A 288,358-nucleotide genomic window follows, 5' to 3' on the forward strand; every position below is an offset into this window, starting at 1 on the left:
AACTTAGAACTGAGGAGAAATTTCCTGACAGTTAGAACAATGAATCAGTGGAACAACTTACTTCCAGAGGTTGTGAATGCTCCAACACTGGAAGTCTTTAAGAAGATGTTGGATAACCATTTGTCTGAAACAGTATAGGGTTTCCGGCCTAGGCAGGGGGTTGGACTAGAAGACCCAAGGTCACTTCCAACTCTTATTCTATTGTATTATAAACTAATTTAAATATAAAAAAGCAAAAAAAAATACAAGAAAAACATACAAAAGGGAATTGAATAATTACCATATCGCCATATAGTACATTTCACTCTACATCAGTGGTTCCCAAACTTGGCAACTTTAAGACTTGTGGACTTTAACTCCCAGAATTCTGGGAGTTGAAGTCCACAAGTCTTAAAGTTGCCAAGTTTGGGAACCACTGCTCTACATTGAGTTTCCAAGCTAGTTGGCAGAATCAACTAAGGGCCTTCCCAAAGGACAAAATAGGTTTGGGGCCCAGCCTCATGATATTGATGTTCCACAGGTTGGCAGTCACAACCGGAAAGTTTTTCCTTCTAAGTCCCATCTAACAAAAACCCTTGGCTGACAGGGCCCACAACATGCCTCTCCTGCTGGACCTGCTAGATGACATTACAGTCACACAGGGGCTGTTACAGGTGGAAACATTTCAAAAAGGATTAAATGGGTGTTTAACCTGTTCCAATGTCTAATGGTGTGACAACAGAGACTCCTCTCATGCCTGCCAAACTCCCTGTCTCACTAGACTTAAAACAAAATCCAGTGCTTTGACTTTTCATTAGAAATTGGCATAGTGAAAAACCAAAGTGATAGGCCATAGGATGATTTTTATTTCCAAGATTGTATCTGGGCCCCAACATGAACTCCATAGATTTTCTTAAAATGTGGGGGGTCTAGAGCCCAACCATTTGTCTCAGCTACTACTTGTCCAGAAAAAAAGGAGAAAATGAAGTTGATGCTGAGAACTATCCCCCCTCCAGATGTCTTCTGATAAAAGGAATTTTTGATTAACTCCACCCTCCAAAGCTATTCCATGACAACCATTTTGCAAAAGTCCCCATAATATGTTCACAGATCTCCAAGGTTATTCATCAACCACCAAAGGTTTGGGGCCTCCTATTTGTATTCTTAAGATTCACAAGATCCATAAAGTGATACATTCCAAATTAGCAAACTATCATCCCCAACCCAGTTGCCCATTCATTAGAGTGACTTAATTACTCTGATTAGTAGGAGCCACTTGGGGTGGTTGTCTTGGAATGTTCCCAACTTCTAAAAAAGGAAAAAATTTGCCCATCTCTGGCAAAGATATACATTTTGAATTAATGCAATTTAAATAGAAATGTGCCCCTCTGCATAATGGACAGTCTGTGAGCAGATGACCTCTGTTTGCCCTGCCTGCTTTCCAGTTTTTGAAGGTCAATGATACATCTTCTGCTCTCCTTTCTTGTGGTTCTTTATTTTAAAAGCAGACATGAACTGGGCAGTCCTTCAAATAAAGAGTTGGCTTCCATAAAAAAGGACAAACAGGCGTAATGCTTCCACTGCCATAAGTGGTACTTGCAATTTAGACACAGTCTAAATCAGGGGTCTCCAACCGTGGCAACTTTAAGCATGGCAGACTTAAAGTTGGCTGGGGAATTCTGGGAGTTGAAGTCTGCCAGGCTTAACGTTGCCACAGTTGGAAACCCCTGGTCTAAATGTTAAACATATCTATCTCCCCCACCTGTTTTAAGAAAAGTGAAACCCGCATACATTAAATGAAAATCAGAGGTAAATGAAAACAATATTCAAAATTTGAATGCAGAATGTTTGATATTTAATATGCTTTTTAAGTTGTTATTAAATTATTCAACTTGTATATGCTGCTATTTATACATTTTAACAAGGGAAATAGAATTTTACACATTAGAGAATGCACAGTAAATCCTAACAAGAGAAAGAGTTATGAGCTAGTGTGCATGGGTCAAAAAAGCAGAAAATAAATTGCAGTTAATATACCCACACAAATAAAACCAAAGAAATGCTCAGAGACAGTATCACCTGTTGTGATTGGGGGAGGAAATGAATAATGTGTTTGCCATAATTAGATTATGAATATTCTTTTAAAAAGCAAGCAATGTACTATTTTTCCTATCTCAATAATTGCCAATATAAAACAACTGTTTTCCAGTACATTCAAAATCAGGTCGGTTAAAGGGAAATGAAAGCTTTTTGCCACTTACCTGGTGAAGAGTAAGGAGACACAGCAAATTAAGTCCATTTGGCTTAAACATCTTGATGAAGCTTCCTCTTTAGATTCCTATTAATAGTTGAAACAAATTTCTGAGCAGCGATACAAAACTGTGTAAAAAATCTGATTCCAGCAAGTATGTTATTCACGTCTGCTTTCAATTGTACCACCCTAGTTTCTTTGCTAGGCAGGAAACCTTTACAGGAATTTGTCTCTCTTTTGATTTGTTTTGATATTCAGCATGGGATTTTTATTTTGAAATATACACAGACAACAAAAAGGAAGTGAGCAGAAAGATACTTGAAAATACCACAAGATTATTACTAAAAGAGAAAAGGAAACCCTTTTGCTTTACACAACCCTAAGCAAACAACCTGCTTAGACCCAAAGTTTCCCTTTATGTGACAAAGTAACTGTCTTATACCTGAGAATTCTCCTTGTAACAAGAGACTTGAAGAGAATTTTGGACCCAAACAATAGTGTGTCCTTCCTCTAAAGACATAACATGAATACAAATTCTAATGGAAGGTAAGGGATGATTCTGTTTGAGACAAATAAGAAAAAAAGGGGGGAGAGGGCAGAAAGAGAGAAATATTTCTGGAAAAGGCAAAGTAATCCAAAATGGTGGAAAGGGAGGGGCTCCCATACACCGTATAATGGCGTTATCATAAATGTCTCTATAGCTGCTCACTGTTAATTTTATGAAATTGCCTTTCCAACATGGGGGGGAGAAGATATTTACATTCAATCCCCCCACCTTTATGCTTTATACTGGTCTTTTTCATTTATTGTCAAGTTTTCCAATCAATCTACCACTGTCCTACTAATAGCAATATGAAATTTAACTCATACATAAAAAAAGAAACATGATCTTAGATAAGTCAATGAAGAGCCCTTCATGGTATTGGACCTGGGTACTTGAGAGACCGCCTGCTGCCAATTACCTCCACTAGACCGATTAGATCCCACAGATTAGGCCTCCTCCGAATTCCATCCGCCGGCCAGTGTCGACTGGCAACTACCCGGAGGAGAGCCTTCTCTGTGGCTGCTCCGACCCTCTGGAATGAACTCCCCATGGAGATTCGAACCCTCACCACCCTCCAGGCCTTCCGCAAAGCCCTCAAAACCTGGCTGTTCCGACAGGCCTGGGGCTAAAGAGCTGTTGCCCCCGTCTCGAATGGTATGACTGTTGTGAATTTTAAATTATATATTGTTATGTTTGTTTTTTAAATTTTTGTCTGTATCCCCCCTTCCCCGGTTCGAGTTGTGAGCCGCCCTGAGTCCCCCTTCGGGGGAAAAGGGCAGCATACAAATACAATAAACTAAACTAAACTAAACTAAGAGTAAAACAAATATCTAGCAAAATGCACTTGACAACAAATGGCATATACACTGGAGAAGTGGCATATTTTACAAGTCAGGGTGATAGAACAATCCAACAGGTATCAGGTACTATGTGAAATCTATGAAAGTTGGTAAAAAGATTATGTCTTACCTTGGAGGGTAAAAATTTCAAATTGCTTTAAAATAACACCTGCTTGACTTCATCTCTCAATTCTCCGGGTAGGTTCTCAGACTAACTGGAGGTTTTTATGTGTAATCAAACATTAACTTTCTTCAATGACAACCCCTGATCTTTAACATCAGGGTGTGGTTTACAACAGCAGCCATAGCAATAAAATATGAAAAAGCTAAGTACATTCTCCATGTAAACGTATGATATTTTCCGTTTAAAAAATTATAGACATTGTCATCAAAAAAAATTCAGAAGATATTATTTTAATAGATTTGTTAAGTAACATAATTAACATAATAATGACCTCGGTTAATTTAGGCCATGCTCCTGATATATTTGACTACAAGGAGAATAGTTCTTTAAACCCAAAGGCACTGCTGGTAAAACAAATATGTAAGAGAGGTCCTAGGTGTTCTTTGATTTTTCTTATTTTCTTGAAGACATTTCATTACCCAAATTAGGTAACTTCATTAGTGCTAGTAAAGGAGTTTGTTCTCAGTTTATGTTCTAGTGACTTGCCCTGTCAGGGTTGGGGGGAGTAGTCTTAGACATTGTTTGGTTGAGCTGTTAGCTTGCTTGGCAGTTTCTTGTTTGAGATATTGTTTACTTCTTGATTGTTGGTCTGATGTTAATCGTGGAGTTAATCTATGCTCATCTGGGTGCTGATTGCTGGTGGGGAGGTATTCTGGTCTTTTTGCTCCCTTTTTGGCTTGTTGGTTGCCTCTTTTGCCTAGTATGTAGACGTTGTTTGTGTCTATGTGTCTATTGATGGCACACCATCAGATAAATATATCCCTCACTTAAACCTGAACACATAAGGGCTATAAAAGACAATTCATAACATTAGAAGTGCAAAACTGCGGACAATTGTTTGTTACAATATCCTTCAATATTGCGCGCTAAATGTTAGAAATGAATGAAACTCAACACTTCCGGAAATGAGTAATCCTTTTCCAAACTTGGCAAATAGGCTGAAAATTGCCTGGGTGAATGAATAGAAATAGGGTATATTCCAGTGGTGGGATTCAGCCAATTCGCACCTCTTCAGGAGAACTGGTTGTTAACTTTCTAAGCAGTTCAGAAAACCAATTGTTGGAAGAAATCGCCTTTTGTTTTTTCCCACTTTACAGGGCTAATCCCATAAGGAAGGCAGGAAGGAAACATTCTGGTGTTGTTTCTGGCCTAATCTCAATTTCCCTGTTTACAGAAACTGCCTCTCTGGTTAACCCTAATTACATGGTAACCGCTAAGCTGTTAACCTGAGTCACGTTGAGTTAGCCATGCCCAAATGGTCACATAACCACCGAGCCATGCCTACCCAGCTGGTCATTAGAGCAGAGAACCGGTTGTTAAATTATTTGAATCCCACCACTGGTATATTCCTATTCCCAGGATAGCAGTCAGCAAGTAGACCAAAAAGCATTACAAAGAAAGTCACTTTCTTTCCTGCTAAATAAAGTATTAGATACAATGAAATGCAAGATGATTTTTTTTAAAAAAAAAAGATTATTCAGAAGTGCTTTCTTCTGGGCAACAGCCTTTAATAAAGTTATTACATCACAGGTAGTTGTTGCTCAGCAAAAAATCGAATGTAATTTTAATCAGAATTATTCCTTTCAAATATGGCTCATTTTATTTCATCCTGATGGAAGTGATTAAAAAACCAATTATTTGCTGCAATATTGCCACTGCATTTTCCAGTGGTATAGTGCTCCCGTTTCCTCTAATTAAAACTAACTTTACAAGTCTAAGTTATTTTATACCTTCCTGGTTATTACAGAATAATCTTGTAAAAAATTTCTCCTTAGTGCCAAACTCTAATTCTGGCAAAAGAAAGTAAATACAGAGGCAATATTTTTTTTTCTTGCTGTTTGCACTGCATCGTACAACATCTTGAATCTCCAAACACAAAGTCCTCTTTGTGGACTTCAGTTCAGCATTCATAGACACCTCTATAACTGTCTGGTTTGGCTCTGCAACCAAACAAGACAGACACAGATTTCAATAGATAATTAGAATTGCAGAAAAAACAATTGCTACCAACCTGTCTTCGAATGAGGACCTATATACTGCACAAGTCAAAAAGACGGCTGTGAAACTATCTACAGACCTGTCACATCCTAGACATAAATTGTTTCAACTTCTACTCTGAAAATGACACTATAGTGCACTATAGAACAATAGACACAAGGAGTTCCCCCCCCCCAATGCCATCACTCTGCTAAACAACTAATTCCCATAACACTGTGAAACTATTTTCTAAGGCTGTATTACTATTATTCTTCTCATCCTTCCTATTACCTATTTCCTTTTCTACTTATGACTATAACTTTGTTACTTGTATCTTTATGATTTATATTGTTTAGTTCCTGGTATGATTTAACTTGACTGCTTATTTAATATCCTATGACTATCACTAAGTGTTGTATCTTATGATTCATGATGACTGTATTTATGATGACTATGGTCATGATTTATCTTTTACGTACACTGAGCGCTTATGCACCGAAGACAAATTCCTTGTGTTTCCAATTGCACTTGGCCAATAAAGAATTCTATTCTATTCTATTCTATTCTATTCTATTCTATTCTAAATACTCAGTTATTTTATAGATAAAAGTATGATAGTTTTTAATGTTTAACATGTTTAAAAAGATGGCAGTAGAATAGTCTGCTTAATTTCATTTAAGTTCCCACACAACATTAAGGAAGAACCAGGGGAAAGATATACAGCTTTTAATTTTGATTTTGGAGGACAAAAAACACTACAACAATTGTTATTTTATTTATGCTGTGTGATCCTGGCTCCTAAGAGAACACAGATCACAATAGCTAAAGATGCACCCCTGCAACTAGGATCAAGTAGGAGATTTATTGGGGAAATCCCCCAAATCTCTTGATCATCAGCTCAGGACACAGTGGGCTTCAAAATCCAAGAGATCTAATCTGAATGTCCATATTAATTGTATTTTAGAAATTAGTTACCTGAAACTGAAAGTGATGAAGGAATGTAATTTAGGTTTCCATTTAGGACCATTAATGGGGCAAAAACAATTTTGACAGGGGGAACACAACCTACTCTTCTCTAAGTAACAACCCTCTGAAGAAAATTCACCTTCTGAAAGATTATTTCATTGATAGAGGCAATGTTCCATAATTAAAAGCAACTCCAGGGTATAGCAAAATAAATCAAAAGGCAAATACAAAGGAGACCATGGATATCAGGAAATAAAACTTTAAAAATAGTTCAAATGAAGCATTTTTATAGCTCCAAGTGAAAGAAAATTTGCAACCAAAAAAATATCTTTCTCTCTCAGTGACATATTTGAGTGTGAGTGATGGAAACCCACTGAGCAGTAAGATGTTTAATGCTTGAGTCAGTTTTTCCATATACAACTATTCTCATGCTTATGTTTCCTCCGCTATCCATTAACTTTCTTCTTGCTTTTTTTTTCTTGCCTCAGTTGATCTCTGTTTGCTCTGTTAATGTTGCTCATTTCTCCATTTCTCTGGAATATCAGTTGTCTTTCCCCCTTTTATATCTATCTTTAGGATGAGTGAAAATTTGCCTATTTTTTGTTAGCTTATTAAGAAATAATGAGAAGCTTTTGCAAGCTATGAATTAGTTTAGACAGAGTTATTATTATGTCTTTGTCTGCTAGAAATAACATTTAGCCTTGAGCTGTGGTGGTGCAGTGGTTAGAGTGGTTAAAGTGCAGTCCTGCAGGCTACTTCTGCTGGCTGCAGTTCGGCAGTTCAAATCTCACCAGGCTCAAGGTTGACTCAGCCTTCCATTCTTCCGAGGTGGGTAAAATGAGGACCCAAATTGTTGGGGGCAATATGCTGACTCTGTAAACTGCTTAGAGAGGGCTGTAAAGCACTGTAAAGCAGTATATAAGTCTAAGTGCTGTTGCTGCAAGGAAGAGCTAGAGGGGTCTACCACAAACGCTCTGTAGGTTGGTCACAAATGTCTCCCATGTAGACTAGTTCATAGATTGTGGCTTTAACACTCAGCTAAGGCACTTTGCAGACAAATGCATTACTGGAATCAAGGCAGGTATCATAATTAAATTAAGCAATGGTCAGATGAGTTCGAACAAGGTGATAGAGGTAAATAAAGCTCATTTTTAGCATAGTAAAAAAACACACCCAAGGATAGTCAAATTTTATGATAATGAAATAGGATTAAATAAGTAATGGGGTATTAGGAGGCCTTGCTTTGTGTGCATGTGTGTCTATCATTAAAATTTTGTGACCAATCATCAATTCCTCTTACTTTTGCTTCCCATATTAAATTGTATTTAAAATGTGCCTTATTTCTGGTGGGCTCTTATGCTTCTGTATAGAAATGAACAAGGTTTTTTGTTCCTTGATTCTGAGTCCAAATTGGCTTCTGTACCGTACTTAGCCCATACTTGTGGGCAACATATCAGTGGAGAACTCCAAGCTAATAGCTTTTCTACCTTAGGTGTGTATATAATGGTCCCAAATTTTATTCTTATTATTTGTAAAATATGATGCAACTGAGGAAGGGGGGTTCTTTTATTTATTCCTTTGAAATAGTGTAACCACTCTTCCTTCAATATGTAGTCACCATTTTAATTTTTAAAAATATCACCCTTAATTTCTTAATAGGAGACTATTCCGACGATCAAATACGTATGAAATAAAGATTGTAAGCATGAAAGAAAACAGAATTTATGGTGTTATGGGCTCAGTCCCCTCTTCTCCACGCAGGGAGAGGATTAAGGAGCAGAGCTGGCAGATTTAAATTCCGTGGATGAAAGAGAGGTCAGAAGATTTACGATGCATTATAAAATCTGTTTCATTTGAAAATATACAAGCAGAGTATAGTGGAAGTAAACAGGCCTCTGCAGTCCATAGCTCAATGGCCGATTCTGCGTCAAACTTGGAAAAGAATATTTGGGTCAACCAACTTCAAGACCTCCCAGTTCATATCCTACATGAAATGACATCCTGTCCTCCTGGCTGCTTCCAATTTCCAATAAAAAAACTGAAATTAGGCTGTGGGCATAGCCACACTTACTGTTTAGGCTACTCCTCTCCTCTTTTCCAGAAAAGCAATTGCAAAACATTTACTCAACACTTCCCCATCTTCTTTCCATCTTCTGGAAGGGAAATATAGAAGAAGAAAAAGCCTTAGGAACTTCTGTACTACGCTTGTGGCACAGATGCCCTAGAAAACCACAGCCTGTGTTCTTTGGTTGCAAGATCCAATCTGGTTTGGTCACCAGATTGGTTTGGTGTGTTCTTTTGTATTGTCATTTCCACAGAGTAGTTTGATGTATTTGAGTGCTGACGATGAAACTCCTGTTTCACATCTCAGATAACTGGGAAAAGGTGAAAAGAACTGCATGTGATCGTGATAGAGAGATGTAAAAAGCTAAAAAAATATATATGAAATTTTGCTGGGATTCCAATCACCAACATTCAACCAAAAAGCAAACTTATTATACTTTTACTATATCCATTGCAAGACTGAGAACAAAAGTTATCCGGTGTTTATTTACAAGATTCATATCCTATCTTTATGTTTGCACAGCTTAGGAGGGTGTTCTCCTCCTCCTGTTTTCCCCACAACACAACCCTATGTGATGCATTAAGATGAGAGAGGGAGTAGTTGGTCCAAAATCACCCAGCCGTCTTCCATGCTAAAGAAAGCTAACATTGGCTCTGCCTTCTGCAAAACAGACAACCCCACAGCCTGCAACAAATTCAAGGGCTGTAGACCAAACTGATAGGATCACTCAAGGCAACATAACAAGGAAATGTGTGCTTAGTCAGCATTGAATAAAAGCGCACACTAAGCGTGAGAGGAGGATGAACTGAGAAAGAGAAAGTCTTCTGTTTCTGAACTCCAGAAACCATTGCCAGCCAGTTCCAATGACTCAGAGGCAGGGGTGGGCTTCAAAAATTTCAGCAACGGGTTCTCTGCCTGGTTGCTGGGTGGGCGTGGCCATGGTGGGGATGGCCTAGTCAACTTCCTGCATCATGGTGGGGCGGGGCATTTTTGCCTTCCCCAGGCTCTGGAGGCTTTCCTCGAGCTTCTGGGAGGGCGAAAACTGCTTCCCCGGTGCTCCGAAGGCCTTCTGGGAGGCTTGTTGTTCCCCCTCCCCAAGCCTCCATGTGGGCCCTGCTCTTACCTCACATCCAAACTGGGCTGCGTAGAGACTCCTGGGAGTGGAAAGGAGGGAGAGGGAGGACAGCCAGGGTGGGATATGGAGGTTCTCTGAACCGGCCATAACGTTAACTATGGGTTCTCCCAAGCCCAGGCAACCTCATAGCAGCCCACCCCTGCTCAGAGGTAAGCCTGAATCTATCTTGTTTCTCTACACTTTTCTGTTACCCAGTAAGTTATATAAATCAGTCAATAAATAAGTAGCTAAGGAATTACATAAATAAGCTAGGACTTAGTAAAGTAATTACTAAGCGATGGTGACAAAGTGGTTAGAATACGCTACCACAGCTGCATTCTAATTCTGCTGACTGCCGGCCTTCAGCAGTTCAGTTCTCACTGTCAGAAGGTTGACTTAACCTTTCATCCTTCTGAGGTCAGTAAAATGAGGACCCAGATTGTTGAGCGAAATATGCTGACTCTGTAAACTGCTTAGATAGAGCTGTGAAGCAGTGTATAAGACTAAGTGTTATTGCTATTTCAGGCCATCAAGAAAACATCTAACTTTTTCTTACACCTGCTTGTATATACACAAACATACAGACCAGAAGGCCCTCCTGCTGATATAAACAGAGTTAGAAGGGATCTTGGAGGTCTTCTAGTCCAACCCCCTGATCAAGTAGGAGACCTAAACCATAATGAAGGACCTCAGGAGCTTTCTTTCAGTTTATAATGAGTCAAGAGTAGCTTGAAACATGCTGTTTGGGGCAAAAATCCCCAACTTGAAATGACAGGATAACTCAATGAAGCGGTGGACGTGATGAACCGGGTCTTGAAGCCGTTAGGGACTGGATGAGGGCTAACAAGCTTGTACTCAACCTGGAGAAGACCGAGTGGCTGTTGTGTTTCCCTCCCAATAATTCGGCTAGTATTCCGTCACTCAGGCTGGGGGGTCAAATTCTACACCCCTCAGACAGGGTTCGCAACTTGGGAGTCCTCCTGGACCCACAGCTGATCTTCGACCATCATCTGATGGCTGTGACCAGGGGGGCATTTGCCCAGGTTCGCCTGGTGCGCCAGTTGCGACCCTACCTGAACCGGGAGGCTCTCACAACAGTCACTCGGGCCCTTGTGACCTCTAGGCTGGAATACTGCAATGTGCTCTACATGGGGCTGCCCTTGAAGAGCATCCGGCGACTTCAGCTAGTCCAGAATGCGGCCGCGCGAGTGATTGTGGGTGCACCTCGGTTCGCCCACATAACACCTATCCTCCGCGAGCTGCGCTGGCGCTGTTGATCTCCGGGTGCGCTTCAAGGTGCTACTTACCACCCATAAAGCCCTTCATGGTAGTGGATCTGCGTACTTGAGAGACCGCCTCCTGCCAATTACCTCCCTGCGACCTATTAGATCGCATAGATTAGGCCTCCTCCGAGTTCCATCTGCCAGTCAGTGTCGACTGGCAACCACACGGAGGAGAGCCTTTTCAGTAGTAGCTCCGACCCTTTGGAACGATCTCCCCGTGGAGATTCGTACCCTCACCACCGTCCAGACCTTCCGCACAGCCCTCAAGTTCTGGCTATCCCGTCAGGCCTGGGGATAAAGATCGTAATCTGTCCCCACCCAAATGATGAATGAATGTTGTGTACTATTTTTACTCATGTATTGTTTCATGTTTATTATTTTGTACCCCCCTTCCCTATATTTTGTAAGCCGCCCTGAGTCCCCTCAGGGAAAAGGGCGGCCTATAAATAATAATAAAACTCTAAACTCTAAAACTCTTGGTGAGCGAAATCATATTTGTGTGAAAAGCGCCAAGTTCAACTCCTGGCCTCTCCAGTCAAAATAATTCAATAGGAGGTCATGGGAAGCAGCCTCTGCAAGGAACTTCAGAAAGTTGCTAGAAATGTGGTATTTTGGAATGTAATGGAATGCATCTCTGTGGACTTGTAAATAGTTCATATACAGCAAACTATATAAACTCAGCTGTAGATACGTTTTACAAGAACATTCTGTAAGTAGGAAAAAATGAGTACTTGAGACATATTGGGAAGGAGGAGATCTCACAAATGAAGGTGAATATACATGTCCTGGGATAATGTTGCCAGTTCCAATCTGGGTTGGTCCTGAAGACGGGATCCAGCATGAGTCTGAAAGCTTGGAAGGCTAAACCTTTGGTCCCAGAGACTGACCCAGATTGGATCCTGCAGGAGAAAATCTTTTCAGTACGGTGTGTTTGTTAAGAGGCAACTATTGAAAATGTATGTTGGTTTATAGAACCATTCACCTGGAGGTCCCAAAGTCCTTTTTCAGGAGGCAACTGGACTTTCTAGTTTTTTTCTTTGAAGATGTTTCGCTTCTCATCTAAGAAGCTTCTTCAGCTCTGACAGGACAGTGGGGAATGGAAGGATTTATATTCTTTGCAGACAGCTGGTCATGTGCATCCTTTTAGAGGGTTGTTGAAGCACTTCGAGGTTTATCTGTGTCCTCAGGGTGATCTGAGTAGTTCCTGTAGTCTGCACTTTTTCTCTGGAAATCCATTCGTAGTCCCACACCATTCCAAGGGTGTTCATCCTAAATTGCATAGTTAAAATACTGTAGAGGTTCTCAGTCATCCAGGTCATGGTTGTCCCAAAGGTGCTTTTTCAGGAGGCAACTGGAATCTCTACAGACATACACTGGAGAGTTCCTCAAACATCATCTAGTGCTATTCGCTGCGTACTACGAAGGCAACAATAATAGGTAGTTTATACAGCTTCTACGCAGAAATATCCCACAAAGAAAGTCTACCATTTTCCAAGGCAGTGTGTTCCACAATCAGCTGGTAATGCTGTTGCTCAGAACAGGATAATATTGAAATGCATAGCCCTCCAGCATACAAAATATTGCTGTATGCATCTTCTGGCTTTCCTTACCAAGATCCATACTAAGCTTGAGCTCTGGGAGCCATAGCTCAGCAATAATTGGCAAACCACAGATTCCCCATCCAAAAATGGACAAACATCTGTTCTGCTAGGAAGACAGTATCTGCAGGTCCTTGGGAGATTTTCCTTGTTTGCTATGATCCCCCCAAAATAATAATCCCTACAGTAGAGAAATTCTGCTATTGTGGAAATTTGGCATAGAAAATGTTTTAAAAAGAGTTTTGAATGTGAAAAATCTCAGAGGGGCCCATTGATGGATTAAGGGATAGAGCAGCCCATTCTTGGTCTTATGTTTCTGGGGGACACACAGTCTCTTAATGTCAACCTACCACAATGTTGGTCAATTTTTTTCCAATCGTGAACCACTAAATGAATGTTAAGAAATTGGGAGACCACCCAGTTAACCAAACAATTCCTTCTATAGTTTTATCTTTAAGGGCACAGGAGTTCATGTTTTATTTTCCAATAAAAATTAATCCAAATTAAATATTTATTTTCCGCTTGATTTTATATCAATGCCAAGATTAGAATTCTTTGCACAAATTTCCCCGGGTATGTTTGTAAGTTTAAATCTCTGAGGACTAAGGGGCTAGGGGTGAGTGGATTTTTATCCCAGTGAAATCCCATTTGTTGCATTGCAATATTTTCTATTTAGATTTTTCTTTTTAATGTTGCCTTAATGAAATTCCTGTTCCACTAAGCAACGCACGCATGGATTTTTAGTAAGAAACTATACATTATTGTTACTTCTCTGAGTTGCAGTATTCACATAGTTATTTACATTACCTTTTACTTTATACATATTTAACTCATTAGAACTTACACTGCTCCAAGCTATAAGGATCTTGAATGACCTGTATGTTTTAGTAAACCACAAATCACAATTCAGTTATCTACTGATGGATATTAGGAGGTTATGATGGATCACTAGTAGACATCTAACAGCAGTGTTCCGGTATTTGAGGAGCTCCCCCCCCCAAAAAAAAGGACTTCAGCTTATTTCCCAAAGCATCAGAAGGAAAGACAAGAAACAATGGATGGAAAATAATCAAGGAGAGAACCAACTTAGAACTAATGAGAAATTTCCTGACAGTGAGAACAATTAATCAGTGGAACAACTTGCCTCCAGAGGTTTTTAAGAAGAGACTGGACAATCAATTTTCTGAAATGGTATATAGGGTTTCCTGCTTTGAGAAGGGTTAGGAATAGAATTAGATCATCAAGTTTCCTTCCAACTCTGTTGTTCTGTGATCTACTGACTGAGAGAAAGTGACTGAGCCAAAGCCACCCAGTTGGCTTTCATGGCTAAGGTGGGACTAGAAAAAGTTTCTAGCCTGGTGCCGTAACTACTAGAGCAAACTGGCTTTTCATCATGGAGTTTGAGTTTCTTGTCCATCTGTTTTAAGGTATGTAAAAGCATTGCAGATATGTTGCATGGTATAAGTTAAGGACTACCTGTAATTATCATAAATAAAAGCTATTGTTTGATTTAGCTGAGGTTAGGCAAGGAAAATGAAAATCTGTCTTTAAGGCAGTATTTCTCAACTTCTGCACTTTTAACATGTCTGGACTTCACCTCCGCACATGGCTGGGTGTGGAATTCTGGGCATTGAAGTCCTACATCTTAAAGTTGTTGAAGTTGAAAAATATTGCTTTAAAAGAACCTTTCCCAAACCAGCATCATCTACTTTGACCTTCCAAAATTCTTATCCTAAGTATTTCAGGATATTGCTAGGGAAACACTGCTGTGCAGTCACATTAATCTCCTGTACTATAATCTTTGATGTAACTCACAAGCATGCACTTCAAGGGAGTTGTTTCAGAGTGAACTGTTGTGTCACATTCTCTAGATTAGAACCACACCCACCCACAGGGATGATACCTTTGAACAAGTTGTCATTCCTAGCCATATCCAGGACAAAAGTCACCGTAACTCAGACTGAGTGCCTCTATGACTCAGATACTGAAGAATCAATACAATACAATAGCAGAGTTGGAAGGGACCTTGGAGGTCTTCTAGTCCAACCCCCTGCCTAGGCAGAAAACCCTATACTGTTTCAGACAAATGGCTATCCAATATCTTCTTAAAGACTTCCAGTGTTGGGGCATTCACAACTCTTGAAATTCATTCACTTGAAAGACATGGTCAGGTCAGGACTTCATGGTTTGGTTGGCCATTTCTAGTTACCCATCGTTCAGAAAATATCTTGAGTTGATAAACTTGCCAGTAATTTGGCTTGTATTTTGCTTGTCTGTAAAAATAAACCACAGCAATCTGACTCTTGGATAAGGCAGCTAAATCATAAGTTACGGTTTATATATCCAAAAGTAAAAATAAAGAACACTAAAACAACCAAGGCACATCTCAATCTAATATGTGATTAGATACATGTACATATAGCACCACCTCACACTTTCTATGTTCAACATTATGGCTGTTTAGATATCCTAATTCCATTATATTTGAAATGTCCTAATTCCATTATATTTGAAAAATAATGGCTTATTTTCTAATTTGGCTTACTGTATTTCAACAGAAGTTGACCACCAGAAACATACTGAAATATATTGAAGTGATGAAAGAAATGTCCTTCTGGGTTCGGCTCCAAATGGGAAAAAAGACACTGGAGACATGGAGGCTGCTTGGAAAGATGGTTTATTGGTGGACCACATGGCTTGAGTCCTGAACAGAAAAGGTGATCACATGCTTCAATGTTGGTGGAGAAAAGAGAAGGAAGGAAGGAGATGCTGAGTCCCTGGTTTTATCCCCCTCTGGCCTTTGATCTTGAGCTTGTATTCTGATTGGTTGTCAGGCTCCCATGGGGCCATGCAGGGGCAACTCTCTAGGCTGCGTTTTGAATCCAGGTTTGGTTGAGTTCTCAGGTGCCATGTGGTGAGTTGGGTAAAGTGCCAATATTATCATGCTTTAATCCCATCCCCCTGGAGCTGAAGTGGAGAAGTCTTTATTATGCAAAGGGACTAACTTGGCCTTCTTAATGGCCCATTGACAAAGTGGGGATGGGCAGGAAGCTACAGGAAGCTATTCTGTCTTTTAAAACATGTTTCTTTCTTTTCACATCCAGAGAAATATTCTGCCTTTTCAATATTTCCTAGGATATTTCATTTTTCTGGGAGAGGGCTGGGTGATAACTTCCTACAGAAATATACCACCAGAGACATATTTGAAACATATTGAAATCTGGAGAGCCTGTCAAATAGTTGATATACAAATTTTTTTTAAGGAATTGAGAAGACTCTGGAAAAGAAATGGGTCTTAAAGGTAATTCTTGAAGGTAATTCTTGAGATTATTCCAATTAGAGTTCTTAATAACTGTTTGTGATGGCAATCTCTTTAGCTCAAAAATATAACATAAATCAGTATTGTGAAGTCCAGTTTGTTTGATAGGATTGGAGATATGATATCCCAATTACTATATCTCTCATCTTTTCTTCATAATCCTTCATTTTGAAGTGGCTTTGAGAGGAAAAAATAACCTTCAAGCTATTTGTGCATAACATGATATTTAATTTTGCATCTGAAAGCCTTTCTAAGTGGAAAAGTTGTTAAATAGAATGAGGTGCATATTATACTGATATTAAAATACAGTTTACCATTACTTTTAGGATGCTAAATGGTATGTGTTTTAATATTCCGGGGCAAGTCAACAATCAACCCTTACTAAAGTAAATACTAGAGAAAGAAAGCAAACAAAAGAAGCATTTATATTTGGTAATTTCCTGTTAATTCCAATCCAAATCCATATTGCATCCATCCCTTAGAAGATGCATTATTCCTATTGTTAAGCTAATTAACTGAGTCATCATATTTAGCAATATATTTACACTTTATACATAATTTCTTCAGCCAGCTACCCTCACTTTGGTTTGGACTTTTCAGTAAAACCATCATTTGTGCTCTTTTCTTACAAAAATTAATTATGTTAATTAATTTTGACAGTGAGAACAATTAATTAGTGGAACGACTTGCCTCCAGAAGTCGTGGGTGCACCAACATTGGAGATGTTTAAGAAGAGACTGGTTAATCATTTGTCTGAAATGGTATAGAGCAGTGTTTCTCAACCTTGGCTACTTGAAGATGTCTGGACTTCAACTCCCAGAATTCTCCAGCCAGCGAATGCTGGCTGGGGAATTCTGGCAGTTGAAGTCCAGACATCTTCAAGTGGCCAAGGTTGAGAAACACTGGTATAGAGTTTTCTGTTTGAGCAGGGGGTTGGACTAGAAGACCTTCAAGATCCCCTCCAACTCTGTTATTCTGTTTGTTATTTGTTTATAATACACTTATTCTACAAGACAGAGGCCAACAAACTAAGGCTCAATGAGCTCATGCTGCCTTGGAAAGTTTTTGTTCCTGCATTTTGATAATAAATCTGTTGGTCTAAATGCAGATATGTCAAGCCAGAAGAGCAAAGGGATAGCTTCCCTCATCATGTCAAATGCTTTCATCTGTAGCTGATCTTCTCCATCAAGGAGAGGTGAAAAGATCACCAGGTTATCTGACCTAGAGATGAAGCTGTGAGGGAAAAAAGTGGCAAGTAAATGTATTTATCCAAATCCATATTTTTTTTTTCTGTCTATGAGATGAATTCAGGCCAGAAACCTTTAGGAAGCAGAGACAAGAGGTTGACAATATTGAATGTTAATAATATACTTTATTTTTATTTATTACTAAATTATATTTAATAATAAGTATGTTTTTATTCCAGGTTCCTATGGAGTGTAGATCTTTACAGCATTGGACTTTCCTTTCAACACCAGATGAAATACATCCACAGCTTCATTCTTTCTGGTGCCTTTCTAGTACTAGCCCTCTGCTCAGTGGTGAGATTCAAATAATTTACCGTATATACTCGAGTATAAGCCGAGTTTTTCAGCCCACTTTTTGGGCTGAAAAAAGCCGCCTCGGCTTATACTCGAGTCAGTGAAAAATTTGCCCGAAATGGAGGAGAAAAAGGGGCGGGGCCATGCCGCTGGGTGACGCTCGTGAATGGCCCGGCGCCCCTGTGAGTTTCCCCTCCCTCTGTGTCAGTTTTATTATGCAAGGCGGAGGAGTGAAAGCCAAGCAAATCTTACAAGAATCAAACCTATACTGTCTTCTACCAAAGGGTATCTTATCTTTCTACCTATCTCTTGCTAATTTTGCAAATCCTTTCCCACTTTCTTCTTTCTCCCGTCCTCCTACAGATATTTTTTTTAAATCCACTTCCCAAGGAGGCTATTTTCCTCTCGTTTTCTTGCTTCTTCGCTTGGCAAAGGACGATTTTATAACCACGGAAGTAAGAAACAAAAGCCCCCCGCGACCTGCTTCAACGTCCCTTCGACGTTGAAGAAACGATCTCTCTCAAAGTTTTGGTACTTTCTGTGTCCAAATCAACCATGCTGCGTCCTTACCTCACGCTTGTTTCCCCCCCCCTTTCCCCGGATATGGCGTGTCCTTCCCGAAGAGGCAGGGAAAACAAATTGGAGAAGGGCTAATCGCCGGGGAGGATGGGCTCGGCTTGCTTTGAGTCCTTTTAGCACCGTGCCTGAAAAGAGGCGAGAGTGGCCGGGCTCAAAGACCCGATCGCAGCCCATCGTTCTGGATCTATTTTCAGAGACCATACCGTTTCAAAAAACAGGCTTTTTTCCCTGCCTTTTTTGCAAATAGCAAATTTGCATGCTTGTTGGGCACGCCAAAAGCTAGCTTGAGAGACTCCGGCTGGCTTTTGCTTTTTACAAAGTATTTTTTTCCCCATGTATAACGAGCGTTGCCGTTGGGGGGGAGTGGGGGAAATCAGACATGTAATATCGCATCGGTAAGCATAAGTGGCACATCCAGCAAAACTATCAATATACAGCGTAGACTGAGAAGCGAATCTGTTGCAATTTTCTTCATATAATAATACCTAATCTTAGCAAAGGAGAACTAAGCTTGTAAATCTTTTGACTAAAGCTACAATCTCTCTCTCTCTCTCTCTCTCTCTCTCTCTCTCTCTCTCTCTCTCTCTCTCACACACACACACACACACACACACACACACACACACACACACAAACTGTCTTTTTCAAATGTATAAATTGTCCTGGAAAAATAAATCTGTGTTCGACCAGATACAAATTATTTCAGAATATTCTTCGGTAAACAGTCTGAAAGAGGATGACATCATTGCTATTTGTAAAAGATGCTTAGTATGGACACACCCACCCATCCATCCCCACCTAGCATTTGCTTCCATGCTAGTATATGGACGTACATCCCCATCCATCCCATACCCTGGGTCAAGCCTGTAGCTAAGGCACTCGAATGGCAAATTTAGAAGCTAATGGAGGAGAATATTTGTACCTCAGGATTGAAATGAGGGTTTTTTCATGCTCTCTGAGCTTGGTTATTTTCTTGCAAACATTTCATTACCAAACTAGGTAACCTCATCAAGTTTAAAAGCTTTGCTCCTCTGCTAGAATTTTCACTTCTACTGTATAGCACAGTGTTTCTCAACCTTGGCAACTTGAAGATGTCTGGACTTCAACTCCCAGAATTCCCCAGCCAGCGAATAGCATCTTCTGCTGAAGCAAGTTGTGGTTTACTTATAAACTAATAAAGGTGAAATTTTAAAAAGCGCTAACAAAAAGTAAGATCATGCATTTGGACCAGTTGCTGGCTATAATGCAACAGTTAGTAATGTATTTATATGCTGTAATTTCTGTGAGATGGAAATAAAATTATTTTAGATTAAAATGAACAAGCCTTGTTTTAGTTTCAATTGTGAAAATTGCTTCATTCAAAATGCAAGGTAATCTGGAAGAGCAATCTGCACAATAATGTGTAAAATGATAATATAGAAAAAACATTTTACATTCATGGCATCTCTAAAGAATTTTGGATAGAGGAGCAGAAAACATTTCTATCAGAAAATCTGGGGAGGTATCTATTTTTATTTTTGAAATTTACCGGTAGCTGCTGCATTTCCCACCCTAGGCTTATACTCGAGTCAATAACTTTTCCAGTTTTTTTGTGGTAAAATTGGGTGTCTCGGCTTATATTTGGGTCGGCCTATACTCAAGTATATACGGGTAACCTTCTCTGCTCTAATGACCAGTTGTGTAGGCATGGCTCAGTGGTCATATGACTGGATGGGTGTGGCCAACTCAATGTCACTCACGTCAATGGGTGCTTTGCATCAACTGTTACAATGTAATAAGGGTTAACCAGAGAGGCAGTTTCTGTAAGCAGGGCAATAAAGATTAGCAACAGACTGTTTCCTTCCTGCCTTCCTTTACAGGGATCAGCCCTGTAAAATGGAAAAAAACAAAAGGAGATTTATTCCATCAACCGGTTTTCAGAACTGCTTAGAAAGTTAACAACCGCTTCTCCGGAACAGGTGTGAACTGGCTGAATCCCATCACTGCCTCTGCTCTTCCCCAGTAGTATATTGACCTGAAAGTTCATCTTCCAGTCTCATATCTTTTTCCCTTTTGGTACTGTCCATGAGGATTTCATAGTAAAGATACTGGAGTGGATTGTTATGTTCTTCTCCAGTGGATCAGGCTTTGTCAGAACTCTCTCCTATGACCTGTCCGTCTTGGGTGGCCCTACATGGCATAGCTCATAGCTTCATTGAGCTACGCAAGTCCCTTCACCACAACAAGGCAGTAATCCATGAAGGACTCACTGGAGAAGAGCCAAATGCTGGGAACGATTGCGGGCTAAAGAAGAAGGGGACAGTAGAGAATGAGGTAGCTGGATGGAGTCACTGAAGCAGTTGGCATGAGTTTAAATGGACTCTGGGGGATGATAGAGGACAGGAAGGAACGTTGTCCATGGGGTCGCAGTGGGTCGGACATGACTTTGCAACTAACAACAAATGTTTATTTATTACATTTATATGGCTGCCCAACTCACACAACAGTGAGTCCAGACAACAAGAAGCAATGGGTGGAAACTAATCAAGGAAAGAAGCAACTTAGAACTGAGGAGAAATTTCCTGACAGTTAGAACAATTAATCAGTGGAACAGAAGTTGCCTCCAGAAGTTGTGAATGCCCCAACACTGAAAGTCTTTAAGAAGATGTTGGATAGCCATTTGTCTGAAACGGTATAAGGTTGCTTGCCTAGGCAGAGGGTTGGACTAGAAGACCTCCAAGGTCCCTTCCAACTCTGCTATTGTATTGTATTGTATTGTATTGTATTGTATTGCTTAAAAACCAACAACATAAAAACCGATGAAACCCCACCCCAATCCACCCGATGGCAACAATATCAGTATCAAATCAAGCACTTGATCAGCTCCATCTCTATTCATGGTCCCCAGACCCACCTACATAACCATATCTTCAGAGTCTTTCAGAAAAGCAACAACTGGGAGCCAATTGTACTTCAGGAAAAATGATGTTCCACGGAGAAGGGGGGTCATCACTGAAAAGGCTCTTTTTTATGGTCCCAGCAGAAGTACATCCCTAATAGATGGGACCTGCAACATACCCTGCCTTCCTGTTCTGGTGGGTTGAGTAGATGTAATAGGAAAGAAGCAGTCATAGTAGATGATAGATGTAAATGTGATAATTAAATAATTCACAGTATAACATGAGCACAATATGTTAAGCTTGTCAGCTGGAATGTTGACAGGTTCAACAGGAGGAGCTCCTGTTACTTGCTTTTAGTGACTGAAAACTTTTTGTTTAAATTCATTTAGTTATTTAAACTGTAAACTGAGAGTTCACAATTTAAGAAACAAATTACAAATATGAAGGGTTAAGTACACGGACCATCTTTAAGAACTAGTTAATATATAAACTGCTTTTGGTAGATCAGTATGTTCAGGGGTGAAATTTAGCACGTTCTGACAGGTTCTAGAGAACCAGTAGCAGAAATTTTGAGTAGTTCAGAGAACTGGCAATTACTACCTCTGCCTGGCCCCAGAGTGGGATGGGAATGAAGATTTTGCAATATCACCAAGCCATGCTGACAAAACCGGTAGTAAAAAAAAAATGAATTTCACCACTGAGTATGTTGATATTGTATTACATATAAGTAAAAAAAACAGATATTTTCCTGTGTGAACTAAACTTTCATCACACCATTAAAGAAGGAACATTTGAGATTTCATTTCAAAAGCAATGAAATATTTTATTGATTTTTAAGGTATGTAAATAAATGTTGCTTAATCCAAAAGATAATAGAAAACAGTAATAAAAATCAACATTTTCTAAAGAAATCATTTAATAAATATATTTCAATTCTACGTTTTCCACAATCCTTCCAACTCTCCCTTCTTTGAGCTCATCTATTGAAAATATAATTAATAATTGAACAATAATAAATATAAAAGTAACACCTTAAACAGTTGTTTTTTGAGCACAAACTGTCCTTTTGGTTTTTACTAAAGAAGCAATCCACCTTTTCAAAAATTTACATCTCACCCTTGAGTTTCAGTCTCAGGATCTACCATTCCTACCATAACATTGCTGTAGGGTGATACAAGCAAAAGTTGATTTGCAGTAATTTACAGCAAAAACTGAACTGAATTCAGATGGGAATTCCCTTTCACAAGTGAGCTAATGTCCTCTCCTTTCCTGAGTATGTCTGGCTTTATCATGCTGTTTTTAGGAATTTTGAGTGGCTCTAGAGAGAAATAAGAAAATATTTATTCTATAATTATGTGATTAAAATTCTCAACATTCTTTAATATCGGTATTCAGACTAATTCTCCATATTGGAGCACAACAACCTAAGTATCTCTAGATAATTAACCCTATCATATTAAGGAGCCCCAGTTTGATGCAGTGATTAAGGCACCGGCTAGAAATTGAGAATCTGTCCCGCCTTAGGTACATAACCAGCTGGGTGATCTTGGCCAATCATTCTCTCTCAGCCCTTGGAAGGAAGCAATGGCATATCACTTCCAAAATCCTGCCAAGAAAAATGAAGGGACCTTTTTCTGACAGTCCCCAGGAGTCAATGCTGACTCAAAGGCACATGTGCGCATTTTCTGCCTGTCTCTTCAGTGGACAGGGTCCCCATTAACGGAATGGTGCTATGCCATAGCAATTGCTGGTTTGTGATCAGTGGTGGGTTCCTATCAGTTTGGACCGGTTCAGCCAAACCGGTAGTGGTTTGGTGGCCTGGGTTAGCAATAGCAATAGCAGTTAGACTTATATACCGCTTCATAGGGCTTTCAGCGGTTTACAGAGTCAGCATATTGCCCCCAACAATCCGGGTCCTCATTATACCCACCTCGGAAGGATGGAAGGCTGAGTCAACCTTGAGCCGGTGAGATTTGAACAGCCGAACTGCAGAACTGCAGTCAGCTGAAGTAGCCTGCAGTGCTGCATTCTAACCACTGCGCCACCTCGGCTCTGGAACCGGCAGCAACCCAGGTCTGCTACGCCCCCGAACCAGTTCCCCGGTTAGCGCCATTGGTGCCGCCATCTTGTTTTTCAGTTCTGCGCATGCGCAGAGCAATTTTAATTGCAGTGTGCACACACGCGCAGCACACATCAAGCATGCATGCACAAAGTGCACACACGAGCAAACCGGCAGGAATGCCAGCCAGAACCCACCCGTTTGTGATGGATGTGCTTTTATTTCAGAGGTTGCCATCCTTTGATGGTTTCACTTGGCAGTGAGGAGGCAAGGAGATGGAATAATACAAAAGCCAGGAAGAATTGAATTTGATATCAGATCTGCTGCAATGCTTGCCTACTTTCTTTATCTTTTAGAATGTCAGGCTGTAAAGCAACATGCCAGGGGCAATTAGGAAGATGATCAGAATATAAATGGACATAGGACCAATAAAATAGGAAGTGGATGGATTTAGAATTGGGACAGTGTTGACTTCATGACAATAGCCATCAGTGGGTGGGTGGCTTTCACATTCCTAGTGATCTGAGCATCTGATTATTCTGCTGATGCTGCTGATATCTATCTAGCCAGATGCAACAGATGATATTGTAAGAATAAGACTTAGCAGTGCACACTTAAGAAAAGCAACTGGTTGGTTAGGAAGAAGGCAACTATAGAAGTTCCCCTTTCCAGGTTGTGTTTTTCAGGCTCATCTCACTATATTGTTTGGAATGTTCTTTCAGAGCATAAAAAATGCTGTTCCCAATCCAGTACGCTCAGATAAACCAAACATATAGATGACATTCTTTCTTCCATGCATGAGGACATGCTTGCTGTATTGCAGGCATGCACCATCACAGTAATCACAATCGTGATTCCAGATCAGCTCTGTTGACCAATCTAATATAGATTGGTTCTTCTCAGTTCTGGAGATTATGTGGCATATTTGTGATAGATAAAAGTCTAGATGTGTCCCCAAGTTCCTAAAGGACAGAGAGATCATGGCAAGATTTGGACTTCAGCTTGAAAGCCATATTCTTGTTTTTTCGGGCCACAATCTTCCCCCAGAATCGCCTCGCCTTCTTAGGGATGGTCTCTTTCCTCTTCTGATATGCCAGCCTCTTCTCGTTCTTTTCTCTGCTGTCCCTTCTCAGGCGAACCTGGCGCACGATGCCTTCAAACAGCTCCCTGACATTATGCTGTACAGCTGCTGAGGTCTCAATGAACTTACAATCAAACACAACGGCACAGGCTCGGCCCTCTGGAAAACATTTGAAGACAAAATAATTCAGAAGTATTACTAGAAAGCAGTGAACTAAGTTCTTCAAACTTTTAAGATATGTGGACTTCAATTCCCAGAATCCCCCAGAAAGCAAAACATTGACTTAAAAGATAAAATGTCTCCTTGAATGAAGTTTGTTTCAGTAGTGCCACTTCACTACAGGTAGTCCTCGACTTACAACCACAATTGAGCCTAAAATTTCTGTTGCTAAGTGAGACAGTTGTTAAGTGAGTTTTGCTCCATTTTATGATCTTGCTTGCCACAGGCGCTAAGTGAACCACTGCAATTGTTAAGTTAGTCATAAATCTGGCTTCCCCATTGACTTTGCTCATCAGAAAGTTGAAAAAGATGATCATATCATCCTGGGACATAAATATGACCCAGTTGCCAAGCATCTGAATTTTGATCATGTGACCAATGGTGATAAGTGTGAAAAACAGCCAGAAGTCACTTTTTTCAGTGCCATTGTAACTTCAAATGGTCGCTAAATGAACTGTTGCAAGTCAAGGACTATCTGTGCTGTCAATGAATTCTCTTTTGGAATTCAAAACACCTCTACCATCCCCACTCATCATTGTTGTGCAAGCAAGTCATAATGTAGATCAGTAGTGGGTTCCGGATCCTGTCGCGAACAGTACGCTGTGACAGGGCCGGATGTCTACCTCGGGCATGCGCACTGTGTGTGCGTGCACACACGACCACCCTGCGACGCCCCAGCTGCGAGGTCGCACAGGCACCGTACACTATTCGTGCATGCACAATTGGCCCATTTCCCTCAAAAAGAGATAAGGAACACGGGCGGGCGAGTGGGTCCACCGAAGCACCATTCCAGTATGGTGGCCACACCACTCCCAGCTGCCACTGGTACGCCCGTACTGGGCTGTACCGCCCGGAACCCACCACTGATGGTGGATTCTAAAGAGCTGAAGCAAAAATATTCTAAGAGAAACATCCTTACCTGAAACAGAAACTTCACGGCGCCTTACAAGATCACTTTTGTTGCCCACTAAAATAATAGGAAGATCTTCCATCTGCCGTGCCCTGCGGAGCCGAATCCTTAGCTCAGATGCTCTTTCGAAGCTTGCTCGGTCCGTGATGGAATAGACAATTACATATGCATCTCCAACTTTCATGCATTGATCTTGGAGCCATCCGTTTTCATTCTACTCAAATAAAAAGAGATCCGGAGTCAGAAGTTTAGGCTTCTCACACCTGGAAGCCCATCATCTACAGGAGAAAAGCTAAATATTGCTGGTTACGCTAATCATAACATTGTTTTAAATGCATTGTTCGTATTCATAATCAAGCATTGTATTACAAGGTCCCTTGCATATACAATTTGCTTTTTATTTGCAAAATCTTTTTTTCACCAAATTCAGACAGGTAAAATGCATTTGGTACCACAGTGGTATTCAATTTAACTGGGGTTCTATCTTACGGTTGGAATTTTGAAAGCGTTTGATGGGCACACACACAAAATGGCTACTGTGGAAGACTCACTTATTATTAAAATTGCTTTGATTTCCAAAGTATTTCTGTGTGTTCACTAGCAGTACTCCCTGCTGTTCTAGCAATGCATGTCTACAAAATAATCAGTGAATTGGATACAGATATAGCTATGTATAATAGCTGGTATAAATGTCCTTCCTTGCCCTCATCACCAAATCATCCCTATAAACCCCTGAAAATGTTCTGCTTGTGGATGGAATAATACTCATTTAGAACGGAATCTCTTCCTCTTTACAGTTTACACTATATCACTTTCCATTCCCTGAATTCTCATACACTGTTTAGCATGTGGGAATGGACAGTGATAGAGAGAACCTTGATTCTACTACCTTACTAAATGGGCCCAGATCTTAATCCAAGTCAATCAAGTATTTGTTTATAGGGACTTAAATTGCAACCCATAGTCAATTAAATGGACTCCTTGAATATGCAACTAGCCAAGGCCAGTTCAGAAAAACTATTAGACTACGGTCCTACAAATGTCACTCCTTGCTTTCCAACATGAATGGGAATATAATTTAAAGAATTACAATATGGATCAAAACATACCACTGCAAATATTGACTGTTTCCCCATTGCAGAGTCTAGAGAAGTGATAAGTGTAGTGAACAGGAAGCCACTAGGAAATCTCAGGACTACAGGCTGGCCAAAGCATCCCAGAAGTATAAAACGAGTGGAAATTTGCCTGGCTCTTATTCATAGCTATGGCATACCTCCAATTTGAGGCCATGGTGATTTATTAGTTTAGTAAAAATAAAAGAATTTATAAGCTTTAACTTTAGCCAGAATGATTAGTTGTGTCGTGTCTGCTAGAAGTAACATTTATTTAACACCTGCAAGTAAGAGCTAGAAAGATCCACTCTGACCTCAAACGTCTCCTATATAGACTAACTAACAGGTTGTGGCTTTGACACTTAGCTAAGATATGTTGCAAGCAAACCCATTACTGGAATCAAATAAGGCAACATGATATTTAGCTTAAGCAATGGTTGTAGAGGTGTCCAGACAAAGGTGTAGAGGTAAATAAAGCTCATTATTAGCATACTAAAAACACCCAACGGTAGTGAATTTATATGATAAGTAGAATTAAATAAATAATGGAGTTTTATGGGGTGGCTTTGTTTTGTGCACACGTGTGACTGTCATGTGACTTTGTAACCAATCAGGGATTCTCTTACTTTTGTTCTCTCTATTAAATTGTCTGTACCTGATTTTTGGGGCGCTCTCTTGGCAAAAGCCCAGAAGCATCCCTTCTTCTTTTTCTGTAGACCAATAAAAGAGTTTCGTATTTCTTTGATCCTATTTGGACATTGGCTTTTTCACATCAGGTTCCCATATCTAGCCAGCTTTCTGGACAACACAATTAATGGCAAATTGTTTCTGTATAGACCCAGGAAGTGGTCAGTTTGACAGAATTTTTTACTTTTACCTCTAATATTTACTCTGAGTTCAATCTTAATTTATACAAAGTTGTGTATCAAAACAGGGATAAGCAAAGTAGTTTTCAATTTGCAAATGCAAGATTGTAACTACATATACACCCTCGCACGAATGCACCCCAATACACCAAATATCAAGCAGTAGTACTTAAAAGTATTTTTTAAAAAAACTTGTTTGCAGTTTGCTGGAAAGCAGGGAGGGAACCAGCCATTTCCAAACGGGGGGGGGAGGGGGGGGAATCCATAGGCCCTGATGTTGTGTCAAAAATAGCAGTCTGATCTTAGTTAAAACTGAGAGATAGGTATTCAAAACTGGTCTCAAAGTTCTTAACTAGGCACTTTGTGCCATCACAACCTTCAGGAACAACAAAATAAGTACTTTCAAGCTTTCAGCCAACACACACACACACACAAACACAGAGAGAATCCAATCTAACAGCTGCGCATTTAATTGTTTAGTGCAGTCTCTCCCTGTGCACAAAGTAAAACTCATTCACGAACTAACTGATGGCCACAGAGGTTTCCTGAAGTTTGGCTTCTCAATATTTCTAACTGTGCTTGCTACTAAATTTAGGGACTTTTAAAAAAAGAATGCATTTATGTAACTACTTATTTCGCTCATCAAAATTAAAGAATGAGAATATGCACCTGAACATAGAGGGCAATAAAAACTTCTGCCTGACAAAATGGTTTTTGCACACTACCTTGTTTTCCCAGACATCCAGAAGCATTATGTTTGCACTTTCGCCATCCACCTGCAAAGTTCGCTCGTAGGTGTCTTCTAGAACGGAGAACACAAAAATATTCAACATTCTTTTAGTTTTCCTTTTCACTTGATAGCTAAGAGTTTAATGTTAGGCAAAGTAAAGGTTAGAAAGGTAAAGATTCCCTCTTTGGCAGAAATTAAATAAACCATCCGTACGGTGTTGATTGTGGATTTTGTATATTGGACTTCAGGGTTCATACTAACTAATGTCTGATACAAGATAAGGCATGATTTTCAATTAATTCTTTCACAGTGAGAAAAATTATCTCAGGAATTTTTTTCGATTTCATTTGAAATAAATAAATAACTCAGAAAATATAGATTCACTGCTGCATCTATCAACAGGGCAGCTAAATCTATTCTGACTGTATTTCATGTGTGTTCTTTCCACTCCAGGCCATCACACCAGACAAATGTTACCGGGGGGAGGGGGGGGAGGGGGGACCTTGTTACATCTGACATTTTTATATCAGACTCTGGCAAAGATCTGAACTTTTCCATGAGTTCCAGAATTGTATAATTTCCATGGTAGAAAAAAAAAAAAGTTGAAGCCTACAAGAAAAATGACAGCATTGACTTTTTGCTGCAGTTCTCTTTCTCCTAAGTAGGACAAGAAGAGTAGAAAGAAGATCCAAAAGGAAAAAATAAATAAAGCAAACATGATCTTTTGACCCCCGTGGGAGCTGCAGGCAGTCCTGGAGACTCCAGTTAGGCTTAGTAATGGAAAATATTTGTTTTCACTCAATTTATGGGTGAACAGGCATTACAGCTGCAAGCAACTTAAGACAGCTTTATTTTGGAGCAAAAGTACATAGATTTAAGGGGTGGCTTTTTTGAGAAAAAGTTTGGCTGTTCCTACAAGGAGCACTAACAAATTAGCAATCCTCTTCCTTGTGTTTTAATTACATTTTTTATGTTTCTTAAAGGAGCATAAACACAAGGGTGTTAAAATTCCTGATAGAGCAAAAGATGGCATGTGTTTGCCTTTGATCAACTTTGTAGCAACTTTCCCAAACTGTAGAATCCTCCAGATGTGTTAGGACTACAATTCCCAGAACCCCAACATCTTTCTGTTCTAAAACAAATGCTCAGAAGGTTCCAGTTCCATATTGCAGTGAAGATGGTGCAAAAAAGATTCCCCAAATCTTGATTTCCTCTCCATCTTCTTGAATTCCTCACTCCCAATTCCAAGTGTAATCAATTTTGAAATCAGATTCTGAAGAGATACTTTTTAATCATGTACACCCCATCTATAGTTTCATAAGTTGCAATATAAGTTACTCATGGAATAAATAAGAGCCGAGGTGGCGCAGTGGTTAGGGTGCAGTACTGCAGGCCACTTCAGCTGACTGTTATCTGCAGTTCAGCGGTTCTAATCTCACCAGCTCAAGGTTGACTCAGCCTTCCATCCTTCCGAGGTGGGTAAAATGAGGACCCAGACTGTGGGGGCGATATGCCGACTTTGTAAACCGCGTAGAGAGGGCTGAAAGCCCTATGAAGCGGTATATAAGTCTAACTGCTATTGCTAATAAAGTGCTATTGAATTATTTAGGCTATTATTACTGCAGTGCCAATCTGTATAAGTTTAAAATGATGCCCACCCACCGCAAAAGGAAGATAGGACTTCATTTTAAAAGTGAATTATTAGAAGAGGGATGTACAGTGTATGCTATGCTGTACATCCTTTTTCTAATGAAAGGAGAATTTGAAATGTAATATAAATGATGACTTATTGAAATGATCCAACGATGCTTTAAAAACTGCAGACCAGAGGTGGGTTGCTACCGATTTGCACCAGTTCAGGCAAACTGGTAGTGGAAATTGGAACTGGGTCGGCGAACCGGTAGGGACAGCAGGTTGGCCCAGTCCCCAGTCGCCCATGCCGTGTGGGAATGGTTTTTAGTCATTTTTTAATGTGCTGTGCATGTGCAGAACAGTTTACAGGCAACTGCACATACGCAAGCAATGTGCGGCGGACGGGTGCAAATGAGCAGTGCATGTGCAAAGCACGTGCAAAGCGAACCAGCAGTAACTCTGGCAGCAACTCACCCCTGCTGCAGATCAATTAATCGGGGCTATCTTTTATTTAATCAAAAGGCAAATCAATACAGCCTCCTCCAACCTGGTGCCTTCAGGAATGATGAAGTACAATACTCATCATGCTCAACCAAAGAACGGCTGATTAGGATTACTAGGGTTGTAGTCCAACACAGCTGGAGGATAGGTTAAGGAAAACTGAAATAAGTGAATAACTTCAGCAAGTCTAATTTATTTTTAAAAATCTTACAGTGTACTCTAATGCAGAGTTATTTGAAAGTGGGTCTTATACTTTAAGTCAGTATGTTCTCATTTCCATTGTTCCAACCTTAAAATTCTCTGTTTATTGCATTTGACTTTGAAGGACGTTTCTAGCTAGACATATATAAAGTTACACTACAATAGTGCAATACTTGACATGTCTACTCAAATGTAGGCTCATTGAGGTTGATTGTGCCATAGTCCCAGGTACATGCAAATGAAAATTTAAAATTCACGCCTAAATTTAATGCTTGCAATGCTTTTTTAACATAAACTCTAATTTTGCCTGTTTCCAATAAGTTGCCCAAATCCTGGGACAGTTTGCTTAATAGAAATGTTTAAAAAGTATTTTAGCTCCAGATTTGTCTTCTGAGCTGATCTCATTTCTTTATTTCAAATGAGATTAATAATAATGTGTAGAAATTTTACTTTTCTCATATGAATACATTTCTTAAACCTATCAACTGCTTCCATACTGTTATTCTAATTTGCATATCACCTTTTTCTATAATGTGTATCATTTGAAAACTCATTAATGATGTGTCTTGATTGAATTGAAAATATGATGAAGTAGCTGGAATTCTGTACATGTTGAATGTTTATGAAAATTGTCCAGAAGCACTAACTCCTTCATAGCAAGAATCAGTAGCTTTTATAATCATCACCCTTAAGATACATGATATTAATGGAAGATTATGTACCCCAAAATAAAACAAGCATTTTGATAGATTTATCAGGAAAAAACCCAACAGTTTTGATTTCTCTTTGTTTCTCATTTTGCACATCAGGTTTTCTCACATTTGAACATATATCCAGTTTGGTTTGTGGAGCTTGAGAATTTTCTTTTAAAGTTTGTGCTAACATTGGGATTTTGGGGGGGTACATTTCTTAAATCATGGATCTTTTGTTCTCACTGTGATCTAATGTACACAGTTTCTGCAAACAAGTTTTCCTTATATCATGCATTTTTGTACATTGCATTTACAAATATATACAATATTCAACAAATATTTATCTAGAATACTTTTTTTTTAAAGGCATACTACATTAGGATGAGCGCTCAGTTTGGTATTCATTAAAAAAAAGGAAAACATACTTAAATTAAGTTGGCATTCCAATGCAAACTCAAAATAGCTTCTTCCAACCCCCAGCTGACTCCGCCATCTTCCTTAATAGAAAACCACACTCTGAAATCACTTTGGAGGCCACAGCATTATGACTTTAAGATCAGGAACTCTGAATTTATGTGCTTTATTTTTGCTTGCTCCCAAAGGCCTCTCACCCAAAAAGTTTTAACTAAAACTGGAGGTGGGGGGGGGGGGGACAAGGAATAAAACACCTACCTCCCAGAAGTTCACAATCGCTGTCCAGGCTGTCATGCACACCTGCAAAGACACTTGCAATAGTAGTTTTGCCAACTCCTTGTTCCCCTATGAGAACCACTCGGTAGCAGGTGTTTCCTGACTCGGTGGAGATGACAGAATCAGAGGACTCCGATGACCAGCTTTTGCGGCAATACTCTTCATGGTTGAGCGTGTACCTTTTCTGGCGGTTTGCCTCTTGGGTTTCTTTCTGCACTACCAGATGCTTCCCGTCTGTTGGAACGCTCCAACGTTGTTGCTGAGGCTGCAAGGCGCCACAACTACTGGCACTGTTGCGACGCATGGTGACGTTGTTCAGGGTCATGGCTCTATCCCTTCAAGACTAGAAAAAAGCAATGGAAAAATGGTAAACAACACAAGTACCAGTAGGTTGCATACATTGTCTGCCTGACATGGGGAATGTCCACAAGGGAAACCCTTGGTGAGCATGCCTGAAGGGTCTGCGACAACTTGCCATGGCCAACTCGCTACAGCCAACTCGCCATGGCCAACTCGCTACAGCCAACTTGCCATGGCCAACTCACTACAGCCAACTTGCCATGGCCAACTCGCTACAGCCAACTTGCCATGGCCAACTCGCTACAGCCAACTTGCCATGGCCAACTCGCTGTGGCACAACTCACCATGGCTAACACACCACAAGTCAAGAGCAGGGATGAAATTCAGCAGGTTCTGACAGGTTCTGGAGAACCGGTAGCGGAAATTTTGGGTAGTTCAGGGAACTGGCAAATACCACCTCTGGCTTGGCCCAGAGTGGGGTGGAAATGGGGATTTTGCAATATCCTTCCCTTGACACGCACACAGAACCGGTAGTAAAAAAAAATTGAATTTCACTACTGGACAAGAGTTACACTAATATTGAAGAAATAGTGGAATAGAATCATTAAAGAAAGGATGCCAAAGGATGCCAATTAAATTGCACTGTTGAATTGTCCCGCAGTGAGTCGTCACAGCCGTGGTGAGTTGGCTGTGGTTTGTTGACTGCAGTGAATTGTCCCATTCCCTGCCTGAATGAGCTAAAGAGCTAAAGTAGGAGAAAGATCTCATAGCAGGGGAAATTCCTCCTTAAGAGGCAGCTGAGGGTTTGGGAAGTGTAACAACTGCTCACAAATTTAAAAAAAATACCTCAAATTTGAATTCAGAACCTGGTTTGTTTCCTCCGCCTGATCATGTGATCTGTGGATGGCTGTTGCTCTCAATAAGAGTGCAGACCGAGTGGCAGAACGGTGCCATCTGAAAAAGCCATCCAAAGCAATCAAGAAACATGGTTTATTGCATAGGAGAGGCCTTAATAGAAATCCACTCATCCTGGAGGAAGAGGCCAAGAAATTCACCTTCGACAATCCTGCTTTGTTCCTGTTCCCTGTGCTCCTGAAAAGCGGCCCCGCAGCCACAAGTGGGCAACCAGAGGCTACAGAAGAAAGAAGGGACATCTAACAATCTTTAAGAAACAGTAAAAGCATACCTAAGTTCCTCCCTTTTGCCCTTAAAGGATCAGTTAACAACAGAAATCTTGTCATGTGGAGGATGAGAAAATAGTTCAAAAGTGTACCCACGCTATGTTTATGGTGTAAGAATTCCCTTCTACTGTAAAAGGCTGTAATCCATCTCAAGAGCAGCAAGCCAGGACTACCCTCCCTTGCCTACTGATAGTTTATAACTTTGCAGGATGGATTGTTCAGCACGGGTAAGAAACAATGCTATAAGGCAATTCTTGAGGGCCAGAAACTTTTGCAGCTGCCATTTTCAGGAAAGTTTCATTTCATTTCCCTTTATTTGTATGCCGCCCTTTTCCCTGGGGGGGACTCAGGGCGGCTCACAGTTCAAAAAAGGGGGGGGGAAGGACAAACAATTTTCCAACATGAAGACAATACAACATATTAAAAAGAAAACACAACAGTCACACAATTCGGGTGGGGTTAGAATCTTAACCCCAGACCAGCCGGGACAGCCAGATCTTTAAAACGGCGCGGAAGGACTGGAGGGTGGTGAGGGTCCGAATCTCCACGGGGAGTTCGTTCCAGAGGGTCGGAGCAGCCACCGAGGAGGCTCTCCTCCGGGTAGTTGCCAGTCTGCACTGGCTGGATGATGGAATTCGGAGGAGGCCTAAAGTTGCCTTGATGCTCACCATCTCTAGTCATGACAGCTATTTAGACATTTGGCTTATTCAGGCTAAAGTTTGGTTCTTTCTCAGCTGACACCACACCTTTAGAAGCTAACAGACAGAAAGGAAGAGCAGACCAATGGCCCTTTCCCAAAGTGAACCTAAGAGAACATTCGCAGAACGGCTCTCCTTCAAAGTGAGCATTTGGTCCCTCATTCAGTCCCATGAACAGGAATCCGGCCGCTTTGGAAACGAAGGCATGCAAGAAAAAGCAGCAAAGGATGTTCTACCTGACATTCAAGATGCAAACACTTCTCATCGTTTGCAACTCCCTGCAAAAGCCCCAAACTTGAGATGCCCAAGGAATGCCATACAGAAAAGCGCATGCAAAATGAGGCTATCCGTTTTCTGCCCCGCTCACAGGAACTTTCTGAAGCAAGAATAACTCCTGCATATCGAATACACTTCTCACTCATTCTAGTCAATAATAATCCTTCTTAGAAACAGACAGAATCAAATCCTTTTCTATAGCAAGTCTTTTTCTCACTGTGTGCAACCAACTGGGCAGTTAATACTGTTTCCTCAATGAAGAAATACAGCTAGTTCGGATGCAACTTTTAACGTCTATCAACTTTTTCTTTCTTTCTTTTTGCTCTCTATATACAAGTCTGCTTTGGTGCTTAAAAGAAAGCTTATTAATTTGTTCTTGGTAAAAAAACACTACCTTGCTGGATGGTTGGTTTCTTTGCAGCCAGGCGATGATCTTGATCAGACTCTCTTAGTTCTCAAAGAATGGAACCCCAGGCAAATCTCCCACAGAGAATCCTTCATCTGTTCAAGGACTGCCTCCCTTAATTCTTTCTCAACAAACCTGGTTTATATTAAGCCCATCTGATCAGAGACAGGGCTTTTCCGTGACGTCATTGGTCTGTCCACCCAAGAGCCAGCCCACATCTGTACGGAAGCAGGCATGCAGAAAAGAGGGAAGGAGGGAGAGAGGAGGAAAGAAGTTACTGATGCTAGCAGAGTGGCTGATGTGTGGTTAAGTTTCTTTCTTCTGCTCTTCTTTAAATCTTCATTATGCTTTTTAAGAGCCAGTTCTGCAAGAGAAAAGCACGCAACTTCTTTCTTGGGTGGGGAGGGGGGGGCGTGGAATGCCACTGAAATGAACCATCTGTTTGAATCCTTTTGGGTTCATTAATACAAGCAATGTTGCACAAATCTTAATTGCCTGGAAGTTGTGCTGTCGGGGAAATCACTCTCTTTCAAACATGGGCAAGCTATTTACTCACAAATATCCCCAGGCTTCATTTGTTTAACTTTATCATAAAAAAATATATATCAGGGAAAGTGATATACTGCAAAACAACATTTCAGTCTCTGGCATCTTATTTATTTGAAGAAAAATCTTTTGACCACAATATTCCCTTCGGGATGATAAGGATGCTTGCCTTTGGGTATCTGCATGCATCCTAATCTCAAAATATTTACTTACCACAAATTGCATTAAATCTTTATTATGGTCATACACCAGCATAAGGAAGGTGGAGTGGTACAGTCATTAGAAAACCATAAAGGATACAAAAGAGTAGAAATAAAAGTCTTAAAGAATTATGGAAGGCTAGACGCTATACAGGTACTTCCTATTTAGTGACTGCCTCGTTCAGAGACCATTCATGTTTAGGATGGTGATGAAAAGCGAACTTTACAACCAATCCTAACATTTCCAGTCTCTGCATATATGTAAAGCAAAGGAGAGCTGAAGTAACATTGTAAGCACAGTCACAGAATTTACTTAGCTTAATTTAACAACTGAGTTGCCACTTCCAATTGGGATCACTAAACAAGGACTTCCTGAAAATGATACATTAGTTAAAAACTAAAAGTACAGTATATATAGAAAGCAAGAATTTATAATAAGGGGTAGGAGCATTAATTGGATGTGGGGAGCATTTAAGCTTAGTATGTGGATGACTATGTCAAGTTAGAATGCACTCTAATACAGCAAACTAGACGCTCATTAAATCTGGTTTATAGGTTAGATCATCATCCAATGAACTTATCCCTGCAAAAGTTATATACGGTATTTATTGTAAATCTCTTGCATATGCTATATGTGCAATGCTACCCAGATTGTTGGGGGCAATATGCCAATAAGGTTTACACTGTAAACCATGGGTGTCAAACTCAAGGCCCGCGGGCCACATCTAGCCCATAGGGTGCTTAGATCTGGCCTGTGGAGCCACCCTGGAAACAGTGAAGGACTGGCTCACATGCCTCTGCCAGCAAAATTGGAATTCGGGAGGCTGCATGGCCTCCCAACTGCACGGCCCTCCTGAGCTCCATTTTCACTGGCACGGGGTTGCAGGACGCCATCACAGCCTCCCGAGCTCCATTTTGGGCCACCACAGGTGCCCCCAACACGAGTGATGTTGAGTTGGCCACGGGCACCCGGGCCACGCCCATCCAGCCCACAACCCTGATATAGCCCTCAATGAAATCGAATTTGACACCCCTGGTGAGAATGCTGCAAAGCACTATGGGGCAGTATATAAGTCTAAATGCTCTTGCTATTTGTTTCATCAAATAGCATTTTGGGAGTGGGGGGGGGGGGTTAAACAAAGGTTATGCTGTGCTAAGAAATCATATTGCTCAAAGGGCGCTCAGTTCTTTGACTTACTTTGTAACTGGCTATATTTCTGGCTGTGCTTAATTTCCCAGAGATTTCCTGGCTGGCTGGCAGCTGGATTGTCTTGTTCTGCACTTCCTGTTAATCCGAGTCTTCTTTAATGATTTCCACATCCAAAGTTGAACAGGACAGTGAGCCAAGCTTTGCATCAGAAGAGGCAAGGAGTTTACAAGCACTTAGGTCGCTAAGAGATTGAAGAATACATTGGAGGAGGAGACGGGAATTGTACTAAACATTTCCAGAAATTACACAGCAGTTGACAGATCGCAGTTTAGGAAATGTCAACCTGCACATTAAGTTAAAAGCACTTCCCCTTGAGCCTTTTGACTATAAAAGAAACAAGAGTGATGGACAGGTCCCATCTGACACTCAAGGATGAGGAGTGGGAAGGAGTAACCACCCCTGTGCAAACATCACCAAATCTGCTATTACCTGATACATAGGTTTGTTTCTTATACAGGTAATCCTCGACTTACGACCACAATTCAGCCGCAGATCTCTGTTGCTAAGTGAGACATTTGATAAGTGAATTTTGCAACCTTTCTTCAATTCAATTCAATTCAAACCTTTATTGTCAGAATACAAAATGTGTACAATGAGATTGGCTCAGCCTCTCTTCGTGCTCCCCCTCCAATACAATACAACTCACAATAAAAGCCCCCCCCCCCCAAAAAAATAATCCTAGCCCAGTGAATCCTAATAACAAACACTCAGTCCTATTGCACCATGATGTGAACCAGTGGTGGGATACAACCGGTACACTCCAGTATGGGCATACCGGTGCCTGCTGGGAGCACCAGGTACCATTCTGGTATGGTGCTCCGGAGGGCCCACCTGCCTGCCCATCCTCCTTGCCAGTATTTGAGCCGATTGGGCGTTCCGCATACGTGCACAGAGGTACAGCGCATGTGCGATGCTCTGCCAAGCAGCTGGAGCATCTCGGGCAGTAAGTACGCATGTCCATGTGGTGGACACCCAGCCCCGTTGCACCATAGCAGTTGCAACGTGATCTGGAACCCACCACTGATGTGAACTTATTGCACGTTGTGCCAGCCCCACAAGTCAACCGTACTATGTTGTTGTAGAGTTATGTTTCATTCAGCAGCCTGACAGGCCATGGATAAGAACTGTTCTTCAGCCTGTTGGTGCTTCTGCCTCTGCTTCTAGATCTCTTTCCAGGTAGTAGGAGAATAAAGAAGGGTGTCAGCGTTCCAAATATTGTCCAGAAATAAATCAGAGTCCAAGGCAGAACTATCCTTAAACTTCCAATTTAATAAGAGAGACATGTTGCCACAGAGGTGCCAGGGTTGAACAGGCTGGGTGTCGTCCCTGAGGATTTTCCTCACTCGCCTAAGGCAGTGAGTCCTTGCCACAATTGTCAAGTGAATCACTGCAGTTCTTAAGTTAGTAACATGATTGCTAAGTGAATCTGGCCTTCCCATTGACTTTGCTTATCAGAAGGTTACAAAAGATAATCACTGGATCTCAGGATACTGCAATGGTCATAAATGTGAGCCAGTTGCCAATTTTGTCTGAATTTTAATCATATGTCCATGGGGATGCCGCAACGGTCGTTAGTGTGAAAAATGACATTTCACTTTTTTTCAATGCTGTTGTAACTTTGAACGGTCACTAAATGAATTGTTGTAAGTCGAGGATTACCTGTACACTGCTAAGCTATTTAATGACAGTTGTTTTGGCTCAAGTAAAGTTGGGTTGGATTCACACATGCTTTGCCCAAACCAATGCTATGGATGAAGTGGAGTGAAGTTTTCCCCCTTCCCAAAATAGTACTACCAGAAGTCACCCAATAAAACTGAGTCCTGAAAGAATTAGGACATGTGAACTTTGGAATTTGCTTCCATGAGATTTGGTGCTGGCTATCAACTTGACGCATTCATGGAGAAAAACCCTTGCTACTAGCTTTGGAGCAGTGTGGCAGCCTCTGAAGCCATCCGCTGAGAGACTGGAGGGGGCTTCCTTGTGCTGTTGTTGGCCACTGTGAGAACAGAGTGCTAGATGGTTCAGAGGCCAGGAGTCTGATGCAGCAGGGCATTGCTTAAGATGGGCAAGACAAGATGCAGTCCTATTTATGCCTAGAAAGGGAGGAAGGAAGGAAGGGGGAGGAAAGAGATTGAGAGAGGAGGGAAGCAGATGTGGCATTCAGCAGGTTCTGACCAGTTCTGGAGAACCAGTAGTGGAAATTTTGAGTAGTTTGGAGAACCAGTAAATACCACCTCTGACTGCCCCTGCGCCCATCTATTCTCTGCCTCCCAAGTCCCAGCTGATTAGGAGGAAATGGGATTTTGCAGTAACCTTCCCCTGGAATGGGGAGGGAATGGAGATTTTACAGTATCTTTCCCCTGCAACACCCACCAAGTCTCACCCAACATGCCAAACCATGCCATGCCCACCAAGCCACGGCCACAGAACGAACTGGTAGCAAAAATTTTGAATCCCACCACTGGTGGGGAAGTGGAATAGAGGAGAGGAGAGGAAAAGGAAGGGAAGGGAAGGGCAAGTTTTAATGCCTATTGGCCCAGCTATGAATTGGTAAAAGTACAGGGTGGAAAGGAGTCATCTCACGTATATCTTGATCCCAGGCATGTTGGCTCTGAAATAAATTTCACTGGTTGGGTTCACACAGCTCACCAAATCCAACTTCATGATACACAGCATATGTTTTGACCTTATGTACCACGACTTCATTTTAGGAAGACTTTCAAAACAAACTCAAGCAAAAAATATTTGCTAAAGTCCAAACAGTACATGAGATAGATATAGACGTCTCAGATTTGCAGAATAGCCAAGAAATACAAAACCATAATAATAGATGTTTTAGGGAACTGTATTAGCTAGATGAAAACTGAAAGTACCAATAATAGTGCTGGAAGTTTAGGACAGAAAAAAATGCCATAAATAAGAACTAATTCTTGGAGTATTTGGACAATGGCACAAATCCAAGAATTTCTAAGATTCTAAAGAATTAGTGCCCAGGCATATACCCTAATTCTTTTGGCTGAATAGACATAGTTAAGGAATGTTTCCATATGCTGTCTTAATATATGGAGTCTCCCACAGGATAAATATTCTCAAACGAAGAAACCTTCAGATTACTCTTGAACTGACATGTCTCCGTTAGCCAAAACAATAACAATGAGAATATGAGAAACTAGTAATCATGGGTCAAACCTAAAGATTTCTTGTGGTGCAATTAAAATTGGACTACAATGCCTCATCTTGAGTTCCTGAAGGAAATATGAAATATAAATCAAATAATCAACAATATAAGAGCTACTTTCCCCAAAAAGGAAAAAACATCAAGCCAAGGGAAAATGAGCATAGCTTCAGAATCAATCCAATTAATGTAAGAATAATCACATAAATGTATTGACAATTACAGGATTGTTTTAAATATGATAAAGTAGCTATTTCGTCACTAAAAATAATCACACTAACAATTAGTCAATCACACAGTATATTTTTACCGCAACTAGCAGCAGTCTGGTGAATCAAACATAAAAAGGCCCCAAACAGTAACAGATTTGATATGCCTATTAAATATGGCTAACTTTTTTTAAAAAATCAATCAACTTCTGGCTGGATCAAATAGTGTAATGAGCAACATTTTAATCTGGCAAAGATCACATAGAAGAGGAAACAGGATATGCTGGGCAATTAATTACATCATTTAATCACTTTGTAATTGGCCTTTTTACAAGACACTTAAACTAGTCAACCCCACCCCTTGGAGTTCCTAAAGCATGGTTTCACAACCTGCTATCACAGTAACAACTATCTCAGAGTAACAGTACTGAAAGTCAGTATTTTGGAAATTCAGTCCCCACATCTATTATTTTTGGAAGTGTCTGACATCCAGTGAGCCCTTCTGCCAAAATAATAATAGCAAAACATCATCCACCTCTCCACCATTGGCCAGGTAATAGTAGGAACCATTCTGGTAGCAACCAGTGTTTGGGAGATATCTAAATGTTGTCAGGTTTCTTGTAACTGAATGTAGATCGAAGGTTTGTTTGAGAAATGTAATGGAGAGGCTTGTTTGGACTACTTTCTATCCCCAGTTAGTTTTCTCGGGAGGTCTGGCTGGGCATTTCCACTTTTGGCTGGACTGTGCTGTTTTGCACAACATGGATAACCAGGTAAGGATAGTTAACTCAAAATAAAACATTTCTATATGGATTAAAAATAATTCTCTTTTGTATGATGGCTGACTGAGTGATGTATTTGCATAACAGGCATATCCCAGCAGTGTCCCAATTAAATATGCCATGTAAAACATGCTAAGGTTATGCTGGTAAACAAAAGGAGAGGGTGATTTTATGCTTATCTGGCAGCACATGGCAGCAACTCCTTAAATCAAATGAAAATGTAAGGAAGAGAGCCAGTTAGGTGTAGTGGTTAATGGCACTAGGCTAGAAACCAGAATTCTGTGCATTTTAGTGCTGCCTTAGTCGTAAAGCCAATCAGGTGTCTTTGGGCCAGTCATTCTCTCTCTCAGTCTTGGATGAAGGCAATGGCAAACCACTTCCAAAAAATGTTGCTAAGAAAACTTCAGGAAGTTGTCTGTGTAATCATCAGGAGTCATGGATGACTCAAATGCATGCTTTCTCTATCTCTATCTCACACATACACACACACAGCATCATCAACAGTTGTGATGTGAGTACCACCAACTGCTCTGAATCACTTTTTTCCCCCTTCGAATCTATGGTTCTAAAAGTCAGCAGGCATTATTTGTTGCATTTATGTTGTGCATTTCATTCAGGTTCTCGATATATTCAGTATGTAAATGAGTTCCCACTCATCTTATGCCCACAACTCTGTAGAGTGAGGCATCCTGAGAAGGACACTATGGCATCCACTGAGTGACAACTTGAATTTGGTTCTCCTCAATCCAAACCGGACACTTTAACCATGGCTACTAATTTCTGTCATTAAAACAAACCTTGGGCCTACATTCTAAGGCAAGAGAGCTCAGGCCGCTTATGATGCTCAAGACTGAAGCAATTTATGATCCTGTTAGGAATTAGAAAAGGAATCACCCAGCTTCACTAGCTAACAACAGATACTTTGGAAAGACAGTTTGATTCATTTTAAACAACTTTGTCAGACAATAAATAGTAAAATGTATCACAGATATAATTCAGGGAACTTCATCTCGCCTTATGATCTAATAGAGATTGTAGCCTTTAAAAACTCCCCCAATCACGAACACTGATCCTGTTACAAGATAGATGGGAAAATATTTTGATCTCCTAGTTACAACCTGGCACCTATATCATCTTAACTCCAAACTATCATCCCTCCTAATCTTTATAGGCTATTAGATACTTTCCTGGTAATTTCTTTTTTTTTTCCAGCCACCCCTCAAAAAAAAAACCGTTTAAACAGCTTTCTTGGACTTATAGCCTGTCAAATATACTGGATTTCAAGCCTATTTAAAGGCCTTAGCCAGGCCAGCTAGCATTGATAGAAACTGAAAATCAGCACATCTGGAGGACAGAAGTTGGAAAGAATCATCTAATTGTATGTTTGTATAAAATAAAAGCATTAGACAAGGTCACTTTTTTTAATATCAGCCCCAACAGCAATGCCTTAAGCAGGCTGTATGTTAACCTAATGTAGAGCTCTTTGGTGGCACGGGAATGGATTTGGAGAATAGCGAAACTGAGCACACACTCAAAGCCCTGTTGGGAGAAATGTCCTTCTGGGTTTTGTTCCCAGTGGGGAGAAAGACACTGGAAACATGGAGACTGCTTGGAAAGATGGTTTTTGATGTTTTGAGGTCCTGGGGAAAAGAGGAGGAGATGCTGAGAGTGCCCTGGTTTTATGCCCTCTCTGGCCTTTTGAATTTGATCTTGTATTCTGATTGGTTGTCAGACTCCCTCGGGGACATGCAGGGGCAACTCTGTAGGCTGCCCTGAGCCCTAGGCTTGGTTGAGTCTTGCTGGATGATGTAATCTTCCCAGAAGCCATGTGGTGAGATGGGTAGACGGCAGGGGTGGGTTCCGGTTTCTGCTTCTGCCATTTTGCTCAGGGACATGCTTTGGGCTACATGCGCATGCGCAGTAGTAAAAACAATGCTTCTACGCATGCGCAGAAGCAAAAAACAAGATGGTGGTGCCATAGGCATTGCTGATAGAACCGGTTCAGGAGTGTGGCAGGCCAAATTACTACCTACTCACCCAAACCAGTCCAAAGCAGTAGGAACCCACCTCTGATAGAGGGCTAATCCTATTATGTCCTGAGGGTCATTTCTCAATCCCATCACCCAAGAGCTGAAGGGGAGGCAGGGATTTGCAGAAAGCTGCTTTGTCTTTAAAAGATGTTTCTTCTTTTCTCATGCAGGGAAACATAATATTCTGCTTTTTTAATATTTCTTAGAATAGTTCATTCTTCTAGGAGAGGGGTGGCTGCTAACTTCCTACAGCCCAATCCCAGATTATTATAGAAGCATAAACTGCAGCAAAAGAAAGCTGAGTTTCTCAGCAGCATAGCCAGTATCTACCAAATCAAGAGAAAGTCTGGTGATTTCAAGGGGTGTTGATATAAAACAGGAATTTGATAAAGTTTTCTTCATTACTTTTTGTTAAGATCTAAGTGAAATTAAAGACAACCCCTCCAAACACACTTCATGTGACATCTTGATTCTGAAATAGTGTTAAAAACTCAGGAAAAAACCGATCATTCAACAAAGAGTCTAAAGGAATAAAGACGTTCTCTGATGCCAGTGCTTAAAGCATTGTGAGTATTGTTACAGGCACGCACCCAACTTCCAAACAGTGAAAACTGCCAGGGGTGCCATGGCTTACCCAGGATTATGTCCTTGTGAGGAAATAATTCAAGGCTAATACTGTGCTATACACATACACAAGCAGACAGAAGGCATTTTGCAAGTGGTTTGCAGCATTAACCTTCCATCCAATTCCTGTTCCTATCAGCTATATTAAATCACAGATATTTAATATATCTGATAAGGTAATATATCCTTTCAGATATATTAAATCATTTACCCTCCATTGAATTCCTGTTCCTATCAGATATATTGTCATATATTATTTCTTATCAGATATATTAAATCAATGGATATATTCCTGTTCCTATATTAAATCAGAAAAAATTGCCAGTTATCTTCCTTCTCTCCATTCCACACTGAATTGTCTCTTCCTTACCCATCTCTCTCCAAAAATATGCACACAGGTACAGCTAGATGTACCTTCAGCCACCTAATGAGAAGGAAGGACTCACTGGAGAAGAGCCTAATGCTGGGAAAGATTGAGGGCAAAAGAAGAAGAGGACGACAGAGAATGAGGTGGCTGGATGGAGTCACCGAAGCAGTAGGCGTGAGCTTAAATGGACTCCAGAGGATGGTAGAGGACAGGAAGGCCTGGAGGAACATTCTCCATGGGGTTGCTGTGGGTCGGACACAACTTCACAACTAACAACAACACATCTGCACAAGCCTCGTCCCCTCCCTCCCTTAGGATTTTGGAAGCAGGAAAGTTTGGTTTTGGTTTTGTTATGTATTTTCAGAAAAAGCTGATAACATGAATGAACAATAATTACCAGTTATGGAACGGATGCTCAATTTGAACATTAATAAAAGATACCATGGAGAACCAGTATGGTGTAGTGGTGAAGACATCAAACTATAAATGAGGAACCTATGAGGCCCAGTTCTGCCTTAGGCACAAAGGCAGCTGGCCTATCTCGGTCCAGTCATTCTCTCTCAGCCTTACAAAGGAGGCAATGACAATACTTCACTGAATGTTGCCAGAGCAATCTTGCCAGATGCTGCCCAAGTAGCATCTAACCGTGTAATTGCAAATCAATTCTTGTCAACAAAAAAAAACCCAACCCTATTATTATTTTAGATTTGAATTTTGCTGTTTCTCTCCAGAAATTCAAGGCAGCATGTGTAGTAGTTCCTCCCTGCAAAAAACAGCCCTATTAAATAGATTAGAGGGGAAATCATAATTGGCAAATACTTACACATGCTAATATGTGCATAATATGTAATACCTTCTTGGCCAATGTGGGATTTTAGTCTGCAATCCCTAGTCTTATGCCAACACCATAAAACAGCTGCATCACGTTGTTTCATAAGATAACATACTCTCCTTCCCTTAAATCCAACTGTGAAGTTCTCTCCAAAATCCCCCAAAAATGTGGTAATGTTATGATAGACTTAATTCCATTAAATCTAGATGAATGTGGTACCAATACAAACATTCTCACTCAGTTGTAGAATACACCTAAAATGGTGTTGATGTGGATATCCAGGAATTGCATTCTGAAAGCCCTAGAATGAAGAAACCATACCAACTTTTAACTTTAAAACATTTGAAAAATGCCAAATCTACAAAGATTTACTAGTGCAATGGGGAGAATTATTCTTAACCATTATTGTTGGCTTGATCTCTGTCACTCTACACTTTATTAAAATTGCCTGTCAACATCACCTCTGTGCAGAATATTAGTATCATTCTGAATCCTCTTAGCTAGTAGAAACGTTTCTTATTCTGAGTGATCTATGGTAAAAACTCTAAATACCATAACAAAATCAATATAATAGCAATATAATTTCCCAGTTGCTGAAGAGCAACCCCAATCACTCCTGACAAACTGAATTAATAGGATTTATCATGACTATATGCACAACAGTAAGAATTGGGATAACAAAATTAGAGTAGTATCTGAAAACTTCAGATAGGGTTTAGATATTAATTCTTTCTTTGTCTTTGTCTTCAACTTCAACCTCTATTATTTAAATTTCAGCAATCCAATAGTTTGCCAGGAGTTTATCAACATCCCAAAGCATGTCACGTAATCACCATTTTTAAACAGACTTTTACAGCTACTGAATACAGTGGCTTAGCATATTACGTCACCAATGATATGATCCTTTCACTCAGAATTTCACCACCCGAATTTCTCCAGAAATTCTAGATCAGTGATGGCAAACCTTTAGGCACAGAGTGCCCATACCGGAAGGTGTGTTCCAGAGAGCTGGAAATCTGACAACCAGCTGGCCAGCACTCATTCACGCGTCGGAAAACAGATGATCAGCTGGCCAGCAGACATTCGTGCATCATAAACCAGACAAACAGCTGACCAACATTCATTCGCACCTCAGAAACCAGACAAACAGCTGGCCGGCACGCATTCGCTTGTCAGAAACCAGACAAACAGCTGGCCGGCACTCATTCACGCATCAGAAACCAGACAAACAGCTGGCCGGCATGCATTCACGCATCGGAAACCAGATGAACAGCTGGCAGGCATGCATTCACGCATCGGAAACCAGATGAACAGCTGGCCAGTACTCATTCACACGTCGGAAACCAGACGAACAGTTGGCCGGTACGCATTCATGCATCGGAAGCCAGATGAATAGCTGGACGGCACATATTCGCCCGTCGGAAACCAGGCAAACAGCTGGCTGGCATGCATTCACGCCTCGGAAACCAGATGCACAGCTGGCCGGTACGCATTTGCGCATCAGAAACCAGATGAACAGCTGGCCGGTACGCATTTGCGCATCAGAAACCAGATGAACAGCTGGCCGGCATGCATTTGTGCATCAGAAACCAGAAAAACAGCTGGCTGGCATGCATTCGCGCATCCGAAACCAGACAAACAGCTGGCTGGCACTCATGCGTGTCTCTGAACCAGACGAACAGCTGGCCGCCATGCATTTGCACATCGGAAATCAGATGAACAGCTGTCCGGCACTCATGCACGCATCGGAAACCCAATGACCAGCTGGCTGAGTTGGGGCACAGAGAGGGCTCTGCATGCCACCTCTGGTATTCATGCCATAGGTTCACCTTCACAGCTCTAGATCAACACTCTCACCTCCCTTCCCATAGCAGTGAGGATGATGGGAGTTTTCCATTTCCATTTTTTCCATTTTATTGAGATTTATAGGCCGCCCTTCTCCCTGAGGGGACTCAGGGCGGCTTACAATCACCAGGGGAGGGGGTGCAGTACCATGAGACAAACAATAGTGAACAAAATAAAATGGTAAACCACAACATGCATTCAACAGTCAACACTCGGGCGGGTAAATTGGAAACCTATCCCCAGGCCTGCTGGGAGAGCCAGGTCTTGAGGGCTGTGCGGAAGGTCTGGATGGTGGTGAGGATACGAATCTCAACGGGGAGCTCGTTCCACAGGGTCGGAGCTGCAACAGAAAAGGCTCTCCTCTGTGTAGTCGCCAGTCGACATTGACTGGCGGATGGAATTCGGAGGAGGCCCAGTCTGTGCGATCTAATCGGTCGGAGGAAGGTGATCGGCAGAAGGCGGTCTCTCAAATATCCAGATCCACTACCATGGAGTGCTTTAAAGGTGGTCATCAATACCCTGAAGCGCACCCGGAGGCCGACAGGTAGCCAGTGCAGCTCGCGGAGGATGGGTGTAATGTGGGCGAACCGCGGTGCGCCCACTATCACTCGCGCGGCTGCATTCTGGACTAACTGCAGTCGCCGGATGCTCTTCAATGGCAACCCCATGTAGAGCCCATTGCAGTATTCCAGCCTAGAGATCACAAGGGCTCGAGTGACTGTTGCGAGAGCCTCCCGGTTCAGGTAGGGCCGTAACTGGCGGACCAGGCGAACCTGGGCAAATGCCCCCCTGGTCACAGCCGACAGCTGATGGTCGAAAGTCAGCTGTGAATCCAGGAGGACTCCTAAGTTACGGACCCTGTCTGAGGGGTATAAAATTTGACCCCCCAGTCTGAGTGTTGGAATGTCAGCCAAATTATTGGGAGGGAAGCACAACAGCCACTCGGTCTTGTCCGGGTTGAGTACCAGTTTGTTAGCGCTCATCCAGTTCTTAACGGCCTCAAGGCCCTGGCTCATCACGTCCACCGCTTCATTGAGTTGGCACGGGGCGGACAGATACAATTGTGTATCGTCCACATATTGATGGTATTTTATCCCGTGCCTCCGAATGATCTCGCCCAGCGGTTTCATGTATATGTTAAAAAGTAGGGGGGATAAGACCGAACCCTGCGGCACCCCACATGTTAGGGGCCTCAGGGACGATCTCTGCCCCCCGACCAACACCGACTGCGACCTGTCCGAGAGGTAAGAGGAGAACCACTGCAAAACAGTGCCTCCCACCCCCACCTCCTGCAGTCGTCGCAGAAGGATACCATGGTCGATGGTATCGAAAGCCACTGAGAGGTCAAGGAGAACCAGGATGGACGCATGGCCTCCATCTCTGGCCCTCCAGAGATCATCGGTCAATGCGACCAAAGCGGTTTCTGTGCTGTAACCAGGTCTGAAGCCGGACTGGAAGGGGTCAAGATAACTAGCTTCCTCCAAGGCCCGTTGAAGCTGAAAGGCCACCACCTTCTCAACAACCTTCCCAATAAAGGGGAGGTTGGAGACAGGACGATAGTTGTTTAAAATGGCTGGATCCAAAGATGGTTTCTTCAGGAGGGGTCTCACCACCATCGCTTTAAGTGCGGCGGGGAAGTGCCCCTCCCGAAGGGAGGCGGTCACGACCGCCTGGATCCAGCCATGTGTCACCTCCCTGCTGTTGGCAACCAGCCAGGAGGGACACAGGTCCAAAATACAGGTGGAGGCACTTACAGCTCGAATGGCCTTGTCCACATCCCCAGAGGCAACATCCTGGAACTCAACCCAGAGATGGCTTGCCAAGTAATCCCCCTGTGTCTCGGCTGGATCTACTGTGGTGGAGTCCAAGTCCGACCGAAACCGAGCAACTTTGTCCGCCAAGAACTGGGCATAGTCCTCAGCCCTACCCTGCAAGGGATCTCCCAGATCCCTCCTATTGAGGAGGGAGCGGGTGATCCTAAACAGGGCGGCTGGGCGTGACTCGGCGGACGCAACCAAGGCAGAGATATGCGTTCTTTTGGCATCTCTTAATGCCCGGATGTAGTCTTTGGTGCAGGTGGTCAGAAGTGCTCGGTTCGCCTCGGACTTATCGGACCTCCACAGTTATAATTCAATGACATCTGCAGATATAAGTGGATAAGATTGTGTAAAACTATTTACACAAACTTTTTTTTTGTAAATTACATGTTTAGGGGATAAAGTATCTAACATTACTACAAATTACTACCACATCACAGCGTGTAGTAATTGACTAACATTACTACAAATATTATTTTGAGAAAAAGGATTTCAGGAGCTAAGTTTTGAGACACTTGTCCTCCACTTACATGTACTCCAGATCAGTGGTGAGATTCAAAAATTTTACTACCGGCTCTGTGGGCATGGCTTAGTGGACTCGGGAGGCAGAGAATAGATGGAGCGGGGCCAGTTAGAGGTGATATTTACCGGTTCTCCGAACTACTCAAAATTTCCGCTATCAGTTCTCCAGAACTGGTCAGAACCTGCTGAATACCACCTCTGCTCCAGATGTGTAGACTTCAAATTCCAGAATTCTCAGCAACAGCCATCCTAGATGATGAATTCTGGAAAGTCCATACATTCAGAGAGCACCCAGTTTGGAGAAGGCTGCATTAAGGAACCACTGTTGCTTTGGAATTATGTATACCTGGATACCTTTGCCTATGTTGAGCTAGCTATTAAAATCTATTAGGATAATATTCTACAAGATGTAGCCTGACAACTGTGTTAAACTTCAATTCTCCTCCTTCTTGTGGTATTTGTAGATTGTAGATATTGAAGTCCATTATCTTCTCTTGTTTTTAACATTCCTGCAAGGCCAAAGCTATCATTAGGAATCATTAGAGTAGGGCTGTCAAACTCAATTTCATTGAGGGCCGTATCCAGGTTGTGTTTTACCTTGGGGGAGCAGGCTGGAGGGGTCAGAGTGGGCATGGCCAGCTCGATGTCACTCCTGTTGGGGGTGCCTGAGGTGGCCCGAGCACTCTACCAGTGAAAACAGGCTCCCAAGCTCAGTTTTCGGCTGCCACGGCCTCCTGCAACCCTCTGCCAGTGAACGGAGCAGCAATGTTTTTGTGGCAGCCGAAAAAGGAGCTTGGGAGCCCGTTTTTGCTAGCAGAAGCACCACGGGCCAGTCCTTCACTGTTTCCAGGGCGGCTCTGCAGGCCAGATCTAAGTACCCTGTGAGCTGGATCTGGCCTCTGGGCAGGGCCGGATTTTCCTATAGGCTAACTAGGCTTCAGCCTACGGCCTCAAGATCAAGAGGGGCCTACATTCAAATTGTTAGCAAAATTAAAATTACACTATTCTAAAAACAGTGAACACTAAAACACTGAACCGAAAATAAGGAGAAATTCTATGCATATGACTAATAAACAAACATAAAAATGTATTTGTTAAGATCGTTCCAGCGCCGCAGCAGTTGGGGAGCCTGCCCACGTTCCCAGCACCGGCGGTCGGGCGAGAGGTGTGGCCGCTCCCGGTAGCTGCCCCGCCGACGCAGAGCCCACCAGCGGCCAGGCAGATGAGGGCGAGGGGGCCGAGCCGGGCAGCTGAGCACAGCAGGGGAGGCGGCTGGCCTCGCTGCCTTTGCCGCAGAGCAGAGCCGCCCTCCGTCGGGAGGCCAGCTATATATATTGATATATATTGATATATATCACAGTAATGATGTATTTTATTGTCTCTCATGTAATTTACAAACTTAAAAATGGGAGGTGAAAGGGTCTCATAAGTGGAATAGCCTAGGGCCTCTTTTCATCTAAATCCGGCCCTGCCTCTGGGCCTTGAGTTTGAAACCCCTGCATTAGAGTACAAATGTTACCACTCCATTCAAACTGCCTACTGGTTTTCCTTCATCTTGTATTTCACATGCAACTTTTCTCCCTGATTCTTTAGCACTCAAGTGAGTGTGCGCGGGGGTGGGGTGGGGTGGGAGGAGCCAAGTGCTCAGAAGGAGGCCAAGGTATTTTGACAGCAGCAATTCACCTTCCTTTTCTGGAAGTTCTGGGGAACTCCAGCTACAGATTTACTGTAGTCTGCAGAATGGGCTCACACTGGCTGCTATCTTGCCAGAATGTTTATTTCAATAATCCCACAAACTGTAAATATTAGACAGTTGGCATTGCTGGCTAGAAAAACAAGATGAAACATGACCTAGTTTAAAATTCGAATGCTCCTTTTGAATCAGCAACAGGTTTTCAGGAAGATTTTTGTGATCCTGACCAGGCAAGTCATTGTAGGAAGTTAAAACCCACCCCTCTCCTAGAAGAATGAAATATCCTACGAAATATTGAAAAGGCAGAATATTATATTTCCCAAGATAAGAAATGGAGAAACATGTTTTTGGGCAGGAAACAGACTCACTCTTAATAGCCCCCACCTTTCTCAATGGACCATTAAACTGCATGAGCAAGTTTATTCTACATAACAAAGATATCCCCCCTTCAGCTCCAGGGTGATGGGATTAAGGTATGATAGTATTAACCCTTTACCTATCTCACAACAGGGCACCTGGGAAGAAGCAATGCTCAACCAAACGTGGACTCAAAACACAGCCTAGAGAGTTGCTCCTGCATGGCCCCATGGGAGTCTGACAACCAATCAGAATACATTTCTTACACAGGAACAGGAAATAGAGAGGTGGGGCCGAACAGAGAGTAGAAAAAAACCCAGGAACTCTCAGCAAGCTCTTCTCCTTTTTCTTCTTCGCTCAACATCTTGAAGCATGTGATCACCTTTTCCCCCAGGACCTCAAACCATGTGGTCCTGTCCACCATTAAACCATCTTTCCAAGCATTTCTTTCCAAACATCATAAAACATGAACTCCGCCATGGTCATTATCCACGACCAACTCAGCCACCTTATTCATATCTCAGAGCTTTGTTGTAGGAAGTTCCATGCAGAGGTATACTCAACAATGGACCTGAAATGTCTATTTCTAATTCACTTTCAAATGGAGATCCCTCAATTTCTACAATTCTTTATCCATTTCAATTCTGAAGGAATCGTTATTCTTTGACAGAAAGGCATAAAGTTGTTCCCTGAATTATTAAAAGGAAATCTCTGGATCAGACCCAAAGGATTATAGTCTGCAATTAAGCACCCTTCGAAAGGGTTAGGCAGCCTTTGTCATCATCACCTAGCCAAGTGCACTTTGGGGAAACAATTGAAAACTAGTCTTGGTCAGTTTCCTGCTTTCATCATGGCCAGATATTTTAGGCAAGTCCTCAATGACAAATACAGAGCAAGAGCTGACTTCTACTGTTGCTCCTCAGAAGTTGACTTTTTCAAAGATAAGTGGCTGCTGAGCAATGGTTTTCTTTAAAATTAGCAGGCTTGCAAGAGGCAACTTCTAGCTGATCCTGTTTGACAGTGGTGGGTTTCAAAAAAATTTGGAACCTCTTCTGTAGGTGTGGCCTGCTTTCGGGGTCCACTGGTCGGCCCTCTTCTAACCAGTTCGGTAGATTTGACGAACCGGTTCTACCGAATAAGTGCAGACTGGTAGGAACCCACCTCTGTTGCTTGATCACAAACAATTTAAGCAGGGTTTAATGATGAGAATTTTGATAGGAGGTTGCTACAAAATCCCAAGTTATCAGGAGTGGAGTTCAACTTGAGGGAATCCTAGGAATCTTGGTAAATAATCAATAGTAGAACTGACTTCCAAAAATTTAGATAGAGAGCCTCAGTCTTTCCTTTTTCCCCCAAATAATTTTATTAATACAATTAATAAATACAAACTACAAAAAATGCAAACTCTCATCAAATTCTTGCTGCATGGTCCCAAAAATTGTATACAGTATTTTAAAACTTTTAAAATCAAATTTACACCTCTTTTACACCTCAGCAATTCATTTTCCCAAAGGGCCAGATGAGAAACTGGGAACTGTTGTGGAAGGCTGTTAGCCTATCTTGGGGCTACTTATGGCCCAGATTCAAAGTTCCACAGTTGCTTTCCTGCAGTCACATCACCGAACATCAGGCATTTAGCAACTAGGCTGCATCTATAGCTGTTTGCATGCTCTGCAGTCACATAATCGTGTCTTACGATGGTTTTGCAAAAACCAACATTTACTTCCTGTTTTTGGAAAAAGACTGCCATATTCTCTTAACGACTGCCACAAAAAAGATAGTTTTAGACCAGAAAAAAGGTTATTTTGTGGGGCAGATTATGGACAGCCTCCATTACAATTATAGTTCAAGGACTGGCTGTACTTCCCAGTCTTGTCTAGATTTTCTGAGGATTTCCGATTTACATGCCAGCAAGCATTTTAAGAGCAACCAAAATTAGATAACTCTGATTGCAATGTTAAACTTTCTTGTAGGTTTTTATATGACTCCACATGTACCAGCATACTTATATTTGTTTTCATTGTCTCTGGGGTAACTAAAGGCACTCCTGATTATTTTATCTTAACAGCTTGAGGGATTTCGGCCTGGAATTCCCTATGTAATTATAGTACTGATACCAAGCGCAGAGCACTATTACCTAATGCATAAAATATGAATAGCATTACTTAGCCAAGAGGGGCTATTCTCTTTGTTACCATTCAAAGGGTCAAATGAGTGTATATGTGAATCACTCAAGTGTACATTTGAATATCCAATACGATATTCACATTAATTTTGAGCTCATGAGTTTGCAAGAGTTGAAAGAAATGTTGATTCATTTCAATCAGGAAAGCAATCGGCATCCAGAGTGGCATATATTGCCTTGGAAATATCACCTCTGGCCATAACTGGAAAAGGGTCATACCAACTTCCTGCTGTTTTGAGGTATGTAACACACTAATCTGAAGTCAACATTCCAAACTAGGTTTAAAAAAATGGGCAAGGAAATCCCACTTCTTCCCATGTGCCTAACATAGCCCTACCTACTGGAGATGTTGGGTGTTCATTCCTGAACTAGGCGTACTTCCATACAAGTTCTTATGAACATTTAATCTAGTAGAGACAATTTAGTTGGCTACAAAAAGACAGATGGCTCTGTATTAGTTGGCCCTTGATAGCAGAACTAGTTTTGGTTACTAAATGACAGATTCCCTTGCTTTTTCCAAAACCTTGTTCGCTTTCGGTAGCTTACAATATTTTTCTTGCATTTTTTTGACCACTTGCTATAATTAAACAATTAATAATTGTTTAATAATTATATATAATTATTAAACAATAATTAAACAAGTAAAATTGCTTTTGATTAAGGGTAATAACTAGCAAATGAATGGAACAGGAGATATATGCAATGTAGATTGAAGTGTGCAGTCTTCCTTCTGCTGATCAGCAAGCATAGACTTTTTAAACAACTCTTAATGTTCAAAAGTTTCATTTTCTTGTCCTGCATAGAAACTACTAAAAGAAATCATATTATATCCATTCCTGCTAAGCGATGATGATGATGTTATCCAGTCAGTCATGCCCAACTCCTGATGAGTCTATGGGCCAGGTCTCTCTACCTCTTCCAATTTGGCATTACTTCTTCGAATTGTTTTATACTCTGGCTAGTATCAGCTTTGATGGTGTCCAGCAACATGTTTTTTGGCAGCCTGGTTTCCCTTTACTGCTAACTTTCCCAAGCATAATTGCCTTCTCCGGTGAATTTCCCTGCATGACATGGCCAAAATAAGTGAGACATAGTTTTGTGATTGGCTAAGCATTGCTTGGTTATATATATATATATAGGATAAATGAAGGATAAATGCTCTATGAGTAATGTTAAGTTGAAGGTGAGATGGAGTCCTATAAAGTTGGGAGGAGAGACGGGACCACTACAAATCGAGTCGTTCAAGAAAATTTAAGAGGCAGAAGTTAATAAAAGGAATATAAAGATTTCTACTCTTTATGTGAGAGACCCTCAAACTTCATGCAGCACTCTTAAACCACAGACAGCTCTATTATATAACACACTAGCCGATAACCTGGTGTTGTCCAGGTATTTATAGGGGGGAAATGTTCAGACCAAACGTAATTTCTAATGTTGGATTTTTCCCCCTTACCAGAGGGAGCCCCCTTGTGGAATACTGTGAAGCCGTTACCATGGCAACTCCACTGTGCTGTACAGTAGAAGTCAGGAGAAGCCATTTTAAGGGACAACAGGCTGTATCTTAACAGAACACATACCACAGGGGGTTTTAGGGATATCTTACCCTTACAGTATTTGTTTCCAGAAACTAAGCCATCTGTGTACTAAATTTGGTTGAAATTGCTTAAGGCATTCCAGTTATGCTGGAACATACACATACATGCGCATAGCTGTTTTTATATATATAGATGGGGGAGGCATGTGAGTTCAGGCATAGCTAAATACAAATATGAATCTCCATAGAATACATACCAAGTCCCCAACTTAAAGAAAATAGAACATTAAAGTGTGAGTTATAAAGTAACTTTTTCAGTGTCTTAACTGCACTAAATGTGGAGGTTGGTAAGCAATGTCTCTTTGTACTGTATTCACTGAATTTTTGTCAGTTTATTGTAATCTGCATGGCGTTTGTCCTTTATTTTGTTTTCCTAAAGAGCAGCCTTTTGAGACAGGATGAATTGGAAGAGAATGGCTGGCTCAAATTAACCCATCAGCTCCATGCTCAAATAAAACCTGAACCACACTGATTTCCTTTCTTTCTATGCTGTTTTCTCTTCTTCCGCTATCTCTTCTTCCTCCTCCTCCTCCTCCTCATCTTCTTCCTTTTTTTACTCTTCCTCTTCTTCTGGTTACTCGTCCCGAAAATTGTTTCTTTTTCTGTAAGTGAACAGCAATTCTGGTTGTTCCAGGATCAGGAATGGAATTGGGGCAAAGGAGATTAAATTCAAAATGGCAGGTTATCAACTTTTAGCAATTGTGGCTGCAAAGATCATTAGAAGCTGCAAAACAATCCATAACCTACCTATAACCCTCAGTGGAAAGGGTGGGAAGCGATTTCAGGAGTGCACAAGAAACCTGGACCCACAAATTGTCTATCTCCCAAGCTACAGATTCACAATGTTCTTCTGACCAGAACTGCCACATATAATAGTTATGAAAATGACTTTAAATTGACAGCAGATTTATGAGTATTGGTGGCAAACTGCAAAAAAAGGCCCCTGGAGGCTATAGGTAGGTTATGGATTTTCCCAGTTTTTTATAGCCTGGAAACATTTGATAGGTCAGGTTAGTGCAGAAAAGACACTTCCTTTTGAAAAATCTTCTCTTACGAATCTTGTTTATCCAGGAGTATAGGGTTATTCTGAATAGTTGCTGCAAGACTGCAAGAACTAAAGTTGTGGCATTTCAGACGTATTCGAATCATCTCTATTGAAACAAAACTGACTACTTGCATTCAGTTTCTTAGCTAAGAAGTGAATTGTTTAGATTTTTAAATAATAGCAGATAGACATTTAGAACTTTAACCAATAAAACTTGAAAGACTTGTACAATACGGTATACGCTCTGATGCTGCCCTCTGCAGGTCACTCTAGGGGAAAGGATTACCAGTAATTTTTTTCAGCCCTTGAGTCTGATCTTTTAAAATTATGAAATCGCTTTCGCAGGGCGAAATACTTCTATATATACCTCAACAATAAACTTTCAGACTTTTTGACAGGCCAATCTTATATGTGTGTATTGCCACCATGTATGAGTGTGAGAAAAGTTACTTTTTCTGAAGTCCCTCTAGAAGAAACGTTTTCTTAGCCTATGGTTGCAAAAAGTCAGGAATCATTTTATCAGATGAATAGAATGACTAAAGTGATGTTTTGGGGAAACAAATTTGTGAGCTGGGTGGCTACAGACATTTGAATAAAAAAACAAAATAATGTATGAGTATAGGAAACAGATGGACTCACCAAACAAACCACATTATGTTTTAGCTTACTGCATGGCCTCCAATCCAAGCTTTTATTAATTGAATGATATGAATAGCTTGAATTAATTCATCTCTTAATTTTAAGTAGAACACTTTGAAGCAAGTGTATTTTTATGGCATGATTATGACAAACAAAATAATATTGTTGATTGTATTTAATTGCACATAGTGTACTTGCAGTCGGCACTGGCTTATATAACTTAATTCAATTAAGAAGGTTAGATAAACTGGAGAGGCACTGTTTGTACGAACTGGTCAGGTATCACTTGAAAGACTATTATCAACAAATGTACTTGTTCTTTTTAATGTTATTAGTAACATAAACAGAGTTTGAATGTGTAGTTAAAAGCATTGGGTCAGGATCGGTATGAGTGCCCACTGTTGTCCTGCTTTCTGAAACTGCTCATGGAAAAATAGCCACCTGATCATAGCTTCCTGAAAATAGATCTCCCAACTGCAATATTCTAAGCTAGGATTGATAGTAATAAGAGGATCTCTCCTCCCAGAAAATCACCACAAGGACTTCAACAACTTTTGATTTACATTCCCAAGTGACTGTAGAGAAAATATGAGGATGGAAAATATTTGTGGATATCCTGCTGATGTAAATTGACTGAACTTTTGAAAGTTTTGCATCCTATAAATAAGTGTTATGACAGCTACCATTACAGCAACCTTTGGAAAGAAAGAAACGCTTAAAGGGAAATCCCCACATTCTTAACAAATGCAGGAGTGGACCTATGCCTGAGGCCCAGGCTTTGCCAATCTCCACATATTCAGTTGTCTTAAAAGATTTATTTTACCAAGGATAAAGTAAGGATATTAAATGGAAAAACAGAACAGAACAACATAAATCAGAGAGAACTGGCAGTTCAGGAGATGTCTAACAACCCTTTCCCGTAAATGCCACCCACCCATGCATTTTGACGGTTTCAGCATAGACTAAGCAGTCACCGTATTTAAAAAGGTAACATTGTAGAGTCAAAGCCATAGATCAGAGTTGCTTGAGTGTGTAAATCACTTTCCAAAAGAGGTTAGCTTTCTGCAGGCCAAACATCTGGTTTTTTTAAACTGAGCAACAGCCTTCTTCCTAATACACTGAACAGAAGCAGAACTGAGAAGCTAAGATCGAGAAATGAAATCCCATAGCTTCAACGACAGATAGAGGCCATGACTAAGTATTGGGTAATTGAACCAATGGATGGAAATGACACATTATTTGCTATTAATTCATTCTACCAGGACAGGAAGAAAAAATGCTAATAAAGGAATGAATAAATAAAGAGAAAAAAATCATGCCATTAATTATATATTAGCAACAGCACTTAGACTTATATACCACTTCTTAGTGCTTTTACAGCCCACTCTAAGTGGTTTACAGGGTCAGCCTATTGCCCCCAACAATCTGGGTCCTCATTTTACCCACCTTGGAAGGATGGAAGGCTGAGTCAACTTTGAGCTGGTGAGATTTGAACTGCCGAACTGCAGCTAGCAGTCAGCTGAAGTAGCCTGCAGTACTGCACTCTAACCACTGGCCACCTCGGCTCTGTGGTGCAATGGTTAGAGTGCAGTACTGCAGACTCCTGCTGATCAGCGGCTGCCAGCAATTTGGCAGATCGAATCTCACCAGGCCCAAGCTTGACTCAGCCTTCCATCCTTCTGAGGTGGGTAAAATGAGGACCCAGATTGTTGGGGGCCAATATGCTGACTCTGTAAACCGCTTAGAGAGGCTGTAAAAGCACTATGAAGCAGTATATAAGTCTAAGTGCTATTGCTAAGTGCTATTATTATTATATACGAGTTATTCAAAGAACACATATGACAGGAAAAAATTTCCTCGTGCTATAACATTATCTGATGAAATATGAGTTGCTAGAGGGACACAGGGAGATATGTTTCTTTCCCTAGGAAGAAAATCGTGCTTTCCCACTATTTAGAAAGTGTCATTATCTCATAACTATATAATGCAATATATCTTTGTTGACATACTAATTCTAAGAACAAATCCAGGCTTATTACTGGAGGAAAATAACCATGATTAAAAGAAAGCCTTGCCTCTGTTCTTGTCATCAGTTGAAGAAAACATCTTGGATGGGTTAGACTGAAGTATAATATATTGTAAAGTTGTTTGAATGATGTGACATTGTAAGAAAAAATGGTGGCAAAGACATTTTCCCCCAGTTTATTTTAAGGCTTAAAAGAATAATGCACTGTCAACCTTGATATATGCTCTTTATCCTCAGTAATCCTATTATTATTAATAATGCTGCTGCTGCTGTAAAAAAATGATAATACCCTAATGAATACAAGCTCACTGCAACTAAGAAGAAGCTAACTTGCTTAACTTGTGACATTTTGGAAAATGAACGTAAGGTTGTCTTTTATCCTGTCAAGGAAGGGATCAGGGAGATTTTTGTGATCCACACAAAAGTGTTTCCATTGCATCAGTTGTGACATAGTCAGAGACTTTTTGGCTTTTACATCACTTTGGCTATTCTGGTCATCTTGGATCACAGGGCAGCCTAAGAAAAATAACAGGAAGAAAACATAAGCTGATGAGAAATATTCAACACTACTTGAACATTTAGAAATAAAGACGTTTATGCCTATAAAAATGCCTTGGTTTGAATTCCAGGTACTCTAGATGACAGAATAACAGAGTTGGAAGAGACCTTGGAGGTTTTCTAGTCCAACCCCCTACTCAGGCAGGAAACCCTAAAACCCTAAAACTTCTATTGTTGGAGCATTCAACAACTTCTGGAGGCAAGTCGTTCCACTGATGTCTGAGGAAACTACAGCTAATAAGTGACTTGCTAGATTAGTCTCCTCTAACTTGACCTTCTGTTTCCCAGAGTGGTTAACAAAAGATAACCTTCTTCTCCCATTTTTTCTCCCTGCAACTGTTATCAACTGACCATTGTAATGTATCTAGTAGACAACAGACATTTCTGATTGCTTATTTTTCACAATTTTGTTAATCCCCCTTTGAAACAGAGAGGGGGTCTCACTGTTTTCCAGCTCTAAAATTCAAGATTGCATGATGAATAACAGTGGCCAGATTTTCTAAGTTTTGGGGGCTCACTAGTAATAAGTAAGATAGACGGTGGCATCTGAACATTTTTGAAAGTTGCTGGCTGTAACATGACTGCTGACTCTTATTTTGCCCTGACGACTGGCTGCCATTATATTTGGTACAACAAATTCATCCTTTAAAGGTAAAGGTAAAAGTTCCCCTCACACATATGTGCTAGTCTCTCCCAACTCTAGGGAGCCGGTGCTCATCTCTGTTTCAAAGCCGAAGAGCCAGCACTGTCCGAAAACGTCTCTGTGGTCATGTGGCCATGACTAAAGGCCAAAGGCACACGGAACGCTGTTACCTTCCCACTAAAGTGGTCCCTATTTTTCTACTTGGATTTTTACATGCTTTTGAACTGCTAGGTTGGCAGAAGCCAGGACAAGTAACGGGAGCTCCATTACGTGGCACTAGGGATTCGAACTGCTGAACTGCCGACCTTTCTGATCCACAAGCTCAGCGTTTTAGCCACTGAGCCACCGCGTCCCTAATTCATCATTTACCCAACTACAATGTAAAGAAATATTTTCTTTTAACTGACCTGAATCTGTATCTATAATTATAACCAAGTTAAAAATTTGCACAGAATGACATAGGTTTCAACTCTCCATAAAGAAACAATGTGCTGACATCATAAAATTGCTCACCAAATCCACCAATTCTAACTTCTGTAACAGAGGTGCCTGCAAGGAGGGTCGGAGGTCAAAAACGGCAAGGGGGTAGCTACAACCACACAATCAAAGCTGCCCCCCCTTTTTAATATGCATCGAAGCTTTGACTGCAGAGTTGTGGCCATCATCAGCAAACTTTTTTGATCTTTCTGCAAGCAATCAGTTTGCAATTTGAAAGTGGGGTGGAGCACAGGTTAACATTAAAACTATCCCATGTATGAAATAAGGCAGGAGCCGCTCACCTTGATTATCTTTCTTTCCCATACAGTCACACTCCAGCAAATCATGGGTCACGCAATTGGAATCTTCATGCAATGTAAAGAGGTTTCTAAGTTCTTCAACAGAAAAACGGATGTGCTCAGATCCCTTGGAAAAATCTACAACTGCTCCAGAGAGAGCTTGCTTGCTGATTTGTCTTTGGTAGATTTTCTCCTCTATTGTGCCTGCATTAAAGAAAGCAAATGTTCATTCACTTCCTGAAAATAATGACCAGAAATAGGCAAGAAATATACATTCGAGAATGGTCAAAGCCATTGGCACTAACCAATGCATGACCCGTAAAAACCGCGGTCCACAAAAGCGCGCTCGACGAAAGCGCGCATTTGACGTCATCACAGCGTGACAAAAAAAATTAAAAATTGAAATAAAAATAAAATTAAAGCAAGCCGATTCACATAAAGGTAAGGGTTAGGTTTAGGGTTAGGGTTAGGTTAAGGGTTAGGGTTAGGTTTAGAGCGTTAGGGTTACGTTTAGCGTTAGGTTAAGGGTTAGCATTAGGTTTAGCGTTAGGTTAAGGGTTAGGTTTAGGGTTAGATTTAGGGTTAGGTTAAGGGTTAGGTTTTGGGTTAGGTTTAGGGTTAGGGTTAGGTTTGGGGGGGTTAGGGTAAGGTTTTCGCTTTATTTTTACATTTATCGATCACAGCGCGGTGTTTTCGTCGCGCTGTGATGACGTCACGTACGCGCTTTCGTCGAGCGCGCTTTTGTCTACCGCGGTTTTGTGGTGGAACCAACCAATGAGGTTTCAAAAAGCATTACAAGTATGACATTGCAGACCTGTAGTGAGTAGTCTGTAAATATGAACAGTATGCTTCTGTCCATCTCTCCACACTCTGGCCATTGCCTACAAGAGAGAATGAGACAATATAAATGATGGATAAAGCCTTCCAGCTAATGTGCTTGGCAATGTTATTTCACTATGTCTGCTTATTACATTTTGTTTCTAAAAATCTGGCTACAACCAAACTCCTGCTTTACTATGGGTGAGTTCATGAACAAGCAAATGATTTTTTTTGCAAGTTTTTGACTGATTGACTAAATCATGTGACATCAGGTCAATGTTGAACCACGTAGATGAACCTCCATGACAATGTGTCAAAAACACATTGACAAAAACTTGGCTAAACAAAACGTTGAGCATCCTCTGTGTAATTTTTTTCTAAGAAGTCAAACCTTGCCATTTTACTGGCTTTTAATAAATAGACTTAGTTAAATAGGTTTAAACCATTAAATCATTAAAAGGACTTCAGTTAATTCTGATTGATGCTAATAGCTCTGCAGTCCCAATATTAAAGAAGGCAACAAACCTGAATATCAGTTGCTGGATTCCAGTCAATATCATACAGGATTAAATGAGATGCTCCAACAAGGTTCAAACCTACACCACCAGCCTTTGAACTTAATAGAAAGATGAAAGATGCGCAAAATTTACTATTGAAACTATCAACAATCTGTTGTCTCTGGGAGACAGGGGTGCTGCCATCAAGCCTAGTATAGGGATATCCAGATCGTTGGCATACTTCTTGTAGTATATTTAACGTCTGTGTATAGTTAGATACCACAACGACTCTGTAAGCATGGAATATAGAAAACTGGTTATTAACAAATTCCATCTAAGTTGATGGAACAAAATTATTCTAATATTAGTTTTGTTTGCATCTTATAATACAACTAGGTAGTAACCCGGCGTTGCCCGGGTATTTATTTATAGGAGGAAAATGTCCAGAACAAATGTAAATTCTAATGTTGGATTTTCCCCTCTTACCAGAGGGAGTCCCCTTGTGGATTACTGTGAAGCCATTACCATGGCAACTCCACTGCGCTGTACAGTAGAAGACATTTTATGGCAGTACAGTTTAAGGCACAACAGGCTGTAACTTAAAGAACACTCCCGCACTGAGAGGTGCTAGGGGTGTCTTACCCTCACATTATTTTTTTCCAGAGAGTAAGTCATCTGTGTACCAAGTTGGGTTGAAATTGCTTGAGGCGTTCCAGAGTTATGCTGGAACACACACACACACACACACACACACACACTTAGATGGATGGATGGATGGATGGATGGATGGATGGATGGATGGATGGATGGATGGATGGATAGATAGATAGATAGATAGATAGATAGATAGATAGATAGATAGATAGATAGATAGATAGATAGATAAACAAAATTTTCAGTTCTCTGATAAGAACTACCAGTACTAGTTGAACTATGGGCCTAAATTTATAGTGTAAATATCAATTATTATAAAAGAGATTGTGCTAAAAGGAAAATGTAGCATGCAAGTTTTGGGTACTTGTTATTTATTCATATGAAGGACTTCAAGCAAAGAGAAGATGTCAGTAAACCAAGGATGTATAGCAATAGTGCCTTAGTGAAATGATAGGCTAAGGGTATTAGAAGGCCAGTGGGAAACCCTATGTTTGGGCAGAAGTCAAGTCCCACCACAATGAAATAGGCAGAGTCCTGAGACGATAGCACAGATGCAGAACACATCTGTTGTGATAGATAGGAAGCAGGGAGGATATTTCTGTCTTTGTTTCTATAAGGAAGAATATATGTTCCACCAGGAAGCCTATGTGAAACCAACCTTTATTTGATCTTATATGACCGTGATGGCGAACCTATGGCATGTGTGCCAAAGATGGTATACAGCGCCCTCTCTGATGGAATGTGAGCTGTCACCCCAGTTCAACTCTACCATGCACGCGCCTCCCACCGGCCAGCTCATCTTTCAGTCTCTTCCATGCATGCTCAGGGCGCATGTGTGGGGTTCATGTGCATGGGGAACGGGGTGTATGTGGGGTGCATGTGCAAGGGCCATGCAAACATTGCATTTTGGGGGCTCGGGGGCACGCATGTGGATTGCGTGCGCCAATGTGCATGAAAAAGGTTAGCCATCACTGTTATATGAGATTAGGCCAGAAAAAAGAAATTGTGTTTTAGAGAAAGTATTTGTTGGAAAATGCCACAGATAGTTATTAAAAGGAACTTAGCTTGTATTTATATGTGGAATGGCACATTTTCAGCTACCTCTCACACTTACTCTACCTACAATGCTTGTTAAAGTTATTAAGCACAGACAAACATAAAACCAGTATGTTTGTATTTCATATCTCTATGCATGGTTTATTATTAATGAATTGTCAATGGCTATATTTTAGACTCTGCTTCTCTGCCATCAGGTCTCCATGCCATCAAAATAGCATCAAGATTGTAGGAAAATATTGGCAAGCAAATATTGGGTTTTCTCCTGGGATAGATTTAGAATAAATATATAAACCACCAACAATCAGATAAGAATGTAGAGAATTAGAAACTGATGAATAAAGTTCATTCATGCTCCCTGAACAAGAATCTAAAAAGAGGTATGAGAGTCTTCCAAAGAGATCAGGTTAAATGAAAGAGCAATGACTACCAAGTTCCATAGCACTAGAGGTGGTTAATACAATAGCTAAGAAGTAAATTAGAAGCCATGATGCCTTTTTTTTCTATGGAGATTCTCAGTCATCCAGGTCATGTTTCTCCCAAAGGTGCTTTTTCAAGAGGCAACTGGTTTTTCTTTGAAGATGTTTCACTTCTCATCCAAGAAGCTTCTTCAGCTCTGAAAGAAAAACCAGAAAGTCCAGTTGCCTCTTGAAAAAGCACCTTTGGAACATGATGTCTCTTGTTTAGAAAAAAGAACTACGCTACAAATTTCAAACGCACTCAAACTGTGCTTTCAATTTAAATAGCCTTCCTACCTTTCTGAAGATCCACGTTCACGAATTGCTGCCAGCATCTGCGTTAGCACTTTCAACTTTCCTGAGTCACTCTCAGAGACATTTGTCTGAGTGCTTTCTTGAGAAAAAGCATCACGTAATCCACAATAAAGGTTTGTTTGATCTTGGTTATCACAAGATTCAGATTCTTTCTTCTATGGAGAAGAGAATTTTGGAAAAGTATGTGACTGTTTTAGGGACATTCCAACTAAAGCCATATCCATACTTTCTGCTTGTTCCCATTGTCATGTCAAACCACCGACTATTTCATGAATGTAAGAATGGATAACGCTGTCCTCCACTGAGATTATTGTCAATGTTTCTCCTGACTATGTTTTGAAATTTCACTTCTAAAGTTGGCTTTTCCATTCTGATGCATCTTAAGCCCTTCCAGTTAGTCTACCATGTTTCATTTTAATATAGTTATATCCCCAGCTTTGATCAGTTTTAGATTATGGATTTTTAATGCTGTAAGTCATCTAGAGTCGCTATGCATGAGGCGGGCAGCCATATAAATTTGTTTCCTAAATAAAATGTTTGATTTGTGTATTGATTGAAAGCCGTGTATTTTCATGGATCTGTTATTGTCTCCCAAGTCCTTCTGGAAGGAGCTAGTTAGAGAAAGCAATGCATACTTTCAATCAGATCAAAATCTGTAACAACTGCAGACTTAAATGCCCACCAAACAGAATCCAGAAAAATATTGAAATGTAATTCAATGTGCACACCTGTATTGCTTTCAAGAGAAGGCAGGGATGGTTGCAAAGTTTTTTCAAAGCCCCGATGCATATTAAATGTGGGCTGTTCTCCAAACTTCCTTGTAGGCAAGATCTAACAACCTGAGAGCTCAAAAGAGTTCGATAAAGAGCGAGCTGCAACACCGTTGGACGACAGAAAAGTATGCTCTCCCTTTTGGGGGGCAAGAATTTGTTGATGACCTCTTGTGTCCTTCTAAGAATGAAGAGTCCTGTTAGATGCATCAGCTCTGCTGCCCTTTTTTCACCTAGTTCAATGTCTTCCTAGAAAATAAAATTGGAATATCAAATTAGTTCATGGGAATATATTTCCTGCCATGACCCTCTATTCATTCTTGCTTACCATAAAAAGGTCCCCTCCTTCACAGAAGCTTCCTTAGAGTCTGGAACCCTGAACATGACTCTCCTCCCTCTTCCCAAAGGGATATGAATTCTCCTCCCTGTGTCTGCCCTTGCACTCCCGTATTATTTCCCCTTGCTTTGGAGTTCAGACAGAACATAAACTTCTAGCCAGAAATCCCAATGAGTTAAATAAAGTTTTTATGCCTAGAATATTTGAAATAGGATTGCGGTCTAAACTTACTTTTCTTTAAATTTTGTATTTCCTTTGCATCTCGGATTTGCATTAAACAATTTTGAAACAAACTCAGCATCTCATCAATGTCTTAATCTGATTTATTCTTAAATTTTTACCCTGCTTTCCTAAGCAACCATGGCAGTTTAGAACAATAAAACAAAACATAAAATTAAAAAAAAAACCCGTGATAATAAAATCTATACATTTATTAAAATTACTGTAATTAAAGCCAATTAACACCTTAAAAGCTTGGGGAAATAAATATTTTTTCCATTTTCCAATATACTGAGAGGGTAGGATTAAACACTTTTCCTCAGAAACAGCAACTTTATAACTTGGAAGTCATAGATGAAAAAGTCATATCAATAAATTACTTATCCCGCCAATGGTAAAGAAACCTCATGTCTCTTAATTTAATGCAATCGGTAAAAAATCACAAATTCCAATTGTTGTGAGAACAGACCTCAGCTGCTGAAGGTTCTCGCGATCTAAGAATAGGCTCCTCATACACCTTTTTGTATGCAGATAAAGGACCAAGTATTCCAGGATTTACATATTCTATTAAAGCATAAAACTCTTGAAGGTCATTTTGTACTGGAGTACCTTGGGAGACAAAAAATAATTTCGTAAACAATACAAGAGAGCCAATTTTGTGAGGTGGCTAAGACACTAGATTAGAAACTGGGAGATTGTGAGTTCTAGTCCATCCTTAGGCACAAAGCCAGCTAGAGTCATTCACACTCTTTCAACCCTAGGAAGCAGGGATTGGCAAACCACTTTGGGATTCTTGCGAAGAAAACTAAAGGGACTACTCCAGGCAGTCTCCAAGAGTCTTGAAGGCACAAATACACATACATACACGCATCCCTCCTTTCCTAATTTGATTTTTATTCATTTTTTAATACACCAATATAAGGGAACAACAAATCATTTTTTTTTACTACAGGTTGAACAGTGTTGAATTTTACTGATAAAGAAATAAAAGGAGACTAGTATACATCTATTTAGCTTTCATCAGCTAGCGATACCCTTTCTGGGATTTGAACCCATGCTACTTGCATATTACCGTATTTTTCAGAGTATAAGATGCACTTTTTTCCTCAAAAAACAAGCTGAAAATCTGGGTGCGTCTTATACACCGAATGCAGTATTTTCTGCCTCCCAAAGCGCCCCCCCCCTTTCACCAAAATGGCCATGCATACCCTTATGGAGACTTTCAAACAACTCCTGGGGGCCGAGGAGAGCAGAAATTAGCAAAAAACTGGCTGTTTCCCCCCCCCCAGCCCCCAGCAGCACTTTATAAGCCTCCATAAGACTGTGTGTGCAATTTTTTGACAAAAAATGGGGCCATTTTTTGCTCGTTTTTGCCCCCCCCCCAAACCCCGCAGGAGCACTCTGCAAGCCTTCCCCCCCTAAGGCTATTCATGCCTTTTTTGGGAGGGAAACAGGCCCGTTTTTGCGAAAAACGGGCTGTTTTGGGGAGGTTTGCAGAGTGCAAAAACTTTTTTTTTCCTTTTGGAAAGCCCTTTAACTGATTGATGAGAATTACATTGATCAGGTGCTGTGCCAGCAGAAACAAAGTCTTAGGTGCTGAAGATTGTCAGTGATTTCCTTCTCCAGCACATGGATAAATACACTTGGAAACATCTACCTACCTACCTACTTTCTCTCTCTCCCTACCTACCTACTGTATTTCTCTCTCTCTCCCTCTATCTACCTACCTACTCTCTCTCTCCCTCCCTCCCTACCTACTGTATTTCTTTCTCTCTATTTCTCTCTCTCTGTCCCTCTACCTACTAACCTACCTACTCTCTCTCTCTCTCCCTACCTACCTACTGTATTTCTCTCTCTTTCTCTTCCTCTCTATCCCTCTATCTACCTACCTACTTTTTTTAAAATTTGCCTATTCAAAACCTTGGTGCATCTTATACTCCGGTGCGTCTTATACTCCGAAAAATGCGGTAGGTAGATGTATTAACCTCTAAGCCACGGGCTTGTAGTGACTGAATGATATACACACCAGTAAGAATAATTCTTCTTTCGCAGGAGAGGCTGAGAAGAGCAGCAGTTGTCTTAATAGAACTGTTTTTTAAACGATGTCCTTCATCACAGATGACCAGGCTGAATTTTGTCTTCTGAATTTGATCCACAGATCGGAGAAACATCTCATAATTAAGGATCAGGACTGAATAAAGGGGGGAATTGATGAATTCTTCCACTTTGTGATCCTGAACAACGTAAAGAGAATTGAAAGTTATGTGGGAATGGGAAAGCTGGAATTCTAAATAAAAGTGAATCTATGTCTAAATGTACGTCATAATTGTATTGAATTATTCCAAATTAATTTATGAACGTTCATTGACAAATAAGATAGGATGACTAACTTAATTTAATGATGCATTTTTTTCCTGTATGCTTCCAATGACTAATTTTTAATTCGGAATATTAATGAAAAAGACTCTATTCCAATATCCAACTGGGAGACATCATTAGGTTTCCTTCTTTCCTGTTCACTTTCCAACCAATGTTAACCACGTTCTAATAACAGTTGGACATTTTAGTACATACGGTATGCCACTGCTTTGAGGAAGAAATGAAAGAAGGAAAATGTCCGTACTGAAAGGCTACGTTTTAATCACAAGCACAAACAGTTGAGTTGCAAGTCTGCAGCCTCCATTCATTTGACTGCTATTTCATACACTGAGATAAGGACTTAACCGCAGTTTGTTAAATAATCCCCACCAGCTGTTCATAATGCTAAATTTTTGAGTTGACAAACTGTATTAAGCTCAAATAAGTAAGAGACGTTTTAGCTCAGTGTTTCATGTGAGCCCAGGAACTGGAAGAGAAGGAATGTAAAGTTACATTTAGATTAAATTGTTCCATCGAGTGAAATAAGAGTTCATTTCATGTCAATGAAATTAAATCAAGAGTTCTATAAATAAAGGTGAACTTCATCTAAACATTTGGGAATATCTAACATATTAGGAATAGGAGTATAATTCTTTGGTTCACCTGATCAACTAAGAACACTTTAATTCTCTCGTTTCCCAACCATTTTTGAAATTCCTTTCCCCAGTTCTTCACCAGACTTCCAGGAGTTACTATCAAGGCTCGTTTTATTACAGGCTTGCATCCATAAGGTCCTTGACGCAGGAGTGTCCAGATGAGTGAAATACACTGCAGTGTTTTTCCTAAACCCATTTCGTCTGCAAGGATGGCGCCAAATCTATTGCTCATTCTAAGACACAGACAGCAAGGAAAAAGAAAGTGATTACTGTATAAAGTAATTTTTAAAAAAAGCCTTCGCCATTTTAATGGAACGTCATAGGCATCCTGATTGTTTGACAATATAGCAAAAGAGTATTTATGGAGTAGCCTTTTCATTTAATTTAGTTTTTTTATTCCAACATGTCCATACAAAATAAAAAAATATGGAATAAAATATGATAGTTGATGATTATATTTTTACATAATATTGTTCATTTTTGTTATAGGTTAGATTTTGTTGTGCTTATACAGTTAAATAGATTGGATTGAAAGGGTATAACAGTACTCGTAGTAAAATAAATAGGCATAGATACTCAGATCTGAAATCAGAAGGGTTGGAGAAAGAGGCTACAGGTTGTTGTTTTCCTTCATTCAGATTGTATTCTTGAGAAAATATGTCAAACATGCCCACTTAAGTATATTAAAATATTATATTTTAGGTGAAGATTTTTTCTACAGTAAAGAGATAAATGAAATTTAAAAGAAGGTGCAGAGAATGTGAAAATTTGAGGTAAGGCAGATAGGTGATCCAGAGAAACATCAATGTTTCCTTCATAGTACTCTTTTCATTATTACCTGCATTATCTCCCAAACCTTCACCAAATTTGACAAAAGTTGTTCCATCTTTTGGAGAATGAACAGCCAAACTTTTGTTGGCTAAAAATTGAACCAAATACAATTGTTTTGTGCCCTTTCCTCTGGTGGATGAAGTCCCTAATTTGGTGGCAGACCTAAGCATAATAAATTCTATGAAATTATTAAGTCAGATTACATCAGTGGTGGGTTGCAGGTGGTATGCCCCGGTACGGGCATACCGAAGCCAGTCCAGAGCACCGGATACCATTCCGATACAGTGCTCCAGAGGACACACACCCCCCCCCGAGCTCCTTACCGGAGTTTAAAGGCTTCTGCGCTGGCACATGGCATGTACAGCACCTGTGCGACACTCCACGGAGCAACTGAAGCATCGCAGAGGCACTTGAACGCATGTGCATGCTGTGCACGTGTGCGCATGTGCTGCACGCATCCATGAGGACGCCACCGGCCCCGTTCCAACCGGATTTGCAACCCACCACTGTATTACATCATACTTTTAATTTTGCTATAGAGTGGTCTTATCAGCTTCCCTGATAATATAAAATATGGCGAACAATATTGCTAATTATTTCTCTGAAGGGAGAGTTTTCCAGGGGAGAAGCAGTTGCATTATTCATAAATAGAACCGTCCCTCTGCAAAATGTCTCAATATAATTCAACAAAAGGTCTACCAGGGCTTCACTGACTCGTTCCTTGTATTCCCTGACTTCTAAAGATTTATTTGAAGTAGACTTCAATTCCATCCATTTCTGCAATGTTTTTAAAACTTTTGTAATATGCACTGATGGAGGCAGGAAAGACAATTATCTCTGTCAAAATCACAAGTTTAAAAATATTATAATTATAGAATTTGGAGCTTTCAATCAAACTAGGCAACAAATAATTTTTCTCCAGCCTAGATCTCCTTAATTTCTACCAGAGAGAGTGAAAAAGCCCTTGTAGAAAAGCTTTAGCAAAACTGCATGAATAAGATTTTTTTTTTAAAAAAAGATTCCTTCAAGTCAAGACCAACTTCTGGTAACAATATGGACAAAATCACATAGTTTTGTTGGCAACAATGAGGAAACAATTTGCCACTGCTTTCTTTTACAAAGTTGTTTGGCTCCTCCCGTTACAACTCACACATTTCCTCTTGGTCTGTCATTCTAATATTCACCATATCTGAGTTCACTTAGCTTCTTCAAGATCAGCCAAGGTTAGCTAAGCCTGACTCCTGGGTTCCACCTTGTCCATGTGACTTTATCATTCAGAGGGTATTTTAATTTTTAAAAATAGTACATTTGGATGCTGTAAAACCAAATATCAGCTTCCGAGATCATTTTATATCCAACAATGATGGTGTTGCCCATGGCTGCCATGTTGTAAATGGCTCCAGCAGTCATTTTGTGATATTGCCTACCAGATTCTCTCGAAATGCCAAATGTGACCACCGGCTCAGAAAGAGGACTTATCAGCTGGTGAAAGAGGCAAAATCTTGTGTTTTTAATAAGTCAAGCAGACCAAAACTAACAGGTACACGTTGAAGCAATGTTTTCCCTTCATTGTATTTAACTGTATTGTTTATCTTTGTTTATTTGGATTTGGGGAAGGAGGGAGGGAGGGGGGAAGGAGGAAGGAAGGAGGAAGGAAGGAAGGAAGGAAGGTTCTTTTCTCACTTCTGTCATTACTCAGGCTAAAAGTTTGCTTTTGTTTTTGTAACTGCCACCACCTCTTCCTAGTTCCCCCATAGTCAACTCACATTCACAAAAAGGTTGCTGAAAATCGCACCTATATGAGCATATCTTTCTCTCTTCAGCTTTACCACTTAAGGTTTTTACAATATTCCAATGGCAAATGCATCAGCTTTTCCCAAAATCACCAACATCCTGAAAGACTGAGAGTTCAAGAACCAGGAAACCATCATCTTCTTACCTCATTCCCATCACACATTCATAAAGAAATAGAATTCCTTCTCGCTGATGTGGGCGAAGATGGCTTGTGATGTAAGGGTCTACTACCACATCCACAATAGGCAAATGTGACTTGTTAAACAATCGCTGGTGACTTGGGCACGGATATGGCATAACTAAGGAATCTTAAATTTCAAACATAGGAGGTGTCAGTGAAAAAGTATTAGTTTAAAACAAAAGCAACCAGTTTTCTAGGTGAAAGAAAAAAAATATATTTTCCCAATTCAAACCAAAACATGCAAATAACCCTACTTTTTAAATCCTCAAATTGACATAGTTAAATACACAATTAGCAATGTCATATAAACAGCCTTCTCTAAGATGTTTAATATTAAACAAACAGGAAAAACTTATAATTCTGAAATACATGGTGATATTTGTTCAAGAATTTCTTAAGGTAAAATCAACAAAATGACATTTTGCTTCACTGGGTTATATTTCAACCTTAATTAATTTCTCACATAATCCAACTTTTAGGAATGTATCAAACATTTTGAGTCAGCTGACTGCTTTTGGGCTGGATACTTTCTCTCAGCCCAATTCACCTCACAGGGTTGTTGTAGGGAAAATAGGAGGAGGAAGAGGAAAAATGATATATGTAGTTACTTATAAAGTAAAAAAAGGTGACATAAAAATCAAATAAATTAATAAATAAACTTGAAATAGGCTACTAAGATCTGATTTTAAATGGGTAGAAGTTTGAGTAAAGTTGGAAAAATGAAGAAATCTTTCTGGTTCTTCTGACCATAGAAAGGTTATTCTTAGGGTGAAACAGGATGTTCCCAAATGTCCCCACATTTATACTGACTCTTCCATTCAGTATATATTGCTGATACACAGATAATCTTACGTTGGTATAGACTGAAGACCTTGAAAGAATTCTTGTTCCAATATCCATTATACTGAATAAATAGTTTAACAAACTATTGTAGTCTGGCCTGGGTTCTCAAATGTTTGCTTTGACCCCATCTTCCGTAGATAAGCATGCTACTTTAAAATAATTGTGAGGGATCTATAGCATGCTCTAAGTGAGAAGCAACCTAAAACAAAATTGAGTTCAGAACTGACAAGGAATGACATTTGTTGCAACTGTATTTTCCATAATTCTTGATCGCTGGCTTAGTGTCTAGAATTTATATTCAGGCTATTCAGAGTATAAGATGCACCTTTTTTCTTCAAAAAAGAGGGTGAAAATTTGGGTGCATCTTATACACTGAATACAGCATTTTTGGCCTCCCAAAACCCCGCCCCCTTTGGAAAAATGGCAGTGCATAGCCCTTAGGAGGCTTCCAGGGTGCTCCTGGGGGCCGGGGAGGGCAAAAATGAGTGAAAAACAAGCAGCTTTTGCTCAATTTTGCCCCCCCTCCCAGGGAGCACTCTACAAGTCTCCTAAAGGCTATGCATGCCCCCCCTTTTTTTACAAAAAAATGGGCCATTTTTGGGAGGTCTGCAGAGTGCAAAAACTTTTTTTAAAAATTTGCCTCTTCAAAATCTTGGTGCATCTTATACTCCGGTGCATCTTATACTCCGAAAAATATGGTACATATGAGTTCTGTTTTCAGATATGTCATTTTCAGTCCATCTAGATATCATCATATTCACAGTGTCTAGTTTTATTTTATACTGCGATTCTGAGAACAAGAGAAAGAAGTTCGATTTGGGTTATCCAATTCACCCATTTCATTTCCCCAAGTTAATTTCCGCTTTATATGTTGGGACTATGACCGGAGTGAAATTCCAATATAAGCGCTATAATTAGAGAGAGTATGAATTTGATTTGGATTACTAATTCACTTTCTTTAGAAGGGGATAGAACAGAAATAGTCAAATTAACATAGATTAAACTCAAATATAAATCCTTACTTGGAGCTAACGGATCATGACGTGGTTTACAGTTAGACCAATTTTCTTTCGGATTGGCTTTGGGAACATTTTTGAAAGGGCTACAAAACTGCCTTGCAGAAGCAACTGAGGAATTGCAAATTTCTTCTGTGGCCTCCAGACCAGACAGAAAACACTTGCCACTTTTAAAGTCCTCTTCCAATATCACACCCATCACTTCAATTTCTTTGTTTCCAATCATCAGACTCTGACCTTCAGTGAGATTGTCTAAGACCCTGAATTGATATCCAGTGCCTACAAGAAATTATAAAGGTTAAGTGGAGATGTATGGATATAAATAAAGAAAGAATACATTTGGTCAAGTAAATCTTACAGTTTTAAGAAAAAAAAACACATTATGGCCATACTGTGCAAGAAATAAGGCCAATTCTTTCGACTAAAAAGCTGAATATTGATAGTGTATATTCATGACACACTGTCTTTAAATAAAAATATTAAATAGCTCTATACGTTTTTGAAAGACATCAATAACATCCTCAACATAGCTTCTTTATTTTTATGGTGCAATATCACTTTAAAAGAAGGTAAACATTAGCTCCATTTGATATCAAAACACCCACCACTCCAAATTAAAAGATTGCATGCTAGAAGCTTTCCAGAGATCTGGTACTGATGAGGGCTGGGTAAAAAGAAAACAATTTCGAACCCCAAATTCACAAATGCGTTCCTGAAAATATCTTACACTGTCATTTACTCCACTAAATGAATTCCCAACTTATCCAATCCTACTAGGCAATAGGAACAAAAAAAGCTTGATTAACAAGTTAATGAGCAATGCATGAAAGCTAGCCCTTGTTGCTAAGCAATATAGTGCAGAAAATGGTTGATCTCCCTTTTTATTTATAATTGTGTTAGCAGGACCAATTATTATATTTTTTGAAAACAAAGAACTCTATAATACTTTAGGGACAAATACATTTCTGAAAATAGTTGTGGGGAATGGGTCACTGTGCTTATTGCACAAGCATGTACGTTTTGATTGAAATGTTAGAGACGGCCCTTTATTTGGTAATCATTGCTACCTAACAATACTTTGTACGGCTGCCTCCCACTCACCACCCTCCTAGAATAATAATGTTATTCAGCTATAAGTTGTTTGGATACTGTTGATGTCCTAATACTGTGATGGCAAATCTATGGCACCCGTACCACGGGTGGCACGCAGAGCCATCTCTGCGGGCATGAGAGCTGTTGCCCAGGTCAGCTCCAAAGCGCATGCATGCGCCTCCCGCCAGCCACCTGATAGCAATAGCAATAGCAGTTAGACTTATATACCGCTTCATAGGGCTTTCAGCCCTCTCTAAGCGGTTTACAGAGTCAGCATATTGCCCCCACAGTCTGGGTCCTCATTTTACCCACCTCGGAAGGATGGAAGGCTGAGTCAACCTTGAGCCGGTGAGATTTGAACCGCCGAACTGCAGCTTAGCAGTCAGCTGAAGTGGCTGCAGTACTGCACTCTAACCCCTGCGCCACCTCGACTCTTTTTCAGGTCTCTGCTGGGAGACACGCACAGACGCATGCGTGGGCAGTTGTGTGCGCATGCATGGGGTTGGGGGGATGTGGCGCCACCCCCATGCCCCATTTTTTGTTCCAGGAGGTTTAAAGGAAGACTGCTAGCATCAAAACGGGGGGTCGCGAGTGCATACACCGGGGGAGGGGCACGCATGCACAGGGGTGGGGCCTGTGGGGGTCATTGCATTATGGGTATTGGCACACGCTATTGCAAGCACCCGCACTTTCAGCACCCGAGGGGAAAAAAGTTCACCATCACTGTCCTAGTAAGTTGGTGTGAGATAGTGACTGGCCCAAGGTCAACCAGCTGGCTTTCATGGCTAAAGTGGGACTGGAACTCAGTCTCTGGTTTTCTAGCCTGATGCCTTAACTACTAGACTACTACACACACACACACACACAAAATGTATCAACTGAGAATTGAATTTACTACATCTGATAAAGTGGACTTTACTAGATAAAAGGTTGTGTCAAAAAATTGGTGCTATAAAGAAATGGCTTCAAGGTATGCCTTCTGGCATATTTTCCTGCATGTTGTTGTGGAGGAGGTAAACCTTTACAAGAATGTTTAACTATATAAATCATTTGCAGTTGCACTGAACACATGCAGGCTAGTATTCACCACTCTGAACTGGGATTAACTTGCAAATATATAAATGTAGGGAAGTATGTTGTGGATATGGCAGATATTAAATTCCATTATTTATCAGAAACATTTTTAAAAGGGTAATAGTAAGAAAAATATAACTAGAGTGAAAGAGTTGTATATGTAAGGGAGTGTGAAAGATAAGTGGTAGAGTAATATTCCGAATATGGAATGACATTTTGAATATGGGAGTTTTCAAGGCACGTATATTAGGACAGCACTTTGGATCTGATTCAGAAGACATATTTCAGGAGAGATGGTTCATAACAATACTTTCGGAAGACTCTTTTTATTGGGAGATTTCCATTTATTTCTTCCTTTAGAGGATAAAAAATATACTCTACTCACGCACAAGAAATTTCAGAGTACACTAAGAGCATTTTTCATTCACTATTATTTAAATTGTTCAGCTGAACTTGCCATCTCAATCCCTAAGCTGGAGTTCCAAGCCATTTATGTAAAACATCTAATCACTGCAATTTTCCCTCTCATTTGATCATTCCAATTCCATTCTGGCGATTGCCAAATGTGTTGAAGTATTATTTTCACGACTCCAACTAGACAATAGCTATAATAGTTGAAGATGATAATCATTGAGGTTGAAGCCCAACACCACTGGAGCAGTGATGGCAAACCTTTTTCTCCTTGCATGCTAAAATTGTGTGTGCGGCAGTAGCGCATGTGTGCCCAAACCCATAATGCAATGCGCCCCACCCACCCCCACATGTATGTGATCCCCCTGTGCTCCCCTAGCACATAGGTGTGACACACACACACCGTTTTGGGCCTATCAGGCCTCCCTAAAGCCTCCTGGGACCAAAAACGGGGTGCATGGGAGGGGCACTGAGCTCCTCCCCATGCATGCACACACATACACCCTGCGCATGTGTGTGTGTGACTCCCTGCCCCCCTGCACATGCACATACGTCTCCCGCATGCCAGCAGACACCTGAAAATCAGCTGGCTGGTGGGAGGCACACGCATATGCACGGTGGAGCTAAGCTGGGTGGCAGCTCACATGCCCACAGAGGGCTCCACGTGCCATCTGTGGCACGTACGACATAGGTTTGCCATGACAGTTCTAGAGGATATAAATATGGCCTCATTCACAAGTTCCAATTAGCTGACATGGCTAGATAATATTCTAACTTTCTACCAATAGATAATAGACAGATTATTCCTTCATAAATTCACAGAATCTTAAGCACCGGAAGGACCAATTAGACTTCTGAATGCATTTCCTGGGTTCTTCAACCTCCTTTTATATAACCCTACCTTCCTTCTTTCAAGATCTCCCATCATCAAATCATATCCTTTTCTTCCTTTGGTAAAAGTTACAATTGTTTTCATTTCATTCTTACCTCTTCCAATGTTTTTGCCTTCCATATCCTTGAGCATCACGGACTTTCCTTTGACTATAAGAACAGCATCCCCTTCCCACTTCTTGTGCTTTTTCTTTGAGGCTTTGCACCACACAACACTGAAATATTTGGTAAGGCAACTGGGCTCCTCTGGGGCTCCTGCTTTTTCTGTTGCTGCTGGATCTGTAAAAATGAGGACACAAGGAAGGTCTCTGAATTGCAGGCTGCACCCAGGTATGCAAACTGAAAGACAGTTGAGCAGACCATGACGCTGAATATTAGTTCAGGTTTTTACGTTTATGCCTTCCTGCATGGATCAGGAGAGCAGGAGATCTGCTGAAAAAGGGGGAAACTTGTCTAAAGGAACTTATCTAAAAGCATCAGTAACAATAACTTCCAAGTACACTGTTATAAACATTCAAAATGATAGGATTTCACACTATGTTTCTTCATGCATATCTATATACATAAGCCTATTTCTGCACATACATGTGGGAGGGGGAGAAGGAGAGAGAGATAATCAATGTTCGGAGAGCAGAATGTTTATACAGAGCAGTGTCTGGATTGTACTTCAAAACATTTGAAGAGTTCTGTATTATGTTATGAACTCCTGCCACAAGCAAGCTGCTTTGACACAGAAGCAAAAGATACATCTGGATGGAAAGGTACATAATGCCAGAGGAAAAGGATCAACCAAAATATTTCAGGGACAAAGACCAGGCAAAGCACTCCCAAAATGCGACCTTGTGTGCAGTGCAGTCTACTCAAAATATTCCAAGGTTTATTTAAATCTTTATTTTACTGTAGTACTCAACCTCATAAGCAGATCACAAAAACATTGTGTGAAGTTTCCAAAAGATGACTTAATTAATTTACGAGCCTCGAGACAAAGTTCAAAAGAAATCCAGTCACTTATTAGGATCAACATTTTGGCATGTTCTTCTGTGGAGCCGAAACTGATTTCGGTTATTGGTCTTTGCACTTTACCCCTAACTCTCCCCTCCCTCAGCCTGTGTCATAAATCATAATCACCAACGAGGTTGTAGAAATATAAGATCTGACTCTGGCCAAAGGTATGCATGGAATCCTCCCTCCAATGTCAACTTGATAATAGTCATGGTAACGCTTTACAAGTTGACATCTCGGTTCCTGTCATCTAGTCATGAGGAGCTGCTGTCAGGAGTATGTAGGCAATCTCATGATCTCTCCTTTCTCCGGAGATGTTTTCCTGGCACAAATCCCGCATCCGGCCATTGATCTCAGCCATAAAGTTGCTTCCGTTTCTTCAGGGTCATTTTCAGTTCACCATGTCCTCAATGGCTGTCATCAAGAATGACATTTCTTCTCTAGTCATCTGGAATTTCATCAGTTTCTCAAGGTTTTTCAAAAACAGTATAAAAAGGTTCATCTAAATTCTCATCTGTATTATCATAGGTCCCAATGCATTTTGCCCTGAGATTTAAATTCACTTTATGAAGCAATATTTTTTGCATATAGAGTTTAAGGGCCCAATTACACTTCCCTTTCTTTCTATAGTGCACATAGGGTTTTTTTCCTGATGTCTTTATTTTTCATCTCCAATCTCCATTAAACCCTTCCTAATCAACTTCCCCATACTTCAGCCTAGAACATTTTCCTCAGTCCTTGTGAAGTACGGTATATCCTTCTTGTGCCAGCAAACCTAATCTCTTTTATTAACACTGTTCGATAGCCAATTATGGATATTCATATTTTCAATCCACTTCTATGGATCAGGAGGAATAACAATAATAAATGATTGTTTTTTATGGTTTAATATCCATGTGGATATGATTGCAAACTGGTTTTTATAACATTATTTTTTCCAAAACGGATTAGCCCAAAAGAACAACTAGGAATGACAAGTTGGAAAGTGTTCAATCCTCATTGTTGTGAAAGTGTGCACTCTGTATGATTTTTATGTCTTATGGAGAATTGCCTCCTCCTTTCTATGATCTAACAAATCTTCATTATTCATTCACTGTTCTAATCTTTTGTTTGCCCCCCAGCTGAAAAATAGGCTGGATTCTTTGTAGGCAGGAACAGAAAAATGCCACAAGCATTGCAGGTCAGAGCTGAAAACTTCTATTCATCTATCTTTTTTTAATGTCCCACCAGTATTTTTTTTAACTGTTTCTTATTCCCTTCTCAGGCTTTCAGATAAAACTATCAATTTAATTGGAAAGAGGGCTAGAAAAATCTCCCTTAAACTCCCCTGCTAAATTGCACTGACAAACTCCTATTAGTTTATATATATATTGTATATATTATATATATAGAATGTATGTGTATGTATGTATGTATGTATGTATGTATGTATGTGTGTGTGTGTGTGTATATATATATATATATATATATATATATATATATATATATACACATACACACATATACATATACATACATACATACATACATACATACATACATACATACATACATATATAGTTGTATTTGTGCTGATAAATAAATAAAGGGAGACTAGTATAGATCTATTTCAAGCTATTTAGCTCTCATCAGCTAGCCATACCCTTACTGGGATCTATACTAGTCTCCCTTTATTTATTTATCAGCACAAATACAACAAAATGTAACAAAAAGGCAGCAGTAAAAATATTGGGTTTCTGCCTGGATGGTCTCTTGTGACGAGCTGAAGGACAGAGAATGGAAGTAGTGATCTTCCTCCCATATTTGGGCATACCTGGGGTTGTAAAAAATCTAATATATATACATACACACATACATACATACATACATACATACATACATACATACATACATATTTTCTGAGGTTTTCGCGGGTGTTAGTATGTAGGTCTCTAGTTATTCGGGTTTTCTCCCGCATAAAATTAGAGATGTCTTGGCGACATTTCGACGAAGTCTCATTCGTCATCTTCAGGCTTCTTCAGGCTTGGTGCTTCCAGGCACCAATATATATATTTCATGTTCATAACATATAACCACATGCATACTATTACAAAACCAACATCGTATTATATTATTAAATGCTACATCAATTTGTCTTACCATCAACTCCCAAAAGAAATTATTGGCTCTTCTGTTCTCCATACACCATATTTGTACCTTATCCATCATTTTCTTCTCCCTTTCTCCTTCTCCTCCCTACCTCCTTTCTTCCCTCTGTCATCCTTCTCTTCTCTACTTCCCCTTCCTCTCTCCTCCTCTCCTATTAGTTCTTACTGCCACAATGCTGCCCAGGCTTTTCATGAAACATGGGCTGCAAAGTCATTTGTATGTTTCACTGGTTGTCACGATCCTATGTCATGATTTCAAGTTTGCCGTTTAGAATGGGTTTGTTGGTTTGTTTTATTGTATCTCACTTTGGGATTTAATAGGAAGGCTAAAAAATCTATATTAAATAACTACATCCTCCGGTTTGACTCTTTGTACCAGACAGCTGATTTTTTTCTTCTTCTGAACATTTCAAAAAGAAGTTGAACTGACAGCTGCAACTTAGGAACAAGCCTTGTGTGTAACCTATTATCATAAAATGGACACTATAATTTGATTTCTTGCTTATCAGCTTCCTTTTCACAGTCTTAAGCACAGATAAATTCCCAAACCAATTCATGGGGATTTTGGCAGGCAATGAGAATAACACTGCTGAGTTAAATCCTGTATGTATTTTTCGGGCTTTTTCTGAACATTATCTATATATTGTTATGATAAGAAGAAAAAACAAACATGGGAGGGAAACAAAAATGGCAGAGGCAGCTTAAACTGGATTTTCCTTTCCTTTTCAAGCAATGGCTCATTTAAGTAGGAGCCTAATAATGTAGATTTTTAATTGCTATCTTCACTGTTTATTGTGATTCTGTTATTGCATTTTATTACGAATGGTAAACCACCTTAGAAAGATCTGTGCTATGTGGGTAATGACAAGGCATTTCTTTTTATAATTCAGATGTCAGTTTTTTTTCCAAATCCAAAGAAATGACTAAAAGTTTAACTTAGTTGCACTCACAACACAACTCATAAATAGGATGTCAACAGTAAACAGAAAAAAGGATATTATAATTAATATTAGCATTTAAATTATAGCATGCTCCAGGCAACCTATTTTAGGTTAAGGTCATTGCCTACAGCTTTCATCAATTTATCATTTATAGCAAATACATTTTCTTGTTCATCACAAAGAAAATAATTTCTAGGAGACGCCCTAAAAACACATCACACCAGGCATCTCTGCTATAGATCTAAAACAGGCAATGCTGCAATAAGCTATTTAGATTACTGAAATATGGTTGCTTAAAATTCATGAGCATTTGAAAGATTTGACCCTTGTTACGCATTACACAGGAATGATTATTTTTAGACAAGCCGATGACATTCTTGAAAGGAAAAGATGTAATCCTTTCAAGCCATGTTATATAAACCCAATTTACATAAATGCAATCTATTCAATAATTCAAGGACAAAAACATGAGAGATCAAATTTAATAGGGACTGTGTAACTGTAGTTATACATATTAAATACATACACATATTACGCCCCAGCAGAGAGACTTATGATCATGATTACTTTGTTGCATTTTAACAGAGGCATCTCCAGAGTTAAGTAAATGAAACAGTATATATGCAAATGTTACTTAACTATTTAACATGCAACTTGCTTAAATATCAGGCATTAAAGTAAGGTTATTATTTATTAAATCTATACATGGTGTAACTCCATTTCACAGCTGGAAAAGTCTGTTCCATTGCTGTCCACGTGAATTCATTCTTTTGATTTTAATTGCAGGAATAGTTCAATAATTTGAAAGAAAGGAAGGAGAGAGACACATAGATATTGGGGTTTTATTTTCTGAGAAAAATTGCTGTAGACTGTTGTTACATGATCTTAGCTTGGTGTGTCTCAAAAAAAGGGGGGGTGCGTGCATTTTGATAGAGGGCTGGAATGTATGAAATGATTTTCCAGAGGTATTGTGGTAAAGAATTTTTCTTCTGGCTTTCTGAAATGAATGAAAGCTATTTCACATTAGGAGAGCTGTGGGTAGTCACTGACATTGGGAGTTATGAAATCAGTTATTAGATGAGTCAAACTCTGGGCTAGCAGTTTATATGACATTTTAAGCTTTGATATTCTTATGTTATATACTGTAGATTCAGGAACAGCTGCAGTTGGGCATGAGGGGCAAAGCACAAATATTTCAAATTTATATATGTGCTAAAGGATCTAAGAGTTTGTAAGAGAATGAGGCTATATTTGCATACAGATGCACCAGGGTTTATTGATTCTTCCAATTGAGACAAAACTGACTGTTCCAAAACATTTAAAATCTGTGTAGTGGCTTTTCACAAAACCAGAAAAACCAAGTGTTCCAAACTCTCCAAATTGGGTGATGATATATTCCCACCAGTCCCGTGGACTTCCCCCTAGGTCAGCGATGGCTGGGCTTCCTCCTAAGTCAGTGATGGCGAACCTTTTCAGCACTGAGTGCCCAAACCGGAACATACATGCATGCATATGCATGTGCCCGGGATGGAGCACCGGAAACCCGGAGACCAACTGGCCTGTGTGCGCATGCCAGTTTTTGGGACTGTTTTTTGCCTGAAAAATGGCCTGGAAAAGGCCTGAAAACAGCCTGAAAATGGCCTGAAAACGGCCCCCCAAAACAGCCTCAATAATGGCCTGAAAATGGCCCAGAAAACGGCCTTCTTTTTGGCCATTTTTTCGGTGATTTTCCAGCTCTCGTGAAAAGCAGCTGACGATGGCGCATGTGCCCAGAGAGGGCTCTGAGTGCCATCTGTGGCATGTGTGCCATAGGTTTGACATTACGGCCCTCAGTTGTATTGTATTGTATTGTATTATTTGTATGCCGCCCTTCTCCGGGAGGACTCAGGGCAGCGAACAATTCAAGGGGGAAAAGGGGGAACATAAAAAGACAAAATACAAATAATAAAAGTAGACAACAGTCGCACAACCATACATGTCAAGAGGGGAGGGAACTCATCAACCCCAGGCCTGCCGGCAAAGCCAGGTTTTGACGGCTTTTTGGAAGGCCTGGAGAGAGGTGAGGGTCCGAATCCCTGCAGGGAGTTCATTCCAGAGGGCCGGAGCTGCCACAGAGAAGGCCCTCCCCCAGGTAATAGCCAGTTGGCATTGGCTGGTAGATGGCACCCGGAGGAGGCCAACCCTGTGAGATTTAATGGGTCTGTGGGAGGTAATTGGCAGCAGGCGGTCTCTCAAGTTGACCAACGGTGATAGAAACTGTAGCCCACTAGATCTGGAAGATCAAAGAGGGGGGAAAGATGAACTATAATATATAGCTTGGTACTTTTTCCATTCCTTTTTAATATCTACATGAGGTCACTGGGTGGGCTCATCTGCTGCCATGGGATGAAATATCATCAGTACATTGATGATATTCAGGGTCTACAACTCCATCCCAGGTGACCCAATAATAATGTCACTGTTTTCTTGGAGCGCCTGGAGGCTGGGGGTGGAGGATCAGGATGGGGAGGGGGGGAACAGGCTCTGACTAAACCCTAGTAAAACCAAGTGACTTTGAGTCATGAAGCGCTAAGTTCAGGGACTTTAACATATTTAGGGTCTTTTTAAGTTTTTTATTTTTAGTTTCATACACACATTTACAAGTATACATTCTCTTAGTTATTATTCTTATCACATTTTAACACTTTTAAACATTCATTTTTCCATATAAAAATTTAAAATATATGATCGGGATTACTTTGATTACTATCCCATACAACCATTTTGTTTTACTGCCACCCTACTTTCCTTTCCTTTTCTCCTTCCCTCCCTTCTCGACTTTCTCCTCTCTTTTCCCTTTCCTTCTTCCTCTTCCTCTCCCCTACTCCTCTCTACCACTTCCCCTTCATACCCTCTCTCCTCCTCTTCCTATCCCTCCCAATCTTCCTCTCCTTTCCTCTTTCCCTCTCTAAAACATCTTTAGTTTTAGAATGGGTTGCACTACCCAAATAGACCTGATGCACAATCTGGAGTTTTTCCTGGACTCACAAATCCTGCTTGATGAGTAGGTGACAGTCATGGTTAGGAGAGCATTTGTGCAACTTCATGTTGTGCTTCAATTGAACCTTTCCTGGGTCAGGAATCCCCGTGCTCAGTCAGTCAAACCCCAGTTATCTCAGTCAGACCTTTGCAATGCAGTCTACATGGGGCTACCCTTGAAGAGTATCCAGAACTTCAATGCAGAATATAGCTGCTCAAAGAGTTCTTGGGGCCCTTAGGGTGGCCCACATTATGCTGCTGTTCCGTGAGCAGCACTAGGTGCTAGTTTGCTTCCAGGTTAAATTCAAGATGTTGGTTATCACTTTTAAAACCATGGCATTGGTCTAGAGCCGTGATAGAAAACCTATGGCACGTGTGCTAGATGTGGCATGCAAAGCCCTCTCTGTGGGCATGCACACGGCGGCCAGCTGCTCTTCCAGGTTCCATTACACAGGTGTGCACCAGACAGCTGGTCTGGCATGCATGCGCACCAGCCAGTTGCTCTCTTCCGGGTCCCAATGCACACATGCGCACGACAGAACCTGGAAGAGTAGCTGGCCGCCACATGCATGCACACCCGCCAGCAGCTCTTTTCCAGGTTCCAGCACTCCGGCACCCACATCAGTTTCAGCATGGTGCCAAAAAGGTTAACCATCACTGGTCTAGAGTATCTGAGGTCCTGGCTCATCCCTGGCATTGGTCCAGGATATTTCAGGAACTGGTTCATCTCAATGAAGACCAGCCAACCCCAATCCCACTGGCAGAAAAAAGCAAGCTGTGGACCTCCCACTTAGTTAATCTATTTTAATTGATTTTTCAATGTGTAGATTTTATTTATTAAGCTTTTATATATTTTATTTATATGACTATAAGCTGCCTCGGTGAGATGAGAGGCATACAAATTTATAAGTAAATGCATATACATGCATACATAGATACATGTTTTAACCAGTCCTTTTCCCTGAAGTTCATGTGCATCTTCATAACACACATTTGAGGCTAGATGCCCATTTGGACAATTAACAATTCTGGGGAAAGGAGCAGCTGCTTTAAGTTATTGGAGGCAGATGCTACATCCCCAATCAGAAGCAATTTTGAAGATAAAATGAAGAGCCATTCATAGTCAAGTTAACATACACATTCAGTAACACACTTGTGCCATGTTTGATTGAAAACTTTTTTTTAATTCTTACTCAGTTCTCTGAGTTTCACTACCTACATCACTATACTAACAGCAACAACCAGGGACAAATAGGTGGTATCACCAAATACTGTACATGGTAAAGAACAATTAAGATTAAACGAGGCAGAAAAACGAAGAACAATGTTAATGGAAATTTAAAAATAATGCTATGGAAGTGGAACCTTCAACAGAATGAATGTGACAGATAGAAAATAAAAGTAATATAAATATTTGGGGTGAAATTAAAGTGAGGAAATATCGGAAGCAACAATATATTGATTGAAGGGTAGAATTGAAAATAGTGATAGAAATGTTAGTGCGCAAGAAAAAAATGTATGAAAAGTAAGGTATAGATCCTGTAACAGGGATTTCAATTCCACGGGAGTCATGGATTCCAGATTTTGGATGTATTTGGTAAGCTAGTCCATTTGAGATATATTACCGGTAATTCAAATATTGCTGCCTTATGATGTACTGTTTGGCCCAACTGAAGGGTAGAAACAATCCAATAAGGTTTTAGCAATATAGAGATGTTTTGTGGTGATCTGATAAATATAGCTGGAGTTTTTATGGAAGTGATATTGTGTTAGCTGAGCTCCTATGTGATACGTCATGCAAGTTATATGGATTGTATGATACAATGAGTACATTAGATCTGAAATTTAATATAGCAAAGATTAAGCTATCTTAGCTTAGAGAAATAGAAATTGGATGAATAATAATAATGAATAAATGGCAAAAAATGATTAAATGAATATTACGTGGTTTTCTGCAAGGAATATTTGTCAAAAGCAAAAATGACTATAAGAGTATGCTTCTAACTCCTTCGTTATATGATAAAGAATTGGGTCTATCATGAGAAACAGGAAGATTGAATGTAGTAGGCAAAGGGAAATTAAATGGAGAAAAACAATTGCTAGAATATCAATTGAGTAAGAACATAAATACAAAAATAAGTACTCTGAGATGGCTGGTCACAGACAGAGAATGAATTAAGATCAAATTGTGGAAAAATACATGGAAGAATGAATGAATTGAAAGAAAGGATAAGAATGAGAAAGGCATTAGAAAGAATTGATGAGATCTTCAGTAAGACAGGGACAAGAAATTCAAGAAACAAAGGCAATGTGTAAGCATTGGATGGGCATGGGGGTGGTGGTGGTTCTCTTATACCAAGAGATAAAGAGAAGTACAGAGCTGGGGTAATATTTACTTTTCTTTTTCTTATTCATTGGATCTAATTTCTTTATTGTTTACTACTCCTTTTCTGTACTTTGCATTATTATGCTTACCCTGAAAGGGAATAGCATGATTGTGTTTGCGTGTTTGTGCACGCGCGCGCGCACACACACACACGTACGCATACAATACGATTTCATTGCAAGTAGCCAAAACAACAAAATTCATCCGAAAGAAAACTACTAGTATCATCAAGCTTGGGGAAAACTCAATTTTGCTGATGATTTCAGAAAGAAAGGGGGTTTCAAACAAAAGAGAGCAACGAACAATAATGATTGAATATGCCAAGTGAGTACAGAATTGCAATTATCTGTTGGGTTGAAAAATTGCAAGCTCTATGCAACAAAATGAAAAAGGCGGAGTTCTGAATGAATCAATTACAGACTTTTAAAAAATTCTCTATTCCATCCCTGGAGTGTCATTGCAGAAGATAGATAGATAGATAGATAGATAGATAGATAGATAGATAGATAGATAGATAGATAGATAGATAGATAGATAGATAGATAGATAGATATAGATAGATTAGATAGATAGAGACAGACAGACAGACACAGAGAGACAGAGACAGACAGACATATATTCTGATGATCCCTAAATCTTGCATTGTTACACATTTGGATAAGGACCAATCAATATGTCTACATACACATACACACACATACATACATACATTACATACATACATACATACATATATACATTACATACATACACATATATATACACATACATACATACATACATACATACATACATATATATATATAAATTTTCTCATCACGAATTGTGTGTACCAGTTCTACATTGCATCAGCTGACCACCCAAGCAAAATGGCAATGATCTTTATCCTTTTTAAGACATGTTATGATAACCCGTAGCTCCCTTCATAATTCAGATAGATTATGCACTGGTGGCTATGCACAGAAGTCAGGTATAAACCAACTCAGAAAATACTGAGCGCTGTCTAGATATAAAAACATTAATGCAACATTCCTTAACTTGCCCTTCTGGACTCCCATGATTGTTAACTGGACTGCAGAATGTTTGATTAAAAACAAGAACATGTCAAAGGTATTATTTTTATTCTGAACTGTTTACTGATTTTAGAATTATAATACTCTAAAATATTGTAGAATCATATTTCAACAGTTCAGCTCAACATGAAAATAGACACTACTGTAGATATTTCTATCCATGCTTTTCCAAATAGCATAAGACCGTACTAAAATACTAGTTACCACCCTCTTATAAAAAAAGGAAAAATGACCAGTCTTTTTTTCCACTTTGCATATATTTATTTACCCACAAATAAATATTTTAAACGGGTACTTAAGAATTGTTCCCAGAAAATAATGAAATGAAATAAAAAATTAAACAATTTTTTACAATAGCTTCATAAATCAATAATGGCTTTTACTAACAGTATTAAGATCACAGGATTTCAAAAAAGATTATTTTTTAAGTCTTAGATGAGGTTTTCCTTGAGATCTGAACATTTGGAAAAACCTGTGAAAACTGTCTTTTGATTGCTTGCAAACATAAATGAATTTTTTAAAAAAACAAATTATTTTGTCCATCCACTTCCAATCCATCCAAATAAAGTAACCGATATTTTCTAATCAAACACAGAATAAGCACGGTTTTATGCAGAATTGCTTTATATTCAAAGACTGTTGAATTCAGGAAGATCACGACGTAATCGTATTGCCTTTAATTTTTCTACTTTAATTTTTGCTCTCAAAAGCTCTTCTTCCAGTTGCTGTCTCCTTTTCAACCCATCCCTTTTTTCTTGGATATAGAGGCCAATTTTCCTTTGATTTTCCAAAATTATGTGATGTTCTTCTTTGAGCATTTGCAACATTTGTGGATCATACCCTCCACATGCTGGCCTAAATCGTTCTCCACTTTCAAGCCTAAAAAACTCATCTCGCCTGGGGATAGGCGATGGAGATAGCATTCTTATATCCACAGAAGACAGGGAAGTTGATGGAGATCTCTCCATGACATGGACCATATGCTGTTGATCTCTTTGCTCTAAGTTGTCCTGTGCTTGCAATTCAAGTATTAGTGAAGGTGGTGGCTTCACATCCTCTTCTTCTGGACCCAGTTCCAGTGTGATGGCAGCAGGATGGGGCTCCAACATTAGCTGAGGAGAACTTGTAGTAGCAACTGTTTCTTTTGCCAGGGTAGCACTAAAACAGAGTAATATTTTAGGCATTAGAGAACAGAGTCTTCTCTAGCCACAAAAGACTGTGGACACAAAGTATCATTAACTGACATTACTGGGCCCATAAAAGCTAATAGGCAAACATGGTTAGTAATTGAGTAAAGACTACTTGGAAAGTCCAGGACTTTAAGCTAGACTGGCAACTGAAAACTTTTCACAAGAAGGCAAATACTACTATAACATAGTATTTTTACTATGAAAACTACATAAAGATGTCTATATAATTACCAAGAATCAAGTTCAAATCAAGGGAGCTGAATTTTTTAAACCAACCTGAGCTATTGTACTTTGATAAAAGGACAATCACCACAACTGTTTATGTGCATATGCGCTGCCAGAAAAAGAGAGAGAGAGAGTAATATCATGGAGCAATTACGTCTTAAATACTTCTTGTTTGTATAATTCTCTTCTCCAGGTGGCTTTCTTCCCTGAGTATTCTTTTTCCTGAAAACATGGACAAGAAGTCTATGGCTTTTCGGAAGCTGCAGAATTACAGCTCCCAGCAGGCAGGGGTAGGATGGCCAATAGTGAATCATGCTGCAAGTTGTAGTTCAGCAAGTTCTGGAGGGCCACAGGTTATTTCTCGCTGTCTTACAGTATTTATTTCCATATCTGCACTGCACATATCCTCCAAAATTGCTTGCTAGTCAGAAGGACCTTGAATATCATTAACCAGAGGGAGTCCACATAGGTTACTATTATTTGGACTCGTTCCAATCTTCCCGACCGCTGCAGAGGACTTCAGGGAATGTCAGGGACAGTTGCTCATCTGGAACTGGACTGAGAAGAGCACTTAGAAAGCTGAGAAGCTTTCAAGCATCTTCCAACCTAGCAGTAAGCCAGTGAAATGACCTTGCTCTTCCCAGAAGATGGTGGAAGGAAAGGAGACAGGAAAATCATCCTCTCACCATACAGTGGCTTAAGATACACTTTGAAGATGGCAGCAGTGAAAAACTGAATACACTAGGATGGGTGGCATTATATTCCCAATCCCTTTCCTTCCTATGTTTTGTGGAATTACTCTTCATTAAAGACAAAAAACAATAAAGAGTTTTCCAGGGAATTAACGTATCTATTTTAAATGGAAAATCCTAGGAAGAAAAAATAAATAAGGTGCCTTTAAAAACACTTTTGGTCACTGGTAAATTTGAGAAGAGTTGTACATGCAGCCCTTAAGTCATAGCATGTTCATGTACCAATTTTTTTTTTGAAATAAAAGCAATTTTGGTATAACATAATTTAATCTACGCCTGCTTATTATTGCGCCAAAGGATCTTCCTGTTTCCACTACACAGTATAGATTTATCTAAAGATATAGTGAGAACCTCATTGTTGGACGAAAGATTTCCTAGACAAAAACTAAAAAGACAGATATTTTCATTTCCTGTCATTGCTGCTCCATTCAAAACCTCCCCTTTGAAATATTTGTTTTAAAATAAATTATTGAATGATTGATTATTCAGCAATCTTCCATTATTATCGCATGGCAGTTGTGGTTGTTCCTTCTGCTGGATCATATACTGCAAGTGTACTCAATTCCTCTACAGAAAAGTGATTCTAAACTTCCTAACACTAAAGTAAGGAATATTGGTCAATGTCATTTTCTTGGAAGCAAGCTTCAATCATTTTATCAGAATTTGCATGTATAAGTGCACGTCAGGACATTCAAAATGAAAAGATCCAAGCAGAGGTTTCTGATCACAGCAAATCAGCAGCTATGAGCAGTGGAGCATTAGTCATATGACCTTGTGTAACCGACAACCCACATAGAAAAACTGGAGTTTCATCTAATTAAGGCTGAAAACAGCTGATATCCAATTGAACTGCTAATATTCATCAGTAAACATTGCCAAGCAAAGTAAAATATCTTGGATTTAAAAAACTGCAACTTCCATACAATTTTCAACTGGGAAAAGGGTATGTCCCCCTTTTTTACTTGCACGGCAAGCTCATTTCCTGATCCATTAGTTTTAGCAGTTGTATTTGTCATAAATAAATATGGTATCTGGCAATGCACAAATTACGGCTGCAAAGAACCGTACCATGGGAAAATAAAGAGATAAAACCAAAGTGGCTGAGAAGGCAAAAGCTTTGTGGCTAGCTATCTCTGTAATACTCTTTTAAACAAAAAAAATTTGCCTTTTCCCTTCTTTTAAAGATCTACATGGAGGGATAATAGACAATTTTATTTTATTGAAATTTATCCCCACAAACCATATTTAGGACCACTATACTCATTTCTAATGGTTAATATTCCAGATATTGTACATTATTCTGTAACACTAGACTACTGCAATAATCATCTATACTGCGTTTCAAAAGAATGTTTAAGCAATTGATCATTGTGGGGCTGTTGTTGTTTTGTAAAATTAATATTAGGTGCTACACAGCATCTAAGCAAGATTACTAAACAACAATATCTAACCATTAGTACTCAAGCTCAAATCTGTTACCAAGATGGTTCAATAAGTAGCATCTTTCAATCAAAGTGATGTTTGGCCCAACCCTTTTTAAACACATCTGCCTGAATAATCATTATGAAAGTCTCATATCTTAAGGATACTACTGCTTTTGTTTTTTTTTAAGACCACTGTCCCCATTGAACTTAATACACTTTTGTTTATAAGTGCCGGACTACAAAACACTATTTTTGAAGGAGTATTAGGTGTGTTTGCCATCCTAAGTTATATATAAAAAAGCTGGAATAAAAATGAAATAAAACAAATCATGTTTTTATGTCATATATCTTATCATGTAAGCATAGCTGATGCAAAATTCTTACATGAAAAGAACCTGTTATTGACATATCTTTATTTGACGTGCATCTTCCATGGAAGTAATTTAGAGCACAGTACTGTTTAATGTCACCGGAGGCAGGGCAATAAAGGGAGGCAGGGAAAATCAAAAGCTGACTAGCGTGCCCATACATGCCAGCCTCTTCTAGACATTCTACTTAAGATTATTGTATTTATTTACGAAATTAATGATATAAATTTAAAACAGTTAGCAATGGGAGCCAGGAAAAGAGATCTTTCTTTTCCTTAAGGTTTTTTTTTGAAGAAAAAAAATAATATCTAAGGGCACAGGGCAGACATTGGAAGCTTGCAGCAGAGAAAACGGTAAAATCAAAGGGCCTGCAAGAAAGGTCAAACAGTTTGCCTGTTCTATGTCTGGCTCAAATCTAGACACGCTTCAATTTGATTAAGCACAAAAGAGCCTGCCCTAAAAATAAAAGGTTTTGTACAGCTGCAGCATCCTTCTCTGCCCGAACCTGAGCCTTGCAAACCTGTGCACGTTCTTCTTCTAAGTTTAATTACAACTTTATCTTTCTTCTGCCTTCACACAAGGCTAAAAACGGTTTTGAAAGCCACTTTGTATTTTTAAAAGGCAGAGTAAAATCGGCAGGTAAAATAGTCTAAAAAACTCCAAGTGCAGTTTAAAATGTATTCTGCTCGGGGAGATTAACATAATCCTTGTCTAGGCACACGCAGGAGTGAGCTCCTTTGTTCTCCAACTCGACTTTATGTAGATTTTATCCAAAACAGGCAACAGCTTCCTTATGCAGGCAGATGACTGCAGTAACATACTACCTTAAATGTAGAACAGCCCTTTGCTTGGTCAATGTTTGAATGCTATGCCTATTAAAAGGGGAGGGGTAAAAGTTGGAGCTCCTATTTCACTTGGATTTTTTCTTAACCCTCACTTGCCAGAGGTCTGGCAATAAGAGCCTTGAAATACAGCTGCAAGCTAAACTGCCCAATCGACCCCTCTTTTTGCAAATTCGAAAGACTGTTTTGAAAAGCTGACTTGGACTGCAGCATTTTTTCTAAGCTAAAGCATTTAACTCAAACAAGGGCTGGAAGATGCTCCACTTGGCCAACCAAGCCCAGCATAAAAGGCAACTTACCATGGCAGATTATTCCTCTCTCTCAAACACACAGTGGAAATCTGAGGGATCATTTCCACAACTTTCTTAGTCGGTTCAGAGATGTAGCCTTTGTAGTCACAAAGGGTCTCCTTTTGCTGTAAGAGTTCCTGCTTGGCATATTCCTTGAGCCTTTTGTATAGTGTGCGCAGGCCCTGGGCAGTGCGAGGAGGGCGGTCAACTCCAATGGCATTGTAGTTATCAGCTATGATGTCCCAGCATTTGTTTTTTTCCACTATGACTGAATGTTTGTTGGTGTGTTCCTCGAGAATATTAACGTATGGCTTGACAAGTTTCAGCAAATCAAGCTTTTCAGACAAAGTGAAATTCGAGGATCTGGCCTTCCCAACCATCGTCCTCTCCAGCCTGAAGAATAAGCAGTTCCTGAAATCACCACACAGATCCTAGCTCTGCTCAGCTCTTTTTCACAAACAGAAGAAAGATCAGGCTTAACTAGGCTTGTCTCATTTAGGCCCACGCCTACAGGGGAGGGTTTATTAAAATTCCTTCAGCTTAAGCTGACGCAGGTTCGTGAAATCTGGTTAAGCCAAGCCTGACCTACATAAGGCTTCAGACTGAAGGAGAAGAGAAGAGGGGGGTAGTGCGCACGCACAGGCATTTTTGTGCCAAAAAAACCCTACATTTAAACAGGATTGAAAACATAAAGGTTTAAAGATTAGCACGTTACCCTGCCAAATATTACCCAATTCATCCTGAGTTTACGAGCTTACACACATCTCTTTTGCTGATAGAAAAAAAAAGGAACTGCACGGAAGACTGGATTTATTCATGCTCAAGAAAAGGACAACTTTTTAATGGGTAAGGGGAGGCATTTATTGGTTATTAAGCTGCACCACCTCTGCAAAAAGGAGAAAGAGGAAAAACAACAACAAGCAAAGAGACTGGATTTAGAGGAGGCGTGTGTAGAGAGATCCCTAACAGAGCCCCCAGATCACGGTTCTGTTCCCCAGCGGCTCTTCTCTCAGGCTCCATTTGCATAATGCTAGTCCTGCTGTCAATCAGGAATTGCAGATTGCCTAGCTAGTTAGGTTTCACTCAGGGTCGGGCTTCGCAGCAAAGCTAAGCTTCCCCAGCACTTTGCAGTGCGGCTTTGGCTTTATGCGCGCACACACTTTTTAAAGAGGCAGATACTCAACAGAGCAGAGACAGGAGTGAGCGGAAAACAGGGTCCCCGCCTTACAGCTGCAGCTGTAAATGTGCAACTCATTACAGTCAACTATCACATGGCAGGGAACACACATCTCCAGTGGTGCATCTTAAGGACAATCTTCAGTCAAGATTCTGGTTGTCCTTCTAATGACCTTCAAATGAGCTAGGCTAAGAAAGCACCATTGTATCCAAGCAGGAAGGAGCTAGGAATGATGCAAGACATGAAGGATGCTAGCTTGGGAAACGGTGCTATAATACTCTTGTGATAAGAAATCCAATCATTCTGTCAACTTACCAGCTCGCAATGTAACAAGAGCAGTGTTAAGAATTCGTCAATTTATTATCACATAACAGTCACTGATCACAGTTCCACTTTATGTATGGAGCAAAGTCCTGGGGAGTATTGTGCTTACACATCACTTCAAACTATTTTTGTAACCCTTCAGGAATATGGGAATCAAATTAAACCTCAGGTCCATCTTTCCTTTTATCTCCAAATCACAAAATATCCCCTGCTTCTCAGGGAAGTTATATAAAGACAGGAACAGGACACCCCTGGTGACCTTAAAAACAGGCAACTTACTCCAGGTCATTAAAGTCATTACTCTACCTAATTGGTTGTTGTAACAAACAGACAAAAGTTATAGCTTTCTATAAGAAAAGCATTCACTAGGATCTCACAACATAAGTCATAGTTTTTAATCATAGTTTACCAAGTCATGGCTGGCTTGATTCCTCTAAAGTAATCAATATTTTATATGATAATGTTTATATTATAATATTCAAATATTTATATTTTTTATATTTATTTTTTATTTTCAAATTCCTGATCAAAAAACTACATTCACACAACATACAATATTGTGTGAAAACCAAATAAGTTATATTATAGCTTAATTGAGGTTGAACATAAAATCTTCCGGTGTATAATGGAATACAATAAATTGCCTGCCTCTTCTCAGTTTTTTTTAATACTTCATGATCAAACACGTCACATGGCAAGTAACATAAAATAGCATTTTTCTCCCATAACAGATCTGAGAAACGGTCTGGAAAAGTCAGAAATCTGCTCACTGAAAGATATATTATCCAAATATAGGTTTTAGAATAATTTTCTAACCGATCGATGTTATTTTTTTTTGTGGTTTTTTTTTAAAATTTAAGGACTATACATAGAAAATATTTCTTGGAATGCTCTAGCTTGAATCAAGGTCTAAAAATATCTAACACACCACAACTTTAGATGTAGTTTTATTTATATCAAGGGTGAATAATTTACACAGATATTTAAAAAACATTAATAGCCAGAGTCATCTTTATGGAAAGATCTTCCCTTCATTTTATCATTATGAAATGTTATTGCTCTTTTACAAGGAATATTATTTTTACTTACATTCAGGCAAATAAAAGCAAAATCTTAAAACATATTTCTAAAAATGTGAAGAAAAACTGAATAATAACTAGATATTTTGGACAAGCTCCAGCTGTAAAGGAGAGCAGCCCATTTCCCATTTATTAATGTCCTGGCTCTGTTGAGCATGTGCTTCTTTAAAAATATTAGAAAACTCTTTTATTCACTTATTATTATTACTACCCATGAATTATTATTCATGGGTAGCAGTAACAGATATATTTACATTTTATTAGAGTCCACTATCATGTTGCATAACACAGCACTTATCAGAAACTCTTTAAAACTGCTACACCTTCTCCTAGAAACATGTGACTGCCTTCCACAACTGCAGCACAAGTCTAGGAAAATATGCAACCAGTTTAGAAAAGTATAATCAAATTATATATTCATGCAGAGCATTAACATATTTCTGAAATATAATTAGAAACATTGAACATAAAGTTCAAGCTCTTATCCAATGACATTAATCTATTACAGACCAAGACAAAGCCTGAGGATCAAATGAGAAAAAGCAAAGGAATGAGATTTAAACTGTTGAGCTCCTCAATATTAGAGTCACACAGGCTGTTGACTTCAGTAGAATATAATTGTACAAATAAAACCTGGACCAATTTAATACCATCATCTTATATCACTGATGTATTGAAATTATATTATATCATATCACATCATGATGCAAGTCCTTAACTGTTTTGAAGAAAGGTAAAATAATGGAATAATGTTGAATAAACGGCATATGAATGACAATAAACAAGGTATGTCTGTTAGGATATTCCATTCTTGCAATTTTTATTATTGAAGTACCTTTTATACTGCATATGAAGGAAAAACTTTACATTATGGTAGTTATTGTTAGCTCCAACCAGTCTAATCATTTATGTTATGATTGTTGCTTGTTGTTGTTTTAGCTTTTTAAGATAAGATTGAGTTATGCTCATCAGAATGAAACAAGTTGAACTCTGTGTAAGATTTCATAAGTAAAACTCTTGCCACCAAAATAGTGATTGACAAATACTGACATTTAAAGATCACAAAAGCAAATTTGAAATTCAGCAGATGAACACAGACTCAAAGCTTGGTTGATATCACTTCATAAACAAAGAACCAAGCTGTTGAAAACATGCCTATGGTCAGGAGCGCTTGTGAGATGTGGAAACACAGCCAGATTCATCGGACTAGTATATCTGCTCATTGTTTCAAGCTCCATTGCTGCATTGATGGTGATTCCAATGAACACAAATATTAAAACAAGGGAAATCAGCAAATAGATCTCACCAATCAAATGCCTCCTTTAAAGAACAAGGTCTCTAAAGCAATTCTTGCAGCAAACACAGAAGATAGAACAATTCTGAATGGACAGTGCAAACAGCAAACCAGGAAGAATCAATTTCATATTTAGGAAAAAGCGTCCATGCTATCATAATACAAAATAAAAAATATTTTCTCTGTATCATAGATACTGGAGGAAAATAATCTTGTTATTTTTTTTCAATTGATGTCTCTTTTCCTCCTCCAAAGTAAAGATCTTGCTTCTTGTCTATAAAACACTGAAATATAGTTTCCCAAATCTAACAATTTACCCTAGCTGTGCAGCCTCTAATGCATACATAAAACCCTGTAGATTAAATGCTTGAATAATCCTTTAATAGTATGATGAAGAACTGGGATGTATGAAATGTTTTACAATTCAGACAACGCAAAGCACATCCATTCGTAAGTAAATCTGACTGTTTTTAATCAAGTGAAATCCCTTCAGTGTAGAACCCCAATTAAAGGTTACTTAACTAAGGATATTCACCAGGAATGCTTCAATTAAGGCTCACCAACATCACACAGACACTGTCAACTACTTGCAGGCAATCACAAATTCAGTGTGATCATTGGCTGACATAACATCTATTTGCATACTGTATGTATTTAGGCTTTATTCAGATAACATGGAAGTAATGCTTATTGAAAAGGGACGGGAGGGTGTTACCCAGAAAATTCAATTGTCAAGTCTTTTAGATCCTGAATATCTGAGCAGGGCTTAAGTGACTGAAGGCTTGCAGGCTTCAGCAAACTAAATGCCTGAGTTTGAAAAGTAGCTCTTGTTTTATATTCCTAATAAATAAATCCATCACAGGAGAAATCTGAGCTGTAGTCTAATGATAAAAGACATTCCTGGAAGAATTATATGAAACAAAATTAATACTAATGAGGAAACATCCACTTGGGGCGCTGGAAAAGTATTTTAAAAGTGAATGAATCTTGACATATAACTAGTTGTAGATTGTTCCAGCTTTATATGGTTACTTTTCCAGGATGTTGCTGGGCTGCCCAGTCTTAGTTGAACTAAGAAAACATTAGAAAGGATTTAGCTGAAGGATTTTCTTGTTCCCCCTCCCATATGCATCATGATGATAGCCCAACAATCAAATGGAGGCTGCAATTGAATAATAAGCTACATCAATGACATGGATTCCAAATCATAATCTTCTTTTGCAATGAGAAATACTATCTCTTGGTCATAATATGAATTGTGCATTCTCTATTATAGCACTGTTTTTGACCCATCATACATACATACATACATACATACATACATACATACATACATACATACATAAATGCAGAAAAAATAATATGTATATGTATGTATTTATGTATGTATATGTATGTGTTTGTGTCTATGTATGTGTACGTGTACACGTACACACACATGTACACACACACACACACACACACACATAGGTCTTTTCCCATGTAAGATTGAGATTGTCTTGGCAACGTTTCGGCGAGCTCTCACTTGCGATCTTCAGGCTGGTGTTTTGGACTTAAAGCGTCGCCAGAGCTGCCGTCTTTCTATAAATCTATAATTAGTTTATATAAAATTTATACACACACACACACACACACACACACATTCTATACACACACATATAGGGCAGTGTGTGTGATTTTGGATGCTGCTTGCATCCCATGCATGGGGCTTCACTTGTTTGTGCAGACTGGTTGCTGGCATGCTGCGGACCGGTGCCGATCCACAGACCGGGGGTTGGGAACCCTACTCTATATTTATTTTCTTATCTTTTCAATAGACCAGATCCACAAAAGCACTTGTTTTTTCCTTTCCCTAAATGGCCAAGATCTTGCACATAAAATGAAAAAAAATGGATGGCTTTGCAAAGGGGAAGCATTCTGACCACCTCATGATGGTGCTTGAAGCCAGAACATTTTGCTGATGCTTTTAATACAAAGATTGCATATATCACAATAACAAAACTCAAATAATTCTTATCATCTCCCAAATTACTTATATTTCTATTAACCCATGTTCTGTTTCAGTAGCAACCATTCTTGAATCCTCAGCAAATTTGGAGGCATCTGGTACTTGCAGTAAGAAAATATTGATATATACAACCCCACATACTGTATATATAATTTTATCCCCGTCTTGCTGATATTTTAGAGACAGCAACTATTTGTTTGTATATAAGTATAGCATAAGTAAATTTACCTTATTCTGAAGAGTGAAAACCTTGTCATCACAACTGAAACACAGCTGTCCTGAAGTCAATGTTGCTCAGTTTTTACAGCTTTGTTTCAGAAGATATTTCATAAGCTATTCTGCTTTACATGAAAGTATGCATATTCCTACCTATTGTTGTTCTGCATAGTGATTTGATTCCAGTTTTCAAATGCCCAATCACTGTATTTTTGTTTTCACAGGGCAATTCTTCTTCCTTAGATTTTACAGCTACAGAAGAATGAAAGCCAGAAGTTGTAGAACAAATGTTTACAGAAGTTGACCTACACAATTGTCTCTCGCACACCTGTAAGACAGAATATGGTTTAGGTTTAGGTTTATTCGATTTATATGCCGCCCTTCTCCCAAGGACTCAGGGTGGCGTACAACATTAAAAGAAACACATAGTACAAAAGTTTTTAAAAAATTAAATTGAATATCCCAAACCCGATTAAAATTGACAATAACATTTTTTTAAAAAAAGAATTAAAATTAAAATTAACAGTAATCAATAATTTGTTTTGTTTTGTTCAGGCCAGGCTGGCTTGCTGGAAAAGCCAACTTTTTAGGGTGCATCGGAAGGACCGGAGGTTGGGGATTATACGAAGCTCCGGGGGCAGCTCATTCCAGAGGGAAGGCGCTCCCACAGAGAAGGCTCTCCCCCTGGAGATATGTATATCATGGAATATTCATGCAACAACTTCAAAATAAATATGTGCCTCTCCTGCCTGAAGACTCTGAAATATCAAAGCCATGTCCTTTAAGAGTACATCCACAAAGGGAAGAGAACCTCATATGAAGACACACCAATTTAAATAAATATAAAAATAAAAATAAAATATAGGAAGATCTCTGGAAACAGTTCTTGATACTGAACAGATGAACAGCAAAGCCAAATTAACAGATCTTATTTGCAGTTCCTCAAGAGGCTCAGTTGTGATATAATTAGTGCAACAAACAAAAAAGGAAGAGACTCTCTTGAGCTGGACAGTTCTATGTGACACATAAGCTAATACATGCAGGTTCTTGGCAGCAATATGGAGTGTGATACAAGAAATAAGAAGTGTTTCTTTCTAGAGTTCTATTCGGGTGTCTAATTTCAATGGATGATCTATTTACAATTGGGAAATCTAGACAAAATGACTAGTTTATGATTTATTACTCCCTAAGCGCTTCTCTTTTTGTACACGAGAAGTCTGCACAGTAAAAAAAATTAGAAGTTATGCCACCAAATTCTGGATAGCAAGTGATATCAAAGGGGATGATGCTAGGACCCATTTTTGTAGTCTTCCACAATATATCCTGATTAAATAGAGAAACAGAATGTCTGAGGAATGTGTAAGAATGCAAATGAATTCATGATTGAGGAAATACCATAGGATTGGGTAATTTGTATATCTGTCCTTTGAAAGAGCATATGAACTAAATTGGTTTTTGTTAAGTAAAAATGCTAATTCTTTTTTTGTTGAAGACCATATTGGAGTTTTGTTGCCTAAACTCCAAATACAAGGGCAAATTTCTGATAGGTCAGGATATTTCGGAGATGGCTACCTGTGGTGATTAAGCAATATGTGTAAACTGCATGATGATTTACACAATCTCCAAACCAAACAAAATGTTGTATAATAAAAAGATATACATACTCCTGATATCTAATATTCAGTTTGAAGAAACTTTTTTTGCATGAAAGAGAATTTGAGTTTCTATGAGTTGTTCACATTAGTAATGTTAATGTCTTTGTGGTCTTCCCCTCTTTTAATATTACCTCATCTGTTTTCATTTCTGGATCTACATATTCAAATGTTTTCTGCAGGATTTTTCCTGGTGGTATAAATCTTGGCTTTTTGGCTGACTGTCCCAACAGTTGACTTGGAGCAGCTGATCGTCTCATCTTTGGCTCTGTTGATTTGAAAAAATAGCAATCAGGGAGCGTGAAGCACCCTAAGGACCCAAATACCACATACAATCCAGGAACCTAATTCAGAAATCAGAATGGCAGCATTCCTGACATAGCACCATTCAGGTTCTACCTATGTCTCTAATAGAAGAAAGTTCACCACTTCCTGAAACAGATTCTTACACAAATACAACTCTCATTAAGCTGGTTCTACTAAGGGTAACCAAGCATAGGCAAATCTCTTTATATAGGTGTCTACCTACATTACATCTAGACATTAAAGTAAAAAGCTGAGGAATTAAGAAGTATCACTCCCCTCCCTCCTTCTCTAGTGACTATATTATATTTTCTGAGGTAAGTGCTGAGGAAGAAAGGACTTTTTCCTCATATCCTTTAGGAATTCCAAGGAAATCATGTCAGGAACCAGGTTGATTTGGGTTGTTTTTTTCATCATATGATTTGGTCTCTTCACTCTATTTATATGTTACTTATTGCCAATTTCATTACAGTTATTACTGTTAATCATTCTTGACATGTGTATCCTGCAGGGTTGGGGTGCAAGTACTGCAATAAAATATGCATCGCAATGTAAGTCTTAAAGCGGCACCATTAACGTGGGATTTATTTGAAAAAAGCTCGGCCCAATATGCTTAACAATGCTATTTTTTTTAACAATAATGCACCTCCGGGTACCTGCAATCATGATTATGCCAGCAGAGCAACATTTCCCAATGCCCATTCCCTGCCTTTTGTAAGACTCTGTTCAATAAAAAAAATCGGAGGACCTCATTCTTTTATTATTTTAATGTTAATAACAGATGAAAGTGCCTTAATAAGGTAGATCTAAGAGCCAAAGGCTTCTGAGAACATGCTTTTCAAACGAAGTTTCAAAAGTGCAAATAAGAAAAAGGAATACAAACTGATACCGTAATACGCACCGAATATCCCATATCGTAAGCTCCTGAGGACGAGGGACCTATAGTAGCTCCTTCATTCCTAACGTTGCCCGCTTTCTAACACACCCAAAGCAAAGCTAGACTTACACAGCAGTTAAATCGTCCCGCCATATAACTTACGCTTTCCTTTCCACAACTACGTAGTCACTTGTTCAACAGCGCATGCGTACACAGCATAAGTCTCCGTTCTGTAGTGCTCCCCGGCACTGTCTAGGCCTATTGCGCATGAGCACAATCTCAGCCGGTTATTTGCCGGCCTATCACAATTCCACCGCTAGGGCAAGGGAATCTGCACTGCGCATGCCCTGTTACCGCCTTTTATTTCGCCCATACTGTTTGTGTCAATCATTGAGCATACTATCAGAACAATGTCTGTGTTTACTATTTATGTACTTTTATAGAAATTGCTGGAGCTATGCATAAAAATAAAATAAAAGAGAATACAGAAACGTTTATTATTTACATAACAATATAGAATTATGCATTTGAAGAGAGCATTGGGAGGGGAATCTTCTTAGTATCTTTTTCATGTTCATTTTCTTGAATGGATTTCAAGGCACGTCTATCATCAGGCTTCAGCAAGTCCTTTCAGAATGAAATTCGAATTTCAAGCCTTTTCTCCTCCCCCGACCCGTGTGGGTGTCAGTTTTGAGACCTGCGTTCAGGTATCCACGTTCATAAAGCTTAAAATTGGATGAATGTAGGCTGCTTATTGAGTCTTAGCCCAACCTACCTCACAGGCTGGTTGCTGTAAGAACAAAATAAAGAGGTGCACCCATCCCACCCCACTCCATCTACGACCGACTGGAAAATAAATGGAGAATTAAAGAAAACGACCTGCAATACGGTGGTCTTCAAACTTGGCAACTTTAAGACTTGTGGACTTCAACTCCTAGAATTCTCCAGCCAGTTATGCTATGCTGGCTGGAGCTATGCTCCATAAACTATGCTGGCTGGAGAATTCTGGGAGTTGAAGTCCACAAGTCTTAAAGTTGCCAAGTTTCGGGACCCCTGCTGTAGTGCCTCCGGGTTCTCAAAAATCTAACTCATAACAGATTAACAGAGTTGGAAGGGACTTTATAGGTCATCGAGTCCAACCCCTCTCCACCGCTCAAGCAGGAGACCCCACACCATTTAATCCCAGTTAATTCCGTTAGTCTGCTATTTCAGCGAAGGAAACTCAGAAGTCAACGGCCTGCGCGACTCTATACTTTGCACTCTATATTCTGGCGTATCTGGGCCAATGAGATGCAGTATATATAGAGGCCGGTAGGATCTTCGTCCGCGTTTCTTTTGTTGGCTGCGGAGCGAGGGATACGTGGTAGACTCGGGAGTTGGACCTGGCTTGGAGGGGTGAGACGCGCAATAGATGGGGCGGACGGTGGTGGGCAGCCTTGCCCAGGGAACGGCAGGAGAAGCTGGTTATATATATACATAGAGGAATTCCTGGAATATATGGCTTTTAATATATATATAGGTTTAAAGATAGTTTCTATCCTTGGGCTGTCAGACTTTTAAATACAACCACAATCACTCCATGCACACGCTAGTTTTTTCTCTTTTTTTCTTTCTTTTTTCGTTTCTGCTATAATTTTGCACTAGTGAGGTTAAAACCAATTTCGTTGTATTTAAGTACAATGACAATAAATATACTTATATAGTAAAGGGGAAAAGCAAATTTGTAAAAGTTGACTTAGTTAGCTAACTAGTTTACTTTGTCATTGCACCTCGTACACTGTATCTTCAGTGTACATTATAACTATAAAACTATATAACTATTAAAATAAAATACAAACGCACATCCTTTATGTTGACAAATGGGTAGCAAATATAAACGAATTTTACAATTGAAGAGGTGGTTTATGGTACAGGTAGTCTCTGGCTTACAATAGTTCACTTAGTGACGCTTCAAAATTACAACTTTACTGAAAAAAGTGACTTATGACCGATTTTCACACTTAATGACCATTGCTGCATTCCCATGGTCAACGTTATCAAAATTTGGATGCTGGGCAACCAGCCAGCCAGATTCACTTAACAGTTCTGTTACTAATTTAACAACTGTAGGGATTCACTCAACCACTGTGGTTGGACATATCATAAAATGGTGTAAAATTCACTTAACTGTCTCACTTAGCAACAGAGGCATTGGGTTCAGTTGTGGTCATAAATTGAGGACCAGCTGTATAAGCTTTCATGCCTTAGAGCAGTGTTTTTCAAACTTGCACTAGTAAGTCACTTTAAGATGTGTGGAGTTCAACTCTCAGAATTTCCTTATGGGAAAATAGGTGTGCATAAAATTAATAAATTCCCCCAGACAGCCCCATGCAGAGGTGTGGAGTAAGGCTCTGCTGCAGCCAAATCCATCAGGGACTTGTGTTGCTCTTTTAAGATGCAGTGATATCACGAGACTGATTATTTTTAAGCTAGATTGCATTTTCATGGCTATGTGTCTATGTTCTTGAGAATTTCTTTTTCTTACGTTTTTCTTTTTCATCAACAGATACAAAATATTTAAGGGTTATATTTCTGCAATTTAATTCAGTGGTGCCTAATCCATAAAAGCACATCTATTGATCTATAATAATGACCAAAGTTTCATTTTTAATGACACTGATGGATTTTTTCTGTAACTATAAATAGTGAACTTTTCAGAGACAACTACTTCCAGCAGTTCCATTTTTCATTCATTTATCCTATTCCAGGAGCCTTACAGTTGTGTTAAGAACTCCCAATATTCCGGCCAGGGTTTCTGCCTGAACTGAAATTGTGACCACAAAACATCTGGAGGTTATAAGGTTCAGGTAAGCTCTATTACTTTTTGCCCTCTGTGTGTGGCTTGTATAGAGCTCATGTTTGCCAATGGAAATAAGGTATCGCCTGAAAAAAGAGATTGCTATATGCCACTCATACAATTACTAGCTATACGCCTTGGTGCTGCTTTTATGACCCAGGTGGTCAAGACAAGGCAGGCCTTTAGAAAGTCATTTATTGTCCTCACGAAGTGTTCAACAAATGATCCTCCAATCGCCATTAAGGCTCCACCTACATTATCCTGAAGGCAGCTACCATCAGTCCTCCAAACAACCCATATATTACCAGGAAAGTTCACAAGCCAAAGTCCCGGCATAAGACAAATGGCAGTCCTCAGGACAATGACAAGGTACAGGGCAAAGGCAGTTCTGAAGGTAAAGTCCACAGCAGGGGTGGGTTTCAACCGGTTCGCGGCGGTCCCTGCGAACCGGTTGGTCGGCGAACCTGGAAGTAAGTAACTTCCGGGAACGGCCAAGGGCCCACCCGCGCGCCCGGGCTCCTTACCCGGTTTTGACGAGTTCTGCGCTTCCACGCATGCGCAGGACGCATACAGCGCCTGCGCAATCCTCCAGGAGCAGCTGGAGCATCGCACAGACGCTAGTACGCATGCGTGCGCCGCACGCATGCACCGCACGCGTGCACGAGGACGCCGCCGGCCCCGTTCCAACCGAACCAGTTGGAATGGGGCGAGAAACCCACCCCTGGTCCACAGGGCTAGGATAAGACAAAAGGCAGTCCTCAAAGCAAGGCAGAAAGGCAGGTAGGAGTCAAAGCCAGGGGAGTGTAACCCAAAACAAAGATTTGTTCCTGGCAAAGATTAATTCCCCATGGCTTCACCTTAAGTTACTTCATCCCAGGTGTTCCTTGTGTGGAAGAATGGGGCAACCTCCTCCTAAGTAGCCTTGCAGTCCTTCTCTGGGCTTGCCTGCTGTCAGCTCTCCTTGCCCTTGAATCAGTGGGTGAGACAGTTGTTCCTCATCAGAGGAGAACTGCTGCCTATCAACAGCTGGTCCTCTCGGGTATATGCAGGCAGGCAGCTCTCCATCTGGTTGACCACCTTCCTCAATGCCTGAGGGGCCCGGGACAGCATCGTCCTCAGCCCCTGGCCTCTCCAAACATGTCACAGGAGATGTTCCATCCCTGTCAGATGGTCTCAGTTCTTCCTTCTCTGAACCAGGCTCTGAAGGGTCCATGACAGCTGTCCCAAAATCTGCCATTAGCAAGCATGCTATTAATAAATCTTCAGTACTGTGCTTTTATGTCAATATCTTTGTCAAGCAGTAAATAGAAAATGTGGGGGAGGGGGAGTCGAGATATGATAAAGCAGCTGCTGAGCTCTCCAATACCTTTATATTTGTTTAAGATAAACCATACAGAAAATTAGAAACATTCTGAAACATTGCCCGTCATAGGGCTTCGTTGAGAGATATTTTAATATTTGCAACCCCAAACCCATTTTATATTGCAGATTGTCTTTTACAGCTGCCCACCACAACAAAATATACCGTATTTTTCGGAGTATAAGACGCACCAAGGTTTTGAAGAGGCAAATTAAAAAAAAAAGTTTTTGCACTCTGCAGACTTCCCCAAAACAGCATAAGACCTCCCCAAAATGGCATTTTTCGTGAAAACGGGTCCATTTTTGTTTTTTTTGTTTTTCAAAAAAAATGGGCATGCATAGCTTTTAGGAGGCTTATAGAGTGCAAAATTGAGCAAAAAATGGCCTGTTTTTCACTCATTTCTGCCCTCCCCAGTCCCCAGGAGCATTCTGCAAGGCTCCTAAAAGCTATGCATGGCCATTTTGGTGAATAGGGCGGGGTTTCGGGTGGCAAAAAATACTGTATTCAGTGTATAAGACACACCCAGATTTTCAGCCTCTTTTTTGAGGGAAAAAGGTGTGTCTTATACTCCCAAAGGTATGGTAGTCCTGATTTTTTCCCCAGTTTTTGGAGAGTTATCCTAATGATGGACAGAGAGGCAAACAATTTTAAGCTCCACATACTATTTTCATTAAGCAAACATATCTTGGACATTAGAACATTGTACAGATGTCTATGTCATTGTACTAATGTCTATGCTGCAGTGCCATCCTTCAACCTTCCCTCTTTAGAGAAAGGTGGTGGAGATGGTGAAATGTCCTTGGGGGAAGTGGATTCTCTGAATCCATTCCAATAGGCAGGTTGTAGAGTAGTATGGAGACTACATTAGTCACGGCTGTGGCAGAGCCAGAATGGGTTTGTATGGCCATGCTTGTGTTCCTTGATTTTTCAGTGTCTTTTATTAATATCCACTATGGTGTCCTTTGGTCAGCAGCAAACCTGGGGAGGCACTGTGATGATGTGGTTGGTTCCTTGGTGAATGCTCGCTCTCTTGTGAGATGCTACAGGTTTCTACACTTTCTTACCTTCTGTTCAATATCTATATGGAACTGCTAGATGAAATTAGTCCATTGGTTTGGGGTCAAGTATCATCAGTATAAGAATCAGCTGCTTAGACCCATTGGTACACCTCAACTCCATGCTAGTCAAGTGATGCCATCAAAGTCCTAGCCCAGTGCTGGATTAGTAGGGTGTCTGGATTAGTAGGAACAAATTCAGGCTCATACCTGACAAGTCCATTAACTCTCAGTGGGGCGGCATTTTTCCATTTGAGACTTGCGCACAATATGGGACTCTCAGCTTCTACACAATGAGCAAGTGCTAGCTGTGACCAAGAAAGCATTTGTGTGGCACATTCAGTGCATCAGGTGTATATTTCCCTGGACTGAAAGGCTCTTCAGATAGTCACTCATGTCCTGATCACATCACAATTGGATTATCGTAATTACTTCTGTATGAGATTACCCTTAAAATCACCTGGAAGCTACAGCTGAATACAGCAGCACAGGCAGGAGTGGTACATTATGCTCATGTAACCTCTATGAGCTGCACTGGTTGCTGGTTGGCTTCCAAGTGCAATTCAAAATGCTGGTTATTAATTTTAAAGACCTTCATGGCAGGAGTCCTGGTTATTTCCTGGACTGTTTGTTTCCATGTATTTCTGCTGGACCTATACAATTAATCCATAAGGGTGTCTTCCAGATCCAATGTCATCTTGTAATTCCTGCCCTCTGGAATTATATCTCCCCACAGATTTATGCAGCTCTTACCCTTTTGAAATTCTATAAATTATTCAAAACCTGTTTGTTCTCCCAGACTTTGGCTTAGGGGTTTTTGTATCTCTAGTTAGTTACTTAGTTTAGTTTACTTTAATTTAGTTTAGTTTCAGTGTTTGTTCTTCTGGTCAGTTTTAACATCCTTTTTTATATACGTTGTCTCCTTTCTTTCTAAGCAGCTCAGAGGTGTTGAGGTGGGCAGCCTTGAAATGTGAATAAATGCATACTGTGTATCTCTTACTTCTCTGTTCTTCCTAGTCCAAAGATCAGTGTATGGATCAATGAGGTATGGCCCTCATAGATTGAGATTGGCTCATTAGATCATATATATATGTATGTATGTATGTATGTATGTATGTATATAAATATTCCTTTTGCTTTAAGACAAGTGGGAAAACGAGACAGTTCCCTCCTTCCAGCTATGTTGCTTCAGTGTTTTTCAAATTCTTTGTGTAATTCACTTTATCATATTCTACTTTATAGCCCTGCTGTTTGCCTAAGTACATATCACAATGTTTGAGAAGTTTAGCCAAGGACTTGAAGAGATTTGCATGCATTAGAGGTTCTATATGATAGATATGAAAGATAAAAGTACCTTTTACCTTTGAATCTGCTAGGCATATTTTTGATATGTGAGAGTTGTTTAAAACTTGGCAGCCAGGTCAGTCACTTTGTAAAGATGCAAAACTGATGTCTCTGAGAGAAAGCCTTGATTTTCAAAGGCCGTGTAAGAAGTTACTCTGCTCATGCTGTATTTCATTCCCATGTTAGGTTAACCGTGTTTGAGAAAATGGGCTACGACATGGAGCGCTTTGTTGGTTATGTCAATGAAGGGCTGATCTGTTGCATTTGCCGAGATGTGCTCCAAGATCCTGTGCAAGCTCCTTGCGAACATGCCTTCTGCACTTCCTGCATCCATGGATGGCTCATTCAACACAACAGTTGCCCAGAGGACCGCCAGTTCCTTGATCTGTCTATCCTTCGACCACTTTACAGGTCTGGGACCACTCGCCACAACTCTCACTTCTGATCCGGCCTTAGTCACTATATAGGGCAGGGATTCAGTTTCTGCCCTTTTCCTATTTGCAGCCACTCCTCATAAAATGGGATTGTGAAAGTGATTTTAAAGCTCACCTTGAAAAGGCTTTGTGAATCTTGAGAAATAGGTTTGGGGGCAGACATTTATAAGCTAGGCTTCAAAGTTATGACCTACCACCAAAAGGTACTTACAACTCAGTTTCAAAGTTCCAATGCGTTCCAATGACACCATTGTCATGTGATCACATTTGGGTGCTTGGCAACTGACCTGCAGCCATTTGCAGTATACCAAGGTCACATGACCATGATTTTTATAGTCTCTTTCCAGTTTCCAGAAATTACTGCTGGATTCTGACAAAAAACACCCATTGGGTAAAATGGATTCACTTAACGACTGCTGCCAAAAGGTCCTAACTTTGGATGCATCGCTTAATAACTGCAAAAACTTACAAATGAAATTCCAGGCTCAATTGTGCCTTTTAAGTCAAGGGCTACCTATAATATATCCACAAAAAACCTGTCTGCCATTTAGCAAATGTATAAACAACCAAGATAAATGCAGGGGAGATGTGTACATCTTTATTGTGTATAATGAGTTTGGCCTCTTTTTAATAGCTACAAATATTCAAAATGACATGTAATGGACACATAGATAACGAGGGCTACCTGTATTGGGAAAGATTCCATAATCCTTTTTCAATTTTTTCCCCCCTGGTTTATTTTCCCTGGTCAGTAGTTATTCACACCACAAAAAGGTTGTGCTTTCTTTTTTCAAAAAGTATTGTTTTTTCCATGTTTCTCAAAGAAAATTTTGACAGAAAACATTTTAAAATGGTACTGCAAGTATGATAATCTCTTAATGTAGGTACATGAGGAATGATCTTAATCGGCTTCAGCTTCACTGCACAAACAGAGACCGTGGCTGTGAAATTGTGTGCTCACTAGAATCCATTGACAGTCATGAATACGAGTGTGAATACACACATGTACCCTGTCCAAATAATGGTACGTAAAAGGCAGAGATATTTTATGTAGAGATGGTAAACCTCATTTTTAATACCTACATTAAATAATTTGGGTCTCAAGTGACCTTTCTTGAATTCTAGTTTTTCTCTTTCTGTGCAAGTTAATTTGTTTCCACCTTGCTGAGGAACCCAGTGGATTCATAGGATCCGTGAAGAGCTGACATCAGCTTTCATGAAACCTAAGAGCAACTGATGTTTCTTCCTTCCCCTTTGTTATTGTTTGGGAGACAAACTTGCTTCTCCATATGTTAGATTAGAAATGACTAACAAGGACCTTGTCTGATGTAATGGGATCACAGAACCGCTCATTCTTGAATATTGGCCATATTGGGTGGGACTCTTAAAGTCCCAACTACTTCTAGAAGCTGTAAGTTTCCTAAATGTGCTAAAGATACGATGAAGAACAGGAAAACCGAACACTTTTTTCACTATCACGCAAAATTTTCTCTGAGTCTGAACAGCTTGGAAATAATTTATCAACAATACAGTACTGGAGATAAAATTGCTTCTTCTGTTTTGATCCACCTTCTGTTTTCCACTCAGGTTGTCCAGTCCAAGTTGAACGACGTAACTTATATAGTCATGTGTTAGTGTGTGAATTTCGAACTCGTGAATGCCCCAATGGCTGCGGATATGTCATTCTTGGTCCTGAAGATGCCCAGCACAACTGTGTGGCAGAAATGAGAACTGAACTAGAGTTACTCAGGTAAAGTGGTACTCTCTTGCTTGAGAGTCAACTGTAATAAGCTCTAGTTTCTAATTTACCATATTTTCACACTATAAGACACACTGGACCATAAGACATACATTAGCTTTAGAGGAGGAAAACAAGGGGGGGTGAATAAGCCTCTGCCTCCCAGCACCCATCTGGCATTCATCTGGCTTGCGTCCTTTCAGCAAACAGCAAACAGCCTGGTCAGCTTCAGCACGTTATCGCAACCCCAGCACCTGGCTTCTCAGGGCTCCACTCCGTTGTGCCCACCACTGGTCAACTGAGCTGAGCTGCTGCTGCTGCCAGGAAATGCTGGAGCCTTTGCTGCTGAGCAGCTGATTGGCAGTTGGCTCGGCCTCCCGGAATACCGCCAATCAGCTATTCTAGGCGGCAGGGATCCCTGATTGCCACCAATCAGGGATCGCCACTGCCAAATGGCAGTGAGCACCAGCAATAGGCACTGATCCCCACCACCTAGATTGGCGGTATTCCGGAGGCCAATCCAAATGCCAATCAGCTGCTCGGCAGTGAAGACTCCAGCTTTCCCTGGCAGCGGCAAGCAGCGGCAGCAGTGACAGTCGACCACACAAAATCCCCTCCCCGACCATAATATTCATTCTATAAGACGCACAGACATTTCCACCCACTTTTTGAGAGGGGAGGGAGAAAGTGCCTTATGATGATTACTGTATTTTTTGTACTATATTAGTATCACAGTAAAAGTCATTAACTTATTGCCAAAGTTGAAGAAACTACTGGTTCTAGAAAATCTGTAATATTTTTTTTTAGTATCTATCATCTCTGCCAATCCTGGAAACAATTTCACTTATCAAGGGGGAATTAGACAGTTACTTAAAGGTTGTATAGCAGGAAGAAATTTGACAAGCTGATAAAACTATCTTAACTGGTTTCTTTTTACATTTGAAGTAATGTCAAGATCACTAAGGGATTATTTCAGTTTTTCAAACTGAGGTAAAGTTATCAGTCTTACTAAAGGAGAATACACTTCTTTTGTAAAAGGTCTGACATGATCTGCCAAATGGAAGATACAAAACAGGAGATGCAGTCTCGTTTAGATTCTCAAAGGAGACACATGGTGAAAAGAGAGAGTCTTTTGCAAAAAGACATTGAAGAACTTAAGGTAACTGCATTGTCTTTTGCTGCTAATAACAGAACTGTTTTAATGAATTGGCGCTCTTATTGCTTTACTCTGTGCTGAGATCTATGGATTTATGAAAGAAAACTTGGAGAATACTTATTGGAGTGTGTGTGTACACGTGTGTATGTGTGTGTATATATACATACATATATATGTTGCATTTGTGCTGATAAATAAATGGCTAGCTGATGAGAGCTAAATAGCTTGAAATAGATCTATACTGGTCTCCCTTTATTTATTTATCAGCACAAATGCAACACAAATGTAACAAGGCAACATTAAAAAATGGCTTTCTGCCTGGATGGCTCCCAGAGTGAGCCGATAGACAGAAAAGGGAAGCAGTATGCTCCCTCCCATATTTGGGCATACCAAGGATCAAGCTGGCTCCAAATTGCTGTAAAATTTACTCTTTGGTCTGACGAGAACAATGTTCATTAGGTAGTATGGCATACTCATTATTTCTATTAATATTTAGTTACTTGTCATGCTAGCTGCCATGGTTTCCAAGACTATCTGGAAGCTTCAGCTGGTCCAGAATGTAGTGGCACAAGTAGTTAGAGGTGCAGCCCACTATGCCCAAATGACATTGCTACTCTGCAGACTGTAGGTAATAGTCCTCAAAGTTCTTGCCATTGCAGCATCCCCAGGGTCATGTGATCAGAATCCAGGCACTTAGATGCCCGGCACATGGTTATGATGTTTCAGCAAACAAAGTCAATAGGGAAACCAACAGGAAAGATCACAACTTGCCCCATCACATCGTCGTCTTAGGAGGCCACAGCGATTGTGTATTCCCCAGCACCCATCTACACTCTGTGGACTTACCCACAGTCCACAACGCCTGCCTATGGCACACACACACACCCTTCAGTACTATAATCCCCTGCATCACCCCCATATTCCCCTGCACTCCCATCTCTTCTGGTATAAACAACCTGTGTGTTCTGCAGTTACAGTGGCAACCAAAACTGCCAAGATTGCCAACACTAAGCAATGCAGTCAGTTGATATTGCGTTTTATGATCGCATCACTTAGCAATGGCAATCCTGGTCCCAATTACCATCATAAGGGCTGCTTGTAAAGAAAACCTAGCCTCTGTTGAGCTTAATCAGGTAGACAGCTCAGATAATTAATGAAGAGAATAAAATAACTTGGCTACTACCATTCATCTTTACTACTTTCTCATAATTGATGCCTGGATAAAATTGTAGAGGCAGTTCTTAAGAACACCACATACTGTATTTTTCGGAATATAAGACGCACGGGAGTATAAGACGCACCATGGTTTGGAAGAGGCAAATTAAAAAAAATTTACACTCTGCAAACCTCCCCAAAACGGGCCCGTTTTTTGTCAAAAAAAGGGCATGGATAGTCTTTAGGAGGCTTATAGGGTGCTCCCAGGGGATGGGGGGGGGGCAAAATTGAGCAAAAAATGGCCTGTTTTTTGCTCATTTCTGCCCTCCCAGCCCCCAGGAGCACTCTGCAAGGTTCCTAAAGGCTATGCACGGCCATTTTGGTGAAGGGGGCGGGGTTTCGGGAGGCAAAAAATGCTGTATTCAGTGTATAAGATGCACCCAGATTTTCAGCCTCTTTTTTGAGGGAAAAAGGTGTCTTATATTCCAAAAAATACGGCACTGGATAGGGAAGATTATGCCTGTGTAAAAGAAAATGCAACATTTGCCATTCTCTCTTCACAATTGGCAACGCGTTCTGATAAAATTAACTCTTCAAATGCTTTTTAGAGTCAAATGTCCAAGATGATGTCTAACATGCAGGCTCTGATGGCAACAGAAAGACAGCACCGCCAAGAGTTGGAACAGGCAGAACTTGAAAAACGTGAATTGCTGGAATTAATGAAGAACTTCCAAAAAGACAGCTTCTTTCCAAGAAATAGGAGCAAGAAAGCAATACATTCCCCGCCTCTATTTCGACTAGATAGTATGAAACTAAAGACATGGGAGGCCACAGCAATATAAAACTAAAAGTTAAAAACAGGTTTGCCGAAGTTTCAACTAACTTCAGAGGGCAAAATTATTGTTACCTTAGTCTAAAAAAAATATCAGTTCTATTCATTTATAGACCTTATTTCCCTCGAGATCCTTTCAAACCTCATTGAGTTTGGGAAGAATCGTGTTTAAAAGGGAGCATCTTCAAGTGTTAACCATTTCAGAAGTCAATCTTAGAATTTTAAAAACCTGGGAAATGATTTAAAAACCTTGTTTCCTGTAATCCATTTTTTTCCCCTCAAATGAGTAACAAAACATCTTTCTGCTATTCAGAACAGGGTATTTTTTAAAAACTTAGCTTGAAGATTAAGGGACACAGGATCTTAGTTTTAATATAAAAATTATAGGAATAAAGATTTCAGCAAAAAAATCACGACCTTTCTTCAGTAGTTGATATTCTAAACTACGCAAGATAAATGGATTATGATCCTGATTTTTTACTTTATTTCAGAATTTTTCTTTTTCAGGTAGTTTGTAAATCTGCAAAGTAGTCTACTTACCATCCTATAGATGGAAAACAAAGCAATAATAAATTTAATCTTTTGTTTTGGTCTTTAAAAAAATTATAGTTGATATGTAAAGAGGGGATTTTACAGTGCCTTTACAACCCTGGCCCTTATGTTAGATATGGGATGCTACTATAGAACTGCAATATAGTTAATGTGATTTGTAAGTTGATTTTACAGTCCAGCCTACCTCATGATGGCTTCAAGAACAAACCTGAAAGTGGAAATGCTAGTACATATTTCACTGGAGATCCCACAATAAAAGTAAGATATCACACTAATCAAAAAATAAGTTGACATCAAAGCAGTTCTCCCATAACTACATTTGGATCAAACCTATTTATGTTAATGAGCATTTCAAATTTCCATTACCAGAAAAGCATAAATCTCATTTCTACCATTAGATTATCATCTTTTTCAGTATTAAAATAGTAAATGTGTAAACAATATTTCTAATATTACAAATACTCAGCAACTAGAAAATCAATATTACAAATACTCAGCTATGAGAAAAAGCATTTTCAATAACTAATAAAGCTAATAAATATTTTTGCACATATGGTTCAAAATGGGATTTTTGGAGTCAAGGACTGTTCAATATAAAAGTGTCAATACATTTTAAAAAAAGAAACTCATAAAGGAATGTACTCTTTGGGAAAGTGAGGCTGCAAAAAAAGGAAATTAGGAAGACAAATTTGATCATCTATGCCAGGGGTCTCCAACCTTGGCAACTTGAACACTTGTGGACTTCAATTCCCAGAATTCCCCAGCCAGCAAAGCTTCTGGGAGTCGAAGTAGCCAAGATGAAGGACCCCTGATCTATGCAGTGTGGTTAATGCTTGTTGAAAGAAGTATAGAAGAGGTCTGACTCTGGATTGCTAAAATATGCCTCTGTGTATCTTTGAAATAAAGACTTTATATCCAATATTTTTTATTCCATGTGTATGTTCTGAAAGTGCAGTGCTATTGTGGATTAATTTTATTGCCATTTTGGTGTGACAAATAAACAGGAGTTCATTAGGTCTTGGCTGGTTTCAGTAGCCAAACAAAACATTTTTCTTACACTGATCCTGTCACTCCCATGGACTAAAAAGAAATTTAACAGTTATATTCAACGTTTGATGGAAGTAAAACAACTGAACCAATGTTAACTATGTTAACATCACAAATAGTATATGAAACCAAACCAAACTATAGCATGACTTAACACGTGAACAAATTAGACAAAAACACTAACGCTGTCTTATATAATCCTCAAAAAGAAACCCTCAGTAGTGATACTATGGCATACAGTATACCATATTTTTGGACTATAAGATGCATCGGTGTATAAGACGCACCAAGATTTCAAAGAGGTAAGAAAAAAAGTTTTTGTCCTCCCCGGCCCCTAGGAGCACTCTGCAAGCTTCAGCAGGGCTGGGGGAAAGCAAAAATGCCCCCATTTTTTGCGGAAAACAGGCAGTTTTTTGCAAAAACACAGGCATTTTTGCCTTCCCCCAACCCTGCCAAAGCTTGCAGAGTGCTGCTGGGGGCTAAGGGAAGGCAAAAATGCCTCTGGGCTGTTCCATTTGCCTTCCCTTAGCCCCCAGCAGCACTCTGCAAGCTTTGGCAGGGTTGGGGAAAGGCAAAAATGTGATGCAGGAGTGGGGTTTCGAGAGGCCAAAAATTGCTGTATTCGGTGTATAGGATGCACCAACATTTCCACGCTCTTTTAGGGGGGGAAGGGTGCATCTTATACTCTGAAAAATACAGTACTGTTCTCTTTCTGTCTTAATGAAAGACTTGAGGTCCAAGAAGTGGGAGAAAAAAGGAAGTATGTAGATAAATAAAAGGGTGGGTGATTGCTAGCAAATAACCATAGGAAAAAAGGTAGAAAAAGTCAGGGCTTGAGAAAGTATGAACACTACTGTAAATGGTTCCATTTTTCCACAAATTTCTTAAATTTCTCTTCACATACTAAAACTTCACCAGTTTCTGTCTCAGTGAAGCAAATGTCCTTAAAGACACACCTTCAGTAACTATCACTGATACCAATATAACCATTTGAAATTTGGAAGGATGGGATTTTGGTAAATTACATGAAATAACGGGCCTACTCAAGTCATTCAGAAAACCAAAATGGAGACACAGGACCCTATGCCGGTGGCTCTGTCTCTAGTTCTTGGTTGATGGGGAAGATCAGAAGAGCAGCTGTACTTCACCTACAATGACAATTGATCTGGGATTGCTGTCACCAAGCAAAGCGGTTATAAAGTGCGACTGCTTTGCTTGATGACAATCCAGGCAATCCTGGTCACCATTGTTGAATAAATGCCCTGATTTTTAAGAAAGGCAACTTCTTTCCAGTATGAGCCAGGGAGGGTATGCAAGATTCTGCAGGAGGGTCAGAGAAGATTGTGCGCAAGAGCCTCCAAGCCTACTGGATTTTCAGGCCCAAAGTCAAATGGCTTTTGAATCCTTTCCACTTTGGGACTGAAAATCTTCCATGGCAGAAAATCCTGCTTGGATTTTGGCACAAGTTGTTATCAGCCAACAGATCAGAAGGAATCTTCTCGGCAAGCGCAGTTGCAGTTTCACTTACGTGACATGCTTCACTTAACAACCAAGTTACAAGTTCCAACTATTTACTAAACCAAGCACTACATGTATAGCTGTAATTCTGCCCCAACATCAGGAACCCTGACTGTAGGTTCCAATACTCGGACCACTGAAACATAACTTTGTCAAAACGAGCAGGTATAATATCACTTCAGATATACCCCCTCCACAGGGTCTTTGGGCCATCAATATATATTTGGCTGTTCTTCATCTTCGGCTTTTAAATACCTGGAAAATGCTGATTGTTTTACCAAAAAAGATGCCGTATTTTTCAGACTATAAGACGCAATGGAGTATAAGACGCACCATGATTTTGAAGAGGTAAATTTTAAAAAGTTTTTGCACTCTGCAGGCCTCCCAAACCCTCTGCACGCCTGTTTTTTTGCAAAACAAAAGGGGGGGCACACAGAGCTTTGGGAGGTTTGTAGAGTGCTCCTGGGGGCTGGGGGGCAAAATGGTACGGGTTTTTTTCTTTTTTGCCCTCCCCAGCCCCCAGGAGCACTTTGCAAGTCTCCCAAACCCTCTGCACGTCCATTTTACAAAGCGGGCGGGATTTCAGTAGGCCACAAATGCTGTATTCAGTGTATAAGACATACCCAGATTTTTACCCCTTTTTTTGAGTGAAAAGGGTGCATCTTATACTCTGAAAAATACGGTAGTTAGGACATGTGGCATTTACAACTTTCTATAATACATCTTTCTTCTGAAATGGCTTCACCTAAAAATGATCTTGCAACATCCAGAGTTGCTTGATGAATGGTAGCTTTAGAAGTTGATCAAATAAAATAGCAACAGCTGGAGTTTTAGGAAAGTGCTTGACGGATTCTGCTATCTCAGAGCACCAAAAGATCTTCTTCATTATTTAGCAGAGGTAGTCTCAATGCTATCTTAGGTGAAAGCCACATTGCAAACCTACTGAAAAAAACAGAATTATTTCTGGCATATTGCCATGTCATGCCCCAAACACAAGCAAATATTACACACACAAAAAAGACAGTTTTATTGAAATCTCAGATCTTGTATGAAACAAAATTGCATCCCTAAAAAAAATAATATCTTGCTGCCCTCAGGTACCAGAAGGTCTAGCATTGGTCCTCGAATATATTTAAGTATTTCACCATCATCTTGAAATGTTCAGAGTCAGAATGTTCTCAGAGATCCGTTTATCGAGTAAAGGAACGAACGTGACGTCCTCTTCCACTGCTTCCACTAACAAACTTTCCTCTTGAACCACCACTACCACTGCTGTTGGTACTTGCCCAAGATGGTGTAAGACCACCACGACCTCTGGATGCACGATCACGGGGGCTTGGCCGGTAGCCTTAAACAAATGGAAAGATTATTGGCAACAGAACCTATGCATTTCTAGTAGGATCTGCAACATGCATTATAATCTTCTTACTGAAGCCCTTCAGATGGTCAAATTAAAGCTACTTAGTATACAATTTAAAGAATTAAGATGATATATATATATAACAGGCAGGGGGGGGGGGGAGTATTAAGACTGGAATTTAGTGCAGCTAAAACCAAACTTGCTACCAAGAATAAATAACTGACTGAAAATGTGTAAACTGTGAAAATGACTAAGGCTGAAAAAGATATGCTAATTCTGATATTGTCTAACACATATCTCCAACTCCCATTTGAATTAATTTAAAGCTATGTACTTTAACAAATAATAGGTAAAACATGCAAGTTGTTATGTGGATAAGTTTTAAAATCCTTAGCAAGGAACTCCTGCCATTAACTTTTGATGGGTGTCAGTCCACGAAAATCTACTGTCATGCTTTTTAGGATTTTTCTACTGTCTTTTTTTTTAAGTATATTAAATTATCTAAGGTGTCCTGGCAGAGTTAAACAATAAAGTAAAGCTCAAAAATTGGAGAGAATGCAAACTTGTCCATGTCATTTTCTTGGCAGCAAAATACAACTGGGCATTGTCATCTTCAGGGATGTTTTTTTCCCCTAGATTACAGCCCTGGTTTTTACCGTTGTCCTCCCACCCAGGTAGTAGTCAAGTCCAAACTTGCTCTTAGATCAACCAAGGCTGACAAGGTGCCAAACCTGCTGTGACACAATGTATTAAAAAAAGAAAAAGTAACTTGGGGTTCTTGCTCCTACAATTGTTTCATAGGATTTGTGTTCTGTTTGTTACACAATATGCTGCCTGGAAGGGGTGCCTTCTATTTTCTGTAATGATTACCTATTACCTCAAGGAAACTGTTTGACTAATTGTTTGACTGATCAATGATTGGATGAGGGAATAAATGGGGAACTCATCAAATTTGCAGATGACACCAAGCTGGCAGGAATAGCCAACACCCCAGAAGACAGGCTTAAGGTACAGAAGGATCTTGACAAACGTGAACATTGGGCACTATCTAACAAAATGAAATTCAATGGTGAAAAGACTAAGGTTCTACATTTAGGCAACAAAAACAAAATGCACAGGTACAGTATAGGTGGTACCTTGCTCAACAGTAGTAACTGTGAAAAGGATCTTGGAGTCCTAGTGGACAACCATTTAAATATGAGCCAGCAGTGTGCAGCAGCTGCCAAAAAAGCCAACACAGTTCTAGGCTGCATAAATAGAGGGATTGAATCAAGATCATGTGAAGTGTTAATGCCACTTTATAATGCCTTGGTAAGGCTACACTTGGAATACTGCATTCAGTTTTGGTCACCACAATGTAGAAAAGATGTGGAGACTCTAGAAAGAGTGCAGAGAAGAGCAACAAAGATGATTAAGGGACTGGAGACTAAAACATATGAAGAACGGTTGCAGGAACTAGGTATGTCTAGTTTAATGAAAAGAAGGATTAGGGGAGACATGATAGCAGTGTTCCAATATCTCAGGGGCTGCCACAAAGAAGAGGGAGTCAAACTATTCTCCAAACCACCTTGGGACAGAACAAGAAGCAATGGGTGGAAACTAATCAAGGAGAGAAGCAACTTAGAACTGAGGAGAAATTTCCTGACAGAACAATTAATCAGTGGAACAGAAGTTGCCTCCAGAAGTTGTGAATGCCCCAACACTGGAAGTCTTTAAGAAGATGTTAGATAGCCATTTGTCTGAAACAGTATAGGGTTTCCTGCCTAGACAGGGAGTTGGACTAGAAGACCTCAAGGTCCCTTCCAACTCTACTATTGTATTATATACTATCAAGCAGTTATATGTGCTTGCTTTCTATTATTCTGAACAAAACGTTTATCTGGTATTCACTTCTCAATTTCGCATTCAATGGTGGTATTGTGATTTGACCCTTGTTTTGTAAGGCATATTGAGAGCTCCATAAAAAGAACCATTAGATACAAATGCAAATGAATTAATTATACGATGGAAGGAAACAACTCCTTACCTGCAGAACTTAAAGGCCTCAGAGGGGGAAGAGGGCCTCTGTTGAAATTGCTCTGTCCACCTCGACTTTCGCTGTAAGTTCCTCGGGGAGAGTTTTGGGCACTCCAGCTTGATCCCCTGGCTCCTTCACGGCGACTGTAATTTCCTAAATGAAAAGTGCAATTTAAGCACAAAGCATTTATATATACTAGATTGATAATATGAAATCTTATACAAACTGTAAGTGAGGATTATGGAGATGATGTTGAAAAGCCTTTTTATAAAAGATAAACAATTCTATATAGAATAGATTAGAAAGACGTAAATATCATTGGATGATTTCAGGATAATGTAATAAAATGTTACAATATAAATTTACTTCAAATTTAATATGCCTTATGTTGAAAGAATGTAATAATAGCTGAGCTTAATGGATGCTTAATAAGTATAACAATTTGTATATATGTATATTAGATTGATGATACTAATAATGGGGGGAAAATATGGAATTGGAAACTATTAGAGAATGTTATCAATGCTAAAATGATTGAATGACTTAGAATAGGAGGAAGCATAATAACAAGGTATACAAAGATATCTTGATTGTCAATATGTGAATTTTGATAAAATTCAAGTGAGGACCATGGAAAGGACACAGAAAGACTTTGTAATCAATTGACACACTGTGTGTAATTGAAGAGGCTTTTATGTTATATGTGTTGTGTGTTTGTGTTTGTCTGAAAATAAAAAAAAAAATTTTTAAAAAGTGCAATTTAAGCCAAACACATATTGCTCTTATTTTGATTTAGATGTAACTTTACATCTCAGTTTAACAGCATGATATTTTTTTTTAAATGAAAAGCTGATATAAAAGCGTGGGAAAGGAGCAGTGTTAAACTCTGATTTGTTTTGCAAGACTTTATTTGCTTAGCAAATTTCAACAGCACCCACCTTGCCTAAATGAATTATTTATACAATTATGCCTAAATTTTACTCATTTTTAAATAGGAATGGTGATGGAGAGGACAATAGAAAGAATATGAAAAAAAAACCTGGAGATTCTGCTTCTTTTTACTTGCTAGAATAAATAACCTAGCAACATGACAATGAATTTCACTTTAAGGAATATGTGCGATAACTTGCCTTTCTAAGAGCTAGCTCCAAGCTTTCAAGTTAAAGTGAACCATATAACTTACCTTTTGAAGCAGGGGGTGTGAAGAATCTATTTTGGCTGTGAAAGGCTCCCCGCCCTCCACGGTTCCCTGAGAAGCCACCACGGGAAGAAATTTTCTGTGAAACTTTAGGTGGCCTCTTGGGAGGGGGGATCCCATCTGGCGGAACCACCTCTTTGCTCTCTGCAGCTACAAAGTCATCAACATGCATGGAGGGGGGCCTGCTGGTGTTCTGTTTCCTCTGACGGAAGATGTCATGGGGGCGGAGGCCTTGGCCAAATGCTCCCCTGCCTCTACCTCTAGGGGGAGGTACAATATGAGCCCTCTTGGCAGGTTCAATGTATTCTGACTTTCCACTATAGAGACACAAAAGAGGAAAAAGGTTTTACAAATTCTTCGCAAGCCAGCTAAAAATCACACCATTTTTTTCCTGTTCTTTTGCAGTCACTTTTCAAAATATTTCCCAGAATTGAACTACGTTGACATTGCTAGCTCAAGCAAGGCATTTTCATATCAGTCAAATACAAACAGTATTACTATAACTCATTGATATATTCTATAGAATTTACCAAATCTCAGATTTAAGTCTAACGGGGGTTTAAAGAGTCCTCCCTTCTCTCAACAATCTGGCATATCCTTATTTCATTCTAGGACATATTATCTGTTAACATCTTAGAAAGAGAAATGCTTCTTCCATTGGAGCCCGCTGTACCCTTCTTTGTGACAAAATAATCCAGACTGAAGCTTACCTACATGGGTTAGTTGCATCATTTTCAGCAACTCTTACTTTTTTGCTTGTTTTGTTTCCCAAACTACGAAACTGGAAATTTCAGGATTTAATTTTTCTAAATCATAGGATGTAAAATTCATGGAATTTGAATAATTCAACATAGGTCACATAAACTATTAGGCTTATGAGAGGTTTGCTGCAACAAGGCAAACAATGTGCTGAATAGTTTCTTTGTGACCAAAGTTCAGTTAATCTCATTATATCATGCTCACAAAATTACCATTTGTGCAGTAAAGTAATACAAATCTATCTTTAGGTATATATATTTACATATATACTGTCTAATTGGATATATAGGTAGTCCTTGCTTAATGACCACAATTGGGGCAGAAACTTGTGTAGCGAAATATCACATGATTGTGATGGACCTCACTTCCACTGAGGTTGTTAAGGGAATTTGCCCCAGTTTATGCAAGATATCATGTGACTATGACTTGCAATTTTATTGGTGGCTTCCCTATTGAGTCTGCTTGTCAGAAGCCAGCTATGGTACATACAAATGGTGAGCATGTGACTATTGGAATACTTTAACAGTTGTAGATGCAAGGACCAATTGTAACATTACTTTTTCATCACCTTTGTAACTTTAAACCACTGCTAAACAGGCCAGCCATTAAGTGAAATCTATCTGTACATGTACACGGTGGCGCAGTGGTTAAATGCAGCACTGCAGGCTACTGCTAGATCAGCAGTTCAGCGGTTCAAATCTCACCGTCTCAGGGTTGACTCAGCCTTCCATCCTTCCGAGGTGGGTAAAATGAGGACCCAGATTGTTGGGGGCAATATGCTGACTCTCTGTAAACCGCTTAGAGAGGGCTGAAAGCCCTATGAAGCGGTATATAAGTCTACTGCTATTACACAGCCAGTTCGGTATACTGATTAAAGGCATCAGGCTAGAAAGAGGAGACCTTTTAAGAATGAAGCCAACTGAGTGATCTTGGACCAGTCATTCTCCCTTAGTCCTAGAAAGTAGGCAATGAAAAACCACTCCTGAAAACTTGTCAAGAAATCTGCGGGACTTGTTAGACAGTTGCCATGAGTCAACAATGACTTGAAGGCATACAAAAAATGTGCATAATCAAGACCACTGGTTACCTAGAAGTTATAAATGTCTCATGCTTGTGTTTGCCAAGTTTAAAGCCTTTTGTGGTTTTGGTCCGACCAGGAGAAGAAGGCTCTGTAACAAATGACCTCTCCAATTCCGCTTGCAGATCAAAGTCGCTGCATCCTTTTTCTGACAGTTCAATTAAGTCAACTTTCACCTACAAGAATGAGAAAATATTCCATTGTGTAAATCTATGAGTAACATACTAATACCCAATATAATTAGAATGGAAAATATTCTACACTACAAAATAAAAGAGGAAGAAGACTTACGAGAGTAGCAATGGGAATCCAAATCTCCTGATCAGACTATTCCTTTAGAAACTATACTATAATAACATGCAGATTAGGTGGAAATTATCTGCAGATATAATCCCTCCAGAATTATTAATTAAAAGTTTGAGGAATGTGTATTAAAGGCATTCTTTAAAATAAAAGCTTTTCATTTACTTCATTTATTAAAATGAAGGCATTTCAAATTCAAAACACTCAGTAGAATGTACCATTCAGATCTGGCACTGACTGGACAGATTTTCAAACTTGATCACTGACCACAAGAATGTAGAAACAACAGTATCAACTGAGAGGCATAGGACTTCTAATTGAATAGTCACAAATTGTAGCAAATCTCTATAGGTAAATCCCTCTTTGTCAGCTTTTTCAAATCAAAGAGATTTTGCAAAATAACACTGGAATCAGCTATTAGTATCAGCTCTGTCCCCAGGTTGATTGAATATATAAAATACTACGCCTAGAGTCAAAAGTAGAAAAAAGGTCACATGTACTAAAAAATTACATGTATTGTAGTATAAGAAGGTTTCTATGGAATCTGGTAAATTGTTTTTCAGACCAAAGGGGTTTTCCAAAAAGATGCTGAAATATATAATTCAAGATGGGGGAGAGGATGTTGAATATGAAAAATAGAAATAGAATATAAAATGATGTTGGATAACCCCAAGTGCTAGCAAGATTAACATAGACGTTTGAATGCAATATTGTATTACTCGCAGAGTTGAAAAATATTACCCAAGAATTACTTTTTAATTATTTACCATGTCAAGGTCAGTTTCAATTTCTTCAGCCTGGAATGGTGAGAACCACATAGACTTCAGTTGGTCATCCATAACATCTGCCAAGATGTACATAGTCCTGCAAGGTAAAACACAGCTTTCATTATTGGTCAATATTTGTTGAAGTTACTAAATTCATTAAAAACTTTCATCTCTTTCCCCAAACTACATATTTACTAACCCTTGTCCTAAGTCCAAATTCTAATTACCCTGACAAAAATCTTCTTGCAGCCCAAACTATTACATCCTTATAAAGATCTGTTCTTAACCAAAAACAAAAGGATAGCCTATAACTAACACAAACTGTTGCCATTTTCTCCTTCAGTTGCAACTATTAGCTATTTTATTATTTTAAAACTATATCACATCATTTTACCTGCCAAATTTGACTTACCTTCAATACATGGTATAATAGTAAAAAAAAAAAAAGTTGAAAAGTAAAAGGAACAGATAGAACACTAGAAATAAAAATAAACTTGTTTGATATGCAATTCTGGAAGAAAATTAACGGAAAGAAGGAAAAGGTTGGACTCCGTGTTTTACAGAGATAGGAAATTAATAATTTGGTATAATAAATATAGTTTTAATAATTATACAATAGTACTTAAGAATTTCTATTGTGTACCACAATCCCCTTGAAAATAATCTGATTTATTTAAATGTGATCCAAATATACCAATTCCAAATATTATAATTCTCTTGTCCATGCAAATGTATTTTTGTTATTTTACCTATTATTAAATAGATGTTGGAGAGATTCTGGAGCAGGCAAAATTGGTTCCACATCTTGATCACTTAGAGGACAAGCCTCTCCAGCAGATTCCAACATCTGTCTAAGTGCAACAACATTATCCAGTAATGCTTCCAGGGTCTCTTCTTCCTTAGAACACTCCTAGATCAGAAATTCTACTTTCATCAATCATATAAAATCTAGCATTCTGGACAGTTAACAAGATACACAGAGAGAGCATTTCACCAGAATATATTTATTTTCGATTCCCGTTAGAGATGATGCACTACAAAACAATACAATTATAAGAAGCAATTGTATTAACGTAATGCAACAAAAGGTGGCATTTTAAAGGTGAACAGGTTTATTAAAAATTTGTGTACCATAGAAGCCATTTAATCTGATATAGTGCAAAATGCTATTGGCAGGTTATGTAAGATCAAGAAGATGTGTAGACAACAAGACCAAATAACCATCAAGACTGATAGATGCAGGCAGAGAACTAAATGAATGCAGGATGGTAACCATGATCAAGAAAATCAGGATGGCTGTGTTATCATCCAAAAATGTGATAAGATTAATTTTATATTTCTCTCATTAGCTACAGTAACTATTCAGTCTGAATAATGCACACACAATACAGGCAGTCCGCGAATTACAACAGTTCATTTAGTGACCGCTCAAAGTTATAACATCACTGGAAAAAGTGACTTATGACCATTTTTCACACTTTACGACCATTGCAGCATCCCCATGGTCATGCAATCAAAATTCAGACAGTTGGCAGCTAACTCACATTTATGAAGATTCCAGTGTCCTGGGATCATGTGGTCACCTTTGGCGACCTTCTGACAAGCAAAATCAAACCAGATTTACTTAGCAGTCATGTAATTAACTTAATAACTGCTAGGGTTCACTTAACAACTGTAGCAAAAAAAGGTCACAAAATGGAGCAAAACTCACTTTATATTAAATGAATATATTGTTTTTTTAGTGAAAGATACATTACCAAAACCAGTTTCTCCAGTTCAAGGAGCAGGTTTTCAGGAGTCTCTTCTTTGCTCTGCAGCTGATATTTTAATTCTGCAGTGCTAAGACCCAGTGTTCTGGTGGGATGACTTCCATCTACTTCCACAAGACTCCCATCATCCCCACAACATCCCTGAAGAACATGAAGAAGTAGCTAAGTGAAAAAGTACTGCAAAAAGTATAAAAAGCCATCTTATATGCAACATAATGTTGCCAATGGAGGACACATAAAATAAACATTCAACATAATCTCCAAGCTAAACAAGAATAAGAATTTTTATATAACAGTGTAAAATATAGCTTTGGGTACACTTGTTTTCATCAAAAAGAATGCACTAATTTGTTAGAGAAATTGCTGAGATATATATTAAGCATGCAAAAGTAAAAAGTTGAAGCTGTAATCTTATTATTTCTATCTTACCGCTCTGAAAAGAGTCAGATATTAATGCTTTTTTTCTCCTTTATCCTACACTTCTCTCTCCTCCTTTTACCACTCCCCATTTTCCCACTATTTTCATTTTTATTTGTATTTTATACTTTGGAAAATTTAATAAAAATTATATTTTAAAAAAAGGAGTATGCACTCATTCTGTCCTTTAAGACAAACCTTCTTTCAATACTAAATAGATCAATATGAGATCTCTTTCCTTTTCAGTATCCATGTGGAAACATGCTTACAGAATATACATCACAGGGATTTTGTGAAATGCTTTTTTATACTTATAGATCCATCATATGAAGCTTTCTCAAAACCATGTTAATCGTTGACACTGATCATACATAATTGTTCTTAGAACTTTTTATTTCTCTATAATCATAATTATGGGTAGTATTTTCAACATTCTGAGAATAGTAGTTTGAATCACTTGATGAATAAATTTATTTATTAAGCAACTCTGGGTGGTTCACAAAGTAAGAAAAAATAACGAACAATATAATAATACAGTAATAGTAAAGGCAAATGAATAAAAAGATGGTAAAACCAATAAGCAACAACAAAATCATGCAAATACTACTCAAAAGGAGGTTCAACTACCTTACCCAAAAGCCTGGAAACATTCCCTTAGTGAAAACCATCTGTTATTCCTTTCATTTTATGTTTTATTATTTCTTGCTTTGATGGGAGTTATTGTAGAGAATTAAAAAGAAAAGAGGAGACGTGCCTTGCATATTTTAGCAACAGAAAAGCAAGTTGTAATTTTTTTTCAATGAAATAACTTTAAAATCAATATTAAACTAAATTGACACTTTATTTAGAAGGCACCTTAACTATTTACATAGCATTGTGGTCTCCTTCAAATATATTTTGCTAAATTGCAATACAACGACAACATTGCTGAGAAATATAAGCTTGTATTTACTTACCAAAGGATCTGAATTTAGTATCTGTCTCATAAAATCCAGAAAGGAAGAGGCAAGTTCTCCTGTGTCTTTACTGAAGCTGCTTACTATTCTCTTCAGTACTGTTTGCAAAGCACCACAATGTTTTGCCAGAGACCTAAGGTTGTTTCAAAAAAGAAATATTTTACTTTACCTACTAAATTTAATGTAGCTCGTAAGTGACTAAGAGACTAAAAAGCAGCTAGTTCATATATTCATAAAGAAGTATTGCTAGATAAAATGTGAAGTAATTTCATTGTACTTAATATTCTTAGGTGTAGCAAACTCTCAGACTGCTACAATACTTTTAGATCAGTCAGCCAATTGCAATAACTAAACTAGATACAAAAAAATATTTTAAATTGCAGAACTGATCAACAGAATCTGTCATCCATAAGGCAATTCTTAACCCTTCATTTGCATAAGAGGTCTCTTCTAAAATAGTTGCCATAGCAACTGATAGCCAAAACTGTCTCTATCAATACTCTCTAAAAGACTGGCTGCAATTCTTATTGTTGAGTAATATTCTTATCTCATTTCCTTTATAACATTGAAACCAAACACCAGCAAAAATAAAAATGACAGAGTTGGAAGGGATCTTGGAGGTCTTCTAGTACAACCCCCGGCTCAAGCAGGAGACCCTATACCAAGGGTCAGCAACCATAAACACTCAAAGACCCATTTGGACCTGTTTACCACATAAAAGAAAATACTGGGAGACCCAAAACCTTTCCCGTGTTGACTTGAGCAACCACAAAACTAGCATATGTAGTTGAATTAAAAGTTCTGTTTTCTTCTGAAACTTTTCTTTTTTAGGATTTAGCCATGGTTGGCCTACTGGTGGTCAAAAAGCTCAACAAATCGCATGTTGGCATGTGTCACACATTGGCGGTTATGACACATATTTTGAGCGACAGAGAGCCACAGCAGAGGGATGAAAGAGCCACATGCGGCTCCAGAGCCGCAAGTTGCTGACCCCTGCCTTATACCATTCCAGGCAAGTGGCTGTCCAGTCTCTTCTTGAAAGCCTCCAGTGATGGAGCATCCATATGAAACATGAAACCATAAGAGCCAACCCACAATCTTTCCATATTAACAATTACAAATGGGTTCATCCACCACCATGGCCCAATGCATGGGAGAAAAGAAGCAGGATGCAGACTACTTCATTCTCTTTATAAATCTGCAAACTGATGCAAATGGGATAACATCACTGAGCAAAGTACACACAGTCAACTAAGTTTTATAGTCCCAATTATCACCTCTGGGACAGAGGTTATATATCATGTTCTTTCAAGATCAACTTTCAGAATTTCAGGGAGGAATTTTACTGGAATATTCGTCTTAAATTTTAATTGTAAGAAACAGGACATAAACAACACTGGAAGATAGGAAGCTCGCTTTAGGAAGCTGATTTTTCAGGGACTGATTTTCACGGTTTCTTTTAGTATTGAACTAATATGACTAATCTCCACTGAAAATGAATGGGAGTTGCATAAAATTTACAGGTACTTTTAGAAACATTTGAAATGGGGAAATGATACCTTTTCAGGTGATAGAATCCATAATTGTGCTCTGTAAGGAACATCATTGTCCTGATACAAGTCAGTAAGCAGGTATAGCTGCTTTCAGCATTAATAACTGTTTCTATCAGGCAGTCACAGATAGAAGCCATGAGTTCCTTGCCTGGCAATGAATTGGAAAGCTGCTCCAATTCAGAAAGAGTGCTTTCTGAGGAACTGGGCAAGATCAAGGCGATATCCTATAAAAAAAAAACACACACACACACAATGTATTACTGAAAGACAGGGGCATATTTTATAATTATGGCAATGCAAGCCAATAGCTGGGACTCAAAGAGCTAATTTAGAATGTGCCTTAATTCATGAAGAATGCCTCAAAGATTGTCTTTTTTTTTCGAATAGAAGACCAACACGACATAATTCAAAAGATATCTGAGACTCCCTACGGTAGTAATGTTATTGGCACAGAAAGCAGATTTACTGCTCACAATAAGTTAATTGACTAATAATAGATAACTCCTTTAGGTTAGTGGGCACATTGGGGTTTTGAGAGCATGTTGTACACATTCTTATAAGGTGACAACTTAGTGGAAACTGCCAGTCACAAAATGCCAATTTTGTAACATTTATCTGGGATCTGAAATAAAAAAACTTTGCTTTTCTCAGCAGATGATCGACATGCTGGACTCAACTACCTATCATTTTTACTTTCAAATAATACCTATGAAATGTATAGTTTGGGGGACTTGGGACATCTAGTGTTGGAAGTCTGGCATATATCAACATAAGCATCTGTAAGCATAATGACCGAGGCCTATTGCTGCATTATTTCCAATATAAAAGTTTCTAAAGAGGGAAGTCTTTTGGCTCTTGACTAGTGAACTTAAGAATGTCTACTATATTCTACATTAGCGGCTTTTTTCTAAGGGAATGCTCATTTAGAATTATTATTTGCACAGATGCAGCAATTGAGATTTAATTCAGAAAACTCAGCAAAACTAAGCCATCTAAAACTAAAATATCACTAGAATATGCAAAATAATAGAATAGAAAATTTTAATTATTGAAAAACTTCAAACGGGGAAAATTAAAAAAATATTAATATACATAAATTTAGCACATTAGGAATTATGACATCTTAAAACACATAAACAAATTAATCCAATTATTACACAGCCCTGCAGTAAACTGTAAATCGTTATAATTCATTCGGTTGATTCTGTTTCATATGGTAAATTCCATGGGGGAAACTAATCTGAAGAAATGACAGCATTTAATTTTGGGAAAGTTTCCAAGGGAGGAACACACACATACATAGACAAAAACCAGAATGTAAACATGCATAGGTTGGTTGCACTAACATATTACAGTAGACAAGATTCTGAATCTGTTCTGATGTACAACACAACTGTTTCCAAGAAAAAGAATGTCTTTGGAAGTAGTCCTAAGGACCCAAATTGGCAACCAACAACCCCATCACTAAACAAGACATAATGTAACTGCAACAGACTTATGACTTTACTTCCACCTCTAGTCATTAAATAAGACATCATTTGATTTTACTGCTGGATACTCCATTGATTCTGTTTGTTGGAACTTGGCTGTGAAGCACACAAGTTGTGATTACATGACTGCAGGATGCTGCAATTGTCATAAATATGAGAACCAGTCCTAAAGTTATATTTTTTTCAGGCCTGTAATAATGTTTGCGGTCACTAAACAAGGCAATGGTTTAGCAAGTCCATTCTTTCATAGCCTACCAATGTATAACAGTACATTTATGTACCTACGTATGTGAAGACATAACCATGGGAATATGCAAAGAATACAGAAAATTAAATTAAATTCTTCTTTAGATTTTCCATTTTAAATACCTGGTCACAGAAGGACTGTAAAATAGAAGCTAAGTATTCTGCACACTGCTGATGAATTATGTTTTCTCCTGCAGTTTGCATCAAAGACAAAAGTTCCAGGAAAACCTCCGTATATTTTTCATCGCCTTTAGCAGCTCCATTAATCAGGTGCAAAATAGCTAATTTACAAGCTTTGTGGGAAGCCAGGGCATCAAATAAAGCAAGCAAGCGGGTGGTCTGACCAGTGTATTGTTTCTCCTTATCTTCTGGGCTGCTGAAATGGTGAGAAATTTTTTTATTAGAAAGATATCACACTAGGTAGAAATGCAAATAAAAGCAAACATACAAGTTTGAATATTCCCATTCATTCATTCATTCATTCACACACACACACAATGTTCATTCTTGCATAACTGTCAAACTGCCACCTACATGAAAAGTTACTGGGATTACTAATGACACTAGAAATAATACTATTAGTGGTGTTTAAGTGACTTTAATGAAAAGCAAATATTCAGGAAATAGAATTAAATTTTGGAGGGTTTTTTCCCCCCCGTTTCACTCACTTCTCTATATTAGCCACTAACTTCTTGTTGTTCTAGGATGGAAATGAAATGAAACAAAATACTTTTAGGTGCATAGCTACCTAACACTTGACACACTATTCAAAAACCAAAACTTAGTCTTGCTCTCCCACTCCACAATACAAATTGGTGCTACAGAATGTTTGGCTGGACAATCACATGACTGAAGCAACAGAAGGCATAAGGTCCAAAGCAATATGTTATGGAGATTCTCAATCATCCATGTCTTGGTTGTTCCAAAGATGTTTCTTCTCATCCAAGATGCTTCTTCAGGTCTCACTTCTGGAAGAAGCTTCTTGGATGAGAAGCAAAATGTCCTCAACGAAAAACAAAGGAAGTTCGGTTGCCTTTTCAAAAAACCCAAACATCTTTGGTCCAAAGCATATGATTAAGTATCGAGTAAGACAGGGACCATAACCACAACAGGACCTTTTAAGTCTACATTCAATTGTGAGCAGGCAAAATGGTGACCAATGAGATCAACTTCTCTACTTTGGACAAATCATTAGACAAATTGTTAAACAATAATTGTCTTCTTTAGGTCGTATTAAACAAAATATTGAAATGTACCTTTGCAGATCTTCTACAAGTAGATCTAAGACAGTTCTCATAATAAGGAGAGCCGTTGGTGAGGCCAAGTCACACAATTGTACACAAATGCGCCTTAGCATATGCTGAATAGGCTGGCAAGTAGAGCCAGAAAAGGATCGTACTATTTCTTGCAGTAATTTTGCTTGAACATGAAGATGCATGCTCCAAAGTTTTCTAGTATTGAGAGCTACTGATAGGTCATGTGGTTCAATAACCTACAGAAAACAAAATTAATCCCTTGAAATGCACAATAATCATACATTTGCAACATGCTGTGCCAGTCTCCACTCTGGAATTTTATAGAAAATGTATGTGAATAGAGTGAGGAGTTCCAAGAAAAATTGCCAAGGAGAGTATGTCAACTGGCATTCATACTCAAAATTATTCTCACAAAACAGCCCTATAAAGGCACATAACTTGAAACAAAGAGTACACATGAGTATTCAATACAAATATCCCTGTGGTACCTGATCCTATATTTTCCTTGGTTCTCCAGACTATTTTGTTCAATGATTCTAAATAAAACCAACCTCAGAGTGTATAACAATATAACTTTACTTTATATATACTTTAACTTTAATAAAAGTAAAATTCATAAATATGTTTCATAGCTCCTCAACTTTCAGGTTAGCTGATTTTTTTAAAAAAATCAATTGGTAGTTCTTATTTACCTGAGTGGTCTGCATAGGCAGAGGAAGAGGCAGTAGTTCTGAAAGCAATATAAGGCCAGAGAAAAATCCTTCTGGGATTCTTAGAACAGAAGAAAGAACCTCTTTGAGCATTAGTGACCAAGTATTATTGGCTAGAGTTTCTTCGGAAATAGTCAGCTTCTCATTAACACCTTGGGTGAAAGTCAACAAGATATCAACAATATCATTCTGGATTTTCTGTTCATCACTGTCCAAACGCCCAGAGAGGGTTATAGAACATAAAAGCATGTGTAAAGAAATAAGTGCTGAAGGAACACGCATATCTTTAAATTCAAAGGATCCTCCCCGTAGCAATTCAGTTAACATGGTCTTCAAAAGTGTGAGAGTACATCGGGCCATGGAGATTGTAGTGACTCTGTGAAGAGTTGTTCCCATGTTGACATGGAGTCTCCAGGGCTGAATAAGAATGCTGTTTAGTTTTTGCAGAACTCTGATAAATGTGTCCATTCCTTCAGAAGAGAAGAGCTGAATAACTGCAAGGTTCCATTTAAGGTCCTTTTGCTGACCTTTATGAATGATAGGAGAAATAAAAAGAAGAAAAGTCTTTATATTTTATTTTCAATTTCATAATGAATAGAAATTAGATGCAATGATTTTGTTGGTGAAAAAAGGTAAATATTTTTACGTACTTTTTTCACTCAATAAAATGAACTGAGAATTACTCCAGATTTTATACCATCAGTAGGCAAAGAGCACTATATTTTAGAATGTTTGTGTGATTTAATGCAATACATTCTACTCAATGAGAACTAAGAGATTAAAGATTGTACCTTCAACAGGTGGTGGAGGACATGCAATATGACACAAGACACGAAGTGCTGTAGGAAGACCAACTCCTTCCTGAGTCATCAGGCTATCAATGTTCTTTAAAGTAAAGAAGTAGATAATGATTAAAAACATAAATATTCAAAATGGATATATCTGATTTAACAGACCAACACTGCTTCTGCACAAGCTATGGAGAGATCCATTTAATTATTGTATGTAACCAAAACAATTACCCAAAAGCCGCAGTTCCCCATGTTGTCTAATAGTGTAGATTTTACGACTTGAAGTTCACTTATATAGAAAGCACAGGGATACGGAAAGCCTGACTTATGTAACTCTTCAGCAGTCCAGCAATGGATTTGGTTCAAGATTTGGTCCTTCCTTATTGTGCAATACATCCAGCTTTGTTTTTAAAAAAGAGCAATTTGTATGTGTTCTGTAAGATCACCATTCCAATATTTAGAATATTTAGATACCAAACTAAATGTTAGCATGTATTTATTGTTTCATGAATATTTAAGTAAAACTATAAATACAATAAAAGGGACTAGGGTGGGAGGGCCAAACTAGATCCCATAAAGGAGAATATTTGTAGCTCAGAGTTGAAATGAGGGACCAATCTAGCAACTTAAAGTGAACAGCAAACATAGAATTGCCAATCCATTTTTTCCCCTTCCCAAAACATTTTAATTGAACAGCATGTCTATTTTCAACAAAATCTGAACCAAAATTAACTTCAAAATACATTTGTTCCAAAAGATGAGGAGTTTGCTATTCTAAGGTCATACTTATTTTTACTTTTTATTTATTAAATTTCTATGCCATTAATCTCCCTGTCCAAGGATGGCAATGAAAACCATGTATAATGTATTAGTACAGATGGACTCAGAAACTGAAATGGTTAAAGATTGTATGATAAAATGGGCTCAGAATATTGAAGAACCTATAATGTTGGACACATGGGAAAAAATATGGGTAAGAAATGTAAAATTTACACAAGCACAAAATTTGAGAGAAAATTTTTATAAGATGTTTTATAGATGGCATTTAGATCCCAAAAAGCTTGCTTCTATGTATTCAAATGTTCAGCCTAAATGTTGGAGATGTGGTTCTTTCGATGCTACATATTTTCATATATGGTGGACATGTCGTAATGTTAAGGCATTTTGGATAAAAATTTGGTGGATCCTGCAAAATATCTTCAAAAAAAGGATAAAATTCACTCCCAAACTGTTTTTACTAGGTATATGTACTGACTTCGTAGCAGTAGAGATTAATTTGGTTCTGTACTTAATAACGGCAGCAAGACTTTTGGTGGCGCAATACTGGAAGAAGAAAGACCTGCCTACAATTCAAGAATGGACTTTAAAGGTTACAAACTTAGCCGAAATGGCGAAAATTTCAGCATATCTTAAAGAACATTCAAATGAGAAGTATAAACGAGACTGGAAAAAATGGATTGATTATATACAAAGCAAATACGGGACTAGGAAATTCCAGATAGCTTATGCTTAAAATTAGTAATAACGTAAATTGTTAAAAATTTGGGTAACAGCAAGAAGCTGAGTTCAATGTAGAGATATTTTAGACTGTGATTGTCAAAAGTTATACCATGTATGGGCTCTGGGAAGTCGGGGGGAGGGAAGGGAGGCGGGGATCTAGGGGGAGGGGGGGGAGGGGGGAAATATAATATGTGTTAAATTTTAAAGCATGATTGCACTTGTATACTGTGGTTTTTATTAATGTTAGTGTCAAAACAGAACAAACTGAATATATCGGAAAGTAAGAGATACCGAAGGGAGGAGCTGAATGAAAGAAGAAGGAGAGTAGAGAGAGTGAGAGAGAGGAGGAGGAGAAGGAAGGGAGGGAATGGATTAAGAGAGGGAGTGATAGGGTTAGGGTTAGATAGAGGGGGAGGGGAAGTAGGTGTAGAGGGGTATGAGAGAAGGAAGAATGAAAGTTGGAGGGGGATGAAAGAGGGTGTATGGTGGGCTAAGGCGGTATATTGGGTTTGTATTGTAGGGGGCATTCTCTATAAAAGCGAGGGCTGTGTTTATTACTCAATGTTATATGCCTCGGTTGCACAGTAAACATGTGATTGTATAGAATGAAATGGAAATAAAAAGATTTGTACCATTAAAAGGAAAAGGAAAATAAAAAAAAGAAAAAGAAAACCATGTAAAAATTACAAAATTTGTTACATAGTACAGTGAAAACACACTCCCCCGTATGTTCTTACTTATTTATTTTACTGACCTGTTTAATATATTCAATGAGATTTGGGATACAATTAATTTCAAATCGGATTGTTTTCAATGGCTCCAACCATTTATTAAGTTCTAAAAACAAACAAGATCATTTGATGAATGTTACATGAGGCATTCAAGAAAATGTGAAAACAATTAGAGCGGTCAGCCTTTTGGTTCTAAAATTGATTGAATCTTAACAATGGGAACATATTTTGTCACATATGCACACTAGGAACACAGTAAATATCTCCTTTATCACTGAAATCATATCCTCCTTCTCCAAGATTCTCATTCTGCCTGACTAAAAGTCACTGTTGTTCTGAGGTACTACATATCCAAAGGACCAGACTGTATAACTCTAAACATCTCCATTTCAGCCAGTTTGCATTCAAAAGATTGGACCTTTTCTCTGACAGACAGCACTGTTGGACACACTCCCAATTTATTTCCAACCCTTATACTTGATATGTAAAGTTTTAGAACAAAATAATAAAACAGAAATATTGTTTTTCTACCTAGATTTATTTAACAGCAGAAGGAAAAATATTCCATACAATTCTGAGACTTCTTATTCATATTGTATTCAAAAGCATCCTTCCACCAATTAAGTATAAGGCACATAAATTATATCAACCACCAACCTAGATAATTTATGAAATACCATAAGCAGCTACGGAAATTGGACAGTAGTACAAGTTAAAATCATTAATACAAATAAAATTAAGATGATTTAAAATATTATACTTTAAAGAAAACAAAATGCCTGGAAGTACACTTCATGCATGAAAGAAATCAGATGTATCTATCAGGATTGCTTTTTCCACTCAGTAGCAGAGTTACACAAAGCTTTGGACAGCACTTTTGATATTAACACAAATCAAATTTATAATGTTGAGAAACAGCAAGTGATAACTTCACAAGGAACAAAAATCCCAATACTGTTTGGGAATGTAACACCAACACACTTCATTTTAAAGCTGTACAGGAGTAGGTGATGTGGAAATAAGAATTGATTTAAAGAATCTAAGTGATTCATCAATATAGAATACGAGTCTATATATTTCTTTCAAATTATGGCATCTGTCCATGAGTAGTATATTACATAAATCAGGAATATTTTTTTCTTTAAAAACCAACTTCATAAGAAGACTGCTAAAGATCTTTCAATTATAGTATCTAGTAATCTTAATACATGCAATAGTGAAACAGAGTATTAGAAATATTTCTCCTACATCATTTAAAACATTGTCCAACAATAACATTGTACCTTGTAACTTGGTGTTATTTTCATCCGCTTTGCAAAGCTTCAACAGGGGGGCTGAGTACAGTTCAAGCATCTGGACATCACTTGAAGACTGTATCACCAGTAGAACAAGGATGCAGGCATAATTGTAGGCAACTGACTTTTTTGATTTGGAATCACTGTTTAAAACAAAAACTTACAACTTACTAGTTTGCTTCGTATTACTTCATTTCATGTTTTAGTCTTCATACTAAGCATAAAACCCAGAGATTAAGTTTCCATCACAGGTTTCCCACTCTTCAGAGATTTAGTGGGCACATAGAACTCACAGAAGGAAAAACAACTGTGCAAGAGGATTCTCACTTGCCCAGCACAGTATTCCATTTATATTAAACACAGCAGACCAATATAGTTATCATTAAAGTTCACAGAGGTTTTATCAAGCCATCCTATTCTTTCATAATCCTTCTACTTTTAAAACGTATTATGGTCCAAAGAGAACAGTACTTAGAAGCAAGCAGTAATCTTTAGAATAAAAATTAATTTAAAAAACAGTATTGTTCTGAACTGAGTTGAGAGTTTCTATCGATCCTATTAAAGACAGTTCTCACGCTGCAACTACAATTGGAATCAGAATTGCAGTCACTATGCAATGTGGTTATAAACCATATCATATGACTGCCCCGCTTAGTGACTACATTCCAGGCAATCCTGGTTGATGTCATAATTCCAGTTGCATAGCAACTTAGGAAGAAAGCAGGAGTCCCAGGTAAAGAGCATGGAGGTGGGGTGAGGTGGAGGCAGTGCAGTTGCGTGAGTTGGGGGAGGAGGGTGTTGCAATATGACTCAAGCCGAGAAAGATTGGGAGGGGGGAAGGTGCAGGGTGTGTATGAGCACAAAGATGTAGGAAAACAGGGTACAGCATGCAAGAGAAGGGCAAAATGAAGACATAGTGCAGCGGTCACCAACTGGTGGTCCATGGACCACTGGTGGTCCTCAGAACAATTATTTGCATTTTTTTATATTGCACTAAATACTATTTATCTTTTTAAAAAATTCATATTGGTGGTCCACGAGATTTTAAATTATGAATTTAGTGGTCCCGGAGGTCCGAAAGGTTGGCGACCCCTGGCATAGTGCATACAAACAAAGAATGTCAGGGAGTTGGGGAGACTTACCCAAGCGACTTCTTTCTCTTTCCTAATGCCTTCCCCATTGACTTTGCTTGGGAAAAGCCTGCATGGAGGCTCACAAATGGCAGTTATGTGACCACGGGACACTGCAACCAGTTTAAGTGCAAACTGTTTGCCAAGTGCTCAAATTTAGTTCACATGACCGCAGGAGTGTTGCAATGACCAGAACTCTGGAGGACCAGTCTTAAGTCCCTTTGTTCAGCACCATCACAAGTTCAAATAGTCACTGAATGAATGGCACAACTTGAAGACTATCTGTACAGGAGCCCTCAGAGACATTGCTTAATGTATTATAACACTTAGTGATGAGGTCAGTCACACCTCTCCACCCAACCAACCTCACAAGACTGCATCTGTGGATCAAGTAGAAAGAAGCAGCATTGTGTACATTTTTTTTGAGCTGCACAAAACAAAGGCAGAATATTGCGAGCCAGCCCATATAAATCAAATAATAAATCATTACCCTAATGCTTCTTTGGAGTAGAACTCCATTAAAGTAATAAGGCTCTGGAGATTCTTCTCAAGACTGAAGACATGGGCAACAGCAGCTCTTCCTACTGGGTTAAAAGTGATCAAGTAAAGATTATGAAGGGTTCCCAGGAGATCTGAATGGTCAGTTTCATCAGTGGCTGTGCAACGCTGGAAGTGGCTGAATAGTTCTGAAATGCACTGCAGCGTCTGGGTCGAATGAAGAAGCCATAAGGGAAATGCTTCATCGCCTGCCCCGTCGGTTTGCAGGCCTTCTTCTTGATCGGGATCCGAAAACTGACAAAATGCTCGAACCAGCAAATTGGTGGCTTCATATTCAGAGAGGAAAAAAAGGAGACCTTTCTGTGACTGTGCTAAAAACCTCAGAATATCTCTGACAGATTGAAGCACTCCAGGATGCACATTTGTTATTGGATTGGACAACAGCAAAGTGACAGACTCCAAAAAACTGTGGTTGTGAAGATACCTGAAGAAATGAAGAGAAGGATAAATAATACTAAGAAATAACATCTATCCACTACATTTTCCCATAAGATAGCTAAACTGCAACCTCATACAATTCTGTATTTGTATTACAGGGTACCCTTGTGGTTTGGAATAGAAAACAAATCCCACAAATATGAAGTGGGATTAATTACTATCATACTAATTAATATCTCCAATTTAAAAGGAAAACTGATATCCATCTTCACTGGAGAAAGTAATTATGTTAGAGGTAAAAGGAAAGCAGGCCCTCAAAGAACACGGTGGCTGGACACCATCAAAGGTGACACAAGAAAGAGCACAGAACAATTCAAAAGGAGTAATGCAAGCTCGGAAGATTAGGAGTGATTTGACCAATAGAATTGCCAAGAGTCAGACACAACTCAATGGATAACAGCATCAGCATTATCATTCATCTGAGCCTGAATTTAATTTCAGTAGATCTATACCTGTTTTATATTTTTGCATTAAAAACACAAAAACATTGTTTCAAATTTTTACTGATTGCTATATATTCATTCAATCCAAGAAATCAAGACTACTTGTTAAAAGTTGATTTTGCAAATCAGATTACCTGATGTTCCTACAAACTTAAATTAATGAAGCACAGGGCTAATTATTACTATTTTTATCAACGTAAGTAGAAAGCACCACCATGGTAACAAGGAGATTACTACAATTTTCAATGGCTACAAATTGGAAATACTGTAGGATATTCAGGGAATAGATTATGCACAATCTTCTCTTTAAAATTCTGAAACACTCAGAATAGCACACTGGTTAGCAAGTATTAAGAACTTGCAAATTACCTATAGGTACTACCTATTCTTCAATTCTAAGTAAACATTTGAGGACTCAAATCTTTTTAATTTAAATGGGGAAAGTGAAATAACGTTAAGGAAAATGTGAAGAAACAAAGAAACGGAAATGAAAGTAGTAAAGAAATTAAAATATTTCCTATTAAATCAACAATATTTATTAAATAATGGACAAACTAGTCAAGTTTCAACTCCAATTAGACCAGGTTTCGCTTTTAAATATGCTGTGCAGTAGTGAAAGTCTGATGAACATATATTGAAGGTACCAACTAAAAAAACCAGAACACGCATAACTAAAGCCATCTACCAAAATCAAAAATATACATACCTGAACAGAACTGGAAAAGGATCATCCCTTTCTGGAGGCCCTGTAATACGTGCTGTTGTTGGAAAAGATTTCACAGGTGGCTGCACCATGCTGTGCGGGGCTGTCTCCATCAAATGCAAAATTTCATCTAAAATGTTAATGAGTTTTTCAATTTCTCCTTCATTCATAGTGGAGGACTCCAAAATATTGTCCATATCCATTGGAGCATCTACATCGTTATCATATTCCTGGTTGCCTCTTTCAGGTCCAGCATCTGGATCCTGCTCAGACTCAGAATGATTTGGAAGGGATGGAGGATTTTCTGCTAGCTGGTCACCAATTTTTTTTACCTCAGACAGAATCTCATAGAAGTGACATTTCTGTAAAATGGCAGAACCTGCAGTGACTACCCTTACAGTCTGATCCAGGAGAATAAGTTCCAAAAGTCTCTGATAGCCACTTTTTTCACTGGCCTCCAAACTACTCCTCAAAAAAACCTCCATTCCTTCAGTCATGCTAATAACACTATCCAAAGCTTTGAAAGCATTAAGTTTAAGGGAAGAGGACACATGATCCGCAAAGAGCAACTCAAATAAAGAATCAATTACTCCCCCTTGCAAGAGTGCTTCTATTCCTCGAGTTCCACATTCTGCCAGTGAAGAGACAAGCTTTGTCCCAGCTTTCAGCTGACGGACGTTCAAAGCAATTGGTTGTCTCAGGGCTACTTGAAGATTTAAAGACTGCATTGTCCAGTCAACCAACTGGCTTAAGTAATCCTGGCTTGTATCCTTTAATTGCAAGTAACTTAGTCCTTTGACTACTAAACTGGGTATTTCTTCCAAAGCTGTGACCCATTTTGCACCTCTTTCCTCCTGATACAATTCAAGGAGCTCAGTCAATTTAACGGAACTCTCTACTGCCCCACTGTTTTCCTTCTCTAGATCTTGATCTCTCATCTTGGCAACTTCCATCTCAAAAGTGGTCTTGTAGGAGCAACTGAAATATAGAAGGGGTCCAAGATCCCTATCAAAAGGATCATAGGTTACAGGTGGCACTCTGGCCAAATCTTCAGCAGTATATTCAATGTCAAAACTTGGGTATTTAAACGTCTCTCGTTCCAAGTCAGCAATACCATCTTCATCACTTGAAATCTGTTCATAACCATCATCTCCTGAAACAAATATTTAAAAACATACTATAAAATTCATGTTTTAACTGTTGATTAGATAAAAAACCATATTGGCTCCCACTTTGTATGTGTGTCCTTCTACACATACATACCCCACCGAAGCAATAAATAACGTATTATTAATCAAAGCACACATGAAGAACATAAGGCTATAAAACGCTATGTAATAATCTTCCCACATCTAAGATTGTGTTTTTATTCCAAAAGTCTCTGTATGTTTCAATCAAATGGACCTCTAAAAAGGTGCATGTACCGCAAAAAGAACGACTGCCAAGTAAACAAGACCAAGGTCAGACTTCAAGCATTCAAAGAGAAAACAGAGAAATAGTTTGGCTAGCAATAGTTTCTCATGCTTATAAAAGCTGATGCAACTAACTCAAAATAGAATACAGGTGCTCAAATATACATCAATATGTAGAGACAAATTCCAAGTGTCTTGGCAAAAAATATTTGAATTTACTGGCCTACAATCCCAACAGCCCTTCCAAAGATTGCAAACCATCTTTATTGCAGCCATACTGAAAAGGTTACTAAAGCACAATGAATAGCTTGTTTATTTTCTGGCCCTTATTCAGAAGGAATGCCTATCTTTAACAGGACAGGGAAAGAAAATATAACATATAAGAAAATATGTATTTAAAAAGAATGCAGAAATGTTGCTAATCTGAGAACATCTTGTTACTAAATGTCAAAACAAGGACTAATTAGTCCTAACAGAATGACACTAACTAAAACACTCACTAGTTGGTGGAGTGAGGAAGGATATAAATACAACAAATAAATACTGCAATTTAAGCTTTGAAAAAATCAAATATACTTTTAAAGGAAACACTAATTTGGGGCTTATCAACAGCTCACATAAATGACTAAATTATTGCAAATTATTATTTGATTATGTACTCAATTATTCCCTTTTCACTTACAAATATTGGCAGCATCTTATAAAAATGCATACATTTTTTTTCATCCTTTTCCAGAAATTAACAGTTAAATCTTCCTTCCTAAAATTATGTGTTTTCAAAATTGGTTCTTAAATACCATACTTTCAGCTTGCAGGTAAATCAATGATTAACTGTTAACACCAAGCAAGGATTCAATTGTATGCATTGCAGTATGCAAAACTCTCTGTTAAGAAACCAAATATATTTTTGTGCATCGTGTATTTGGTTCCCTAATTTAATCATCAAAATATACCTTAGTGAAGTTATTTTAGAAAGATGCAAAGTTTTTCCTCTCAGATGTGACAATAATGAGAACAGAATTTCTTCCTGGCTACCTGATACAGGCATTGGCCCATCTTCTTCATCATCACGTGGAGGGAGCCCAGGTGGGGTTCTTGGTCTTCTATGTTGGCCATCATAGACTAAGTGAAATAAAATTTTTATACACTGCCAACATTGTTTCAAGAAAAGGGTCAGACCAGATATTTATCTGCGAGTCAATGATTATCAAGCAAGAACAACATAATGTATGCATGCATGAATCTAGTTGGTTGAATTTGCCTACCTTCACCTTCTTCCTCTTCATCACCTTCTTCCTCTTCTTCATCATCCTCATCCTCATCCTCCTCATCATCATCGTCCTCTTCATCATCCTGAATGCTATCTACTGTTTGACCATCGTCATCCTCTTCTTCATCCTCTTCCTCCTCAACATCCACACCTTCTTCATCATCATCCATTTCTTCTGCTTGTTCTTCTTCCACTTCTGCTTCATCAGAATATGGCCCTTCTTGATGAATGGAAGTCCGATCAGGAGAAATGGGCTCAAAATAATCTTCTCTGTGATCAACATCGTCTTCTTTCTCTCCAGCAACTGAAAATAATGAAATAGCAGGAAAATAGCAAGAAAACAATGCTTGAGGTTTCAATACTGAAAAGTTACTTATAATTAAAGTTAAGTAACAAAGATATCTGATTTAAAGTTAAGTTGAAATATAATATTGACCCATCAGATACTGCACCACCAGATTCAGTTTTACATAATGTGGATGGGGGATGTGAAGATTTTAAAAAAATGAATGTCAATTCTTTATTAAACACAGAACCATGTACTCTAAATTATGAAGTACCGTATTTGGGAAGGAAAATTCTTAACCCAATGGCAGGATGCAAAACACTGTCAAAAACCCAAATATACTTTTGTGCATTATATATTTGGTTCTCTATTTTAGACATCAAAACATGTATTAGTGAAGTTATTTCAGAAAGATCCAAAGCTTTTCCTCTCAGATGTGACTATAAGAACAGAATTTCCTCTTGGCTACCTGATATAGGCATTGGCTCATCTTCATCATCATCCGGAGGAGGGGGGCCAGGTGGGGTTCTTGGTCCTCTAGGTTGAGGCCGGGGAGGGCTGCCATTGAACTGTTCCTCTTTCTCTCCATCAGCTGTAAAAGATATTTGAGCCAAAGAAAAGTTATGTATTTTTTAAATCGTACTGCATGATAAACAAAGGCCAAACTGTTTTTGCAATTCCATTCAGTTTCCAAAGCAGCGGAAATGAACTGCCGAGAGCAGGATGGGAGAAATGACATTTAAATTAATAAGAAAACAAAACCCTGTGTCTGATAACACCACCACCACCATACCCTTAAGGGTTTAAATTGGAAAGAGAATTATTTGGAAAAATTCTGAAGCATGTGCTACTGTACTGATACTCATACTCATGAACTTACAGAATGAATTCCACTGAAAGTAGTACTGAAAAACAAATGTTTAGGAAACTACGCTTGACTGCTATGAAAGATTTGATTTTCTAACCAAAACATTTTTGAAGAGAGTTAAAAACTAGAACAGAATTGCTCACTTAATTTTGGAGTTCTTTTCAAAGCTTGTTGTTGCTGAGGAGGTGGAGGAGGTGGTGGAGGAGGAGGAGGAGAGTCTCTGTCGTGGCCTACCACTCTATCAACCGAGCCATATATTGCCAGTGTTAAGCAGTTATACCAGCCTCTTAAAACTAAGCCATCAGTGTTAACCTGCATTATTTAAAATAAAACACAAATTAAACATGACTTGCTGCATTTGAATTAACAGTATCAATTTCATCAATTGTTTTATGTATTGTTAAAGCAATACTTCAGCTTTAAAAATCCTATATATCCAAATTCTACAGCAGTTCTGAAATATGCTTTTTATTTCAAATGTTTTCAGCTCTCATTACGAGGATCTATCTAAAAACACGAAGGCCATTTTTGCTAGGAACATCTGTCTATTAAACTAAATATCATACAATGCTATGACGAAGAATGAGATTTGGGAAAAAATATCTTTGCCTCTCTTTTGAATGATTGTAGTATAATGACATTCAACAATGCCATAAAGTATAGAGAAATCACAAATCATCATTACACACAGCATCTCCTAAAATTTCAATTTGGTAACCAATTGCACCAAACGACTCCCCAGTTACATTATAGATGACTCCCATATCCCAAAAAATGCAAATAAAGTATCAACTCATAAGATCTAAGGTATTGTGTAAATAAAGAAATTTATGTACATATGTATATATTTGTGTGTATATACACATACTTCGTAACCCTTCAGCATCCATTGAACCAACTGATGATTTTGAGAAGACTTTGATGGAATACACTGAAAGTAATCCAGTCTTTGAAGAGTACCTCTGCCCAAAAGGGTTTTTAAAAAAATTATGATATTAACTAACAAGAGGAACAGCATCACAATTTACATAGTAATTACCTTTGCGTTGGGCCTGAAAATAATTGAAGAGTTTTCATCATACTCCAGGCTATTAAGTAGAAGAAAATTAGATATTAGGTAATAAACACGTATATTTTTCTCCAACATCTTTTCTTAGTAGCTAGTCTTACAATAGGACTTCTTACAACCTGCACTTTTAGAATTAGGCTAACCATACATGCATTAAGTGGCATAATACAGGAACTCTGTATCTGCATTTTATTCATTTTCTGTAGACTGTGTATCCCAAGGATTGCTTGTTTAATGTTATGCAATAGTACAGTTGGACAGAATTTGGCAACGTGACAGCTGAGAAGACCACAAAAAATAATGGTTACAGGAAATGGTAAGTATGCACTATCAGAATCACTTTTCATGAAAGAAGTAACAAGTTTGTTTTCTGTGTTCCATAATTTTATGGTTTCTGGTATATTCAGTGTTTTATGAAGTAATGTTTTTAGTACTTACCTTCCTAGCCTGTCAAATACAGGTGCACTTGGTTTGCTGACATTGTTGAAAAACAGGTCTAACTGAAATGTATGAGGAGATGTCTCACTGGGAACAGAGTCAAAGTGGAAAAAATATCATTTTTTAATCAAAATCTGGTTAATGAGAAAGGCAAGTCTTAAAAGACTGCTAAGCTATCTGCAGGAAGATAAAGAGTTCCCAACTATTAAAAATAGTAAATATTTACATTATTAAGCTATTATAGCAATAGCAGTTAGACTTATATACCGCTTCATAGGGCTTTCAGCCCTCTCTAAGCGGTTTACAGAGTCAGCATATCAATCCCACAGTCTGGGTCCTCATTTCACCCACCTCAGAAGGATGGAAGGCTGAGTCAACCCTGAGCCGGTGAGATTTGAACAGCCGAACTGCTGAACTAGCAGTCAGCTGAAGTGGCTGCAGTACAGCACTCTAACCACTGCGCCACCTCGGCTCTTCATTATATATTTTGTAAAACACGGTTCATACTTTTCTCAAATATGAGCATTATTATCTATGTATAATATAGATAAAACTACCAATACTGGTAGAATTAAAAAATGTTTTTTTTTCTTTCGTACAACAATTTGTATGACAATTTCTTTGGCAGTGTGTAATACTATTCTTTAATCTCAGGTACTTCACTAGCTTTCTGGCTAATCTTGAGCACATGTATGTCCACATAAAATCCTGACATATTAAAATGTTGTCTTTACAATATACTTTACATTGAATCCCTTGACAATGAGATGGCCAGCGTATATATTAAATAAATCAAGTATTGAATGCAACTGTCAATAATCCCTTTTTCCAACTAGTGGAAACTGCTTTTGAAACGAGTGTAAGCCAAAATCTCAGAAACAAACATCCATTGCTTCCTCTTCTTTTTTTATCTTGAGTCATGATTTGTAATATCTGAATTGGGCAAACAAGAATTGACATTAGCCAGAACTGACTCCAAACTATGGCTGACAAATCCAGAATTGACTCCAAACTGTAGCTGGCAAATCCAGCTCAAAAGATTATTTTCTCAGCAATTATTTTGCTTTTTTATCATCATTTCATACATCCTGCCATTACTTATTCAAAACTGAAAAATTATAAGAGCTATATTTCTTGTTTCAATTAATAAACAAATCCTTTTCAAAGTTCTTTTATATTTTAGTTTCTTAAAACAGAAGTATAATTCCATTATATAATGCTGGATGAACCCAGGAAATCTCAGGTTCAAGTCTATTGCAAATTCGGGCACATACTTTCACTCTCTGATTTAGTATGCCATTTTACAGAAGTTAATATCTCTTCTCATAAAAATAAGGGAACATCATAAAGCACTATGTATCTTAAAAATGACCTAGAAAACAGTGTTGGACAATCTCTTATATCATTTTTTCGCTTACCCATAAGCTCTACTTTCAGGTAAGTTAGAGTGAGCTCTTATTCCTGGAGGAATCACACGCACTTCATTGATGTAAACTACACAAGGAAAGCGAACCACGTCTACATTAGTGCTTTGCTAGAAAAAAATGAACAAAATTCATGAATTTTGAAGTGCAAAGTATCTTTGTTTTGTTTCATGAGCACTCAAAAATCTGTCAAAATATGCATTTCACATAATCCAGACCTTGCCTAAAAGTAACGTGGTATAACCATAACCATCCATTCCAGATGTAACATGCTATTTGCAACAGATAACAATACAATTAAAAACAATACTGCAGAATTCATTTTAATTTGGTTTTTGTCATTTTAACAGTGCCCCATTTTTTATGATAAACATTATAACAAGATGGCAATGAAGCAGCAGCTTCTCTGCTGAATTCCATATGATACTTTATTTGTGGTAAACAGTCAAAATGATCAAACTCAAATTATAATAGTTCCGAACATTATGTGAAGATCTAGCTGTCTAGAAAAGGCTCTAATATTGGGAAAGGTGGCAGGAAAAAGAAGACCAGAATGATCAAGGTGGATGGTCTAAGTGGCAGTGGCAATAAGTGAACTTTTGAGAGACTTGAAAGAACTGATAGATTCACATAAATAGTCAGACAGACATATGCTTTGCATACATTCACAGGACTGCAGTTAATAGAAACTGAACGTAACTAGTGAATATCTTTTCTTTACAGGATATGTGACTGGTTTCATCTGATGTTCAACAAAGAAATTCAATTCTGATAATATGTCAGCAAATTCTTTTAACATTAAAGAGATAATTCTTAAAATAAAACAAAAACACTTTAGGAACCTCAACTTTTTATAATTTTAAACATTGAATGCTTTTAAATTCTACACACTCTAAGAACTCTTAATTAAAAGGTGCATAAACAAAAACATCTAAACATTATAAAATCTTTCCCCAAAAACATAGTTTAAGGTTCCTCAGTAAACAATAAATTCTTATGCAATTATATTATTGATATGCTAGTAATGTTAAGAGTATCAGTTGGAAAGATGGGGTACTATTTTAACAATAAATTTGTAATAACCAGATTGATCATTTAGTTGGAAGATCTTAGAGGATATTTAGCCTAACCCCCTGCTCAGTACAGGATTCACTACTATTGCATGTTTGATAGATGACTATCCAACCTCTATTTGTAGACTTTCTTATGCCTATCCTGAACCTATGTTCTGAACTAGTTTTGACCCACTGGTTCTGCTCCTACCAATAAATAGATCCTCTTCATGTGACACCTTTCTGATATAGACTAAATGATCCCAAATCATTTAACCATTCCTTGTTTGGCTTGCTCTCCAGATCCCTCACAGTCTTTGACATAATTGCTTTTTCCCCATTTCAATATACTTCATGTCCTTTTTAAAACTGAGATCAAAATAAACTAATGAAGTTTTACAAGCTTATAATAAAATGTACTAAAATAATGTAATAAAAAATCAACATTTGCTAGATATGTATATCTTGATGGGCAAAAAGCATATTAAAAACCACAGGGGCTGGCATTCTCCTGATACATTTTTACTACAGTACCCAAAATAATTGAAGCACCTAACATTGGGGAAAAGAATCCTTTTACCTATTGCTTAGCATAAATTTTAAATTAAGTTCTTATATCAAAACTCCAAAGCTGCATGCATATATATAATCCACACTAATTTCACATAAAGCAGTATACCACTTGCACGTGAATATCTTAGAAATCAAATAGCACCCAAATCCAATGATTGTATGTTGAGAAATGTATATTCAAAGACATTTGATTTATTTTTGCTTACTGTCTATACAGTATTTCATTGAATCCCATGATTTCTTTTATCTTTATCATGAATTTAAGAAAGCTACATGTTTTTAAATGTTGATTAATACTGGATGGTTTTATTGCCGTCATTATTTAACTGAATTAGTCATATACCGGCATTTCGCCCTTCAAAGCTTTACTAGGGGAGAGATAGGAACAGGAATTATATCGCTATGAACTACAATCGGGAGGCACACATTTTGATTGAAAGATAAGATTTGGAGGGGGGAGGGGTTGAGCGGCGAGGTTATGCCAAAACAGCAAAAAATAGAAATACCCATCAAATCTATACACGTCCGCATACCTCAACAGTTTGTTTTATTTTATTTTTTTTAAAAACCCACTATCGCTACCGTTACGTGAAGCTGATTTCCTTTGTGGAGCCTGCAGACGGAGCTCTGAAATTAAGAGCCCACTATTTCCCTTCTCATAATGATCATCTTCTCTCAGATCCCAATTCCATCCTATCTGGAAGGCTGGGGGCGGCGAGGGGGAATGGGAGGTGGGAATGGAGAGACCCACGTCGCCTCCGTTACCTCAGTGGTTTGGTGTTTGAAAGTATCCAAAAAAAGCAGCTCCGTTGTTGCATCCGCCGCCATCTTGCGTCGGCGGAAGCGCCGAATCTTCCATGGCGAGCACTTCCGGGGCAAAAAGAGAGGGGGGGCGGTTGGCATTTGATTTGCATAGCTGCCTTTGCCCGTCTCTTTTATCTGTATAAAAAGCAAAACAAACCACCAGTGCCCGGAGGTTAAAAATCAGGAAGGCGGGCATATTGTTTTTGATTATTTTTCTCCATAGACCAACAGCAGCTCTCCTGCTACAACGTCTGGAGATTGACAGCGAACGGATGGGGTCGACTATATTGTTAAAACCGCCGTAAAAGTCTTCTCTTATTATTTAGGAACAGTATGATTTGCCTAGGATTGGTTCCACGTGTGAATCTAGCTTTAAGAATTTTTTTTTTAGTAACCTTGCAACGAGTGGGGATGATTTTTTTTTCTTGGTATGTCATTTTATTTCCCTTTTACATTTTAAAACTTCATTTTTTGTAGATCCATTGAAACATCTTTGCCAAGTCATTCTTTTGCATGCCATTTGTTTGAGAATAAGCAGCCCCTATAATAAATTGACTTCTGAGATATCTGGCGCCCAGCTCAGGGTGTCTTCATTCAGGTACAGTATACCTGTAAACTAGCATTGAACTGAGAAAAGCCTTTCTTTAAATCCACCGATGGCATCTTTGCGGAGTACCGCATTTTATGAAAAGACATCAGGTTCCCCTCTGTATCGGATGAGGTGAGCTGTAGCCCACGACATAGCTATCTTTTTAATAAAAATGTATTTGGAAAAGGTGCTAACTTCTGATTTTTGTCTATCATTAACATAACTGTCATCCTACTTCAGTCCTAAAGTTCGTTGGTGTTGAAAATAAATCTCAGGCACTGGGCTTAGTTGAAGCTGATCTATGAATATCACTGCTCGTCTGTATTCTTCAGGGATTCTGACTGGTGATGTTCCCTGAGCACTTAACAGCCGGTATAACATCCCAAATAGGATATAATATTACAAGCTAGATTCCACGTAAAGTCCGGAAAGTAATTTAGATACCAGGACTTTTAATGCCAGTGGTAACATCTACGCAGTAAATAAGGAAAAATATATCAGCTTGCAAAAGGTGACAATCCGATGGGCTTGTTCATGAGTCAATTTAGGATGACTGGAGACAAGTTTTGACAACTGTATTCTCTGCAGAAATGTGCAGAGCGACTTCTCAGTACAGTACAAGATCTATTCTGATTTATTGTATTTGCTCTTAATCAAGTCTTACCTAAGTTAACATCTCCAAATGTCCTGTAAGGCTCTCCACACACAGAGAAAAGTTTCTAAACTCTTAGAACTAAATAAAAAGGGAGCAATTTTGTAAGCCAACTCACTTGGAATGCCTCGAGGAGAAAAATGAAGAAAAAATATAATACATAAAAAGGATTTCTGCATTTAGATTTTCCCCTTCCGCTAGGCAGATTTGTGTGGGGTTTATTTTACCAGAAACAGGAAGCTTTATAAACAAATCATAAAAAACAGTTGCCAAACCGAACAGCCATTAAAGTGCTTCTGAATACAGATGGTTCCTAAAAATTTCAAACTGGTACCATACCATGCCATACAGTTCCGCCCTTAAACATAAAATGCAAACTGGAGCTATCTCCTATGCCAGTGCTTCTCAACCTTGGCAACTTGAAGATGTCTGGACTTCAACTCCCAGAATTCCCCAGCCAGCCAACACTGCCCTATGCTACCCTTTATTAACTTGGTACCTTCCAGATGCTGGACTAACTCTCAAAATAGCTAGGCTAATGAATGTATGGGGGAGAGATTGGGAAATTGAAGTCCAGCAGAGAGCAACAGGCAGGGGAAGCATTCTTCTTTGTTGCACATTTATTGCATATTTGTAACCTATGACTATTATTAAGTGTTGTACCTTAGGATTCTTGACAAATGTATCTTTTATGTACACTGAGAGCATATGCACCAAAGACAAATTCCTTGTATGTTCAATCACACCTGGCCAATAAAGAATTCTATTCTTATTCTATTCTATTTAACTCTAATTCATTGTAATACTGGTAATAGCTGCTGCTAAAAAGAAAAAGCAAGCCGGGTAGACAGAAATCCTCCTTAACGTCTTAAAATCACTCCAGAAACCTACTCAAATCTTCTGCGATCCCTTTTTTACTGCATTCTGTAGACTTTCCCGGAGCAATCTGGGCAAGGAGCTTAGAGCTCCGTTTCTTTACCCTGCTACTCCCGGGGCAGACGTAGCGTCGGGAATAGCAGCAACCTGTGGCCAGGAGAGCCCCTGCGCAGACTCCAGAAGCGCGATTGAAAAGATTTTGATCGCTTTCTTGAATGGCAGGCAGGCAATCAGCAAGGGAAGAGCTGCTTCTTTCACCCCGAGGAGGGCGGAGCAAGCGAGAGTCTCCGCCCCTTCCAAAGCAAGAGGCGCTGCTTCCTGCAACGATTTGCTCTGCAAGAAAGAGGTGATTGGTGGGGCTTTAAGCCTCCTGCAGTGACGCTGCCATACAGCCACCTGTTTTGGGCTACCGCAGTTTCTATCGCGGGCGGAGGTCTTTCTTGCCAAGTGTAGGCGCAGCGAGGCGATGGACAAAAAGAGCAGATAGTTGTAGATGGATGCGTGACCTGCTCCTCAATCCAACGTGGATTGCGGAACCCTTCAAACAAAACGATGAATTCCACCGCTCTGGAGCTTCGGCGCCTACGGTTGCAGCCAAACGAAAACATTCCCATCAAACGGACTTGCTTGGAAGGCAGGGGTCCAATTCCCACCGTCCTCGCCAGCCTCTCCAACTGCTGGAGAAGATCAAAGATCAAACTTTCTCCAAAGTTGGTTGGAGAAAGGCTGGCTCCCCCACGAGGCTTCACCCTCTGGAATCTGCGTGCGCCCTGGATTCGCACTCACAAACCGCCTTGTTCACCTGGGGGAAAGAGAGGGCGGCGCCTTGAACGAAGAAAGCGAAGACAAATCAGAATCTACCGCGCGAAAATGCGCCCTTCGGAGACTTGACTTTTCTTTCCCTGATTGGGCTGATTCCTTCTGTTGCTTCACGGATGCTTCCTCCGCAAACTCGCCCGCTCGCCACGTTTAATACCGTCCAAAAGGCCAAGCTGTCGGCCGTCCTCGCTTCTTGGCTGTATTTTGAGTTAGCCAGCCTATTTGGAGCGAATCTGATGTTCTTTTGGTAATTCAGTGTCTTGCTAGAATTCAAATATAACTAGGTTTTACAATAGTACTTTCACTGTTTTAAAGGCAAGCTTTCTGTGTCCCAGGCTTGTTCCCTCTGCTTGTCTTTCAGTTTTATCAGGTGATCCTATTTTAACATTTTATTTCAAAATAAGGTGGGGGAGGCACAGAAGATACCTGGGCTGCATCTTCGGATGAACAGAGGACTTACTCAATTCACTGGAATAGAGCTCACTGGGAAGCAAATTAATCACCTGCCATGTTTACACAATACATAAGAGTAACATGTAGTTAACTAACTAGTTTATGATTCAGTGAATCAACTAGATTTGGAAGACTGCAGGTGCTTTACATTCAATCCGTAGTTGCTCAGGAGGGAGACCTGCTGAGTTGAATGGCACTTATGGATGGCACCCTCAAGAAGGATGAGTTTTAAAAGCAAATGCGATGTATGCTTATTCCAAACTAAGTCCTACTAGATTCACTGGAACTTGCATATCAAATCTGCAGTTTGTTAAATCTACTGGATACAGGGCTATTGCCCCCCTGCACATACAATGGCCACCTATTCCACTTCTCAATTCTAAATGCCTTGGGCAGCTACTGTAGCTCTTTTTGTGCCACTCCCTTTCAATTTAACCACCTTTTATCTCATGACCCACTCTACGAAAGCTTTTGGATTGCAACACTGAAAGTTTGAAAAGGGAGCACACTCTTCACTGCTTTTACTGCAGCAGACTCAGATAACATCTTACAATATCTAAAATTGAATGGAGTTTGGTTTCAAGTACCTGAAAATAGCTCAAGCCCTCTAGCATTCTCACATAGTAATATATTTTGACCTCTAAGCAAGACTACTATAAGCAGTAGTTTAATGTTGGGTGCATTTAAACAGAGCTTATTTCCACTTGGGATTACTGGCAGCGGTTTAATCAAGTTGACACAAACTTACTCCAGTCATTTCAGTATAACAAATGTCTATATTTAGAGAGAAATTGCACTAATTATATAGGTGCAATTTATATCTAAAGTATCCATTAGCTTGGATTGTTTCCAGCCCAACTTTTCTATATTTTTCTAATATGGATATAGTAGCTCTATCAGGATTATTCATCTATTGCTGCTTAACCAAGCAATTTAACATTTCCAAATTTGTTGAACTTCAAGTCAGAGTTGGCTCCTGGCATATGAGCGGATTAGTCCCTGCAGTTTTCTTAGCAACTTTTTGGAAATAGTTTGCCATTGCCTCATTCCAAGGGCTGAGAGTGCTTGACTGGTCCAATTTTACTCATTTGGCTTTATGCCTAAAGTAAGACTAGCACTCATTGTCCATGGTTTTTAAGCCTTGTGCCTTAACTACTACACCAAATTGGCTCTCATAATTATTATTTTAATTAAAATTACAGGAGCTAAAATTCAAGGGCCCCAGGTTGAGACAACATATTTCACGTTCTTCAATCTTGCTTTGACATACATGGTCTTTGTAACAGTCAGCCTGTTTGTTTGGGTGTAATCATATCGATTTCAAAAACTCAGTTTCAAGTAACTAAGTTTAGAAGTAAAGCCCTATAAATGCCTCGTTAATTATAACTAGCCTCAGGGACTTGCCCACACGCTATTCCCTTTATTTCTGCCATGATTCCACATTTTATCAGTGTCTCTTGTTCTCCATGTTCTTCTCATTTATAACATAAGTAATCATCATGATTTGTGTGGCTCTGTGTCCCACCTTTATGGCATTCAGGAAATTTTTGAAGATCCTGTTGTGCTCCTAGATCTTGAGGTCATGACAATTGTGGAACCCCTTTGTTTGGTTGTATTTGCATTTTATACAATACAGTATACAGAAAGTCAGTTTGGTATAGGGATTAAATCAACAGATTAAAAACCAGGAGACCATGAGCTCAATTCCTGCCTTAGACATGAAGCCTGCTGCATAACCTTGCCAGACACTCACTCTCTCTCTCTCTCTCTCTCTCTCTCTCTCTCTCTCTCTCTCTCTCTCTCTCTCTCTCTCTCTCTCTCTCTCCCTCCCTCCCTCCCTCCCTCCCTCCCTCCCCCCCTCTCTCTCTCTCTCTCCTCTCCCCCCTCCCCCTCCCCAGGAAGCAGGTAATGACAAGCCAGTTTTCAAGTTGTAAGGTCTCTTGTTAAGCAGCCTATACCCATGATGAACCTATGGCACATGTGCCAGAGGTGGCATGCAGAGCCCTCTCTGCTGGTATGTGCGCCGTCATCCCAGATCAGATCTCCATGGCATTTCTTTCGTGACCTTCTGTTTCCCTGAAAATAACTAAATGGAAGCTCAGGAAAGAAAGATTGTACCTTTTGCTGCGCTGCTGGTGTTGGGATGCCCTGCTTCCCGGTGGCCAGCTGGTCTTCGAGTCTCTGCTGCACATGTGCGCAGGCCCGCACATGCATATGCACCTTTCAGTTTGGGCATGGATGCGCAGTTTGGACAGTCGGTGTCTAAAAGGTTTGCCATCACTGACCTATACATTTAGTAAGAAAATAATACCCAACTAGGAACCAAGGCTTTTCATCATAATGCATTTCTTAATTTACTTCATCTATATCTTCATCTATATCTACCATGTTGCATGTATGAATGGCCTTTCCGGTGAAATTTTCAATGTTTATACTTTCTGCATTTATTATCCTTTGAAAATCATAATTTCCAACTAAGCAAAGACACTATGCACAGTATCCATTTGCAGCATAATGCAAACATATCACCTTACTTAGTTGGAAATTTGTGGTATTGATAACATATGAATAATAAAATGTCTTTTGAAATGCCACAAGACTCTGCAGTTTTGCAACAGGGCTCACCACAAAGATGCCAACCAAAACAAGGCATGGTTTAAACTGCAGTACAATATTTATTTGCAATATAAAATTCTGGCCAAACTTGTGACACAAGTAAAAGTAAACCACTCCTCCTCTAAATTCTAGCAACATTAGGCCAACATCTCATTCTCAACTATTCTGACTGCTTACACACCTGGAAAGCACCTGCTGGGGGGGACATTATAGTGACAATTTCCACTATACAAGAAGAAGGCAATCAGCTGCTTTACACTGACAGTCCCTTTGACCCCACATTCTGCATGCCTCACTAGCCCTCAACCAGCTGCGGTCTTCCTGGCTGGAGCTCTGCTCCCCTATAGTGAGCCCTTAGTCCGCCCCCTCTTATTGCCACGTCCCAATGGGCAAGAGCCAATGGGCGGGCTCCCTCAGGTGTCTCCAGCGCGCTCGGTCTTACCTGCACCACGTGGGGAGGGGAGGAGTGGGCAGGTAGAGCCACCTCCCTAAACAGCCAAGCCCGCAGCCATTGCGCGCTTCCGAGGGGGTGTAGCCGAACTTATGCTTCGGAATTGGCTCCCATGTAATTAAGTTTCTCCCCCCCCCCCGCTCCGAAAGCCACACGGGGCATGCGTCTCTCTCCTAAAAGAAGGACCAGGACGGAAAAGCAGGGGTTTGGTGGCTGGAGGTGGCGGCCAGGGAGGGGGCGCTTTCTTTCCTACCTTCCTTCCTTCCTTCCTCCCTTCTTTTTCTTTCTTACACTAGAATTTGGGCTCCGAAATAGCGGCTGGCTGGCTTTTGCGGGGAGGGTGTTTTCTTTGCAAAGTTTGGTAAAAAGTGCGCGGGGGTGTTGTTTGCCTTGCCTTTCCTCCACCCCAATTTCGGGGGGCTTCTTTCTCCTCCGCCCTCAGCATGACGACGTCTCCCGATTACCTGGTCATACTCTTTGGGGTCACCGCTGGGGCGACCGGAGCTCGCCTGGGCTCAGATGAGAGAGAATTAATCCAGCTCCTGTGGCGAGTAGTAGATCTGGCCAACAAAAAGGTATTTTTGCCCGGCGTGGAAGTTGGTGAGTTAGGAATTTACCTGCACGGAGGGGGGGAGGGGACTTTCTCTTCCTCTTTCAGTTAACTGGCTCCCGGATCGGTTTAAGATAATAGTTAAAAGAGTTAAAACTATGAGGCAAGTCCCATCCGCGTTTATCGGGGGAGAAAACCCCTGCTCTCGATTTCGAAAGATTAGTAGAATTTTGGCCCGAGCTGTTGTAAATCGCGGGGATGGATAATTCCACAGAGGAACTATAATCAGCGGGGGAAAGGCAGATAATTTAAACCCGTCTTTTTGCACTGCGATGCGCAACGCTGATTGGACGTGTTGGGAGTTTTCTTTCGAAGGGGAAAGTAGGCTTGGGTGGGTGGGTGGTGTGGGGAATCGGGGAACGTTGTTGGTTAAATGTGTTTTCCTCCCCCCCCAAAAAAAGAGGGGCGGGGTTGGAGCCAGGGACTCGAGATGGAAGGGCTCTATCCTGATTTTGGATTTCAGTTTATTTTGGGGAGAGGGGTATAAATGAGCCCCCTGATTCTCCAAGGGGCTCTGGGGAAAAACCCATGGGATGACAAGCAAGTGGAAGGAAGCAATTCCAAAGGAAAAGCTGAAGTTTTATTGGGAGTCTGTCTTAATGGAGAAAACCACCACTTTTTCCTTGGGCCAAGAGAACGGGCCTCTAGAGATACACACACACACACACACACACATACACACTCACTCACTCACTCACTCCGCCCCAGCTAAGAAAACCACCTTTGCCACCATCCCGAATCCTCTTCCTGGTGGGCTGCCAGATCCTGAGGGGCAAACTGATCTCTTCCTTTCCTCCCCATCCCCCCACCTTTATTTTCCCCTGGAGGTGGGCAATCTACATCACGTCCTGATTGGGCCTGATCGCCTATCGCTGACGGACGAATGTCGAGAGGAGACCGGCCTAGATGAGGACATCCTGGCTCTCGCCCCACAGCTGGAACAAGCCCTGGGGCAGGTAGGCGTGACCCACTAGCCCCTTTTTTTCCTCCAGGGCCGAACCTTGGCTTGCTTGCCTCCTCCTCCCTGCTCTACCGAGCTTTCTGGAAATCGGGGTGTGCAAGGCGCACCAGATCACTCCGGGGTTGGGTGTGTTGTGGGAAGGGAAGGAGATTAGAGGTGACTCACAGCCAGAGCACGGGAGAGGCAGATGGCTTCTTGCCCACGTGGGCTCCCGGTACCCTGGCTGCTGGTGCCTGAACTGGGATGGCTAGCCTGGTTGAGTCAGCAGAAAAAAAGAGAGACCTCTGACTGTCACTGAGGTCAGTGATGCCTGCTGTTATCAGCTCTACGGGACTTACAATCACTTCCTCATTAATGACCCCCAGAGTCTTCTACTCTGACCTAGTGAAGAATCTAAGGGGGGAGAGATGTTCAATAAAGTCAAAAGGACAGTCACGACTATGTGCAGCCACCATATTGATTTGGATGCTCCATGTCACCCAGCTGACCTTGAGTCATATCCTCTTACTGCTACGTCAGAACAACAACGATTGGATGACCCCCTAGGGCAGCGTTTCTCAACCATGGCAAATTTAAGACGAGAGGACTTCAACTCACAGTGCTGGCTAGGGAATTGTAGAAATTGAATTGGGTGAATTTAAGATCTACCCCTCTTAGAATGGCCAAAGTTGAGGAACACTGCCCAAGGATATGCAATACGTCGGCAAGGAAATACCCCCATAAATAGTATTCCATCTCATGTGACTTAAGAGCTGGCAGAAGATGTAACTGAACTCTTGAAAAGTTTCTGGTTGGAATAGCAGTGTAAACAAACAAGTAGCTTACGCTGTAATGATTTGGATCAGATGCCTCTTGTTGCTTTCTAACTATCTTGGATTTCTCACTATATTTCCTAGACAGCAGTGGATTTCTGACTCTACAGTCCAGCACATTAAAAAGGCTGAGGAAGTCTGATCTAGTGTCTCCATTAATGACTTCTTCCTTTTCATGGTGCTAATGATGACTTTGCCATGCTCTTGATGGTTGAAGTTGATTACTACAAATCAGAGGTCTTCAAACTTGGCAACTTTTAAGACGTAGACTTCAACTCCCAGAATTCCCCAGCCAGGTCTGCTGGCGGAAGAATTTTGGGAGTTGAAGTCCACAAGTCTTAAAGTTGCCAAGTTTGAGGACCCCTGCTATAATTAGTACAACTAATACAGTTATTCTAGTTTTTAAACTGAAAGGTACAGATTCACTCAAGCTGAGGTTAAGCACTGCTGATTGCATGGGAATATCAACCAAGGGGTTTTTTTTTTGGCAACAGTACAAGAGTGATTTGCCATTATCTTCTTTCTGGGAATATTTTCTGCTTTCCAGTTAGCCTAAAGTTCTAGGGATGTCCCATCTCAGTTTGGTCTAGTGGTTAAGGTACGTAAGACTAGAAAGTGGGAGTCCATGAATTAAATTCCCATCTTAGCCATGAAAGTCAGCTTGGGTGATTTTGGGATCTGTCATTCTCTCTCTGCCTAACCCATCTCACAGGGTTGTTGTGGGGAGTGGGGGGGGGGGATGAGAGGAAGGTGTGTTGGATATGTTCACCAGCTTGAGTTATTGTAAAAATTCCAAAAAGTGGAATACAAGTAAATAAAAATTAAGTAGTTTTAACCCTGTTCCTCTTTTTTCACCAGCCAGTTAGGATAGATACAACTCCACACAAGCCACCCTGCAATTTGTTGCACCAAGTGTATTTCATTATAATTCTCAATTATTGTGTTTTCTGGAAGACTGGAAAAGGCTGATTTAGGTGATCTTTTTAGATGCAACAGCTTTTTGGAAAAATATTGATTGTGATAAGACAAATCAAAATAATTCACAAGCATTAGCTATGCCCAAATAGGCTGACACAGCTATTGTGCGTTCCAGTTTCTACAATTATTATCAAAGAATTTGAACTGATACCAATTTCTATGACACTGGAAAAAGGGGCTTCAATTAAAACAGACTTTCTGTGAGATGCTGGGAAATTAGAGGACTCCAGCCAAGATGTCATAAAAAGTATGATAACAATTCAAGTTACTAGAGCAGTGTTTCTCAACCTTGACAACTTTAAGACAGATAAGACTATGGTGGCTGAGGAATTCTGGGAGTTGAAGTCCACACATCTGAAAGTTGCCAAGGTTGAGAAACTATTAGAAAGCTAGAGTGGAAGAAAATGAGGAACTTCCCATTTCAGGGGGAATTGTTTGACATAAACAGTGCCTCCAATTTACATTTAAGATGTGCATCCTTAGCGAAAATATACAAATATTAATTTTGCAGAATGCACTTTCATATCATAAATGGGTCTTTCTGCATTGTATCCTTTTTTTTAGTTCAACCAGTCTGTGAGCAACGAACTCAATATTGGCGTTGGTACGTCCTTCTGTCTCTGTGCCGATGGGCAACTTCATATCAGGCAGGTTTTGCACCCTGAAGCATCAAAAAAGGTAAGTGTGCTACATTCAGTCTCTCTCCTCCCCCCATCAAAATCAGGCTGTGATGGAGCACACAGGTTTTTCCTTAAAAACTCATATTTACTGTCACATTTTTGCTTATTAAGGCTTATGACATTACAACTGGAATCACATTAGTGACTCCCTAGCTGAACTTTTCAGATTTCCTGGTGTTTCAAATATTGAAAACAATGTGCTATATTTTATTATTCACAGGCAATGTTTTTGCACTTCCATGGTACAAAGAACTAAGAATTGATTTAATCTTTATAGATTTGTGTTTTGTATCAATAGCAGATCTTGCCCATGAGTAGGTATTGAGGAACAGAAGGAAATAGCTGAGCAAAACCATCATGTCTTTTAGATGCCTGGGAAAAGTTTTTAACTGATCTTAGAACAGTGCTCCTCAACCTTAGCCATTTTAAGATGTAGTAGGGACTTCAAAATCCAGAATTCCACAGCCAGCCACAGAGTTTTGAAGTCCTTACATCTTAAAATTGCTAAGATTGTGAAATAGATAATTCTTGTTCAGACATATTGTTTGGGGCTTATTTGGCTGTACTGCTTTGTTTTGGATTTCTTGCAAATTATCTTGAAATTTAGGATAAATATGACACCTGTAACCATGGATAATATATCTTTTAAAAGTTTATAACTCAGTAATGATTGCTTGTAATATAACAATTCTCTATAAGGAACTGTTACAATTCGTCTTTTAGATATGGAGTGACTTTATATTTGGCTGCATTTAGTGTATTTCATTGTTTTTATCACTCTTCTGTTCAAAGAGATTAAATCTCTCAACTGCATCTTCAAAAATCACATTGCTGTAGATCTTGAAATTCTGGTAGTGAACAGTATCTATTCCCCAAGCATTTCAACTGTCTCGGTGTTAATGTCTGTGACAAAATTATGCATGTGGCATGAATTGATACAATTTTAGAAAATAGGAAAGCATGCCACTCATCCTGTATGTCATTAATTTGTCATTTTTTCCCTTTATTATAAATAGAGTTGTTCTTAATGTGCAGGTATCATTTATCGTAAAACAATTGAGTTCAAACTGTAATTGATAAGTCTCAATCCTTGCTAAGATTCTGCTCTTTGTCCCTGCCACTGAATAAAACACATTCTTGAGGGATTAAAACCCAAAATAGTGCTTATTTCATCCAACCAGACTTGGTCCTCTTTTTAATATAAAGGTCCAACAGACTACATATTTTTAATTTTCTCTTGTTCCCACAAAATGAACATATTTTGTTATCTTCTTCTGCATTGTTTATATATTTTAAAATCCTACACACATCTTACAGCAAAGCTGAAGATCTCTCATTTTATAGTGGCATTGACAGTATTTACTTGGCTGTTCTTTAACAGAGAAAGTAGTGATAAATAAACTGATCTAGCTGGCAAACTCTTGGGGAAAATTAGTTTACATTTAGTCATAGTTGCTACAAACGTATCACTCTCAGAGCATGATGATTTTCTATGCAGCCTCTGAGCAAAATTAAATTGATGACATATTTTCAGTGCTATCCAGATAATTTCATCTATCCTGTGAAGCCCAGCTTACATTCAGCCTGTAACAAATCAGTCTCCTTCAGCAGAGAATTCCTTCCAGACATCTCAAGGGGCTTGAAGCAGGTGTCTGTCAATGTATCACAAAACAGAGATCAATCATTCACAAAAGCATGCACTTCATCTCCACTCCTTTCTCTCAGCCCTGCAGAGAAATAGTGCTTGTCTGGAGTTTATAGTTGGACAGAGCATCAACTAGCTTCAGAAAGCAAGGAAAAATCCCTCTTTACAACTAGAAGATGGAAGACTTCCCGCCCATCTTTTTAAAATGTGGCTGCAAAAGGAGAACAGCTGTTTTCAAAGCTGGGAAACTATAGAGGGATGAGTTGCACTTTTGTTCCACCAAAACAAAAACTCTACAGTGGTTATGTCACAAACATGGCATTTTGAAATAAAATGAAATAAATTAACCTTGAGACAAATCCGTCTTAAAATGACAGGGCAAGAGGGATTGTGTTGTCATTCCTTTGGGATGAGTTCAATTGAACAATCCTTGCATTGTATCAGTAATGGAAGCTGTTCCATGTGATGGCATTTCCTAATTTCCTAGGGCAACTATATCAAATCATACATCTTTATGTTGTTTTGAATCACAGTGAAATGGGTGTAAAATCTTACGAAATGTTATGGTGAATAAGACAGCATGATCAATCTGGTTAAATATTTTATGTAAACCAAAGAGAAGGCTTGAAATGGATGTTTGCTCATGGGCTTTTTTATAGAAATATTGTTCAAAGTAAATATTAAGAAGGAAGTATGGGTATTTTATTTACTTTTAGTTTAAAATCATTTACACTATAGGCAAAGCCTGAAAAGTCAGAACTGCTGCCTCAATTGCCAATTCTGAGTTTAGACTTTTCAAAGGGCTTTTGTAAAATATATTAGACTCCATAATTGGGTTGCTTTATTACACTTTTAAAAAAACCAGTGCTAAACAAACCAGAATACCTAGGTACACACAATACACTAAGCCGAAACCAACCAAACCACTTTGTGAATCTATCAGTTTATAACTTGGCAAAATATGTAAGCGCAGCCACCATCCTTTTTTTCTGTAGATATGAAATTGGTAATTAAAGAAAACTAGAACCTGAATGTGTTTAAGGCAGATTAGTTTCTCTTTTAGCTGTGTTCTTGAAATATAGACACCTGATCATATATTTTGCCTGCAGATAATACTTACAACCATTTGTTTGGTAACTGTTCAGAGTTACAGTGGCACTAAAAAAGTGATTTAAGACTGGTTTCACACTTATGACCATTGCGGCATCCCCATGGTCACATGAACAAATTTTGGGCACTTGGCAACTGGCATGTATTTATGATAGTTGTCCTGTCCCAATGGTTATGTGATCACCATTTGTAAACCTTCCCAGTTGGCTTCTGACAAACAAGGTCAATGGGAAAGTCAGATTCACTTTAACAACTCCAGCAATTCACTTAACAGTTGCGACAAGAGAGGTTGTAATATGGGACACCACTCACTTAACAACTGTCTTGCTTAGCAATGGAAATTTTGGATTCCAGTGTGGTCATAAGTTGAAGACGATTTGTATTGACAAAAGATAAATCTGGTTTTTGCAACCAGATGGCTGCCAGATACATTGGATTAGAAAGAATCCTGATTGATCCCAGCTAGTAAATGCAGTGATTTGCCAAGTAGGAATAGGAGAGGTTTAATAGATTTGCTGGTTTTAAAGAGGTCTTTTTGGCCAGTGACGTCCAACTTTGCTCTGGGCTGGAATTACTAAGGAGATCGTAAAACCCTTCTTAATAATTGATTCCACTTTTTTTTCCAATTCCAGGTTTTTTATCTTTTTAATACAAATTATACATATTATAGGAACAAAGCATTGTCCAGGTCTTTTTTTTTACATCCTCTCATTTACATAGTCCATTTTACATCATAGTTTTGTTTTCACTTTCAGCCAAATTATTCTGTTCTATTATTTTCATCTTTATACTTATTGTTCTTAATACATAAACAATATCTTCAATTGCCCATTCAAAGTTTCATTTCTTATTTTCTTCATTTACATATTTTACTATAAACAACAAATATCTTCTGATTCACTATAATTGATTCCACTCTTGCAATGCTCTTTATTATTAAGAAGACTCTCAAAACTTTCAATCAGAAATAGCTCTCCTGTAACTATTGTTCAGTACTTTTTTCTAGAATGCTAGAGAACAGATGTTGACTTTTTGTGTGTGACATCCTTTCAGGTATTGATTGAGTTCTATCATATCCGATTTGTCAAAGCTTAACATACCCAATTCCTTTATTCTTCATACCCACTTTCTCCTTTCTTCATCATAAGTTTGTTTCAATTCTCTAATCTTCCACACTGCCCTCCTTTTGTTACCTGTTCCAGTTTCTACTTCAACTGTTTTTAAAGATAATGGAGAGAAGTTAAACCAGACTATCAACAATTTCCTTCAGTGTCCAGATGTAATTCTTATTCGGATTTGTTCAAGGGCAGGAAGCATTCCCTGGCTAGAATTCTATCAAACTTGGGATTTTATTCCTCCAGCCATTTGTTCATAAATGCTTAGCACAGAGGTCTTCAAACTTGGCAACTTTAAGACTTGTGGACTTCAACTCCCAGCAGAGCTGGCTGGAGAATTTCTAACTATCTTGGATTTCTCACTATATTTCCTAGACAGCAGTGGATTTCTGACTATAAAGTCCAGCACATTTAAAAGGCTGAGGAAGTCTGATCTAGTGTCTCCATTAATGACCTCTTCCTTTTCATGGTGCTAATGATGACTTTGCCATGCTCTTGATGGTTGAAGTTGATTACTACAAATCAGAGGTCTTCAAACTTGGCAACTTTTAAGACTTGTGGACTTCAACTCCCAGAATTCCCCAGCCAGCTCTGCTGGTGGGAGAATTCTGGGAGTTGAAGTCCACAAGTCTTAAAGTTGCCAAATTTGGGGACCACTGTACATCCTCTTCTTGAAAGGACCAGACCAGGTTAGGAGCTGACTAGATCTGCCTTTTCATGGTTAACTTTGGTCGTTTTGACCATTTTATTTTTTACAAAGCAGTTGGGCTACTGATGTTTTTCTCTTTCATTTTGAACATATTAGAAGAAATAATTGTAGTTGTTAGCTTTCCTTGTTTATTCAGCTTGTTTTGATCTTAACCAACATCCAGGAAAACATACCATGTTTCCCCAAAATTAAGACAGGCTCTTGTTTTCTTTTGACACCCCCCCCCAAAAAAAAATAAGCACTTGGCCTTATTTTCAGGGAAGTCTTATTATTTTTGAGGTACAAGAGGCAGCGAGCGTGGTCACTTCATGGCTGCTGCTGTGTTGCAATATTTTTGGGGAAGGCTTATTTTAGTGCATGTGCTCAAAAGTCCGATTGGGATTATTATTCGGGGAGATCTTATTTTCAGGGAAACTGGGTACATTATATAATTTTACTTTTCTTTGATGACCTGTCTCTTTTCCAGTTCCTATATACAGGCAATCCTCAGCTTGCAATCATTCATTTAATGACTGTTAAAAGTTATGACAACACTGGGAAAAAAATAACATGGCTGTTTTTCACACGACTGTTGCAGCATCCTGATAGTCATGTGATCAGATTCAGATACTTAGCAACTGATTCATATTTATGACTTACAATAGTTCAATTAGTGACTGTTCCAAGTTAGAGAAGAACTGAACAAAACGACGTATGACTATGTTTCACACTTAACAACTGTTGCAGCATCCCCATGGTCATGTGATTTATATTCAGATGCTCATATTTATGGCGGTTGCCTTGTCCCAAGGTCATTTGGTCACCGTTTGCAACCTTCTGATAAGCAAACCAGATTCATTTAACAACTGTGTTACTAGTTTAACAACTGCAGTGATTCACTTAACAAATGAAGCAAAAAAAAAGTTGTAAAATGGCACAAAACTCAAGAAATTTCTCACTTAGGAACATAAATGTTGGGCTCAATTGTGGTTGAAAGTTGAGGACTACCTATGGTGTCTTTTTATTAGATTTTCACCAGCTTCTTACAGAGCTACACTGCCTTCTTCCGTTTCTTTTCTGCTGGTATTGTGTTTTAAGTGTTTTTGCTATCTATCTTGGATTCCTTTTCCTACACTATTCTCCTGTCATGGAATCCTTCTCTTTTCTTGTGATCATCCTCTACAATGCAATCAAAGTCCAAAATCTTCATTTAACTACAGTTAGCTTTAGGTTCTGTTAATTCAGGGATGTCATGATTACATTGGCCACTTTCCTTGAAAATTATGTTTCCACTTGATCTTGGTTAAAGTCAAGAGTCGCTGGTTCCCTTCTGATGAAGAAACTTGCCATCAAGATAGGGCCAGAATTGCTTCTTGGAAGAACTCTGCATGGTAAATGTGTAATAACTCTTTGTAAGTGGGTGGTCAGTTAAGTTAATTGGGTATGTTATCAATTGACAGTTTGCACTACAAATTGTGATTACTTTGGTTTATTAGATGTAACTTGTTTTGCAGAATATTTTGTTACCTGAATGCTTCTACTCATTTTTTGATCTCCGAAAAGAATTCAAGAAATGTTGTCCTGGGTCACCTGAAATTGACAAATTAGATGCTGGTTCCATGATACAATGTATCCTTTTAATAAATATATATCTGTATATTTCTATAATGTTAAATGTTTATTTATTGCCTTTATCTCACCCTAAATATTGACCTGCCAAAGGCTTTTTTTTAATGAAGAAGTAGCTACAGAAAATCAAAATAGTAGATCCAATGATAGGTGTTAAAACATACAAAACTAGAATGAAAATTTGAAAACCAATAGGATGCAGAACCGAATACACTTTGTTTGTGTATGTGTGTGTCTTTCTGTGCGCATATATGTACGGTATGTATGTAACCCTTGGATAAGCTGGCATATTTTATTAATTTAATGATTGTTTATTATGAAATCTTCATTGAATAGGCTTATTTTAAAGTCATGCTGGTTGACAGATGTTAATACTGTATGCAACAAAGCGATGATTCTAAACTCACTTTCTAAAAACCAATGTGCAAGAAATAATACTAGTAAAAAGCAGCATTAATATGGTGCCATTTACTAACTATATTCTTAATTGTGAGCAATGCCTATAGCAACATTAGTTCAGCTTTTGGATAATTTCTACATCTTGGTCTGTTGAATGGCTTTGATCCACCATTTGCTTGTATAATGTATCATAGATCTTTTGCCGAATCAGTTGCTTGTCTATGTGCTCTGTTTTGAAATATCAAGGATTATGTGATATTTTCTGTGGATCTTTTAAAAGAAAAATATTGTTACAGATTGTTCAAGTCTGAACTGCCGTCATTGTAAGTGAAGCTGATTTTGTTACATTACCTTCCAAGGTAGAGTAGAGAGCTGAAAAGGCTGCCTATGATGCAGGGATAACCTTCAAAAATTTCAGCAATGGCTTCTCTGCCTGGTTGCTGGGTGGGCCATGGTGGGTGTGGCCTAGTTGGCCTCTTGCACCACAGTGGGGGGAACGTTTTTGCCTTCCCCAGGCTCCGGAGGCTTTTGTCGAGCCTCTGGGAGGGTCAAAACTGCCTCCCCGGGCTCTGGGGGCCCTGCAGAACTTCCAGGAGGCCCATTTTCCCCCTCCCTGAGCCTCTGAAAGGACTCTGCACTTACCTCACATCCAAAATGGGCCACGTGGAGACTCCTGGGAGGGGCCGGGCCAGCCAGGGGTGGGATTTGGAGGTTCTCCGAACTGGTCATAACGATAGCTACGGATTCTCCCGGACCAGTAGTAGCCCACCCCTGCTATGATGGGTTGCTTGCAAGTCCAGGGTTCCTGCCTATCATCTGAGTTACAATAATTGAAAAGCCTGGTGGGTTGAACCACTGGCCTCTTTCTGCATTCAAGGCTAGCGGAAATTCCTCCGTGCCAGAATGAGTTTTTCCTTGGCCCAACAACTTATGGAACAAAAGTAGCATTGAAGTTGAAGCGCCGGTCTGGATAAAGCCATAACAATTCACTGTTCCCCATTTCTAGGGGACACGTCCTAACATGTAAAGACCTTTGAGATATGTAACAAGGGGATGGGAGGTTCTGTATATGTTAATAACCCTAAGAACAGAAAGACCGTTGCAGCTTCTGTTGAACAATATGTAGTGGTGGAATGAGATTGGAAAATATGCACTCTAACCGGTTGCTAAAACATGTTTACATGCAATTAAATAAAGCCTTTGTAGGACTTGAAAGGTAGTCCCAACCGGGGACCATACACCTTTCGTTCAGAGGGCCAGGAGATTTGACTTGGAAGGAAAGTCTGATTGAAAGCAATTTCTCTCCATTTTTGTTCACCATTTTATTTAAAGAGATTTACTTTTAAACTCAACTCCTTTTTGAAGAAAGATGTTCACTCTAGTAGACATCTCAAAAGTAATAGCAATTTAAACTTCTTTAATAAATGCTGTTAGTTTCAGGCATTTCCCATCACCCAGTACAGGTAGTCCTCGACTTGGGACCACAATTGAGCCCAAATTATCTGTTGTTAAGTGAGACATTTGTTGAAGTGAATTTTGCCGTATTTTACGACTTTATCTTGCCACAGTGGATAAGTCAATCACTGTTGTTGTCAGTAACACGGTTGTTAAGCGAATCTGGCTTTCCCATTGACTTCGCTTGTCAGAAGGTCGCAAAAGGGGACCACATGACCCTGGGACACTGCAACCATCATAAACATGAATCAGCTGCCAAACATCCAAATTTAGATCATTTTGAGAAATTTGCCTCCCTCCCGTGCCCCGTGTTGGATGTCAGAGTGTTGCAGGAGGCCGTCCAGGCTGAAAACGGGGTGGGGAGGATGTGTGGGGGCCCCCATGCCCCGGGTTGGCTGGCAGGATGCTGCAGGAGGCATCCATCCAGGGGTGGGTTTCGACCGGTTCGCACCGGTCCCTGCGATCCGGTTGGTCGCTGAACCCGGAAGTAAGTAACTTCCGGGAACGGCGAAGCCCCCCCCCCCACACGCGCCCACACACCCGCACCCGCTCCTTACCCGGTTTTTACGAATTCTGCGCTTCCACGCATGCGCAGAACGCATACAGCGCCTGCGCGATCCTCCAGGAGCAGCTGGAGCATCGCGCAGACGCTAGTACGCATGCGCACGCCGCGTGCATGCGCGAGGACGCTGCGTGCGTGCGCAAGGACGCCGCCGGCCTCGTTCCAACCGATCCGGTTGGAACGAGGCGAGAAACCCACCCCTGCATCCATCCCATCTCCTCCAAGGCCGGCCCATGGAGGAGAACTAACATGCTGATTTGGCCCTTGGAGAAATCCAGTTTTACATCCCTGATCTAAATTAAAGTCTTCTCTTTGCAAGATTTTATTAGAAAACAAGACCAATGTTTCCAATGGATTGAAAGCAATATCACAATTAGATATATAAGCTCTTTATCTATGCATTTATGATTACAGTCTGAGCTAAATTACAGAAACTTCATTGCAAATGTTTTATAGATAGTATTTAATGCAAAAGGAACTTTACCTGATAAATTATAGCATGATACGTTGGAGAAAACATGAAGAAATAAAAACATATGAGGCCATCTGGTAACTTGTTCAGTCAACTTTTGACTGAACATGTTATTAAAAGTTGCAAATTGAAAATGAGGCTACTCTATTAAGCCTTAAGTTATTACATTGCTCGATAATTGCCATAATATCTAACAGCAGGTTTTCCCCAACTGTAAAGTATACTCTCTTGGGGAGGCATAGGCAGAGTCCGTGAAAAACCTTTGCTTTTTATTTTTTTTTGTTCTTAAAATAAAATTTCATTGTATTAATTGTTCATTTGTCTTTGTTACATGTTCGGATTTTTAGGTTAGGTTTAAATTGTAATTAAAATTAGGCTAAAAAGAAGTGTGATGGCTAAAAGTTTAGGAGCCCTTACCTTAGAGCATGAAGAACTCATTTTGCAAGAGCAGGGCGTTAATTGAAGTCAAACAGAGACCATGGCAATAGCAATAGCAATAGCAATAGCAGTTAGACTTATATACCGCTTCATAGGGCTTTCAGCCCTCTCTAAGCGGTTTACAGAGTCAGCATATTGCCCCCAACAACAATCCGGGTCCTCATTTTACCCACCTCAGAAGGATGGAAGGCTGAGTCAACCTTGAGCCGGTGAGATTTGAACAGCCGAACTGCAGAACTGCAGTCAGCTGAAGTAGCCTGCAGTGCTGCATTTAACCACTGCGCCACCTCGGCTCCTTATCTTGGAGCAAGATCTTGGAGAACTGGAAAGAATTGGTTTATTTCCATATGACGGCAAATATTTAGGGAAACCATTCTAGTGGAAAAATTTCAGGGGGGAAAAACAAGATATCAGAAGTAATGATGATGCAGATAATAACTTTCTTGGTTTAAATGTAAACCATGCTTTATATATAATTGTATGTAATTATTAACATGGTTGCTATCCAGTTCCAGATTTCTAGATAGTTTAGTTACGTAACCCTATATGTATTCTGCTTTTATTTTTATAGGATTGATTGATTGATTTGATTTATATCCCACTTTTATTTATATCACTCAAAGCAGGCATATGTAAAGCTCCCTGCTCTTGTTTTCCCCACAACAACAACAACAACAACTCTGTGACTGTGAGTGATTTGGACTGACAGGGTCACTGGCCAAAACTGGAGGTCAATAGAGAGGGGGAAATTTCCTGGTGTTTAATCCAGTATCATAGCCACCATATTGACTTTCCAGTTCTAAAACAGTCCTCTTTCAATTACAAAAGTTTGTCAAGTGATTTGAGCCCAGTGACTTGTTTCCTACAGCAATCTACCTCACCGGAGGTGGGGGGGGGGTGAATTTCCAAATAGGATTTCTAGGGAGAATAAATGTAAAGTTAATATTATATGTTCCCCTGTCTTTCACTCATAGAAAAAAGACAGCAAGAAAGCCATGTTTGCACATTATGACAAAACTATCGGGAAGTATCTGGTAGCACTTTTTCCAAATTACATGGAAGCTCACAAAAAGCTTTTGTTAGTCACAAAAGGTACTAATAGACACATCTTACTTTTTCCCCCGAGAGCAAAAGTGGGATATATACCTTAATTATAGCCTTCATAATATATCCCAGCTTTATTTTTCCTAGAGTGTAGTCTGATTTTCATCGTTAAGGTGACAGGTATAGCAGGCCTTGTTTTTAGAAGTTTATAGTCCTACCAATCAGTGGTGGGTCTCTATTTTTTTTTACTAGTGGTTTCTCATGTGTACGCATGCACTCTCGCACGATGCTTCTGCGCATGCACTCTCGCACGATGCTTCTGCACATGCGCTATCGCATGACGCTTCTGCGCATGCGCTATTGCATGACGCTTCTGCACATGTGCAGAATCATCTGGGCGGCGCCTCCCCCTGCCGACATTACCGGTTTGGCTGAACTGGGCCGAACCGGGAGCAACCTACCTCTGATACCAATCAATCACACTTCTGTATGGCAGAAGCATGTTAATAATAAGATTGGAGCAGACCCATAATTCAGTGTTTCTTAACCTTGGTGACTTGAAGCTTGGGTGGACTTCAACTCCCAGAATTCCTCAGCCAATACTGCACACTGCTATAATTGATGACTGTTTTCTGGTTGGGAAAAACACTGGCTACTTTTTTGATTGTCCTGCAGCTATCCTTTCCCCCTTTTTTTTCAATATCAGTGAATGGAAATAAATACCAGATTTCCAAAGGGACCTAACCAGTGTTATGTAATTACATTTGGCTGCTTCTAAGGGTATGCTAGAAATGTTCCTGTGTAGGCTAATATTGGCCTTTTGGGTTGCAATGTTCCATTTCTGATTCACGTAGTCTTGGTCTGATAACTCTTGTGTCATTTTTGAAAATATTGTTGTTGAGCCAGTTATCCATTGCCTGTTTCTTTGCTATTTATGTAGTATATTTTACAGTTATACATGTTAAGATTTGGACTTTTATTTCTTCTGCCTGTGTGTTAACCTGAAGGTCTTGTTTTGTTTTACTTTAGAGAGATATTTGCTGAGAAAAGAACAAGGAATTTTAAAAGGTCTGTGTTTCAATTTACCCATAAATACCAGCACTGGAAGATTTGTCAGTCTTCTCTGTTCTGACTAATAAGTTGCAGTTCTCAACTTGTGAAGCTTGCTTAGCCGGTTCACAGTAGCAAATGCCCCAAGGGTGGAGTGAATCAAGCTTGCACGGCTACTTATATGTCAAGTGCCCTCAGAGAATGCATTACCCTTATCCTCTAAATCTGTGTTTTTCAAACTTAACAATTTAAGATATGTGGACTTCAACTCCCAGAATTCTCCAGCATGAGAGTTTTTAAGTCCACACATCTTAAAAAGTTGCCAAGGTTGAGAAACACGACTCTAAATAGTTAGATGTGCAGAAACCATTATACAGCCACTGATAAGCCTACATAGAACTAGACTGTGTAGCTTACTTGAGTTGTACTTTGAGATGACATCCACATGTGCAGAAAAGAGTATTTTAACATTGAGGATACAATCGGGGAATTTAGGTTTAATACACGTAGAGTAGCAGTGTAACCATATGAAAGCTACTGCAAGTTTGTTCCAAACCAACTAAACATGCTGTCCTGCAGATTGTACAGGTTGTACTTGACATGATCGTAATTGATCCTGGCAAATACAGTCATGATGATGATAAAGTGGGTCGTCATATGATAGACCCGATCTTATGACTTTTTTTCCCATAGTCATTAAAAAAAAACCATTGCTCACTATGGGCAGGTTTTGTCGGAAACCAGAAATCAACATTGAGTTTTGGCAAAATTCCAGCGATCATAGCAGGCTCCAAAGGTTGTAAATGTGAGCCAAATGCTGAATGATGATTACAGTGAAGACAGGGAGGGCAGAACCATCAGAACTTTAGAATCAAGATCACATTAGGGCAGTGATGGCGAACCTTTTTTGGCTCGCGTGCCAAAAGCGGGGGGAGTGCAGAGGGGTCATGCACAGGCATGCCGCACCCATAATGCTATGCGCACAAACCCAGAGGGCATGCGCACATGTCAGCACTCCCCCCCCATTTTTGGCGTGCTTTTTTCGCCCTCCCCAGGCTCCAGAGCACGAAAAACTGGCCCTATGAGCAAACCAGAAGTTCCGGGAATGGACTTCCTGTTTGCTCGTAGTGTCGTTTTTTGCCCTCCGGAGCCTTCAGGGAAGCCTCCTGAAGGCTCCTAAATGCTACGGAGGGCTAAAACCGGCCGTACGAGCAAACCGGAAGTATGTTCCCAAACTTCTGGTTTGCCCGTAGGGCTGGTTTTTCACACTCCAGAGGCTTCAAGGAAGCCTCTGGGGGGCAAAAATGGCTTCAAAAGAAGGCCAAAGTCAGCTGGCCAGTGCGTGCATGGACATGCCCTGATAAATTGCTCCACGTGCCACCTGTGGCATGCGTGCCATAGGTTTGCCATCACAGGTATAGGGTTTCCTGCCTGAGCAAGGGTTTGAACTAGAAGACCTTCAAGGTCCTTTTCAATTCTGTTATTTTATATTCTAATTTCTAAGCCAGGTCTAAACTACTGGCTATAAACTGAGGATTAGCTGTATTACTAAGAGAAAATTCTCCACTGCTGAAACATGTTCACAATCCCAAATCAAGACAAAAGGCACAGCAGAATTCTTCCCTTAATCTGCTTTTCTATTGTCAAATATATATTTATAAGTAATGTTCAAAGGCAGACGTTTATCTTCCTTTGGAATGTTCTTGTGAAATTTATTTGGATTTTTAAAAGAAGCTAATAGCTTACAGCAAAGGGTATGTGCCTCCTCACAGGTTACTAAGAGGCTGTATATTTTGCTTTTATCATGATGTTTCATGATGTGAACTAATGCTTTGGTTAAGCAAAATAATTACTAATGTCATGAAAAGCTGTAGGATATATTTTAGAACTGTCTTCTATTGCCATTGAGGTGTTAAGGCAAGATAATCCATGGGAATGAAGAACGGGAGTGCAGGGACATGGGACAAATTTTTAAAATATGATGTAATAAGATAGAAAATGGGGCATTTTGGTTTTTTTTATTATTTGCACTATCCTTAAACAAGATAATTTTTTTCAGTAAAAGTACCAAAATTTTGCTACGTTATGTATAAGCTTTGCCCACAAATGAATGCCAATAATACTATTGTAAGCCAAGTAGTTCTTGACTTACAAAAGTAATTGACTGCAGAAATAAGGTTGTAAGTTGTGGCAATCGTTAAGTGGGTCATCATGTTTACTGGAAACCAACAAAAAAAAATGCCAGAAATTGTGATCATGTTATAGAGTGGAAGGGTCAGTCTGCAATTTCCATCTTCCTCAAATTACTGGAAAGCCAGTGGAGGCTATATCTTGATGTCACCAAGAAGGGTTTTGGTGAATGCTTTTGGCCTTTGCTGTCGGGGTTTTATGTGCAGGCACGGGACCAAGAAGATAGCTTAGGAAACAAGCAACTTCCTTGCCAGCTCTTAGCATCCCACTATATCCACCTAAACTGGAATCGGCCTAGCCCATATAAATTTGGGGAACATTTTGTGCAATTAAAGATGGGGCAAGGGTAGTTTGAGGTGCCAAAAGCCTGCCATTTGAACGACTGCTTTAAGATTCTTGACTATTGTATTCAGATTTGAATCCTGACAAGCGGAGCTCAGCACAATCTTTTGGAATGCAGCAATTGGAAGATATGGGCAATGTGATTTTAGCACTAATTTCAGAAGCCTACAGTAAGCAAAGAGAGTATTCTTTTGGGATGGGATGGTTTAATTTTACATGTATGGACTTCTTCTATATTATTTCTGTTACTGCCTTTTTTTAGGAACTGTTGAGTGGGTTTTTTTTGGAGGTTTGAAGCAGAAATTAGAATTTTATTTTAGTGTTAGAAGGCACAGTTTTCTTGGCCAGGCATGCATCAGACTTTTCACAGCATGTCAATGGCTGCTCTCCAAAAATGAAGAGCTTACTGCGTTTTTAGGACATGTTAAGGTATAAAATCATTTAAATCTTTGTGATCTTTAAAAGTCAATACTGATTTGATGACACATAATCAAAAGAATAAAATGGGTTTTGAGTACCTATTTTTCTTTAGACCCTAAAAGTTCTAACAAGTAAAAAAAATAGTTAACAAAGAGGATGTGGACAGAGCACAATTGGCTACACTTTTTCCATCCAGCTTTAAATATGGCTAAAAAAATTTCTTCTCTTCCCCTCTCTGTCCCTTCTCTTCTCTCCTCTCCTCTCCTCTTCTCCTCCCTCCCTCCCTCCCCCGCCTCTCCATCCATACTGGACATTATTGCAGGAAATGATCAAAAGTGAGATATTATTAATGGACTAAAATAAAGAGAGATTCAGGCAGAGAAGTTTTCCTTGTCAGACTATTGACCCATCTGGTGGTAATTGTCAAATATGGACTACAAGGAATGTTCAGTGATATATAGAAGGGCATAACCAACCTTCCTTGGGTGTGTCTAGAAAGGAACCCGACTCTTCCTGCATGCAAGCTTGTGTTGTATCACTCAGCTAATACTTCGTCCCATGGAAAGTACACTTTTGAAGGAGGCAGGCAGGTGACATTGCCATAAATCTACCTACGGGAAGTGTAGGTTCTCTAACTCTGGAGGTTTTAAAATCTGATAGCCAACTCTCAGGAACAGTTCAACTGGTTTTCCTACACACCTGAGAAAGTGGAAGTAGATGAACTTTGCATTCCTTTCCACATCTACAGTTCTGATTCTATGCATGCTATAAATGCTGGGGTAAAAGAAAAGGGCCTAGAGTAGCAAGCATTGCAATGAGATCATATATATCATCTGTCTCTGTCTATCTCTGTCTATCTCTCTATATCTTTCTTTCTTTCTTTCTTTCTTTCTTTCTATCTATCTATCTATCTATCTATCTATCTATCTATCTATCTATCTATCTCTGCCTGTCTATCTATCACAGGTGGATAATATTTCATTTTTCTATTCAAACATATTGTTGGAAATAAAATTGATTTTGTTCTGTGTTTTATAGACCACAGGTTTTCAGAGCCAGAAAGGGTGAACTATAAATTTGAAAGTGGAACCTGGTAAGTATGTACCTTCAAATAAAATATGAAAAGCTTTTTAAAGACAATTTATTAAACATATGAATAGGCCTTCCTGAGATTTGTCTATCTTCCTGGAGCCCAGACCAAAAACAAATTGAACAAATTGAATAAAAAATTAATGTTGCCTCTTAGGGAAGAATCCTAGGAAGTTATGTGGAACTATTACCTATATAAAAATGTAATGTAAGAGAGAGGATCCTTTTAATTAAGTTCAAAGCCTTTCTTCAATGCAAATTCATTTGAACCCTTACTCCTTTGAAAAAAACTTTTTAAAATCAACACCGTAATTACCCTTTTGCTGTATATTGCAAAAAAGAAAACTCTTATAAAACTGCAGGCATATACATTTTCTTTCTTTCTATACAGACTGAAGAGAAAGCCAATGAAACCTATAACATATGTCCTGAGGCTTTTTAATCTTCAACCAACAATAAGAATAAAAAATATACCCCAAAGTGATTTTAAAAAGGGGGCCTGTTGAATGTTGAGTCCCCCCCCCCCCCGAAAAAGGTCTACATTACTCACTCAGAGCATGATGGAATCTTATGAGTCCGAGCTGATCGCAAGAGATTGGGGGGGAAAAAACCATCAGTTTCTGCCATCTGCTCACCTCAAACATCTGTCCATAGTACATATGGGTTTTCTGAAGAACTCTATCCAGAGAGTATTTCTGGCAACCCACATCCAATGAGCAGTTGCTTTTCAGCCACAATGTCTCTTGCATTCTGCAGAATTTCAATTTCAAATGATGCCAAGTGTTGGTTTTTCTCATGACTGGAAATGTGAATACTTTTTCCCCACCTACAAATATAGAAAAATACAACATATACTCAAAGACAATGTCTGCTACATAGACAAATAGGAAATTAAATCTCAGTTTCCTTCTCTTAGGGCATATCTACACTGCCAGGGTTCTCTGTCATTAGTACAGGACACTAATTATTTCTGGTACTAAAGATCAATGAAGTTCTCAACTCCTCCACCCCACCATAAATGCAACTTCTGTCCATGTTTTCCTGCTCTACATTGAAAGTACTATTTGATGTCAAGCTTCACTGTCCAGTTTTCTCTCCTGTACTTTATTTTCTTCTGGGCAAACCCCTACACTTTGATTGGTTATTGCATCAGTGGGAAAACTGCCCCTTGCCTGGGTCAATGGCCACTGCCTTGCAGCTCTCAAATATCAGCTTCAGCCAGTTTTATCAATCGTGTTCCAATAATTTAGTACTCAGAGCAGCGTTTCTCATTCTCAGTCACCTGAAGATGTATGAATTTCAATTCCCAAAATTTTGGGTGTTGAAGTCCATATATCTTCCAAATTGCTGAGGTTGGGAAACACTGGATTAAAAAGCATTTGCCTGATATATAAAAAACATCCTCACTTCACAGAACAGATGATTTTTTTTAAAAAAATTACAGTGCTATTTTCCTTTCCATGAACTGACCACTTTATTTCTATCATGTCTACTGGATCACCATTGAATATGACATAGTGGATCAACCTTCCTTCCTTTTCCAGCTGCATATAGCTCAATTAAATTAGTACTGCACAGGCAACTGGGATGCAATTTTTCCCCCCTTACGACAAGGGAAATGTTGAGGAAGTGAATCAATGGACTTGCTAAAAAGAACAGTAAAATGGGTTGGTTAAAAAAGAAAAATCATTTGTCTTTTTAATACAAAAGTTGCATTATTAAAAATCGACAGTGTGTTGAACTGGTGGTGTTTTACCCATCAAACTTGTATTTTAACCACAACGCCTTTGGGAGATCCAACATTAGCTGAAGCACCCATTATGTAACCAATTCCTGGAAAATAATGGAAGCTGCAAGAATGTTTTTAATTTTAAATTTGATTGGTGTGTGCGCATGTGCGTATATGTGTGTGTGCATTTTCTTATTAAATTAATGTGCTATCCATCTCAATGATAAGATGACCCTGAGCAGATTATTTTGATGCTTTTGATGTTTGTGTAAACTTAACAGTGCATACATAACATACATACATACTTACAAATATACATATATTGTGTGTATGTGTGTGTATAGACACAAATATACACATATATGCATATATATGTATATATAATACACACACACATACACACACATACACACATATATATACATATACATACACAATAAGAACTGTTCATAGAAACAAATGGTTGCTTTCTGGCATAGAAAATTTGGAGGGCATAGTAGTTATAAATTATCCAACAAGAGTAGTGGTAGTGGGCATTACAAACTCAGCCCTTGACAAATTGGCTGCTGAAGCATCCAGGGCTGGACAGGATTTTCTTTGTGGTCTCAGGACACAATAGGGACATCTTAAGGGTACAGCCCCAATAATTTAATCACTACATTGCAAATGACTATATTTATCTGTACAGGTGAAGATTAAAATTAGCCAGAACAACAGAAGTGAATTATGAAGAAAGTCATCATGTAACTTTATAAACAGAGATTAAAATGTAATTGTACCGTACTTATAACTGTGAAGAATATTGGAAGCTACTTTTTAATATCTTCTTTTATTTTCTTTACTTATTGCATTTTTAGCTTGTTTGTTATTTCTCTTTTATTATTTGCTCTGTTCTAATTTCGTTTTTATTAGGTCTTATGTTTGCTCTTAAAACTTTTAATAAAAATTACTCCTATCGAAGAAAAACAGAAGCAAATTACATCATACTAGAGGACAAATTGCTAATTTCAAAAGAAATAGTGGTGAATTTTAAAGTTTCCATTTAATTATTTTAAAAATGTTCTGATCAGAATTTACAACTACAGGAAAGCTTTAATGTTCTGGTTGTTGTTTGTGATGATGAGAATATTAAAGATATTAATAAAGCTATCCTTGTATTTGATCTATAGCAGCAAGATGGAACTTGTAGATGATAACACTGTGATCCGAGCCAGAGGCTTACCTTGGCAATCATCAGACCAGGACATTGCCAGGTTCTTCAAAGGACTAAATATTGCCAAGTTAGTCCCATCAAAATGATTTATCTGTTATATTTAGATTCGTTCCATTATTCCCCACTTCACCATCCTTTCAGTACCTATCCTTCCATCCCCCCCATCCATCCAGTCACAATTGATGAAGCTTCTTGCATGAGAAGCTACATTTCTTCGTCTTCCTCCTCCTCCCTCTCCCCCTCCCCTCCTCCTTCGAAAAACAGTCCAGTTGCCTTTTGAAAAAGCACCTTTGAGATTATCACACTGATGACACTGGGATTGTAGGTCCAGGTGATTCCACTAAATACCAGAAGTCTGTGGTCATTGGATGGTCCACAAATCCTTTAACCAAATAATGTGTTGCTCATAGTTATTTTTAAAACCTTTTTAATACACGCAACACCGAACGAACTTAGGAAGTGGGCTAAAATTCACATTGTAGAATTAATTGAATTGTTATTTTTTTTAAAGAAAGGCCTGAATACATCCCAAAATAACCAGAATCACTTTTCCCTTGCTTTCCAGTTTCCACGTAAATATAGCTTTTATGAAAAGGAACATCTTAAGTTTCTTTCTTTTTGTAACCTTTTCTTCCTCTCTCTTCAGAGGAGGCGCTGCACTTTGTCTCAATGCCCAGGGCAGAAGAAACGGAGAAGCTCTTGTCAGGTTTGTAAGTGAAGAACACAGAGAATTAGCATTGCAAAGACACAAGCATCACATGGGGAACCGGTATATAGAGGTGCGTTGGTCAAGTTCTGAATGGTATATTTGGGTGAAATAGTGGAAAGTTTGTCTGAGTTTAATTATCTTTTTCTTTGCTTATCTCCAGGTATACAAAGCAACAGGTGAGGACTTCCTCAAAATTGCTGGAGGTAAACTTTCCATTCCTATAACCTAAATTAACATTTTAAATCAGCTTTCTGTGACTGCATTCTCTCCCCATAGGTGATCGTCAACTGGCAGTAGCCATGTTCAGAATATCCCGATTGGGGAAAGCTAGTCCTAAACAGAAAAACCTTCCTTTCGATTAAGTTAAAGAAATTGATTGAATTAGCCAGGAACTTTAGATCTCGGGCTACATAACTGTGTTGACCATTAAGGTCTTCAGGAAATTTTAGGGCAAGAATTGGATAAATACAATTTCTTTGTAGATTGAAGAAGGAAAATAGTTTGCATTGGCCATTAATCAAAAACACCAATAAAAATGTTAATTTTTATTAATTTAGCAGTACAACTTTAAAAATGGGAAGATCTTAATATATTATCTAGCATAATACAGGTTGAAAGCCATTTTAACCATAATGCCATGGTTAAAAGCACCAAGCTAGAAACTGGGAGACACTGAGTTCTAATCCTGTCTTAGGCAAAAAAGCAGCTAGGTCATTTTGTGCCAGGCACTTGCTCTCAGTCCAAGGAAGATGGCAATGGCAAACCATTTCTGAAATATTGTCAAGAAAACTGCAAAGACTTGTCCAGCCATCACCAAGAGTCAATGCTGACTTGAAGGTGCGCATACAGACACACAAATACCAGAGGTGGGTTCCTGCCAGTTCTAACCTCTTCTATAGAAGAGGTTCCACAAATCTACAGTGCCATTTGGAATCGGTTCCAGCTCCCTCCCCACCCGGCCACACATCATCAAGATGAAGACTGAGAGGAGGATTTCTGGGAAATCCCAGAAATCCTCTTCCAGTCATGTTGGCTCAGGAACTCTGGCATTGAAGTCCACAAGTCTTAAAGCTGTCAAGTTTGAGCACCCCTGGGTTTTTTTTCTAAAGGGTTAGGGGTGCAAGGGTCTTGTATCTTGACAGCTTTAAGACTTGCACACTTCAATGCCAGAGTTCCTGAGCCAACGTGACTGGAAGAGGAATTCTGGGAGTTGAAGTCCACAAGTCTTAAAGCTGTCAAGTTTGAACACCCATGGTTTTTTTTCTAAAGGGTTAGGCGTGCAAGGGTCTTGTAACTTGACATATTTAAGACTTGTGTCCTTCAAATGCCAGAGTTTCTGAGCCAACATTTTGGTTGCTAAGCAAGAGCATTGTTAAGTGAGTTTCACCACATTTTACAAGTTGGCCAAGCCCACCCAGTAACATGGCTGGCAAGCCACTCCCACCCGATCACATAGCCGCCATGCCATTCCCACCCAGGCACATGGCAGGCCACACCTACAGAGCAGGCCACACGTACAGAAGAGGTTCTAAAAAATGTTGAAACTCACCACTGACACATACACATTGCATATGAAACAAGATTAGAGGTGTAGAGCAAGAAACAATGATGGTCCAATTATCCACAGATATTCCCAATTCCAATGTTTAATTAAACCATACAGATGGTGTTCTTAAGCTATGATAGTAATGTGAAGGCCCTTTCTTGAAGCCTTCTCAATGTTTAATAGAACCAGCCTGATTCAGATACAGTAAGTCGTGATTTCTTGCCCATGATTTATTGAATAAATCAACTGCTGGGATCATGCAACATATAGTACTACAAACTACTGGTTTACAAAATATGTTCCATATTGTATCTGGACAAGAGTTACACTGTGTACTGGGTGGTAACAGTAGGGCTTACCACATGGTTAGAGGATACAGAACCTGCTCTTCTAGGGTGTGTGTAAACCCTATAGTTGTTTAATTTTTAGTTTCTAGTCCAGGAGCCATTGGAATAGAGTTTCTGTACAATAGTGTAGTTCACTGTGATTTTCTGCAAGCAAAGAAACCAGTACAACCTTCCTAGTTTACCTTGGAATTCCTGAACCTTAGTGCCTGTGTATCTGGGGAACATCAGATTGAGGAAGATTGTCTTAGGCACAACTAATAGTAAATGTGGAAATACACATGTGCAGATATTTTTCCCTCTATAAAATGAAAACTGTTAAGGATATAAAGAATATATTTAAAAATAGCCAACGAGGAGAGACTTTGTCAATCTAGATGACACCACTGTGCATACATATGTGTATGTATGTCATTCCCATGCTACTAAAAAAAAAATCCACATTAGATCTATTTTCTTTCTTTATATCATTCTGGGTGATGGATGGGTACCTAGCCTTCTAAATGTTTTTCTTCTTGTTGTTCTTCAAGGTACATCCAATGAAGTAGCCCAGTTCCTATCTAAAGAAAACCAAGTGATTGTTCGGATGCGGGGTCTCCCATTCAATGTAACATCAGAAGAAGTGTTAGCGTTTTTTGGTCAACACTGTCCTGTGACAGGTGGAAAAGAAGGAATCCTTTTTGTGACTTACCCTGACAATAGGCCAACGGGAGATGCATTTGTGTTGTTTGCTTGTGAGGAATATGCACAAAACGCACTCAAAAAGCATAAGGACTTGTTGGGGAAAAGGTATATAGAACTTTTCAGGAGTACAGCTGCTGAGGTACAGCAGGTGAGAACCAGTACTCACTAATATTATGGTGTGAGATGCTAATTCAAGATAACTATGGAATTCACAACTGCAAGATAAAGCAATCACCAATTTGAATGTCTTTAATGGAAAACTAAACAAGTTCATGGAGAATTAATACAGACTATATATTATTTGAAGTGTCTTTGAATATTAGTAGCTTGGGTTGGTGGTTATGTTTTTTTAACACTTATGATATTGGTTTGAGCTCTGAGCTTGGCAATTTGGTTGCAAATGTTTCATCCCCATTTGAGGAGACATCTTCAGTATGCTTTCGATTGTGCTTGTTTGAGGGAGCACTGGTCTTTAAATACCTTGCTAAGTCCTGGTTTGATTTTGGGTTGTGTGATTGGCTGGCTGTAGTTACTGAGTCATAGTCCTTCATTTTAAGTACCATCTGTATATAGTCTGTATACAGGCTGTATATTATCTCTGATACCAGATACAGTCTGTCTTTGATATCATTTGGTGGCTACTATACTTCTAAAAGGCATTTGACTGGGCATTTTGGATAAAGATAATCTGAATTAGGGGGGAAAATTTTTTTAGGTTATGGCCTCCAAAATTAAAGGAACGAATTATAAGCCTGCAATGGTGCAAGGCAGGCCCCCCTGGCTAGGTGGGAGGAATAGTACTGCCGTGAATCAATCCTGATACAGCAGAATGTTCACACAGAAAGTTGTATTGTGTTTTCTAATTGGAGAAATCATTTTCCAACTAGATAGCTTTCATCCCACCTTCATTGGTGGCAGGCACTGAGATAGAGACTTCCATTCGTTGTGGGGATAATGTCCTTCACAATTGATTAGCAGACCATCTCAATGTTAGGGCAAGAAGAGTGTGGATGAAACCTTATTAGGCAATGTAAAATTTACCTTTTAAAAAAAACAAGTTTAGCCAGTTAATTGGGAAGCAGCTTGGGTTGAGGCAACACCATATCTAATCTCTAGCATTTTTTTAAAAAAGCATGAGAGATGTAACCCAAATTTTAGAGACTTGCTGCCTGTTGGTGTAGATTGGGCATGTGTGGTCTTTTAGTCATGAAGGGCTATGTAGATTTAATATTTTTTGAAGTGATGAAGTCCATAGTGCTAAGGGCTAGGTTTCAAAACAAGAAAAGCCAGATTGTGTACATGGGATGGCTAAGATTTTCTCTCTTGCTCTTGGTGGGGAGTCTTTGTTTTCAAATGCATTAAGCTGACTTTAGAGCTTACACTATTCATTTGGTATGTTTCCTGTTTCTAAACTTGTTTATTATTTTTTGCTTGCAGGTCCTGAACAGGTATTCCTCTGCTCCTCTCATTCCTCTCCCAACTCCTCCTATTCTTCCTGTGCTACCTCAGCAGTTTGTGCCTCCCACCACTGTCAGGGACTGTGTTCGTCTGCGTGGTCTTCCATATGCTGCCACTATAGAGGACATTTTGGGATTCCTGGGAGAGTTTTCTGGAGATATCAGAACTCATGGGGTTCACATGGTGTTAAATCACCAGGTTAGTGAAGAATGTTAACAAGAATGTACTCACAATGACATGGTTGTTCCTGAAACAATGAATGGGACTTTGAGTCTTCATTTTGCCCAATGGTAAGGCCAGATATTTTTCAAAGGTTCAGAAATCAAGTAAGGAAGCAAGAGTGACTTTTGCATGGAGTGAAGGCTTTATAGTTGTTTGGCCTAAAAGAAAAGACTGATTTCCTAAAAGGTCCAGCAACAATAATGAGGCTAGGTAGCACCATCAGTACTAATTATGTTACCTAGTTGGGTAATGAAACATCTGAAAGCAATAACCGAGCTCAGAAAGCGCCAAGAAATCTGTAATTAAGATCGTTGCAGAAAAGATAGAAGCATGGTATATTTAAACTTTCTAGAACATGGGTGGCAGTCAGATGTTTCTGTACTACAATTACCAGAAACCCAGCCAACATTACCAATACAAGAAGTGGTGGGAGAAGTATAACAACATCTGGGAGGCCATACATTATTTAGACCTCTCCTAACTTCATATGCATCCCTTAAAGATAAGGAATTTCCCACATCTGTTTTAGGCTATGCATACTACCACACCAGGACACAAAAATCAAACATCATAGTCATAACCATAATGTTACAAGGTAATCAAAAGCCAGCATTGGAGAAAAATAAATACGAAATAGAGAAATAGACTTCTTCCTCTTGTATGGAGCCTTGCCTAGCAATTAAAGATTCCTCGTAACTTCAACTTAGGAGAGACGTATGTAGTCCCAGGAGGACAAAAAAGTTCATGACTTCAGTGGCACTGAATGAAGATAACGTGTCATTGATGGTACCTCTGCCCAGATGTGGGACAGTCAACTAGGCTTTTCTATCAAAACCCCTAATTGTCATAGGGAGGAAATTTAGAATTTGTCAATGCAGTTATGAGATAAAATTGGGGGCTTGATGGGTGCCTCTCAAATGTAAAAAAGAGTTATTTCAGCTACCTAACAATTGTCAAAAGATATTTTCCAGCCCCTATTTGGCAAAGTTTGTAAGTTGTAAGTTTAATTTTATTTATAGGCCGCCCAATCCCGAAGGACTCCGGGCAGCTTACAGAAGGGAAGAGAAAGAAAATAAAAGAAAGTAAAAATAAAATAAGACAAGTTAAAACGACACCGATACATTCATTTCAGTCGGGGCTGGACCTTAACAATGAGGTCAACAGCCCCAGGCCTGCCGGAAAAGCCAGGTCTTGACAGCTTTTCTGAAGGCCATGAGAGTGGGTGAGGTCCAGATTTCTGGGGGTAGTTCGTTCCAAAGGGTCGGGGCAGCCACAGAGAAGGCTCTCCTCCGGGGAGCCGCCAGCTGACATTGTCTGGCTGACGGCATCCGAAGGAGGCCAACCCTGTGGGATCTTACCGGCCGCTGGGAGGAATATGGCAGTAGGCGGTCTCGCAGGTATGCTGGTCCTAAGCCATGTAGGGCTTTAAAGGTAATAACCAACACCTTGAATTGCGTCCGGAGACCAATGGGTAGCCAGTGCAGCTCGCGGAGGATAGGTGTAACTTGGGTGTGCCTAGGTACATCCAATATCGCTCGCGCGGCTGCATTCTGGACTAGTTGCAGTCTCCGAATGCTTTTCAAGGGTAGCCCCATGTAGAGCGCGTTGCAGTAATCCAGCCTTGAGGTGACTAGGGCATGAGTGACAGTTTGGAGTGCCTCCCGATCCAAGTAGGGCCGCAATTGGTGCACCAGGCGAACAAAGCAAAATTGTCCTGATTATCTCTTGCTGCAAACATATTCTAGAAAGACATTGTCTATTTGCTTACTTTAATACAACAAGAATTAGATGATAAATCCAATAAAATAATTATAGGTAAAGAAACATAAAAGTAAGACTAATATAATAGAAATTAATGCTTAAGTGTGTTTGGTAAAACAAGGGGTGGATGGATGGTCAGTCAAGTCTGATCAGATGCCAAGTGAACGTTGACAGAATGGTCAGTATGCAAGAAAGAAATATATTGAAGTGATTTGGTCAACAGAGAATGAATGAGGATTGAATTGTGGAACAAATGTATGAAAACAAAATATGAAAGAATGGACTGAAAGGAAGGAAAAGACTTCATGGTGTGAAATTGATGGCAACCTCACAAACAGATGTGAAAAGTTTAAAAAGACAAAAAACAAGGTTTCAAATAATATATGGATATAGTGGAGGCAAAGATTGTCAGCATACCTTAAAAATATGGAAAATTATGTGTGGTATATAAAACTTATATTTAGGTAGATTTGATTTTCTTTCATCTTTTACTCACTATTTCTTATTCTTTATTTTGCTCTCTAAAATATTAGAAACAGAAGTTAGAAAAAAGGAGATACAAAAAAGAGAAAATGAATGTGGAGAGAATTTGATGATAAAGATGTTATATGCTATTGTAATTGTATTGACATATACCGTGTTTCCCCAAAATTAAGACGGATCTTATTTTCTTTTGACCCCTGAAATGGCCTTATTTTCAGGGCGGTCTTATCATTTTTGGGGTGCAGAAGGCAGCACACATAATCACCTCATGGCTGCTGCTGTGTTGCAATATTTTCAGGGAGGACTTATTTTCAGGGGAGGGCTTATTTTAGCTCATGGACTCAAAAGCCCGTTTGGGCTTATTATCCAGGGAGGTCTTATTTTCAGGGAAACAGGGTAGTTATATTATTAATAATATTGTGGTGAATATTATGACAAATATGTGGATTTTGATTGTCCAAAACCCAGATCCCACACTGTTTGGTGGAAATGGAAAGTAATATAAATAAAATAAATAAAACATGAAAAAAAAATCAGTCTTCCAAGTTAAGCTGACTATTTTTTTAAGGTAAGGTTATGCTTATAAACTTGCTGAGCAAGTGATTTTGCTGTGATGATCCACTTCTTCTTTCTTTTGTCCTTAGGGCCGACCCTCAGGAGATGCCTTTATCCAAATGAAGTCTTCAGATCGAGCCTTCTTGGCAGCTCAGAAGTGCCATAAAAAAACCATGAAGGACAGATATGTGGAAGTCTTTCAATGTTCTGCTGAGGAGATGAACTTTGTATTAATGGGGGGCACTTTAAATCGAAATGGCTTATCCCCACCACCATGTAAGTTACCATGTAAGTCTTGCTTGGGTCTTGGTGCTATTGGTATGCTGGTAGGTGCTGGAGCTCCTTCTCTTGACTCTTATGCCCCTCTCTTGGAAAAGTTCATCTGGGGATCTAGAGGGCAAACTTTCCCCCTTGAAATCAGTTGCAGACTTGGATGATGGTTCTCTTTGGGTTGTGGACTACTGTGATTCACGAAGGAATTGTCTTCCCTAATCTTGCTTTTTTGCTGACATGCACACTTTTTTTCCCATTCCTAATTTGCACTGGGCAGGTGTCGATGATTTTTTAGAATAAACTATTTGCAGCTTAGCTACTTAAATTCACTGCTGGTTATAAATAGCATAATTTAGCTCCTTGTACTGGTGGAAACTGAGATCCCACGGAACTGAACAACAGACTATAACTGAGCTGTTTTAAAAAAGGTAAACTTGAAACCAGATCAGAAAAATAACAACCACGAAGGCATATTTTGTCCTGCCTAGTTATTCTGCTTCTTATAAGGAATTGCTCTGCACATGTTACTGTCATTGTAATAAAAGGGCTATGATTGGCAGCACACATGGGACTTACATGGTTATTTTTTCAGAAGCATTATACTGGGAGAAAAAAATCCTACTTTTTCCCAGGTCTAGTTTGTCTCTCCCCTGAAAAATAAAGAGTTTTGCAGTGTGTCACTAATGTAACATGTAGTTTGACCTTTCAATGGCATTTAAAAAATAGAACAGATTTACGGAAAATAAAGTTGTCCCTAGATAATAGTCCTTGATAGTATCTATGCACCTTCTAAATTTGGAATTGATTTTTTTTTCCTGGATGCTAACTGGAGACCAACAAAGAACAGTAAACTGATGTTGTTCACAACTTCTGCTTCTGAACTTCCTAAAACATTTGGCTGATATGAAATGTTAGATTAAATATATATTTTGAACAAATCTTACAGAATCCACACACTTCTGAAACGCATTGATATTCTAATCTACAACCTACATTTTATTCAAGTGGGTTATATTACACCTATAATATAATTTAAGAGCACACACAAATCAGGTATCTTAACTAATGAAAGTGCATAGAGTTTTTAACAGAAAAAGTGAAGAATGCCACATGCAAATGTTTAGAGCAAGGTTCCATTTTTAATCATTAACTCTTTGTCTAAAGTGTTCAGTGTGGTTCAGTAATTTCTTTCAAAAGGAAGAAAAACATTCATCATGTGTCACCTAACCAAGCTTTTCTTAAAAATGCAAGTATAAAACAAAACAGATTATATATATATAAACAGAACATATATATATGTTATATTTGTGCTGATAAATAAATAAAGGGAGACTTTATTTATTTATTTATTTATTTATCAGCACAAATATAACAAATGTAACAAAAAGGCAACAGTAAAAAATATTGGGTTTCTGTCTGGATGGTCTCTTGTGATGAGCCGAAGGACAGAGAATGGAAGTGTGACCTTCCTCCCATATTTGGGCATACCAGGGGTTGTGACTATATATATATATATATATATATGTATGTATGTATGTATGTATGTATGGATGTATGTATGTATGTATGTAGGTCTCTAGTTGTTCGGGTTTTCTCCCGCGTAGAATTGGAGATGTCTTGGCGACGTTTCGACGAAGTCACATTCGTCATCTTCAGGCTGCTACTGACTACTTCAGGTTTGGTGTTTCCAGGAGTAGTGGAATATATATATATATAAAATTTATCAGCACAAATGCTACATGGATGTAGCAAAGGCAATGGTAAAATATTGGGCTTTCTGTCTGGATGGTCTCTTGTGACGAGCCGATGGACAGAGAATGGAGGCGGTTGGTTTCCTCCCATGATTGGGGCATACCAGGGGTTGTGACTTTAAGTGTATACCTTTCTCCCTGGCTCAGCTGATAACGGATCAGAGCCTGTGGCTTGTTGGTTAACACATCTGCCTAATATGTGGTATAGCCCAGGTTCGAATCCCAGTGGGAGTGTGGCTGGCTGATGAGAGCTAGATAGCTTGAAGTGGATTTATGCTAGTCTCCCTTTATTTATTTATCAGCACAAATGCTACATGGATGTAGCAAAGGCAACGGTAAAATGTTGGGCTTTCTGTCTGGATGGTCTCTTGTGACGAGCCGATGGACAGAGAATGGAGGCGGTTGGCTTCCTCCCATGATTGGGGCATACCAGGGGTTGTGACTTTAAGTGTGTGTGTGTGTGTGTGTATATATATATGTTTGTGTGTGTGTGTGTTTTATTTGTGCTGATAAATAAATAAAGGGAGACTAGTATAGATCTATTTCACGCTATTTAGCTCTCATCAGCTAGCCATACCCTTACTGGGATTCGAACCTGGGCTATATTACATATTAGGCAGACGTCTTAGCCATTAGGCCACAGGCTCTGATCCGTTATCAGCTGAGCCAGGGAGAAAGGTATATATTTAAAGTCACAACCCCTGGTATGCCCCAATTATGGGAGGAATTTAATACACACACACACACACACACACACACACTTAAAGTCACAACTCCTGGTATGCCCCAATCATGGGAGGAAGCCAACCGCCTCCATTCTCTGTGTATGTATATATATATATATATATATATATATATATATATATATATATATATATATATATATATATTTAGTGTCACAACCCCTGGTAAGCCCCAATTATGGGAGGAAGCTAACTGCTTCCATCATCTGTCAATTGGCTCGTCACAAGAGTCCATCACGACAGAAACCCAATATTTTTACTGTTGCCTTTGTTATATTTGTGTTTTATTTGTGCTGATAAATAAATAAAGGGAGACTAGTATAGATCTATTTCAAGCTATTTAGCTAGCTGATGAGAGCTAAATAGCTTGAAATAGATCTATACTAGTCTCCCTTTATTTATTTATCAGCACAAATAAAACATATATATATATATATGTGTGTGTGTGTGTCTGTGTATGTATGTATGTATGTATGTATGTATGTATGTATGTATGTATGTATGTATGTATGTATATCTGCTGGAATTGAAGAAAAATCCACATAAATTAATCTCATGAATTGCAGATATGTTCAAGAATGCTGCCCAAATTTTAGCTAGTGTACTATCATCTGTTTGCAGGGAGTATTTTGACTGATGGTTCCTGTGTCTTGTCCTGTTCTTAGGTATTTCTCCACCTTCGTATTCTTTTCCAACACCCACTGCAATAATTCCAACAGAAGCAGCCCTCTACCAGCCATCCCTATTCCTCAATCCACGAACCCTCCAGCCATCCACAGCATACTATCCAGCCGGCACTCAGCTCTTTATGAACTACACCACCTATTACCCTAGGTAATCCTCATCAAGGCAAGGCAAAACATTGTATGAATCGCAATGATGAACAGGACAAGAATCCTATGCTTACCGCTAATAAGGGTGCCCTGCAATAATTTGCCAGTGGGGTAAAAGTATCAAAAGACATCAGATAACTGATGAATAGACTCATTCTTTTATGTTTTCCGAGTTGGTAAAGAAGCCTTCTCAAAACGCTACCATGCAGGGGCCCCTAATTTGCTCTTTCTTTTTTGCAAGGAGTCTGATTTTTGCCAATTTCCCCCCCACCTTTGTCTGCAACTGTGTGGGGGCTTTTGGGGGTACCACTCCTAAAGGGCAAACTCACAGATGCACATATTCATGCATAGGGAAAGGGATCATGGCCTGTGTGTGTGAAGTAGATCACAGAAGGCTTTCTCCATGGAATTATTCTCTGGTTCAGAACAATAAATTAGCATGAAATCAAAGGAAAGAAGATCAGCTGGATTTGCAAATTACTGTAGAGCTGAAATGTTATAATATTTACTTTGACTAATCCAATCATAGGCCTATTCAGTAACAGTATTTGAAACAAACCATGGTTCAAAATGGCATAAATTCAATAATTGATTCTAAGGCAGGAAATGATATATTACAGTGACTTAGTTTGTTGCCTAGGTCAGAGGCAAGCCATAATCACAACTTTATAAACCACAGTGCCTGGCTACACATAACACAGTAGGGATTACTGTCCACATTCAGTAAGTCTGTTTTTGGAGAAGATCTAATACAGGATGATGGTCTCCATTTTCAGCTAGTTGGAAACTTGCCTCAGGTCTAGCTGTTTGTCACTGCATGGTGTCTGCCTAATGCTAGTCCCATTAATTTGGTTGAGCTGAAGAATCATCCAAGATTTTGAGAGAACATATTAGGGAGAGAGGTAATACATTCCAGAGAACACAGCAGGTTGTAGGAAAAAGAAATTCACAAAAAGCCAGGAAAATTCGAAGACTGAAGAATTGTATAGCAATGAAGAAAAGGAGGATGACATAACAGGAGAAGGATATCCAAGAAGTCCTAAACCCAGAATCATTGGTGAGGGAGTGTGTGCTTAACCTGGAGACAATGAACAGACAAGGTTGAGGTGGGGAAAAAGTGGGTGAATAAAGAACACATTTGAAGGTTTTTAGAAGATCCCCAAGTATCTTATAAAAACTGACCTTAATGGCCCAGCATTATGTGGAAATGTGGCCATCTAACTAACCTTTATTGAGCATTGCATGCTCATGGAATACTTTTATTCAAATGCACATAATATAAAGAGAAATAGCATAGCAATGATCAATTTGTGACTAGTGGGTAGCTTTTCTGGAATCTGAAATATGTGTTTCAGACAATTGTCTGCATTCAACAGACAATCCTTCAATTGCAACATCACCCCCTGGTCAGTTATTTTTTACCTCATATTATTGCACAACAGACAAGACATTGAATTGTTCCTTTTGCAATCACGGTTCAATTTTGACTTTACAGCATGCAGCAGAGAATGGATCTCTACAGCCAGATGGGTCGGCCAGGTCACTGCCCAAAGAATGGATACCTCTTTAAAGGTCCAAACAGTTAAATTTTCTGGAAAAAGTAAGTCTGCATACTTTTTTTTTCCTGCCAATTTTTTTCTAAAACTTCCTAATAGTTTTTCTGGATGTAGATTTCTCACCCTTCTCCCATCCATTCCCAGCATTCTCCTGACTCTCAAAATCTGTCCTTCTTTACTTCCCACCTCACTTCCCATGTCATTTTGGTTACTGGCCAAGGATTGGCTGCTCCATGTTGTCCTTTTGGGATGGTGAGATCATGGAGCAAATGGGTAATAACTGCATCCACAGGCACCTTCAGATTAGGAAGTCCCAAAATAATCCTTGTGGACCGCCATCACATAAAGGTTTCAATTCAGGCCTTCCAGATAAAAATAAACTTTTCCAGGGGTTTGTTCTGCTTCTGAACATAGAGGTTCCATGTTTAAATTGGCTGAGGGCAAATAGCATTCCTGTCCGCACTTTCAAATAAATGTGTTTAGGATCCTCAAGTGTTGATTTTATTTGACAGAAGATGATGTTATAATATCTTTACCATTGGCTGTAGTTTAGTCCTTAGTGGGCATAAGGTCCAACATATGTCAAAATTCAGCATCTGACTTCCTGTTCTAGCCAGCCAGATGTCTTTGGGAAGGCTACAAGTAGGGCAGGTGTGAAGTCAACTTACCTTTGCTACTGGTTCGGTAGCAATGTGAGCGTGTTCACACATACCACCTCCACGCATGCACAGGACCTTCCACATATGCCCAGAGTGTCAAAATGGGACGAGCCTGCTACCGAGCGTGCCTGCAAAGGCAAGTAGAACGGGGCGGTAGGGGGAGAGAATCCACTGTGCCAAGCAATTTAGATTAGCTAGAAAGCAGGAAATCTGACAATTCTAGCTAATATAAATCGTGCGTCACAACTGATCATTGGAAATACCGATTTGCCCAAACCAATAGCATTTTTTACTATTCGGGCAAACCGGTAGCATTTCACCCCTGAAGTAGGTCCACCTGCCCTCACAGATATGTTCCCTCTGATCCTGAAAATTACCAACAGGCAAGAAAAAGTGGACGAGATAGGCAAAAAAGACTAAGCTATGATTATATCCACCAGTGATGACATTTTCCAATGAGATCCTCATCTGGGTTGCATTTATTTATTTAATTTATGTGCCATTTCTTGGGGTTCAAAGTGACTCTGGAAACCACAATCTTCATCCAACCGTCAGGAGCCCGAGCGGGTAAAACTAACCTTGTTCAGAAGACATCCAAGTTATGACTATTTAAGTGTAGTGCAGTGCATTGTTAATTGTGACCGAGGAGAAATTCCTTAATCCACAGTTTATATCCATGTTTTGGTATATCTACATTTAAATCAGTGATAGCTGTCTGTCCAGACCAAGACAGGTGGAGGCATACGGATGTAGAGTTGTGATCATGTGATCCCCTTTTGCGACCTTCTGATGAGCAAAATCAATGGGGAAGCCAGATTCACTTAACAACTATCTTACTAACTTTACAACTGCAATTATTCTCTTAACAACTGTGGCAAGAAAGGTTGTAAAATGGGACAAAATTCATTTAATAAATGTCTCATTTAGCAACAGAAATGTTGGGCTCAGTTGTGGTCATAAGTCAAGGATCACCTGTACTTGCACAAGGAGAAAGAGTTCAGAGTGGGTCATGAGCTGGTAGGTTATAAGTAAGTCAAAGAATAGAATAGAATTGAATTCTTTATTGGCCAAGTGTGATTGGACACACAAGGAATTTCTCTTTGGTGTATATCCATGATGGCATAGATGACACGCAGAGCCATTTGTCAGGGCACATGAGGCTTGCCCTGTCAGTTGGCCAGCGTGCATGCTGGCCAGCCGACTTCGGCCTTCTTTGGAGGCCATTTTTCACCCTCTGGAGACTTCAGGAGCTTTCCTAAAGTCTCCCCGAAATACTGGCCCTACAGTAAGGTGACCAGATTTTCAGATTGGAAAAGAGGGACACCCTTGACCGGAGGGGGGGGGGGGCTTGATTAAAACAATTTTTTTTGTCAAAAGGTCACCCCAGGACACTGAAACCAGCATAAATACAAATCTGTTGCCAAACAAAATTTTGATCACGTGACCATGAGGATGCTGCAACGGTCGCTAAGTGTGAAAAATGGTCGCAACGGTCGCTAAGTGTGAAAAATGGTCGCAACGGTCGCTAAGTGTGAAAAATGGTCATCAGTCACTTTTTTCAATGCCATTGTAACTTTGGTCACTAAATGTTTTTCCCCTCCTCGAGACTCCTCACTTCTTCCTTCATTCCTCTTGCTGATCTACCTTCACCTTATCTGTCTTCTGCTCTTTCCCTCTCTTCCTTCCTTCCTCCCTCCTTCCATCCTCTTCTTTCCTCACTCACTCCCTTCCTCCTTTTTTCTCTTCCTTCCTCCTTCCATTCTTTATACGATATAAAATTCAATGAGGGTGAAACACACCAAATCTGGCAAAGCTGCCTTGCACCAACCTGGCCTGCCCATAGAATAGCAGCCACTTTGAGACACATAAACCTGGTCTGAACATATTGCATCACAAAGATTTGCAAAGATCACATTTGCAAAAAGGAACATTTCTTGTAGTAAATACATTTTATAAACAATTTAAAAGTAAAAATCCCCCCAAAATAATAAAAAAGGTATTCTATAAATAAAAGAAATCCTTAAAAACCATTGTTAAGTATTACACCAGCAATAATTTATACTGTCACCATTTCAAACTATCATCAGAAATACGAATCTGTTGCCAAACATCAACATTTTGATCGCGTAACCATGAGGATGCCACAACGGTCGCTAAGTGTGAAAATGGTCGCTAAGTGTGAAAAATGGTCATCAGTCACTTTTTTCAATGCCATTGTAATTTTGGTCACTAAACAGCCATGTTCCTGACTTAACAACCACCATGATTCACTTAACGTGGCAATAAAAGGTCGCAAAATGAGGCAAAAATCATTTAACAAACGTCTCCCTTAGCAACAGAAATTGGGGGATCAATCCTGGTCGTAAGTCGAGGATTACCGGTAGCCAATTGCAAAAGGCAACTTTACTTGGAACAGGTGAGATTGTGCCCGGATCCCTTTCATGCCAACATCCCATCCTGTCCATGGGGAGAACTCCACAGGCGGACAAAAGCCCCAATCCCCTCTCAACCTCCAGTTGACTCTGCCATCCGCCATAACCACACATGCCCCTCAAAGGCAAAACTCAGGGGGCTGAATTCTACAGGGGGAGGAGTAAAGGGGGGATTTGAGGGGCAGCCCAAAGCACCATCTGTCTAAATTTGCATCAGGCAGGCAGTAACATTTTCATAGACCATGATCAGAGGAGCAGCTGATCCTATGGAGAGACTCCTCCTGCATTCAGTCCCAGGCCTACAAGTGGAAGTACCCTTCCTTCCTTCCTCCTTTCACCTTCCTTCCCTCCCTCCCTCCCTCCCTCCCTCTTTCTTCCTTCTAGCCTTCCTTCCTTTCCATTCTTTCTCCTTCCTTCCTTCCTCTTGCCTATCTGCCTTCTGTCTTTCTGCTCTTTAGATCTCTCTTCCTCCTTCCTTCCTCTTTCCATCCTTTCACCAAAAATCAGGATGTTTTATTAGCATCAGCATCATTCTGCTGAAAATGCCAGATTCTGTGGTACTTCTGGATGAGATTTAGAAAATTACAGAGACATGAGGAACCATTATATAATTTCACTTGGCAAAACTCTGATTAAAATAATAGCAACAAAATGTAAGGTTTTTTAATTTTAAAACTCTAGCAAAACATAGATTTATTTCCAGTTTAGTTAATTAATGCCATTATAAACAGGAATGCAATTGATTAAATAAAAATGACTTTTTCTTTTATTAAGAATACTTATTCTACACTAAACTAGAAAATATTTCATAGGCCCTTCAACAAGTTTGTTACAAATTTTCAGGATTGCATGCATTCTTGAAACTGATACCATGTAATGTTAAAAAGCAGATAGCTAACTAAGTACACTAAAAACCATGTTTAATTATTTGCTACTTGAGGCCAATAGCAATGATGAAGAAATTTCTGTCATCCTCAGTGACAATATTTTTAGGGCCAAAAAATAAAACTCTGTATATTGGATCTGTTGAATGGAGAAAGGCCTGCCCCCCCTCCCCCAAATGAGACACCTTCCATGATAATAGGAGAGGAGAGCCTGGAGACAGCAATCACAAGGCAGAACGTAGCTAAGAGAATGGAAACTTGCCTCTTGGAAGGAATGACCCGGTTTGGCTCCCACTTTCAACAATCGAACAGAGAAGCGAAGAGGAAGGAGAGACGAAGCGGGAGCCAAGCCGGGCTAGAGTGTTGGGCTGAAGGAAGGAGGGATACACACACTCGTGTTCTCCCCCTTCCTCTCTCTCTCTCTCTCAAATGGCAAATCCGAGCCCGGTCCCATGCCTTCTCCCAACCCCCGCCCTGTTCTCTTAGCTCTCCTCTCCTATTACCGTGGAAGGCGTCTCATTGGGGAGGGGGAAGCAAGCCTTTTTCCATTTCAAGGAGCTGCCGCTCCTCCCCCCCACCTCTTAGAAGTCCAGCCAGCTGCCCGCCAAGCTCTCCGCGGAGACTCACCCAGAGTTTTCACTGCGATTTGCCTGGTGAGGGGAGGCGGCAGGTTGATGCAGACCAAATCCACAGTATAATAAATACAAGTATAATAAATACTTGTATTTATTATACTTGTATTTACTTCCTCCTCCTTCTCCTCGCTGCGATCTGGTTGCTTCCCTTCAAATCTTTGGAACGGCTTGGCTCCTTTTTTTTTTTTTTTAGGGCGCCCCTCCGTTGGGAGGAGGTGGAGGATAGGCTCCAACTCTGCCCAGAGAAGGAGCCCGAGCGCTCCGGGGAAACGCGGCAAGCAAGCCAGCACTTCAAAGTCATGTTTCGCTGAATGACGGGCAAGTTCTAAACTGCCGGCATGACTTTGAAAGGGCTGGATTGCCTTCTGCATGGGCCGACGTGGAAGGCAAGCGGCAAGCCAGCCCTTCAAACCTATGCCGGCACTTTAGCGTGCCCCTTGGCCACCATTCAGCGAAATATGTTTCGCTGAATGACGGGCAAGTTCTAAACTGCCGGCATGACTTTGAAAGGGCTGGATTGCCTTCCGCGCGGGCCGACGTGGAAGGCAAGCGGCAAGCCAGCCCTTCAAACTTATGCCGGCACTTTAGCGTGCCCCTTGGCCGCCATTCAGCGAAATATGTTTCGCTGAATGACGGGCAAATTCTAAACTGCCGGCATGACTTTGAAAGGGCTGGATTGCCTTCCGCGCGGGCCGAAGTGGAAGGCAAGCGGCAAGCCAACACTTCAAAGTCGTGCCGGCAGGCAGGGCTGGAGCGAGCGTGCTCCGTCCCGGTGGGTGCATGAGCGGAGCACTTTTCCAGCGCTCCTGTGCCTGGAGAGCTCCCTCTGCATATGAGCCCGGGATCCGCCATTTGCGCTCCCTTGCTCTGCCTCGCCACCCGCCTTCCCTATCTAGGGACTCCTCCAGCAGAAATAGCAGAGTCGCGTCGAGCGCCGCTCTGCCTTTCTCTGTGCTCTTCCCGCCCGGACGCCCAGAGCCTCCCAGCCCGCCCGGCCCGGGGTGAGTCAGCTGCAGTGCAGCGGGTGGCGATCCCGCCACCCCCCCCTCACTCGCCCCGCCCGTCACTTACTCTGAGTTCGGAGAAGAAGCGGCAGCCCCAGGTGGCACTTTTCGCAGAGGTTTTTCCACAGCTTGTCCGGAAGTGGAGCTGGAAAGGCAAGCTCGCTCCCCGCTCACTCACTACGCTACCCCGCCCATGCGAGCGGCAACGGATGGGCGGGGGACTCATGCGGCATGCTAAGCGGACTCCAGCCAATCAGTGAGCTGGTTGGGATGGAAAACTTTAAGCACGCCGTGTTTTCCATCCCAGCCAGCTCACTGATTGGCTGGAGTCCAGGCCAATCCAATCTGTGAGCGGCAGGCTGGGCTGGCTTAAATTTGTAGGTAGGAGGTAGGATAGAGAACAGAACGATGAGCCAGCCCACCAAGCTAGCAGCTGATGGGCGGGAGCTGCTAGCGCCAAAAAAAGCGTGCTTTTTAAAAAAGCGGGCGGGACGCGGGAAAATGCATTGGAAAGCGGGTGTGTCCCGCCAAAAGCGGGATGTCTGGTCACCTTACCCTACAGGCAAACCAGAAGTTCGGGAACAGACTTCTGGTTTACTCATAGGGCCTGTTTTAGCTTTCCGGAGCCTTCAGGGAAAAATGACCCTACGAGCAAACTGGAAGTCACTTCTGGGTTGTTCGTAGGGATGGTTTTAGCCCTCCAGAGCCTTCAGGGAAGCCTCCTGGAGACCCCTGAAGGCTACGGAGAACTAATACCAACCTTACGAGCAACCCAGAAGTGACTTCCGTTTTGCTCATAGGGTCGTTTTTCCCTGAAGGCTCCGGAAGGCTAAAACAGGCCCTACAAGTAAACCAGAAGTCTGTTCCCAAACTTTCGGTTTACCTGTAGGGCCGGTTTTTCACGCTCCGGAGCCTTCAGAGAAGCTCCTGAAGCCTCCAGAAGAGGCTGTTTTCGCCCTTCCCAGGCTCCTATAAAGCCTCTGGAGCCTGGGGAGGGCGAAAAAAGCAGGCCAAAAATGGGGGGGTGAAGTGCTGGTCGTGCGTGCATGCGTGCTGTGGTCGTGCACATAGCATTATGGGTGTGACATGCCCACGCCCTACCCCCTACGCTCCCCCCGCTTTTGGCATGCAAGCCAAAAATGGTTCACCATCACTGATATATATGCTCTCAGTGTACATAAGGAGAATAAAATACATTCATCAAGAATAAAAAGATACACCACTTAGTTACAGTCAAGATTACTAAAAAGCTATCAAATCATATTAGGAAACAATTAAAAACAATATAAATATATATACATCAGTGGTGGGTTTCTGCCGGTTCAGACCGGCTCGGGAGAACCGGATGGTGAAATTTACCAATCCGGTGAGAGGAGGTTCAACCGGTGGACCCAGAAGTAACTTCTGAAACGCCTGCCCCAGCCCCATCGCTCGCTTGCTCACCCCAGCCCATTCGGAAGCAGCTCCATCGCTCACTCCCCCGACCTATCCGCACTATCCTACCCCAATTTGGTGTCAAGTCCCATACCTGGGAGTGGAGGTGGTGAATGGGGAAGAATGGAGAGGTCCAGCGGCACAATCTACCAGACAGCAGCGGCAAGCTCAGGAGTTTTTTCCTGGATTCCTCTCTGTCCTGCCTCCTCCGATTTCCCAAAGTTCTTTCCTCAACATGTGATAGCTTTTTCCAGGATTCCCCTCTGTACTGCCTTCTCAAATCTCCCAAAGTTCTTTCCCCAGAATGTGATAGCTTTCTACTGGATTCCCCTCTGTCCTGCCTTCTCAGACCTCCCTAATTTCAGCCCTTAATCCGCCACGTGTTTATTTTTGGAAGGTTTTCCCCTCTCTTCCCTCCCCCTCCATAGGAGTCCCAAAACATTTTGCCACATGGCTTGGGGGGGGGGGTCATGTGACTGAGTTGCATGAGTGATTTCAAGTTGTCCATACCCTCCTGGTCACATGACTGCCAAGCCACGCTCACAAAATAGGCCACACCCACAGAATAGGTTCTAAAAAATTTTGAAATCCACCACTGATATACATATATATAATATAAAAATATAAAAAAGATACAAGTAACATGATTATAGTTATTAGTTGATAGAGAGAGATACTAATAAGGAGGAGAAGAAGAATAGTAATACAGTCTTAGTAAATTATTTGACAGTGTTGTGAGAATTAATTATTAAGTAGAGTGATGGCATTCGGAGAAAAAATGTCCTTGTGTCTAGTTCTTCTGGTGTGCAGTGCCCTATAGTGTCATTTTGAGGGAAGGATTTGAAACAATTTATGTTCAGGATGTGAGGGGTCTGTAGATATTTTCACAGTCCTCTTTTTGACTCTTGCAGTATATGGGTCCTCAATGGAAGGCAGGTTGGTAGCAATTGTTTTTTCTACAGTTCTAATTATCCATTGAAGTCTGTGTTTGTCTTGTTTGGTTGCAGAGTCAAACCAAACAGTTATGGTCCTCAACTTACAACCACAATTGGGGGTCAGAATTTCTGTTGCTAAGCAAGGCTATTGTTAAGTGAGCCGTCTCCATTTTATAACTTTTTTCCCAGTTGCTGAGTGAATCAGTGTAGTTGTTAAGTGAAGTGTGCAGACGTTAAGCAAATATTTGTAGGTTAAGGCTTATATGTATGTAACCATACGAATGACATGATCCAGTCCTTTTGTATTTGTTATAGGCTCCAGTTCACATCCTATACAACTTCACTGAACAAAATGGAAATCCCGCTGAGCAGGCTCCAAATTCTACATGGCTCCACCATCTTGGATATCTGTTGATATCAGGAAATTGTGTGGTTTTTTTTTTAAATGTCACCCCAGAAATAGCATACATGTCACCCCAGAAATAATCTTTCTCCATCTCTCATTCTATACTTGCCACTGAAAGCCTTGGGGACCACGTAAAAGCACTACCGGAAATCACAGCTGCCAAATTCACAAGGGAAGTATATTTGTAGCTATCTATATCCAAACATTACATTTATCTGTGATCACTAAAAGTATCCTACCAAAGTTAAGGCACTCCTAACATTTGTTGATACAACACATCATGGCAAACCAACTTTTCTAGTTTCATGCACATTTTAAAAATAAAATAAAAAGGTCTGAAGACCTTCAGATTTATGCCATTGGTGGGGTTGTTTCTGTGTGAATGTTGCATTTGTATTTGTGTGTATATATGCCGATGTATGTTTACTTGGGTGTGTAAACACCTTGATTCGTGTATATTTATTTGTTTAACAATATTTTTCAGGTTCTAGGCAGGTTTACTTGTCAGTGTAAAATGCAGTATGGGGTGGGGAGGGGAGAGTATGGTGTATCATTTTGTAAAATATAGCTTATAAATATATAAATATATATAATAATGTAATGCTCTAAAATTTGTATATTGCACATGACTACTGTATATTTAAATTCCTCTAGTCAGATAATGTAACAGAGGAGAAGTTATTAATGGTGTACAAATCTTTAAACAATTCTACTCTTTCCAGAAGCCAATATATAACTTATAAATATTAGTATTAATTAAACTTGGACAGTTAGAAAGTTTCTCCCCACCATTGTCTTTCCTATGGAGAAAGGAATTAAAATGTGTGCAGTAAAATGTATAGATCACAACACTGTAAGGGGCTGGGATATGGAAATTCTCATTTTAATGTTTTACATCATTTTTTCTGCTGGTATCCCTGATGAATTATCAAAATCACACAGTTTTTATATCAAAAGCATACAGGGGCTATGTCACTGTTGTAAAAATAGATTGGAATTGTTCTTGCTGGATTCTGTTCAGACCTAATGAATGAATGTTATGCTCTTTGACTCACATTACAGTTTTGTCTTCCACAAATATTAAACTCTTTTAAATCAGTTTACTGAATTATTGAATTCTGTACATGGGCAGGTAGGGTGGGTAAATAAACAGTTGGTCTTTCAAGTTGGGTTTTTTCCTCTCCAAAAATCTAAGTTGGATCTGTTTTAAGAAAGACTGAGAACTGTATCCCTTTCCCCCCTCACAACCTATCCATCAACTAATGATTCAAAATTATGACTCTTCAAAATTCTATAAGACACTTTTTATTTCCTTAACTGCCATCCTTATCATCTAGGTCAGTGTTTCTCAACCTTGGCAACTTTAAGTCCTGTGGACTTCAACTCCCAGAATTCCCTAGCCAGCTGCTTAAGAGCCAAGGTGGTGCAGTGGTTAAATGCAGCACTGCAGGCTACTTCAGCTGACTGCAGTTCTGCAGTTCGGCTGTTCAAATCTCACCGGCTCAGGGTTGACTCAGCCTTCCATCCTTCCGAGGTGGGTAAAATGAGGACCTGGATTGTTGTTGGGGGCAATATGCTGACTCTGTAAACCGCTTAGAGAGGGCTGAAAGCCCTATGAAGCGGTATATAAGTCTAACTGCTATTGCTACTGCTATTAAAGTTGCCATGGTTGAGAAACACTGATCTAGGTGGCAGCATCAAACTGACCTTGGCTGATCTCAGAAAGTGAAATACAGTTAAGACTATCCCAAAGGTGATATTTTTCAACTGGACTTTCTGTTTTTTCTTTTGTTTCGCTTCTCATCCAAGAAGCTTCTTCAGATCTTTGGTTAAGACTACGATAGTTAGTAATTGGACAGGAAGCCACCAGAGAGAATCCCAAGAATGCACAAATAGGGTACAGCAATCAACCCCTCATGCATTGCTGCTGATGTATCTGTGGTCATCAGGAATAGAGTCCAGATCCACACCTTTTCCATTTTCACCAGTCCAATTGATTTACTGTGTTCCACAATATCTTTTATTGCATCAGCTTTAGGAACATTTAAAATTTTAATCTAGAGAGGGGAGATTTTTTCATTAGGAATAGGTCACAACATCCCTTTTCCCTATGAGCAAAGATACTCTTTGCCAAAGAGACGGGCATGGATTCTTGCTCACTGCTGGGATAACGGACATTAATTCTGGGCCATTCCAGAAGAGGGAGTTCAAAATCAATCACTTCTGTAGGAAGTTAAAACCCACACCTCTCCTAGAAAAATGAAATATCCTGGGAAATGTTGAAAAAGGCAGAATATTATATTTCCCTGTATAAGAAATGGACAAACATGTTTTAGGCAGGAAACAGACTCACTCTTAATAGCCCCCACCTTTGTCATTGGGCCATTAAAAAGCCAAAGCCAGTCTATTCTACATAATGATCTCCTCCTTCAGCTCCAGGGAGATGGGATTAAGGCATGATAGTATTAGCCCTTTGCCCATCTCACCACAGGGCATCTGGGAAGAAGCAATGGTCAACCAAACTTGGACTCAAAGCACAACCTACAGACTTGCCCCTGCATGGTCCCATGGGAGTCTGACAGCCAATCAGAATACAAGCTCATGATCAAAGGCCAGAGGGGGCATAAAACCAGGGACTTTCAGCATCTCGCTCTCTTCTTCACCCAACATCTTGAAACATGTGATTCCCCTTTTCTGTTCAGGAGCTCAAACCATGTGATCCTGTCCACCATTAAACCATCTTTCCAAGCAGCCTCCATGTTTCCAGTGTCTTTTTCCCCACTTGGAACTGAACCCATATGGGCATTTCTTCCAACACTTCTAGACCAGATCCTCAATAACAGTGAATTGTTTCTGCCTCTGCTCCTTTCCCCCAATAGAATTCAGATCAGTTCCTCTTGCTTACATTCATAAGAATGTATGCCCTATGTATGGAAATTGTACTACATACAACTTAGCATGTTGATATAAAGGCACAGCTCTGAGAAAAATGACAAACACACAGACAAAGCCTCAAAATTGTAAGAGAACCATGTAAATTTATGCTATTACTTGGAAAAGGATTAGCGGAGGAACTCTTATTTGGGAAGGGGGTGCCTTGATATGAGTTAACAGAAGAAAGGAAGGACTGGGTGAAATTCTCTGGACATCAGTACTGTTTTATTTTCTCTTAGCTCCAGGTAAGTTGCCTTTGTTGCAGGAAACACTCAATAGTGATCCCATAAACACATTTGTATTCAGAGGATTCAGGCAGCCAGAAGATGGCGTGCTTAGCATTCAGCTTAGATCTAATTCCTCTGCTGCTTTGTTCCAATTTCTTTGGCTCTGTTTGTAGGCTAGCTTTATCAATCAGTTACCTAGCCTAAAGGCTGTTTTTATTAAGCTGTATTTCCATACTGGCTGCAAAAGAAGGGACATTGTTTTCCCCAACCTAATGAGATAGATAGATAGATAGATAGATAGATAGATAGATAGATAGATAGATAGATAGATAGATGATAGATAGATGGATAGATGATAGATTAGATAGATGATAGATAGATAGATAGATAGATAGATAGATAGATAGATAGATAGATAGATAGATAGATGATAGATAGATAGATGATAGATAGATGATAGATAGATAGATAGATAGATAGATAGATGATAGATAGATAGATAGATAGATAGATAGATAGATAGATAGATAGATAGATAGATAGATAGATAGACAGACAGACAGACAGACAGACAGACAGACAGATAGATGTGGAAGAATTTAGTTGCGTTATATAGAAAGCCATCAATGGAATAAAGAGCAATTTGGCTTTGTGGGAAAGACTAATTGAAATTGTTCAGTTCTACAGCAGAGTTTTGGCAATATAATGTCTTTTTAGAACAAAAGCAGTAATTCTTGCAGTATGTGTGCTGCAAGTATACTTTCAAATCCTTCCTGTCCTCTGCATTTAAAATGCCATGCTGGTTGTGCACATCAGATTGAAAGCATCTTAAGAGCTGGGGCCTTTTGATAAATATTAATGATCTGAAGCCACGCATACAGGAAAATGATGTACTCTTAAGATGCTCTGGAGTTGAAAATTGTCAGTACTATTATGGTTTTCTCCTGCAAATAATAAATGATTCAACAACTGTATGGTTACCATGGGGATAGCTTCTCATTGAGCCTAAAATTACCAAGGTGCTGACAAGCCACTATTTTTAGTACCACAGATGTGCCTCTTTAAAAACAGAAGAGTGATACGACTGTGCCAATGTGTATGGATGTATGCATCTGTGAGAAAAACATGAACTAATTTTCAGAATTGCATTATGATTATGATTATGATTATTGTTGTTGTTGTTGCGTGGTTAATCTTTGGTGAGATTCACAGCCTTTGGGGCTGGCTGGTAGCTCAACAGCTCGAGTCCTAACCAAGGACCTAGGATCTGTTAACGTAACATCGAAGGATATAAGCTGTTCCAAGTAGAGTGGTTTTTTGTAGAATCGGAATGTTCAAATCTGATAAATTTAAAATTTCCAAATAGCGAGGTAGCCCTTTGGGTATTGCTCCAAGGGCTCCAATTACAATTGGGACAACAAACTATTTATTTTTCCAATTTGCAAGTCCCAGTACTTTGTGATTTTTTCTTGCTGTTTATCTTCAATTCGTGCATCTCCAGGTATTGCAATGTCAATGAACCATACTTTTTTCTTTTAACTATTGTTATGTCAGGTGTGTTGTGGGCCAAATGCCTGTCAGTCTGGATTCTGAAGTCCCACAAGATTTTGACTTTCTCATTCTCTAAAACCTTCTCAACCTGATGGTCCCAGTGATTTTTGCTGTACTCAAATCCAAACTTTTGGCACAATTTCCAGTGAATGATCTTAGCAATGCGGTCATGGCATTGTGAGATTATTGTTGTTGTTGTTGTTATTGTATTATTATTATTATTATTATTATTATTATTATTATTACTGTTGTTATTTATAGAGCAATGTCCATGTACATGCTATTTTAGAGAAACTTGTATACACTTTTTCTTAAATCTTCATTTTGAAGATTCATTTATAATGTAAAAATATAATCCAGAAAATCAAGGAGAAGACAAGGAAGAGTGTCAATAAGAAAACTGAATAAATCCCTTATTACTAAAAGGAACAACAACAAGATGACCTACACAAGTAGCTGTTTGTGGATCGCTCAAATGTTCCTGTTTTAGTAATATTTATACAACACAACCTTGTACAGAAGTAATGTGGAGGGGAGAGAGATTCAGCCAATAAAACGTTGGTGTTGTAATACTGTGATTGAAATTTACATAGTAGAGTCTCCATTTTTTAAAAAATGCATAAGGGTGGGGAAAATATCACAAGAATGTAGTTGAACAAGGTAGAAGAGAACATACAATTATGGGTAGATAATTTGCTACAATAAGCGCATTCGGTTGTCAGTATATTACAACATCTGCATCTGATGCATTGATTAGAGGAAAGCTAAGGAGAGTTAAGTCTGACTTACAAACTGATTTCATGAACTCCAGCCTTCTTGCTTTCATGCAATGAAGCAAATACAGTTAGAAAAAGTACTCAAGAACAGAGATATATATCCTCATTGCACTAAACATTCCAGCTCTTTCACAGCTACTGATAATATCTCTGTACCAAGTGAAGAAACCTGTTTATATCAGAGACATGTTTTTAAACACCACCAGAAAATGTTTACAATTATCTTCCCTGCGGGTCAGTTAAACTCTGGTAAAACAGACAGGTGGATATACCAAACATACATACATGTAACTGTACATAATAATTGGCTCTAGATACTATGCGTACATAGCAGATAGATGAAGAATCTATGATTTTCACCAGTTAAAACCAAAGGGAAAATATTGTCATTAAAATATTATGGAACCTAAGGTGCTTTTTCTGACCTAGTGTCATCCACATATATTGGACAAAAGTTTCCATAATTATGTAGACATTATGGGAGGCATACTCCAACATTTCATTTACAACATAATCCAACAGCATCATTTACAGAAGGCAGGCCTGAGGACTGGAGCTGCTACTAATGACAACTTTGTGTGCTATCTTAAGGTCACCACTTTGCATCAATAAATGTCCATACCTATTTATTTATTTGTTTGTTTGTTTATTTATTTATTTATTTGTCCCATAAATGAGAAACAAGTCCAAAGAATCAATGCACCAGGTGCAGAAAAGCATCGCACTAAAGCAATATGAACTTGTGGCCACAGAAAGAAAATAATTGGCTTCTTATACTAAGCCATCATTGCATTGGTTTTGTCTTTGCAATACAGTATGAACAAAGCCAACTGGCTTTGTGCAACAAATCATGATTGAGAAAAGCATACATTTGTTCTATGTTTGAATCCAATTGCACTAAGCCATCGTTGTTTGGGCACCATTGCTTGGGCATCATTGTTTGGGCATGACTCACTGAATTAACTGTAGCTGCTTGGGTGATCCAATATGATGAATTATAAGCCCCCCCCCCCCACATACAATATTATGACTTAATTTGCTATGTAAATACAAGTAGGTTCTATGCTCAGGTTCTATATCAAAGATTTGTGCATTGTAAGTAATCCTTGATTAATGACCTCTTGTTCAGCAATTGTTGGAAAGTATGATGGTGCTGAATGAGTGGGGATTATGACCAGTCTTCAAAGTTCTGCTTCTGTGATCACAACACTCTTGTGACCATGTGAGGCCTCGTGACACAGTGGTTAATGTGTAGAAGGGGTGTCAAACTCGCGGCATCACAGTGGCCTCATGTGACATATCGTGACTTTTTTTGCATTCACTAAACCGGATGTGGGTGGGTCCAGTATGTGACACATCTGGCCCACAGGCCAGAAGTTTGACAGCCCTGATGCAGGCAAACTCTGTCCACAGCCTGGAGTTTGATCATGACAGTGCTGAAAGTTGACTTAGCCGTCCATCCTTCTGAGGTCTATAAAATGAGGGCCCAAACTGTTGGGAGCAATATGCAAATAATACTTCTAAATTGTAATCCAACAAGAGTGCTGCAAATTGCTATTTACATATGCCTAAACGCACTTATTATTGCTTTCTGGTCCGTTGGCAACTGGCTAAAGTAGAACCAAACAAATTTAATAATAAAATAGGTTAAACAGACCACAAAAGTATATTAAAATAGGTTAAACAGACCATAGGAGGAGACTAAATGCCTTAGAAAAACACCAAAGACAGATGAGGATTAACACAGGGTGGAAACACACTAAGCTTCCTGATAAAAGATAATTCTATTTGAATTAATATATCAACTCCTTTCTGAAAGCTTTGTATTCAAAACACCTGAGGTAGGAAATAAGCTAGAATTTACACCAGGTGTTTTTAAGTTGCTACAGTGTAAAAACTACGTGGCAAACTAATGTTTTTCAAAAATGGCAACTTTTGAGATGCTGTATGTGGACTTCAACTCCCACAATTCCCCAGCCAGCATGAGGAATTCTGGGACTTAAAATTTATATATTTTAAAGTTGATGGTTTAAAGTTTTAAAAAAAACAACATTATTTGTCTTTCGGTGCCACCCATTACCATTATTTCAGCCAGTGAAAGATTGATGGCAAGACCCCATGAATTACTATTGGGCTCCAAAGTCTGAAATCTCCATTGTAAAAATATGTGCTTGACCGTTACATAAACTTAGTTTTAAAAGCGCTACCTGGGTGTGTTTATTTTACCTTTGCCTTTCTTGGCTTGAGAACAATAAGCCACAAGTATGCATTTACATTCAGTGTTTAATATGGGACTGGCTAGAGGGGAATTCTGGGAATTGAAGTTCAGGCATCTTAAAGTTGCCAAGTTTGAAAAACACTGAGCTAAACTGAAATCAATAATAGAATACAGCAACTGCCCTTGTAGTAGTCACTCTGCTTTTAGGAACTTTCCCCAGTGCCAAACAAGAGTTTTGTCAACAAATTACTGTATACAGGGCGATATTTGCTCTCAGTAGTGGATCTCACTTGTACCTATCCTGTTCTGGGTCATTTTAGTCAACTGATTTCTCTACCACATAATGGTTGGTACCGCCTATCTAAGACTTTGCACAACCTGACCCTTCCCTGATATAGTTTAGGACAGTGGTGGGTTTCAAAAAAATTTGGAACCTACTCTGTGGGTGTGGCCTCCTTTGTGGGAGTGGCTTTCTGGCCATGTGACCTGGTGGGAGTGGCTTGCCGGCCATGTGTTTTGTCTCTCTGTGTCTCTGTCTGTCTCTCTCTCTCTCTCTCTCTCTCTTTCCTTCCTTTTGTCTCTCTGTCCCCTTTTTCTTTTTTTCTTTCATCTCTCTTACTCTTTTTCTTTCTTTTTTCTTTATTTATTTCTTCCTTTCTTTCTCTTTCTCGCTCTCTGTGTGTCAGTCAGTCAGTCTGTCTGTGTGTGTGTGTGTGTGTGTGTGTGTGTGTGTGGCAGTGGTGGGTTTCAAAAAAATTTGGAACCGCCTGCTTTCTGGGTCCACTGGTGGAACCTCTTCTAACCGGTTCGGTAGATTTGACGAACCGGTTCTACCGAATAGGTGCGAACTGGTAAGAACCCACCTCTGGTTTAGGAATAAGAAATGCTGTGTTAAACTCTGCTACAGCTGAAAATTACTTAAAGCTGTCTCACTCATGGGCTGGGGATGAAATAAAGTTGGGGACAAGTAAAAAAAAAAGAGCATCTGCCAAAGCATATATGTGCTGTGGTTCGGTGCAAGGCAGGGGGATGTAGCCTTTTAATGGTCTCAACAATAAATTATACTCTCATTTCTACCCAAAGATTTCCTTGATCTAAACTACCCAATTCTGAATGGTTAAAGACTCTGATAATTTACATAGAGATTTATAAAATTCAACACTTGCAGAGAAGGAAGTTGTAGTAGGTGATTGGCTCTAAACCAAAAACCTTATTTTATCTTTCGGCTCCACCCATTACCATTATTTCAGCCAATGAAAGGTTGATGGCAAGACCCCATGAATTACGATTAGGCTCCAAAGTCTAAAATCTCCATTGTATAATATGTGCTTGACAAGTTATATAAACTTAGATTTGGAAGGACTACCTTGTTCTGTTTATTTTACCTTTGCCTTTCTTGGCGTGAGAACAATAAGCCACAAATATGCATTTACATTCAGTGTTTGATATGGGACTGGCTATAGGGAAATTCTGGAAATTGAAGTCCAAAGTTGCCAAGTTTGAAAATAAAGGGAATTTGGAAAAGATTGGGGAAAATTGGATTTGTTCAGTCTATGTTTGTAATATTTTCTGCCATTGTTGTGGCCCGCCAGTGGCCAGCAGAGCTAGCAGCAGATTCTGACAGTGAGGAGGTTGGGGAGGACAATGGGCCAGTCCTGGAGTCTGGGGAAGGCTCTGATGAGGACTTGTGTTGGAGGCAGAGAGGGGGCCAGAGCCATATGCCAGTTATCAGCTGCCTTCAGAGTCAGACATCAGTGATGCGGACGAACAGCTGGAGCCTGTTCCCAGTGTGCACATGCGCAGAGTTGTCAGATGAAGGGAACAGCTAAAGAACAGGGGTCGACTTGGGAGTAAGGCCACAAATTGACAATGAATGACCCCTCAGAGGAAATAAAAGGAGCGAAAGGGGAGTGGAGTTTGCAGGAAACAGTTTGCTAATTGGTTCCTGACTCTCCGAGACTCCTTACCAAGTTTTGCAGATATTGGTCTGGCAGCTCTCCAAGCCAGTTAAGGTCTGTGACTGTAAATCCTCTCTTGAAAGACTTTACTGGATGTGAATGAGCAGAATTCACAGTAAATTAATAAAAGGGGTTTTTGTCGGGACAAGGAGTTTACGTCATGCTCTCGGGAAGCCTCGGTCACAACAGCCATACTCTGTTTGAGCCAAATACAATTTTTCAAGGACAGGCAGCAGTCCCAGTCGATATACAGCTTCCAAGCCCCTTGTTATAACCCTCAAAACCCATTTTAGCTAAGATTGTAAAGAAAACAAAACCTAGCACTAAGAGAATTGTCATCCATTTGAACAGGAGTTCTTGCAGGTTGTGGTGCAACATGCACAAAACTAAGTGGAACTTCAGTTGCACTGCTGTGGCCTAAAACAGGTGGTCAGAAAATACAAAGAGATAAAATGGTGACATCACAATTACACTACTAAGAGAATAATTCCAATCATTTCAAATTCCCACATGCACGATGCTGACCTACCAATTTTGTAGTCTTCTGACCACAAAGATTAAGATTCCCCCCAAATACTGCTTACCTGCAAGGAGTTATAAGATTATAAGATATGGGGAAACAAAAGATTTTACTGCATAGATTATCAGTAAAATGTTACATGTACTAATAAGGTATTCCTACTTTTATTTATGCATTTTTACACAATTTTACCACCTTCATCTCTGTTTCTCTTCCGAGAATTAAGCTGCAGATCACCAGCTGCTGCTACTATTAGCACAGGGACATTAGCAATCTTGCTTCCTGCATCAACAGATCAGCTGGCTGGATGAAGGTAAAAGACTGGGTAAAGTCAAGCTTGCTTTCCTGTGACTTCAGGAAAATGTCATGTTGGTTTCTTGGGGGAAAATATGGAAGTGATTTATAGTTGCCTTCTGGTTTTTCAACTCAAACGATCAGGGAACTTCTTGGTGGTCTCCTATTCAAATAATATCCAGACAAAACCTTGCTTAGCTTATAAACCCAGACAACATTAGCCAGATTCTGTTATACGTGTTATAAATCAAAATTGGATAGAAGTTATTAATACTTTAAAACACATTTTATGTTTAATTGCTGGGTGCTGTGAGTGCCTCCCTTGATAAAAAGGTGGATATAGATCAAAATAAAAATGAATAAGCTTTAGCCACAATGTGCTTTGATCGGTTGTCATTCTGTAATGTAACAACTAAGCCTTACTTCCAGAGGGCGGACACTCTCTCCCTCCCTCTCTCACACACAGACATTGTTGTAAATTAACATTTCTCAATTAAACTTTGCTCCAGAGCAAAGCAGCAAATTTGCCCAGACTTAAAAAAAAAGTGTTATTTGGCAAGCTATTAGACATTTGTTTTAACTTGTTTACTTGTAGACTTGTAGTCTCTTCAGCAACATTTCCATGCAACTCTGGCAACTATGCTTTTCTCCATAGTTTCGAAATTCAGATGGGCTGGTGAGAACTGAATAACAAACAGGCCCAGAATATGTTAACTCTAAATGATGTATGGCATTTTTACTTTTATTACCGAACAGTGTGTGGGTTTTGTCAACGTAGTCAATATTGAAAAGGTATTCTTTGAATTCTTGTACAAAATTGCAGCTATCGAGTCTGGCTAATTGCTTGGCAGCTGTTCTTCATGGACTAGAACTTTAGAACTGAAAGACAGAGGAAACAATTCAGTCTTTCCCAGACTGGCAAGTTCCAGACATACTAGGAGCAACATTCCTGCAGATATATAAAAACTGTAAATAAAGCAATTGGCAATGTTGATTAGGAACAATGAAGTCCAACCAGTATTTCTCAACCTTGGCAACTTTAAGATGTGTGGATTTCAACTCCTAGAATTCCCTAGTCAGTCTTTTCCCTCGCTGGGAAATTCTGGGAGTTGAAGACCACACACAATACAATTGCCGTGGTTGAAAAACACTGGTTCAACACATTTAGAAGCCACAGACCTTTAATAAATATGCTGGCAACTTTAATATTCATGGAATTAATCCCTCAGAATTCCAGAGCCAGCTAGGAGTTAAAGTTCACACATCTTGTCAAAGCTGAGAAAACGCCATAGGCAGAAAAACATTAAGATAAACCTGACTGTAACTTAATGGCCAGTGGGTAGGAAACCCAGATTTGCAGACTACTGTATTCTCCTAATCCAATTGCATAACAGAGTTCTTGAAAGTCCAAACTCAAATCTTTTGTGCAATGTGATTTAAAAGTATTGATCATGAATCCATGTTGCTTATTACTCACATCTATTACATCTGCAAGCTTTTTATTCAATAGTTGTGTAATATATTATTTATATACATATCTACATATCTGCTTCTATAGAATTTATATTTTGCGGCTCTTATTTTTTATTGCTTCAAACAAGATGATTCATTTTCTTTGGACTATTTGCTAATATGTGTCCATTGCCTTTTAAAAATCTATTTTTCCTACTATTTTGAATGCAGAATTCTAGCGAACCAGGCAAATGATGCCCTTTGCTTTTATTGCTCTGACAGAATGCTTTATCACTTTCTTTATGACTAAGTTATCTACCAACAAAGAAAGATATTTTGAGTTTGAAATTGGGACATAAACAGTAGAACAGCAAGCAGACATACTTTAGATTGAATTATAGCTAGTAATCCAAAGCAAACGTCAAATGCTTTTTGTGAACATATTTTAATTGGCATTTATTTTAATTGGCATCTAGAGAAAGCTTTTCTCTTCTTAAATACTTCAAATGGAGAGCCATCTAGTGATGTCAGTGGATCTGGATTGCATCCAAGATGACTGGAGCTCAATTGTAATCAAGTTAAGACCTGCTGCAAGGGGTCCAGAGCGTCATTCTTTCTCTTACCACAAAGTGTTCAGAGGAAGGGGGAGTAGGGTGAAATTAGAGGTTTCAAATATTATTGCATTCAGAGGCAGTATCAAGAGCAATATGAACAAAAGTGCCCAGAATCATGTTTGGCAGGAAACAAAGGAACTGATTGGCGTAGTGCAGAAATCCTAACCAGATTTTTCCACTGCACCCTCTACCAGTTGTGCTAAAAAAAAAACCTCAACCAACCAACCAGCTTTCTCAGCAATAGGCAAAATAATTGGTTATGCACATTAAGGAGGCATCATAAACCATTCTAGGACAAAGGACACAGAAGACTCCATTTTTAATATATAAAATCTACCATGTTTATTCAATAGATACACATTAAAGACAACCCCTGAAAACCAGGAACACAACTTCAACACTCCGTTACGAAGTGTACATATGTGTATATATATAAATATGCGTAAAAGCACTTATACACACATACCTAGTTCACAACTGCTTCTGCTAAACCAGAGGGTGTGCGCACGCATATAGATATATACACACATTATATTGTTTTTATTTTTAAAAGCTTGCGATTAGCTACCTTCAGTTAACAGAGTACTTCATCCACAATCTCTGATAATGTTCAGTTTGAAGCCAGCTGCTTTCCAGCTTTTAGATTCCTATTTTTTTTTTGTAATTTAAAAAAATGGCTTCATACAGATTGTATTTCTAGGTTTTTGTTTTCTGTTTTCAAAAACAACTATGAATGCTCCAAAGGAGAAGAAATGGCAGAGGGGAGGGTGCAGACAAGGGTCATCAGAAATGGAATTTTTCTCTTCAGCTAATCAGAAACGGGCAAGAATTTATTTCCTTCTTTGGGGGCGTATTGGCTTGCCACGACATACAGAAACCAACAAGCAAATCTCTGGACTCTGTTTTGGCTGGAGAAAATCCCCCTCCCCCCAATTACCCGGGTAGTTTTCCTAGAAAGCTTGCTGAAATATGACCCCCTTCCTTTAAAAAAAACCCCAGCTTGTAAGGAGAGGAGGAGCTTTGGGAACGAAGCGGAGTGGGGTGTGTGTGTGGAGAGGAGAGGAAAGCTTGGACCAACGTGTTCGTCCTCAGGAGACTCCCAGCCGTTACAAAACACAACAGGGTTTGCCAGTCAAAACAAGCAGGGATAGGATTACAGTACCATGGCCACCTGCCTGGGGAACACAGCAAAGACACCAAAACACGGGGTTGGGGGCAGAAAAAAAAGGGTGACCTTCGCGAGAAAGATGGGGAAGGGCGATCCAAAGCGGATTATATTTCAGTGTCCAGCCGCGTCCACTCTAGGGTCTCCACCCCTCCCACCCCGTTCCGATCGTGTACGTGGACAGGTCTTTACTATTCAACAGCCCCATGTGTCCTAACCCGCGCACCCAGACGAGGGGGCGCGCGCGGGCGCGCGGATTCCACGCTAGACAATGCCACGCGGGATGGTCCCTTCTTTGCGCTCCCCACACCGAGGGCAGACAGCGAGAGAGGTAGGGTTTGGGGCGCCCCGGTGGCAGGCGCCAACTCCAGCAACCGAAGACAGATCCGGATCGTCGGGCAGGGGGTTGGGGACAGACGTGGGACGGGACCGGGACTGATCGACGGCCGGGCGGGAGGCTGGAGAACCACCGTCCGGAGCCGCAATAGCACCTCTGTCTTTTGTTTTGTTTTTGTTTCGTTTCCCCGAAAAGAGAAACGGCAGCAGATCGTCAAGTGGCTCAAGAGTAATGAAAAAAGCGACCGAGAATCATCGCTTGAAAGTCCTGGCAAAGCCCCCGCGAGGGTCTGCTTCAAGTATCTGGCCGTGGCTTAAACAATCCGCCTCTGGGGGGCTTTGCAGTCGGCGACCCCCGCGCGTACCGGGATCAGGGAAGCCGAATAGGCGAGGTCTCTTCCCCCGAGGCCCCCTTCCCGGGAAGAAGCGGGGCCAGGCTACCACGCGGCGGGGTTAGGGCAAGGCTTGCAAAGAGGCGACGGTGAAGGCTGAGCCCGCGTCTCCGTCGCTGCTACTGCAGCGGCAGCAGCTCCCGGCGGACGAGACGGAGCCCGGGGAGCCCGTGGTGGAAGAAGTCTCGGCCGCCGTCGAAGCCGCCAACTGCAACCTCCGCACCGCCTCCTTGATGAGGTTGCCGGAGAGGATGAGCTGCTGCAGGAGGCGGTGAGGGTCGTCGTCCTCGTCGTCGTCGGGCAGCAGCGAGCGGTAGCGGTGGCGGTGGTAGCGACGGGGCTGCTGCTTCCTCCCGGCCCGAGCGGAGCTCCGCAACCAGCCCCGGCCGCACAGCTGCTTGGAGACCCGCGGGCTGCCCTTCTGGTCCGCAGTGGGCGGAGGAGGAGGGGGCGGCGGCGGCCAAAGGAGCAGCGAGGGCGACTGGCGCGGGTGGGGCGGCGGGTGGCGGTGGTGTAGCGAGGCTAAGAAGCCCAGACTTCTCGGGGACGAGTAGGGAGCTACTCGGTCCCGGCCGTGATGCCTCGGGAGGAGGCGGGGTGCCGCCGGCGTCCGGTGCTGGGAGCTCAACTGCAGCACCTCGCCCAGCTTGGCCACCAAGGCGTCCACTTCTTTCGAGCCGCTGCCGGCCGTCCCGGTACCGCTCTGCAAAGAGACGGCGGCGCGCTCCAGGAATAGGAAGTGCTCTCCGCCCGGCCGCCGGCAAGGCATCGCCGCTGCTTTCCTGCCTGCTTTCGCCCTCCGCTTAGCACGCGTGGTTGTCTCTGGGGCGGCCACCGCAGCCAAGGCGCTCGTAACTGCCAAGCGAGCCTCCTCCCGCACGCTCCCTGCCTTCTCCAACGCTGTTGTTGGTGCTGCGGTTGGTTTGTAAACAATGGATGACGCGCGCCGGGCGCGTCCAACCGCTCCCACCGAAAGAGGGGGGGCAGACACCTCAAGGGGTTTCACGTTGGCGGAGAACTGCGGCTCTTCCTCCCGGCGCAGAGTCATCCGCGGTACGTCGAGTATCCCACGGGGAAGTAAGAGTGCGAAAGCCGTGAAAAAGGAGATGAATTACAACGGCTTTTTCCTTCTGCGCCTTTCTTTCCTCACCTGAGTCTGCGTCTCGTTGGACTCGCCTGCTATTTTAACGTCCGTGGGCGGGGCCTCTGTGATCGAGAGCAGGGGGCGGGACGAAGGTGGCGTCATGATTCTGGATTGGAGCCAGCGGAGGTCAGCATGGCAACACACGTACACACACACACACACACACAGCCGGCAGTTGTAAAGATAGGTTCTAAAGGCAGCAGGAACGGCTGGCCGTTTGTAGTATATTTGCCCTGGAATAAACTTACACTAATTTATTCCACTGGGGGTTTACTCCCAAGAAAACGTTTAGAAGACTTGAATTACGACTAGAACTGCGGGGAGGGGGGGGGGGTTAGTAAAAAGATTTCACAGTAGGCTTATTGAGCAGTAGTGCTTCTGCAGTTAAAGCATCATTGCCAGCAGTTACATTCTTTTTTCATTTCCCATAATGCCTTAGGACAAAGCATAAAGCTAGGCATTATGGGAAATTAAGGCTGCACATGCTGGGAATAGGTGATGGATCTAAAAATTTTCGATCTGATCTTCTTTGTAGACAGTAGTGGTTATCTGGCCTCTAGTTTAAAAACTTATAATGAATCTATGGGACTTTCCCAGAGAAATTGACAACTGTTTTATCCTTTTAAAGTTGAAATTGTCTTTATGGCTATTGGAATAGGTTGCTTTGGCCCTGTGCTCTGCTATATCTTTGCGTTGTTTGGAAGTAGAAAGTAACGTATATATAAAAGTTTCTTACATAATTAAAAACTTAAAAGAAAAAGTTCTAGAAAATTCTAAAGAGCTCAAAAGATTTACCCAAGGGCTCCTCTTTTTTCAAAATAATTGGAATGTAGACTACACAGGCTTTTTCCTAGACAACCTGTGACCTGTTGGATCATCCTTTCGGATATATCTCCCCACTAGACAGAGAATATAAATTTAACTTCCCAGCCACATTCCTACCATAAATTGTACTCATATGATCCTCATTGATTGTTTCCCTGCAAGTTTCCCTGGGCTCCCCATTGATTTATGAGAAGATTCCAGGGAAGGTTGTAAATGAGCATCACATGACCATAAATAACAATGGCAAAAAAAATCCAAAATCTCATTCCCATGGGAGTAATGGATCCCAGCATTCTGTAAATTAGCTAATTTGAAGTACCTTGGTTGAAAGTTTTTTAGCCTATGATGCATTGTTTCACCCAATTAAAAGTTACAGACATGAGAGTTTTAATGGTATACTAGATAACCTGTGACCCTTTGGGTCATCATTTCACAGATATTTTCTTACCTAAAGAAAGAAACAGAATGACCATGAACAGGAATGATTTCTGACTTCCTGTTGGCTACCCATTGAATTTCCTTGTGGGAACTTGGCAGTGAGTGTCAAAAATTCTTCCTCCCTCCCTCCCTCCCAGGAACCAGCTCCCAGTTTACAGATTGTTCTCAACTTATGACCATCACTTAGCACAACTGAAGTTATTGCGGATCTCCCAGGGGTTCCAAATTTCTGAAGGCCACTCCCTCTGAAGTCACATGACTACATTTGAGGTGCTTGGCATGCATTTACAACCATTTTGTAGCACCATGCAGTCACACAATTGTGTTTTATCCTGGTTTTACCAAAAGTAGGCATTTACTTTCAATTTTTGACAAAACTAGCCCATAGCGAACCATTTATTTGCTTAACCACTGCAGCAGTTACTTGATGTTCACAATGACTGCCACAAAAAAGATTATTACGGTAAGTGAACCAATTACAATGTATTCAACCAATTGTAGTGAAGCCTAGGCAATCAGTGTAAAGATCACAAACCAACCACTGAGGGGAAAAGGTGTGTTTCTTTCTCCAGCAATATTCCAGGATACCCTTAATGAATTGTGCAGAGAAAATAGGAAAAGTCTATTTTTCTTAGCCTGTTTTGTCCCATAAAATGAATAAACTTATCTGTTTGCACAGAGTAGGATTCCTCTCCTCAAAAGTCTTCTCTTCCATTCTGTAAATACAGAGGGAATATTTACATTTTTCCTTCTTTTTCTTGATGGCCTACTATAGAATGTTCTTCAGGGTTGTCTTGACATGTTTACAGTTCCTTTTATGGCAGTTGTTTCCACTCTTCCATCTTGGAAGTTATTTATATTTCAGTTGCCAAACAATTCCCAGCTTTTCATTCGATTATGACATGGCCTCCTTCTATAAGCACAAGCTGCCTTCCTATCTACTGTTGTATGGGTTTGTGTGGGTGTCTATGCATTTATATTTCTTTTAAGAATAGAACCTGAATCAGAATTATCAAAGGTGTTACATCAACACAGGTAAAATATTTTTTTATATATGGATTCTTTGCAAAAGAAAGGAGTCTAATTTTTTTTTTAAAAAATCTGTTCAGGACCTACATATATAAAAAGAAATTTAAAAAAAAGCATTTATTGCCAAGCAAAAGTCAGATTGTTGCCACTCATCCTTGTGCCCAAGTAGCTCAGGAAAAAAAAGACCAATAATAACATTGGCAAGAGTTCTGTTTGCTTCTTCCTTTTTATCAGAAGGAGGCCAGAAACTAGCTTCCTTGAAATGGAATAACTTCCTTGAGCCCAAGGGCAAGTTGATGGGATGAGGAAATAATTCTTCCAACTACAACTACATGACTGAACCCTGGCCTTACAACATACACAGAAGGCATGACTTTGATTTTGTAACCACAGCTGACTTGACTTTTTTGGCTCCCCCTGAATCTTTCTGTCAGTGTCTACAAGCTCCAGTCCCACAAATAAAAATTTCAGCTTTGCTCTGGTTTTAGATATAATGAAAAAAGCTTAAAAGAAAGTCCCAAAGGTGCTATCTTTCAAAAGGCACCTGGACTTACTTGTTTTGCTAGCAGACATTTCGCTTCTCATCCAAGGAGCTTATAGCAATAGCAATAGCAGTTAGACTTATATACCGCTTCATAGGGCTTTCAGCCGTCTCTAAGCGGTTTACAGAGTCAGCATATCGCCCCCAACAACAATCCGGGTCCTCATTTTACCCACCTCGGAAGGATAGAAGGCTGAGTCAACCCTGAGCCGGTGAGATTTGAACAGCCGAACTGCAGAACTGCAGTCAGCTGAAGTAGCTTGTAGTGCTGCATTTAACCACTGCGCCACTTCGGCTCTTCAGTTCTGACTGAATGGTGGAGAATGGAAGGATTTTATATTCTGTGCAGTCCATGGTCATTAGCCCCAGTGGTGGGTTGCCAATTTGGGTTTGATTTGGGTGCACTCCCGCCCCCAGTGCTGCTTCTGTGCATGCGCAAAAGCATCCGGGCAGGTGGGTGCAGCCTCCCACAGCTGCTACTACCATAGAAGCAACCCCCCTATGATTAGCCCTCTTTCTGAGAGTTGTTGAGACCCTTTGAAGGTTTATCTATGCTCTCAGGGTCCCCTGAATCCTGTAGTCTGCAATGTTTTTCCTGGAAATCCTTCCATACTCCTACAACCATTTGAAGGGTGTTCATCCCAAAGCATAGCTAAATGTCTGTGTAGATTCTCAGTCATCCAGATCATGGTTGTCGCAAAGCTGCTTTCTCTATAGACACTGAAAAGGAAAGAGACAGGCAGCTTCTCAGAACAACCCAATGTCATCCCAAGAGACAAGCCCAGATATGCTTTTGATGTAGACTAATTTTGAAACAGGCTAGGGTTAATTTATATTTGCTGAGAGTATGGTTACCTGAGTAGACACGTCTCTTCTGGTGGTGCAGAATGAGTCATCTTAATTCAGGTCACTTACAGGAGAATGCAATATTATAAACGCACTGTTATTATATATCTCATTTGCCAGAAAAGATAATATGTGATCAGTGTCGCAACCTTTTTTTTTGCATGTATATTGAAAAGCTTTATGTTCTCACTGCAATCACAGAGGCATGAAGGAAAATGCCTGCCTTCTACCCCAAGCTGATCCTTAGCTCTAATAAGAAGTGAAAGTTATGGGAGTTAAAATTCAAAACCTCAGCAGGTCATCAGGGTGCGGAAAGCTAATTTACTTAGTAAGGTGGTTGTTATGAAATAAAGCCATTTAGGGCATTGTTTTCTCATTTTTCTTTCAATCGGCAAGTCTGTTACACACAGCCTCACAAAGGAAGCAGGATGGAATTTACCAGAATACATAGGAAACAAAGGGGTTGCAATCATTTATTTCCTTAAACATCCAGATTGCCAAAGCATTTAAGGTTGCTACGTGACAACAAAGAGCTGCCAACTGCATAGGTACAAAATCTAAACACAGTATTCTTAATCTTAGTTTTCGCTAAACAGTTTCAGACTGCATTTATTATTTATATGAGAAATGACATTAAGAAGAAATTTATTGTCTTGCTGGTTTTTACTGCTTTATGGATGCTTTATTTAAGAAACCGTAGTTGTCAGTACTCGCTGACTGCATTGTTCTGATGTGTTAATGCAGAACAGAATATTATGTCAAATGCCATTGATACTGCGTGACCCTTTTAACATCAGTAGAATCCCTGAAAATATGTCCTATTATATATTGCAAGGATATCCAAACTTTCTGGCCTCACATTCCTATTTTCATATTTTAGGAATCCTTATACTGTACCTCTTCACTTCTCATTTATCCCATGCTCCTTCAAACATTATTTCAATCCATGTTTGAAAATAAAAACAATCACAACATTATATCATGTTTTATCTTAATTTTAAACAATATGTTTAAGGAAAGAAAGTTCTAATGAAAACATAATGTAACATTTTTGTTTGTTTGCTTGTTTATTCATTTTATATGGCTACCCATCTCACATACAAGAAATAAACCAAAGTTAATGTAAAGGCTATTATTTTCTTCACGAGTTGGGAAAACCTAGCTGTTGAAAAACTAGAGTGCACAGCGCAGGATTGTTTCTGACAACCAGTAAATTTCTTTGTTTCATTTTTATTGTGAGTGAAGTTGAAAAGCTGCTTCACAAAGTGACATGGGGGGGGGAGGCATAGAAATGATACCTACCGCTTCTTCCCTAACTTTTGAATAAATTTAAAAATGCTTCATCCTAAATTTCTCCAAATCTGAATTTTTAAAATTATTTTCACATTTAAATTATATTTTATATCAAATGATTAAGGCCTACGAGTAAGGTTGCCAGAAAAGATGTCTGGAAAAATAGCAGATGAATTTGCCTGCAAGATAGTCTAGATAAATAATATGATTGTTCACATCCTCTTGACAGTGTTCATGGTAACTCTGACTTTCAACAAGTGAAAAATAACAAAATGTTAGGGTTCTGACCTTGTGTTTGATGTTTAAAAGTGGATGTTTTTTTCTGTTTAGGTTTTAATGATGTATTATGGTATTATTTTAGCTTGAATTACTTTGAAGACATGTTCTGTTTGGAAAGCCATCATATCTCTGAAACAAAGGTGTTTTATGACCTGCTTCTAAACTCACACAAAGAGCTGCAAAAAATTGTATTTAAAGTTATAATTCTTCAGAGTATTTGTAACTTTGGATTGGTTGTATCCATGAATATTTAGCAGACAAATATTTGTTTGAATTGACTGATTCCCTCCCTCTCCATAGAAACAAATACACACAAATACAGATCCAAGCATGGCTGGAGCATTATCTGTGCATACAAAAACAGTTTTTTCCATTGAAAGTCCATTGAAAGCCTTTCATGTGATCACAGAGTCTGCTAGTAAATTTTATTTTCAATATTATTGTTAATGTACTGATAAATTGACTTACAACCGGGACTGGGCTTCAAAAATTTTAGCAACAGGTTCTCTGCCCGGTTGCTGGGCAGGTGTGGCCATGGTGGGTGTGGCCTAGTCAGCCTCCTGCACCACAGGGGGGGGGGGTCATTTCTGCCTTCCTCAAGCTCCAGAGGCTTTCATCAAGCCTCCAGGAAGGCGAAAATGGCCTCCCACAGGCTCCAGAAGCCCTATGGACGCCAGAAATTTCTGGAACTTCTAGGAGGCTTGAGCCTCCATGCAGGCCCTGTACTTACCTGGCATCCCAAATGGGTCACATTTGGGAGGAGAGGGGTGGGAGGGGAGGGGCCAGCCAGAGGTGGGATTCACGGGTTCGCCCAAAGCTATGCAAACCCGCAGCAGCCCACCCCTGCTTACAACCATTTGTTTAGTGATCATTTGAAGTTACAACGGCACTGAAAAGAATAACTTATGACCAGTCTTTGCACTTATGACCATCACCACATCCCCATAGTCACATGATCAAAATTCAGATACTTCATAACTGGCATGTATTTACAGTAGTTGTGGCATCCCAGGTTCAAGTGATCACAATTTTTAAATGTCCCATCTAGTTTCCAACAAACTCAATGCGGGAACACTGTCAAAAGGGTGTGGACAACCAATTTTACACAACAACCAAACACTTCAGTTAATAACTGCAGTGATTCCCTTAACAACTGTGGCAGAAAATAGTCATAAAGTCATCATAAAGTCATGACCCATATTTTTTAGCAATGGAAATTCAGGTCCCAATTATGGTTGTAAGTCAAGGATTAACTATCAGAACTAGACTACCAACTGATACCACTTGGTTACATTTGTGTTACTGTCACACTGAATTATGAAGAATGATGGTTCCAACTATTAAGAATGTCTACTATTGTACAATATATCATCAGTATGATGTGACATAGAATTGTCAGCAAAATTTCCATTTTTTTTTCTTGGTTTTGGTACCTACAGTAATAATAATGCTTCAGAAGAGTCTCTTCTGTGTCACACACTTTTCAACTTGAGCAATGAGCAATGACAACCTGTAAGATGCTTCTACTACTTTGGCTGATGCTTGATGAAGAGATCTCACAGAACCAACTTCATGTGTTTCAAATGTTGAAGTAGCACCAACAGATTCCTTAGGTTTCTCCTGTGATTTGTGGTTTGCTGTACTAATTCATTCAAGGCAACTGGATTTGAGGGTATCACAGCTAATGACTGAATTGTCTACTAACTAGATCACAATTGTTAATTGTGATTTAATCCTAAATTTGATTTAAATTGTCAATTGAAGGTTATTGAATTTCCTATTTAATCTTTTTTAACTTTTGTCATATGTGTTTTTATGTTGTACGCCGCCCTGAGTCCTTTGGGAGAAGGGCAGCATATAAGTCCAATAAAACCAAACCAAACCAATCATGGAGGTGTCATGTGACATATCGGGACTTTTTTCTCCTTCGCAAAACTGGGTGTGGGCATGGCCAGCGTGTGATGCATCCGGCCTGCAGGCCAGGAGTTTGACAGCCCTGAACTAGATGGTCAGACTCATTTTTCCATGGTGCAAAACCAGGGGTGAAATGCTACCGGTTTGGACCAGTTCGTCCGAACCAGTAGTAAAAAATGCTACTGGTTCAGGTGAACCAGTATTTCCGATGATGAGCTGGGCGATGACCAGCTCTGCCACATGATTTATATTAGCTAGAATTGTCGGATTTTCTGCTTTCTAGCTAATCTAAATTGTTGTACTTACCTTTGCACACTCGGAAGTTTTCAAAATGTTCCTTTTTTAGCACTGCGCAGGTGTGCCTCAGGCACACATGTGCACAAAGCGGCATGCGTACACAAAGCACACACATGGTAGCAGACTCACTGAACCGGTAGCAGACTTCAGAGGATTACACCGTTGTGTAAAACTATATTTATCATTGTCTTCAGAGTCCTTTTTTAAATTAACTAACATATTGTGGGTATGTACGCAGATATATGTAACTTAGTTATATTTAAATTTTGAATGTCGTAAAAGCAAATCAATTCTTCTTTGAATTTAGACCCTTTTTTAGATTTATTCCTAATATTTCCCTGCTTTTAAGATCATTTAATTATAAAGCCTTTTTTTTGTTTCTCACATCTGTAATCAATCAGTTAGAGACCAGCAAAGAAGCAGGAACAGGAAGAAGCAAATCAAAGGAATAGAATTATGTAGCATTTAAATAGAATTTAAACTGAGCAGGTAAATTAACTATAATTCTCTTTCCACAGTAAATGATGCAAAAGGCTCTGCCGGCTCTTGCATCTGGCCATCCTTTAACAAAGGTTTATACTCACTTTGATTGCATCAACCCATGGCTGATATACAAGAATGAGCTTAACATCCCTGATAACCATGATGGGGTGGTCACTGACCTCGAGCCAGAGATCCTGGAATGTGAAGTCAAATGGACCTTAGAAAGTCTGGGCAACAACAAAGCTAGTGAAGGTGACAGTATTCCTTCCAACTGAGCTTTTCAAAATCTTAAAAGACAATGCAGTAAAAGTGCTACACTCAATTTGCCGGCAAATTTGGAAAACTCAACAGTGGCCACAGGATTGGAAAAGGTCAGTTTACATTCCAATTGCAAAGAATGTTCAAACTACCACATCATTGCACCCATTTTACATGCTAGCAAAGTTATGCTCAAAATCCTATAAGCTAGGCTCCAGCAGTATGTGGAACGAGAACTACCAGAAGCACGGGGATGATTTCGAAGAGGCAGAGGAACTAGAGATTAAATTGCCAACATACGTTGGATCATGGAGAATATATCAAAACTCAGGTAAGCGTTCACCTGTAGTTAGCAAGCTATGACCAATGAAGGGAATGATAAGATGGCAGATTCTTGACTAACTTCCTGTGACTTACAATTATACAAATGTAGGCCTAGCTTCTCCATCTTCCAATGTTCAGATATTAAGCTCTCTGGTTTTGGCTTGGTATGTTTTGAACATATAGTCAAGTGTGGTTTATCTGTAAATCACTTGCCATGTTTGGATGTGAAATGAGCAGGTAATTGGATACCATGTGTACAAACAGATTCAGAATTGGTTGTAAACAGTGGTGGGATTCAAAAACTTTAACTACTGGTTCTGTGGGTGGCTTTGTGGGCGTGGTGTGACTTTGTAGGTGTGGCAAGGAAAGGATACTGCAAAATCCACATTCCCTCTGTAGTCCTGGGAGAAGGTTTCTGCAAAATCCCCATTCCCTCCCTACCCGACTAACCTGCTTTCCAGCTCTGTTCTCCTGTTCAGGGCAACAAAAGATCAGCTGGGAGGCAGCGGGGGCGGGGCCAGCCTATTTGCCAGAACTGTCTGAATACTACCTCTGGTTGTAAAGTAGCAAGAGCTGAGGAAATTTGGGATCTCTGGTATGGAACTTTTGTTCTGGTTCTCTGGCTCCTTTGAACATATGGCTCCCTTTCATGTTACAAAGGAATGTATAACATTTTACTAAAGACAATTAAATTTATTCCTGTTTAATATGCATATATACATTTCTGTCTTTTGTCTTTGAGCATGCCAACTCTTTAGAGAAGATGCCAACTTCAGTCAGCGGGAAACAGTTCTCAAATGTTTCCCTTGACAATCTGTTAAGCTGGCTTAATGATAATAGATTTATGAAAGGAACAATCAATAAACAAGTTCACAGTGATGATTCACAGCATGTGCCTTTTGTTGTATGTAGGTTACAAGATGTTCTGCCTGGAGCTGAAATAAACTTCCTTTGTTTGTGTCTCAGGACAACTATGTGTATAGTAAAGCCCCATTTCTGAACAGTAAGGCAACTATCTATTGTCTTTACTCGTAAATATTATAAATAAAATCCACCATAAATTAATGAAAAAAAATCTTTTCTGATGCATGAGTAAAGGGAAAAGGGGGGAAATTAGAAGATACATAGACAGCATTTTTTTAAAAAAAAATTATTTCCCCTAGTTTATATCTAATACTAAAACTTAATGACTATGTTACATACCCTATTAAAGGCAAAGTATTTTGTGGCTTAGCATTTATGGTGATGGGTATTTGTGAAAGCACTAATGGACTCCTAGGTGAAGACTGCTCCACAACATGGGACCAGCATGGAAAACACCATTTTCAGGCTTCTATGCCCTTTGATCTCTTAAGGTCCTCTGTGAAGGACCTTACATTTGCTCATAGGGTTCAAATATACTACATATTCCTTCCAGTAGAGAAAGCTCTAAAGATTTATGGAATGCTGCTGGGTCAATCACATTGGAATGGGGAAAAGACAAAATAACAGGTGAGGGAGTGTTGAATTGTGCTAAGAGCTTTTTGGAAGGACACTAAAATACCAAAATGCACAACAACAACTATATATGCTGCTTTTCCCACAATACATTTCAATATGTCCCTGTTTTAGAGACAGATGATGTAGTATACACATTTTATTTTACTTTTTTATTATATGTAATGCAATGTGCCAATCTCCAGAACAATTTCTGTAATATTCACATAGAGATCATAACTAACCCTAGAAAGTAAAATGAGTGCATGGCCACAACCACGTGTTCTTGAAAGCATACTGATTTGAACTGATATTCTACCTAACTTCATTTAAACAGCCTCCTATATTCCTTTCATATTCATATGTTAATATATATTGCTAGTCCATATACAACATGCCATACACTAAATTCCTTTAATAAATTATGTTCATAAATAAAATATCAAATAATTCAGATATTTGCTAGGTTAAATATTCATTGTTAAGTAGTATGTTGTTTAAGTAGCAAATCAGGGTGTTTCTCCTTATGTGTTCACGTCTTATGTCATCAACTACACCAGTCTTTCTCAACCTTGGCTATTTTAAGATGCGTAGACTTCACCTCCCAGAATTCTGCAGTCAGTAGGAAGTTGAAGGGTTGAAGTCCACATTCTCAAAGTTGCCAAGATTGAAAACTTCTACGCTCACTAATACTATCCTAATTTAGCTGATAGAAAAGCTGAACTGGAAGAGAAAAGACTGGCATAAATAATAAAGGCAATTTAATAGTAGAATATATGTGTATTGAACTGCCAACTTAATTGTGTGTGATCCTTTACCTACGAATCAAGAATTCATAAAAGTAAAGGTCAACCTACACACAAAAACACCACAGCCTCCAGTTTATAGCTGCAGCAAATGATAATCTATTACAAGCCAGCAATAATAAAGCATTGACTAATGTTTGCAATTCTTCACTGGCTGCTTAATTAAGTAATTAAAACCCCACTGGCTCTTTTCACTCAGATAACTTTGTCCTCATGCTACTATATAAGAAACATCAGAAAAGATAAATAAAGGATTATATAGAGTAAACGATGCAGGCTTCCTTGTTTCTGTAGTTTACAGGAATTATTATATCTGAATTTTCTAAAAAGAGAACATTCATAAGGCTGCTTTACTCAATGAATTGTGCCCTATTTGGTATGTAGCAGTAATTGATTTATAGTTTTCACTCTCCTCCCCAGCAGTCATTCTGTCTCTCACATCATAAAGGGATAGGCTCATTAAAACAAGACATGCATAACTGTGTTTGAATTAATATTTTCCTACATCCAAACCAGAAAATCTTTTGTATATATGTGTATACCACTATGGAAATTAAGCAAGGATCAGTCAAGTAGCACATACTATCACATTGCTTGGTCATGCGAAACCAAAATGAGGTGGATTATAGAGTCATGTGTTTTTATGTGTATCACTTTGAATAGTCATGGGAACCATTTTTACTTTGTAGACACACATACTCCCTCCACCCACCTGCCACGCACACCTACACAGATAGCCTGGATTTGAGGAAAACTAATTTTAAAATCTGGTGCTGGGACTGTTAAATGTGGTCAAGAAAGTTAGTAGGTTAGTGTTTAGATCAGTGATGGCGAACCTATGACACGCGTGTCAGTGCTGACACGCGTAGCCATTTGGGGTGACACGCACAGGATTTCATGCGATTCATCCCCCCAGTTCTGCGCATGCGCAGACGACCTCGGACCAGGCCTATTCGTTGGAAGTGCTGGTGAGTATGCCTGGAGGAAACAAACCCCCGGAGAGTCCCGGCGGCCGAACTTTGCCCCCTAGAGCGCACGGTGGTCACGTCAGAAGGCTCTCGCGGCTGTCAGGTGGCGGAAAAGAGCTGGCAGGGCAGCGCGGAGGTCAGGCGGGGGGGAAGAGCTGGCAGAGGCGGCGGAAAAGAGCTGGCAGGGGAGCGCGGAGGCCGCGGCGGCATGAAACGGAGAGACAAACGGCGTATATGGTCAGGACAGCCGGGAGTGGAGCACGGCCTGGGCTAGGCTCTCTGTGTCATCGTCTGAGTCCAGCCCGCACGGTCGTGAGGGAAGGGCTCTCCTCGTCGGGAGGTCCAGGTGAGCGTGGGGCGGCCCAGCCTTGCAAGCCAGGAGCTGAGTGAGAGGCTCAGGCTCTTCTAACTGTAACAGGGCCCGGTGGGCAGAGTGTCAGTGAGTCCGCTTGCAGGGAAAAGGCCCATAGAAAAGTTCAGGTGGCCCATAAACTTCGGAAGCCTGCGGGGTCGTTGTGGCAGGCGGCGGGTAGATGCAGACAGCGTCGGGAGCGAGGCATCGAAGGCGGCCTTCCCGGGCTCCTCGGGCTGCACTTGAAACAGGCGGAAACGCAGGTAGCAGCCGGCGGAGGCCGCGGCGGGCGGCCTTCCCGGGCTCCTCGGGCTTCTAGTTGGGAGGCAGGCAGGCTTCGCAGAAGGCAGGCAGCGGCGGCAGACAGCTCTTCGGGAGGCAGCGAGGCTTTGCAGGCCGGCTGGCAGGCAGTCCAGCCAATCAGGGCGCAGCATAGACTGTTTTTGGCCTTTACGATAGATTATAATATTCTTGATATTTAACAGGTATGTTAAATAATTTGTTTTTGGTTTATTAAATACAATTATATTGCAATTATATATTTTTGTAGTTTAAACTATAAATTGCGCAAAATTATGTTTTTGTCGAAGTGACACACAACGCGAGTTATGCTCGATTTTTTGCCGATTTTTGACACACCACGCCAAAAAGGTTGCCCATCACTGGTTTAGATGAAGCACAGTTTTATTTTCAAATGTGGACAGATTCGTAGACTTACAGCTTGGTCTCATATAGGCTTACTGGGAAGGTAGTTCTCTGAGCCTAGAGTGCTCTTAGAAATGTACTGTTGGTTTTGACAGCTATATCAATTTAAATTGACATATTGTGAATCAAGAAATAGCGTCTCCTTCAGTAAGGCATGCCTATTTTCATATTACCCTTTTAGAATGTTAAATATTTATAATTCAACTTTGCCATCTTAGCAGAAGCAATTTGTTCAGATTTATAGTTATATAAATTAAAGTCGCCTTGGGCTAGATGACCAGCAGATAAGTTTGTGACAAATAAATAAAAAATAACTTTGTGCTTAAGGCTTTTCTACCCTGTTGTCCAATAAAGCAAGTGCTGCTTAAGACAACTTATGTAAATTTAAAGTTGTTTATTGCATCAGAGCTGTTAGAAAAGTATCGTATTTTACTTTTAATAAAAATAAAGTATTACACAGTTGCATGACACCTTTTCTTCTGCTGCATTGATCTCGGTTCACTCTCTAAACTTCAATGTTGCTTGAAAAGTATTGTCTTAAGTATGTTAAATAAAAGCAGCCGTTGTGATTTGCAAACAGCATTTTGACAGTTATGGTTTATTAAATAATGATGAAACATGCTGCAGTTTAGCATGTTGTGAAAGCTCTAAGAGTATTTTCACAGAGATCTTGCACTGCACAATTGATTTCTCTGATTCACAGAACGTTCTGCATCTCAAGGCATAATCATCTTCCATTTTTAGCTCTCCTGTGCCTCCCTGCTCATGAGTTCATTCGTCTTTTATGTTTGTTTGTTTCCATAGTAGTAGCTCTCCTCCTTGTCCATAATCTAATTGCAGCCAGGATTTCAGTTGTGCCATTCACTGTTTCTATAAATGGACTCCCGAAGAAGCTCATTACTTGAAAGATTTTTTTCTTTTTTTAAAAAAAATATCCCTGTTAAGGCTTGGTTCCTCACGTTATCCACCGATCCTACTCAAATCTCACAATCTGTTTTCTTCTTTTGAAGACAGAAGTGCAGTTTATACTCATCCTCCAGAAATGTATTAATACTGTTCCTGTTGTTTATCCTGCTTAAATTAGCAAGGACAATATATACACTATGCAAAGCCGGGCCCGTTCACATTCATTTCTCATTATGTCACTGTGAGAAAAGATGCTGTTTCTCTGTTTATGTGTAAGATAATCCAGCTTCGATGCCTGATTGGCTGCCAAGTTAAAATGGCAGCCATCTCCTTGAGGGTTTTTCCTTTCACTGTGTACTTATTTCACAGAATCCTTATGGCTGTTTTTTTTTCCATTTCCTTATAGTTTGCATAAACATTTAGAGTTGCACTTCTTTGTAGTAAAAAGCTTTCCAGGCCAGGAGATTTTTATGGAGTCAATCTAGAAAAAGCCAGGGAGTAGAGGTCTGGATAAGGATCAGAGGACTTGTTGCTCAGATATTTAATTCACTGACTGTCCTAGATCCTTCTTCCTAACCTACTTGACAGATTTATGATGAGTGAAATGGGATGCTCCCCTGAGCAATTTTAAGAAAGGAAGGATCATCACAGTAAATAAGATGTCAGGGAAAAGTTGTTGGCAGTCATACTTTCTTGGCTATGGATAGAAAAATGGGATTACTTTTGACTCTAAAATGTGAGCAGTATTCAAGAAGGTTTTCATCATCAACAATGATCTTCGTTAACTTAAGAACTTGGACAATTATTGTGTTCACACAGCCTGCTAAATTATGATGGAATTAGTTCGGGAAAAGGTTTGGTGGGACAAGAGGAGTGTTCACAAATGAGTGTGAACAGTCATAAAGCACATGAATTGAGTGAGGCTGCTCTCCTACCTCTCCACATGGTTTCCCATATTTTTCCACTCAAGATTTAATGACTGTTTAAACAATCAAGGTCCAGTGAATCTGACAGTATTTCTGACTTTTAAAAAAGGCAACCTAACTCTATTTTGATACTGAGGGTAGAAACATTTTAGATGGTTATGAGTGTTAGAAGAAATTGTATATTTCCTCCTTCCCATTTGGAGAATTTGAGGAAGCATCTGGTCTTTTTTGTTTACTTCCATCACATTCCCCAGGAAGCCGGGTTGAAAGAGTCTCCAAGAAAGTATTATTTTATGGATATTCTTCTGACTTCCTGAAAATGGCTAGCTCAAGGGAAAGATACAATGAATAATATGCTGATTCCCATTAAGAGCCTCAAGGTTAGGACTCACTAATAAAAGATATTGGGACAACATGAAATAGACAACTGGCACTCTGCAGATAAACTCCACAATGCATATCAACCGGAGGGAAGAGCAGGAATTCTTGATGATTTCTAGATTAATGCATGTCTAACTCTACCAAATTCCCCAGCCACGGCCAATGTTGAAAATTCTGGGAGTTGATATCCACTTACCTAGGTGACACTGTGATGAGCTGTCTAAGAGGATCTGAGAAAGCAGAAAAGGAAACAGCACCACTGAAAAAGACACAACTCAGCCCAGGAGAGGGGAGCACTGTGAGAAAAAGACTCAAAAGTACTCCACCTTAATAGGGATAGATATAAATTCAGCTGTATAATTGCTCTCACAAGGGTTCAACATACTGTTACAATGAATTAATTGCTTAAGTTTACCTGCCTTGATGGATTTAACTGATTCACTTTAGCCATAACACTTAAGTGAAGACTGTTCATGAATTCTATTGATTTTGCCCAGATTCATTATTCTATTTCTAATGGAATAATGCATGAATATTGAACCAGTGATTCTTTAGATACTGCTGAACTATAGCTCCCAGATCCCTCACCATGGTCTACGGTGAAAGCTGTAGTGCAGCAAAACCTACAGCTCCACAGATTGATTAACCTTATAATATAGGCTTTCCAGATAACTTGGAAGATGCAAATAAAAAAGAATGGCTTAGTAGAAATCAGAAACTAAAAATAAAAATCCCAACTCCAGTAATTATGATGAATATCTTAGTTAACATGTTAAATCAGAGTGTGCATATTACAAAGAAGTCAGTACCCATGGAGGAATTATTAGAAAGTGAGTTGAAAATACATAAAAATGCTTTAAGATGCCGAGCTTGTCAGCTGGAAAGCTGGTTTCAAAATCCAAGTACTGCATTATGGGGTAAGATCCCATTACTTGCTCCAGCTCCTGCTCATTTAGCAATTTGAAAGCATGCAAACGCAAGTAGATAAACAGGTACCACTTTGGTGGGAAAATAACAGTGTTCCCTGTGGCTCTGTATATACTCATGCTGGCCACATGACTATGGAAAGGTCTTTGGGCAATGCTGGCTCCCTCAGCTAAGAAATGGAACTGAGCATTGTTTCCCAGAGTCAGACACAACTGGACAGAGGAAACCCCTGCATGACTAAATGCCAAAGGCGCACTGAAGGTAACGCTGTTACCTTCCCACCAAAGGTGGTTCCTATTTTTCTACTTGCAATTTTTACATGCTTTCGAACTGTTAGGTTGGCAGAAACTGGGACAAGTAATGGGAGCTCATTTCGTTATGCAGTGCTAGGCATCCGAACCACTGACCCATCAACCTTTCTGATTGATAAGCTCAGCATCTTAGCCACTGAGCCGCCGTGTCCCTTCGGAGAATTGGAAAGGGCCCAGAAAAGGGTACCTAAATTGTTGAAACAATTTCCCCTTGAGAAATTGCTATTGTGTTTGGAACATCTTAGGTTGGAAGGAAGACAAGTTAAGTGGAGCTATAATAATGAAGGTGCAAAACATTATTGTATAGAAAAAGGAAGTGTTTTCTCCTCTGGCAAGAGGATATTACAATAAAATCTTGAATGGAAAGAAGTTCTCACAGTAAACAGCTAAGCTATAGAATATTTTTTGCAATTAGACATCTAATGACCCCTGGGTCATTCCTTTCAGAGATTTTTTTAATCAGATTCCTCATTGCCTTCAACAATGACAGACATTCTAATATACTGCCCTCACTGAAAAAGTTGGGATATATTCAGAAATATATTTGTCCTGAAAACAGCCTGTGTTGAACTGTATAGCTGTATAGATGGGATATTTTATGAGATTTGTATTATGTCTTTAGTTACAATAATACAATAGCAGAGTTGGAAGGGACCTTGAAGGTCTTCTAGTCCAACCCCCTGCCTAGGCAGGAAATCCTATACCATTTCAGACAAATGGCTATCCAACATCTTCTTAAAGACTTGCAGTGTTGGGGCATTCACAACTTCTGGAGGCAAGCTGTTCCACTAATTAATTGTTCTAACTGTCAGGAAATTTCTCCTCAGTTCTAAGTTGCTTCTCTCCTTGATTAGTTTCCACCCATTGCTTCTTGTTCTATCCTCAGGTGCCTATGAGAATAGTTTGACTCCCTCTTATTTGTGGCAACCCCTGAGATATTGGAACACTGCTATCATGTCTCCCCTAGTCCTTCTTTTCATTAAACTAGACATACCCAGTTCCTGCAACCGTTCTTCATGTTTTAGTCTCCAGTCCCCTAATCATCTTTGTTGCTCTTCTCTGCACTCTTTCTAGAGTCTCCACATCTTATTTACATCGTGGCGACCAAAACTGAATGCAGTATTCCAAGTGTGGCCTTACCAAGGCATTATAAAGTGGTATTAACACTTCATGTGAACTTGATTCTATCCCTCTGTTTATGTAGCCTAGAACTGTGTTGACTTTTTGGCAGCTGCTGCACACTGCTGGCTCATATTTAAATGGTTGTCCACTAGGACTCCAAGATCCCTCTCACAGTTACTACTATTGAGCAAGGTACCACCTATACTGTACCTGTACATTTCGTTTTTCTTGCCTAAATGTAGAATCTTACTCTTTTCACCATTGAATTTCATTTTATTAGATAGTGCCCAATGTTCAAGTTTGTCAAGATTATATAGGTATCTTAAGCATATATTCTGGAGTGTCGGCTATTCCTGCCAGCTTGGTGTCATCTGCAAATTTGATGAGTTCCCCATTTATTCCCTCATCCAAATCATCTGTGACAAATCCATCTGTGGTGATGCTGTCTAACCCACATTTTTCTACTTTATCTAGTAGTAGGTTATGGTCTACTTGTTTTATAATAATTTAATGTCATAAAATGTTTCATAAAAGTTTGATCAAGAGGGGTCCTCTGAGCTTGTTTTGTTTCATTACCTAAACTAGGTAACTTCATCAGCGCTAGTTATATGAATATGAAGTATTCTCCTTTATTAATTTTAATTTCGGAGGGGGGGTAGGTGATAGATTTTGGTTACATTCTGCAAATTAGTCCAGAGGTGGTATTCAGCAGGTTCTGACCAGTTCTGCAGAACTGGTAGTGGAAATTTTGAGTAGTTCGGAGAACAGGTAAGCACCACCTCCGACTGACCCCGCCCCATCTATTCTCTGCCTCCCTAGTCCCAGCTGATCAGGAGGAAATGGGGATTTTGCAGTAACCTTCCCCTGGGGTGTGGTGGGAATGGAGATTTTACAGTATCCTTCCCCTGCCACACCCACCAAGCCATGCCATGCCCACCAAGTCAGTAGTAAAAAAAAAATGAATCCACCACTGAGTTAGTCTATTTGAAGTACCTGTATGGTGCACCATTTTGCCAGTGAAAGGCTACAGAAAGGAGAGTTTTAGTAGTATATAGATTAATGTGTGATTCTTACCAATTTTACTAATTTAAAAAGTTAGGATTGATAAATTCATAGAATAAAGGAGTGTGAAATGTCACTGGTCATAAGGGTTATATTATATATTACCTCCAGAATAAAGAGTGTGTGAGTTGTTCAGTACTAATTGCTAGAAAATAATAGCTTTGTACTAACATAGTTAGTACTGGAATCCTTACCAGCAGGACAAATACTGACATAGGCTAGTTTTCAGTTTAAACAACATGGCTGTTTTTATACTCCTATGATTAGACAAATGTTTATATTTAGAGAAACAACGGACAGATAATATTCAGAATCCAAGTTCTTATAGTTGTTCAGATATATGACATTATTCAGAGTTTCACAAGTAAAGCTCAGTTCAGCTGACTAATTGGCAAAGGAGAGACAACATTTTTGGTCTTAGGTACCTGAGACTGAACACCTAGCTCACAGGACCAGAAGAGAACAGTAGGCTTTTAAATATGTCTTAAAGTAGGTTAAAGCAGTTTGTATTGATGTATTATTATCTGTAGTATTATTTATGATCTGGTATGTGCTTCAATAAGCCACAAAAAAATAAGCTACAGGATAACTAGCAGAAACTTTCAGAAATTGTCATGAAAAGCATTTGGTTCTGTGACTTGCTTCTATGGAACTCAGTGGTGTATTAACTATTAAGCAGACTAAGCACATGCTTGGGGCACAAGATCCAAAGTGGGCACGACAAAATTGGGAAAGAAAGAAAAACCAATGAAGATTTGTACAAAGAAGGGGCACCAAGATTTGTCAGTGCTTAGGGCACCAATGAGCCTTAATCCGCCTCTGATAACTTGTTAGTTATCTCAAACACTTGTTTCTGTGGTTTAGTTTCTCTTAAATTAAGGATTTTCTTAGATCATCATTATCAAACACAGATTCTAAGAATTGTCTCACCACTGCTTTGACGACCCAGGCATGTATCACACAGTGATACACAGTGGATGATACAGCTTGCTTTTTAAAGAGAACTTTTAATTTTTATTCTAAGATTCCAGGAAGTTCTGGCTAATCAGCCACTAAAATAATAACACCGGGGCTGAGTAAGTGGTTTGACTTTATTGTGAAAGAAGAAAGATATTAATAAATATGACGGATTTCAAGAGCAGCTTATATTATTCATTATTTACAGTGATGTGTTCATATGTAAAAAGGGGTTTCAAAGAAAAGGCTGTTTCACCAATAATAGGTTATTGCATCATACCCTTGGACTGGGTGAAAAAAAATACCAAGATAGCAATAAGTTCTTTAAAATTAGTCACCCCTATATTCTACCTTCTTAAAATATATATTTACTCATCATCAATTTCTACCTTCTTGCTTTGATTTTGAATTCAAATTTAAGCCCATTTCAGGGGCAGAGTTGGAAGTATTTTTCATGAAATCTCAGGTTTTCAATTTTTTACCAACTGAATGTCACAGATAACAAAAATGCTTGCATTTCATATGAAATGTAGATTAATTTGATCTGAAATTAAAATTAAGATTGGGTAGATAAGAGAGATAAACAATATAAAAATCCATTTTCCCAGATTTTTAATGTAAATTTGAATAATAAATTCTATTAAATTTCTCTATGTTGTTTTAGGTTTAAACTAAAATAACAACAGAACCTCGGACTAATGCAGTACATATGGTTCCATTTGGTACACAATGTGTCAGGAAAACAAAACAGACAGCTATTACACCATTAGTAGAAACAATGAGTCAGCTCTGCCAAAATTATTATGCAGGAAGATATAAACAACCGGCTGTAAATCCAGATCCAGATGCAAACAGAAATTGTTGAATACTAGCGCGGGAATAAAGAACCCCCTTCTGATTGGTTCCCGGGCGGAGCCGGTTCAATCCTCGCCCCGATTGGTCGAGCTACTCGACGCCCCATTGGCTCCTCGTTCAAACCCGGAGGTATAAATGTTTGGCGCGAACCACGCCACGTAGAATCGCAGTTACTATGTTCTAAATAAAGGTTGCTGTTTTGCATACCCGCTTGTCGCGTCCCTTCCCTTCGCTCCAAGATGCAAAACTGGCGACGAGGATGGGATTCCGATTCCCGCGACCACGGAGAAGAACAAGCCAGCTGCCACCGCGTCTGAACCAGCACGAACGCTACCCTCAGGCTGAGAACTCCGGCAGCGAACGCAAAATTTTCTCCGCCCTCTTCCTCCCCCTCTCCGGTTCCACACCACGATGGCATCAGCGCTTCCTCCTTTCGCGCCATTCGGATCCGCCGGAGAATCATGGGACGGCTTCATGGAGCGTTTCGAGTGCTACTTAATCGCATCGCGAAACCAGGCACAGACCGACGAGGAGAAATGCAGCTTCTTCTTGTCCTGCTGTGAGCTTTCCATGTTCGCCTCTGCGAGAGCCCTGGCCGCCCCGAGGCCAGCCTACAAACTTGGGTGGGACGAGCTGATGTCCAGGCTGAGGAACCACTACGCTCCCTCACCCTCTCTGATCGCACGCCGCTTCACTTTCCGCCGCCGAGTGCAGAAGCCCAACGAATCCATCAGCCAGTTTCTAGAGGTTTTGCGCACCGTGGCCGCCCAGTGCGATTTTGCAGACCTGGAGGAGAACCTCGTGGAGCAGTTTGTATGCGGGGTCCGCGACGTGCATTTGCGCAGCCGCATGCTCCGGAACCACAAAATCACCTTGGTGCAAGCCGTGGAGACCGCGCGAGCCGCAGAACTCTCCGAACAATCCACGGCCGACATCGAACGCCTCCAGCTGAAAACCCCCGCGCAAACCGCCGCGGGGCCTTCCACCCAGACGAACCTCGTCGACGACCTCTCTCCTGCTGAAGACGAGGAGGAGGAAACCGTCGGACAAATGAGGACGCAGCCGAAGCGGAGGCCACACCAGCAACCACCGACGCCAGCTCAGCCAGCCTCAAACGCACCTTGCCGCGGGTGCGGCGGCCGCCACAGCCGCGCATCCTGCCCGTTCCGTTCTGCCGTTTGCCGCCGCTGCCGAGGAGAAGGACACCTCGCCAGGGTCTGCCGGGCTCTCGTGCCAGCCCCTTCGTTCATGCAGCCCAGCGACCAGCGCCAGGCACCGCAACGCCGCCAACAGCCACGTCCTGCGAGGCGAGCTGAGGACTGCCACTCAACCTACCAGCCCTCCAGCGCCGACTGCGTGGTCTACCAGGCTTCCCACGTTCCCGCCGGCGATCGCAAAATCAGCACCGCAGTCCGACTCGAAGGTCAGCTTTGTCGAATGGAGGTGGACTCCGGGTCTTCCCGTTCTCTCCTATCCTGGGCCCTGTTTTCCCGCCTGTGTCCCGGGGTTCCCCAGAGCAAATTGCGCCCCGTCGGGGTCTCCCTCCTAGACTACCAGGGAAATGGGATTCCCACGGCAGGAGTATTCCACATCCGGGTGGAATACGGAGACTTTAAGGGGAAACTCCCAGTTCTAATCGTCAGGAACGATCTGCCCGCTCTCCTTGGGTTGGATTGGTTTCCCGCCTTGGGCCTCACCATAGAGGGGGTGCACAGGGTAGTTCCCCTCACCGTAGATAGCGTTCTAGACGAGTTCGCAGATGTGTTCGATGGGAAACTGGGCTGTTATAAGGGCACCCCCATTTCCCTCTGCCTCGATCCCCAGGTCGCTCCCATTAGGCTGAAGGCACGCAGGGTCCCCTTCGCATTGAGAGCAAAAGTAGACGCTGAACTTGATAAGCTTATAGAGCAGGGGGTAATCGAGCCCGTAGATCACGCCCGTTGGGAAACCCCCATAGTCCTCCCGGTCAAACCCGACGGATCGGTGAGAATATGTGCCGACTATAAGTCGACCATCAACTTGGCCCTGCAGGCAAATCCATATCCGGTTCCCGTAGTGCAACACCTACTCCACTCCTTAGGGCAAGGCCGCATTTTCGCCAAGTTAGATATGGCACAGGCCTACCAGCAGCTCCCCGTAGACGACGATGCGGCTACAGCCCAGACCATCGTCACCCACCGCGGGGCCTTCCGTTGCCGCCGCCTCCAATTCGGCGTTTCGGTTGCCCCGGGAATTTTTCAGAGCCTCATGGAGCGGTTGCTCCACGGGCTCCCAGGCGTCGTTCCCTACTTTGACGACGTCCTGGTCGCAGCCCCCAGCCACTCGGAACTCCTGAAAATACTGCGGGAGGTTCTCACACGCTTTAGGGAGGCAGGACTGAAACTAAAGCGCAGCAAATGCGAAATTGCTGTTCCCAAAGTAGAATTCTTGGGTTTCCTCATTGATGCCCAAGGCATCCACCCCACTCCTTCCAAAGTTGCCGCCATCAAAAACGCACCTGCACCCACCTCTAGGGCGGAATTGCAGGCGTTCCTGGGGCTTTTAAACTTTTACGCCCCGTTTATTCCCCACAAGGCGTCGCTAGCTGAGCCGCTACACCGACTGCTTGACCGGTCAGCGGCCTGGCAATGGGGTAGCCGTGAAGCGCACGCGTTCGCGGCTATAAAAGACATTTTGACCTCGTCGGCAGTCCTAATTCAATATAGCGATAGGATGCCCCTAGTTCTGACTTGCGACGCCTCTCCCTATGGCATAGGGGCGGTCCTGAGCCATGCCCTCCCGAACGGCTCAGAGGCCCCCATAGCATTCTATTCCCGGACACTCTCCTCCACGGAGCGGAACTACAGCCAAATCGATAAAGAAGCCCTGGCTGCAGTGTCCGGCATTAAGCGGTTCCATGACTACCTCTACGGTAGGAATTTCACCCTTGTCACGGATCACAAGCCACTCCTGGGGCTACTGGCAGGCGACAAGCCAACCCCCCCCATTTTGTCTCCCCGCATGACACGCTGGACGGAGTTCCTAACGGCGTATTCGTATACGCTGTTATACCGTCCGGGTAAGCAGCTAGGGCACGCAGACGCCCTGAGCCGTTGCCCTTTGCCAGAGACGGACACAGCCCACGTGCCCGCTCTCTCTATTTTGTCCATCGCCGAGTCCGACCTCCCCGTCTCTGCCGCGGACGTCGCAGCTTGCACAAAGGCTGACCCCGTCCTATCCCAAGTAGCCTCATGGGTTTTGAGGGGTTGGCCCGCGGAAAAAGTAGCGGAAGAATTCCGACCATTCAAAGCACGACAAGCCGAACTCGCCCTTCACGGGGGTTGTCTTGTCTGGGGGGATAGGGTAGTGATTCCCATAGCCCTGCGGGCACGAATCCTGCCCGCACTCCACAAAAACCACCCAGGCATAGCGCGAATGAAAGCCTTAGCCCGTAGCTATGTGTGGTGGCCCTTGCTAGACTCGGAAATTGCAGACTACGTAGGCCGATGCAGGATCTGCCAAAACTCTAGGCCGAATCCCCCCACAGCCGCCCCTCGGGAGTGGGAAATCCCTAGAGGCCCATGGTCCCGTTTACACATTGACTTTGCCGGCCCCTTCCACGGCCGAAACTTCATGATAGTGGTCGATGCTTACTCCAAGTGGGTGGAGCTGGTAATCATGACCTCCACCACAGCAGAGAGTACAGTGAGGGCCCTTCGTAAGATGTTCGCCACACATGGGTTACCGGATGTGATAGTCTCAGATAATGGGCCCCAGTTTACCTCCACCACGTTCCAAGAATTCCTGGCCGAACAAGGAATCAGACACGCAGCCACAGCCCCTTATCACCCAGCTAGTAACGGCCGGGCGGAGCGCGCAGTTCGCTCAGCCAAAGAAGCCTTGGGCCGCATGGACCAGGGCGACTGGCAAGAAAGAGTGGCGGCTTACCTCTTGAGCCAGCACTCCATACCCTGCCCAACAACTAATAAAAGTCCCGCGGAGCTCTTGATGGGTAGGAGATTGCGAACCCCCCTAGACAGGCTCCATCCACTTTACGCAGGGGATCTGCCGAGCAACCTGGGGGCCCTCCCTTCCCACACGTTTAAGTTAGGGGATCCTGTATGGGCCCGCTCCTTTTCTGGGGATCCACGGTGGGTTCCCGCAACCATTACAGCCCTGACTGGCCCCTGTTCCTTCAGGGTCGGCCTGGCCGACGGAACACAATGGAGGCGCCACGTGGACCAGTTAAGGCGACGTCTCCCCGCGGAAACAGACGGCCCGTGCCTCTCAGACACCCGCTCTCAACACGAGCCACCCTCGTTGACCTTCCCCCCAACGGACCGCCTCCACACGGGGAACAGGGGACAAGCCGGTGCGAACTTTTCGGACAGACGCGCCTCACCCGGCTACTCCCTTCCTCGAAGCCCGTATCAAGACTCTGAACCTACACCCCAACCAGGCTGCACGGAGCCACTGTCGGACACTCCTGTTGCCACGGAGACGCCTCCCCGGACAAATGGACATCGGGCACGGGGCCCGGGACCAGCGCCATCTCGCGGGGCCGCATCGCAGAATCACCGCCCCGCCACGGACACACCTCCGCCGGCGGTTCCCCCCCCGACGACAACCGCCGGGGAGCCACGAAGGTCGGGACGAGAACGTCACCGTCCCGCCTACTTGCAAGACTATGTTTGCCCTTCCTAAGGGAACTCTTTGACTGGGGGGGGGAGGGGTGTTGAATACTAGCGCGGGAATAAAGAACCCCCTTCTGATTGGTTCCCGGGCGGAGCCGGTTCAATCCTCGCCCCGATTGGTCGAGCTACTCGACGCCCCATTGGCTCCTCGTTCAAACCCGGAGGTATAAATGTTTGGCGCGAACCACGCCACGTAGAATCGCAGTTACTATGTTCTAAATAAAGGTTGCTGTTTTGCATACCCGCTTGTCGCGTCCCTTCCCTTCGCTCCAAGATGCAAAAGAAATAACTCAGAAAACTTGTTACATTATAAACTGAGAAATATTTTAGCTTGAGACTAAACATTACAAAGGTAGAGAAAAGGTTTTTTTTTCCATTTAAACATAGCATGGAATTAATGCTATAGAAGAGATTCCTATTTCTGAGATTGATATTGATGACCTATTCAGCAACATTCTCACTCATAAACTTCCTCATTAGTGATCCATAAACAGCACTGATAACAATCAAAGTCCATGTATGCAGAAAAAGAGAGAAGCAAGTGGCTTTCCATTTTGTCAGTGTAAAATATTAAATAAATATACTAAGGGCATGAAATTGTATTATTAAACTTTTTATTCTGAGTGAACTACTGTATAGCCAGTTCTTAAAATTAAAATGAATAGTGTTGTTCATCTTATTATAATGAAGTTACAATCTTCTTTTATTTGTGTTCATTTTCTGGACACTACATGGATATGTGTTCTTGTAGACATCTTGACAATATGGAAGTGGTTTTCTTCAAGAATATTTTTTCAATGTCCCAGGCTAGCCCTCTATTCTAAGATTTCCTATAAGAAAAATTTGTGCCAGAAAGTCTGAATTGGTGTTATTTAGGTTGTTGTGGTTTTGTGTGAAAGTTGAAATATATAGCAATATAGTATATGCTGGATGATAGCTTTGCATATGTGCTTCAATTAATAGTAATCATTAATTTCAGGAAAATGGTACATTCCGGATATGAAATTCAGAAGGAAATGAGGAGAGAAAAAGAAAAGATAATTGGGTCACTTAGACACATAGGATTGAATTAGAATGGTGATTCAAGAGTAATGATTTTAAAGTTATACTCGTTACAGATACATTGCTTAAGTATAAGTCTATTCTTACATACAATGGCAAAGATAAAGAATAAAAAACTGAAAACTTGATTGGGTTTATAGTTTTATGTTAAAAGAGTAAAAGATTTAGTGAGTGATACAATGATGATGAAAGGTTCCAAATTTGGGACACATACCATATTTGGGGGGGGGGGGTTGTTGTCAAGAGCCAATTTTGGGAAATTGACATGGAAGAAAAAAAGAAGTGAAAGAAATTAGAGTAAAAGTAAAATAACTATAAGAAGAGAAAGTATACATCTTTTAGGAAATAGTGTTAGAAGACAGATTAATCTCCAAACAGAACAAACAGAAAATGAATAAATTGGAAAGATGGTATGGAAGCTGTTAAGAGCAGTATCAATATATGGCCACTTGTGGGCAAGGAACATTTGTTGAAATTAATAAAAAAAAAATCTGTGTATTAACAGTACTTTTACTCACTTTATTTTGATGAAACTAAGAGTTGGGATGTCAGGCAAAATACAGGTAAGTTGACTGCAGTGTGATAGAGTACTTAAAAGTTCATAAGTGATGAAAGAAGAAGCAGGATCAAAAATGAATGGATACCAAGGTACTGTAGTTTAAGCATGTCAAGAGAAGAGCTGAAGATCAAACTCGAAAACAAGCGTATATAGCGAGAATGAGTGGGTCAAGAGAAAGGTAACAAAGCCAAGGAAATCGTGATGTCAGGAAGCTGAGGAGCTCTTCAAAAAGAAAGAGGTGGGAAGTTTAAAGAAAACAAAAGACAAGGACATAAGGCATGGAACTAGAAGAATCATTGGCAGTCTAAATCAAGGGTGTCCAACCTTCGCCACTTTAAGACCTGTGGCTGGGGAATTCTGGGAGTTAAAGCCCACAGATCTTAAAGTGGTCAAGGCTGGACACCCCTAATGTAAATGATTTTAAAATGGTTGGATTTCTGAAATTATCCCCAAATCCTTTTTTGCATGCTATGCAACCATTACTGGTTTCTTTTGAGAAAAAAAAAAACCTTTGGTTTGGAATAATCTGGGATTGCAAATTATTTTTTTATTTATATGAATTCCCATGTTTTACTATTCTTGAGTAACAAGTAGCATAATATTTCTGCCTAAAATTCAGGAGACCAGATATTGATACAAATTACTTATTTTTAAATAGGAAAAAATGGGGAAAAATAAACTTTGGAACAGAATTTGGTGGATTATGTTCTATGCTTGAAACTTTTCAGAACTTCTGCTATTTCAATAGGCTTTAAGATATTTACTCCTTTTTCCTTGAAATACAACAGATGTCTAGCCAAAAAGTAAACATAGATTTCTCATAATAAATTCCAAAGCTATAAATAAACTCCTGTATTATATGTAACTGATTATGAAATTTTCCTCTTCCCTCCTTATTGTTCTTCCAATGCATAAAAATAAAACATAAACCAGAATTCAGCCTTTTTGCCTTTGTTCTACTACTTACTAGAACCTGAATGCAAATAAATTGATTTTGAAATCAATTTGGGTTTGGGTTTCTACAGAGTGAACTGAACATTAAAAAAACCCAAGTGGAACTTCAATCACACCGTCATGGCCCACATCTTGCCTTTTGGGACCACATCCCATGGACAAAGCTGAAAGATGATGAAAGAAAGATATTAGGCCCTGTAAATAATGTCCTTATCTTTGCTCTAAAGAAGCATCCAGGATAAGATGTCATGAATGAAAAATAGGGAGGATTAATAACAATAGCACTTAGATTTATATACCGCTTCAAAGTGCTTTACAGCACTCTCTGAGCAGTGTATGACATTAGCATATTGCCCCCAACAATCTGGATCTTCATTTTACTGATCTTGGAAGGATGGAAAGCTGGGTCAACATTGAGCCAGTCAAGATCAAACTCCAGGCTATGGGTAGCGTTAGCCTGCAATACTGCATTCTAATCACTGCATCATCACTTAAACCATATTTTAAGAATCACTTATAGGGGAGATGGGTGGCCTAAAAATTAATTAATCAATCAAGTAATTATCCCCTTTCTGCATCTGAGATTTCAAAGGCTGACCAATGTTGGAAATAGTAGATTAGACATGTTTTATGTGATTTAGAAAAAATATGATTTTAAGATACATTGACACAGCATTTCGATTTGCATATATATTCAGTGCTGATATGTTCACTTGATTTCTTTGGAAATTTGAAAACCTGCTGCTTATACTGGCATTGTCAAGTTGGTAGATGCTCCCCACCCCTCTCTACTCAGGATATTCTCTTCGACCTCATCTCCTGAATTGATGGGCTAATTTCCAAAAAGATCATAGGGCTACACACCATGTCATTTTTATTTTCTAAATATTCCCAGGGAGAATATGTAAGATTCTTAGGAAGAAAGACTGGCTCTTTGACTTGCAATATGCTAGGTGTTCATTTAATTTTTTCCCTGATAAAAAGAATCTAAAAATAAGATCAAAAGACACATCATTGGGGTTTTAAAGCATCCATTGGCTCCACATTGGACACCCAGATATAATTAATATCGATGAGTGAAAATTTAATTCTGAAACTGTTAAGAACTCATGTCTTTCTGTTCAGTTGAAGTATATATTTTACAAAGTAGAAGATTCTTCGTCTCTTATGTACCCCAATATGAACACTGCAAACTTTTCAGGAATTAGTGGACAATTAGTTAGAGCAGTTATGATGGGAAAGGTGAGCCATAATCAAACCAGTTTTGCAGTTACTTGCTCTTTAAAGCAGATTATGACACAGACTTTGTTAATACAAATGGTATGCTTAATTTGGAGACATTCCCATTTTTGCCCTCCCCTAGAATGCCCTACAGATATGGATTATGACCACTGGTGAGAACTGGAAATATGTGAAAATCTAGTACAAACCTTACAGTTCCTAAATGTAGCCAGTGTTCACATGAGAAAGACTAATCAGCCACATTTTAACCTGCCTACTTGATTAGTTTAGGATTTATTGGATTACTTCAGTGATAGGATTCAGTTTGCACCTATTCGGGAGAACCGGTTGTTAACTTTCTTAGCAATTCGGGGGACCGGTTGTTGGAAGAAATCTCCTTTTGTTTTGTTTTTCCACTTTAAAGGGCTAACCCTGTAAGGAAGGCAGGAAGAAAACATTCTGGTGTTGTTTCTAATCTAATCTTTATTGCCCTGCTTACAGAAACTGCCTTTCTGGTTAACTCTTATTACAATTTAATAGCTAAGACGAAGCAACAAGAATGGAGAGTTGGCAGAACAAAGCACTGCATGGCCAATTTCTGGAAAAAATAAAAGATAAAGTGGACAGTGAACAAACTTGGTTATGGTTAACAACAGGTACATTAAAAAAAGAAACAGAGTCACTAATCCTGGCTGCACAAGAACAAGCTATCCGCACAAATGCCATTAAGGCCAAAATCGAAAAATCCTCTGATGATGCCAAATGCAGACTTTGCAAAGAAGCTGATGAAACTGTTGATCACATACTCAGCTGCTGTAAAAAAATCGCGCAGACTGATTATAAATTGCGGCACAATTCAGTAGCACAAATGATCCATTGGAATTTGTGCAAAAATTATAATATTAAAACAGCAACAAACTGGTGGGAACATCAGCCTGAAAAAGTCACCGAAAATCAGATGCTCAAGATCTTGTGGGATTTCCGTATACAAACTGACAAAATACTGGCGCATAATACACCAGACATCACACTGGTTGAGAAAAATAAGGTCACAATCATAGACATCGCAATATCAGGTGATAGCAGGGTCGCCGAGAAGGAACATGAAAAAACCGCAAGATACCAGGACTTAAAAATCGAAATTCAACGACTATGGCACAAATCAGCAGTGGTAATTCCAGTGGTAATTGGCACACTGGGTGCTATTCCAAAAGCACTGGAATTACATTTAAAACAGTTAAAAATTGACAAAATCACCATCAGTCAAATGCAAAAAGCCGCACTGCTTGGATCTGCACGCATATTACGAAAATACGTTACGACGTCCTAGGCCCCTGGGTGGGGCCCGACTAGTAACCAATGCCAAATCCGGCGAAACAACTGGCCGCTGTGATACAATTGTACAACAACAATAATAATAATAATAATAATAATAATAATAATGCCATTGTCAATACATGTCTCCTTAATTCAAATGTGTATTTTCTTTCTTCAAACTGGAACACATATTTTCGTGGGAGTGCTCAGCTATAGCAGGAAAAAGTGCAATTTCTTTAAGGAAGTTCAGACAGGTGCACTAAGCATGCCCACACTGGAGTCAGTTAGCTTCCAAAGAGAAAGTAATATTATGTTTACACACACACACACCTATTTTTGAGAAATGGGGAAAGAAAGGAATAATTGAAGAAATGTGAGGGCGTGTGAGATTTAGTCATATTAAGCATTAGCAAAACAGTGATTAGGTGTGACACATTTATACATGTATGAACTAGCTAATCCTTGAAAAATGCTATAACATTTCCTAATGAAGTCTAACTCTCCTGACTCATGATGACATCAGTTTTTGTAATTGATTTTCTTAAAGATGATAAATTTGACCTTGATGAAAGGGGATCCTTCTTAACTTTTGGTTTCTAAATTTCTCATAATACGTAGTCAGTAGATCTTCCTTCTCCTTTTATCATCCCCTCTGGGGGACATATACATTTTGTTAATGTATACTTACATGAATGCAATGTGTATATGTATATGGGCCTGTGAGTAGGGGACTGTATATACACACACACACACACACACACACACACACACGTATATGTGTTTCTATTGAAGGCAACCATTCTACACTGGAGGCAGCTGGTGGACTAGAAAACAAGATGCCCCTTCCATACTATTTGTGTACTTGGTTCTTAATTTTATCCAGTCCCTGTGATTTATAATCATTTTAATATTTTAAATGTTTTTTCAGTGTTGCTTTTATTTTGTACCAGAGTGGCTGCGATAATGAAAATGGGCAGCATATAAATGTAAATAAATCAAATAAATAAATAACTTGATGAAGAATTAAAACCATTAAAGAGCCAAGGTGGCGCAGTGGTTAAATGCAGCACTGCAGGCTACTGCTAGATCAGCAGTTCAGCGGTTCAAATCTCACCGGCTCAGGGTTGACTCAGCCTTCCATCCTTCCGAGGTGGGTAAAATGAGGACCCAGATTGTTGGGGGCAATATGCTGACTCTCTGTAAACAAGCTTAGAGAGGGCTGAAAGCCCTATGAAGCGGTATATAAGTCTACTGCTATTGCTATTGCTATTAAATGTACTTAAATTTGGATATTATCTATAACGGTTCATACTTTTACAATGGAAAGGAAAATGAGACAAGTACAATGATTTAGGTAACCATTTTTTTACCCATACTTAATTGTTTTAGTGGCCTTATCTTAAAATAGTATCTGCATCATTTGTGGAACTGTATATTGAAATTTTGGTAGTTGTAAAATTTCCCGTCATCTTTTACGAAGGAAAAAAAACCTGTTGTATCAAACTCCAATACACTTTAATAAGAAGAAATGCTTGTCCTTGGACAAAAATATCTCCTTTCCTTATTTGTAAACTTTGAGGGTATGCCAGCTGGATGTCAAGCACCATTCCAGAGATGGCTGCACTTTGCTGTTTATATATAAAGACTGTAAAGTGATTTAGGGTCCATCAAATTGTGCTATATAATCTATCTATTCCTGACTGTTTCTGCTGAGGCCCCCTTAGGGTGAGGAAGCTACAGAATCAAATGTCAGTTCACTCAGGGCTATAGCCCATTTTCAAAGCCTACAAATTTCCTTCCAAATTTATAAGAGAGTCTCTAATTAGGACTAAACTGTACAGTTGAAGAACTGGGTCAATATTTCCAACGTGTCAAATTGCTGTACATTTTCAGATCTAAAACGTTACATTTATTTCATTACCTCACTCCTTTTTATTTTTGCCCCTCCTGCAGAGTTAGGGCTAGATCCAAATTTCTAGGTCAAGGTGGCTCTTTCTTAAGATTCTGGAATTATGAAATTAACGCCTTCATTTCTGGGTTTACTCATAATAAATAAACCAGTGATGGTCAATCTTGGCGGCTTAAAGAAATCTGAACTCCAACTCCCAGAATTCTGGGAGTTGAAGTCCACCTGTCTTTAAGATGCCAAGATTGAGAAACACTGAGATAAACACTTCAGGAAGTCTATATGCCATTTTGTCAGTACTAATTGGGGAAGGTGACCAAAGGCTACTGGAATCAGGAAAGATCTCGGCCTTCTTCTGGTTATGTGTGCAAGGAGATTAGCCACACTGAAAATTTTCTTCCAGTTTTGTGAGCCAACAGAAATCTATAAAGGCAGCCCTTGACTTACAACAGTTCATTTAGTAACCATTCAAAGTTACAACGGCATTGAAAAAAGTGACATGTCCATTTTTCACAATACTTAGGATGGTTGCAGTGGCCCATGGTCCTGTGATCACCTTTTGTGACCTTCTGACAAGAAAAGCCAATGGGGAAATCAGATTCACTTGACAACCATGTTACTAGCTTAACAGCTGCAGTGATTCCCTTAACATCTGTTGTAAGAAAGATTGTAATATAGGGCAAAACTCACTTAACAAATGGTTTGCTTAGCAACAGAAATACTGGGCTCAGTTGTGATTGTAAGTTGAGAACTATCTGCATTGCACATATTGCATTTCCCTCACAGCTAAGGCCCAGGAACCAGAGCAGTAGTTTTATGTTTTCCTTATAATTTGGATGCAGGACAAATTAAGAAAAGTGACTGATGGAGTCCCCTGGCTTCATTTCCACCCTCAACGGACATGGGGAAATTAACAATAATCACTCTCCTCAAAATGCATTGAATAGGCTAGGGGAGGGCAGGGCAAGTATCGGCAGGTGCTACGAGTGGCCGGTGTAGTCAACTGTCAAGTATCCAAAACATAGCCTGACTATCAGGTTGCAGGATGAGAAAGACTGCAGGGAAGCTGAGAAAGGAATGGAAGCGAACATGTAGACTTAAACAATAAAGTGGGCGGGTCATTTCCCAGCTTAGTTTATAAACGGCAGCTCAGCCCAGTTTAGGAGGAATCTGGGGTTGGAAGAAATGTCCTTCTGGGTTTGGTTCTGTGGGAAGTTATCATCCAGCCCTCTCCCAGAAAAATGAAATATCCTAGGAAATATTGAAAAGGCAGAATATGTCTCTGGATGTGAAAAGAAACATGTTTCAAAAGACAGAATAGTTGCCTATAGCTTTCTGCCCATCCCCAGCTAATGGGCCATTAAGATGGCCAGGCTAGCCCACTTTACATAATAAAGACTTCTCCTCACTGCAGCTGTAGGAGGAAGGGATATTACTCAACTCTCCACATGGCATCTGAGAACTCATCTATATCTGAGAACTCATCACAGCCTAGAGAGTAGCCCCCTGCATGGCACCATGGGAGTCTGATAACCAGTCAGAATACATTTCTTACACAGGAACAGGAAACAGAGAGGTGGGACTAAACAGGGTATAAAAGCCTAGCAAGCCCCTTCCTCAGCCCTTCCTTCTCTCTTCTTCTCCATCAACATTGAAACATGTGATCACCTTTTCTGTACAGGGCTCAAGCCATGTGGCCCTGTCCAACAATAAACCATCTTTCCAAGCAGCCTCCATGTCTCCGGTGTCTTCTTCCCCACTTGGAGCTGAACCCAAAAGGACATTTCTTTCAACAGTTCCAAGTGGGGGGAAAAACACTGGAGACACGGAGGCTGCTTGGAAAGATGGTTTAATGGTGGACAGGACCACATGGCTTGAGTCCTGAACAGAAAAGATGATCACATGCTTCAATGTTGGGTGAAGAAGAAGAGAGCAGAAGAGAGAGAGCGAAGAAGGGGCTTGCTGGGCTTTTTATAATCTGTTCAGTCCCACCTCTCTGTTTCCTGTTCCTGTGTAAGAAATATATTCTGATTGGTTGTCAGACTCCCATGGGGCCATGCAAGGGCAACTCTCTGTGTTTTGAATCCCAAGTTTGGTTGAGTTCTCAGATGTCATATGGTGAGTGGGTAAAGGCTAATCATGCCTTAATCCCATCACCCTGGAGCTGAAGGGGAGAACCCTTTGTTATGTAAAGGGCCTGGCTTGGGCATTTCAATGGCCCAATGATAAAGGGGGTGGGCAGGAAGCTGCAGGGAGCTACTTCGTCTTTAAAACATGTTTCTCTCTTTTCACATCCAGGGAAATATAATATTCTGCCTTTTCAACATTTCCTAGGATGTTTCATTCTTCTAGGAGAGGGGTGGGTTTTAACTTCCCACACTGGAAAGAATTGTTGCAAAGTATTCAAAAAAACTCTGTCTTCTGAACTCCCTATAAATATGGCCAGGTGTGGGCTGGCCGTATTTCAGCAATGGGTTCTCTGCCCGGTTGCTGAGTAGGTGAGCCATGGTATGCGCGGCCTAGTCAGCCTCCTGCACCATAGTGGGAGACATTTTTGCTTTCCCCAGACTCCAGAGGCTTTCCTCAAGCCTCTGGGAGTGCAAAAACTGCCTCCCCCAGGCTCCGGAGGCCCAGAACTTCTGGGAGGCCCATTTTTCCCTCTCCCCAAGCCTCCCCGTGGGCCCTGCATTTACCACACATCCAAAATAGGCCGCATGGAGACTCCTAGGAGGGAAGAGGCATGGTGGGAGGGGTGTGGTGGGAAAGAACAGCCAGGGATGGGATTTGGAGGTTCTCTCAACCAGCCATAATGTTAGCTACAGGTTCTCCCAAATCCAGGCTAACCCGTAGCAGTCCTACCCCTTTATACGGCTGAGAAATCCCTGTTTTGGTTACCAACTTTGTATTTATTCCAGACGAGCATTAAAAAGACCTTACTAAAATCCTTGGCCTTGCCCAGCTATGGAGCTTGACGCACACTTGGAGGAAGCTCTCCTGACGGCTGCATCAGGAGAGCTCTCTACCCTTTGACCTTGCTTTCCTCCTCCGTGACTGTTTGCTTACTTGTTTGCTTGTTTATTTATTAAATTTCTGTACTGCCCATCTCACTGATAAGGTGACCTCATGCTTAGAACCGGATGCTTAGAAATGATAAAAAGATAAACAGAAACAATTGAATTTTTTAAAAGTTACATAAAAGTTGAACCAAGGAGACAAGACAGCATGGGAATGAGGGCTTTTTAATTCGAGAAACTAGGGGTTTCCAACCTTGGCAACTTTAAGACTTGTGGACTTCAACTCCCAGAATTCCTCAGTCAGCTGGCTGAGGAATTATGGGGGTTGAAGTCCACAAGTCTTAAAGTTGCCAAGGTTGGAGACCCCTGCCGTAAACCATCTCCAGCAAGGAGTCCCAAGCTACCTGGAAAAACCATGTTTTAAAGCCTGTTATCAGTGATATCCAAAGAACATTGGAAGGATGTGAGTGTGTCAGGCATGACATCCGCTAATCTTTGCTACCGGTTCAGAACCGGGAGTGTGCACAACTTTATGCACATGCACAGAGCGTCCATGATGGCAGATGGGTGGAGCACCCCTCCTCCGCCACTCCTGGGGCGAATTGGCAGAATACTACCTCTGGTGTGTGTGCATAATCTGAAAAACAATATTGTGGACTCACAATGCAAACACCATTCTTTTACACATATAGCATGCTATATTTGTCATTGCTGGGGAAGGCAATAAGTACTTCCAGCATCTGCTGCTCATCTAATTTCTGCCAGCTTCCAGAAATGCCCACGGATCTTTTTTCTCTCTGACATGACATCTGGAGTAGCCATAAAACAATATTTCTAGGGAAATTGAATCTAGAGGATCTATAGCTTCCTCTTTTCTTACACACATGAGAATGGTGCACATCAATTTCCTCCAATTAGAGTGTACAGGAAGGAAGGACGGTTAGATGCTACTTCAGCCTAACGAGAACAAAACAGTTCTGCTTTTGGATTCAACTGCCCAAACACACTCCTGGAAAGACTCCCTTCCCATGGCCCTATTTAATTCAACCAAATGCTCTTCGTATTGTAGAATGGGAAGAATAAAACCTTTCAAGGCTTGTAATGCAAGTTTCTACAAGACTAGGCATGCTTTTTGTAGCTTAAACAAAAGTGAAAACCCCCAATTATGGGCTGAAAAGCTGGTCAGGCTCATTGTGATGATGCCATGAGGCCACAAGTACTGAGCGCAGAGAGGCACAGGAAAACTAGTCGTGTATCCCTTAGTTGCAAGAAAATTATCCTCTCCTGCTATGGTGTTTAGTCCTGGTCTGGGTTAAGGGAAACTCAGGGTTAACACCATGCTTAACTCTTCAGTTTACTGCGTAACTTTGGAACAGTAACTTTCTCTTAGGCCAACATACTTCAAAGGTTGTTGCTATGAGCATAAAATCTGAGGTTATTGTGTGTCTGTATATCTCAATCACAGTAACTTTAAAATGTGTGGATCTTAGTATTCACCTTAAAGCTGCTGACATTAATTAACACTGTTCGGTATACTCTATCTTTAGTCTTTTAAGGGATTGTTGGGATACATATAAAATGCAGCATATAAAATAATAAACATCCACTTGCAGTTAAGACTGGCCAGCTGCTCGGGTTTCAGTGCAGTAAGTACAAAAGGTAAGTATATAATTTATCATAAAACAAAATGAATTTAGTTGCGCTCTTAAGTCCTAGTTTTTATTCACTCTGACAGTTATTAAGCAAGCAGGCTGGGACAATGTTATAACTCATTTGAAGAGGATCACCACTTGATGCCTGGAAAACAACTTAGAGTTAAATCATAAATTGACAGAACAAAAAAAAAATCTCTTATACGTTTTGTTTCATAAGAGTAAATGAGTTTTAGAATGAGCAGTGGGGGGGGGAGCAAAAGCAATAAAGCATTAGAGATTGTACTGTGATCATTATGAAAGGGGAAGAAGAAAGAGGTGGGAAGCTGCAGACACTAGTCCAGGCCAATCACAGGATTATGTAACCAAGTCTGATAGCCTAATTATTTCAGCTTTTAAATATTAATTTTGCCTTTGGTCTCATGAAACCTGTTTTGCTAATAAGCACCTGGGACTGAAGACTAAACTACCAGCAATGCTGGAGATCCCCATCAGGATCTCCGAACCTTATGTTTGTTTTGCTTTAGCGACTGAAAATCAAGGGTGTGGCTGTGGTCTTTTACTTCCCAAGATTGCAAAAACAGTTTGAAGATATTTTGCTATGGTTTTCAATTGCGAAACACTGAGGTCAAGGAGAAAAAAATCATTATCCAGCTATGGAGTACTATACATTCCGCTTTAATAAATATCCCATCAGTCCCTTTCCATACAAAAGGGAAATGATTACCTGTACCTCCTGTGTTCCATTATATCTCATACTAGGTCTCTCTTGAGCACTCTCTCATGCCGGCCTGCCTGCCTGCCTGCCTGCCTGCCCATCCATCCATCCATCCATCAGTCAATCATCTCTCCCACTCTCTTTCTCACTCTTGCTCTCTATTTCTTTCTATCTATTTCTATCTATCTTCCATTTCAAATAAATTGTAGCTGAGTCAGAAATAAATTGGTTCAGGCTTTTGAACAGTGATTTTGTGATGGGATCAGAGAGGTCTGGTGCTGCTACTGAACTGATGTAGTATCTTTCTGTGTGGAATCTAGTGATTAATGCCGTCAAACAGAAATTCTTTCCAAATTCAAATAATTCCAAGTGCCATTAATCCAAAATTCCCCAATTCAAATAATTCAAAGTGCCAGAGAACGGAATTCCAACACCAGCAGCAAACAGTAGCTTTATATAGATAATATACTCAAGAAACAGGCAAGAAAGTAAGAGTTAGACATTGTTTTCCAAAACACTTTTTTTTTCAATCTTCAAAGGGCTGCTAGATATGAAGGCTCTCTCTTATTAGGTCAGTTTGTGTCCCTGATTTATATTTACCTTTATATTTATCTACATATGAAAAAAACTGGGGGAACATTTAAAGATTAGAAAGGAGATAGGATTTTGAATGCTTATCTAAATACAATACAACAGGTTCCTGCAATTAAAATTGAAATAATTTTGGATAATTAAAAAAAACTAGTAGGATATTTTATTTAGAGTTAATAGCAATGAAAAAGTTAAGCTCCAAAGGTGTTTGGGAGAGAGACAAATATACATTTTTAAAAGTTCCTATTTCAAGTCACTCAGGATTGCATATCTGACACTCAACATCCCTGTGAATCTAATGCAGGGGGTAGAGAAGCAATCACTCACAAGTTACTGACCAGTCTAGTCCCTAACTACTTGATAGATAACTGCACTTGTGGTTCAGTAGTTCATTTAATGTGTCAGACTGAAATTTCCCAGTTTGGCCCTGGTAATTTAGTAATTCCAAGTCCAAGTCACAATATCTTTCTGATAAGGCATGTGACAAAATATAGAATATTTCTGCTCAATTCAATACAATGTTCATCTAGTTTTTATTCTACCTCCAGTTGCAACCAGCAAGATCACTTTATGTCAGTATTTCTCAGCTTGGCAACTTTAGAACACGTAGACTTCAACTCCAAGAATTTCTCAGCTACCATGCCATAATATGATATCCATCTTTTTAAAGGTGCCAATGATAGAATATTATCTGTTAGGAGAGGACTGGAAGAAATGTTCTTCTGGGTTCAGCTCCAAGTAGGGAAAGACCACTGGAAACATGGAGGCTGCTTGGAAAGATGGTTTAATGGTGAACAGCACCAAGTGGCTTGAGTCCTGAACAGAAAAGGTGATCACATGCTGGGTGAAGAAGAAGAGAAGAGAAAGAAGGGCTGAAAGTTCCTGGCTTTATACCCTCTGTTCGGCCCCATCTTTCTGTTTCCTGTTCCTGTGTAAGAAATGTATTCTGATTGGTTGTCAGACTCCCATGGGGGCCAAATTTGAGTTTCCAGATGCCATGTGTGGGTTTCTGTGGAAGGCTAATACTATCATACCTTAATCCCATCACCCTGGAGCTGAAGGGGAGAACTCTTTATTATGTAGAATAGACTGGTTTGGGCATTTTAATGGGCCATTAAGGAAAGTGGGGGCTATTAAGAGTGAATCTGTTTCCTGCCTAAAATCATGTTTCTCAATTTCTGATCCAGGGAAATATAATATTCTGCCTTTTCAATATTTCCTAGGATATTTCATTTTTCTAGGAGAGGGGTGGATGCTAACTTCCTACATTATAGCTATGTGTAGTTTTATTCTGTAGTAAAACAGAATAAAGAGTCAGCTTCCCTTTTTGACACACAGGCATTAATGGAATGTAACAAAAGAGATTTTTCAACTTTCCACATTACATTATGAGCTGGCTTCCCAGTTGGATGGTAACAGTTAATCATTGGGAACAAGACATCTTAAGTGAATCAAGGGATTTGTGCCAAGACTGTATATTTTGTTGATTGGCATGAGGATGATAGATTCTCTTTAAAGTCATTTTTTTCAAAAGAATTAACTTTGGTTAGCTACCACCCTGTATAATCCCTATATAGCAGTGATTGCATGACTTCTGTAGATTCCATATACACTAAATAAAATAAAAAGCTACCACCCTCCATTCTGAGAGCTGATTTTCAAGTTCTTAAACAGTTCAACGTCTAGAATTTTCTTGTATTAAAATATTTCCCACTTTTAAATGGATGTTTTCAAATAGCTGATCTGAACATGGTACTCTTCAAATGGGGTCAAGTAGAACCTCCATTGTCCTCATGGGGATTGTGGATATTGCACTCCAATTCATCAGGAGGCCAAAAATTTGGAAAAGCTGCATTAGACCAGCGGTCACCAACCGGTGGTCCACAAGTAAATTTTGGTGGTCCGCAGAAAAATTATTTGCATTTTTTATATTGCACTAAATACTATTTATCTTTTTAAAAAATTCATGTTAGTGGTCCGTGGGATTGAAAATTATGAATTTAATGGTCCCTGAGGTCCGAAAGATTGGTGACCCCTGCATTAGAGAACAAGTGAAGGTTCAGGGGTTACATCTTTCACATCTCAGAAATTCAATGTACTTAAACATTACTATAGCTTTCTTGTTGAGTCAAACAGTAGGAAATAACAATGAAAAAGTGGAACAGTATTAGGGACTGTTTCATTTGCTTTTTCTTCCTGAAAGAAAACCTGAAACATGATCATATGAGGTACTTTTCCCCATTCTAGCTAGGAAGAATGACAGGTTTTGGGAAAAGATTCTTTGCCAGTCATGTTATGTCTTGTTGGAAGAAATGTCCATCTGGGTTCAGTTCCAAGACACTGGAAGCATGGAGGCTGCTTGGAAAGATGGCTTAATAGTGAACAGGATCACATGGCTTGAGCTCCTGAACAGAAAAGGGGGACCACATGCTTCAAGATGTTGGGTGAAGAAGAAAAGAGGCAGAGATGCTGAAAGCTCCTGGCTTTATGCCCTCTTTGGCCTTTGATCTTGAGCTTGTATTCTGATTGGTTGTCAGGCTCCCATGGGGCCATGCAGGGGCAACTCTGTAGGTTGTGTTTTGAGTCCAAGTTTGGTTGAGCATTGCTTCTTCCCAGGTGTCCCGTGGTGAGATGGGTAAAGGGCTAATACTATCATGCCTTAATCCCATCCCTCTGGATTTGAAGGGAGAGGTCTTTGTTATGTAGAATAGACTGGCACAGGCATTTTAATGGCCCATTGACAAAGGCCGGGGCTATTAAGAGTGAGTCTGTTTCCCACCTAAAAACATGTTTCTCCATTTCTGATCCAGGGAAATATATTATTCTGCCTTTTCAATATTTCTCAGGATATTTCATTTTTTGGAGGGGGGTTAACTTCCTACAGTCTCTTTTGTTTTTAAAAATGTATACTATATAGAGTCCTTGGAGCTCTTTGAGTTTGATTGCTTGCTTGCAAATGTTTTACTACCGAACTAGGTAATGTTATCAAGGCAAATAACTGTGGGGTGTGCTTCCTGGTTATTTACATAAACTTGCTCTAGCTATATTGGTGGGGGTGTAGTTTTCTCCTTGGTAGTTCCTTGATTAGGGTATTGTTGGTTGCTGGAGAGGATGTGAACGAAACAAAAAGACCGGAGCAGATCCTCTTCTACAACCAACACCAAGATAAGTGGGTATTAACACCAGAAAGTTTAGCAGAAAACAATACTCTAATCAGGAAACTACCAAAACTTAAAGCACACTATCATCAAAATTGGTGCCACAGGCACCAAACCTAGCAGTGATGTTATTACCTTGTTGAATAATGAACCACCACAGCTTAAAGAGCACCAAGGACTTCACAGTTCAATCTTGAGGAATATACATTCTGTCACTATGTTTTCAACAATTGTGATGAATGAATAGAGTGAGGCAGGTGAATGAATAGGTGCTAGTATTACTATGATTTTCTGCAGGACTGGGCAAATTATTCTTTTCAAAGTAGTAATGCTTTCTGATATTTGTGTTGTCAAGAACACTACAATCATCAGTACAGTATGAAATCAATTCAAGCTCTTATATAATACAAAATGGAACATTAACTATTTTAACTGATTTATTGGCTGTAGAGCCCCTAATAAAAAGGCTTCTAGAAGTTGTAAAATCACTAAACATTAATGGGAAGATCTGTTGATTAATATATCAAAGTATAGTAGTTATGAAAAGGCACTCCTTGGTTATTCTTGGGGACATGAGACTTCTTTTCTAGGAAACAGTGAATGGACATTGTTCAGTCATGACCAACTGGAACCAATCCAATTAAAATGGTTAGTGCTTATGAAATATAAATTTATAGGAAAAGTAACCCAGCTTTGGAAAAATAAAGCACAAGTTGAGACCCTAACATTTGGCATTTTCCAAAGTTTTCATCACTGGTTGAAAAACAAAGTTACCATGAACAATATTTAAATAAAGTGTCAGGAAAATATGCACAATCAAATTATTCCCCTGGATTATCTTGCAGACAAATTCATCTGCTATTTCCCAACTTTTCTGGCAACTTCATCCATAGATTAGTATGCAATTTAACACTGAAGTTTATTTACTGCTGGGCATGCAGAACACACGTGTGATACATAGGTAATCATCAAGTTACGATCACTTCATGCAACCATTGAAAGTTATGACAGCACTGAACTAGGGGTACTGATGACCAATCCTGGAAGTTGCAGCTGTTGCAGCATCCCATGTCATGTGATCGTTATTTGGGTACTTGGCAACTGGCTCCCGATTAAAATTGTTGCAGCATCTTGTGGCCACATGATCACTAGTTGCAGTCTTTCCTGCCAGCTTCCCACAAAGAAAGTCAATGGGTAAACTGACAAGACTTTATAAGTCACTTCCGCTCCTGTGACTTTTTTTACTGACCGTAAAGTTCCAACCTGCTTGCCTGGGACTCCTGTTTCTTCCACACTGTGGTCATGTGAGGTCCTCACTTAACAACCATACAGTTCTGGGGTTATGACAGCAACTGCTGGGATTGCCTTTGCTAAGCAATGTGGTCATATAATGCCATGCTTTACAATCCTGTCACTTAGTGATGGATAATCTGATCCCAGCTGTTGTCATAACCTGAGGACTACCTGTAAAATATAATTCAAGTAGGAAAATTAATTTTGAAAATTTGGACGTATTTTGGATAAATATTTTTTGGACAAGTATTTTTTTAAAAATTTTCACTAAATTGGAAGAAAGACTCTGGACTCCATTTGTTTGAGGTATTTGGTTTTTTTACTAAGGATTAGTGGTTGTAGCAAAAACGAGATTAGATCTGAGTATTCCTGTGTAAAAATTAGAGTTTTTCCTCTCCCATGGCTCTCCATGACCAGATTGTTAGTGTCCAATAGCATCCCAGTTTGATGTTTTGGGAACTGCTTTGATGTTAGGCACACTATGAAGAGGTTTTGCATCCTTTCCCAAGTCAGGCATCTTTGGAGTGGCTGGATTAGTCCGATTTGACACCTCTGGTTTCTCTCAGTGCCTTTCCTTTTCCCATTGCATCTTTCTTCTCTCCTCCTGCACAACTTCCCCAAATTCCTCTGTCCCCCCCACCTCCCGTATACGGAAGGATGCCAGAAACTTAGCGAAGTGTAGCAAAGATGGCAGAGCTGACATTCAACATTCATTCACAGTTCTCAGTAGATGTCCAAAATCTGACTTTGTAATACCTCTTCATTACTGATGTGGTCACAATATGAGACATGGAAGGTCTTTCTCAAGCAGCGTTGTTGGGAAAAAATTAACCATTTAATCATCTTGGTTCAGTGGTGGGATTCAGCCGGTTTGGACTGGTTCAGGTGAACTGGTAGTTCCGATGATCAGCTGAGAGCGAACCGGTTCGCTCCAACGATCAGGTGGGCCCTCCCGCTTGCCCTTGGGCTTTACTTATCTATATCCTCTCAGCTGATTAGCGAGGCAGAGCGGATTGCTGCGCCTCAGTTGTGTTACTCCCGAAAAAGTAATGTGGAAGGTAAGTTTTGGTAAAACTACGCATGCAAAACACAAAATCACTGAACCGGTTGTTAAACCAGCAGGATCCCACTACTGTCTTGGTTGTATACTTCCATATTTCACAAACATATATTGCAGTTGGTATGACAAATCCTTGAAGAGTTTTCAACTTTACTCATTGTAAAAAAAAATAATGGAATGGATTGGATATCAAAAACAAGGTTCTTGTAGTTTGCTCTTTCAACATCTCATCTCATAAAGAAAATGGGACACTATCCCTCACATTGAATTTATTTTTTCTATATTTTATGCGATGACCTTGTCGTGTGTTTTGTTACAAGAAAAGCTATTAGTGTTTGTGCTTATCATTTATTTTTTTCAGGGTACCAAATTTTATATAATAAAAGTACAAATGAGATGCTTTGAAAAGGGGCCTGAATGTGAGATTCCATTATTATTATTATTATTATTATTATTATTATTATTATTATTATTATTATTATTTTGTACCAGTTGTGCCTACATTCTTTCAGGAGTCATAATTTGGTAAATACAAAGCCAGCAATGTTATTGTCACAATCCTATGACCTTTGATAAATTACACAAACCTCAGAGTAGAAAAGCCAAGGGCAAATCAACAGTGTTATGTAATAATACTATACTATTAACACTGATAATAGATCACAGATTACTTTAATAGTACACTGACTCATAGATGTTTAACCCTTGAAAGACAGAAGGATATAGATTTTGAAATGAATAGCAGTTATAAGTTTTTTATATAAAATCATAAAAAGCAGCTGACAGCACAACACATAACAATTATGTTCAAGCAATCAACATAATCTTGAAATTATCTTCAGCCAGTTTTCTTCAATTCAGCATTTGTATACATACATAAATGATTGTAAAATGTAATGTAAAAAGAAATGAGATTTCTGCCCCAATTCATCCATTAACCCTAACATTCAGATAGTTCTCAACTTATGGCTGGTCGCTTAGCAACCATTAAAAGTTACGATGAACCTCCCCAGGACTACTTATGACCCACTTTCAAAGTGCCAATGGCCATCCCCCCCCTCCAGTCACATGAGTGCATTTTAGTCACTCCGCAACTCATCCACATACAGAGGTTTGTAGCATCCCATACTCAGATGACTGCAATTTATGGTATTTTTTATGGAAACTGGGCTTTACTTCCAGTTACTAACAAAAGCGCCCATCGGATAAAACAGATTTGCTTAGGACTGTGATGTTCACCTAGTGACTGAGATCTTCACTTAACAACCCTGGCAAAAGAGGGTTGTAACATTGGGAGCAGTCACAGAGTGACCTGCTAATGACTGTTGTGGTTGGTTGACTGCCAGCTCCACCAGAGGATCAGAAGAGTCAGGGGGAGTGCCTGGGTTATCATTGGAGCCTGTGGAAGGCTCTGAGGAGCAGGAGGTCTCAGAGCCAGATGTAGAGTAGGGCCCATCTCCTCACACTCAAGCGGAGAGACAGCTTTTCCCACCAAAAAGCACATGCACGGAAGGCTGTGCTCATGCACGGAGGTGGTGTGAGCGAGAAAAGCGGGCGCTCACATTTGCGAACCAGTAGGGAAGGTAACTCAATACCACCCCTGCAGGCTTCCCTAATTACTTCTGGATATTATATATATTTGGAAATAGTTTATTAATATTAGGCTATTTTGCTCTTTCTTCTTCTAAAATCAAGGTCCTACCAAGCCCTCAGGAGACTTTGGGTACACGATCTGAGAAACTTTTTGCAATTTGCATAACTGTCAAAGAAAACAAATGCTCATTTAAATGAATTTGGGTAAAGAATGTGAAATATCCTTTTTTTTTTGCAACAAGGGGAAGAGATACAACTACCTCAGATTACTAAATGGTGACGCCATATTTTTACAAAGCACCAATCCCTCTAGATAAGTATAGTCTTGTTTTTCCCCCTCTACTCATCCTCTCAAGGACACCTGTTTCATTCATATCATATGAGGCCAAGAATGTTTCATAAGTCTAAGCATGCAATTAATTAATTAACTAGGATAATTTATACCTCCTTTCCTCCTCAAGTTCCACAACAAAGGATGTGGTTCTGTTTCTAGTTATGCTTACAATAACCCAATGATACTGGCTAAGCAGAGAAAATACCAAACTGACCTAGTTAACTTCACAATTGAACCAGAATGTGAATTGAGTATCTTGGCTGTAGCTCAGTCTGACTTTCCTTAATTCTAAAAGTAGGGATTTGATTAATTGATTGATTAGATATACATCGTATTTTTTCCCAAAGACGAAGTACAAAATACAGAATAAAAAAAGAGGAAACCTAACAAAACAAAAATTACAAACAAGTTACAAGAAATGAAACAATAAAAAACTGTATATAACAAATGTAAAATTAATGGTAAACATACAACCTTCACCTTGGTTGAATGCTGATATCTGAATCTCAAATAAATCTAATAGGTTCCCCCCCTTGCAATCTGGATCTACAAATAATTCTATACTACTACAAATTTCATCTATGCCTGCTAAATTACTATTTTATATCACATTCACTTAATATCCCAAATACAAATCTATTGTCTGTCAATCAAGGTGACCCCTCAAAATAAATTAAACTTCAAAGTGTTTGTTAACAGGCTATTATAATATTTATGTCACATAAACTCTACACACCACTTTCAATCTCTTTTAAACTTGTTCAAACCATTGTCTCTAATCAAGGCAGTTAATTTCATCACTTCTGCCAACTCAAGTCAATTTCAAAATCCATTATATAAGGGAGGCGTTGTTGTTAAATTGGGAAAAGATTAAAAAATTACATTATTTAAAAATTCCAGTCTGGACATCAACAATTGAAGCATTCTCGTATCCGATAATACATAAAAAGGAACAAACAGTTAGATATACAGAATTATTGAATACAGAGGGTGAGCTCAAATCTAGTCAAGAGTTGAAGCAAGAAGGGATGGAAATGAACTGGTATTCATATGTACAGATACAATCTAGATATAATGAAGATAGAAAAACTAAAGGTCTCTATAATAAAATGACTGAGCTAGACAAAATTCTAACAGGTACCGATGAAAAAGTAATTAAAAAACTATATGGATATTTATTGGAGTTTAAATTGCATGAAGAACAAGTTAAAGAAACTATGATTGCTTGGGGGAAAAATTTAAGTATGGGATTGATTTAGAGAATTGGCAGAAATTGTGGTCTCAAAATTATAAAATGACAATGTCTACTGCATATAGAGAAAACTTGTATAAGATGTTTTACAGGTGGCATCTACCCCCGACCAGAATCGCAAGAATGTTGAAGAATAAATCAGAAAAGTGTTGGAAATGTCACCAGATACCTGGCTCATACTACCACATGTGGTGGACTTGCACTGAAGCCAAAAGATACTGGACTAAAATCCACATGTGGTTGGAGAAAATGATACACAAACAAATAGACTTTAAACCAGAGGTCTTTTTATTGGGAATTTTACCAGAAACCTACAACAAAGACTTAAAATATTTGATTGTAAATGTGTTAACAGTAGCCAGAATTGTATTTGCAAAAAACTGGAAAAATGAAACAATACCAAAAGAGGAAGAAATCACTCGAAAAATAATGGACTGTGCCGAAATGAGTAAATTGACATTTGAAATTAGAGAGCAAGAGGATGAACAATTTTATAAGATATGGGACTTGTTTTATCAATGACTAAGGGAAAAAAAACAAAATTTTGGAAATGAAAAATGATACACTTATGCCTTAATTGGAAAAAGTAAATGATGATATAATTATGATGTGAAATAATTCAACAATGATATAAGGAAGTACTAATATAAGGTCTGGTGATATAATGTATAAGGTTAAGAACTTATTATAATGATATTTCGCTGCTGATAAGGCAATTCTAATAGGGGAACAAATGAAAACTGGTATATATAGGCAGCGATGCCTTGTTGAACAATGAAGGAATAAGATCTCTGTTTGAAGGTATGAAATGCAAGATTAACAATGAATAGAAGTATATTCTCTGGGGGAAACAATGCTAATGTTAACTGAATATATATGGTAGAAGGAAAATGAGACCTTTAGTTACATTAGAGGAAATATCTGAGATGGTAAACATTATTTGAAGATGTAGATGTTAAAACAACCGTAATCAAACGACATGCTGCATGTGATGATGTTTTTTTTTTTTTGTTTTTTTTTTTTTTTTTGTTTTTTTCCCCTTTCCTTCAAGAAGCTGAACATTTTGATCATTTCCATATACATGAAGAATATTTTTATAGTTCTTATGACCATAAATTAACCTCTGAGAAATCATGAAACGTTCCCACAGCACCTGGAAATGACATATGTGAACCCCCAAAACTTTATCTCAGAAATAAAACAACCGCCTTTCTCAAAAAAAAAAAAAAAATCCATTCTTTTGCCAATATTTGTCAATATTCCTTTTTCTTTACAATTTGGCATATGCAATCCTTGCATCTGTCATTATGTAAAGAAATAAGGTTCCAAATTGTTTTTCTATCAATTTGCCCATAATACCTAGAAGAAAGGCTTCAGGTTTCATTATATTTGCATTTTAAGTATTTTCTGCATAACCATTATGATATTTGTCCTAGATGATTTAGCATGTTTACAACTGATTGATTTGATATAAAAATCAGATTAGAACAGAGGGGTTGCATTCACACAGCACATGTAATTTTGCTATTAAATTTTTCTGGGGTTGTATAACACAATGAGCCATGAAGTAAATCAAACAGGTTAGTTTTGAAGAATATACTAAATCACAGATAAATTAACCCAAATTAATATTATTACCAAAATTACCATACTATGCAAATATAGCTACTGTTTGACCTTGTTAACTGACCCTGGAAAATAGCTTTTGTGGACAGATTTAAACCCCCCAATTCCAAACTTTGTTCCCCTGAACATAATCTCACTACCACCACAATAAAAGATATTCATCAGTGAATTATCAATCTTTTGGGAATACCTTGTTTTAAATTTTCATGGAGATTCTTAGTCATCCAGGCCCAAAGATACTTTTTCAAGAAGCAACTGGACTTTCTTGTTTTTCTTTCAAGATGTTTCACTTCTCATCCAAGAAGCAGCTGCTGCTGCTGCTTCTGCTTCTTCTTCTTCTTCTTCTTCTTCTTCTTCTTCTTCTTCTTCTTCTTCTTCTTCTTCTTCTTCTTCTTCCTCCTCCTCCTCCTCCTCCTCCTCCTCCTCCTCCTCCTCCTCCTCCCCCTCCTTCTGTTGAAGAAGCTTCTTGGATGAGAAGCAAACCATCTTCAAAGAAAAACAAGAAAGTCCAGTTTCCTCTTGAAAAAGCAGCTTTGGGACTGTCTTGTTTTAAATACAAAATTCACAGTTGCCATTATCCGTAGGCAGATATTCAGCTCTTCCAGGGGAAGTCAGGTTGAATACAACTAACCTAGAGAGCTTTTGGAAGAGAGTGTCCCAGTCGTTGTTCAAAGGTGTGTGTGGGAAGAGAAAAAATGGTTTTGAGTTAGGTTCTTTCCAGGCAGATGCAAAATTGCTCAGGATTGATTTAAAAAAAAAAAAAGAAAGAAAGCAAGCAGCAAAAGGCGGATGATGGATGGATGGGTGGGTGGGTGAATGGAGACAGATGACAGACAGACAGACATGCAGTGATGGATTCCTACCGGTTCGGACTGGTTTCGCCGAATTGATAGTGATATGGTGGTCTGGGTCGCTGGAACCTGCAGTGACCCAGGCCTGCCACACCCCCAAATCAGTTCCCCGTCTTTTCTGCTGTTGCCGGCATGTTTCTGCACATGCGCAGAACAGTTTTCAGGCAACTGTGCATACGTAGCAATATGTGTGCAAAGCATCCTCTCAGCGAACCAGTAGTAAACCGGTAAGGAACCCACCACTGCAGACATGCCTATACTTTTTAGAGCAGGTTTAAATGTATAAACGTATAGTTATGTAAGTTTGGAGGACTGGGAATCTCAATCTATTATTTAATAATCATACACGTGCATCCACTAAGCCTTTGCCTCAAGGACCTCCCATTCTATTCACAAAAAAATTGATTAATAGTTCTTCTTTGGCTGAAATAATGTGCCTGACAACTATTCATGAATCCTTTATTTTTATTCTAGGAAATTTTCAAAGGGATCACAGAAATAATTGTCCTCTGAAACTCCTTTCATTATCTATGTAAACTGTCCCAAAAGACAGCAGAACTCAAAGGCATATTTATAATTGGCCTCAGAGGGAAAATGACTTCTTTGAAAATAGTTTTCTCACAGTTTAACCTTCAGGAATCATCAGATCTGGGCTGTTTTATGCTTAGCAAACACAGTAGAGAAGGCAAAGGTTGGCTTATGAGCACTAAAATCAATAAAATATATTTGGCCTTTCAGATATTTGCAATTAAATATTAACTAATATTACCAGTAAGATATATGCAACCTATTCAAGGCACCCTATGCCTTACTTTCTGTTTAGGAGGTGAAGCTTAATCTACATCAACATGCAAAAATCAGTTGTCCTCAGTTTATGACTATTCAGTTAACAAAAGTTTAAATTAATTAAGTAGACTCTAGAAAGAGTGCAGAGAAGACCAACCAGGTTGATTAGGGGACTGGAGACTAAAACATATAAAGAACAGTTACAGGAACTGGGCATGGCTGGTCTAGTGAAGAGAAGGACCAGGGGAGACAGGATAGCAGGGTTCCAATATTTTAGAGGCTGTAACAGAGAGGAGGTGGTCAACCTGTTTTTCAAGGCATCCAAAGGCCAGACAAGGAATAATGAATAGAAACTGATCAAGAAGAGACTCAACCTAGAAATAAAGAGAAATTTTATGACAGTGAGAACAATCAACCAATGGAACAGCTTGCCTTTGCAAGTTGTGGGAGCTTCATCACTGGAGGCTTTCAGGAAAAGACTGGACTGCCATCTGTCAGAAATGGTGTAGGGTCTCCTGCTTGGATGGGGGGTTGGACTAGATGACTCCCCAAATGGCCATAAGTCAAGGACTATCTGTACTAGCCACTCAAAAGCATTTCTCATAAACTTTAGTTACTAAAGAGTCCTCAAATTGCAGGTGTTTCCAGAGAATCGAGTACAAAAAAAGGCTTAAAGCTGATCAGTCTAATTTCCTACTCTCTGGATCATCGTATTACGTAAGCTTGCATTACTCTTGCCAGCTGTTTGGCATTTTGTGTGTCATGCAGCTAATTGCTCTCTTTTGTTAATTGTTACAGGAATCTGTGCCAAATCCAGTAACAATTCTAGGTAGCAACAAACCACTTACAGCTTTAGAAGCAGGAAACAAAATATTGTGAATCATCTTTCTGACAAGTCTACACATGCTGGGCAAAGACTGCACCTACAGACAGAGATTTCCCAGGAGAAAGCTTTCATGCAACAGGATGTTTTTGTATCTTTGTAATTCAGTTTGTAGAGCGCTTACAAAGGCTAACCACATTGCCAAATTTTCAGCTCCATTCTGTTCTAACTTGCAAGGTAGAATAACAACATACAATAGTAATTATGCATTGGCTCCTGCAATGTATTATTATACATCGGCTTTTCTACCACACAAGTTATAATACTTCATTGAGGATGATAATGAGGATAAATTATGATTGTCATTACATCAAAAGTCTTCTGACGTCAAAACAAGTCGCCATCCCGGCTAGGATTCAGAGTGCAAGTCCTATCATGTCTGGGCTGACTCTGATGTTCTCATAATTTCTTATAGTGCTTCTTTGACTTCTCAGAAATGACACCTGAGATTCCCAAAGCTGCCAGAAAGTTGGAACTCAAACATGTTTATAAAATGTTAGGAATACTATGAGACACAATACTCATTCCAATATTTCCAGCTTTAGATTTGCATTTTTATTTCAAATAAAAATGGTCCAAGTCACTTAATAATTCATTTTAAAATTATTTGTTCAACTGTTACCTACAATTCACCTGACTTTCCAAAATTTCATACTTTGTCTTTTATCAGTATTTGAACATTAAGTAACTAGGGCATGCTATTTCCAGATATTTACATTTCTAAATTCTTTCCTTCCTTCCTTCCTTCCTTCCTTCCTTCCTTCCTTTCACAGTTGTTAAGAGAAGCACTGCAATTGTTAAATTAGTAGACTGATTGTTAAGTGAATCTGTCTTCCCGGTTGACTTTGTCAGAAGGTCCCAAAAGGTGATCACATAACCCCAGGATACTACAACCCTCATAAATCTGAGTCATTGCCAAGCATCTGATTTTTGACCATATGATCATGAGGATGCTACAATGGTCGTAAGTGCGAAAAACAGTCATAAGTCTCTTTTTTCAGTGCTGTTTTCGAACAGTCACTAAATGAACAGTGGTGGGTTTCAATTTTTTATAAACTATTCTGTGGGTGTGGCCTATTTTGTGGGCGTGGCTTGGCAGTCATGTGACCGGGGGGGTATGGACAACTTGGAATCACTCATGCACATGACCACCATCCCCAAGCCAGGTGGCAAAAATTTTTGGGACTCCTATGAAGGAGGGGGGAGAGAGGGGAAAACCTTCCAAAAATAGACAACTGGAGGATTAAGGGCCGAAATTAGAGAGATCGGAGAAGGCAGGACAGAGGGGAATCCAGGAAAAAGCTATCACATGTTGGGGAAAGAACTTTGGGAGATCGGAGAAGGCAGGACAGAGATGAATCCAGGAGAAAACTCCTGAGCTTGCTGTTGCTGTCTGGTGGATTGTGTCACTGGACCTCTCCATGCTTCTCCATTCACCACCTCCACTCTCATGTATGGGACTTGACACCATATTGGGCTAGGATAGTGTGGACAGGCGGGGGGAGTGAGCGATGGAGCTGCTTCCGGATGGGCAGTGGTGAGCGACTGAGCAACAGGGCCAGGGCAGGCATTCTGGAAGTTACTTCCGGGTCCACCGGTCGAACCTCCTCTCACCGGATTCTCCCGAGCCGCTGCGAACCGGCAGAAACCCACCACTGCTAAATGAACCATTGTAAGTTGAGAACTACCTGTACCACTAACTTTCCACCCACCCACCCCATCTTGCCCTCTTTTGTTAACAACCTCTTTCATGAGTAACATTCCATAAATGTTGCCCATCTATCAGAATCCCTATGCTTTCTTTCCACCATTCTTGGCAATTCCACCCTCTATTCAGGAGCTTTTAAATGTTTCTTTCAAACTGTGTTTTTATTTCACTTTCCAAACTGTATTTCTCTTTCCCTTTATATTCATGCATCATGCTGCTGAATTTCAGATTGCAGATCGCAATGTCCATAATATCACAATAAACCAAGTCAAGCCAACCCAACCATATTGTGGCAATGCGATGTGTTGAATCATTCAGTACCATTCTATTGTGTCAGTTTCATTTTCCAAATGATCTGTAAATAGTTATTATCTGCAATAAAGCAGCCAGTGGCTGGATGGCTTAAGAGGTGATAGAGGAACTGAAAGCAATAAGAAATGAATTAAACTAAAAGAGTTATTATATATAAGAACTATATGTGTGCTAGTGAAAACAATCTAATGCTGCCTACGTGGTACCCTGTAAATATGTTTAGATTGCATTTCTCAGAATTCCCAGTGAGCTTGTTCAGGATTTGGTGTATTCCCAGGTTAGGAAAAGGCGCCTCAAAGTATTCATTAAGGATGTTGTAATAAGCCTTAGACATTCCACTTCTGATATGATATTGAAGGTGAAGGTTAATGCAGAACAGCTGCAACAGCGCACTCTAGGTATGCCAAACATTTTAGCAGCCTTTGAAATTTTTCAGAAATCACATCTTTTGCATACTAAATGTTTTCACATGCAGCTATTAAGGAAGTGAAAATAAGTTTCCCAAACAATAAGCACTATTCCCATCAGTACTAGGTAATATTACTGTATATATTATTATAAATGTTATGTAAATATTAAGGTTCATCGCATAGTGAGCCAGATGTTCAGACTCAATCTGGCATTTTTGTCTACACATCAAGTCCTTTCTATTATAATAATATGAACACTTATGAGGAAAAAATCTGTTGTTATATCAATAATGATTGAAGTCCTTGGGGCAATACCTAAAGGACTTTCTTGATTATCTGGAAATATTGAATTTATCATACTTGAACATCCTAATTTTACAAAAAGCCTCCTTGCTTGGAACTGCCTTTATTCTTAGATACTACGTACCTTAATAATTTTTAGGTCCTTGGTAAGGACTTCAAATCTTTATCAATGTTGTATGTTGGTGTCCATGGTAACAACAATTGGATTTGAGAGGTATGTTTGGCTTGTGTGTTTTGGGATGTCCAAAGATGTGTGGGAGGAGGGACACATAGAAATAAACAACATCTACATACCATTCAAAAGAGAAAATCAAAAAGCCAAAAAAGACACAAAAATATCAAAATATCTCCTCACCAGCAATCAACACTCAGATGAGTAGAGATTAACACCAAGATAAACATTAGACCAACAATCAATACCCCTCTACAATACTCCAGTCAAGGAACTACCAACTCAGACAAACAAGCAAACAGTAAATAACAGCCTATTGAAGGGACCACCAAGATCACTCCTACCAACACTGATAGCAAGCTAGTAATATATAAAATGAGAACAAACCCCACTCCCTACTCACACTGATGATGTTACCTAGTTTGGTAATGAAATGTCTGCAAGAAAACAACTAAGGCCAGAGAGTACCAAGGATCCCATAAATTTTACAAATAACTAATATTTTCTCAATTTTGATTTCAATGTATCCGAAATAAATCTTGAATAATTTAGAGGAAAAGGACTGAAGAGTAAATTAGTTCCTCTGCTGTGCAGATTATTTCATGCTTGCATCATGGTTTAATTAAGAAATTTCTAATTAAAATGTTCCCTATGAACAGGAGTGCTGATACAGTGTTATGTTTCATAAAAGATTTGCTAAGTTTGGTATTTCTGGGTTTTCGATAAGAGGATCCAAACCAACAACCTTTTTTCTTTTCCAAGGGTTGGTCTGAAGAAGGAACCCCTTGTCAGAAGGACTAAGGCAGCAGTTACCAACCAATGGTTCATGAGAAAATTTTAGTGGTCTGCAGAAAAATTATTTGCATTTTTATACTGCACTAAATACTATTTATCTTTTTTAAAAAATCATATTAGTGGTCAGCGGGATTTAAAAGTATGAATTTAGTGGTCCCTGAGGTCTGAAAGATTGGTGACCCCTGGGCTAAGAGCTCCCACCTAGGCAGATTAGGGAGTATCAGGAGATCCTGATGGCATTATACCATAGGCATCTTTCTCGGGGAAACTTTTGGTAGAAGACTTTAATCAGTGAGTCTTTAAATTATTCCCTCTCCTATAAGAATATGAGTATGATTATGCAATTTAATGAAGGTGATGGTGATGATGATAATAATACCCTGTTTCCCTGAAAATAAGACCTCCCTGGATAATAAGGCCAATTGGGCTTTTGAGCGCATGCACTAAAATAACTCCTCCCCTGAAAATAAACCCTCCCTGAAAATATTGCAACACAGCAGCAGTCATGAGGGGAACATGCTTGCCGCCTCCTGCATCTCAAAAGTATTAAGACCTCCCCAAAAATAAGGCCAAGTGCTTATTTCGGGGGGGGGGTCAAAAGAAAATAAGATCCTGTCTTATTTTCGGGGAAACAGAGTAAGTAAATATATAATAATAGGATAATGGTTAAAATGGGGGTGCCATGGGGAAAGTCATCCAAATGTCTTTTTATGTAGTGTCATTACAAGACTAGCAATATCATCTGTGAAAACTCATGCTGGAGAAGATGGAGATTGTGGGATCCATTCCTAATGGATACATGAATTGTCAGAGGAACATTGAAAGCCTATATGCCACAACCACTTAATAAGGGACAATTACTTTCTGTATTAACCTTGAACTCTCCATCTCCATATTCTAAGTCTGATAGTGAAAAATCTACATATGAATTCCTACCCTGAGCTTCAAGCTGGGATTTGCTTTTGAAATTCTCTCTCCACCCTCCCTCCCTCCCTCCCAAGGATAGCAGATTTCAAGTCCTTTTGAATGTCCAGGGAGGCTGAAAAGCTCCTAGTTGGTTTTGGAGTGTCAATCTAGTCTGAAACTCCTGAATTGAAATTCATATGCAAATTTGACACTATCAAAGTTGGGTAGAATAGAGGTGGGGATTGACTAGTTCACAGCCAAAGATAATTGTTCCCTTGTTAGGTATTCATGTACACTAATAATCTTTTTTCCCCTTTATTCATTATTAGTTGGCAGTGGGTCACATCCATTCTGAAGGAATCTTTTACCCTTTTGCTGGCCCTTGTTTGCCTTGTAATAGTCTTTTGCACTGCATGGCCCCATTCATCATTAGTCCTTGCTTTTTCTCCCTTAGTATCTGTCTGTTTCTCATGCAGTTGAATAAAGTAAATCTCTTCTGCCACAGCGCATGGTCCAGCTTTGATAATGCTCCTAATCTTATTGACGCTTTTGCTGCCTCCTTTCTGCATTTGGTAGCTGATGAATTATTATATTTATTTTATTTGCTCTTTTATAAACCCAGTAATATTTGCAGAAGCAGCAAAGTTAGGCACAAATGGAAAAATCACCTCAGCGATAGCCAATTGCCTATTGGGAGAAATATGCAGAGTCTTTGATGATGATTAAAGTACCTTAGCAGGCATATCAGATACATTGACTCCAAGCTATTTAGTACTTTAAAGATCAGGAATGGCATTGAGTTCGGTCTAGAAATTGATTGGCATCCAGAGCAGGTCTCATAGAAGCGATGGTACATAACTGGTTAGCCTCAGTTAGGTTTAGGCTAATATACCTTTAACTTCTTGCTCTGAAATTTAATTTATTTGCTTTTATGCAGTTTAACCCTTGACCATAGACAAACCTTGAAATATTAAACAAGGTCATGTGTCAAAATTAGCTTTGAAACGATTGATCTCATTGCTTTGCAGAAATACTTAAGAGAATACGGAAAAAGGATAATATATGTTCTTACAAATATCTCTTTACTCAGACTGCTAATGTTGCTTGTAAACAATTTTAGGCTATGAACAGTAGTCAATATTATAGAAATGTTACAATATATTTTAATATTACAGTGTTATGTATTACAATATTTTATTCAAATTGTATTTTATTTATTTATTTAAAAGGCTTATACAGCCACCCATCTTTTGTGTCACAACTCTGCGAGGCTCATCAAAATATAATAAACCCAAAAGAAATAATAAAAGACAACAGACAAAATAGCTAAAAGCCAATGTAGGTTGGGCAACTATAGTCCAATATAAGCAAGGGACATCTAACGCTGCTTGGACCACCATATCCTGGACCAATTATAATTTCTGGGTGATCTTCAAGGGCAGCTCTCCATAGAGTGTCTTGCAGTAATCCAGCTGGGAAGAAAAGAAAGCATAAGTGACTACGAACAAGGTATAAGTGAGTGAGAGTCCTCAGCCAGGAATGGCACAATTGGTACATAAGATGAATATGTGCAAAGGCCTCCTTAGCCATGGTTGTCACTTACTCCTCAAGCAGAAGTCTTGGAAGACCTCCAAATTGTGCACCACCTCTATCTGAGGAAGTGCTAACCCAACAAGAGTCAGATGACTTATCACCAATTCTGGGGGAAGGGGGGGGGACAAAAAAGACCAAAGTCACCTGTCTTGCTAAGGTTAAGTCAGCCAGTTATTCCAGACCTCAGTTTCTAAGCACTGGGCAAACCCTTGAACAGCCTTACCTGTCCAACAATATTTACCCTGCCCGACCTCTGCCCCTTGAGGTCAATGACCTCAAGATTTTTCATATAAATATTAATGGCACAGAAAATAATTATCCAAAACTTTTGGATCCAAGGATTGCCTCTTGAGAAGAGGTGAACCACCACCTCCTTCAAAGCAGGAGATATTATCCCTTCTGCAATGAGACATTAACCACCACTTGGATCCAACTACATACACCACCTCAGAAGACTTTGACCAACCAGAAGGGACCAGAATGGGTGTCCAAACTCACAGTTTATGAGGTCCTTTCCCATCTCTTTAGAATCAAACTCTGGTTCAAGCTCTTCCAAGCCATCCAAGTTCAGTTTTTTCTTGATCGGTACCCAAGGACCTACCTGGCCAGAGTCCAACTCTGAGCAAAATCCAACTATTCTATCTGAGATGCCAAGAATATTCCTCACAGTAGTTCCACAAAAGTTTCCCACCCCACCCCCTATTTAAAACAGCTCTGTGAATGGCTATGCATGGACACAATAAGAGCGAAGAAGTAAGTTTACTTTGCTGCTCTTGTCACTGTATATACGGTAAGTCCTACGAAAGGCTCTTAGTTTGTTCTTCATTTTTGGCCAGCAGCACTTTAGGCGTCTTTTTATATCATTTCATCTCTTGAACCTCTAGGGAAAGAAGGAACCACAAAGAATCTGCGTAGGTGCAATACAGTCCAGTATCTATACATGTACTCATTCCAAGCAGCAAACGAGACCTCAGCCAAACCATGTGCCAAAGCTTTGAGAAGAATCCCAAGTTCTCTCTGAAACATCGTTGGATCCATCAGTTTTTTGGGTTGGGATAGAGTAGGATGGGAACCTGCTCTTGCAATGGGGGATGGACCCAAAGCCAACCAAAAGGGCATGATCTGATCATAGCCAGGACCTGATATTAATAACTCCCAACCCAGATTACCACCACCCCTGCCCCAAGTATGAACATAAACATGAACAAAGGAAGTAAATACAGATAAATGGGGACAGTAAGACAGGGATGGTAGGCACACTGGTGTGCTTATGCATCTATCTCTATCCATCCATGATCCATCCATCCATCCATCCATCCATCCATCCATCCATCCATCCATAACAGATTTAACAGATTAACAGAGTTGGAAAGGACTTTATAGGTCATCCAACCCCCCCTCCCCTCAAGCAGGAGATCCTACACCATTTCTGACAAATGGCAGTCCAATTTCTTCTTGAAAGTTTCAAGTGATGAAGCCCCTACAACTTCTGAAGGCAAGCTGTTCCATTGGGTGATTGTTCTCACTGTCAGAAAGTTCCTCCTTATTTCTAGGTTGAAGCTCTCCTTGGTCAGTTTCTATCCATTATTCCTTGTCCGGCCTTCAGGTGCTTTGGAAAATAGCTTGACCTCCTCCTCTCCATGGCAGTCCCTCAAATATTGGAACATTGCCATCATGTATCCCCTAGTCCTTCTCTTCAATAGACTATCTATCTATCTATCTATCTATCTATCATCTATCTATCTATCTATCTATCTATCTATCTATCATCTATCTATCTATCTATCTATCTATCTATCTATCTATCTATCTATCTATCTATCTATCTATCCTCTATCTATCTAATCTTTTTACAGGATATGACTAATTCTTTGTGTCCTCAAAAGGAGATCATCTTTCTTTTGCGTTCATTAATGAATGAACTGACATCACAGGAATTAGAGCAAGGAGTTGGCAGCGTCTCAGGGCGGAAGTCGAATACGGAGTACTGGCTTGGCCTCAGTACCTACGCGAATTCGATTCCGCATGTGCCTTAGATCCCTGGGAAGGACCGTTCCGCACCGTCTTGCAGAAAAGGAAAAGATCGAAAATCGGGGAGCTAACAGGAAGTGAAAAGTATCTCCTTCTGCAATCGGGGCAAGGCTGGGGGTTGCTTTAGTGCGATCTGACGCTGGAAAAGAGAGACGGGAGTCCCGATCGCTTTAATACCGGAGAGATCGGCTGAAGAAAGCTCGTTGAACTCGGGTTTCTTTCGGTGTGATAACTGGAGATGGAGGAAGGTGAGGTTGTGCGCGCGTTGTGTCTCCCTTTTCATTCCGCCTCGGGCAGCCAGAGACCTGGGCTGGGGGCGGGGGTGATCAACGCTAGTCGGTGATAGAAAGAAAGAGGGAAGCGCTGGAAATTTGCGCTAGAAGGAGGCCCGCTCAGATGCACAGGGCAATTTGGGTATAACCATAGGTTCTATGGCTTTACTGGCATTAGAGTTAGGAGAAGGGCGGAGGAAGGTGGCATTTCTAAAAAATAATTTCACATACTGTTACAAATCAATAAGGTTAGCAGTAACTTCAGCCTCTCTTTTTTTGCAAATAACTTTCAAGCGTCAGCAAATCATTTTGATACCAGTAAACATCCGATATGTTTGTTTTCTGAGCTGCTTTGCTCGTAAAGCTTTGTGAAAAGCAGAGCAGGATGAAAAATAAGTCATACAAAATGTGCATGCGAACGATCCTCTGTCATTCTGTCAACCACAGTGGAATTTGTGCTTCTGTCTATGGGGAAATGCAGCTGTTTTTGTGTGGAAGAAGCATGCAGTGTGGATCTCTTATGCAATATATATGTGAATTCCTTCTCAAAAATACTGTTTCGTTGATTAGAACTACATTAATTATTTTAAGGCTGTATAAAGGAATATAATATGGAAATACTATATAAGAATAGAAACTTTTCCATTCAGCACAATGATAGTTTTATATATGTGCATATTAATATAATATGCACATATATTAATGTAGAAACACTTTTCTCAGCTGTACATAATATAGATCTATTGTGTTCAGTTAAAGATTTAAAAAGCTTCCAGTGTACCAATAAAAGCATGTTTTCCCACCTGCAAAACAAAACAACAACAACCGAAGAATCTATTGGTTTCTGGGAATATGTGAATTCAAAGCATAGAGTTTTCAAACATCCTCCAAAATTTTCTTCTCTATATCTTAAATATTTTTTTTTCAAATTGCAGAAGAAATACTGAGAAGATTGACTTGCTGTCTTAGTGGTCTGGTATTCCCTACATCTATCTTATTTTTTTCAATTAATCTTTCAAATTATATGGCATAGATGTTATTTAGTAAGCCGTTTATTCTTTCTTTGAACTGAACAGATTTGTTTCATGGAAAAAGTTCTTTTTGTAGAAACGTGTTCAGTCTAAGTATAGATTATCATATTTTTTGTTGCAATAATCATAATTTTCTGTTGCAATATGCGACAGAACTGTTCTTTCCCATAATCTCAAATGCGGTAAATTTATTTCATTGTTTAAAATTTGCCTAGTTTGGGAAATTTATCCAAAGCAAGTCTATGCATTTATTTTTGAGTATCTTGCACATGAGTGTATTTAATGTTTAATACTGGAAGGCATATAGACACTATTCTCTATTTGTGTGTGTTTTTTTCTGGCCTTTGACATCTGTGAGGCCTGTTACATTGGGATTAATTACTCTTGAAATTTAAATGGACTATTCCCATTTGAAATAGCCCAAGGAATTAGTTTTGAGCAACTTCACTAAAGCTCTTATGATATATTCCACAGCTAAAAGAAAGGGGGGAAAGGGGGAGAAGGGGAATTGGGATTCAACTGTCATGGGTTGTCAACACAAATCGTTTGCACTGAACAACTGCTTCTGCATCTCATTCATAACATCTATGATACTGTTTAAAGAACATTTCATAACACGTTCTACTTGGTGCAGCGTGTTGTAATTTCTTCAGAATTGCTTAGTTTTGTGACTATTTCCTGCTCAAGGATCATGCATTATTTATAGATGGCAGCTTGATACACCAGTTCAATTCTCAGAATGTTGCTTTTACAGCTCTGCATCTACAGCATGAATTACAATAGAAGATCAACCATTTTTGATCCTCAGTTGTTTAATGATAGCAGTACAGTATGGTCCAGGGGTGGGTTCCTGCCAGTTCTAACCTCTTCTATAGAAGAGGTTCCACAAATCTACTGTGTCGTTTAGAACCGATTCCAGCTCCCTTCCCCGCCCGGCTGCACCATGCTTGCCCTGCCCGCCGCTCACTGATTGGCTGGCTCACCAATCTCCCCGCCTGCCTCTAAGAGTCCTATCTAAACCTTAAAGTCTTAAAGCTGTCAAGTTTGAACATCCCTGAGTTTTTTTTTCTAAAGGGTTAGGGATGCAAGGGTCTTGTAACTTAACAGCTTTAAGACTTGCGTGCTTTAATGCCAGAGTTTCTGAGCCAACATGACTGGAGGAGGAATTCTGGGAGTTGAAGTCCACAAGTCTTAAAGCTGTCAAGTTTGAACACCCCTGGTTTTTTTTTCCTAAAGGGTTAGGGGTGCAAGGGTCTTGTAACTTGACAGCTTTAAGACTTGCGTGCTTCAAATGCCAGAGTTTCTGAGCCAATATGTTGGCTGCTAAGCGTTGTTAAGTGAGTTTTACCACATTTTACAAGTTGGTCACACCCACCCAGTCACATGGCTGGCAAGCCACTCCCACTTGGTCACATGGCTGGCAAGCAACCCCACCCGGTCACATGGCCGGCAAGCCACTCCCACACAGCAGGCCACACCTACAGAAGAGGTTCTAAACTTTTTTGAAACCCACCACTGGTATGGTCATACAGTAGTGGCCAAAATTATGGAAACCTTTTGGGAAAAGTGTGCAATGTTTTTGAGGTTTGATGGCTAATAACACCACTTTTTTTTAGTAGCGCCATAAAATTATATATCAGTGGAAAGATAATTTAATCAGGAATGCAATGCAATAACTTTTATGAAGGATTTGCTATTAGTATAGCAGCTTTTTTCATGGAATTCTAGATTTTAGGACAAATTCCTGCAGTCCACTTACATTGCATTGCGCCATTTCATCTTGTATGCACCCAGGTGATTTTCTTCTGTCACGTAGGCACAGTCTCTTAATTCTTCTATCATCACTTGCTGTTGTGCACCTTTTCCTGCCTTTACCAGTGTGGTTTTGTAGTGACTGAGTCTCCTTCAAAAACTTAGAAATGCCACCTTTGGTTAAGTTTTCACCAATTTTTCTTCTAATTTCTTTATAACTGTAGCCTTGTTCATTTAATAATACTATTTTACATCGCTTTCTGGGCGACCAGTCAACTCTTTGAACCATTACTTTAATTTCATTAGGTTTTACAAGCTCACTAAATGAAAGAACACCAAAAAACCCCAACCAACTTGATAGCAATCACATAACACACTGACAAATGTCTTCCTCTCAGCTTCAATACATGACATCAATAACTGAATCCCACTGTGATCTGATTGGCTCATCGCCAAAACAAGATGACCCGTGATTGGCTCTTTAAATACTCATGCTCATTGGCTACAATCAGATGAAGGAAAGCTACCCGATATCAATCTAAGCAAGTTGTGCTTCCTTTTTCTGGTCATTTGGCTATAACACTTCATAGAATACAGATAATTGAACAAACTTTCTTGCATTACATTCTTGATTAAATTATCTTTCTATTGATATATAATTTTATGGTACTACTTCAAAAAAAGTGGTATTTTTACCATCAAACCTCAAAAATACACTTTTCCCAAAAGGTTTCCTCAATTTTGGCCACTACTGTATATATGATTATATGTAAACTAACTGGGTTCAGAAGCTACATAGAACCATTCTGTGGTTTGTTTGAATTTTGTTGTTAAGCTTCAGAAATTCTAGTTTATGTCTTATCACACTGTTTCTCAACCTTGGCAGTTTGAAGATGTGGGGACTTCAAGTCCCAGAATTCCCCAGCCAGCAACGTGTGGACTTCAACTCCCAGAATTCTGGGAGTTGAAGTCCATACATCTTCAAACTGCCAAGGTTGAGAAACACTGTCTTATCATATTGCACCAAGAGCTATAGCTTATTGAATAAACATACTGTAACATAGAATGCTAAGCACAAAGCCGTTCACTGTCATTATGACTCATTGTGATATTCTGAAATGTGTCAGGGTTTTTATTTTTGCTTGTGTCAATAGGGTTTCTTGGGCTTTAGTTCATCAAGACAAGTTTGCTGAATCAGCCCAATATTGTCCTCTAATGTATTTTAGCAGTGACAAACCAGGTTTCCCTTGAAGTTTACTAGCAGAAAATTAATATATTATTATAACAGGCATTTATCACAATATCTGATATATTGAGGTATTTTGCCCATGGGCATGGACATTCCATTGAACCATTAATGGGTAATGATTAATTGCTTCTGGTTTCCCCTACTTCTGAAATATATAAATAAACAAACCTAATTAGGTTACAGGGTGAAAAATCTGAGTTCTATTTTTAGCACTTAACCTTTGTTTTGTTTTACTTTGTTAAACAATACTCAAGAATGAAAACAACATTTTCCTTATATTTTTTAAAGCAACATCAAATTAAACAGAAAAAGCATGTGTGGATATTATCATAACAGTTCAGAGGCTGGCAAAACCATTGTGTACAGTAGTTTTTCCAGCTGCTCTGTGTTTGATATGCAACATGGACCTTGTAATGTTTCCATTTTCTTGTTTCTGCCATCTGTAGAGAATTGAAGGAAAAGAGTAACTTGATCTTCCCAATCAGGAGAGAAATTCACAAGTAGGACAGGCATCAAAATGTTCCTCTGTAGAATACAATGCTTTCTATTGAGATTGATCCTTCTCTCCTTGTTGCCAAGTTTCTACCTGACAGAATTCTTTGGCTGCGAAGTACACCTAGGCCTCACTTGACTGTCTCTCTTTTATTTCAATCTCAAATCATATTTATATTTCAGTAAACCTTGGAGTTCCTAATTCCTGTTGTGTGTGTGTATGCTCTGAGGGTGACTTTTCAGCTCTATGAGCAATGACGCTAGCAACATGAATAACAGAAGCAAATGTAGTATAGAAGAATTTGAATAGATCTTTAAATGGTTTTGCGTTTTCTTAAATCACTTTTTGTGGCTGTAGGTAGTTCCAGATAGTGTCAACCTATGCTCATCCATTAATAAAAAAAATTAGATTCTAAAATCTAGATTAATCTTTGAGTTGTCATAGGTGTATTTGTGAATGAAAATGCATACAAGAGAGAGGCTGTGTTTGAATTCTTTGTTTGGAAAGAATCGGTGTCTCTTATCTCCTGAAAAAAACTGATGTGATTCAGAATATCCTGGGAGCAGGGAAGAGGGAGTAGTAGTGAATAATTATGCCCATTTCCTGACAGAATAAGACACTCAAAGACTGACTGACTATGCCCATTATGGCAGCCATTTTAGAGATGGTCTGTATCATGTTCTTAATCAAATATGCCCACTAGCTTAGACGCTGGAGCAGCACTCTTTTATCTTGAATGTGATTAAAGGAATCATTTGCCTTTGGTGGTTTTTTGTTTCCCCATTGGACTTATTTCTGCTAGAATTGGGAAGAGGGACAAAAATCATTTGAGGGAAAACTGGCAGTAATGAAATGACACAGTGGAGAAAGAAAGAGCACCTACCTCTTACTTACACAATAACCTTACTTAACTGTACTCTTGTAATATTCATTCATGTGTTGGATTTGTATCTAGAAAGCCAAGAAGACAGATAGGCAGATTGTCAGCCTCTGCTTTGCTATCGCTTCGGCTGCCATGAAACGGGGAGGGAGGGCATGGTATTTGGGAGGGGTTACTCATTGTGCTGGAGGAAGGTTCTGGAGTTCACCGGCTGCGTGGGTGTTCCCGCCAGGACTAACGGCACTGACATTCCATCTTCGTGATGCCTTTTGAAGTTATCTCACACCTGACACTTGGAAGAATTATGATTGGACTGGAACTGTGATGTCAAAGGGTGGGGAATGGGCTATTCTATATATCAATCGCTTTCGCGCCTAAATAATCAGACTTCGCTTCGCTATGCCTTTAATCATTCTTAATTAGTAAAAGTACACTTGATTTCCACACATGGGGTCTCGTGGTCTTTCTTTCCTAATTAATTAATGGAGAGGTGCTGACACAGATAAGAGAAACACTCCCTCCTACATTTTCCCCCTGACATCCTCATGAGTTAGGTTGGGCTAAGAATTAATAATTGCCTTAAACTCACTTAGCCAAAGAACCAAGCAGATAGCTTGTCCACCATTCCCTTCTCATTTTGTTGATAGCCTTATCTTCCACAAATTCATCTGTTCATTTTTTGAGTGGTCCTTGTTGGTGACTATCATAGCATTCTGCGATATGAATCCTATAAATTAATTATATATTCCTCCTGTGTTTGTTGTGACTTGATCTCATAACAATGCGGCCCTTTCTTTATTTGTACCTAACTACAATTAAGACAAGCCCTGATAGGGTCTTGTTTTGGATGTTTCTCCATGAGGTTGCCTTCACCTTGTTTTCAACCCTTACTTGAGGCAACTTAAAGTCATCTTCAGCTGTTTTGGTATTAATATTTTCCATCTTAAGGAGTCAACAACTGTAGCAGTTTTGCCATCTGTACAATCTGTTGTTCCCACTATTTTGTTTGCGACAATAGTAGAGGTGTTTGTTGTATGGTGTGGAATCAGCCTAACATTTATTAGCCACTTCAGGTTTGTGCTGGTATGAACCTGCCTCTCCAGTTCTCAGGCACAGTATTTCAAGTCTAATCTACTTTGAGGAACAGGAAAAGTTCATTTATCAAACTACTCCCCCCTTCATCAATGAAGTTTTCAAACTGATCCCTCAATCAGCAAATGCAGCATCTGCCTAAATTTTATGAAGTGCAAACTATGCAGTGAAGTAGAAAAAAAGTGTGCCTGCTAGTGCAATTCTCTCACTAGGTCTGTCACCTGTTGCTCAGGCTAATATTGACCATAGATTGAATGATCTCCCAGAAGAGTAATAAATCTATGCTCAGAAGCAATCAGAACAAAGGCTTACAAGCAAGTGAAAGTTTTGTGGCGAGAAGGTAGACACACACACAGAGGTAACTTGTATAATAACCTTGACCTTGCCTGTCAATAGCTGTTCAGTCTGTCATTTATGTGGACTTATCCAAGCCTTGGGCTATCTCAGAGATCTGATAGGATAGGGGAAGAGTCTCTTCTCTCCTTCCATCTGCCACATTCTGAGCCCAGGGAGCTGATCCCCAGATTAGCATAGGTGTCAAATGAAGGGAAATGATTTTCTACAATGGATGAAATCCCAGGTTTCGCCATCTGTCAAAACCTGTCAGAGCAGTGCTATGATTGGTAGATAGTTCTCCTACCAGATGTTGATGTTAGAAACTGGGAGGAGAGAGCAGGACATCCTTCTCCGCACAGGAAATGAGGACAATATTCTCCAGTTACTTGCCAGAACAAAATCTACTAGGATTGGCAGCGGGAACAGTGCTGATTAAGATCTCGCTGATTCCAACTGGCAGAGGAGTATTTAACTGAGCTATGGGAGACACCCTACACTTTTTAAAAACTATACCTTTACTTTGCTGATGCATCCAATTTACAAATTGCTTACAAGATCAGTTCAGAGAGTGGGTTTGCCCTGAAAAGCTTTTACTAGGAATGAATAGCCAGTGTAACGTAGTGTTCAACTTCAGTCAATCAAATAGACTTGAAGGCATGTCAGTTGCAACGTTGACTCCTGAACCAAGGAATAGGACTAGGTGGGGGCAGAGCTTTAGTTCATCCTTAAGGATGGAAGCTTATTGTTGGCGACTTGGAGTCTTTTACCCAGCTATTGTCTCACATACTGTGGAGATTGTGGGGAAACACTAGAAAAGGAATGTAATTCTGATTACCCTGTACTCATGGATCAACCTTTTAGTCCTGAGGATGATGTAGACACAAGAGGCTGTATAAGTTACATTCAAAATGGAATCTTTATTCCACCCAAATAAAAAATGTTGCATGCTAGATGTTTTAGGTCACTTATTTGACTACAAACTTCATTGAATACTGAAGTTCTTATATCCCTAAAAATATGCCTAGATGGGTAACTATGGTACTATTGGAATTGTTTGGAATCTATATAACAATGCAATCCAGTCCAGGAATCTTATCTACAAGTAAGGTAGGTAGGTTTTACATTCTAAGACTAACTTCTGGATATTTTGTCTAAAAGCTGTTGAACTGAGACAAAGAAAGAATGCAAGCTGTACCGAAGTTGAAGAAAAGACTCTCAAAGAAAACAACGAAAAAGGCAAACAATCTAAAAGATCCCTAAGATGTGAGTTATTTCATTTTTCTGTCAGTGTTTTAATTCTATGTATATGTATATGTATATTTTTCGTAGATTTTCACCGGTATAGGTATGCAGGTTTTGGTGTATTCGGGTCTTTTCCTGTGTGAGATTGAGAGTATCTTGGTGGCATTTCGACGAGGTCCCATTCGAGGCCGAAGACACCAGCCTGAAGATGACGAGTGGGACCTTGTCGAAACGCTGCCAAGATACTCTCAATCTCACACGGGAAAAGACCCGAATACACCAAAACCTGCATTTGTGTATATGTATGTATGTATGTATGTATGTACGTACGTACGTATGTACGTACGTACGTACGTACGTACATACATACATACATACATATGATTGTTTTTAAGGAATTAGATTTAGAAATATGTTTCTATGTAGAATGGATAAGAAATCTTTATTCTGAAAAAAGATGTGAGTTAAAGTGTGCCATATATTTATTTAACTTTGTACACAAGCCTGTCAAAAGTGATCAGTCTTCAAAACTAAAAGCAGCTTTGAGGTTATGAATCTATATTTTACAGTCAACATAGAATAATTACTAAACTTTTTGGCAAATCAAAAAAATCCACCAAGAAGAGCCACAAAAGAGGAAAAATCACATGCCCTGACTCTGCCAGCCTTGCAGGGATGGAGCTCCTGCTCTCTTGTGTTAACAGCACAATAGGTGAACTTGCTCTGTGTATAGGAATTCAAAAGGTTTTTCTTTCTTTCTTTCTTTTTAAATAGCAGTCTCTGCTGTTGAAATGCAGATGGTCCTCACTTAATGATGGTAATTTGGACTGGCATTTCCATTGTTAAGTGATGTGGTCGTAAAGCATGACATCTCGTGACTGGGGTGCTTAGGGACATGGTTTTGTTAGTCCTCAGTTACCATTGTTAAGCAAATTGTTAAGCAAGTGTCATTAAGCACACGTGACTGCGACTTTCAACTTCCTGCTGGCTTCCCCATTGATTTTGCTTGTGGGAAGCTGGCAGAGACGGTTGGAAATCACGATTATGAGACCATGAGGTGTGAGACATTACAATGGTCAGAAATCGGGGTCAGCTGCTGAATGCAAGGATCATGATCATGTGACCACAAGGGCACTTTGGTTGCTGGAACTTCAAGGATCAAGTTTTAAATGCCCCTTGTTCAGAACCATCACAAATTTGAATTGCCACAGAATGCGTCGATGCAAACTAAAGATTACATGTAGTCAGTTTCCGGTCGGGAACAGCTTATACCAATACTTAATAGTTTTCTTCTCAAAATCAAGTCACTCCCGTTTTCTTTTGATGCTAGAGCTTCATTATACTCTGTAAATTTGACCCCAGTGTTTGTTTGGTACAGGCTGTTGGGAACATCTGAATCGATTTTATTTACCTGGCACAGCTTAAATATAATTTTAAAAAACCTTTAAAAAAAACCCACAAGAGGTCTAAATTGATTGATATGCTGTGCACAAATTCCCAACAATGTAGGTTAAATATAGATCATTTAAACAGAGACAGCTGTGGGTGTATAGCAAATTACCACTATGTAAAATGCAAGCAAGCTGCGTGTTTGAATTTTTGCAAGATATGAATGAAGATTAAACTTTTACAGATGTTTGCTTTTAAGGAATGTTCCTTTATTTCCATGAGCCCTGGGTGTGTTTATTTCACCATTCAGGCAAATAAACAATCCTATTTGATTTGAGGCAACTCAACAGATACCAAAATAGGCTAACAAACCTGATTTACCCAATTGTATATAATTTGATGCCTGTAACATCAAATTATAATCTGTGAGTTCATGAATGTCCATGGAGCAAACTCTATAAATATTTTGCTTGTTTGATTGATTGATTTTGATTTTGATTTAATTTATTTGTATGCCGCCCTTCTCCGGGAGGGACTCAGGGCGGCGAACAACTCAAAAGGGGAAAGGGGATACAAACACAATACATATAATTAAAATACACAAGAGTCATACGGCCATACAAGTCGAGAGGGGAGGGGAACTCATCAACCCCAGGCCTGCCGGCACAGCCAGGTTTTGACGGCTTTCCGGAAGGCCTGGAGAGGGGTGAGGGTCCGAATCTCCGCGGGGAGTTCATTCCAAAGGGCCGGAGCTGCAACAGAGAAGGCCCTCCCCCGGGTAGTAGCCAGATGGCATTGGCTGGTAGACGGAACCCGGAGGAGGCCGACCCTGTGCTATCTAACGGGTCTGTGGGAGGTAATTGGCAGAAGGCGGTCTCTCAAGTTTCATTACAAGGATTCTACTTAGTGTATAAAATACAAAATACAATAGCAACATTATAATACAAAGCAGTATTAATGCTGATGTCTTTACAGAAACTATTTCTGAGGATCTTCTGAAAAAGTGATGTTTTTACTATATTTCAGATGACTATAAGAGTGGGAGCCATACGCACCTCAAGGATCAAGGTGTTCCCTGGGAGGGACCTTACACATAGAGTGCCTGCAATTGAGATCCCTCTTATTGCACCTCATGATGGGAGGGATCTTTAGCAGACACTCCCTGATCACCCAGCTCCCTGGGTTGGGTGGACAGAATTTATCTTGGAAAAGCAGACTCTTAGATTCCAGGACCTGAGTAATTTAAGGCTTTATAGGTAACAACCAACACCTTGAATTGCACTTGGAAACACCAGGAGCTATGCAGGTCCCTCAGCAGTGGTGTAACCTGGCAATACCTAGCTATCCAGTAAGGATATGGCCTGCTGCGTTTTGGATCAGTTGAAGTTTCCAGATGGTCTTCAAAGGGAATCCCACACGGAGCAAATTACAATACAGTAATTCAATTGCTAGAGGACAAGAGCAAAAGTGACTGTTCCCAGTGCATCCTGTGTCTAGTAAAGTTACAACTGGCACTCTGGCCAGTGTTAGGCCAAAAGTCTCCTGGCCACAACTTTCATCTGCTCTACTTGAATCCCAACTTGTGGGTCTGCTGTTTCCAAGCAAGCACAGAGACTCAAAATTATTATTATCCTGAAACAATTAGACACTCTATTTTGCCTGGATTGAGTCTGAGGCTCTTGCCAGTCTGAGTCAGATGAAATCAAGAAATAAGACTTCATAGAAGACTAAATACTACTTTTATTTAGTAGATTGGCTATGGTAACATAATCTTGCAAGCAATGTTTCCTTTTTGATGCTTTGGTAATGGATCTTCCCTTTCTCCATCAAGTCACCATCTTTGTTCTCTACATCAGGTCAGGACTTCTACCACATCCTCCATTCTTGTGTCTACAGAGCTCGGTGTTGTATATTCTGGTGTTCTGTACTTATGGACTGGTTGGACATTAGCCCTCTGCTGCCACCTGCTTATTGCGTTGGAGAGGGCCTTGACAAACATTGGGCATTGGACTTGATATGAAAACATAGATTTTCTTTATTTGATGTTTATTATATTTCTTTTCAGATGTCTTAATCCCACATTTTACAAAGCTTTTCTTTGGCTGCATTACAGCAATCATAAGTGGAATGATGTATGCCATATATCTTTCAACATACCATGAACGCAAATTCTGGTTTTCTGGTAGGCCGGTAAGGAATCTCAAACAATAAAGTCTGTTATTTCATGCAAGCACAAGGTTGGCTTATGTAACAGATGTGGCAGTTCCTATAATGTCTAGGCCCATGATGGCGAACATATGGTACATGTGTCACAGGGGGCACGCAGAGACATATCTGCCAGCACGCAAGGCATCAGCTCCAGCGCACATGCGGTTTCACCCTCCCCAGACTTCAGGAAAGCCTCCGGAGCCTGGGGAGGGCAAAAAATGGGCCCAACGGGTAAACCAGAAGTTTGGAAACGATCTTCGATTCGAAAATGGCCTATGGGTGGGGCACGTTGTGGGTGTGGGGCACGCACACGCACAATTGTGGCACCCGTTTACAAAAAGGTTTGCCATCACTGGTCTAGGCCAACTGAGAAAGAATACTTAACCTGGCCATTAGTCATGAGGGACCTAATCCAAAGTATATGATAAGCCATGATTGCCTTCCCCCAGTCTAGAGTCAAGGTGGAATGATAAGCTGCAAAAGTCGGTTTCTTAGTTTTTCTTATCACATCCTTAATTATTTTTCTGTGAAGATGTTCCCTTCCACCTCAGCTCACAATTAATTTATAGCTTCTGCCCTGTTTTATTGGCCATCTTTTATTGAAGCATGAATGGGTGCACCACACGTACAAAAACCTGATTTTCAGCCTTTAAAATATACTTTGGGGCCTCTTGAGTTTCCCGTGAGCCATTAAGAAAAAGAGAGCTGTCTCAATTAGTATTAAACCTGTGATACTAATATCATAGGAAGCTAAGGCCATAGCTCCAGAGAGTTTTGGCCAACCTATAAAAGTTTGGGGACTGAAATCTCCGCTTTTAAGCATCTGAAGCAAAGTTAGAAAATATCTCCCTAAAGCTTTTTGGAGCTTCTTCTAGTTTAAGTAACTTGATAGGCCAGATGAAAACGGGCAATTTGCTACTGATATATGAACATTCACATTATTGTAAGTTAGCTGCTATATCCTTATGAAACTGTAGCTGTAACCCTGAGATATCTAGCTTTCGTAAATAGAAGTAGCAAAGTCATATTTTCCTATAATTTATTATAAATATAACCCATCTACTGTATGAAAGAGAATAGTAATTGGGTGGGTGGGGAGCATAATTTTTGTAAAATAAAATTTGATGCTCAAAGACCATTGTGGGCATTTTTCAAAAGCATAATGAGAGTGAGTGAAATTTGCATTTAGGGACTATTTTGTCTGCAGTGTTAGTTAATTCTTAAAAAAAAATGTGATTTGATGTATTAAGCCAATCTAATGGTCCCTTTTTTCATTGTCCATTTGAAAATTTTGGGCAAATTTGTGAATTAGTAGACTGTTCAGTTTTGAAAGCATAATCTTTGTGTTCTGAGAAACAGATTGGGGGACTCATGTTATCCCTAGCTTACATTTTCTGGTAACTCTTTTTTTCCCTAGGAACTTGAACGAGAAATCACATTTCAGGGTGACAGTGCCATTTACTATTCATTTTATAAAGAACTGTTAAAAGCCTCCTCTTTTAAAAAAGGTAAGGCAAATACACTGGCTAAATGGTAACTGAAGGGAAATCAGGACTGTACAATATGCATTACCTTTTAGGGCTAAATGCTTGCAAATCTTCAGGCTACACAGAACCCTGGGACAGAGTGAATGAAAGTTTATGTGACACTAAATTTACACGTATGCTTCAATGCAGTGGAGATTAACAAAGCTTTTATCTACCCATTTTATCTCTTATTCCCTAGGATCTCATTTGTAATCACATTAATCCAATTATTTATGAAAAACTAGCCCATGGATTAACTTCTTTTCTTTTCTTCTTTTAGGGGCTCATGTGAATGACCTCATAGTGATTTATATGGACTTCTCTGAATCATCATCTAGATTTAGTATTTGAGGCACATCTCCCTAACTATAGGCTAGGTTTAGACTAAAGGGAGATGTGCCTCAAATCTGGATGGTGATTTAGAGAAGCCCATATGAATCACCATGAGATGATTCACGTGATCTAAAAGAAAAAAAGAAAAAGGAAGAGAGTTTATAGACAATTAGGGAGACTTAAGATTTACTAAAAGCATTGAGATTTAAAAACAATTAGAGCCAAACAACTCTACAAAATAGTTGGGTGACCCAAAGTCATCCAATAAATTCCCCATGACTGATGTTGATCTGAACCATGGTCTCCCCAGTCCAGTATCCTAATCGCCCTACCATATTGGCTCCCAATAGAGTATTTCTTTAGATTGTATTGCCGTCTGAACTCTAGTGCCTGATCTGACATTGAACATTAAGTACAGAGCTAGATTTCAGGGTAGACATAATGAAGTTTGTCCCCTGGAATGGTGGGCCTATGGATATAACTTTCTGTCAAATTGCCATAATCATGGGGTGCAATTATCTTCTCAAACAAGCTTTAGAAAGAATTTGGTTGAATAATCTACTTTTCAGAAACAAGCAAGAATGGATTATCTCCAGTAAATCAAATGTCTTTTATATTCCTCCTGATTTTTATGAGATGGCATCTAGGAGCCTTCTATAGTGTGTGAC

General features: G+C 39.8%; 8 protein-coding genes across 13 annotated transcripts in view; 3 read left to right on the forward strand and 5 right to left on the reverse strand.

Moving 5' to 3' along the window:
- Nucleotides 1-23,210: 23,210 nt before the first annotated feature.
- Nucleotides 23,211-34,792, reverse strand: GEM (GTP binding protein overexpressed in skeletal muscle). The gene is made up of 5 exons (XM_032223023.1): nt 34,661-34,792; nt 31,794-32,154; nt 28,091-28,167; nt 25,397-25,601; nt 23,211-24,417 (listed from the first exon to the last, which is right to left on the reverse strand). The coding sequence occupies exons 2-5, from the start codon at nt 32,134-32,136 to the stop codon at nt 24,140-24,142; spliced, it is 903 nt and encodes a 300-aa protein (XP_032078914.1). The 5' UTR covers nt 32,137-32,154; nt 34,661-34,792; the 3' UTR covers nt 23,211-24,139.
- Nucleotides 34,793-58,093: 23,301 nt separating this feature from the next.
- Nucleotides 58,094-101,450, reverse strand: RAD54B (RAD54 homolog B). Of its 4 annotated transcripts, none has more exons than XM_032222919.1 (15): nt 101,370-101,450; nt 100,162-100,295; nt 98,529-98,703; nt 76,716-76,898; nt 73,158-73,430; nt 71,257-71,419; nt 68,494-68,719; nt 67,499-67,706; nt 65,942-66,081; nt 64,875-65,165; nt 64,129-64,301; nt 61,692-61,953; nt 61,162-61,228; nt 60,351-60,551; nt 58,094-58,886 (listed from the first exon to the last, which is right to left on the reverse strand). In XM_032222919.1, the coding sequence occupies exons 2-15, from the start codon at nt 100,285-100,287 to the stop codon at nt 58,705-58,707; spliced, it is 2,670 nt and encodes an 889-aa protein (XP_032078810.1). In that variant the 5' UTR covers nt 100,288-100,295; nt 101,370-101,450; the 3' UTR covers nt 58,094-58,704. The 4 variants fall into 4 exon arrangements, with proteins under 4 accessions (XP_032078810.1, XP_032078811.1, XP_032078807.1 ...); XM_032222920.1 differs by having other exon boundaries at nt 61,692-61,782; nt 101,232-101,403; XM_032222916.1 differs by having other exon boundaries at nt 101,232-101,403.
- FSBP (fibrinogen silencer binding protein) lies at nt 87,709-94,231 on the reverse strand. The gene is made up of 2 exons (XM_032222921.1): nt 92,287-94,231; nt 87,709-88,344 (listed from the first exon to the last, which is right to left on the reverse strand). The coding sequence occupies exons 1-2, from the start codon at nt 92,655-92,657 to the stop codon at nt 87,816-87,818; spliced, it is 900 nt and encodes a 299-aa protein (XP_032078812.1). The 5' UTR covers nt 92,658-94,231; the 3' UTR covers nt 87,709-87,815.
- Nucleotides 101,451-102,518: 1,068 nt separating the features above from the next.
- On the forward strand, nt 102,519-114,166 carry LOC116511959 (E3 ubiquitin-protein ligase NRDP1-like). The gene is made up of 7 exons (XM_032222219.1): nt 102,519-102,602; nt 103,955-104,053; nt 107,989-108,213; nt 109,121-109,260; nt 109,824-109,986; nt 111,013-111,133; nt 112,894-114,166. Exons 3-7 carry the CDS (start codon nt 108,008-108,010, stop codon nt 113,125-113,127), a joined length of 864 nt encoding a protein of 287 aa, XP_032078110.1. The 5' UTR covers nt 102,519-102,602; nt 103,955-104,053; nt 107,989-108,007; the 3' UTR covers nt 113,128-114,166.
- A 3,071-nt stretch (nt 114,167-117,237) lies between these two features.
- Nucleotides 117,238-148,940, reverse strand: VIRMA (vir like m6A methyltransferase associated). The gene is made up of 24 exons (XM_032222722.1): nt 148,860-148,940; nt 146,464-146,579; nt 145,046-145,132; nt 144,578-144,626; nt 143,682-143,850; nt 143,140-143,262; nt 142,380-142,688; nt 139,706-140,855; nt 138,051-138,542; nt 136,419-136,573; nt 135,159-135,241; nt 132,905-132,998; nt 132,096-132,640; nt 131,404-131,639; nt 130,271-130,523; nt 128,418-128,635; nt 126,859-126,991; nt 125,474-125,626; nt 124,466-124,626; nt 123,717-123,813; nt 122,656-122,822; nt 120,795-121,126; nt 119,621-119,764; nt 117,238-117,582 (listed from the first exon to the last, which is right to left on the reverse strand). Exons 1-24 carry the CDS (start codon nt 148,920-148,922, stop codon nt 117,425-117,427), a joined length of 5,487 nt encoding a protein of 1,828 aa, XP_032078613.1. The 5' UTR covers nt 148,923-148,940; the 3' UTR covers nt 117,238-117,424.
- Nucleotides 148,941-155,404: 6,464 nt separating this feature from the next.
- Nucleotides 155,405-199,437, forward strand: ESRP1 (epithelial splicing regulatory protein 1). Of its 3 annotated transcripts, XM_032223174.1 has the most exons (16): nt 155,405-155,468; nt 155,797-155,929; nt 156,792-156,920; nt 159,280-159,393; nt 165,468-165,582; nt 173,606-173,704; nt 174,993-175,047; nt 177,942-178,052; nt 178,632-178,764; nt 178,855-178,897; nt 181,115-181,416; nt 182,706-182,924; nt 185,837-186,035; nt 189,180-189,348; nt 190,843-190,947; nt 199,202-199,437. In XM_032223174.1, the coding sequence occupies exons 2-15, from the start codon at nt 155,798-155,800 to the stop codon at nt 190,931-190,933; spliced, it is 1,911 nt and encodes a 636-aa protein (XP_032079065.1). In that variant the 5' UTR covers nt 155,405-155,468; nt 155,797; the 3' UTR covers nt 190,934-190,947; nt 199,202-199,437. The 3 variants fall into 3 exon arrangements, with proteins under 3 accessions (XP_032079065.1, XP_032079063.1, XP_032079064.1); XM_032223172.1 differs by lacking the exon at nt 155,405-155,468 and having other exon boundaries at nt 155,479-155,929; XM_032223173.1 differs by lacking the exon at nt 155,405-155,468 and having other exon boundaries at nt 155,479-155,929; nt 185,837-186,023.
- Nucleotides 199,438-212,379: 12,942 nt separating this feature from the next.
- LOC116512558 (GSK-3-binding protein FRAT2-like) lies at nt 212,380-214,898 on the reverse strand. The gene has a single exon (XM_032223102.1). The coding sequence runs from the start codon at nt 214,775-214,777 to the stop codon at nt 213,791-213,793; it is 987 nt and encodes a 328-aa protein (XP_032078993.1). The 5' UTR covers nt 214,778-214,898; the 3' UTR covers nt 212,380-213,790.
- Nucleotides 214,899-273,867: 58,969 nt separating this feature from the next.
- The window catches only part of DPY19L4 (dpy-19 like 4), a 40,254-nt gene continuing 25,763 nt past the window's right edge, over nt 273,868-288,358 (forward strand). Inside the window, exons 1-4 of the mRNA XM_032223075.1 lie at nt 273,868-274,135; nt 282,151-282,255; nt 285,689-285,813; nt 287,249-287,339. Coding sequence (XP_032078966.1) covers nt 274,126-274,135; nt 282,151-282,255; nt 285,689-285,813; nt 287,249-287,339 — 331 coding nt within the window. The 5' untranslated portion in view covers nt 273,868-274,125. The remainder of the gene's footprint in view (nt 274,136-282,150; nt 282,256-285,688; nt 285,814-287,248; nt 287,340-288,358) is intronic.

Source organism: Thamnophis elegans, chromosome 8 (genome assembly GCF_009769535.1).
Source record: "Thamnophis elegans isolate rThaEle1 chromosome 8, rThaEle1.pri, whole genome shotgun sequence".
In the NCBI taxonomy this organism is placed as follows: domain Eukaryota; kingdom Metazoa; phylum Chordata; class Lepidosauria; order Squamata; family Colubridae; genus Thamnophis; species Thamnophis elegans.

Bases quoted from the DNA above. Each gene is read 5' to 3' on its own strand.
- FSBP (XM_032222921.1), bottom strand. From the start codon at position 92,657: ATGGTTGGGAAGGCCAGATCCTCGAATTTCACTTTGTCTGAAAAGCTT. The intron at 88,345-92,286 runs GTAAGTTGCCTT...ACTCTGTTTTAG, and splicing joins GAGAGGAATAATCTGCCATG to TGCTACCCTGGCAAAAGAAA.
- LOC116511959 (XM_032222219.1), top strand. From the start codon at position 108,008: ATGGGCTACGACATGGAGCGCTTTGTTGGTTATGTCAATGAAGGGCTG. The intron at 108,214-109,120 runs GTCTGGGACCAC...CTCTTAATGTAG, and splicing joins ATCCTTCGACCACTTTACAG to GTACATGAGGAATGATCTTA. The intron at 109,261-109,823 runs GTACGTAAAAGG...TTTTCCACTCAG, and splicing joins TGTACCCTGTCCAAATAATG to GTTGTCCAGTCCAAGTTGAA.
- VIRMA (XM_032222722.1), bottom strand. From the start codon at position 148,922: ATGGCGGCGGATGCAACAACGGAGCTGCTTTTTTTGGATACTTTCAAA. The intron at 142,689-143,139 runs GTAGCCAAGAGG...CATTATTTTCAG, and splicing joins TGAGCCAATGCCTATATCAG to TTGCTGGAGAGAAAGAAGAC. The intron at 132,999-135,158 runs GTCAGTAAAATA...TTTACTTTAAAG, and splicing joins TCATTGAATATATTAAACAG to AACATTGATAGCCTGATGAC.
- RAD54B (XM_032222919.1), bottom strand. From the start codon at position 100,287: ATGAGACGATCAGCTGCTCCAAGTCAACTGTTGGGACAGTCAGCCAAA. The intron at 65,166-65,941 runs GTCTGTTCTCAC...TTTATTTTCTAG, and splicing joins GAGAACCTTCAGCAGCTGAG to GAAGACATTGAACTAGGTGA. The intron at 61,954-64,128 runs GTAGGAAGGCTA...CCATGCTTACAG, and splicing joins GAACGTGGATCTTCAGAAAG to AGTCGTTGTGGTATCTAACT.
- ESRP1 (XM_032223174.1), top strand. From the start codon at position 155,798: ATGACGACGTCTCCCGATTACCTGGTCATACTCTTTGGGGTCACCGCT. The intron at 173,705-174,992 runs GTAAGCAAAGAG...TGTGTTTTATAG, and splicing joins ACTAATTTCAGAAGCCTACA to ACCACAGGTTTTCAGAGCCA. The intron at 186,036-189,179 runs GTAAGTCTTGCT...TCCTGTTCTTAG, and splicing joins ACCACCATGTAAGTTACCAT to GTATTTCTCCACCTTCGTAT.
- LOC116512558 (XM_032223102.1), bottom strand. From the start codon at position 214,777: ATGACTCTGCGCCGGGAGGAAGAGCCGCAGTTCTCCGCCAACGTGAAA.
- GEM (XM_032223023.1), bottom strand. From the start codon at position 32,136: ATGACCCTGAACAACGTCACCATGCGTCGCAACAGTGCCAGTAGTTGT. The intron at 28,168-31,793 runs GTAGGTGTTTTA...TCTCCGTTCTAG, and splicing joins CGATTGTGAACTTCTGGGAG to AAGACACCTACGAGCGAACT. The intron at 24,418-25,396 runs GTAAGGATGTTT...AATGTTTTCCAG, and splicing joins CCGTGAAGTTTCTGTTTCAG to AGGGCCGAGCCTGTGCCGTT.